At 42.1% G+C, this 225,109-nt stretch overlaps 26 protein-coding genes across 53 annotated transcripts; 12 read left to right on the top strand and 14 right to left on the bottom strand.

Moving 5' to 3' along the window:
• The first annotated feature begins 8,625 nt into the window (after positions 1-8,625).
• On the top strand, positions 8,626-34,464 carry rhbdl1 (rhomboid, veinlet-like 1 (Drosophila)). The gene is made up of 7 exons (XM_076093548.1): positions 8,626-8,792; positions 16,204-16,428; positions 17,308-17,456; positions 17,585-17,697; positions 31,001-31,101; positions 32,903-32,963; positions 34,127-34,464. Exons 1-7 carry the CDS (start codon positions 8,727-8,729, stop codon positions 34,396-34,398), a joined length of 987 nt encoding a protein of 328 aa, XP_075949663.1. The 5' UTR covers positions 8,626-8,726; the 3' UTR covers positions 34,399-34,464.
• A 4,599-nt stretch (positions 34,465-39,063) lies between these two features.
• On the bottom strand, positions 39,064-42,647 carry LOC142951762 (uncharacterized). 3 transcript variants are annotated; one of them, XM_076093545.1, is made up of 6 exons: positions 42,623-42,647; positions 41,358-41,507; positions 40,646-40,739; positions 40,305-40,464; positions 39,890-40,042; positions 39,064-39,330 (listed from the first exon to the last, which is right to left on the bottom strand). In XM_076093545.1, exons 2-6 carry the CDS (start codon positions 41,480-41,482, stop codon positions 39,164-39,166), a joined length of 699 nt encoding a protein of 232 aa, XP_075949660.1. In that variant the 5' UTR covers positions 41,483-41,507; positions 42,623-42,647; the 3' UTR covers positions 39,064-39,163. The 3 variants fall into 3 exon arrangements, with proteins under 3 accessions (XP_075949660.1, XP_075949661.1, XP_075949659.1); XM_076093546.1 differs by lacking the exon at positions 42,623-42,647 and adding an exon at positions 41,611-42,024 and having other exon boundaries at positions 41,358-41,530; XM_076093544.1 differs by lacking the exon at positions 42,623-42,647 and adding an exon at positions 41,611-42,022.
• Positions 41,768-47,172, top strand: wdr24 (WD repeat domain 24). 5 transcript variants are annotated; one of them, XM_076093536.1, is made up of 11 exons: positions 41,768-41,815; positions 42,529-42,575; positions 42,757-43,314; positions 43,480-43,657; positions 43,796-44,468; positions 44,909-45,021; positions 45,102-45,217; positions 45,306-45,410; positions 45,535-45,872; positions 46,252-46,436; positions 46,547-47,172. In XM_076093536.1, exons 3-11 carry the CDS (start codon positions 42,834-42,836, stop codon positions 46,713-46,715), a joined length of 2,358 nt encoding a protein of 785 aa, XP_075949651.1. In that variant the 5' UTR covers positions 41,768-41,815; positions 42,529-42,575; positions 42,757-42,833; the 3' UTR covers positions 46,716-47,172. The 5 variants fall into 5 exon arrangements, with proteins under 5 accessions (XP_075949651.1, XP_075949653.1, XP_075949654.1 ...); XM_076093538.1 differs by having other exon boundaries at positions 41,775-41,815; positions 42,760-43,314; XM_076093539.1 differs by lacking the exon at positions 41,768-41,815 and having other exon boundaries at positions 41,827-42,575; positions 42,760-43,314.
• Positions 47,173-48,599: 1,427 nt separating this feature from the next.
• Positions 48,600-53,543, bottom strand: anks3 (ankyrin repeat and sterile alpha motif domain containing 3). Of its 2 annotated transcripts, none has more exons than XM_076093542.1 (16): positions 53,406-53,543; positions 52,714-52,924; positions 52,384-52,582; positions 51,961-52,082; positions 51,794-51,875; positions 51,593-51,710; positions 51,349-51,498; positions 51,094-51,219; positions 50,820-50,935; positions 50,561-50,725; positions 50,311-50,435; positions 50,082-50,223; positions 49,704-49,977; positions 49,558-49,629; positions 49,382-49,473; positions 48,600-49,277 (listed from the first exon to the last, which is right to left on the bottom strand). In XM_076093542.1, the coding sequence occupies exons 2-15, from the start codon at positions 52,878-52,880 to the stop codon at positions 49,391-49,393; spliced, it is 1,941 nt and encodes a 646-aa protein (XP_075949657.1). In that variant the 5' UTR covers positions 52,881-52,924; positions 53,406-53,543; the 3' UTR covers positions 48,600-49,277; positions 49,382-49,390. The 2 variants fall into 2 exon arrangements, with proteins under 2 accessions (XP_075949657.1, XP_075949658.1); XM_076093543.1 differs by having other exon boundaries at positions 49,722-49,977.
• Positions 53,544-53,995: 452 nt separating this feature from the next.
• Positions 53,996-55,934, bottom strand: cunh8orf33 (chromosome unknown C8orf33 homolog). Of its 2 annotated transcripts, none has more exons than XM_076093533.1 (6): positions 55,858-55,934; positions 55,693-55,761; positions 54,950-55,392; positions 54,775-54,865; positions 54,448-54,594; positions 53,996-54,333 (listed from the first exon to the last, which is right to left on the bottom strand). In XM_076093533.1, the coding sequence occupies exons 2-6, from the start codon at positions 55,718-55,720 to the stop codon at positions 54,125-54,127; spliced, it is 918 nt and encodes a 305-aa protein (XP_075949648.1). In that variant the 5' UTR covers positions 55,721-55,761; positions 55,858-55,934; the 3' UTR covers positions 53,996-54,124. The 2 variants fall into 2 exon arrangements, with proteins under 2 accessions (XP_075949648.1, XP_075949647.1); XM_076093532.1 differs by having other exon boundaries at positions 55,693-55,769; positions 55,858-55,932.
• Positions 55,935-56,939: 1,005 nt separating this feature from the next.
• Positions 56,940-59,217, top strand: h3f3d (H3 histone, family 3D). The gene is made up of 4 exons (XM_076093535.1): positions 56,940-57,047; positions 57,819-57,961; positions 58,152-58,305; positions 58,411-59,217. Exons 2-4 carry the CDS (start codon positions 57,834-57,836, stop codon positions 58,537-58,539), a joined length of 411 nt encoding a protein of 136 aa, XP_075949650.1. The 5' UTR covers positions 56,940-57,047; positions 57,819-57,833; the 3' UTR covers positions 58,540-59,217.
• uqcc4 (ubiquinol-cytochrome c reductase complex assembly factor 4) lies at positions 59,035-60,525 on the bottom strand. Its single transcript, XM_076093534.1, has 2 exons — positions 60,327-60,525; positions 59,035-59,578 (listed from the first exon to the last, which is right to left on the bottom strand). Exons 1-2 carry the CDS (start codon positions 60,416-60,418, stop codon positions 59,248-59,250), a joined length of 423 nt encoding a protein of 140 aa, XP_075949649.1. The 5' UTR covers positions 60,419-60,525; the 3' UTR covers positions 59,035-59,247.
• A 656-nt stretch (positions 60,526-61,181) lies between these two features.
• On the top strand, positions 61,182-70,555 carry chlsn (cholesin). Its single transcript, XM_076093528.1, has 6 exons — positions 61,182-61,321; positions 61,614-61,753; positions 61,848-61,931; positions 68,059-68,240; positions 68,993-69,074; positions 69,464-70,555. Exons 2-6 carry the CDS (start codon positions 61,628-61,630, stop codon positions 69,641-69,643), a joined length of 654 nt encoding a protein of 217 aa, XP_075949643.1. The 5' UTR covers positions 61,182-61,321; positions 61,614-61,627; the 3' UTR covers positions 69,644-70,555.
• On the bottom strand, positions 62,313-63,575 carry LOC142951745 (G-protein coupled estrogen receptor 1-like). The gene has a single exon (XM_076093520.1). It carries the CDS (start codon positions 63,462-63,464, stop codon positions 62,346-62,348), a length of 1,119 nt encoding a protein of 372 aa, XP_075949635.1. The 5' UTR covers positions 63,465-63,575; the 3' UTR covers positions 62,313-62,345.
• LOC142951747 (uncharacterized) lies at positions 64,633-67,361 on the bottom strand. The gene is made up of 2 exons (XM_076093521.1): positions 67,074-67,361; positions 64,633-66,698 (listed from the first exon to the last, which is right to left on the bottom strand). The coding sequence occupies exons 1-2, from the start codon at positions 67,074-67,076 to the stop codon at positions 65,670-65,672; spliced, it is 1,032 nt and encodes a 343-aa protein (XP_075949636.1). The 5' UTR covers positions 67,077-67,361; the 3' UTR covers positions 64,633-65,669.
• On the bottom strand, positions 69,923-72,956 carry gnptg (N-acetylglucosamine-1-phosphate transferase subunit gamma). The gene is made up of 11 exons (XM_076093524.1): positions 72,800-72,956; positions 72,615-72,669; positions 72,472-72,539; positions 72,256-72,310; positions 72,010-72,093; positions 71,792-71,885; positions 71,394-71,508; positions 71,214-71,296; positions 70,913-71,035; positions 70,735-70,816; positions 69,923-70,643 (listed from the first exon to the last, which is right to left on the bottom strand). The coding sequence occupies exons 1-11, from the start codon at positions 72,864-72,866 to the stop codon at positions 70,537-70,539; spliced, it is 933 nt and encodes a 310-aa protein (XP_075949639.1). The 5' UTR covers positions 72,867-72,956; the 3' UTR covers positions 69,923-70,536.
• A 9-nt stretch (positions 72,957-72,965) lies between these two features.
• On the top strand, positions 72,966-75,891 carry tsr3 (TSR3 ribosome maturation factor). 2 transcript variants are annotated; one of them, XM_076093523.1, is made up of 7 exons: positions 72,990-73,047; positions 73,253-73,374; positions 73,611-73,821; positions 74,132-74,325; positions 74,439-74,606; positions 75,119-75,173; positions 75,509-75,891. In XM_076093523.1, exons 2-7 carry the CDS (start codon positions 73,254-73,256, stop codon positions 75,693-75,695), a joined length of 936 nt encoding a protein of 311 aa, XP_075949638.1. In that variant the 5' UTR covers positions 72,990-73,047; position 73,253; the 3' UTR covers positions 75,696-75,891. The 2 variants fall into 2 exon arrangements, with proteins under 2 accessions (XP_075949637.1, XP_075949638.1); XM_076093522.1 differs by having other exon boundaries at positions 72,966-73,374.
• A 291-nt stretch (positions 75,892-76,182) lies between these two features.
• Positions 76,183-84,082, top strand: pdpk1b (3-phosphoinositide dependent protein kinase 1b). 2 transcript variants are annotated; one of them, XM_076093505.1, is made up of 14 exons: positions 76,183-76,340; positions 78,290-78,580; positions 78,778-78,820; positions 78,935-79,072; positions 79,218-79,362; positions 79,472-79,569; positions 79,707-79,782; positions 79,898-79,966; positions 80,140-80,236; positions 80,375-80,548; positions 80,708-80,925; positions 81,096-81,153; positions 81,472-81,624; positions 81,762-84,082. In XM_076093505.1, exons 1-14 carry the CDS (start codon positions 76,317-76,319, stop codon positions 81,873-81,875), a joined length of 1,698 nt encoding a protein of 565 aa, XP_075949620.1. In that variant the 5' UTR covers positions 76,183-76,316; the 3' UTR covers positions 81,876-84,082. The 2 variants fall into 2 exon arrangements, with proteins under 2 accessions (XP_075949620.1, XP_075949619.1); XM_076093504.1 differs by lacking the exon at positions 76,183-76,340 and having other exon boundaries at positions 78,245-78,580.
• A 233-nt stretch (positions 84,083-84,315) lies between these two features.
• kctd5b (potassium channel tetramerization domain containing 5b) lies at positions 84,316-99,496 on the top strand. Of its 2 annotated transcripts, XM_076093526.1 has the most exons (7): positions 84,316-84,686; positions 90,653-90,761; positions 91,034-91,125; positions 91,246-91,341; positions 91,546-91,650; positions 94,370-94,495; positions 96,484-99,496. In XM_076093526.1, the coding sequence occupies exons 1-7, from the start codon at positions 84,465-84,467 to the stop codon at positions 96,511-96,513; spliced, it is 780 nt and encodes a 259-aa protein (XP_075949641.1). In that variant the 5' UTR covers positions 84,316-84,464; the 3' UTR covers positions 96,514-99,496. The 2 variants fall into 2 exon arrangements, with proteins under 2 accessions (XP_075949641.1, XP_075949642.1); XM_076093527.1 differs by lacking the exon at positions 91,546-91,650 and having other exon boundaries at positions 84,324-84,686.
• Positions 99,497-100,580: 1,084 nt separating this feature from the next.
• Positions 100,581-106,961, top strand: ube2ib (ubiquitin-conjugating enzyme E2Ib). The gene is made up of 7 exons (XM_076093529.1): positions 100,581-100,744; positions 102,217-102,295; positions 102,425-102,508; positions 103,808-103,880; positions 104,874-104,983; positions 105,381-105,460; positions 106,155-106,961. Exons 2-7 carry the CDS (start codon positions 102,230-102,232, stop codon positions 106,216-106,218), a joined length of 477 nt encoding a protein of 158 aa, XP_075949644.1. The 5' UTR covers positions 100,581-100,744; positions 102,217-102,229; the 3' UTR covers positions 106,219-106,961.
• LOC142951743 (interleukin-21 receptor) lies at positions 106,954-111,726 on the bottom strand. Its single transcript, XM_076093518.1, has 8 exons — positions 111,567-111,726; positions 110,625-110,757; positions 110,342-110,538; positions 110,053-110,207; positions 108,311-108,488; positions 108,074-108,179; positions 107,882-107,960; positions 106,954-107,809 (listed from the first exon to the last, which is right to left on the bottom strand). The coding sequence occupies exons 1-8, from the start codon at positions 111,658-111,660 to the stop codon at positions 107,432-107,434; spliced, it is 1,320 nt and encodes a 439-aa protein (XP_075949633.1). The 5' UTR covers positions 111,661-111,726; the 3' UTR covers positions 106,954-107,431.
• On the top strand, positions 111,361-122,341 carry cfap119 (cilia and flagella associated protein 119). The gene is made up of 10 exons (XM_076093525.1): positions 111,361-112,176; positions 119,274-119,344; positions 119,519-119,553; positions 119,661-119,726; positions 119,833-119,996; positions 120,108-120,178; positions 120,274-120,390; positions 120,518-120,596; positions 120,688-120,810; positions 120,902-122,341. The coding sequence occupies exons 2-10, from the start codon at positions 119,327-119,329 to the stop codon at positions 121,066-121,068; spliced, it is 840 nt and encodes a 279-aa protein (XP_075949640.1). The 5' UTR covers positions 111,361-112,176; positions 119,274-119,326; the 3' UTR covers positions 121,069-122,341.
• LOC142951742 (uncharacterized) lies at positions 113,766-118,626 on the bottom strand. Of its 11 annotated transcripts, none has more exons than XM_076093515.1 (13): positions 117,997-118,626; positions 117,066-117,225; positions 116,708-116,938; positions 116,343-116,462; positions 116,044-116,226; positions 115,785-115,945; positions 115,491-115,652; positions 115,231-115,343; positions 114,840-114,954; positions 114,658-114,756; positions 114,395-114,566; positions 114,161-114,274; positions 113,766-113,866 (listed from the first exon to the last, which is right to left on the bottom strand). In XM_076093515.1, exons 1-13 carry the CDS (start codon positions 118,036-118,038, stop codon positions 113,859-113,861), a joined length of 1,680 nt encoding a protein of 559 aa, XP_075949630.1. In that variant the 5' UTR covers positions 118,039-118,626; the 3' UTR covers positions 113,766-113,858. The 11 variants fall into 11 exon arrangements, with proteins under 11 accessions (XP_075949630.1, XP_075949622.1, XP_075949624.1 ...); XM_076093507.1 differs by having other exon boundaries at positions 113,766-114,274; positions 117,997-118,231; positions 118,433-118,626; XM_076093509.1 differs by having other exon boundaries at positions 113,766-114,274; positions 117,997-118,059; positions 118,433-118,626.
• phkg2 (phosphorylase kinase, gamma 2 (testis)) lies at positions 121,119-124,758 on the bottom strand. The gene is made up of 10 exons (XM_076093519.1): positions 124,561-124,758; positions 124,167-124,278; positions 123,889-124,064; positions 123,732-123,786; positions 123,547-123,612; positions 123,037-123,200; positions 122,808-122,898; positions 122,553-122,706; positions 122,252-122,377; positions 121,119-122,129 (listed from the first exon to the last, which is right to left on the bottom strand). Exons 2-10 carry the CDS (start codon positions 124,259-124,261, stop codon positions 121,884-121,886), a joined length of 1,173 nt encoding a protein of 390 aa, XP_075949634.1. The 5' UTR covers positions 124,262-124,278; positions 124,561-124,758; the 3' UTR covers positions 121,119-121,883.
• rnf40 (ring finger protein 40) lies at positions 124,605-135,592 on the top strand. 3 transcript variants are annotated; one of them, XM_076093501.1, is made up of 20 exons: positions 124,931-125,061; positions 125,579-125,727; positions 125,880-126,047; positions 126,403-126,679; positions 127,401-127,601; positions 127,841-127,962; positions 128,148-128,294; positions 129,351-129,425; positions 129,597-129,716; positions 129,895-130,074; positions 130,273-130,408; positions 130,526-130,647; positions 130,790-131,055; positions 131,162-131,279; positions 131,366-131,515; positions 133,346-133,558; positions 133,652-133,777; positions 134,401-134,541; positions 134,684-134,785; positions 135,135-135,592. In XM_076093501.1, the coding sequence occupies exons 2-20, from the start codon at positions 125,590-125,592 to the stop codon at positions 135,309-135,311; spliced, it is 2,979 nt and encodes a 992-aa protein (XP_075949616.1). In that variant the 5' UTR covers positions 124,931-125,061; positions 125,579-125,589; the 3' UTR covers positions 135,312-135,592. The 3 variants fall into 3 exon arrangements, with proteins under 3 accessions (XP_075949618.1, XP_075949616.1, XP_075949617.1); XM_076093502.1 differs by having other exon boundaries at positions 124,932-125,061; positions 133,349-133,558; XM_076093503.1 differs by lacking the exons at positions 134,684-134,785; positions 135,135-135,592 and having other exon boundaries at positions 124,605-125,061; positions 133,652-133,825; positions 134,401-134,538.
• A 1,590-nt stretch (positions 135,593-137,182) lies between these two features.
• LOC142951755 (tumor necrosis factor receptor superfamily member 12A) lies at positions 137,183-143,562 on the top strand. The gene is made up of 5 exons (XM_076093530.1): positions 137,183-137,544; positions 141,171-141,269; positions 141,364-141,507; positions 141,856-141,904; positions 141,992-143,562. Exons 1-4 carry the CDS (start codon positions 137,463-137,465, stop codon positions 141,894-141,896), a joined length of 366 nt encoding a protein of 121 aa, XP_075949645.1. The 5' UTR covers positions 137,183-137,462; the 3' UTR covers positions 141,897-141,904; positions 141,992-143,562.
• Positions 143,563-149,866: 6,304 nt separating this feature from the next.
• On the bottom strand, positions 149,867-161,888 carry znf646 (zinc finger protein 646). Of its 5 annotated transcripts, none has more exons than XM_076093495.1 (4): positions 161,761-161,888; positions 157,322-160,111; positions 156,014-157,093; positions 149,867-155,236 (listed from the first exon to the last, which is right to left on the bottom strand). In XM_076093495.1, the coding sequence occupies exons 2-4, from the start codon at positions 159,904-159,906 to the stop codon at positions 154,342-154,344; spliced, it is 4,560 nt and encodes a 1,519-aa protein (XP_075949610.1). In that variant the 5' UTR covers positions 159,907-160,111; positions 161,761-161,888; the 3' UTR covers positions 149,867-154,341. The 5 variants fall into 5 exon arrangements, with proteins under 5 accessions (XP_075949610.1, XP_075949611.1, XP_075949613.1 ...); XM_076093496.1 differs by lacking the exon at positions 161,761-161,888 and adding an exon at positions 161,418-161,630; XM_076093498.1 differs by lacking the exon at positions 161,761-161,888 and adding an exon at positions 161,492-161,613.
• On the top strand, positions 161,421-164,705 carry znf668 (zinc finger protein 668). Its single transcript, XM_076093500.1, has 2 exons — positions 161,421-161,570; positions 162,159-164,705. Exon 2 carries the CDS (start codon positions 162,167-162,169, stop codon positions 164,141-164,143), a length of 1,977 nt encoding a protein of 658 aa, XP_075949615.1. The 5' UTR covers positions 161,421-161,570; positions 162,159-162,166; the 3' UTR covers positions 164,144-164,705.
• A 1,342-nt stretch (positions 164,706-166,047) lies between these two features.
• On the bottom strand, positions 166,048-173,351 carry LOC142951639 (circularly permutated Ras protein 1-like). Its single transcript, XM_076093314.1, has 20 exons — positions 173,267-173,351; positions 171,779-172,015; positions 171,104-171,334; positions 170,864-170,992; positions 170,700-170,813; positions 170,514-170,593; positions 170,055-170,228; positions 169,907-169,948; positions 169,644-169,733; positions 169,353-169,504; positions 168,892-168,973; positions 168,478-168,608; positions 168,263-168,347; positions 168,034-168,140; positions 167,803-167,915; positions 167,479-167,596; positions 166,794-166,934; positions 166,339-166,432; positions 166,223-166,249; positions 166,048-166,137 (listed from the first exon to the last, which is right to left on the bottom strand). The coding sequence occupies exons 1-20, from the start codon at positions 173,349-173,351 to the stop codon at positions 166,048-166,050; spliced, it is 2,322 nt and encodes a 773-aa protein (XP_075949429.1).
• Positions 173,352-174,551: 1,200 nt separating this feature from the next.
• Positions 174,552-181,530, bottom strand: LOC142951610 (protein kinase C and casein kinase substrate in neurons protein 3-like). Its single transcript, XM_076093258.1, has 10 exons — positions 181,406-181,530; positions 180,167-180,237; positions 179,860-180,016; positions 179,392-179,627; positions 177,603-177,758; positions 177,039-177,214; positions 176,822-176,942; positions 176,442-176,512; positions 176,243-176,322; positions 174,552-175,058 (listed from the first exon to the last, which is right to left on the bottom strand). The coding sequence occupies exons 2-10, from the start codon at positions 180,221-180,223 to the stop codon at positions 174,946-174,948; spliced, it is 1,167 nt and encodes a 388-aa protein (XP_075949373.1). The 5' UTR covers positions 180,224-180,237; positions 181,406-181,530; the 3' UTR covers positions 174,552-174,945.
• A 4,993-nt stretch (positions 181,531-186,523) lies between these two features.
• LOC142951335 (SH3 and multiple ankyrin repeat domains protein 1-like) lies at positions 186,524-210,939 on the bottom strand. Its single transcript, XM_076092831.1, has 26 exons — positions 210,451-210,939; positions 206,961-207,164; positions 205,203-205,274; positions 205,004-205,112; positions 204,678-204,829; positions 204,110-204,277; positions 203,800-203,841; positions 203,036-203,152; positions 202,851-202,928; positions 202,579-202,645; positions 202,144-202,319; positions 201,858-201,988; positions 200,666-200,805; positions 200,067-200,180; positions 199,498-199,576; positions 194,342-194,424; positions 194,095-194,219; positions 192,791-192,926; positions 192,531-192,611; positions 192,078-192,086; positions 191,851-191,877; positions 191,699-191,755; positions 191,408-191,529; positions 190,790-190,913; positions 187,520-190,706; positions 186,524-187,424 (listed from the first exon to the last, which is right to left on the bottom strand). Exons 1-26 carry the CDS (start codon positions 210,937-210,939, stop codon positions 186,524-186,526), a joined length of 6,990 nt encoding a protein of 2,329 aa, XP_075948946.1.
• Positions 210,940-225,109: the final 14,170 nt, after the last annotated feature.

The following is a 225,109-nucleotide window of genomic DNA, read 5'->3' as shown; positions in this document are numbered from 1 at the left end:
ATTGATTAGTCGTTGAAAAAAGACCCACGTGGAGTGACATCCGTCCTGATGTTGCCATCGACTTGGACGGTCATTATTAAGGTTTTGTTTGAACTTAAAGTCTGGGAGCTCTTCCATGTTCAAGGTGGCCTTGGCCCAATCCATTAGGAAAAACAAAGCAGTTACTCGTGGCTCCATATAGTCAGCAGCCTCAGTTTTTCTCGCATCAAGAAGGATTTATAAGCCTTCCTGCCTGTAAGAAAATGAAAGCCCAAACATCTGGTGCAATAATGGCACTTAAACAGGCAGAGGCACAGTTTGTAACCGAGCCAGAGGCTGAGTTACACTGCTGGTGGTGAATCTGACAGGGAAGAGTTGAAAAGACGAGAAACACTCCTGCCTCAACGTAGGCTGAAGTCGTCACCAGGTCTCAACCCCGACGACGTCTTCAGCTACAATCAGCTCCAGGGCATTTAAGGATCTTTCACTTATTTATGAGGTAAGATTCACGTCCCAGCGCTGCTCCCTCCCCCTCATAGCCATTGTCCTGAGTAGGAGGGGTCACTGCGGATTTGTGCAAAACACCTTTTTAAGTGGATTTCAATGAAATCAAGCACAACAATTCCCCGCCGCCCCACATGAGCAGTAACACGTTCCTTTCAATCATTCGTATATTCTGACCCTCTCGCTCTGCTCCCTGCATGCCAGTCTCTTTATTTTGCATCAGATTAACAAAATAAAAGCCCTTTTTTCTCTAATTACTTATAAAGAAGTATTATATTGAGGATTGTGGTCTTGTGTTATTGTCGTGGTGGTATTCATTGGAGGATCACTGAGCCATCCAAACAGTCTCTAATTCAATTTTATGTTTGTGCATGTGTGTTGGGGGTGGCAGTTTGCTTGATTGTGCAGCAGGGCATACAATGCGCTAATGTGCCAGTGCTTATAATTAGCACAGAGATGTAAAGGGTTGCAGAGCAGTCTATAGTTTTCTTTGTGCACCGGCAGTGCTATTGATTTCATTAGTAGTTTTCATGTTGTCTCTTCTGCCATTCATCTCCTTTGTCTTCTGTAGCCCCTTAAATTAACACATGGTTGGGATTTCACCATATGCCTGCGTCTTAGTAGCTTTTGTCTTGTTTACAGTGTGTGGGTTTGTGTGTGCATGCCTGTCAGTAACAGACCAGACATGTGTGTGTGTGTTTGTGTGGGAGTGTGGGGGGGGGGGGGTTCTGGTGCCAGTAGTAAACGCAAAGCCGCAGTGGAGCCCATCCCCTGAGACGCCTTACTTGTAGTGAAGAGAGGAGCCGCAGCCCATGGCCACTCCCTCCCCTTTTCCAATTGGAAAAGAGTGGCCACCTCCCTCCCCTGCCTCATTGGTATGCAGGCAGCGCAGTGTGTGTGTGTGTGTATGAGGAAGGGGAAGAGAGAGAGAGGTAGCAGTCAGTGCAATGGGATAGAGGAGAGCGAGGAGGAGGAGGAGGAGAGTGAATGAGAGCTGCTGGATCTGCCTGCCTGCCTGTCGTCTGCTGAAGCTGGGTTTTGCCGCCGCGCCACGCTGCACTGGCACAGAGCAGAGTCACGGCCCATTTGCACCACCACCACCGTCCACACTCTCGGCACCAACACGGAGCCACACAGCACCGGTTCTTACTCCAGCGACACCACCAGCACGGAAAAAAACCAGGGAGAGGGCTCACCAGGCTTTCTCCATCATCAAGGGGGGGGGGACACAGCAGCTACGAAAGGGGCCTGGCGTTAAAATTTTAGGCACCAGCTGCTACCTCAACCAAATCCCCCTCCACCTTACCCCCATCCTTAACACCACTACCACCACCACCACTCCTCCTCTCTCGCTCCTCCCTATGCCCTTGTCCTCGGCGGCTCCTTTCACCTCCCTGGCCAGTATATGGATAGAAGCTCCCTGTTTCAGCTCATACAAGAGCAGGTAAGCGAGTGAGCAGGCAGCGGCAGAGGTTTCTATGGTTACGGGCTCCCGGCCACCTCGTCGTCTGTCCAGGGAGTGAGACGTGGAGGCTGGGGTGAGAGCTGATGTTACGATTGATAGCAGGGGCTGTTTGCACGAGCGAAATGAGAGCGTGAGACAACATGCCGGACGCAAGCATCATGGAGCCATGTGGGCCCAGAGAATGTGAGGTCAGATCATGGCTTATGGGAAGGAGGGGGGGGGGGGGGGGGGGAGGGGTGTGTGTGTGTGTGCAAATAGAGGATATGCTGTGTGAATGGATGTACAGATGGATTGATTGGAGCATTCTCCATTTGAGGAATGCCACAAAAATTGTGACTGGTCCATTACAGCTGCTGCATTAGCGTTTGTAGAAATGCTGCTGTATGCGCGTGTGTACAGTGTGTGTATCTGTACCTGTGAATGGGTTTCCTTGTGCGTTTTCTATGCTGACCACATCCACAATCTTCTCATCTCAGGGTCACAAGAACCAAAGATTGCAAGATTACTCCGTTTTTTTTGTTTCAAGGGGTCAAACAACGAGGCGGTTCCTGTGAAGACCAGGTCACGGGTCACGGTTTTCTTCTAGAATAGAAGCTGTTATTTGGCTTTAAACTGGTTTCTTCCTTTTCAGCCCTGCTGTTGAAAACACAGCGTTAGTGGTCATATTCAGGCCATTGAAAAATGTTCCTCTTGACATCTGGAGTCCTATACCCAAACTGCTGTTTTGTCTGTCCAGTCAGATCTATGTTTGAGTTAAGGTTTGGTCTACCGTCTCCAAAATGAACAGACCAGTATGGATTTGAAAGCAGAAAGCAATATCTATATTTGGCTAGTGCTTCCTGAAGACGTGTGTGTGTCTCCAGCTCTATTTCATGTCTTGCATTTAATGCAATCTTGCATTCTGTCTGGTGTTTTTGATGGATGGGGATTTTGGCTGATTGACAGAGAGATTGGGCAATCATTCTGTCCACTAGGGAGGAATCAATTATCTGCTGCTGGGTTTAGGGGTCACGAGTGGCCCATCAGCAACACATTGATCAACATGCTCAAGAGCCTTTAGGGAGACGTCTGTGTGTGTGTCTGCGATCATGTGCACAGTTGCTTTTTTATGAATGTGTGTGTTTTCATACTAGTGGAGGAAACCCGTGTGGGTTGAGTGAGAAGATGCTCTATGGTCACACTGGTGAGTCACGTACTAACACTTAAGTGATAACAACTAGTTAGTGATACCTCAACAACGCACCTTCCTTCATAGACACATTTTAAGGCAGTATCAAAGAGGCTGACTCATCTGTTTCAATATCCATTTTCGGTGTAGCAGGTCTTTGGGCGCGAGATGAAGCCAATACGTCCACGTTGTAAACGGCTGGTTGTTTTATTGATTGTGGGGTTTACTCTGCTTGCGCCAGTGTGATGACAAACTGCGGTCTAGACCAAATCACTCACACTGGCTGACGACGAGCCTTTTCCACCTTTTGGGAGTCCATGCGGCGGCCTTTGATTTGGAAACGGTCTCTCTAATTGAAGTACAATGAAGTGAAATCTGCCAACAGCATTTGGACTGTGAACAGGCATGCTTGTTTTTAGCAAAGCCTGTCTAAACATTTGGCACTTTTTGCTCATCTTTATCCTGGAAAATATTTTTGCAGAGTATGCCACCAGATTGAAATAGTCCCATTCACTGGAGGCGCTGCACAACGACCACAGAGTCCCGCCGCCTCTAAGCAAATCCACAAGAGCACCTGGAGGTCAAGGGCTTTGCTTGAGGGCATCTCAGATTCAGCCATTTGTAAAAGGAACATTTCAGGAATATACCTCAATTAGGATGTTTTGCTCCAAAAGAAAACGGGGCATGCTTAGTTTATACGTGCACTGCAGGTATAAAGGAGAGGAGATATTGCAGCCTTGTTGTCATACAGAACCACAAATAAATGCTGCAGGGGGGGGAGAGAAGGAGAAAGCAATAATAGCAACATGAGTGAGTTTTTTTTATTAGTCTTTGTCTGCAGGAGGTTGCAATGCTGAGCTCAGGCTATTTCTGGCCGATGCAGACTCACACATATGCTCATAATCAGAGCGCGCACACAGACGCAGTTCCTCTGACAGTCTTTCTATTGCAGCGCCACTGATGGTCGGCAGCACTAAGTGCTCCAACATTGGTGAATATCTCTCCATGTGTCATTCAGTTTTTATTTGGCTTGTTTATATCTCGACCACAAGGACTTTATGGCTCTGAATATTTTTGACATATTTATGTCGAGTAGAGAACAAGGCTCTTATACACTGTCCCCTTTCATCATTCTCTGACGCTAATGTACATTGAGCTGTGTTTGAAGACGCCTCTGGCTGTTTGTACTGTGTCTAAACGCCAGGAAATGGAGTCGGATGATTGTTTGCATCAAGGAAAATCCCCTCGGTGTCTCGCTACAGCAGTCTCCACTTGAGGAGAGTTGTTTAGATCTTACGGCCACAGTGGTCAAATTTGAGCATAATGACGGTAACAGCAGGGCAGAACATAAATTGTGATAATTACAGAGTCAGTGGCCCAGTTGTTGGTGAACACCAGTGAGTCCTAAGGGCACCAGACACAAATCAAAAGGGTTTTTATCTGACGTCATGCAAATATGCTCAGCCCTGTAAATGCCACTGCCCTCTGCATACACACTGTTCAAGCTTGACAGTCTTGTTCACAGGGGCCAGAGTAGTCTGTAATACTGGCTCTGTGCCACAGGGTTAGTTGGTGAGAACCTTACCAGTGCTGGTGCTAAATTTCCACCTCGTGGAAGTTATAAGTAGATACCGTTCAATCAACAACTATCAACCTTCCAAGCAATTTCACTTTCAACATCAAATAATTTATGTATCGTAAAAAAACTAATAAAACAGATCAAACTGTGCCATCTTGAGTTGGCTGATAATTAAGGGGAATGCATGCAAAGTGTGACCATTGGAATCTTAACCATCTCTACTGTGCTCTCTACCTCGTATATGTCCACAGTTTTAGGTAACAATTCGCTTGTGCCACAGTCAGAGGGCCTTGTCCTGGTTGTGTGTCAGTCTTCTGCAGGGAGGACGGTAGAACTGGCTGTGCTTCAGCCCACTGACTAGAAGTCTGTCATGGCTGGGCTTTGTAGTTTGTACCCAGGCTGGAGGATTCATTCTTGAGCCCCTGTGCAGGCTGGGGTCAGTCTGAGCCTGAGGTGGAGGTAATAGAGGTCCCGGGGGTTAAACAGTAAGATTATTCTCCTGCAGTCAGCATTTTACTCCTCTTTGCCCTCTTCCTCGTACTCGTGTATACATTTTTTCCCCATGTCTTGTCCATCGCCTTCCGCCAGCCAAGTTTGGTTACTCTCTCTGACCAACACCATCACCTTCCATCCCTAATCTCTCGCCCCGCCTCACTTGACATCTACACCTTATTACCGCCTCATTCTTATCTCATTGGTCTCTTCTCATCCGTCTCTAATCTATTTTTCCTTCTGCTCTGTACCCTTTTCTCCTTTCATCGTCTCTTTCTCTCCCCCCGTTTGTGTCTTTCCTTTGCCTCTAGAACTCCAATATGTCGGGGGAAAAAAAAAGGGGGGGGGGGGGGGGAATGCAAGAAAGGGAGGACACACGGGCGACTGGTAACCATGGCAACACATGCAGCTTGTCAAAGTGTCGCCCTCACCAGTGTTGGATCGCTTCAATAACTGCTTCCCTCTCAGCGCCTTTTCCCTCCTTCTTCCAACCCTTTCTTCCCTCGGTCTCCCCCCTTGCTCGTGCACGTCATCAGCCGGCCCAGGAAAAAAAACTACTACTACTACTAGAACACTCATTCATCTCAGTGTACCTCATCTCACTAATTGATAACCCTAATTGGCTACAAGAACCAATCCTCCACCTCCCTGTATCCTCGGCAGACAGTCTCCCCTGTGTAGCGTTCTTCCTGAATACGGGCAGACCGTGGAGGGAGTAGTATCTGTGCAGTATGACAGCTCGGCGTCAACACTTGGTTTGCGTCAACGCGTACGACCATATACGGTGCGGCTCTGTGTCTGCGCTGCTGCTCTACGTGTAGCGATGTGCTGACATATGGTGGCTGACGGTAATCAGACATCCCCAGTGTGGCTCTCTGTTCCCTCCGTCAGCCCGGCCTGAGCCAGGAGCACATTAGAATCTGATCTATCTCCCCTCTGTGGCAAGTGGATGCAGAGCACTGGAATGTGTCACAGCCCTCCTATAGGAAAGAGAAGAAGAGCCCGACTGCTGGGTTAGGCAGACGCACAGAATAACAGACAGTGGCGAGGCATTTTTATTCTCTGTGCGTCCTTGTTTCATTTCTGGCTGTCTCTGTTCTTCTCGTCTCTCTATTCATACATTCTCCTCCTTCTCCATGTTCCCTCAACCTAATCATTTTTCATTTATTTTATTTCATCAACCGATACCCTCTCTGCTGTTTTTTTTTTTTTTTTTTTCATGTGCTCCCCCGACTCCCACGTATCCCCACATGTCATCCTGGTGCCCAACACGTCACAAATGCTGGCCATATCTGCACCATTTTGCCTCAAGCTTGAAGCGGAGAACGGAGTGTGTTTTAACAAACGTCCATGGAAACACACAGTTAAGGGGATTATCTAAAAATAGAGCTGGGCCCGTTTTCATCTGGGTCCATTTTTGTTCACGAATTTGCTTGTCTGCCTTAACACTGCTGGCTGTCTGACTCAGGAGCTGAGTGCTGAGATTATATGGAGATGTGTGAGGGACAATGACGAAGAGGGAGGTCTTGAGTATTGTATGGATTTTGCCATTCAGTGTAATCAGTATATGCCCTGGGGAAAACAGTGTGTGTGTGTGTGTGTGTGTGTGTGTGTGTGTGTGTGTGTGTGTGTGTGTGTGTGTGTGTGTGTGTGTGTGTGTGTGTGTGTGTACATAATCTTGATTAATACGGATTAAAACAACAGTTGTTATGCTGTTGAGTCATGTTGGTGTTCGGAAAGTATGTTAAAGTATCAAAACTAACAAAATTGCTTCACTGCATCAACCAGCAGTGAGAAAACACTCATAAATGCAGTCAAGCATCATAAAACTAACCAAATAGTTCCTGCCTTGGCTGTGCTCTTCCAGGTGAATACATGCATACATCTTCAGTGGAGTTAAAAAATCTGATTAAAAAAGAAGGATGCTTGTGTTCAACTAAATGACCGGGGGTGGCGAAACTGGAGACAGTGTAGGGGGGAAGCAGAGCACATAAAGTAAACTTGTTCAGAAGGAGATGCACACTCACACCAATGGATTCCCGGGTTGATCCCTATAGCTCCTCAGTTGTGCAGTGGAGCTCTAAGCCTTGAGCCTCCTGCAGTAGGGACAGACACGCCGCAGCGTAGTTTAATGCCTCCACAGCTCTCCACATGCAGCCAGTGAAACGCTTTTGTCTAACCATGTCAGAGCGGGCCAGGTCCAGACTAAGGCGGCCTAGACATGATTCGCCTCGTGGACTCATGACACGGGCAACGATGATCCAACACGACTGACTCCACACTGACGCAACATCTGAAAGCTCACTCCTCCCTGGGGCAACAGGAAGAAGCTGTTGGTTTACTATCTGAAACCTAATGAGGCAGTGTTGGCATTCAGGAAACAGTAAAATGAGAAGCAGCAAGGGCTCCTCCCATGTGGTCTCTTTGTACTGCTACAGATTGTCCTCTGGCGCATTTTCACAAACACAATCAGATGTACTAAGGAGAGCTGGCATGAGAAATTAACACTCCATTGCAGAGCAATTGAGTACATTTAAGAGGAGGAGAAGGAGAGGGTGAGGGAAGAAAAATCAAGTAATAAGCATGTGAAGCTGCTGCCCCCCCCCCCCGTCCCCCCCGTCCCCTCCAAAAAACACATTACACAAACCATACGTAGATACACACCCTATACTTTACAAGCCATTTTTAAGCAGGCACTATTTTAGACAACTACACTCAGCCATTTTTATGACACTCTCCCGCTTAAATCAATTACGGGGGGGAGCAGCGCTGGCATACAGACATCAGCAGTAATAACCCATGGGGCTGTGGGTCTCAGTGAGTGAGTGAGTGGTGATTAAGAAAAACCGCACTGACTATATGCTACAAATGTGACCAGGGTCGGGACTCACACAGTCAAATGAAGCATCCACTCAGAAACGAACACTGAGAAGTCGAACCGCATTTAATGCTGAGGGATTTCTGTTTTCGGGGGAAACTGCAGGTCACTATATATTAGAATGACGGGGCCGCCTGTCTCTCCCTCGCTGCTCCCAACAACAACAACAACCATCCCGCTGTTTGCTTTGACAGACCTGCTCCTTTAATGAGGTTGAATGGGGGTTTTTCTCTTTAGGCAGGTCTAATTCTTTCAAAGGCATCTTAGAGGCAGCACAGCTTAATTATTACTGGTGTCACTGTCTGAGCTCATGCCTTCAGTCTTGCAGCTTTCCATTTGTCTTTATGAGTATCTTTTATGCATTATGTTTCTGTGTATACGTCTCAGCTGTCTCGCACTGATGCATTCTCCCTCAAGTCAAGCTGGCACTTCATCTCTGCAGTGCTGCTCGCTATTAAAAATCATGATGCATAACTGAAACAACATCTTCAATACATGCGTTATCAGCGATGTCGTTTTTAAATTTTTTTTATCCCAATGGTCTGAGAGTGGGCTTTTGTTTTTCCAGCTGGACCCAGATAACACCGGTTTCATCGCAGTGGAGAACTTCACCAGCTTGGTGGAGCACCATGAGCTGCAGCTGGACCCGTCCAAACTGGACATGCTGTTAGCCCTGGTCCAGAGCAATGAAGAGGGACAGGTGTGCTACCAGGAGCTCATCGAGCTGGTGAGTGGAAACCAGATGCACGCACACAGATACAGATGGTAATACAGAGGGATTTAATGTCCTGCAGTACAGACGCACATTTCGACACATGCACCCACTTTCGGAAAGGTTACAGAATTGATTCAAACAGAGCCGGCGAGCTCTGCAGTGGCGAAAATTGACTCGACCATTCAGGTCGTTGTCCTGCAAAAAAGGAGAATCAATCTTTCCAGTTAATGTGTCGGTAAATCCAGACACTTAACCTCACTAGCCGTGCACGACACCCACACCAAGCTGACAGAGACACACAATTAAAGCAACAAAATGTATTTATCTTAACTCATGAATTCAAACACAAGAAATATATTAAAAAGTGAAACAGCAACAAAACTGAGACTATGAAGAAATATGTTTTATATACTGATGTGAGAACAGTCTGTGTACTATTATATTCTCTTAATATGCCTCGTTCTAAGGCAGCTTTACAATTGTTTATTAGATATAATATAGAGCTGTAAGTGCACTTGGATTAGTTCAATGCAATTCCTGGCATATTTTCACTCCCTTAAGCTCATTTCCCACCGCTCTTTCTTTCTCTCTCTGTTTATCTGTCTCTTTCTTTTTGATCTCTTTCTCTCCTCTTGTGTTGCGCTACCACTGGTTTGGTTTGTAATGAAGGCCGCATGGGGCCACTCATTTTGGAGCGGGTCCAAATTTCTGAAGTCTGTGTGGCACTACAGCGAAATCAGTGTTGAGGTGCTGCTCCCACGGTGCCGCCTCCTTTACATCAGTGTACAGCTATCTTCCTCCGCCATTCTTGAAGTGCTATTTTTTGTTTGATCCAGCTCATTTCAGTGCATTCTCATCTTCAACCCTCCCTTCCTCAAGCCAATTTAATACCCCCCCCCCCCCCCTTATTTTTTTTTTACCTGCCTCCTTGAACCCTCGGATCTCATTTCCTTCTCTTTCATTCTACACTCTTGAGCATATGTTGGGTAAAAAATAGAAACCTGCCTCGCCTCCGAAAGCATCAGGGAGACACTTTGAAAATAGCCTTCAGCCAAATGCAAATTGTCTTCGATTAGCCCAGCGTTGGTAGTAGCATGCAGTAATCTGAGGTAATTTAAGAACGCCCAGCCTCACACAGATATCGACCCCCAGGTCTGACTTTAAAGATGTGTCTGATACACACACATGCGTGAACGCACACATACCATACCCACACCGTTCTGTGCATGCATGCAATTTGCATATACACAAACGCTTTTGTTTCTTCATTATTAATTAAGCCACCCTCTTCCTCTCTGTCCATCCCTCTACCCCCCCCCCCCCCCCCCTCTCCCTGATGTACACACACTGTCTGAACCACAGACAGACTCTCATGCATACGCATGAGCCCTGCCAGTACAGATTTGCTGACTAATTTAGAGGATATTCAAATGTTGATGTAAAGCTGCCACTCCAAAAGTGCCGCATGTAGCATGACATTTTCAACCAGGTCGTCAACACAAAAACCTGCAGCCTTCTTTCTCCTCTCACTTCCTTTCTTTTAGCGGCTCTCTGTCTTGTATAATTTTCTCTCCAGTTTTCTTTTTTCTTTAGTCCCTCTCTTCACTCTCTCAGGTCTGTGTGTGTGTGTGTGTGTGTGTGTGTGTGTGTGTGTGTGTGTGTGTGTGTGTGTGTGTGTGTGTGTGTGTGTGTGTGTGTGTGTGTGTGTGTGTGTGTGTGTGTGTGTGTGTGTGTGTGTGTGTGTGTGTGTGTGTGTGTGTGTGTGTGTCCTCATTCCATGCCTTTTCGATGCTTTCAGCCCACAAGATGTTTGCTTCTGTGTTATGTCTCTTAACGGGTGTGTTCAACATTTTCTGATTTGTTGTTCTACACAGTGGAGCCATGAATCCACACTGCTTCTCTCGACCTCAGTGGGTGTAAAAGTGTTTGAATCGCACTGTTGGGCCTCGCAGTTGTCTGTGTGAGTGTCTGTGTCTGTGTGTGTGTGTGTTTGCACAAGACTGCCTCTGACATCCTTCGTGTTCAACCCATCTTTCATGCAGGGCGATCTTAGCCAGAGAACTCCATCAGTTCAGCCAGAGGGGTGAATAAGTAACGCTCTGCTAAAACCTCTCTTGGGGAACTGTGCGCACTCGCGCACACACACACACACACACACACACACACACACACACAGACACAGACACAGACACACACACACACACACACTCAATCATGCACACTGACAAACAGTATACTCTAGGTCTGTATCAAACCACTAATCCACATCAGCACAAACATCCTACACAGCAAGACAACCAGCACTCATTTTACACGCAGTGACACGTTTATGCACAATTACACACAAAGATTTTGTCGATGCAGGAGGCTGACAGACACCAGAGGTGTCAAAGTTCACACACGGTGGGGCTTTATGGGGACGATTCTGTGATAGACGAGTGTCTGTGAAGGAACTGAGGGTAAACCTGAAGTCGTATGTATTCCTCTGTGTGAAACTGCACATGTTGATTTCTTTAAATAGAGTCAACCGATGCTATCATGGACCAGTTGTGTAATTGAAGATGTGTGTCATTGTTTTCCTTCGGGTGGTAATTTAGCTAATGTTCGACGGAGATCCAAAATGGCTGCCATGGTTCTTTTTTTTACGGCTAGAGGGTGTTGTAGAGATTAGGATTTAGGATTCTCTTTGTTCAGGTTGGAGGATTTGAAGACTGATGCTTTGTGCCTGATCTTTACCCTTCTGCCCAAAACATTTCCCCTTGTTACCCCAGGAGACATGGTTAGATCAATGCTTAAATATTATGTTCTTTAATCTTCTGCCGTATTGTAGTATCGTAAGAAAGAGAGCACTTACAGGGAGCCGAAATGAACTTCAGTTACAGTCCCAGGCTAGAGACACTCTGTAGTTTATATACAGTATTTAAAAGTTTGTCATTTGAAGTTGCATTAAGTGCCCACAGTGCATCTGTCTCCAGGGACGCTACCTATCAACATCACATCCCACACCAAACCCCAGTCAAGGCTTTCTGTTTTAGATGGATTGCCGACTAAAAGTGATGCACTTTGCTTAAGTGTCCTGCAGTGAAGGGCTCCCCCCCCCCCACCACCGCGATGATTAAACCATAAAGCAAAGCTGGGGCTACAAACTGCTGAGGGAAAAAATAGGTGGACTCTCACTTTAAAAGGGTTTGGGCAAGAAAGAACCTGAGTATGTGGGTCAGGGTAGAATCAGAGAGGCTGAGATCTGCAGTGATTTAGATTCTGCTGTGAGAGTGCATGTGTTAGAGAGAGAGAGAGAGAGAGAGAGAGAGAGAGAGAGAGAGAGAGAGAGAGAGAGACGGAGAGGGGGGTTTGGGGTCTTCTGAATGACTCACAAATTTGATGGTAAACCGGTATAGTGACACTGGTAGTGAATCACTAAGCTCGGTTAATGGGCGCAGCCTTCTAATATTCTAATGTGTGTCAACCAATGTTAGTGAAAGATGGCCACCACCGTAAACCGAGCAAAATTAAAATAATTTATCCGATTTTTTTTGTATCTGCAGTGCAGTCGCCTGAATGGCCTTTAAACCATGTTTTTTTTAAATTGTTATTACTAATTAGTATTGAGCCGTGAGGTATTGACCGTGTGGTGTGGCTAATTAATCCATCAAGGACAATTGACTAAAGCTGAGAGCAGCATGTACAGTAGGCCACATGCAGCTACCAAGAGGAGGAGGATGGACTCTTGCTGTTTGATACACACACACACACACACACACACACACACACACACACACACACACACTGCTGTCAGTTTGGCCCATTCAGCTGTCCCTTAAGGGGAATACTATATTTATCTTTGTGCTCTTAGCCTCAGCATCAATTATTCCCTGGCAGACGTTGCCTCCTCAGGAAACTTCCACCGTTACCGATGCACAAGTCAGAGGTTTCCCCCCCTCCAACGTTTTATGTGATGACATGTGATTTTCGGTGCACCTTGCTCTCTGTCACTCCTCTGTGTTATCTCGTGTTTTGGCTGCTCGTGTGTGCCTTGTCGTCTGTTCGCCGTCTCCACTTCGAAAGGCTGCTAATGCTCACTTTTGAGGCGGCAGTCCTGCACGTCAGAGAAGTCGAAGCAGAGTGATGGCTATGCTTAGCCGTGTCTCCCGGGAACAGATTTACACAGAGGCGGTATGAATGGGAGAGAAACCGGTGCGAGGTGGAGAAGGCGGCAGGTGTCGTCACCGAGCCAAACACAGTTGAGATAAACTCAGAAAGCTGAGACTTTATTTTCGAGAAGAAAGCCAACAGAGGAAGAAAACATAATTATATTTACGTCCCTCAGCCTCTCTCTATTCCACCTCTTTTCTTCATATTAACACACTCTTCTTTATTCTAAAGATGTTTCAAATGAAAAAGGAGACGCCTCATCACCACTGTCCATTGGTGGCACACAGAATCTGAGAAGCTCACCCGGGCAGGCATCTCATCGCCCCGTCTTAATTTCTATCTCTCTGCCTACTCATGTCCCTCTGCTCCTCTTCTTCTGCGTTCACTCCCTGCCTCATGTATAGCATAATTGCATTTTCCAGCCCTGATTTCCATAGTAAATATGCATCCCTCCATCTGCGGGAGAGCCAGTAGCCTTGCGCAACATCGTATGGTTATCATTGTGCAACAGACCCTCACTGTACAACCACTAGTGTCATAATTACCCGCTGTGAGGGTCGTTACCACTTCCTGCTCTGCTAACTTCCACAAGGGATTAGCACTTTTTTTTTTTTTCGTCCTGTTTTTCCTGAGCACTTTCTTAAAAAAGAAAAATATCGGCAGCTGCTCTGTTTATGGAGCAGTCTGTTCATTACTTCTTTATTATTTGCTCACTTATTGACAGTCTTCGTCCTCCGGTATATTTAGCTCATTAGCTTTTATAGATATTGACCCACAGTTTCATTCACCGGGCCCCCTGCTGTGTCGACATATAATGAGACTACAAGCAGCAGGACCTGGCTAATGAATTACGAATGGTATACTTTAATGGCGGGTTGTACTTCCTACTTGTACTTCCTACTTCCTACATAACACTTCATATGAGGCTGCCATGTTGACTAAGGTTACTATTATTAGAAACCTATACATAAGGTTTGCTGTTGTGGCTTTATACTGTCACCAGTTGCAGCTGCTGCCCACGTGCCCTATTTCTCCTCCTTCACTGCTTTTCCAGGAAACTAAATTTAATAAAGTGTCACATCACATTATTGCACATATTGTGATTGAAGGATAATTAAGCCAGTTGTCCTCAAAGGAGCTGTATTGTTTAAGCTACACATGAGACTTCAGGCATCTGGCACTGAGTGTCAGCCTTGAAGCAGCTCTTACCTGGGAAGCATGCACGCTGGTTTTCTATAAGGAAATGGAGATATCAGTTATAGATCCCTGCTGTGGGTAGCTGGTCTAGTATTTTCAGTGGTAACTCTGGCGGAAAAGATCCCTCTGTCCTGACAGTTCTCTGTCAAACTAGTGGCATTATGATAGTTTTCATCCTAAGCCTCTATTAAAGAAAGGCTGCTGCAGAGCTCCTGCTCACTAAGCAAACCTGGAGTCTGTGATAACATGAATGCACACACACACACACACACACTCTCACACTTTCTCTTTTCATGAAATAGTTCCTCTTGACACAGATTTGGCAAAATCACCCCGACAGCCCATTTGTTATGATGTCTGAACTGCAATCATCTCTGCCATCAGTCACGTTTGCATTCTGTTTAAATCAAAAACGCTTATACATTATTTAAGTTTCTAATCATCCATGAATATTGAGCTGCAGTTCTGTCATCTCTCTTGTGGCAAAAAAGAAGTGATTGCCAGTTGTTTATACATGTAACATGGCTTATATATTAATAGTTGAATTGCTGCTGAGATATACGGGGAAAAGACATTACATGTCCAACATCAGTTGAATAAAATGTACGCTGTTCCCACACTTTTAAAGCATTAATGTTTTCACCTCCTACTTTCTGGATTCATTCTTGTAATATCTTCAACCACAAGTTGAGTGAAAGTTGAAGACTTTTCTCTAATACATTTTAATGCACTCATCTGACATATAGATAGTATTTCTACCAAACACCTGCATAATGCTCTCATTACTTATATATTTTATCTCTGTGTCACATGAAAATAATGTAGCAGTTTTGAGGTCCATTTTAGTTTCTTTGTGTTCTGAATAAATGATCGACCTTGAAGTCACACGTGAATTGATTGTAAAAGTACATACAAGGAATGCAGCAATGTGCTAGAAGTGCAAAAGAATATTCAACCATTAAGCATGAATACCAAAAGAGAAACTTCACTATTCATCGGCTCCTCTGAACAATATCAGAACAACAGAAATCATCTTCAAAGGAAAGAAGTGTCATTTCTTTCCCTCGACTCTTTGATTATAAAAGAAGAACTTACATAAACCGTCGTGCTATCCCTTGTGAAATCCGTACTTAATAAATGTTTGCTCCCCATCGAGGACGATTAGTCACATTGATGAGCTTCCCTCGGTTTATATGAAAAGTAGCTTCCCCTCATTTACTGATGCGTGATCCACTTAGCGTGAAGAGCGTTATGGATTTAATTCAGCAGCATGATGAGATCTGTTCATCCTGGTGAGGTGTCCTCCAGCTGCTGACAGTGATGCTCATAAAACCACTTGAGACAAGTTTATTGGAGTTAAGTCATCAACAAAACGAACAGGGAATGAGCTTTCTGCTGATTCCTTCAAGTCACAATGGACTATTTTGTCAGCTTAAAAAACTGTTTCTCATCTTTTTTTAAAGATGTACAAATATGCATATTTGCTCTCTTGCTGAAGGACAGGTGAGCAGATTGATACAAACATCTGTCTGTTGAATATAGGGCTACAGCGGTTAGTTTAGCTAACTTAGCCGTGCTCTGTCCAAAGGTAGAACAATCCACTGACCAGCACCTCTGAAGCTCACTACATAAAATGCTATATCTGGTTTGTTTAATCTGTACAAAAGTCAAAGCATAAAAACAACACGTTGTGGTTTAAACAGAGTTTATATGCCAACTGTGTGACTATTTTTTGACCTATCTCAACCTCACAGTCAAGACGTCAAGAAGTTAAAGAAATGTTTATGTATTAGTGTGTTTTAGAGATACTGGTTTATTGCTTTTGGAGAGAGCCGGGTTAGCCGTCCCCCCTCGTTTCCAGTCTTTATGTTTCGATAACTTAAAAGATTGCTGGTGGTAAACAAGAAAGTGGTATTGACCTTCTCATCTAACCCTCAGCGTGAAAGCAAATAAGCACATTTTCCCCCAAAATGTTCCTTTTAAATACATTTTTGTTTATATAGCGCGAAATCATAGTGTCATGAATCAAGTTTAAAACTCTTGAGAATAATGAGTTTTTTCCCCTTTTCCTCAGATGAGCAGTAAGCGCTCCAGCAGTTTCCGACGGGCCATTGCTAATGGCCGCCGCACGCTGCAAAGGGAGATCCTGCTGGATGAGACGGGACTGGGTCTGTACAAACGTTTTGTTCGCTATGTGGCTTACGAGATCCTGCCCTGCGAGACAGACCGACGCTGGTACTTCCACCAGAACCGCCTGTGTCCCCCACCTGTCTTCATCGCCATTGTCACCATCGTGCAGGTGAGATCTAGGAGGTGACACCATCGACATGTCAGACAGTGAACTGAATATAGACGATCCTACCGATGTATAGCCCACTGATTCAAATGTTCCTGAAACATGGGCTGCAATATTTTACTTGAGTATGTGCTACTAACCCACGACCCTTATTTTTAGACTGTTCTGTTGGCTCAGTCGCTTCAGACCCACTGAAAAGATTTTCTGCCTTTGATGACACGCTTTTACTGTGAGCTCGATATGAGCTGGTAACCCGTTTGGGAGTCAGGGGCTTAGTTGGTGCCTTTAATGCCATTCCTCCAAAGCTGAAACCCTCTGTCAGCCGGCATGCAAGGTTTTTTTGGGGGATTTTGGGACTTGGAAACCAGGTTAGTAAGCACCGTGGCCACCACAGTGAACAATTATGTTCATTTAGTAAAAAAAAGAGAACCACTAACATAGAAGCCCTCACAGACCACTGTTAAATGGTTAATGGTTCAACGGCAAAAAATAACCTACAGCGTTTTCACAAAGCCTCATAATTTCCCCTGAAATCATCATAATTCACAGGACAGAAAGCCAAGTGCTCTTATATTGCCTCCAAATGGCAGTGAATGGTCTGTAATGACAATGAGGTTGTGATAATAACGGTTCACATTCACTTTAATTCACAGAGACAATGAGTCATTATTCTATGAAAAGAAATTAATGGAATTGAACCAGATGTGCCATTTTTTATTTTTTTTCTGCGAGCAGTAATTGTCTCCACAAGTCTAATAAGCGTCAGCTGAGGAATACAGAAAGAGAGGAAAACGTGGGCTTTGCACCTCTCTGCAGAGAGAGCGTGTAACGAGTATGTCAGCAAGAACTGACAGTTTGGTGTCATTTCTGTGTCTGTTGCAGATCATCGTGTTCATGTGCTATGGCATCATGCTAAACAAGTGGGTACTGCAGACCTATCAGCCCGACTTCATGAAGAGCCCCCTAGTCTACCATCCCGGCCACCGTGCACAAGTGTGGCGCTTCTTCAGCTACATGTTCATGCACGTTGGGTACGTTCACAAACCCCCGCTCGCCTCATGTCTCTGTCCGCAGGACTGGTGCCGTTAAAATCTGGCTGGTTGTTGCAGATGATGCACTCTCATTTGAATTGTGTTGTCTTTCTGTGCTCTCTCCTCAGTTTGGAGCAGCTCGGGTTCAATGCTTTACTGCAGCTGATGATTGGCGTTCCTTTGGAGATGGTCCATGGCATCTTACGAATAAGTCTGCTTTACATGGCAGGAGTGCTGGCCGGTGAGTGTCTTTTAAAAATAAGTGTTTTATTATGTAAAGCAGCGGCTCTTAAAGTGAATGTCGCGGGTGCCTCAAGACGGATCCAAGGGTGCTGCAAGATTTTATTCTTTTTCCATTTTTCATTTTTTAATGAAGAAACTTAGATTAACCACAAGTTAGCAGTTTTACATTATGTTTGCAAACATATCAAAATGGAAGAAATAGGAAATAATAATGCAGCAGCTAAGATTGGTGACATGACAGCTCTACTTTTGAACAAAACAAGGACATACATTTAAAATTCATTTTTTTAAAGTTCAATATGATTTTGCAAATTTGCACAGCCTCTTAGCCTGAAACTGGTGACTTCTTCTATTCCGAGTAATTGTGATAGGGCCGATATTATTAAGTTAATGTTTACATTAGTTCATATACTGTATGTCATACATAATACATCGGTGCTAGTTTGTTAAGATATAGCAGATATAACAGATATTCATGGTGTCATTTTTAGCTGAAAACGGTGTATGTGTGTTGTGTGAGTGGACATGGGGTGGGGGAGCCATTGGTGTAAACTATCTAGTGATGTAGCACATAGTTTAGATAATGTTAGCAAATGTTCTGACAGTTTGAGGTCATCTACAGTGCAATATGGACAGTGCTGTCCCTTATTTTAAAACAATGACATAAACAGAAAAGACAGTTTATTCTCTGTTCAGCCCAGTGGCAACAACAAGCACTCTCAGTGGACGGCGAGGAGTTGCCCAGAGCGATTACATTGCGGCCCGTTTAACTGCTGCCGTCTGCAGCGTTCCCATTCAATACGGGACCAATTCCACAAATTGTTGTCCCCATTAGTCACTTGGACACAAAAAACATTGGTTGTAAAATACTGAAGTTACCCTTTGAAGAGCTTGTATTGGACCACATATTTGCTGTGTATAAAACAGCAATTACTTTTCGCAAGTAATTACTTTCCTTACCTCCAGTGAGGCTGAATTTGTGAGCATCCTGTCCTCAAGCTGACATCCATGAGTGGCCTGTTTGATGGTTTTGATAATAAATCCTGGCCCAGCTGGTGGCCCAGATCTTTGAAAAAAATAATAAAGAATGTCTCCAAACTAAATGCAGCGGAGAGATTCATGGTGCCCAGAGGCTGGGCTGCAGCACTCGAGTCTTTGTTGACAAGAAACCTTATTAACTTTCATCTTCCTTCAAGCCAGTTAGATGATTGGAATTTTTTCTATCCGAACTGATTGTTGGATGTGGTTTCTCACTGCTGTTGTTTTGCGGCTAATGCGTAGAAGTCATATCAACACCGCTGCAAAAACCTCTTTCCCCTTTCACCATTATTTGATTACTGTCGAGAGCAATAACATAATTAATATTGAGTTATATTGGTTCATTTTCCGTGACGTGAATTTTAAACTTTCTTTTGTATGTGACAAAAACTCAAAATTCTTTATTTCTCGTTTCCCGTCTCTGCACGTACAGAAGTGAAATGGAGTTGAAGTTGCTCAAACCTCCTCTTGCTGTGTAAAAGTCAAACCCTCACTCCCCAATGCACACTCACATGCACACACCCTCCTAACACTCATGAATTATTGTAGCTTTGATTTATTTTTGCTATGATGACAGAGAAAAAGCAGGCGAGCATGGGACTTAGGGCAGGATAAAGTAGGAGAGTGACACAGGGGTTCTCTCTGGGGAATTTGTCTAAGTGCAGTTTGAGATGCTGTTTGGAGATTTAAGCTGCAGCCGGAATCAAAAAGGAGGAAGCAGCGAGGAGATGCTGGTATTTGTACCCCCAGAGCCCAGAGTTGAACTGCATTCATTAGAACTTCTATGCTCGACTGACTGTAGTATTTAAAAATGAAATATATGTAGTACTGTAGTAGTGTGTAACTGTCTGGAAGTAGATCAGATTTTCTTTTTGCATTTCACTTTCAACACAACATAACAAATGAATTCCCTCCTAAGCTGTAAGGAGCAGCTGAGCTGCCTCAAGGTCACAAGATGATGAACGACTTCAAGCAGCGAAGTCATTTCACCTTCTGATTCTGGTTGATGGAGTGGACGTTGGAGCTGTGTCGGCACAAATGTTGTGATCTATTGGGGGGGGTGAGTCCTTTAGAAAGGAAGTGCACTTGGACTCTTTGTAGGTGTAATTCTGTGTGTTTGGAGTTTTGTAGGAGTCAGTGGGTGTTAATGAAAGTGTAGTGGTCAGCTGGTGTCACACTGCTGGTGAGGACGGCAATGTTGCACGGAGAGATCTTTAAGTCAACATAATGAGTTTGCGATCCTTCAAATTGGCAAATATAGCAATCCTTTTTTATTTTAAGGTGCATCGTACAAAGTTGAAATGAAATGACAACAGAGGACACATAACAAATGTGTAAAAGCTCCGAGCAAACGATCATTCAAGGCCTTGTTTGACATTTTCAGATTAAAAGAATATGAGACGCACTTCGGAGACACATTTTTGCATGAACAGCCAAGTTTTAATCAAATGATGAGAGCACTAAATGAAATAAATGAGGCTCCTGGCTGCTTTTATCTTTAACCTAATTTGAAGCTGAAGTTCATACAACAAACTTTATAGCCATACTAGCTGCCTGATCCTATGCTCGGTGGACAGATGTATTTGTTCATGTACCTCCGTCCAGCCCCCCATTCCTCCTTTCACTGATCTATTTAATATCATCATCACCAACCATTGTTTATTTAAGGAAAAAAATGATGAGCATTAAGGTCTTTAGCAATACCCTGAAACCACATTTATATGTGCGTGTCTGAGCGTTTGTGTGTGTGTGTGTGTGTGTGTGTGTGTGTGTGTGTGTGTGTGTGTGTGTGTGTGTGTGTGTGTGTGTGTGTGTGTGTGTGTGTGTGTGTGTGTGTGTGTGTGTGTGTGTGTGTGTGTGTGTGTGTGTGTGTGTGTGTGTGTGTGTGTAGACATTTGTTCTATAGTGTTTCACTGCCTCACACTTGCATTTTCCCTCAGTCTTTGTAAACTCACAGTTGCTCGCGGATGTTAGAAATTGCCCGTTGCTTTAGATTGCTCAGTGAAATTCTTTATTTTTCGTTGCCCATGGCTGTCTCATGTTTATATTCATGCAGTCTTTTTCTTGCTCACGAGTTCAATCGTGACGGCTGCTGCTATCAGCTCCCGCACGCATGTTCCTTGTTGTTGTTTTTTTGTAGGGCAGCGGAGCTTTCAGCTTATAGCTGCAGTCGGTGGGTGTGCGTTTATGGAGCGACGTGCTTGCAGGTATTGTGCCTTTGTGTGTGTGCCTTAACACTCTGCAAGACTTTCTGCACCGCAGGGCTTGCTTTCAAACCCAAGAGAAATGTTTTTATTTTTGAAGATGCATCAAATACTGTGAAAGTATGAAATAGTTCTCACAGATATACAAATGCATGAACGCGGATATCTGCTGTCTTTATGTGGAAGATCATATGAATTGCCATTTAAAAGAAAAGATAAGTAAGTTGGTTAAAGTGCAAGGTTTTTAATTGTGTAGGTCGGATGGCGCTACATAGCCTACCCTACGCATTTGTACACCTTGGATATTGCTCGGGTCCTGTACCGTAGTGCTGAAAATAAAGTGTGACACTGTACAGTCTGTCCTTGTGTGTGCTGACAAAAGGAAGAATTCTCTAATTGCTTTCTGCCATTCAGACCTTGTCATCACTCGCTTTGCTCTGCTGCAATAACAACCGATGAATAGCTCCACTTGAATGTCGGGTTTCGAAACATGAATAGACACAATGCCAGAGAAGATGAATGTAAAATGTTGAGTCATGTTCAACGTTTCAGTCCAGCTCCACGTTAAAGGCGAGCAGCTGCAATATCCATTTTTTCCATTTACTCTCTTTATTTTTCCTCCTTGCTCCTTTGGGTCTCCTTCTCTCGAGCCACCAGCTCCTTCAGCTTCCTCGTGTGCTTCAGGACATCTACAGGTGCCAAAACACCATGTTTTTCCTCGTAGCCCCATGTGAGCCCCAGGCTGTCTGCTCTAACACAGTCTGCTGTGTCACCATGTCCCACTCAACCTAGGAAGCAGTGTGTTGAAGAGGTTTTAGTGTTGATATACTATAGTATGACTTTGTCACATAACAATACCTGGGATAAAACTTCCACTTTGAATCATCAGATTTATGCTGAAATATCAACAACTTCTTGTGGAACAGAGTGTGTTGCTGTCTCAACAAGAGTGTGTGTGTGTGTGTGTGTGTGTGTGTGTGTGTGTGTGTGTGTGTGTGTGTGTGTGTGTGTGTGTGTGTGTGTGTGTGTGTGTGTGTGTGTGTGTGTGTGTGTGTGTGTGTGTGTGAGATTTAGAGAAAGCAAGTGTTAGTGTTTGTCACGTGTCCTGCATATTGGTTGTTGTAGTCATCCAACTCTATTTTCTGTTTGCTGTTGTGGAAAACCATCTTTTTTTATTTTTTATAAATATCTTAATTGGATTTGTTTCGTTTATTTTTATGGGGACAGAAACATACGCACAAAATATTCACTGAGCAGAACAATGCCACAAATCATAGCACATAATTGCCAATGTTTGTCCCCAGTTGCATCGTTTCAGCTGCTAATACTTCTATACTACTTCAGTAGATTATTAAAATACTTCTTCCTCCGCTGTCCCTTGGTAAATAAAAGGTTAATATAATATGCACCTGAGTAACTGACCTGTAAACCTTGAGAGGTTTCACTTTGTCACTGAGCACCTTAAGAACCTGTGGGCTGGCTCGCCGTCCTATGGAGCCTGTCGTTTGAATTATGCAGGAGCATTTTCTCCCCCTCATGTCCAGGAGCCTATTAACAGAATGTACTGTTTACTGTAATACACTGACCAGCCAGTGTAGCATATTACTAGCCTCGCGCTGCTTATTGGTGTCCTCAGTCAGGGGAAGGAAGAGACATATGGCCTGGTGTCGTTTGTGGCCTGTTGGGAGATTGTAATGGAAATGTGATAAATGGCCGCATGTCAGTATAGCCTCATTGTTGCAAGCTAGCTGATGTTGTCATTACTTAAAAGCGCCATTCCAAGTTCCATGTAATGTTTAATCCTTCAGCAGTTGATTAATGTTGTTCTGATATCAGGGAGGACGGCGGCGGTGTTGGCTTTCCGCTGTGCTTTTTAAAGGCACACTGCACATATAGGCAGGGTAGATATGGTTATACGTGCTGCTAGTGAATAGAGGGCCTTGGTGTGTGGCCAAGAGTGACTTTGTCCATCATCCATTTTTGCTGATGTTTGATGTTTGTTCGAGGCACCCAAGCTGCAAGTATGTCTATTATATGGAAATCCCAAAAGCCTAGAAATACAGCTTTTTACAAGATTAATACATTTAAATGAGTAATTACTACTACTTTGATGTTAGATTTCCAATTTGGTAACAGCTTGACTTTGTTTTATTTACTGTTAATTATTTGTCCTCTGTTCATTTGTTTGTGTGATGAAAGAAGAAAGGTATTATACGAATAAGTGTTTAAAAGAAACATTTTAAGAATCTAAAAAATACACCTTGAGTGCAGTGTCAACATTTGTTTTTGACTTTGGTGAAGTAGTTTGTCATCTTGACTCAAGAAAGTTACTGCCTGTGGGGAGACGTTTGGATTTCTTTTAGAAAATGGGGAGTTTTTGTTGGAGCAACGTTCAGTCAGATACACAGACCCTGATAAGTGAGGGCTGGAACAGAGAGAGGAAGCATCAGAGAACAGCGGGCTGGATGAATTACTCTCGCTGCCTAATGCGTGTGACTCTGACTCTCAGACTTTGTCTCTCTCACTTCAAGCGCCGGTGTGGAGATATTTAACGGCACACTGGTTTGACCGGCTCGAGGTGAATCTGTTGTTTTTTAGGCCCGTTAGAGCTGTGTAGTTGTCCTTGTGTTGCCATTGCTAGCTGAATACCAATTATTACTTGCTCGCTCACTCTTTGAAGGCCTGTTGGTGAAGTGTGTTGCTGTGAGTGACCGTGCAACATTGCCAGTAAACAAGGTCAGATTTCTGTCTTTTTAGCCAACCTCAGCTGCAGACCGCTATATGGGTACAAACCCTGATGTTGCGTACGGTGCCGAAGAGTCTGGTCCTGTGTTTCTGATGTACTCCCCTGGTGCTGAGCTGAACTGAGCACTGAGGAGGCAGGGTGACCTTGGTGCGTTGCAGAGGCTGCCAGCCTGATTATAGTAATTCCCAACCCCCCCCCCATCCCACCCCACAGTCAACTCTTCCGAGGTGACACCGATCTCACTTCCTCCACAACCACCCCCCCCCCCCCCCCCCCCCCGCAGCCCCGCTGATAACAACACTGAGGGAGATGAATATTTCTACTGTAATGCAGCCTAATTGAAGGTAGCCCGTTGTGTGGAGCGAGCCCACTGTGTTTACGGGTGTCCATTTGCATCGACTATGTGAAGCCTATATCGAGGACGGCAATATTTGTCGCATTACACTCGGTTAGATTCAGGAGGAGTCTATTTCTCTGCTCCGTTTAAATTACCTTTACTTTGGTGTTTAGTTTCTCCAATAAAGAAGCACATCACACTCGCTGTAGCCACCGCCGTGGCTTCATAACGTTGAGCACAGGAAGTGATTTCATGCTCTTTTTCATTGGGATGTAGAATTTGAGTCCAATATCAAGTCCAAGGTCAGCTATTGTGCTTGTTAGCTGAAAAGCAGTCGTGAGTGATAACCGCTTTGGTCGTGACAGGAATACAGCTTTTTGTATAACAGCTCTTCTTACAGAAACACAACTCCAGGAGCACATTTGCACGTACGCTCACTAATTTCCAAATTGTGTCTCTTTGCTTCTTCAGTTAAAGGCATGCTTATATGCCCGCACACACGCACCCAGATCAGATATGATTATACTTTTCCACTAACGGCTGGTGCTGTGCTCCTCGTCTCTCGGCAGCTCGGAGGATGTGACTTGCGGAGACTATTGATTTTTCCTGATGCCCCCTGGGCTCTGGGGTAGCGTACATATTATCATATTTTTCCCCATGTGGCAAATTTGGACAGGGCAGAAAACTGGTAAATAAACCGAATCAATCTCTACGGAAACCAAGGGCAAGGTGTGTTTACAGTGGCCATGTTGGCACACTGTGAAAATTATGAATTGTATTCGTTCCTCCAGGCCAGAGCTTGGCATCGATGACGCTGATTGTTTTCATGTTCCCTTTTTGTTGTGTATATGTAGACATGAGGGGTCCTGGTTAATATTGTGTTCCTCTTCCCTGCTCATCTGCTTTGACTGCAGTGCATGAGCACAAAGGGTTTGCTTCTCTCCCTCCTGCGCTCCAGCAGGGCACGAGGAGATGGATGGAGATGTTAGATTGGATGAGGACTGATTGCAAGTCGTGCTTCTCCACTTTAAGGAAAGCACCAGCGACGCAGATGATATTTCCCTTATCGCTTTCTGTCTGGATCACACAGACGAGTCCATCTCCTTCCCAGGTAGAAAATATCTTTAATAGAGCTCCCCTGCTCTGACAGTACTATTATAGTTGAAATGAGGCTTTGAATTGGATGCCACTCTATTAAATGACATTTGAAACGATGAGCTTTTCAAATAGACTATAAAATAGATAAAACACCATGTGACAGATGGTCTGCCTCCAGGTGAGTCATCCTGACATTTACTTATTATTACTCCAGTCACCTGCATACAGTGTCTGCTCATATACCACAAGCAAAAAAACCTTCTTGACGCACGAAAAAGCAATTAGTTGCTACAGAATTAATATGAAATTATTTTGATAATCAATACATCATTGAAGTCATTTATACAACAAAAATGTGTGTGAGAGAAGATGAGAGAGAGAGAGAAGGGTATGACGCACAACAAAGGTCCCATAGCTAGAATCGCACCCAAGACATTGTGGTAATATGATGTGCTGTAACCACTGGGCTACCAAGGCGCTCCTCGATTAGCTAAATGAATAGAATCTAGAGCCCTATTTATCTTGTAATTGAGCAGCAGTGTATTTAAAAAATAACGAAAACTAAAACGTGTAGTTATGATGACATGCTTGCACTCTTAGTGTGCGTTCTGTGTCACCTTTCCTCGCGCACTCACTCACTCCACTCTTTCCATCCGTCTCCCTCGCTCCTTATTTGTGCTTAGTAAATAAATCTGATCAGGCATTTCCCCAGTTTATTAGGCAACAGAGGCCGCCCTGTGACTGCAGGGGTGCTGACTACAGCACATCTCTGTGCCGGGCCACAAAGATTTAATGCATACAAGATGGATCCGTCTGAGGCGAGTGCACACAAATACTGCGACTTGAATCTTAAAGGCAACAATCCCATCGTATCAACGGGCAGAGGTTTCCCTTACTGATGCCCTAAAATTCTTTCATGTCTTATAATAAAACATGACAAAATAAATGTATGTGGTTTATCCTCGTAGCTTATACCAACAGACTAAATAAATGAAACAAACACAGCGGGGGGTTGACAGATTTGCTTGTATGAAATACTGAATCACCTGAATAAATAAACACAACGTGTCCTTTAATTGTCCTCTCCTGAGTAATTTATTGGCTGGCCAACCAAGAAATGCAAATCAATGAATATTAATGTACTCAGACATCTATCTGCTCGACATGTTTACAAATGAAGTGTTAGGTGATATGTAGTTTTGCTTCCCCGATTACTGTCTTAACTCCTGACTAAATATGTTTTCATTATGGTGTCTGTGGGTTAAAGCCGCACTAATTCATATTTTTATATTAACATACCGAGCAGCTGTTTGTAGCAAAAAAAAGCTTGCAATAAACTGATGAACATAGTTGAGCATTTAGCAGTTAAAGAGCCAAATATTTCCCTCAGGAGTTGATGAAAACCAAACGGAACTAAAGAAAAACGAGTGAATATTGGATTTACATTCGCTGGGTTGCCTGAAGCACATCTCCAAATGAATACTGATGTTTTTTTTTTGTATCAGCTAGATGTGTAAATAGTAAACTGCTTAAATATCTACCATATCAACTTCATCGACTGAGTATATGTCCATGTTTACAGCTTGTTATGCTGCCTCCAAAAAAAATCAATAAATGCAGGTTTAACTTGTGGGTATGTATTGCCCACTTTTACACAAAGCAGTGAATGCATTCCAAGACAAGTTCTGAATTCAATAAACATGCAATATGATAAAAAGCATCTAATATACCATATGTTTCCTAATTGTTGTCCTATAAACATCTTTTCGACAAAATGTGATCATTAGAAATCAGCTACATTTCTCCAGGGACTCTTGATAGAGTTTAAATAGTCTCAGTAATCACAGTTGATAGCTACCCACACATACAAACTCTAGAGAGCACACAGTGAAAAGGTTTGTAAGTGTTTGTGCAGAGGCATATTTTCCAAGGATTAGAGGATTTCTTTCATTGCAACATTTACTTTGCTCCAGCGCAGCCTCCACTGGAGTGGCTACAGAGAGGCGCAGCCTCAGGGTTTGTCAAACCCCGGCCATGGATCAGCTTACCATCCCTTGTCTGCACTTTATCCCCGAGAGACTGAAAATACAAAGTTGACCCATAGCTTAAGGGCAGCCTGGAGTAACAGTAATGGTGTAGCTAGTTTAGCTTGACAGAGAGGCTCAGGTCTCGGAGCTGCATTGGGGATTATACTGCGGTAGATCACAGCCCTGAGTGTGGGGTTGACTTATACTCCACACAAAGTACATCACTTTCACTGTCTACACTGCGGTGCACTTGTGGATGTTGCAAGCTCACAACAAGATTTGAGGATGTTGATGATGACTTCAGGATTGCAACAATAAATAATCTGCGCATGAGATGGAATGTGTCAGCTCGGCGCTAAAATAATCGCACAACTCACGTCTCAGCCACTGCTGAGTGCGAGAATCCTAAATCTTAAATCCCCCCCCTAAGCAGGAGAGCCCACATGACAGGAGTGTTTAATATTCATACTGTATATGGGAGCCTCTCACCAAAGCAGAGCGAGCAGGAGGCGAGAGCCGTTTGTTTCCTCCCTGTGGAGCCCAGCTCTTCCTCTGTGCCGGAGGTCTCAGGTTGTCTTCTCCTCTTCTTCACCCACAGATGGTTGTGTCACATCCCTGAACAAGTGTCTCCAATGAAGAGGTGATCCTGGCTGGTGTTAACTGTCATGTTAGAAACCGAACGGCTCTTAAAAGACTCTTAAAGCTGCTTTAATTAACACATCTAATCAACACATTTTAATCAAGCTACAATGTGTAATGTGGAGGGGGGTTGATGATCGAGGGTTTCCCCCGAGTCTGCAGCTCCCCTCAGCAATGAGCTTTAACTTATTGATTTCAACCCTTTAGTTTTAGTGTTACTGCCCACAATTTTACTTTGATGATTCACTCCCACCGCTCTCAAAGCATCGTTTTCAGCTGCAGATGGCAACTGTTTTCGACAAAAGAAGCTCTAAAAACTCACGACAAATGGCAGCCAAACAAACCTGTCTAAAGGTAGGGATTAGCTGGTAGCTGGTCTCTTCCCCAAGAGTTGGTGAAGAGACGGACGAAGCTAAAACAAGAGTGAATATTGGACATCAACATCCTCAGGTGGCCAAAATGTGTCTGTAGGCTAGTGTTTGTTTGCATATTTACCAAATCAACTTTATAAGGTGATAATAAGTTAGTGTTATAGAAGAAGTACAGTATCATTCTGCCTCCACAATCTTTTATAAACTAGGAGATGTTGAGAAAATATAAATTTTTTACTCAACACTTCAATATATACTAGAAGACGTTACTTTTTTTTATAGTTATCTTTATTATTCACTTTGTTAAAGCAGGAAAATAAACAAAAACTTAATTGTACTGAATTAAGAGCAACAAAAGACAAAATTAACTCACAAAACCCTCGAGATATCTCTCATATTCTATCTATATTTCATCAATACATTTCCCAGCTCCACTGCTCTGAAGCAGTAAAGGAACTGAAACAAATTGTGAAGCTCCAGAAAGGACTAAAAAAAGACCAACTCAGATGTTGATGCTGCTCCAAATTTCAATTTCCCTTCACTTTGAAGAGATCGGAGACCACATACTGTATGCTACACTGTGTAATTGCAATTTTGTGGAACCTCTAAAAATGGAGCACTGTAAATCTCCTCAAATCTTCAGCTGAAGCGCCAACCTTCATATGCCCCATAAATCCATGTGAAATAGCCCATAGGCGTCGGAGCGGGGCGAGATGAATGACTCAGGATCGCGCTCTGATTACCATCTGTCTTTCCATGATCATCACTGCCACCACGGGCTGACGAGGCGTTCGTTAAGACGATGTTTACTCTGTGCGGCCCCACAACGCACGCACACACACACATAATATGAATGTTACAACATGCATTATAGATCCGAGATCACAACTCCAGCAAACCCCAGCTGTGATTAAAAAGAGACTGTTTTGTTTTATCAGTCCTCTCCGCTTCCCTTATCGGCTCATTTGCATAATTAATAGTGGCTGACGCTGTCCTCACGAGCAACTGCAACTGGGATTTCTCCTGCTTGGAATATAGTGTCACTGCATCCTGGTGGATGCACTGCGCTGCATTCGGGATTGTAGCTTCATACACTTTCAAACGCACACTGACTGCTGGAAACAGCTGCTGGCTGCATTCTGTGTGGTCCATTTCTTTGCCTTTTGGTTGAGTGTATTTTTTTGTTATTCTCATTAAAAACTGGACATGCGTTACACTGAGACACACGGCAATGGACATGGCAAAACGTTTCCTTTTTCTACCTTGGAGAACGCACACACAGCAATGTGACAGACCAGTGTGAGCTCCAACACGGGTCTGTCACATTGCAGTCAAGTCCCACAACTCTTCAATCATCTTGCCTTGACCAGGGAGGCAGTCATGTGACCTATAGATCACCATAGATAGTACAAATATACATTATACTATCAGCATCCTTTTTAAATAATATACTATTAACAAAAAGGTAATATCCCGATACCTAAACGACTGATACTGAGTACCAACACAACACCAGTTTTTGATTAATAATTTATTAGTTATAAAATTTAACATAAATATTTAGCAGTTTGAATGATGAGAATTGCTGCGCACTAAAAATACATTTTAGTGACAAATGCAAGTGACAAATAATTGTCCTATGATTTTAGATACCCCCCTGAAATTTAGCAATTGAGGCTTTCAGGGGGTCTCAAGTGTCAATCAACGTATTTCACATTGAGGAAACTTCGGAAAGACAAAAATAATTGTTAATATTCAATATTTTCACCCACCAATGTGTTTTGATGAAACACTATAACAATAAACAACATTGTTTTTGTGTCAGTCCCTGAAAATTGAAGAGCAAAAAGCATTGTAGACTTACAAATTTGCACTGACATTCAATATTCATACCTGATTAAATCTGAGGTAGAAGAGGCTGTTTGAAACCTTTTTAAGGAAAGAATGAGTTTTCAAATGGCCTTACTCCTTCAAATAGTATGAAAGGCAGACGCAACGTGATTAACCAGAGGAATTGAAAACAATGTGTGTAAAGTGCTCACACCAAGAAAGTAAAGGACAAGACTTCAACATCAAATAACTGCTTGAAAATGATTATTGTTCATACATAACACTATTAATTCCTTTAACAGGGATGCAGTTATAATATACTGCAAGTGTGCAATCACTTTTCAGTACAGTGTGTCGTCATAATGTTCACGTCGTCGTCACTGCACTTTTCATATTCTAACTTTTTAAACAGCACATTTGGCTTCTGTCCACTTCCACATATCCCAGATTACATTTTGCTCATGAATATAACATAATCTTTAGAGCACACAAAATTGGAAGTTATCCTCTTCAGTGAGGTTCGCCCGTGTTCTCCTGACCTCACTTTGATCAGAGATCATTCTTAGATGGACTTTTTTTAATTGCAGCATCCTGAAGTAAAATCCAATTAGGAAATATTCCATTTCAGTTCACCATTTTAATATAATTTGTCAGCTGCAGCTTTAGCAGACTGCTCGTCTACAGGAACAGCCTTAATAACACAGAGCACGTGTATGTGAGTGTGTTGTGTGTTCTGGATGTAAATTTAAAGGGCATGTGAGGGTGATTTTTACTCAGAACCTTTTATAGAAATGCTCCTCGGCGGTGACTTGAGCTGCTGCGTGATGAGTAATCTGACTCCCTTCTTGCCCCTCTGCTGTCCTTTGCTCACACACACACACACACACACACACACACACACACAAACTGCGTTGCTACTCTCCCTTTCTTACATCTACGCTCCTAATGTCACTCTCTCTCTCTCTCTCTCTCTCTCTCTCTCTCTCTCTGTCTCTCTGTGTGTCTCTGCAGGCTCGCTGACGGTGTCCATCACCGACATGCGTGCTCCAGTGGTGGGGGGCTCCGGAGGGGTCTACGCTTTGTGCTCAGCGCATCTGGCCAACGTCGTCATGGTAACTGTCATCATCATTGCCTCCATTGTTGCGTTTGAAAGCAGTTTTCAGTGGTGCCGAAATGTCAGAGCCATCCACGTGGCGTGAGATGGACACCCACCACACTATATAGCTACTATGCTATATGTGTATGTATGTTCTTCTTTTGACAATAGATGTTTGTTGCAGGTTTTCTCTGCTACAGTCATCACATCGATTTGATGCATATATCAGCTTTTGGAAATATGCCATTGAATATTCCATGTGACCTCTTTGGAGAAGCTCTTTGAACTTTGTTGAGTAGCTTATTCCACCACAACATGTTTTCACTGTGCTTGCCGTTCGTATCGATGAATCTAAAGTGAACTGGCTTCTATTAATTATTGAGACTGTGTTTATTTACGTCCACTGAACAAACAAGTAGTGGATCCCCTTGATATGCTGCTCGAGAGCTTTTTTTTTTTTTTTTCTCAGTATTTATTTGTTTATGTCAAAAGGTTTGTATGTGAAATGCCTTCCACATTCTCTCCAACTCTCGAGGCGGTGTTACATCTGACGAATCACTTTAACTAACGCTGCTGTTCACCGTGGGCAGCAGAGATGCCAGCAGGGATATAAATCAAAGTGCACCGACAGGCCTTAAGCAAAGACTCTGTAACTGTGTGCTCTGAGCAGCTAACAGATCGTCTCTTACGCTTGATGCCTGTTTGTAGCTGGGAAATCCTTCAAGGCGCGTCTTAGTTCTGCTCTGATGAGTTTGTGTATTTGAAGGAAATCTTGAAACCTTGTCCAGTCTCGTCCTAGTAAACTCCCAGCCATCTCGTCATCATCCATTTCACTCAACAGACATTTTCAAGCGTCGCTGTGAACATGACGACCCAGAAGTCACGCAGGTCCAGCTAAAACATATTGGAACCATGTAGTGCACAAATTCAGCTTTGCAAGAAATATTTGGCCTTACGTGTTTAGTTTTTTATATTTGTGTCTTCTGATCAGCAAGCACTCTTTCTTCGAGTCTCTGAATGACCCCCTGCACCTCACACACACACACACACGTATGCAGATTACCTCAGCAAGTCTCCATTTCAATGTCGGCAGTGGGATAACTAGATGTCTAACGGACCAAATGGATTGGCTGTAGTTTGGTTTAAGATCGCCCTTCTCCTCATGTGAGAGAGGAGTCACGTCAAAGCAAATTGCCTCCCATCAGAGAGCAGCATCACCACATCACGCCCAGCTCAGACTTCCTCCTCTGCACCACTATACGTTGACCTCTCCCCTCCATGATATTAATCATTTATTTGTGGAAATGTATAATCTATATATCCTCGCTTGCTTTTAAACGTATGGTCGGGGCAGGTTTTATTTATATTCTCCCGTCTTTAATTTTGCATGCCGTTCACCCTTTATTTTGGCCCTGGGTCTGGTCCTATTCCCACAACTAAGAAGGGGGGATGGGATTGGTACAATTTTTCATCCTAGGGAGTAAATGTGTTATTCTAACTCAGGATGCCATTGTTCTTTTCCCCCGGAGAATCACAACGGCTATTTATTGGCCCATTTTCCCCGTCTGTTAAATTATCTTAGTCCTAATTAATGGAGTGCCACTAGGCTGGAACCAGTAAGTGGAGAGCAGCCAGGTGTATAATCGCGTCTGTGTGTAGTGTGAGTGCTGCTTCCTCTCTCTTTCAGGTCTTAATATGTCCAGAGGATAGAAACTGAAGCATTTATTTTGCTAATAGGCCTACACTCATGTATTTGTTATGGTTGTTTGTGTCGTGATTGTTTATGCTGACGAGACACTTTTCGCTCTGTGTTGCAGAACTGGGCCGGGATGCGTTGTCCATACAAGCTGCTCCGCATGATCCTGGCGCTAGTTTGCAGTAAGTTGTCCAGATTTACTCTTAAAGCCCTGCACTGGTGTTCTCACTGTTGCTTTTTATGTTGAATATATATATAGCTCTATCAATGAATTGCGATTGGGCATAACCCTATTTTTTAGCATATTTAATGTCTTCACACCTGTTCACGATACAAATGTCTCAGAAACAGACATGCTACTCAAGCTGGGTGAGAGGCTCCATGATTAGACATGTTGCTTTGTTTTCAAAGCATTTGAGTCGTACCACTTGTCCGTTTTCTCTCCACGAGGACCGATACACTGTGACTTTCATTAGTGAGCAATATGTTCCATCCATCTGTCCCGAGCCTGACGCCCCCGAACTGAGAGAGCAGCGAGTCTCTGCTGCAATGTTTATTTTCTCCTCAGCGTTTTACGAACCGGGAATTCAGCTTTTCTCAATAAAATGTGACACATCGTTTTTTGTGAGTACTGTTACGACTGAATTAACATTTGCTCTGGTTTTATACTATGTGTTAAGCATTTCTTTTCAGCGAGGACTCTGGGAGAACGGCAACTAACAGCAAATAACATTTGAAAGCAATTTTTTGAGTAAAGATCCATTTAAATCCTCCTGTGAACTTTCTTTGTCTGCAGAAGTAGACTTTGATAAAAGACCTACTTCACTACACAGTATAGCTCAACTTTAGGCAATTATATGAAGTCAACACCGAGCTAGGCCCTTTACAAATGACTTCTTTTCTTAGAAGGATGATGAAAAATGTTATGATTTTAAATAAAGTGTAAGTTACAGGGAACGCCAGATAAACCCGTCGAAAAGTTGCACACCAGTGAAACCAGAAAACACAGTATTTAACTGACGGGGATTTGGCTTTTGAAATCTCAAATTTATTAAATGTACTTACTTTAGGATACGTAGATTTTCTTACCTTCGGACATAGCCAGGCCAACTGTTTCCAACTGTTTCTTTTTGCTAAGCTATACGCTAACCAGCTGCTGTAGCTACATATTCACCGTGCAGACATGAGAGTGGTATTAAGCTTCCCATCTGAAACTCTGCCAAAAAAAAAAATTCTCTTCAAAAGCCATAATAGAATAACAGGACGGTGGTGTGGTCTGATGTCCTCACAGCAACAACCATGAGCAGATACTAAGGAGGTTCTGTCTTTCATCTCTCCCCCGCAGTGAGCTCAGAGGTGGGTCGTGCAGTCTGGCTTCGCTTCTCACCGCCGCTGCCCTCCTCGGGGCCCCAGCCCAGCTTCATGGCACACCTATCAGGGGCCGTGGTCGGTATCAGCATGGGGCTTTTGATTCTGCGCAGCTACGAGGAGAGTCTGCAGAAGCAGTGCTCCTGGTGGGTCATCGTCTTCTCCTTTATCACCTTTCTCCTCTTCGCCATCTTCTGGAACATCTTTGCATATGAGCTGCTGGGGGTGCAGATACCACCTCCTCCCTGATGAAGGCCCCCCCCCCCCCCCCCCCCCCCAGGGATTACAGTAGCAACAAGTACAGGTGAAAGTCCCTCAGATCCATTTCAAAGAGCATTATATCTTTTTATATATACGTTGAAAACTCATCCACATTACCAGCACTAAACTTTGAGTGAACGTTTTCTCATCAACCGTTTCTTTAACTGCGTCTTTCATTTACGGAAAGAAGAATCTGAGTTGATGACACATGCCTGTGGTTAAAAGGAAAGGGAATTAAAGGGAGGAAAGGAGTGTGTATGCTTTGGCGGTGACGATGCTGACCACACGCTATATGAGAAATGTTCCGCCTCTGAAGGTCAGAGATCAGGATCAGCTGCAGCAACGCCCCCTAAACTTTGCTTGTAGCACTTAAGCAGAGTTGATGGCTGAATCTGAGACCTTTTGGCTGTGCTACAAATCAGAGCTGCAACTGCTTTTAATGAAGAACTAAAGGAGAATTTCGGGAAGAGCACATTTATTTCTGGTGGCAGCAATCAAAAAATACAGACGCACCAATGCAGTATGATTGCTGATATGAATATTTTGAATTCACAGCCCTGCTGCAACTCACAGGGACTGTGACTTTTTGCTGAATTGCTGACGCACTGATTCAAAACAAAAAAAACAACGAACAGAACGTTTTCTTCAAATTGAGCTGCTAAGCAGGATCTCCTGCCCGATTATAAAACATCAGTCAAAATTCTTTGCAGTGCAAATGGCTTTCCCAGAGCAGTTGTAGGAAGAATGGAGTAAAACCTTTTATGTGGATTGTGTCATCTTCAAGGAGTACCTTAAGGTTAGAGGCATCACCGTCATTTTCATTTCATGGGGTCTGAAGACATCTGTTTTTTTAAATGTTATTTCCAAGACATAATACCAACACTGTGGATACGGACTCATAGTTCACACAACATAGACAAGACGTGAAGATAGGAAATGAAAGTGACCGCGTGACGGGAGAGAAAAGAAAAAAAGAATATCACGAGTAAGGGGATCGCTGAAGATCCCTGGATGGTCGACACTTCAGAGAGTGAACTCCTCTTGTTGCTGTTTCAAACTAACCACCAACTTGCTTAGGCGCACAGTGTAAAATATGCCATGTCATGCTCCGTGGCTCTCAGCGAGACGAGGACACACACACACACACACATACTCTGCCTGTTCTCGCTCTGACAGACTGAACTGGGGAGGGCAAGGATGTGTCATCACCTGACCTCTGACCTTTGTGTCCCATAGGGCATTGGGGTCTCTCTGTCAGGCCCAGTCTATACCTCAGTTTCTCATTCTTAAGGACTGTATACTTTTGTAAAGGAATGTACCTATAAAGAAGAAAAAAAAGTGTTAAGTTGTCCCCATTTTTCATTTGATAGTGGATGTGTATAATGTATGTTCATAACCAAGAGTATATTTATTTGTATTTTTTTCCTCTTTGAGAGGGAAGAGAGAAACGTTTCAAATGGTGCAAAATGAATGCTATGATTGTTGTTGTTCTTCTGATAACTCCTGTAAGGCTTTGATCCTCTGAAAAATAGTCTATGTGGCAGAATCCCCTGGTTTGTTAGATGACCACCAATGACTCGAGCTTGATTTTATAAATCTTTAGTGCTTTACAAAAATAAGCCATAGAAAGAACTAATTGGAGAGGGTAAAAGAAGAGGAAGATGTTTTGTTGGTAGCTACAGTGCAACTTTGTTCTTTAGTGTGATCAAACCTCATCTCTTCATTGTGAATATTTAACAGGTGAGGTGGAAGAAGACAAACTGTGCAAGTACGAGCCTGTGAAACTCTGGACTGTTTGAGATATATCCATGTAGCGAGACTCATTCCACAGCTTGTTCGCCTACTTGTTTGTAGTCGATGCAGCTTCATTTTGCAAGTGCCCACATCTCCGAACTCTCCCCTGCAGCGCGCAGAAGCCTCGCTGCAGCTCTTCTTTTGCAAATAGCAAATTATGGACGAAGCTTCTGTCCTACTTTGCCTCCAGAGTGATTCAAGCTTTTTGCAGAGCTGAGGCGAGGATAGCAATTACACTTACTCATGCTACGTTCCCGTTTTTCAGTCTTTCAATCAATAATTCATTTGAATGTCCACTGGCTGCCTGGGGGGAAAAAATGTTATGCATTTGCCAATTTTTGATAGTTGGTCATAAATACAGTCCTCAGCATTTGCTTCCACGTGAAACTGTCAGAAGTAACAGAAGACTCTGTGTTAAATGAGGAAATCCGTATGAAATAGACAGAAAAAGCCATTTTCAGAGGCATTAAAAACAGAAAAGATCAGCCAATACGTGGTAATAATGGATCTTTGAGAGAAACCCTTGTGCATACTTGGAAATATTATTGCTTGGTATAGCAAAGATGCATCGCTGAATAATGCATACATGCCCTGTTAGCCTATAATGAAGATGAAGAGGATGCCTGAGAGGAGGTTAATGTGCCTCTTTACTTGAAGATTCATAGTGAAAAGGGCTAGTGAATAGCTGTTTTTGTAGAACACATTAACTGTGAATATTACCTCTCCTGGAAGTACATGCAGGATGAAAAGCAAATGCTTGTGAATTCTTGTTGCCCCAAAAAAAGATACTCAACTATGTACTCCTCATACAAGGTGTTTGGTTTATTATTATTATTAAATATCTTCTGAAAAAAGCAGACAATAGCATCATAAACAGGAGAGAAAAGGAGCAGTGTGTGTATCTTAAATTACCAAGTGCATGGGGAAACTTTTCAGGAGTAGCTTGTGTGTGTCTCTGTCAGCCAAATCTCACAGTACCAACGCCTCCTAAAATATGCCACCTCCTGTCTGATAAAAGCCTTCTCCTGCTCTCAGACAGCATCTTAAAGGAAATGAGTGACTGAGGCCTGACTCGCATCATCTGGCTTGACAGTATGTGTCGGTTTATGGTTTGTGAGGGGTGGCGGGACAGCGGAAACAACAGTGTCGGCACTCGTCATAAAACCTCGGCAGCGTACGTGCCCGTGTCACGACACCCCCGGTCTCAGGATGATGATGCATGGCTGTTGCGGGGATACACCGGAGCCCAAGGCTAGGACGTAAACAGGATATCTTCCTTCAATAAGTGGATCTGACAGGCTGCATGATGTTAATTGAATTGCTGCCTTTTGAGTGACACATTTGTTTTCAACAGTATAAGAAAGGCACGGGGAGAGATTGGCATGAGCTGAATGGGTGCAGACTATCAATAACATGTGATCCATCACTTTGTGTGATCCACATGGCCCCTCTTGATTGGTTTCTATACAGCCATGACTGCGATACGAGGTGATGTTAAAAGGTCAGAGCCAACTCATTTGAGTCTCATTCATACATGAACCCTTGTTGGTGTGACTGCACACAAGCTACTGTTCATTTCTGTGCTCGTCTGAGTCAAAAAAAATTCATTTTTCTGCTGTTTCTTATTTCCTGTTCCTGTGTTTTGTCATATGTGGGCTTTTCTTTTTGCACTTCTGATGCAGTTAACTGACATGTTGCCATGTGCCATATTCTCTACTGCCATAAACATTCTTTGATGCTTTTTTACCTCCCTATGCCAATCCATTGTGCTGTTATGCCCAATGCCTTGTTATCGTATATATGCGCCCAAAACTAAGCACCGGGCAGAAAGGCTGCTTTGCCGTGTGGTGTATTATTTTACATGATCATGCACAGAATCCATAAGAGACATTGATGTTGTTAGTATATACAGTAGCTGCTCAGAACTGCTGCTCACCAACTAGCCGGCCAGGTTGCCTTTTCTTAGTGTTTATTGCTACTTAGATGTATATCTCACTGCAGGACTTTGCAGGTAAAGCAGGCTACTGTAGCTCCAGGGATGGAATTGTTCTGAAAAACAAAGACATTGAAACCTGAAATGCTGATTTAGGGTTCCAAGGCCCCCCAAATGTACAGACTTTAGTTCTCAAAATATCCTGGATATTGATGCATTAACATGTTTAATGTGGTCAGATTTAAGGGTATATGATCTGGTTTGGAACAGAGAACATTGCTAAAGTCTTTGTTTCCCAGTTTCTAGCTTTGGTACGGATTATTTTCATGTTCCCAGAAACTGCCTGAGCCACTCGGTGTAATGCAAATATCAACAGGACGTTTCTTAAAATGAGTCGTTTCCCTCTGAAGGTTTAGAATTCAAAAAAAAAGAAAGAAAAAAAAAAAGTCATATCTGTGCTGCTGTGGTAGTTTTTCATGAGCTGCTTACTTGTATTGATTAAAATGGTGCCAAGCTTACGAGGTTCAATCTCTCAGACTAGACGAGAGGTTGTACCAACACAGCGTTTACAAAAAGAAGCAGAAGCTATTTTTCTCGGTCATCAGGAAACTAAAGGAAAACTAAATTTACATATGGATAATTTATATCAAAGTCCTCATTAATTATTTCACAATCTATTGTACTTTTTAAATGTTCTGAACGGAACCATTTTATATTGTATATATATGAATATATTTTGTTTTATTTTGTACTGTTCATTGTACTTTGCTTTAATTTAGAAACTATAAATAAAGAACAATACTGTGGCAACGTCAAACTGCTGTTTTTAGTGTTTCAGCACAAAACCATTATCATTGTGCTGCAACTTACAACTGTATGACTGGACTACATGATACCAAACAAAAAAAATGCAAATACTCTATATACTCCATTTGATATAAAGGCTTTATTATTTTGGAAAAACACAAAAAAAAAAATCTGACAAACAATAAAGCAAGTGTAAAAGATACTGTGCACTATTTGTTTTTATCTTGTTTTGAGTTTCTTTGTTGGTCTCTGGTCAGTGTCGGCATCAGAGCTCTTCTCCTTCACATCGACCTCCTTTAGAAGTGGGAGCTGGTGCTGTTTGGCTGTGGTCAACGCCCACAAACACAACTCCAGCCTGTGGGGCGTCCAGTCCTGCTGGGGATCCACTGAGAGGGGAGGCCAGAAACCACAATCAAAGTAGAGTTCATGTGGCTTTTATTTTCTTTTTACACTGATATTAAAAAGGTATTTTTATGTTCACCAGAGTGTCCTAAAAATAATTATAAATATAAAATACATTTTAATGTTTTTTTTCCTTTTGAAAAGGGTAAAAAAGCAATTCCTTTTGATGAAATGTTGAACAGCAATAAAAGATTAAATCTTCCACTTTTTATAGGCACTGTGAAAGTTTGAATAAAACTGTATAAAAGGGAGAATAAAAGTTACAGTGCAAACTACAAATGAATAGTCCCAAATTGAATTCAAATAAAAGGCAGTGGCAAATGGAAAGGTCGTATGCCTCAATTTAAAAATAACAATTGTTTTCTTGAAGTTCAGATATGTGGTGCATAAAAACTGAGCACTGCCTCTCAATGTTTTGACCCTGGGGACGGTAAGCAAATACTGCATAAACTAATGTTTTATTTATTAGTAGCTTCATATTCCGTGTGCTGTATTGACAATATGGATGCACCCACATCTCTTGTGTGCCCGTCATTAGCTCACCTTTGTTTAGTTTTTCAGTGCACTCGACCATTTTGCCCAAGTAGAGAGTGTAGTGCTTGGCTGTGTATTGGATGGGCTTTAGTCCTGGTACACTCTCCATGGCTTCATCGGACATGAAGGCAGCCTGTTCTGGAGCTCCTGCTGCCAACATAGCTGGATCAAAATGGACAGTCAGCCCCCAAGCCATGCTGAGTGCATCCATGAGGTGAATACAAACTATTTATACATAGCAGGGAGTCCCGGCCACTCAATCCACCAGTGTAAGGACGACTCTGTGCACTAACTGAGAAGGCTTTCACTTTGTGCTTTAAAAAGTATCACACAGATGTTTTATCAATAGGAATACTTTTATCAATTTGCCGAAAGCAGAATCGATACAGTGTCTTCAGAAACAGAAGGGAGACGCTGTGCTAACCTGAAGCGGTGGCCGGGCCTACGCCTTTCAGGGAGCTGAGCTCTGCGATCGCTGCCTGCACATCAGGCAGGAGGCTGAAGGCCTTTCTGGAACACGTCTCCACGGTGTCCTCACTGTTGGAAGCCACCAGCTGCTGCAGCCTCGGCCTGAACTTCCCCCTCTGCAGGAAAGCATACGGGGCCACTCAAGGACACAGCTGATGCACCGTAAGCGCTAGTGCCTCTTCATAGGTAGCCATCAAAGCTATATGTTTGAGGGAATATTTACTGACAAAAGCTTTTGTTGTGGGTGGGTTAAAGCTCCTTGGTGTTATGATGATTTAATGTCTAGACAACACTTACAGTGAGCTTCCACTCCATCAGTTTCACCAGCTCTGGTTGAGTGACATGAATGTCAGGTCGACTTGAAATGAGTGTAGGCAGCTCCTCCTGGTACCTGACCACAGATGAACGCAGGTTAGGCTCAGTTACGTCACTTATTCTCAAAGCGAAGGTTGAGTCAACTTAATTAATTAAACACATTTCATATACAGTGATAACCATATATTACTTTATGTCTACATTCATAAAAAAAGACACTAAACCTTTTGTGCCAAATACAATCCTAACTCAAGGTCCACTTACTAGCTTTTTTCCAGATCTTTATCATGTGGCCTTCATCAACAAATGGGAGTTTTCTCAGTTATCATGGAAATAACTTACATGAAGGAGAAGTACCGTCATGAAATCATAAAGCTAAAATGTCAACAAATCCATTTCCACTACAGCTGAGCAAACCCTCTCTGATGATGAAGTCCCTGTGATACAGTTGAAAGCCCCAGAAAAGGCTTTTGAGTGGACCATGAGTTGGGATTGTTTTGTCAAACTTCTATTTCCTGGTCAAGAATGAACTTTGACGCTTAAATCAAGACATGTATCGTGAAAGACTCAGAGATAAATCAATTGCATAAAATACCGGAAGCAAGATTTACTACAGTGTGAAATGTTACATCCTCAATTCAGTGAACTTGAATGTGGTTTTTGTAACTGTTGCTGTTAGGAAAAAATGATTTACCACTTGTCGAGGTTCAGCAGCTTTCCAGGTTTCTTGCTTTTGGACTTTGCCTCCACTACATCCCAATATTTCCCATACACACTCCTCCATGTGGCTGGGTCCTCACAGGCAAACAGAGCACTCATGTCAACAGAGAGCTCTCACCATCACCTGCAAACACAGACGACCGTAATCTGAATGTCAGTTTGTAAAACCTCTGTTCTACAAGAATGGACTTAAGCATTACACCATTCAACATGCGATAGTATTTCACCTTCCTGCTGAAACAAAACAAAAACAGGGCCCGATGTTCTCTATAAACTACTGAATGAATTGTAGTCGCGTAAACGTGGCGATGCCTCTGTTATGAGGTACGGAATTCCCGCGAGAAGATACCCGCGCAAAATACTACTTCCATTAGAGAAGAAGAAGAAAATACTACTTCCGGTGCCGCAAGCATTGAGCAACAATCTCAGAAGGTTTGTCCCCTGAAATACTTTGTATCGACTTTGCGTAGACACTGTCACCCACCAGGATATATATATATTTATGTGTTTTACATTTCTCTAACCGCCCGACGTACTTGTACAACTTATGTCGCGCGCGTTTCGTCTTTGCAAAAGTACTAGGTAGCTAGGTTAGCCAGCTAGCATTAGCATCACATTCCAGTCGTGTTTGTGGTGCAAGTACACTGTAGAGCGAGTATAGCTGTTTGAAGCCTTAACGTGAAGGAGCTAACGGATATACGTCACATTATCTCAAATTTAACCCTATTTTTGAGGAAAGTGAACGACCACCTACGCACGAAATCAAGGGTGTAACATTAGGTTACAGGTCGAGCTGAACATTTTTAATTTTTAATGCACATGTCACTGGAGTGAAAAGGCTTTCCCACTTTTGGGATCGCTCGTTTTGTTCCCCACTGCATCGTGAGCTTAAGCAGCTATTAATCAATCATTAGCACGAGGTAGAAGGTGATTGACACAAACCAAACTTCAGCGAAGGCGAATTCCAACACGATAGGATAGACAGGCCACACAGAGGTAAACAAACACTGATAATTTGACATTATTTAAATCTTGAAATCATAACATGGATGGAAATATAACTCTAAAGCAGGAAGGTGACAGACAGCCATTATATATAATTTCGGTAACCCCATGATAACCAGATAATATATTCTCACTACTAGTAACTTGGCTCTCATGGGAGCACATGAAGAGGACAGTTCTTCCACAAGTAAGTACTGAAGCCGTTTCTTTGTCTAAAATGTTAAACATACATACATGTTGTACATACTGCCACCTCTCCTGCCCCCTGTATCAAGTACTGTATAGATCTAACGTCGTGTAGTGCCACCTGCTGGTGGATTTTTGAACTGCCTTAAACATTTTACATTCTGCTCCGATTTCTTTTAAAGTAGTGCTGGAAAAGCAGCAGAATCCAGTGCTGTTCACCTGATGCATCAGTGAAATCACTGCTGTCTGCTCCAGGAACATGGAGAAGATGTCGCGTGTTACCACAGCCCACAGCAGCAGTGCCATCAGTGGCCGAACGATGTTCTGCCACTTGGACGCACCGGCCAACGCCATCAGCGTGTGCCGGGATGCCACGCAGGTGGTGGTAGCCGGCCGCAACATCTTCAAGATCTACGCGCTGGAGGAGGATCAGTTTGTGGAGAAGCTGAATCTACGCGTCGGCCGCAAACCCTCGCTCAACTTCAGCTGTGCGGACGTCATGTGGCACCAGATGGAAGAGAACCTGCTGGCCACGGCTGCCACCAATGGGGCGGTGGTCACCTGGAACCTGGGGAAACCCTCTCGTAACAAGCAGGACCAGCTGTTCACAGAGCACAAACGCACCGTCAACAAGGTGTGCTTCCACCCCACAGAGGTTTACATGCTGCTAAGCGGCTCGCAGGATGGCTTCATGAAGTGCTTCGACCTGCGCAAGAAGGAGTCGGTCAGCACTTTCTCAGGTAGAATATTGTGTGATAAGCAAGCATCAGATTATTACCATTAACTGAAATACAGCTGCTGAGTGTTTTGCATGGGAGGAACTTCCTCTTAACAAGTCTTTACAGTGTTGTTTACTGGAAATTATTTGCACACTTAAAATTTTCCCGCTCTCCCTTTGCCTCCAGGTCAGTCAGAGAGTGTACGGGACGTCCAGTTCAGCATTAAGGATTATTTCACGTTTGCTGCAACCTTTGAGAATGGCAACGTCCAGGTGTGGGACATCAGGCGGCCAGACCGCTATGAGCGAATGTTCACCGCCCATACCGGCCCTGTGTTCTGCTGCGACTGGCACCCTGATGACAGGTAAATTAAAATGACTTTGTGACACAAACCAACTGAGAAATCAGAGGTTTTCCTTTCTAAAGGTATCTTGGGTCAGGAGGGTGTTTTTTTTTTTTTCTATTATTGTTAATAGCGTTCTCCCTTTTGTTTCTGTTGTAGGGGATGGCTGGCGACAGGGGGCAGGGACAAGATGGTGAAAGTGTGGGACATGACCACAAACCGGGCCAAGGAGATCTATTGTGTCCAGACGATCGCCTCAGTGGCGCGGGTTAAGTGGCGGCCTGAGAAGAAGTTTCATTTAGCCACCTGTTCCATGATGGTGGATCACAACATCTACGTGTGGGACGTCCGCAGACCTTTCATTCCCTTCGCCACATTCGAGGAGCACAAGGATGTGACCACTGGTATTGTGTGGCGCCACCAGCACGACCCTCACTTCCTGCTCTCTGGCTCTAAGGACAGCACACTCTACCAGCACATGTTCAAGGACGCCACTCGTCCCGTGGACAAGGCCAACCCCGAGGGTCTGTGCTTCGGACTGTTCGGTGACTTGGCCTTTGCAGCCAAGGAGAGTCTGATCAGCAGTGACGCCAACAGAAAGCCTTACCCCGGAGGCGACCGGCGCTACCCCATCTTTTTCTTCAAGAAGCCCGACCCGACAGAACAGTTTGCCCATGTGTCCAGCGCCCTTAGTGTCTTTGAGACGGACTTGGACAGTAACCGCATGGACTGGTTTGTCAAGACGGCACAACTCTACCTCCTCTGTGGGAAGCCCTTTGCTGAGCTGTGTGATCACAATGCCAAGGTGGCCCGGGAGCTCAAGAGACCTCAGGTCAGACGGATCAATACAGGAACAAATCTATTCTTAGTGCTGTTGTTGCTGTCGTTTTTCTTTTTTCTTTTTTTTTTATAATCCTGTAGGTTTTGTTGTTTTCAATTTAAATGTGACCACGACGGATTAAGATTTATACAAATTGATAGACATATTACTGCAAAATAATGACTAATTTCAAACTTGTTAATTACAATATATATATTTTTATTTTTATTTTTTCATTCTTTTTCATTATCTATTAATCTATTGATTACTGATGATTTATTATTCGTTCTTAAAATATCAACAAATCGTAAAAAACGTCCATAAGTTCCTAGAGCCCATGCTGATGTCTTAACATGTATTTTTAACACTTTACTTTCAATAGTAATGTGTTCTACAGTAATTGTGTTCGGCATGTGTAATCAATAACTTGTCTTCTTTTCTTTAATTCAAAGGTTTCCACAACATGGACCATGTTGAGAATTATGTTCTCTGACCCAGCAAACCCCACAACGCCCGGTCTGAACCACAGCCTCAGTAAACTGGGCACCTTGCCTTTAATGAACAGGTAAATGACCGTCTCAGTGTGCCGCTACAACAACCGTAGTGTCAGTCGTCATCTAACGCTGATGCACATTGTGCTTTCAGTTTCAGCATGAAGGAAATGGGTCCAGAGAGCAGACTGGAGCGCAGTAAAGGAGAGAGCAGGCAGGACAACGCCCACCTGGAGCCGGGGATCTTGCACATCAGCAATAATAATGAAGGTGAGCGTGGCCATTAAAACTTGGAGAGGCTCATCTGTTTGTCCTTATGTTCTGTAATATTCAAGACTCGTTTTTGATTTCCCTTCAGAAAATGAGGAGACGGAGGGCAGCGAGGGCCAGGCCGAGTACATGTTCGGGGATGCTGAGCTGGATGACGATGACCTCTACTCTATGGAGCACGAAAACCAAACAGGTCAGTCCCAGTACCGTCTCTGAAACCAAAGAGCTGCCTACGCCAGTGACTGCTATTTATAACTTCCTCCATGCTCAGCACTCTTTTGTCTCATATTGTCTCTGCTCCCTTTTTGTCACGACAGAAGAGCCGGAGTGCACGCTGCCCCAGGAGGCCTTCCAACTGCGCCACGAGATCATGGACAACCCGTCCGCTCCGGAGCACCTTCAACAGGACAAGGCCGACTCCCCGCACGTCAGCGGCAACGAGGCAGAAGTCACCTGTCTGACACCCATCGAGTCCTTCTCCCTCATCTCCATTTCCCAGCCGCTCTTTAGCCCACATTTACCCGCCAGCTTCTTCTGTCCCATCGTGCGGGAGATGCTGAGCTACTACGCCGAGCAGGGCGACGTGCAGATGGCCGTGTCTGTGCTCATCGTCTTGGGGGACAGGATCCGCAAAGAGATCGATGACCTCACGCAGGTCAGATAGAGAGAGGTGTTGAAAAAACTGCATTAGAATAATTCATGGACAAGGACTCTGGAGGTTTTTTGTGTTGGCAGAAGCATTAATATAACGTTTCTGGTTCTTATGTACTCCTAAGAATGACTTCCTGACTTAAAGCTGATCTTAAATATCTGATAAATAAGTCAGAGAAGTTACCGGACTAAATATTTTAGGTTAAATGTATTTCCACTATCGTCAATGTTATATGGAAAAAAAATCCAGCAGCGTTTAGGGATTCTTTAGGCCTTATCTATGACCAAGTTGTTCAGTAATAAAACACCAAAGTCTTCAAACTAAATTACGCCATTGCAGTTCAGAAGACCTAAACCCTGATCTAGTTGTGCTTTTGTTACAGGAGCACTGGTACATGTCCTACATCGACCTGCTGCAGCGGTTTGAGCTGTGGAACGTGTCAAATGAGGTCATCAAGTTGAGTACGTGCAGCGCCATCACCTGCCTGAACCAGGCGTCCACAACACTTCACATCAACTGCAGCAACTGCAAGCGGCCAATGAGCAACAAGGGCTGGATTTGTGACAGGTATGAACCGTTTTATAGGAAGGGTTGGTTGGTTGCTGGACTGTAGACTTTGAGTTTTTGTAATTTAAAAAAAAATGTTACATGACCCGAGCCCTGCGTCTCTCCTCTAGGTGCCACCAGTGTGCCAGTGTGTGTGCAGTGTGCCACCATGTGGTTAAGGGACTGTTTGTGTGGTGTCAGGGCTGCAGCCACGGTGGACATCTGGAGCACATCATGAACTGGCTCAAGAGCAGCGCCCACTGCCCCGCTGGCTGCGGCCACCTGTGTGAGTACACCTGAGCCCATCGCGAGCACTGTTCACACAGCCGGTGCTCTGTGGGATTGGGAATCGTGTGTGTGGGGTGAGATTAGTAAAATGTCTGATATACTGCATCTAAAGGATGAAGAGGATTATACGCTCTCCTGGACAGCCATTCAAGAGCAAACACGTTCATGTTTAAATTGGTGATTATGAGCCAATGGTGGATTTGCATATAAGCGAATGTTACAACAGATATTCACAGAATATAACTATATTTTTGTTAATTCACACTTGCTGCGTTTTACATTGTTTTTAAACCCCTCAGTAAAATCCTGAAGGCTGTACAGGAGGAATTGTCTGTTCATCTTAAGTGGATTGTTAATGTTTGTACATACTGGTATATCTTATTTTGAAGGACTGTAGATAATGTTGAATTAATTTATATGAGAAATGGCTCTATTCAGACAATACATTAAAGCAATACACTTGAATTAGTCCTGGACCTGTGACGTCTGTTTTGTCAAACTACATTTAACAGAACATAACATCCCGTCAGTGTACAGTCGATAGCCTGTATATATGAAGCCTGATGCAAGTTCAAATGACCTGGATTCATTCATCCGCACAGTTTCACACCTGGCTGCGGCCCACTACAGCTAGTCTTCTACTCCTGTGTGCTGAGCAGCTCCAGTGGAGCAGTCGGGATAAAAAGTTTAGCTCGAGGGTACCTTAGTGAGAGGAAAGAACGACTACTTATTCATTTTCACCCGACCACACTTTACTCTCTTGGGCCCAGAAATCCCAACTGGCAACCCGCCAACATCTCTAGCCTCAAGCCTACACGGACTCCTGTCTGTTGTCCTCACTGGTACAGTAATCCTCATCTCTATTAGTTTCCCACTAATACATCTGCGGTTGTCCTGATGATCATGATGTCTGAGTCGGGCGGAGTCTTGAGTTCATTTAAAAGCCTGCAGGCTGGAGGCTGGTGTATCTGCATCAGCTGCTACAGCTAAACTCGGCCAACATTCGTATCGTGCCAACGATGTTAACTGAGCAGCAACTGTCAACACAACGTTTCGCCGCCAAGGCCCCGGGCACAGTGGAGGATTTTCCGATGTACTCCGTACGAGGGCATCCCAACCATCGGGAGGGAAATCCCTGTCCCAAGAGCCTCTGCACAGAACTGCTCTGCAGGTTTAGCCAATTTAAAAAGTGACCGTGTCAATAGAATCAGACAAATATTAAGCCACTTGTTTAGATTAGAGATATCAGGACATTAAGGCAATATTAAGTGTTAAATATACAGAGTCTATAATTGTTTGTAAATGTCCCAATATATAATATATTTTCTGAACTGTAATGCAAAGCTCTATAAGAACCATGAATCCAATTTAAAGGTTTAATAAGTAAAAAAAGAAACCTGCTAATGATCAATTAACTTTGGGGATTCATCTCATCACCACAAAATCATGAATAATATTGCAGTTTAACAAAAAATTTAACATAATTCCCAATTTAAGTCTAAGAGAATATATATATATATATATATGTGTTGTCCTAATGCATGTGACTACATTTCACTGTTACTTTACCTCTGAAAACTTTTTACAACTGATCATGGAATCTCTCCCAAAAAGACTCGTTTATATATGTATATATATATATATATATATATATATTTTTTTTTTTTTTTCTAAATATTGTTTGGATCATTTTGTGGTTTCGCCTAACTCTAACATGGGCCTCCAATACATTTGCAAATATTCTCTTCAAGCTGTCAGGAAATTCGTGTTTTGGTCACATAATTTGTTTGCAAATGAAGCAAAAGAATAGCAACAGTTGTCTTTCTTACCAGGATGTGCTGCTCCAACATCTGATTATGTTGAAAAATGTTAAAATTGAAAAAGTGTCCACACAACTTCCAGGCAACACGGTTTTAATACAATAAAGACTATCTGGCATTTTAAAGATATGGGAGAATTTCGGGGTAAGACGGATCACATTTAGGAAGCAACAAAGTAAATCTGAATGATATACGAACCACTTCATTGCACCACTGACACATCTGTTGTAACATAATGTATTGCTGTAAATGATTAACTGACGGGGTTCACACGGTGCATTCAGCAGGACATTATTTTCAAACGGCATACGAATAAGATTTCATTCAAATAAAGTTCATATGACTCTGCAGAAAGTCTTAATTTTGACTCTTCGGCTTGTGGCACGAACATAATTTAAACCACATTTCATGTTGGAAGAGAGTTCAGTTTTTCTCGAAACATTTCACAGCATTACAGCCTCTGATCCGGGATCAGTCCCTTCTCCTCTCAAGCCAACCACTGGAGTCCAGCATACAACCAGCACAAGCGAGTGAGTTTGTCATTTCACTGCAGCAGCTGCCGCCGCCCTCGGCCTTGTCCACATCTGGCGAGCTCTGGTGCGTCGGCCAATCCGTGAGGAGCAGCAGGTCAGCTGACTCCCTCCCTGAGTCTCGCTCTGGTCCGGCAGGGCCGGCCTCGTCTTTGGCCTTCTCTCGTGTCAGTGAGGTTGTTCAGGGTGGTTAGATCACCCTCCGTCAAATATTGGCAAGAAGCCTCCTCGGAACACAAGAAAGAAAAGTTATTTTCTCTTGATTTATCAGCGCTGGAACTCTTTCAGCGCTTGTTTTCATCCAATGAAATTCATAAAAAGTGCTCACCTGTAAACGTTAAGGCTGTTCCCAGCTATCGGACACTTTTTCGGGGGCACTCAGTCGCCTCAGACTGTGAAGCACAGTTTCTAGGATCCCCGCTGTAATGATGAAACAAGCAGTCAACAGGATTATCATTAAGCGCCACTGACGACACAAAATCACTGAGCATTACACCACCTTACCCAGTTCTTCTTCATGGGAACCCAGCTTCTTTAGTAACTCCGCAACACTGGAGCGCGTTAAGCCCTCTCCAGCTGCAAAGAAAAATAAAAATTTTTATTTATTAATCACAAAAAGGAGTTAACCAGCACAGGCCACCTCAGCTCACCTTTAACACCATTGTCACCTTTTGTTTCATCTCCCGCGGCAGTACATGAGCTGCTATTCCCATCCGTAGTGAAACAGGAGAGCAGTTCAGCGCTGCAGGCCCTGGACTTCGCCTGTGTGGCGGTCATGTCCTGAGCTAAGCGGTGGTTCTCCACCAGCTCGACGTGGACCCTCCTCCACGCCATCTTGTCCTCCATCAGACATCCCTCCATCACGGTACGCAGCTCCTTCTCCTGAGACACTTGGCTCTGAAGGCTCTCCGCCTCCTCGCAGTGCTAGACGAGGAGGAAGTTAGTTTAACGGGGGGGGTAGAAAGATTTTTCAGAAATGTGACACATTTGTACGGCAGTTACGGCGAGCGTTTTTGCATCGCTGTTACTTTGTGTAGCTGAATGGCCATCTCCTGCATCTCGGCCTCGAGCTGGTCTGCGTAAGCCTGTTCCAGGGCGTCGCTGGGTGGTCGCGCGTTGCTGTGCCATCTCGCTATAGCCGAGGTCATCTTTCGCTTGGGTCCAAACAATCTGGAGTGCGAGAACGGATGTCAGCATTTCACGAGTTCAAACAAAAGGCTCGTAATGCGCTGGGGTTAGTGTGGAAGAGTCTCTCACGTGATCCCTATTTCTTTGAGATCATTCTCAGTCAAGGTGAGAAATATCCGCAGGTCAATGTCTTGCTCTTCAAGAACGGGGAGATACTTGGAAAAGCCAAGTTGTTCCAAGAACTCTGCCAGATCCTACAGAAATAAGAAGATGTCAGACCCAAGTCAGGCCAGAATAGACTGGCCATGAACACACACACACACACACCATTAGGGGTCGAATTATGAATACATCAGAAAGTAAGCAACGGTAGACATGCCTTTGGACCAGCGTAAGAGGGTGGGAGACCACCATGTGAGAGCAACCCACAGTTCCCTGTACCGCTTGAGTGAGACGCATCGTGGCTTCCGTGGCGACTCTTGCCTTTTGAGTGGTGGCCCTTGTTTACTCTGCGAGAGCTGCTCTTTTTGCACTGGTCCGAGTCCTGGTGGAGAGAGGAACACCGTGTCACAGAGAGAGATCTAAACACAATCTGGTGTCAAGACTCCAAAGTGAAATTGGCGAGCTCTTGCGTTCACCTCGTTACTCTCCACCGAGCCTTCCCAGTTGAGGGCAGTCGCAGGAGGCACGCCTTCGCTACTGCTGCTGCTACTCCTCATGGTGGGCATGTCGTTTTCGAAGAACGGACTGTCATCTGTGGCGGCATCATAAAAATATTGGATTGCTTTGGCAGACACCCAGTGGACATTACTTACATCACATTGCGGTGTGTCTCCCGGGGGGGGGGGGCGGCCTTTCTTCCAAAGACACATTTCCGATGTCACAGAGCACTCGTGATTGTGTGCCTCTCACCTCTGCTGCTGTTGCTCTGGCCGTCCAGCTCGTTTATGGGTGAGGTCACATCGCGGTAGCGGATACCCTCACTCTGTTCTCCGATATCACTCACCGGCATTGAGCTAGGCGGCGCTGCAGGAGGCTCTGTGAGGAGAAAAGTAGTATTAACAAACGGACTATATTTATGAATTAACTGTATGTACTAGATACTCTTAACATGTGACTGGTAAGGATACAGGTTGTTGGCAGACAGGATATCTCATGTGACAGTACCACACGGCTTGCTGGTGCCTCCTACTCGGAACTTGGCAATGGCCTGGGGCCCGTCGTGGATGCTAACGCCTTTAGCTCGGTTGCGACTTGGCCTTGTCCGCGGCGGTGCGCTGTCAGAGTCCTCGGAGGAGCTCAGGTCTTCAAAATGTCCTGACGGGTTGGAACACACACAGAAAAACAATCAATAAGAATATAAAAGACATGGGATAACAACATATTTAGTAAAACAATAAGCAATGAGGACCTGGTTTGGTCCTTGGAGAATGTAAATCAATGAGGCTGATGATCTTGGTGTAGCCGTATAGCATGGCTAGGGCACGGGCAGTCTCTCCTTTGCTGTTATGGTCATCCACTTTAACTTTCTGTAAATGATCAAAACAAAGCCGGTGTCATGATGATAAGGCATTATCTGTATGTATGTATGTATCAAATGTAACCCACTCACATGATCAAGCAGGTACTGAACAATGATTTCATGTCCAGAAGCAGCCGCCTCCATCAGGGTGGTGAAACCAGACCCCGGCTCCCTGTGGATGAAAGTAAAAGAAATGACGAACTGTGGCTGAAACTCTGGAGTGCCGCAGTGCTTCTGGGATGAATGAAGACACTCACTTGACGCTGGCGTCGGCGTTGTTATCCAGCAGGAACCGGACCATCTGCTGGTGGCCTGTGCTCGTGCAGTGGAACAGAGCGGTCCAGCCTCGAGAGTCCTTCAGCTCCAGCTCTGCACCTTGCTTTTTGGGGTGAGAAAAAACAAGAAGCCTCATTGAACATTCTGGGTTTTGAGAATAAGCTGCCAAACATTTGTGTTGTTGTTGGCTTACCGTTTGCATTCTGGGTTTAATTTTGAAAAACACTTAATGAATGCAACACTTATCAGCACCAAACCCTCCAATCACTCTGCGTGGTTTCATTTTGTCCCTGACGTGTGAATATGCTGCGTGGTGATTTTTGCATTCATGAATAAAAACTTATCTCAACATGTGCTGTTTTCTGAACACGCCAACAGAGCGTGGCATGAACTGTTACTGTTACCTGCAGCAGAAAGTATGCGATGCTTTCATTCCCACAGCTTGCTGCCAGCATCAAGGGGGTTAACCCTTTGGCAGTGGTCGCATTTACATTCACACCGGCCTCCAGCAGGAGATTTGCAATGTTGTCATGGCCGATGTAAGATGCATACATCAGTGGGGTCCATCCGCCGATGTTCTTGCCATTCAGGTCCACCTCACGTCTGAAAAGGACACAAGATCTTTGTTGTGAAGAGCAGCTTGGGGAGCAGTGAATAATCGGAGCCTATATAAGGATTGAGTTCAGGTGTGAGCCCTTTGGCATTGGTGATAGTGATATTATTTAGGCACTCACCTTTTGATGCACTCTGCCACCACGTCGTACTGGCCGATGGAGCAGGCGGTGTGGAGGTCCAGGGGAACGTCCAGCTCCTCGAGTCGCACCAGGGAGTCACCGAGCCACAGGGAGAGGCTGGCACCCAGCTGCTCCGATTCACTGGCTTCGTCGCTTAGCTCAGACATTTTGTACCTCGTGTACCTCCACACACCTGAAAACAGAGGTGGCCCTGAGAATGAGCACCAAGATTGAAGACAAGAGGTTTAATTTGTGATTAATATGCAAACAACCCATATATGTTTAGATGAACATTTTTTTTCAAATCACTATTTCATGCCCCACATTTCAACTTGATTTTCACCTTTATTTTAATAAGAGCAGTAACTTATTTAGTCCCTCCATACTGAACGTTAGTTCAATGTTTCATCATGTAATGGAAACACAGTTCATCTTTCCCTTGTGTCTTACTAAGTGTCTCCTTTAGTTCTCCCTCTTTAAATGAGACATGTTCGTCCTCAGAGCTGCTCTCTACTTACAGCCTTTTACTAGCTGCAGCTTCCAGCTTTGCTCTTTAGCTAGCTCAATGTTAGCCCCCGGTGTGAACTACTACACACCTCCCTAATAAACTACAGAGGAAACCAATTCACATGACGAGACTGAACGAACCAATGTGTTACAATATGTGCGAATATCTAGAGTTAAACACTTACAGTCAACAGGTACCGTTAGTTTGTTTTCTCAGCGGCTGACACTTTTTTGTTTCGTGTGTCACGCTCAATCGTGCTCGTGTTGAATCACCCCCCACCGTTTCCTGTTTAAACGCTGATGTTTTTGCTAAACTTATTCAACAAGGCATGCACTAATATACAGTAATGACTGACTTGTTTAATATTAAACACTTTGAATTGATCTTTAGGAAACATATTCAGTTTATTCGTGCCAACGAATCTGATTGTTCCGAGTGTTCGAGTCTTGGGCACTGGCTTCCAACCGGGGGGTTTAAACCCCTCAAGGGATCCCTAAAAATATCTGATGAGTCAGCAGATCAGGGATACGAGATAAACTCACAGTCCAAACTAAAGATTGGTCACAAGTAGACAGCTTTATTTGGGTTGTCACAAGCGAACTAATGAATGGCACTGTAATGCTATGATTAAGTGACAGTTCACAAAACATTTTCTCAACTAATAAATGTATTTGGGGATGATGTTGTGAAGATAAATGTTCATATTCAGACTGCCACTTACTAACTACCCCTTCAGAGGTTTGACATGTATAAAAGCAATAATTACCAAGCAACTTTTTATAAAAACAAAATCCTTTATTTAGATATTCGGTACATGCAGTCAGCAGTTGTTTTTCTCCCATTATCTCCAATGCAGCCCACAGTCACAGTCCAACATGACGTATGGTGTCTCCTCGGTGCAAATCACAGAAAATTGAAGTGAAACTCCTCCTTTGATGAAGTAAAGACAAAAGCTGACGTCTGCTCCTGCGTCTGTGCTTTCAGGTCTGTATCCTGGGCAGCATCCAGGTTCTCCTCTGTGGCTGGTGTCTGCTTTTTGACCTCAGCTCTCCGGTGGAAAAATGACTTCTTTGGAGAATCTGAAACAACTTTGACCTGAGCTGAAGCGATTTCTGTTGGGATTAGAGAAATCTTTCATTTAACAGCATTTCAACCTAACTTAAAAAGTTACAGTTAATTAGTTATTTTTTACTGGTCAGATCACTCTACTGCTACGATCCACTCACCACTCTGAATGAGTTTGTACTGCTTGCTCTTCTCCTCGTCCATTTTTTTCCTGTAATCTCCGGTCATGGCTCTCATCACCTGCCTCTTCTTGGCCAGAGGAGCTTTCGAGCTCCGTAGAGTCTTCAGGCCACGAGAGGCTTCCTCTTCTGCACGGAAAAAATATGGTATTAACATGTGTGCTGTATGTAGATACGCTATACAAACGCATTTACCGCCCTTTGTAATACTACAAAGTGTTCACACTAGGCTTCACATGTGTACCTCAGCACATCATCGACTGAGTAATAATACTCCAAACATATTTTGTGTGAAGGTAAACGTCATACTCTGTTTTGGTGTACTCTTCTGGGACCCCATTCCCAATTCCAGCTGCTCCATGCACCAGTCCAGCTGTCTGTTCAGCTGCTCCTCTGCACTCTGAAACACACACGGTCACATTCAGACATCAAATCAACTTGAACCCGCTATGATCACTTTTAAAGAAAATTATTTCCGACTGACCGGCTCTGCGTCTTCGCCGCCTTGACTCCCCTCAGCTGGACTTGCCGTCTGCTGTGCCTCCGCGCTGTCAGAGAGGTTTTTCTTTCCAGATTTCTTCTTCTTCTTCTTCTTTGCTTTTGATTGCGCTGACGGCTCAGGTGGAGAGTTAACCTCCTGCAGTGGGGAAGGCTTTTCCTCTTGGACACCGTGTTGGCTGCTTGGAGAGGAAATGTCTGGGCTCTCTGTCGTCTCCATGTTTTCCACAGGAGGAAATTGAAAGTTGAAGGCAAAAGCAGCGCCCTGTCCTGTAGAGGATATCTGGCTCACTCCTGGTTTGACTGATGGAGATGGTTTCTCTTGAAGTGCTGGAGCGTTGTCAGGGAGGAAGTTGAATCTAAAAGTGTCGAGGGGCTTCTCAGCTCTGTCGTCGACAGGACCTGAGCTGTTTGAGTTTGGTTCAATATCTGTTGAATGAACACACACTCAAACATATGAATAACATACTTCTTAGGGCATTGACTTTAAATTACATCAAATCGTATTTTAACTTTAATTGTAACAGACGCACACAAATGTATGACATAATCCAACGTCATTGAAACATTTTAAACCCACAACTGATCGAGGTCATTTCAGTTAAATCAAATATATTTAAGACTAAAAAGGATTAAAATACACATTTTTTTCCTACAATAGACCACACGTGCATACAGCAAGGCTCGTAGGGAATGCATTTAGCTTGTGTTGAGTAATATTTGATGTACCTATAAACAGCAGCCTTTCCTCTGCCATGCTATCACGTCCAGCGTTGCAGGTTTTCCGTTGAAAGGCATCTGTTAGACTGAAATATTTAGATCGACGCTTCAGGAATACAGACTTGCTCGGCGGTGCAGGCTCACGTTTTAAGCCAATATTTGTGAAATACTTACATTTTCTGTTCAGCGTTGCGTTCAGGAAAATGTACCACCGGTGTCACATGAGAATAAGTCCGTCTGGTGAAATTTCCCCAACGATTGTCGTTCCGCTTGATGGTATTCTTGTGACCCAGTTATATGAGTGAGTGGATTGACAAAAACAATACTTTAATCACTATAAACTAACAGATACATACACAGACTCACTTGATGTGTTCGTAGATGAAAAATAAAGGCATGGATAATGAGTGAATATAGGGATAAAGGAAACAACGGATTAACTTCCAAATAAATGTGAAAATGAGGCTTAATTATTAGCTATTTAATTTGTACAGCCTGAAGAACAACAAAATAAAAAACAAAATTAAGGTACAAGAGAATATAAGAAGAAATGAAAGTATAAAACAAAAACAGGTTTAAGCAATAAAAAGAAGACAACAGTAAACTAGAGTAGTTTGCAATCATAAACAGGCTGTAACAATGTATGATGATAAAGATGACTTAGTTCATTAGTTCATGTCGCTCAGTACTAGCTCAGGTTTTGACACAATGCCAGGTGCTTTTTATTTCCTTTTCTTTCATTTCTTCTTTTTGTTATGCTCTTTGTTTTATTTTCAGATTATAGCCACATGTAGTTTTATAGACTCAAAACAGCTGGCTTGTGCTAGAAACGGAGGGTGTGCAAGTGCATCCTCAACAGATGTGTGTATTATCACCTGTCATGTCCACGCTTTTCCCAATCCACTATTGAAGCTTACTCATTTCTACACAGCATTCATATCCGTTGTTTTTCACATGGCATCATTGTTCCCTTTTAAGAAAGGAAGCTCGGTGAGCACTACACTTTTATGAAATTGATTAATCCTGAAGATGTAGAACAAAAAAACTATTTCAAATCTGTGCGGATTAAGAAGAAGCAGCTTCCGGTTGATGAATGAATGCAAAAACATGTCGATACCCCCAAAGAAGGCACTTCAGTGTGCATGCTCATTCTACTTAAAATCAGAGGCAGTGTTCGTCCTTATTCCCTCCACTAATCACATTCCGTCGGGATTTGAGTTTGGACCAATCGTGTTGGTTCGGGGGCGGGACTTCAAGTGCCGCTCCTTTCAGACTATAAATACCATCTCACGCTCCCTCCGCTCAGTATTGGAGACCGACGTGCAAAGTGGTTACGCTGTCAAGCCGGAACAGAAACACTAAAGGTAACGTGAGAGTGTCGGCTTTTTTGTTGTGTTTTTCTACATTCTGTGTTTATTTCCATCAACTATATGCTGCAGTTTAATTTCCAGGTCGTTAGAAACGTTAAAACACGGCTCTGGACTAGCGGTTATCGAGAGTCTCTTGACAACAAAACGGCGCGCGCCATTGCCAGTCGGCTAATGTTGGCTACATTTGTGATGCTAAGTACAAACTTGACTTATCAAGAAACTCGTGTTATTTCAATTCAGCGTACAACTACGGTTTAGTTCACTTGAATGGTGGGTCAAATTGGTTTAGATGTTGTCTTAAATATTCATGTTCTTAAGCCTTACCGGTATCTGTAGCTAGCTGGCGCCATTTTGCAACGGTCGAAGCTAGCTTTTAATTCTGCCAACGACGGCAAAGAAACGTGTATGTGCACTGTGGCTTAATGGTGGCACCGCTGTAGACGGGCTTGTTTTGTTTAATTTAAACCATCGGTGTGTCGGTAGAGGTTACACTATCTGCACATCAAGACGCGCCCCCTGGCAAACGAGTTGCAGTTTACAATACGCTCGCTTAGCTTTAGTAAGGTTACTACTGAAAATAAGACAGGAATTGTTGTAGGTAAAGTTATATTCTATTCGCGGATGTAGGTCATTATAAGAGTGTCAACGATGACGTTGCTGAAGTGGATAGGGCAAGTGGCTCGGACCTGTAATGATTTAAATATCGAGGACAACACTTTTTGAAATTGAATTCGTTGTTGGTCTGATCTTTTGTTGTGTTTCCAGACCTGCAGGTGAAATATGGCTCGTACCAAGCAGACTGCTCGTAAATCCACCGGAGGAAAGGCGCCTAGGAAGCAGCTGGCCACCAAGGCTGCAAGGAAAAGCGCGCCATCCACTGGTGGCGTGAAGAAGCCCCACAGATACAGGTGATGTTACACATGTTCATACATGCTGAAGTTTGTGTTAGTAGTGTTGTAGTAAGGCCATTGTGATTACAGTCTGCTGTTGCTGTAACTAGGACTGAGGCAACTAATAACAATGCAACTATCTGAAATGCAACAATCAACACTGTTGTGGTTTGGGGGTCCTAAAGCATCACATCCCTTGTTGTTATAGGCCGGGTACCGTTGCTCTGCGTGAGATCCGTCGTTATCAGAAGTCTACCGAGCTGCTCATCAGGAAGCTGCCTTTCCAGCGCCTTGTGAGAGAAATCGCTCAAGATTTCAAGACCGACCTGCGTTTCCAGAGTGCAGCTATTGGTGCCCTGCAGGTGAGATGTCATTCATTGTTGTTGCACTACCTTTTTTTTTTTTTTTTTTTTGAGAGGCTACACTCCTAGGTTTAAGAAATAACTTTGTGTTTCTTCTCCATGTAGGAAGCCAGTGAGGCATACTTGGTTGGTCTGTTTGAGGACACCAACCTGTGCGCTATTCACGCAAAGAGAGTCACAATCATGCCCAAGGACATTCAGCTGGCCAGGCGAATTCGAGGGGAGCGTGCATAAATGATTGCTTGGATTTTATCTTTTTAGTGGGGGGTGGGTGGGTGTGACTGGGGTTTGTTTTTTGTAAATCTTGGAACTATTACCAGCATGTGTACCTCCTAATTTGTCATGTGTAGTTTCAGGCATGTTTTTCTTTTTGTACTTTATTTTACTCTTGACTTTCTCCTTGACTGTCCTATTTACTGTAGAGCTTCATATCTGAAAAACTAAATACCCCACTGCCTTTCTCAGGTTTGCAAATCTATTTTAGACTCTGTACCATTTAATCCTGTGTGCATGTCGTAGGATTTCTTGTTGTGCTGTAAATAAACTTTCCGCTACCTCAAATTAGTGACTGCATTGATGTCTAAATGCATACATTTGGATAAGGAGATTTGTGGGGCAAAATTTACATGTTCACATAAATTAAGTTGGGGCTTGTTGATGCAATGTTGTATTTCAAATGTAATTGTTACTAAAATGCATTGATTGAAAAACAAGGTGAAACCCAATTCATTGACTTTACATTTTTAATCTATATGTTTCAACCAAATCAACAGAAATTTGGAAGAAGGCAATGTGTGGTCTGAACTTGGAAACTGAAAAGTTCCTTTGCACTGGACGGCTTCACTGCTACACCTTCAGTGTTGTCCTAGCAATGGAATAACACTTTTCACAATAAATATAACCTGAAATATATATACATCTGAAGTCCCACATTGGGTAACTTTATTTATCGTCAGCTTCTTCTTCCTCCTCCGCTTCATTGGAAAGCAAGCCGGGTAAATGTTCGTACAGCTGCTTCTCCAGCTGTACATCAATGTCCGTCTGGCCTCTCAGTGCACACCACAGTAGAAAGCCTGATAGAAACAGGCTGATGGGGAGGACTTTCCACCAGGGCTGCTCAAACTGGCTCCCCATGGAGCGGTCCACTTTCCAGGTTCGGTGACTGGCTTTACTGGTGGAGAACTTGAGGGGCTCATTGTTCACCTCTTCATCACCATCTTTGGACTCTGCGTATGTCTTAGAGCTCAGAGCCAGGGGGCGCACACTGTTCACTCTGCCAACAAAAGTACATCAGTATTGACCGTTAATCAAATTTATTGTTATCCAACAACCCTACTGTATTCATATAAAGTACTTAAACTGAACTCTGTACATAATAATAGGAGCAGTTTTTCTACCCAGTACTTTGAATATTTGAAACTGGCCTAGAAGCCTCAATCTGGTATCTGTCAGGATCTACTATTTTTATAATTTTGTACACCAATTTACATGTCTCTTATAACTGCTCCATTCACAGTGAATTATAAAACATATCCTATGGAGGCAGCCACTATTATTCGATATGATCTGAGTCATTGACGCCTTCTAGTCCGTGTTAAACCTGCAGGATTTGCCGGTGAGTCACATCATGGTGCGTTCAGGGTCTCTACAGTAATCAATAGTATCAGGTGAAAATTATAACGTTTTCATGGTGTTCAAATGTCGATCAGGTTAAAGACAGAACTGATTATTATTTGTGACCTTATTTATATATATATATATTTATATTTATATATATATATATATATATATATATAATAGCGAGCAAAACGTGTGACTCTAGATACTACGGAAGCTCCATTTTTGCTCGTAGACTAATTTACAGGTATTAATCGTATGTGACCATACCTAAAAATGTTAGCAGTGACAACATAGCTTAAATTACACATTATCGGTAGGTCACAGAATTAGACAGAACCGTTTACACCTCGTCATTGAACCAAACCACTACTCCAGAGTCAACGTGGTTTCTATAGACTCACCCAGCAGTCGGTGGAGCGTTTCTAACAAATATCCCTCGACTGAAAGAAGCTCTCATCAGACCGGCGAAAACTCGTCCTGTTGTTGTAGACATCTCGGACAACTGGTCATCTTAGGACACGCGACGTTATCTAAAACAAACTGAGGGTTTTCTTACAAAACGCACCTTGTTGAGGTCACAGAACTCATCGTGGTGCAACCTTGAAGTGGGTCCGATGCCGCTGTTGAACTCTGGTTAGGACCGTTCCACTAAGATTTATAGTGATTTCTAAAATCACTCCACATTGTTTCATCGAAATTATTGTTATTACTACTATTTTATACTGTTATTATTAACATGTGAGGATTAAACCTTTTTTGCCAGAATAGTCTACATCTGATGTTTTGCGAATAACAATATCATCTATATCGTTTGGCATCATTTTACTTTAGGGTCCATTTACGATCATATTACACAATCGTAAGCAGTAGATAGAGTTGGCCCAGTTGTAGATTACCTTGTAAGGGAAATAGTTTTTTTCCAAATGCTGTTACTAAAGTCAATATTTAACCTTTCAACTCAATTTCATATCATGTTTTGGCTTGAGAGGCACATTGAAAACTGTATTAACATTTTTTTTATTATAATTTCAGTCCTAAATATCAGCTGCTTTATGTTTTCACACTGTAACAACTCAGCATTAAATTCACTGTTTTCTTCTTTTTGTTTTAATGCTGCAATATTATTGCCTTTTTCTGCAGAAACATATTTCCGAACCACTTGCAATTCTTGTTTTTTTTATAATATAATATATATTTGTAGTATATAATATATGTGATAACCACAGATGCTGAGGGCTACTGAAGCAGTCACTTCGTCACATCTCTGTCGACCAATCGCAAAACAAAGAGCGATATCTGTCCAATCACGAGTCACCTATGCAACATCACTTCCTGGTTGAGTTCACGTGCTTGATCTGTGCTGTTCAGATTTCTACACGCTTTCTTCGCAGTTAAAGTAAGTATAAATGTGTTTAATAGCACTGTAATTCAATACATGTTTGGTCCATGATTACGTTTGAGCGGATTTAGCGTCTTATGTGGCGGCCGTCGAAAAGTAACCAGCTGACGTGTGTTTTTGGCTGTGAAAAACGGTTTACATGTGTTGCGTATTCACATTCAGTTGTAGTTGTAGTTCTCTGTTTTAGTGTCCTGAAATATTTCTCTCAGCAAATTAAGTATGCAAAAGCCTCACTGAGAGTTATTGTCTGTCCATGTGTTTAGTTACGTGCTCATGTTTTTGTTTGCAGGAAAACATTAAATCATGGCCAAAGACAAATCATTGACAAATCTGGCAAAAAGGAAGAAATTGAGTTCAGATGTCACGGTTCATGTGGAAGAAACGATGGAGACCAAAGTAAAAAAGAAAAAGAAAAAGATGGAAGTTGAGGTGAGAAACACAGTCCATCGGACCTGGTCCTGTTTCAGATGACACAAAATGAAATTGCTTAAAATGGTAAAGAATGATTGTTTATTTAATCCAGGAGGCTCCAGTACAAATTCCTGATGTGAAAATTACAACCAGTGATAGAAAACAGAAGAAAAGACAGAAGACGAAGCAAACTGAGGTAAGTGTGTTCGCTGTTTCTCTGAGTGCTCGGGTGAACTCTGACTGCTGATTGGTGTTGCTTCATACAGAAAAATCATAACATGTGCTGGTAATAACACAGTCCGCAAAGCAAGGGTTACGGTGCTGAAAAAATACAATTTAGTGCAGCTATAGTTTATATTACTAAAAATAATTTACATGGGGAAAAAAATGGTCTGATGTTACATTCCAGGCGGCAACAGAAATGTCTTAAAAAGCGGAAATCTATATTGATTCAAGGAGAACAAACTCCTCAAAACAATGTCAAAATTCCCAATAAATGTGCATAAATCTTAAATAACTGATTCAACACAAGCGTTTCCACAACAGCTGGAGTCCTTGCTTTTACGTTGTCCATTAATGACGTCTTTACACTGACGGCACAGACACAATGTCATCTATTGTCTGTGTGACCTACAGTATGCAGCTGGTATTTATTTGAGGGGAGTAGAACAGTTTGTGGAGGGATCGTGGAGCTTACATTTGTGGACTGGCTTGGTCTGACGCATTTTGCTTGGCCACATGTGCTCGCAGCTGGTACATAGACAGATTTTTCCGAGGCCGATCTGTGTAGCTTGGCCCATCTGCTCCTCAGTTTTTCCTGAAAAGTTTCCCCAAGGAAGCTGTAGATGAGCGGGTTCAGGCAGCTGTTGGAGAAGGCCGCCAGCCTGACAGCGTGACCTGTCAGGGGGTAGTCCTGCCACAGTGTGCCACGGTTTGCCTCACCTCTTAGGAGGTGAAAACTGATGAACACATTCTCTGGAAGCCAGCAGAGGAAGAAGACTAACACGGCTGCTGAGATCATCCGCAGGGCTTTCTGCCTGCGAGGGTTCCGCTGTTGGCCATCCTGTTCCCTCAGACTCCTCTGGAGCACCCGCGCTATCCTCCAGTAGCACAGACCCAAAATGCAGAAAGGCAGCAAGAAGCCCACTATCACCTCCAGCCACTGAATCTGGGTGACGTTCGCGAAGCAGAAGTGGAGTTCTCCGATGTGCTGCCTTTGAGCTATAGCGAAAGGAAACACGGTGAGCAAAGACGAGGACACCCAGATAAGGCAGCAGCTGAGGCGTGCGTGCGGCATGCTGCGCCCCGTCAAGCCGGTCAGGACCACAAACCGGTCGAAGCTCATCCAGGTCAAGAAGAAGACACTGCTGTACATGTTGACCTGCTGGAAGAGGTTCATGAAGGTGCAGAGGCCGGGCTTGTCGTAGTAGCCCTGCTTCAGGTTGAACACCTCGATCAGAGAGTCGGCCACAAGGGCGAGGTCGGCCGCGGCCAGGTTCACAAAGTAGAGGTCTGGGGCCGTCAAGCGGCTGCTGGGGTTCAGGTTGACCACTAAGATGAGGATGTTCCCTAACAAGCCGACAGGGAACAGTAATACGATGTAGAGGCTAGAGAGGAACAGGCTGATAATATACAGCTGCCCGCTCTCTGACGCTGCCTGCAGGAAATCGGAGACGACGGCCTTTGTGTCATTTGTGTGATCAGTGAAAACTATAGGGTCCACGCACATGGTTGTGTCCGTATTACACTTGATCAGGTGTTAGTAGTGGCCCTTTTCCAAGGCTTCAGCCCCACTCCAGACTGTGGTGTCATCTGTGTCGTCTTCCTGGATGTGTAGTGATGACCACTCTTTGAACTAGACAGAGAGAAGTGCAGTAAGTCGAGCGTGTTTTCAGCGTCGCAGGAGTTGGATTAAGTTTGACTCAATAGACTTTTAGGAGACAAAAACATCCGTTTATATTATCAATAAATGACAACACTCAATATACTCTATATTAGTTAATGATCATTATGGGCAATTTGGGATTAATGAATATTTGTCTTATAGTTTAGCTGTTTCTGTTTTAAAAAAGTGCAGCATTTCTAAAAATGATTTAAGAGAGAAGATTAAGGAGAATGCATCAAAGTGAAAATACATTATTTTTTTTGATAGACAATCGCAATAGTGGTGCCGCCTGGTATTCTAGGGTTTAAAGACGGCAACCATAACCTGCAGTGTCTCTGGTTCCAGTCTGAGCGGGGACTTTTGTTGCATGATGGTCCCATTCTCTCTCTCTCTCTCTCCCCTTGTTTTCTCTCTACTATCTCGTACAGAATACAGGCATGAAATGTCCAGAAAGACTTCAAAAAGTCAGAATACTTGTTATGCTACAGTTGCTTCAGACTAACTGTTGATCATATTAATGGTTTATTTACAGATACTTTAGATTGAAAACGATAAAAGTCAGGTAGCTTTGATATAAGTTATTTTGTGATTTCATATAAAAACGTACCTGAGTTTCCTTGCCCTGCGTTGCGTCTTTCTAATCCTCCCTGTGACTTTGAAAGCAGGTGTCGCATTAAACCAAGAGAAGCGTTTTGGTGCCACCCACCACACACAGCGAGAGGAAACGATGCAGGCAGGCCGGCGCACACACACACACACACACACACACACACACACACATCGTATCTTTTCAGCCAAACATGAAAACATTTTTTTCATCGTAGCTTCTCGGTTTATTAGCAATACTTTACGTTGTCACAGTGAATGTCCCCTATGTATTTTTATGTGGCCTAATTTTATTGCATAAATTATGTCAAGATAGCACACAGAGCCAACTTGTCAACACTGACACTGAAGTGTGAACGCGACTATGATTGTAGAATGTTAAAATATATAAATATGGGAGCCAGGGGACTTTAAGCAAACACAGATGCAGTTTATTTACACAAAACAAGATGGATGACAGTCTCACTTCATCATTTCTTTTCTTTACTCCATAAAACCAAAAGTTGGTTTGCAGGAAGCTGTTTGAGACTGTAGAAGAGTTCCCATGTTAATACTGTAATGCGTCACGTTTTGCATTTGATGATTTTGTGACTTTCCGAAAAGGAGTAGCATATTTTCATCTTTGACTTTAAGTGTTGTTACTATGATTTTACACGGTGTTAAAGTCTGAAATTCCAGTGTGAATTTTCCTACTGGTCCCTGGCTTCGTACCACCATGTGTTGGCACCAATGTGATCCATGCAGGTCACTTATTCCTAGAACTGGTGCCCATCGACTTCTTGAAAGAGGTTGGAAAGTTCAGAGTATCGCTTGTCTGCCTTGTTTTGGTGTTTTTAACAGCTCTAGAAATAATGACGTGAAAAAATATTGACACTGTTGGCCTAAGCTTGTGAGTGACTTTTATTTTCCTTGACTAAATGTTTCCTACGTGTCATTCGGGGATTTGTCTCGAGGGGCTTTTGTGCAAATTGTGTTTATGAAAACGGAGTCTGTTTTGCGAGAAAAGGGGTTCGACTAAGAGCAGGTTCAGGAGGAAAAAAAGTGCACCAACAGTACACTACTACAAAGAGTAAGTTGTTGTTTAATGGTCTCAATCATAGTTAATATATAGAAACTAGATATAGTTATTATTGCAACAGTGATTGTAAGAACTGTCCATGTTGCACTATTCTGCAGCTGTACAGCAAAAAACAATTTTCTGGGAAGAAAAGTACAAAAAAGGTACATTTTAAAACAGTTTTGCAAACTCTCAGACGCTGGAGACACTAAAAAGGAGAATGCATGCATTTAAAAATCTTTAAATTGAATAATAAAAAAAAAAAAAAGCATTAAAATAATTTTAAAAATTAGATTCAGAATATATCTAAAACATCATATTTCAAAAGTCTTCATTTCGATGCATCGGAAGAGTTCTGCTCTCATATGAGAGAGAGTCTCACTCCTCTACGACTCTATGTCCTGCAGAGTGTCTGTGATCTCGATGTGGGGCGCTATGATGTTTCTGTTTGGTTGTGAGTGCCCCGGGCTCCGACAGCAGTCCCTCAGCTGCCTACACGCCCCGTGGAGACTCTCTCGACACGGCCTGTGCATGAACAGCACGAGCAGGAGGCTGGCACTGCTCCCTGAGAACAGCACAAACTCGGCCACCCTCAGAAACTCCTCCTGTGGTTGTTTTAGTTGTGGTCCTCTCACCAGCGCCACGCTGTAGAAGAGCTGGCAGAAAAACACGACCAAAGTGACTGTCAGGAACACGGGACCCTCCTCGGAACCGGAGAGGAAACGTCCTTTAGATTTCCACTGCCGGACGCAGCCACCTATCACAAGACCCAATTGGAGGATGTAGGGAATCAAAAGAGCCAGGCACAACCTAGCGGCTGCATACGGCACACCAGCAAGGACTGTATCCATGAAACAGTCGCGTTTTTCCTGCAGATCATCCCTAGATTCGCGGAGCCCAGCCAGCAGGAGAGAAATCACGATAGAAGTCAGGATCACCAGAGCCGCACAGACCCGAGGCTTCCTCAGCAGCGCGTGGGATGGCGGATCCAGGGTTAGGACATAAGCCATGAGCACTAAGACCAACAGGCTGCACAGAGAGGCTGTGTTGATGGCGAAGGAGAGAGCAGCACAGCCCAAACTCGTGGTAATCAGGTAATCAGGTCTGTGGGCCACTGCGTGGAGAGAGAGGAGCAGCAGCAGCAGCTGGAGGACACAAAAGGCCCAGAGCAGGCAGTCGAGCCAAGCCAGCCGCCTTTGGGCCCTGTAGGTCTGGATGAAGCTGTAGAGCAGGAAGCAGCCTGCCATGAAGCCCAACCCCGCCAAGAAACTGTAGACATAGTTTGCCCTGTAGGTAATGTCACTGGGTGCAATTGTGCCAGAGATGGAGGAAACTGCTGAAGTGGAGGTCTCCAAGACGGGGGAACTGTTGGAAAATGGAGGTGTGGTGGGGACCAAGTCCACGCTGCGATTAGACTGAAAATGAAAAGAGAAAACACCTGCTGATGACATCCTGTTCTCTGCAGCACGTTTAAGTATCAAACTCTAATCAGCAGTCTTTTAAAAATACCTTTTCGACAGTGTTTACGGTTGCTCAGCCTGTGGGTTTTCCACAGGAACATACTCTTGCACAATCTAGTGCATTTTCTTCCTAAATTTAACTCAAAGTTGAGACCAAATTTTAACTGAAGTGGAAGTCATTATTATAGATCTCTAAAAAAAAACACATGTAGCGCTGATTAGATCTCGTAGAACTGTTTTCTTTTTAAAATCTTTCTACGACCACATGCCCCGTCTTTGTCTGCTCCCCTTTGAGGAGCCCGCTCTGTGAGAACACATGTTTCCACTTACCATTTTTGCTTTCGTCACCCGCTCCTCTCCTGTGTTGTATCCACCAGCCCGACGCTGCCGATTGACTCAAAGCTCTGACAATGATGCTCGTTGCATCGACACGGACGCTCGCTGTGAAGGACTTTTTAATATTTCTGTGGGCAATACACCGCCAGCATACTTTCAGAATGACTTCGTGGCCATGTGATCAAATCTTTTCCTCCCCTCCCTCCCTCCTTTTTTTTTTTCCTTCATCACTGTGCAGACTGAGGTCTGTTTAATCAGAGCATACTATATCCCTTGTATAACTTCCAGTGAGAGTTAACCGCAGTCTTTAAGTTGCGCTGCGGTTACTGGCTACTGAGGCAAAACGGCTCGAATTTGATTCTTTATTTCTCTTTCCAGTAGGTTTAAATAATTCATTTCACCCTGTTACGAAGTGAAAAATAAACTGAAATCCAATTCTTGTTTAGATTGAAAATTCACTCACACACCTTTTTTTTGGCTCCTCTGTATGATTAGGCAACAGAGGTTGTTAGATAAGAGTGAGTGCTTCAAATGCAAAGCTGAACGGATGCTGCACACCGCAGTGAACTTCACACAGTATAAACGTGTGATTCTGACCTGCAGACACAGGAAACACCATCCCTCTGAACTGCAGCGCTACAGGAAGTGATTCAAGCTCAAAAAAGTGCTTCAGCTTCCACGTGTCTTTACACTGTTGCACAAAAACAGGTCACATTTATTTTACATTTTACTGTAGACATGAAAGAGATCGAAAATATTTGAGGCATCTAGCATTACCTCTGCATTGACCCAGAAAACTGTAAAATGGCAGGAAATGTCTGATCAGAACACAAAAGTGGAAGTATTATTCTAACATTCTTCTTATCATTCCATCACAGTCGGTCGCGCCGGTTATTTAAGGATGTTTGATAATGGTTTTACGCAAGGTAGAGGGTCTGTTAATGTCAGTAATAACTCCCATGAGCCTTTGGTTTGACAGACACACGAGCTGGAGGGCGAGGAGGACTTGAGCCCTGAGGAAACGCGGGTTCTGGAGAGGAAGATGAAGAAGATCCTTAAAAAGGAAGAGAAGAAGAAGCTTAAGACTGAGGGAGAGACCTTAGAGAAAGCTGAAGCATCTGGACCCATTGCACCTCAGCAGGCCTTAGATTACCTCACCTGGTAAGAGACGCTCTTAGTCAGGACAGGACAGGTGTTGGCCTCCTGCCTATGATGTCATCACTTGTTATATAAGAAACCATATTGTCTGTCCACCATCCACTTAACCAGGGGACCAAAGAGTTGTTGGCTTAAAAACAATTCACATATTTACATTTACTTTTCAGTCATGATATGAATCCAGAATACCACAAAAGGTTCACAAAACATTTTAAACCTGTTGTCTACGGCTGACTTATATCCTGAGTAATATTTCACAGAAAAACATACACGTAATCAGGAAAACCTAACTGATGTAATGCAATTCAGTACAGCCCTCAAAACATATGGTTACTTATGTTGACAATGTGGAGAGCTGTTGCTTCTCCCCCATAAAAACCCCATTATAACAGAAAGCCCAAACATGGGGCATTGACTTTGAAAGATAGCTGTTTACCGCACAGGCAGGAAAGATGCAAAGTTGCATTGTGGGAAGTGTATGATCTGCTGGTTTTGAGATTTACTCATATTAGTGACTAAAACTCTCGGCCTCTACTGCCTTCACTGTTCTCTTCTAATCGGTCTCTTGTGTTACAAAAAGTGCAACACTAGATCTCAGAGTACCTCTTCAAGGTCAGGGTCCTGAAGCTTATTTATTGTAGCAAGAAAATACAGTGAATGCTATAAAGCAACCAAGTATAATAACACGGACAACAAACTGGTATCAAAAATCAACACCGTTCTTGTAATTGAACTCAATGGTTTTGTTGTTGCAGCTGGGCTGAAAACCGTACAGAGTGGAAGTTCCAGAAGACCAGGCAGACGTGGTTACTGCAGCACATGTTTGACTTCGTGCAGGTAAAATGAACCAGTGTGGTGATGATGATGATGGGGGATTTTACTCAGCTGAGGTTCAGAGTAGAGGGAGGCGTTGACCTTCATGTCTTCCTGTTAATTAGTTTGTGAGTTACACCCACTCTCCCTTCATAACATAAAATGACATGTTTTTAAGAATGCCGTTTTTTTTATTTGCATTATGTGAATATAGCATGGTCGCCACTTTTGTAGATACTTTTAAAGATACTCTCTTGTGCTACCTTTTTAGCATTGCATTGTTTTAGAAGAACAATATACTAACTTACTTATTACCAATAATTACTATATTTATACACTTTAATATGTAAACTTATAGACAGACCACAGGATTCAAGCAACATGATCATATAAAAATACTCGCTCTCTCTCAGGTTCCAGATGAGAAGTTCTCCATACTGCTCCAGTACCTGGAGGGGCTGCGTGGAGGTTCCAAAGACACCACCGTCAAGAAGGCCTTAGTCCTGGTTGAAGAGTCGGGACAAGCACCAGAGGACAGAGATGTCCAGCAGAGGGCGCACAGAGCCAGAGAAGTCATCCAGCTGCTCTCCTGAACCCACCACCATCAAAAAATGATGTGAAGCCCACCAGAAAAAAGACTGAAACATGTTTGTTGATCAGTGGACTGAATGATCACCCTGGTCTCCAGATGGGATTAAACATGTTTGATATGTAGCTTTCAGACTGGCCCTGTAGGGAAAGGATGTGTTTTGATTAAATTACCAGTACTCATTTTTTTTATTTCAATGTGTCTAGGTTGCTTTTTCTTCCCTACTTTGTGCGTGTATTGTTGCCTGGTAGTAATCAGTCATCAGAATAATATTTATACAGTATGAAATCTTACACGTCATTTTTTTATTACAAGTTATACAGTAGCTACTTTTTTTTCCCACCTCCAAATGCAAATAAGTCCAGTTTCTCCATTATGGCCCGACGAGGACAGATGCAAATCCCCCACAGACGCAACAGAGAGCTGAGAGACTTCTGCAGCAAAAGGGTTGAGGAATGTGAGAAGTCAAAACATGTTTGTGCGTGTCAAAGCCCATAATCTGTGAAGTCACTGATCAGAATAACTTCATCCACTCCAGGTATAAACAGTGTTGGACGTCATGGTGTCTCCTACCCACTGCAAGACATACAGCTTTTCAGTGCACCAACCAAATACAGTACAGAGTACAAATCTTCACCTGTAACAGTTTTTAGAGACTCCATTCTGTCTTGTGAAGTTTGTAAACCTGATGAGACATGAATACATTCAACTTTTTCCCCCTAAAAATGTTTTTATTTCTCAATATGTTGACAATTTGATTCATAAACACGACTGACAAATCCACGAGTAAAATTATTCTCAGCGTCTCTTGTTTGAATTATCCTGTCATGCTGTTGCTATTCTATATCGTCCAGCGAGCGTCTGTGTCGCTCACATTGTTCAACAAAATAAATCCACTCAGGTGCTTTTAAATGGAGAGTTGACTTGGTTTGGATCATTAAGACCGTTATCTCCCCGTGGGTGTTGATCCTCAACTGTCGCAACCACTGTTCCTTTAGCTTCATCTGCAACATATAGCAATGACATGACACAATGTTTATTTATTACACTCTGTATAAAACTTAAAGTGAACACAGTCTGGATGAATTCACTTACTTTGCTTTGAATCAAAGGGAATGTTGTGTTGAGTGAGGAGAGCGTGCAGTCTCTCAATCTCTTCTCTCTGTTTTTGGAAATCCTTTAAAAAATAAAGTTTGTCACATTTTAATCAGTATTGTAATATCATACGTGATTTTGTAGGCTATTATTTGGAAAAGTACATAAATGTACACACCTCTGTACACTTCTGTAAAGAGTTGTGTGTTTCTGAATCAGCTGTAACTTCTGGCTTCTTCACTTTTTGGCTCTTCAGGAGACCAGCGTCCTCAAAAATATCCTTCAAAAGATTATTGTATCCCTGCAGCAAACGTGTAATGTGTGTTAGTGGTAAGAACGTTAAGAGAAAGTACTAAAACTGGAAGAAAAATGCCGAACAAGAGGGGCTGAGCTTTGAAGTGAAATTGGCACAAAGGTCTATATGTCTGCGGTTACACCACGAAGACAACTCTAGGCATGCCTATACATTTCATCTTTACCTGCTCGGTAATAAGACCTTCATAGCGAGCCTGCTCAGCTTCATCCCATTCCTTTTGGAGCGTCTCACTCAGTGTAGGGTACACTTAAAAAAAAAAAAAAGTCATACAAATGATAAGAAATCCTTAATAACACTGACTAACCCCGCTGACTTGTGCTGTAAGACGGTTCTTAGGTCTTACCTAAAAGCGAATGTGGGTGGCAAACAAGTGGGGTCTCAAAGGTCAGCGAGTACACACAAGTACTGGGCTCTGAGACTTGAGAAAGCTTGCTGCTTGCACTGCAGACAAAAATCACCTACAGAAACATGAAAAGAAACAAGTTACACTCATTTTCTGGTGTTAATATTGATTTAAATGTCACAATGCTTTTGAGTTGATGAATTGATTGAAAAGTTGTCTGTGTTCATTGGCTCTGGGATGATTGTTCAAAGTTTGAAATTAAATGTTGGGGTAAGAGTTGTTGGTGAATATTAACTGATATATTTGCTGTTTAAGATTTCATGATTATCTCCTCAAGTGTTACTTAATCGCTCTTATATTCAATAAGAAAGAGTTTAAACATTTAAAACCCATGTAACCTTTGTTTCCCTGTTTCTCGTTCCACAAGTATCCCCGTCTCTCATCCACATGCCTGTGAAAGTGTTGTTTTCCATTTCCCACTCCTGCCAGATCCTGTCAGAAACACGCAAAAGGCTGCTCTTACAACAAACCCACAGCTTATTGCCAATCATTCACATATTGATATTTGCAAGAAGGGTAATCGTAGGTAATATAATGTAAGGGCGCCACATCTTACCCCAGTATCCCACTGTAGGCATTCCATCTAAATGACTGTTCATGTTGGGTGATGTTGTGAAATGGACATAATTCATATTTATACCTGCAAAATAACCCAGACACACAAATATCCTTTAATGTGTTTCCAGACGTGTCAATGTAACATGCATGTAAAAGACAATCAGCATCCAAAACAGGGTCATTGCAGAGAGCCAGTGGAGATGGGGATCACATGTGAGCATGACATGCGATATAAAATTCTTACGTTGACTCCGTGAGACTGAAGCACTTCCCAACAAGCCGATGAAAATGTGCAGGGCCTTGAGGAAGAAATTGATGATATGATGAGTGACTGAGTTGATCCACAGAAAACATCTTGATAACTTTGTCAACATCCTCTGGTTGACCATTTACCATTAAAACATTTACAACACAGGATTAAATTAAAGGTAGGCCTTAAAATTATGTTACACTATTTTACCAGACACTGGAGAAGGGGTCACTTTAGGCTGTAGTCTGCTTCCCTGAGCCAGAAAAGGATTGTTCAACCTAAACACAGAAGATCAGTCAGGAAGGGGCGAATGTCAACAAGGTGCACACTGACAAATCTTTTACTAAACTTACCCAAATGTGTTTGGCTCCTCGACTATCTTCATTTTACCGGCGAATCCATGATTTACTGTATAAAAAAAGTCGACATCAGCCTTAAATCAATTAACAAACAGCACCACCACAATGTGATGTGGCGCATATGTTTCGGTATTACTGACATTAACACAAAATACACTCAGCAGAGTATCAGCACTTACTGAGAAGAGACACACAGACCAAGAACAGTCTTAATAAATGATGTATTCCATTATACAAACGCTGCATTGTTGTCTTTTGAGGGACTAAAACGTGCTATCGGTTGTTTCTAGCTACATTTCCTCGTTCGTCAGATGACAGGTCACGTGATGAAAATAAGATCTGAGCATGCGCCGTTTACGTCTCGGACAACGACGTGCTTTCCACGAGCCATAGCCGATTAAACTAGTTTAAATAGTGTAACAAAGAAGTGCGTGATACATGCAGACTAAAGGCAGTTGTATTGTGACAATATATTTGAACGTTTGAATGGTGTACCCGGAGATAAAATACGAGATGTGTACTTTTGGCGAGCTACATTAGACAAACTGTTGTGTGTTTGTTTGTGTGGTTTAGCTAGCTAGCTAGCAGCTAACGTCAGAGGAAAGCAAGTAACTAACAACTTTTACTTGCAGCATGGGGAGAAAGAAGCAGGGCACGTTTGTGCGCCCAGGCAACAAGGGCAAAGAAAAAAGGCATAAAATGAAGGGGAAAACCTTAGAGGCCTTTACAGAAGAAATGCACACTGCTTTTGAAGGTAATAATAAATTAACTAATTACAGCCAAAGTTATGTTCTATTATGTAACTGTTTTGTGATTGCCTCATATTTTGGGGGCTGTATGAAACCGTTAACTTGGGCTATACAGTAAGTAAATGGCAATTAATTTGTTTTACATCAATGTCATGAAGAAAAAAAGTTCACAAAGTGTGAGTAAGAGCGCTCACACTCGCATCATAATGTACACTTTGTCCTCTGTCACTGTGTTTTTCAGCAAGTCTTCACCTAGAGGAGGGAGCAGAGGCCCCTCAGGTGAAGATGCCTTGTCCACTTGCCATGTGGGAGTTGGGTCACTGTGATCCCAAACGGTGTACTGGAAGAAAGTTGGCACGCAAGGGCTTTGTACACAACCTGCGCCTCAATCAGAGATTTAGTGGACTCGTACTGAGTCCGATGGGCACAAAGTATGTGACCCCAGCAGACAGGTGTGCATTGTTCTATCATTATAACGCATGATGATTCATAACGAAGCCATACACTGGGACATATACCAGTTAATTAAGTCATCTTTTTTGTTTTTGATTGATCTGTTAATAATTGAATCTACAAAGTTTGATCTTGAGATGTTTTATGTCTGATCAGCAGCCAAAAACATAAACACAAAGATACGCTTATTTTAACATTTTTAAATCTGTTGGTCGAACTTAACAAATGTTTTTTGTTTTGTAATAAATGTCTAATTGTGATCAGATGATTGACATTGTCAATACTTTTTGTACGGACCTTTCTACACAGAGAGATTGTGGCTAAGAATGGTATAGCAGTGATCGATTGTTCCTGGGCTAAACTGGAGGAGACTCCCTTCAATAAGATGGTGGGAACTCATCCCAGGTTACTGCCATTCCTTGTAGCTGCAAACCCGGTCAACTACGGCAAGCCTTGCAAGTTGTCCTGTGTTGAGGCTTTTGCTGCCACGTTCTGCATTGTCGGTAAGGCTTTAGTTATTCAGGAATGATGTACTGTATTGTCTTCCTGACTGTTTCTTGTATCCTGTTCCAAGTTATGACAGTGAAACTCTAACATACTGTATCTGATTTTGCAGGTTTCAAAGAACTAGCAATGCTCTTGTTGAATAAATTCAAGTGGGGGACAGTGTTCCTGGATCTCAATAAAGTTCTGCTGGACCGATATGCTGCATGTCAGTCAGAGGAAGAGCTGCTCGCTGTAGAAAAGGAATATCTCACGTCTGAACCAGTGGAGGAGGAGTTCGGTAAAATGGGGGAGATAGAAATAAACTGGGGTCTGTTCCGGTGTTTACCAATATATGTGTGTAGCAGAGATGGTTGGGGTCATTTCAGTCCTTATTTTAATCTTGGTTCGGCTTCATGTTCAACTTACATCCCCGAAATAGATCATATCTATTCAACTTTAAAAAGACTAAATTACTAAATATATATTTCATATTTTCTTTTCCTATGTCGTCTCACTGCTGCTGAATTATTATTGTCTCAAAAGGCTTTTAAGCTGTATGAATTTCATATGATTTATTATTCATCAATTATAGGCAGCATTCTCTAAAATCGTAGACATTGATGGAGACATTTCTTGCATTGTTTCCTAGACTGCTGATCAATAATACAACAGATCATTGTGATTAATTTCAATTGCTGAATAAGTCAGAGATGTTGGCAGTGATTCAGAGGTCTGGAACCAGGCTAAAGTGATAACCTCTATTGTTGAAGCATTTTCTTAACAAATGCTGATCATCTACCTTCTTCACAGATCCATTTGATGTTAACTCTGGAGTAAAATGTGGGAATCTCAACAGACGTCTGTGGTAAGCATTTAATATTGCTCATGAGGGCATTTTAACATGCAACCACTTTCAGAGTGAGGTAATCCCTCAGACGCACGGTTTGAGAACCTTGTAGTGATGAAATGATGACAAATGAAGCATTAGTACTGATCCAGTTATTTTACTGCTACATTTGGTCAATTTTTCTGCTAGTGTTGTGTCACTTTATACAACTTTCAAATGTGCAACTGAAATAACCTACAGTCAACATTGTTTGGAAAATACAAAATATTCTTGAAAAACACACCTGTACATGCACACTTTTCCCCCCCATGGGTATGGTTACTAAGTTATTCAAACTGTTCTTCTGTATTTAGTGCACCTGAAGATGAGGATTCTAGTGAGGATACGGACACCTCGGAGGATAACGAAGATGATGATGATGAAGAAGAAGAAGAAGAAGAAGAAGAAGAAGAAGATGAAAAAACAGAGAGCAACATTGAGTCAATACCAGTATCACATCATCATGAAGAGGAAGAGACTGGATCAAAGTCATCACAATAAAGCCTATTTCAACTATGGATTTTTACTACAAAGACTGGCAACACTTTTTCAACACTCATGGCTCATACATAACCTGGAGGCTAATTGTGGCTATGCTGTTTTGTACAAGCATCCAAAAAAAAAGATAATTTATACAATAAATTGTATGTTTGTCTTCATGTAAACGCAGATTAAATAAACAAATCCTTGCAAGCAATACGTGGTGGTTGAAGTTTGATATGCATGATTTGATGGTAAACGCAGACTTGTGGGCTTCTACACAAAAGTTGGAGCAGCCTTGAGGAGTTAAAATGGTGTAGGAGACCTGAAGAGAAGCCTCACTACAATGCATTAGTCAATCTAAAACAGACCGGCGTAAAGATAAGGTTGTGGGCCACGTTAACTGCGGCATCTGAATATATAAACAACTGCAGCCGTCTGACTGAATTCCTATCAGTAAGATGAAGTTCAGTAGGTTGTAAATGTGTGGAGGGGGGCGGACACAGCGGGACTCTCCTCTGCTGTCCTGCGGTAACATTGTTGTGGAACGACGTCACAGCTCGAAAATGAAGGCGCAGAGGCAGCCATTACTGGAGCTTCTCTAATTATTTTATTCCAAATAAATACTCGAGGAAAACTCCCATGGCAAGAGCTACAAGTCAGCTGGTGAGTGTCGCAACTCTGAAAAGAATAACAGTTCGAAGCCGGTGCTGAAAATGTACAGTGTGGCGGCTGTTTGACAACAAATAGTTAGGTCGGGCCTTCATCCGAAGAGCGGTGCTAGCCGCAAAAGATCGTTCAACGTTACGACTCACTAGCAACGTTAGCTCGCTAATGTTGGCTAGCACAACACCTAATGTTTGCTACGTTAAACGGGATTGTCTAACACCTGGCTTAATTCATGACCAAATGTTATTTTAATTATTCTGCATTGGTTTCGCGTTTTAAAATGCTTGCTGATAGTTTTATAGGATGACCATTCCCCCTTGGTCAGTAGCGTTATCTGTTGGCTGACGTTAGCTAAACATGTTCGCGCTTTCGAACGATGCTCCTGCTTGCTAACAGTAGCTAACAAGCTAACGGTAGCTTTACTGCGTTCCACCTTTGGTTAGAAGGCAGCTTTTTAAGGTTAACACTTTGTAGTTAGATTGTCAACCCATTAACTTTGAAATTTCGCTATTAATGCTAGCACATCAAATTCGACCGTGACTGAGTAACGTTATGTGAAAATTGCATAATGTTTTGAAGTTAACGTTACTTGTTACCTGGCTTGCTAACGTTAGCTGATTGACTGGCTGTTAGCGTTAAGTTTATAACTCGCTGTCAGTGATGGCCGGCTTTATTTGACAAGGCAGCAGCAGCTAACGTTAGCTTGCTAGCAGGCATTAGTTAGCAAAGAAAGTTCGCACAGGCCTGTTGTTACCCGAGTACTTAGGGTTGGGTTAACGTTAGCTGACATGTTTCTAACAACCATTACATGGTTGACTTACAGTAATGGTTCAGTAAAGAGTAATACGACTATCGTTAGTTGGCAACAATACAGTCAAGTCCGGGATAAGGCAGCTAAAAGGCCACACCTTGGTTTTGAATGAGAAGAAGCTAGTCCAACTGAACTAGCTAACTAACACTAACAGAGTTGTAAGCTGAACAACATCAGCACTGATAGTTCTCGTGGTTCAGTAAGTAGAAAATAAACAACATTGGTACAAGCACCAAGGAGTTTGTTGGAAAGCACAACCTGTCGCTGTATGTTATCTTCGAGTCCTCAACAATTATTTGGTGGTTTTCTTGTACTTGTTTGTTCGCCTTAACTGCCTTTCAGTTTGATCATGTGGCTACAAATTGTATGTGTTCAGTGCAGCTGAGGTAGTAAGTACAACGGTCACATGAAAGCACTGACTTTGACATAGTTTCCACAACTTAAACACTGGAGGGTGGGACCACCAGCCGCAGAAGCGACGTCTTCAATAGTCGTTGCATGTCCTTATCAATTCTAGACTTTGCTCCTCAAGGGGTCTCACTTGAAATTGTATATTTAAGATATTCTACCAACAGTTTTGGGTGCAGTCAATTAAGTTGTCAACCTTGGATGGGGTGGGTCTACTCTGTGATCCAGATCTCATCTACTTTTATTTACACAAATTTCTGGAAAAGGTTGGCTAACTGCTCGTATATATTTAATTATACACTTGTCTATCACTATTGTGTTATCCTATTCAGGTAAAATTATGGTGCACTATTAGCAAGCTGTTATGAAATCTATTTGCTCAGAGAATGATGGTAAAAATATTTAAAATTCCAGTTCAAAAGGCACGATCTTCTTCAAACACAGATATTCTTTATGAAAATTGATATTAAAGGCAGTTCTTGCTGTTATTGTAATATCTTATTCCCAGCATTCATGTGGTTGCTCGATATGGTTGGCCTAAGCTTGCCAGCATACCGATTGTTAGTCATAATGAAGGGATGATTCATTAGTTTTTAGGTGTGTTAAAAGGTGCAATCTTAGACTAGGTCTAAGAAGAAGATATACTATTTTAAACGCTAAAAACCAGAACGACAACTGCATCACCCTGCTGACTGATATGTTCTCAATGTTCCCTCTCCTCTACCAGTATGATGTTGTGCCCATTCAGCCCAGCGTTGTCATCTGTTCCTGCTCGCATCCATCAATGGTAAGAAACCACCCTGACTCCTGCTCGCCACTTGCTATCCCAGGCGCAAGCAGTAGCCACTGTCCCAGCATGGAGGGCTCCGCCTCAGAGGCCCGTGCTGTAGGAGCGTCTGCCAGCAGCCAGGGCGCAGACCTCCGCACACAGCCGGCTGTCCAGGCCCCTCAGCCACGCAAGAAGAAGCCAGAGGACTTTAGATTTGGCAAGATTCTGGGAGAGGGCTCCTTTTCGACGGTATGTAACTTGCATTCCACTTAGCTTTTGAATTATACCTGGGTAGATGTCGCTACATGCTAGCATTCTTTTGATTAATGTGCTTGGATGAGGCATCCTCAGTTCATTTGAGGGGAATTGACAAAGTAGACCCTATGAGTTTCTCCTAAGTCAGACAAGAAACTAACATGTTGTGTTATGTTTTTTTTCATCCTAAGGTTGTCCTGGCAAGAGAGCAGGTAACGGGTAAAGAATATGCAAGTAAGTAATAATGCACCAGCTTTTGGTGAATGATATCAACTTATTATCAACATGTAAAAGTTGCTTGGTGTATTTTTACTATTGTATCCTGAAATTGTCTTTTCTCTCCACCAGTTAAGATTTTAGAGAAGCGCCATATTGTGAAGGCAAACAAAGCCCAGTACGTGAAAAGAGAAAGGGATTTGATGTCGAATCTAGACCACCCATTCTTCGTCAAGCTCTACTTCACATTTCAAGATGATGAGAAGTTGTGTATCCTTCTAATAAGTTTGTCAAGGCATGTGGTGTATTAACAACTTACCTCTTGTTTTATTGTTAATGTGTCAAAAACATCTTAGTTTGTGGTTTTTAACAATTGATTTCTGGTAATCATTCTTCCTTAACTAGCTTTTCTTAGATTTTGGCCTGAGCTACGCTAAGAATGGAGAGCTCCTGAAATACATTCGCAAAATTGGTTCTTTTGACGAGACCTGTACTAGATTCTATTCAGCGGAAATAGTTTGTGCTCTAGAATACTTACACAATAAGGGGATAATACACAGGTAAGACTTTCCATTTGTTTTGTCCTTTTTGGTTTTTTTGATATGTCATTTTCAAATCCTGTTGAGCGTTTGTTTCCCCATGAGTTACAACTGGTTTGTCTCATTTCAGAGATCTGAAACCAGAGAATATTCTTCTGAGTGAAGACATGCACATCCAGATAACAGATTTTGGGACGGCAAAACAGTTATCATCAGACAGTAAACAAGGTATAACCACAGTCCTTATTTTTACTTCAACATAAAGTATAACAAGTGTGTTAAGTACATCAATTTAGCCTTTTACTCATTGAGAGCAGGATGACGTTATTCGTGTCTTTTAACCATTTATTTCCACACTTTGGCAGCGAGAGCAAACTCCTTTGTCGGAACAGCACAGTACGTGTCTCCAGAGCTGCTGACAGAGAAATCTGCCTGCAAGAGGTATGAGGTTTGGTCATCACTGTACAAGTGCTAATCATTGTTCTGTTTTAACGTTTGTCAGATAATGGCGGCATCACATTTCGACTTTATTCCTGTATCTGTTGTCCTTTTTTAGCTCTGACCTCTGGGCCTTGGGATGCATTACCTATCAGCTGGTGGCTGGTTTACCACCTTTCAGAGCTGGGTGAGTACTAAGTTGAAGTTAATTGTCAAATTTTCCATTGTTTGATTTTGTCATTGAACTTTAATGCTAGACGTGACAACAACCATGCCCCAGTTATGTCACTCGAGCAAATAACAGTTCATTAACAGCCCCTATTATTTTGTTCTTTTCCTCTTGTGTTTCATTTGTTGCAGAAATGAGTACCTAATATTCCAGAAGATAATAAAGCTGGAGTATGAATTCCCCGAGAAATTCTTCCCCAAAGCCAAGGATCTTGTCAAACAGCTTTTGGTAAGTCATCAAGAACCAGGATTCATAGATGTGAGATACCATTAAATGTTACTGATATCCGTGGGGACTTTAATTTGATAAGTTCGGGGGTCAGTTGGTGTTTGTTATTTACAGAATGTATTTTGTTTTTTCTCTCAGTCACTGGACCCTTCCAAGCGGATTGGGTGTGAAGAGATGGGAGGGTACGACCCTTTGAGGCAGCACCCCTTCTTCGACACTATCTCCTGGAGCGACCTCCACCTACAGACACCCCCCAAGCTCACCCCCTACCTGCCAGCCATGTCTGAGGATGATGAGGACTGCTATGGAAACGTAAGATATTTTATTACAGTCCAGGTCCCCCCATTCCTTTTTGTCCATTGTTTTGATTGGTCATGGGAAAACTCAGGTGTGACGCTTTGTTTAAAAATGTATTCTCCTAAACAAACCACAAGCATCACTATATCTTTTCTCAACCGTCTCATTTCTCAGTATGATGACCTCCTGAGCCAGTTCAGCAACATGCAGGTGGCCCAGTCCAGCTCATCACACTCCCTGTCGCCACATGAATCCACACCCCCGCAGAGGTCCAGCAGCAACATTGAGCAGTACATCCATGACCTGGACAATAACTCTTTTGAGCTGGATCTGCAGTTCACTGAAGAAGAGAAGCAGCTATTGCTGGACAAACAGACCACTGGAAACACCTGGTAAAGCCCCCCATGCCAATGTGTCGACCTGTTAATCTCTGTGTTTTAGAGTCCTGTTTGTTTTTTGATGTAAATCTGAATCTTTGAAAATGTTCATTTGTTGTAGAAAAACTAATGTTTTGAGTGAAACCGAGTGGGTGTCAGTAATCTGATGTTGCTTATTTACACAGGCACCAGTTTGTGGAGAATAACCTGATCCTGAAGATGGGCCCAGTGGACAAAAGGAAGGTGTGTGAATTCAAGGCCATGTAATTCAGGATATATTTACTTTACCTTTTTGAAGTTAGGTCTTATGGGGGAGGATGTTCTTTCTGCCAGCTAGAATACACAGTGGCTGTGTATGAGATGTTTGTAGTAAAATGTAAACAGGTTTTCTAGTTAAGTTTGGCTCAGCATAAATGAAGTCACCTCCCATGGTGTTTCTCTGACTGATGACATATAGAAAGTAAAGATGAATTCAGTGCTGTGCTTAGGAGAGTCACATAGGCCTCATAGCCCCCTCTGTTGGTGAGCTAATGTCTGGAGACCTGTGGCATTCCATTGCAGGGTCTGTTTGCTCGACGGAGACAGCTGCTTCTCACTGAAGGACCACACCTGTACTACGTGGATCCTGTAAACAAGGTCCTGAAAGGGGAGATTCCTTGGTCCCTAGAGCTACGCCCTGAGGCCAAGAACTTCAAAACCTTCTTTGTTCATACGGTAAATTACTATTTGTTTTTGACGTCTGTTCAGTATATTGATACTTGGCAACTGATTCGAATTTCTCCTCCTATGTGGTTTACTTTTTTAATAGTTTTTTTTCATCTCCTGTGATTTTTTTTTTTTTTTTTTTGCAGCCTAACAGAACATACTATTTGATGGACCCCAGCGGAAATGCTGACAGATGGTGCAAGAAGATCCAGGAAGTGTGGAGAAAGATCTATCAAAGGCACCAAAACCCCGGCCTATAGGAGCACAGTTCCTCCTGTGGCCACTCCTCTTTAGCTCTGAGGCCAATCACTGAGCAGAGTAACACCCTCTTTAGTGCCCTTCATCACCGCAATGTAAACAAACTCTTAGAGACGCTGGCATCTAGACCTTGTTTGTTTTCCTGAGTAGAACCATGGGAAAAATACAACTTTGGATTCAGGGTTGCTTTGCTTGTTCTTTGTGCTCTCTGTGAGGCTTCTATTGCATTTTTCCATGTATGGATGATAAGACTGCCACCATGCACATCTGCTTTTTGTACATTCTGCAGGGGGGGAAGAGAGGGGCAAGCTTGTCCTATAGAGGGACACACGCTTGGCTACCGCTAGGACTATCTCAAATGCAAGGACTGGTTTCCTGCTCCAATGATACCATAACACAAAATCTAGCTTTTGTGAACCAGAGCCTATCCTGATATCTTAATTAAACCATATCCTATTCCTACATCGTATGTGCAAGCTGTAGTCAGGCCCCACTTCAACAGCATAATACTCCATGGTTGTAACAGATACTGTACGCAGATTCAGTCTCACGTGTTTACCAAACTCAAACCCTATATATATTTTTGTCAGAGCCCAAGTGTTCCCACGGTATTTGAGTTTTTTTTTTTTTTTTAGTCTCTTGGAACTTGCTTATTGCAGTCAAACTAAGGTCTCGATGTAACAAAGCAGAGTGCCGGTCTGCAGTGAGACATGGGTCTGAATCAGTCTCTATACAAGTGCGAGCCTTCTGTAGCCGTTACTTTGGATGTGTTGCTAACAGGGGGCGGGTAAACATGCCACTAGCTTGTACTTCCTAATCATAACTTGCTTATCTTTCCTGCATGGCCAGTTTTGTAGCTCAGCCTTGTCCGCTTCTCTCTCTCCCAGGGCACTGGAGATATAGTTTATTCAAGTTTAAAGGTGGGTATTTTTGACTGCATTGGTAACCATAGCGTATTTTATTGGATGAATTTGGCTGTTCTGTACCATTCACTGGCTATTTCTTTGTGATGTGAATTCTGCAACTTCTTTTTCGGTGGGATAGTCGGCTCATCTTCAGTACGTCCTATTGAAAACTAAATCGTATGTGCTGACCACCCCATGCTGAACAGAAAACCTTCATCAACAAGTGATACATACACACACTATCATTCTCCGAAGCAATCACGGTAACGCTGTTGTCCCCGGACGAGATGGCAGAACTGCCTCATCGGGCTCATCGGCCCATTTTGTTTTCATTCTGACGTTTGGCCCAATAGAAATTAAAGCGACTGATTTAACTTGTGCTCTTGTTTTAGCAATATGTATTATCATAATGCTTTTAATTTTTGACATATTACCTTAAGGTCCTTTCCAAAGGTCCTCTTCCTTCAGCTGAGTCTGTGTGTGCAGTGTGTGACTGGAGTATAGGTGAATAGGACCCTCTGGCCCTGGGGCCCGGGGCTCAATGTGGTTGGATGTCAGTTAAAAGATATCTATCTGATCCAAATAACCGATGAAAAATTGCTGTATCTGTCTATAAAGTTGAGGAAGCACTAGAGTAGTGTTTTCTTCTAGTTAGAAAATTTGTTTGAATCAAGTCGATGGCAGTCGGTTACATTGTGTATGGAATACTCTACCTGGCTTGTAACTGACTAGAACTGTGATGTACAGATGATGTATTATTAAAATCTGAAGCAAGTAATGCAATGATATTAGGATACAGTTTTTGTATTTTTATTCTTGTATAAGGTTATTTGATGGCTATTGTTTAGCCTCTAGTTCATTCTGTGTTATTTAAATTCTAATATATGAATCATTTGGATTGAAGTCATGTTCAGGGGCCATGTTGTGTATGTATTGAGATGTAAAGCCTTTGAATGTGAATAATTATTGTAAACTATAATATTTTACAGCTTTTTTCTTACTATATCATACATTTTCTATTTGCTCAGTGATTTAATCATATTCTGATAATTTAATGAATCTGTTCATTCTCTCTCTGATTATTTGTGCGCTAGGTCAGTAGATGTTGAATGATGAATTTTCCACTTAATGCTTGGTAGTCCAGTAATTAAAGCATGTAGGGATTTAGGCATACAAATAAAGCCGCGTGTCCTGTCTTCTGTTATCAACCACAGTCGTGACACCGCGAAAGCAGCAGCAGCATTCAGTGGCAATGGCATCTCACATTTTGCAACATGTAAATAAAGTACCGGCCCATTATCAGCGCTTGTGTGTCGTGAAAATTACTTTTAATACACATTGTATTGCGAACACGGGAGAAAACCTAAACCTGGTTGATCTTCAGTATGTGCGAGCATGAAATACTGTTCACGAAGTGACATTTTTATACGCTGTAACATCTCCGGGATGTCGGTATCAAGAGACCATTGCTCCACATCGAGGCGTCAGTGGATCAAACTCGGGAGAGCCTCTCTTCTCCGGGATAATCTACACAAAGTGTCTGTGGGTGCTGGAGTGGGCTGGTAGGAGTGGCTGTGGCGCTGGCAGCCTGCTTTGCATGAATCGTGGAAGTCAGTGGCTGCAGCTTAGATATTTCCTGTCAGCCGCACACAAGCCAAGGCGAGGGCGGAGGAGACGAAGAGAGGGATGGCAGAGAACAGCTCCGAGACAAGCGGTTCCGTCCACCGGAGATGTTTGGCCCATTCTCCGGCGGAGAGACACGTCCCAGCCGGTGTCGGGGCATCGAAGTGGATCCGACTAAACGTCGGGGGGACGTATTTTTTAACAACGAGACAGACGCTGTGTCGAGATCCAAAATCATTTCTGTACAGACTGAGCCAAGCTGACCCCGAGCTCGACTCCGACAAGGTAAATGCTAAGCTAGTTAGCACTGTACTTAGGAGCGCTATTGGTTAACTATAAATTACTTTATAGTTGCTTCCTGTATTGTTGAGCAATTGGGATGGTTGGTGACTGTGTGTACCAGCTTGCTTAACCAGATGCCCCGCTGTGTGAACATCACTGTTTATTCATACTTTGTGCTAACTCAAATGTGTGTGGCTAACTAGCATTAGCACGCGAAGCTAGCTAGATTCCGACAGTCCCCACATGACATATGATCTTTGCTGCTAGCATCTGTGTGTAGTTTGCTCATTTTGGTCTTTTAACAAAATTCGTTGCCAGGTCTTGCGGTTGTCGTTACCTCAATGTCTTGTTTAAAGTGTTGATGTAAACACCAACGCGTGGTTTAAACAATTGTACGGCTTTTTCAGGCTAAATATCAAGTCGCCCCAGAACGTTAGTTGGAAACTTTCTCCGTCTGAGGCAGAGCTGTGCGATGTCAAAACAGTGACGGCAACCAATTATTCTCCATTATTCACAAAACTACTGTTAAATATTAAACTTTGGACCTCTCTGTAGATAGTGTAACCCGATTTTGTGCATGGCTGTAGATGGGTTACAATAGTATTTAATGTAAACTATTTCACTCAGCGTATCAGTCTGAGTGTATAACAGAATAATTTCAGTAAAATATGAAATGGACTTTTAGCATAATATTCTAATAGCCAAAATCTTATGCCAATTTCTATTTTTATATAATTTAGTACAGAAATGCGGATGTATAATGTGATGTCTACAAGCGTTAGTGCTGTAATTGACTTACAATACAAGACATACAAGACTTTATTGCTTGATCAATTTGTGTCCCCCCCCTCCCCCCTTTCCTCTCTTGAGGTGGGTCTGTGACTTGGCTCTGTTCGCTGTGCAGTAATCAGCCTCTGTGCTGGTGCCGAGGCTTCTCTAATGAGCACATAAGTCATTGCCAAGTGGAGTGAGGTGCTGCTGACAACTGAGAGCTGAGGATGAAGTCACTCCTCTGCCTGAATGGCTTCAATGCTCCAGAAGCAGGCTTCTCTTTGTTTGTCCATATGCCGGTTCTAACAGCAGTGTGTGTGTGTGTGTGCTTGAAGGCCCCCGGCACTGTCAAACACAATGTATTAGTGTCTGTATACATAGTATAATATGCTCTGGGTTTCGTCGTTCGGTTTACTGCCCCATTGTTCATTGTTGTCATCTACTTCCACCGCTGCCCTCCTTTATGCTAAGCTGAGGCCGTGGATCATCTCGTATTTTCATGCAAATATCTTAATCTCTCAATAATCGGCTTGCTTTTTTGTCAGTTTATCCTCCCATGAGCAACGGATCAGTCCATCTAAATCCTTTTGTCTTAAGTGTGCATCAGACTCTCAGGCCATTACTGTACCTCTCTCCTGCAGGCAGTCTGATTATAGATAGCTTCTAATAAAGAGCAGGTTATTGGAAATTATTACACTTGCTGCTGTGTCTAAAACAATTTACATCGGCATGATTTCATCTAATCAGCGACTGAGCCAAGAAGGCCATCTTTTTTTTTTTTTGCATCACACGACTGCGTGTGAATATGAATCCCAGCAGAGTAACGGATCAGAGAAGAGCTCTGTTTCTGTGCGAATGCAGTATTGTGTTTCCCAGCCAAGGAAATGAGTGGTTCAGTTCTCAGTCACTCAGGCTGACGCGCTTCAGCCGGACTCTTGAGGAGAACTGCATTATTCATGTTGTTGACTGGAGCCTGTTTTGCACATTGGGGTAGATCAGGGAGAAAGTGGAGGAAGTGCCGTCACGTGCATAGATGAGACAGAAAGCCTTTTATTTATAAGTATTCTTTTTAAATAGTTTACCCTAGAATTAACATCCTACTCTTAAGATGTTAACTAGGTTTGTTAGACTTGTGTGAATATTTGATGCTGCGAAATCATAAGCGGGTATTGCTCTCAAAGTCATCAGTTGTCCAATCAACCAGCTGGGAGTTGCACATCAATGGGCGTCCGTCCCTCGCCTGCTTTCAAACTGCTCAGCTCGAGACCACTCAAGGAGAGACACAGCTTTCAAAGCTTTTGAGAGCTGCATCAATTTTTCAAGCACCCCATCACAAAGGGTTCTTGTTCCTTCCACAGCTTATTCTTTTCATATTTATATCCATTTGATGCACCAAAGAAGTTCTCTCTGCGGCATGTGTGAGGAGAAATATGGTCGCATTTAATGCCGTATTCAGCTTGTATGTCATGCCTGAGCACACCGTGGGAGGCGATGTAAATATTTCACAGTGATGTCTCCTCCTGCTCTGTCTTCTTGCAGTAAGTGCTCAACAGGACCGTGCAGAGTACTATTGGCAAATCAGGTGCGACTCGAGGCCGATTGGCTTTATTGGTCTAAAGCAACTTTATTCACAAAAGCCAGTCACCTACAGTTGTTCATAGCCTTAAATTAAAATGTTGTCATTTGGAATTTTATTCCCCACGAGACCAATCATTTCACTTCCAGCCTTTTTCTTTTTCTGTTGCAATGCACATTTCTCGTTCTGCCAGGAGAAAGCTCCAGGTCGCAGTGATTTTCTGGTTTGCCAGCTTAGTCGTGGAGCTACTTAACTGCCTCTCATTACAGCAGCAATGCTTTTAGGGAATGTTCAAAAGGAGCCGTTCGTTTACCGTCATCATTGTTCTGCAAAACGCACTAACGGTGTTCCCTTGCAGAGTTGAAAATGGCAGAAAGGCGATATGTTCTTCCCAGCCTTCGTGAAAGGTTAAACTCATTCAAATGCACCGTGTTAAATATCTTGAAATATGAGATAGTTTCACATAATATAGCCCTGGTGTGCTGTGTGTATTATTTAAAAGTTGAAGGCCCATTTGACGATGCCATTACTGCTTGTACTCCAGAGGGACTCCTGGCTCCTACTCTACAAGCATCAGGCTTCCACTTGGCTAAGTAGCTACAGTCATGTGGTTCAGAAGATCTACTGCAACATCTTTTAAGTGGTGTTTCTGCAGTAAGCTGGTGCTCCACCCTGACTGCAGTGAAGGCTGAGCAGCGTTTGATAACGTGCAACATGCAAATTAGAATGACTTCACTGATGTTGCTATTTCTCTTTGATAACGACTGCTAACCACCACCTGGTGTATTATTTGAAAGCCGATGTTATATGGAATTTAGCAGTGAATATATATATATATATATATATATATATATATATATATATATATATATATATATATATATATATATATATATATATATATATATATATATATATATATATATATATATATATATATATATATATATATATATATATATATATATATATATATATATATATATATATATATACCCACACCTGTCTGGCTCGACTGGGTGAATTGTGCCATGCAAAGGTTTTGGTGTACACCCATCGTTGTACTCGCAAGCAAACATGCAGCGACTTGTTAATTTTGTTGAATTAGGAGTTGACATTCAGTGTTGATGTGTCTGCAAAAAGCCTTGTTGGACATCACATGCTTTAAGGGTGGTTCACCATGGTATTTCCTGTGGGAGGATGTGTATTGTGTATAGAAGAAGTGTGATAAGGTTAATATTCAAAGCCCGCCCTTCTAATTTGCTTCTATTTACCTTAATTTCAAGTTATCTTGGGCTTGAATCCAGTCAGGGTTCGGCCTGCTTTGACTTGGCTCTTGTTACTGTATGTACGGAAGGCTTTGCACGTTCAATATTTTTACAACACCAAACCACAGAGCACTATGTAGCATGCCTGACCTAAAGTCAGCTGAGCTATTACTGGTGGTTGTTGTCAGTTTATTTGTTGCTATCATCTGGTGTTTTTTGTTCAAGCTGTTGGCTTTGTAGGTCTAACAGCAAACCTTGATATTCATAGATCATAAGTTTTGTTCATCATCACCACGATAACACGGAGATGGTGAACTTTCTCAGACTGAGCATCGAGTCCTCTTCCTGTCCCCCCCCCCCCTCTGCTTGTTGCCCAGTGCCCCACAGCCGGGGCCCCAGAGACACAGCCTTTTGTTTCTCATTAAAGACACTGTCCCCTTTGTGTACACGGGGCTCCCATATCAGAGCCCCCATAATCATCTTTTTCTGAACTGGGTCACTGTCGCCCTACGGTCCCCCATAGATGCATGTGCACCCTGAGGACCAGCGACGGGCCAGAAAGCGGAAGGTTTACAGAAGTGTGAAGTGCACATATGGTATCTTTGAGCGTTTGATCAGTGGGAGTGTTTTGAGGCCGTTTACAGAAGTACATTTTCATAATGCAGTCCAGCCCTTTTCACAGCAGACATTTTGACTTATCATAGTAGGATGGGCGCAGGTGTTATTCACGGCGGTTATTCAAATGTCCCCGTACGGAAAAGGGAATTAATGTGAGAGCCTTAACCACTGGGCTATTGGAATTCTCCCTAAATGTAAGTTTTACCATATGTATTAGCCAAATGTTATGCTAAAAGCACATCATACATGGAAACTAAAGTATTTTTAAGTATTTCCCTTTTTTTTCAAGCACATGGTAATATTTTCTTGCCTTGACAAGTTCTTGTTATAGCAGCGGTTTCCCAAACTGTCCCTTTCTAGTGAAAGTAGGATGAAGGGGGAGTGAATCTAAAGTTGAATAGACCTTTCGTCAAACAGACATATTGACTTGTCAAACGCAGAAATAAGCAGTAATATCAGTAATTGGTGGAATGCACCTCTGCTGTTCCTGCTATTACCAGTCCAAATTCCTGCTACGAGCAGGGTCAATGGATCTCATTCATTTGGTAAAAAGGTGATGCTGGAGGTCAATAGTAGACACCTGAGCTTATTTGTTAATATCAACCATTACGTACAGCTTTGGTCTGTTTCCTCCACGCAGGGGCCTACCTGTGCTTGTGCTCAAACTTCAGTGACTATGGAAGTGTAAGAAACTGACACATGGCGATAAGACCAGAATAGAGCTCCATTAGGCTCCGGTCGGATATTTTTGCATTGGAAATGAGGTCAACCAGCCAGGAGGGTTCAGATTCATTACAAAGGAAAATGCACAGGGACCTTCTCTCATTATGGACAAGATTAATGGGTTTTGAGTTTAAATCCTCTCTGAGCTTGTGAAGACGAGGTAACTATGACCCATCACATGTTCTTCATAGCAGTCTTGTCTGTTTGAGTTTGCTCACGGCCCGCAGAGTGTGACAGTATTGCAGCGACCATCAGTGCGGCTGATTGCTCCTGAAGCCATAATACCCGACCGATGCAAAGTCAAACATCCTGTCGCATTTCAGGATCAGCACAACATTTGCTTAAGGTCCGTCCCCCCCCTCCTCCGAGTGCTTTAGTAAATGTGAAGCTGCAGTAGTTCTACAGCAGTTCAAACAGACTCGTATTATGTGTTTGGCCAACTATGTAGCAGACCAGAGCTGACTCGGCTAATTGTTGGTTGTAAGCCACGGTGCTTTCTCCTGGTCCACGTGGTGGATTCAGCTTGCTGTTCCAAATCTTTTTTTTTTTTCTTTTTTTTTTTTTATGTTCTGCTCTAATTGTTTTAGACGGTCTAATCACAGTACTTACAGAAATAGGGGAATACCCAGTAGTTGTGAGGAAATCTGGATCAAACCCAAGGCCTGTGGGAATAGTGAAGTGATAGCCCAAAGCTGTCACACTTGTGTGCGCATGTCCCCTCAGCCCCAGTAGAGATTATCAGCACAGGAGCTGACCTCATAATTCTTATCCCTCGAGTTTTATTCCCTGATGCACAGTGTTTTTTTGTTTTTTTTTATCCCCCCACAGATTATGTTTCAATTCAGATATACGTGTGCACACTGTGTTCCCTGTACTGGATGCTTATAATTAAAATGACAAGCAGTGGTTCTGTTAAGTGTGGCTGAATGTTGAATTGTTTCTGAAAATCGAACACCGTCGGTAAATACAGTGTTCTTCTATTAATCTCATCCTCCTTCTTCCCCGTGTTTCAGGATGAAACTGGTGCCTATCTCATCGACAGAGACCCCACATACTTTGGGCCAGTGCTGAACTACTTGAGACATGGCAAGCTGGTGCTCAACAGGGACTTGGCAGAGGAAGGTAATGTCTCTGTAGAATATTTGAGTTCATCATTGTTGATTGATTGTTGCAAAAAAGTGACGACATGGCAATGATTGCAAAAAAGAAATACAGGCAACTACCTATTTGTCCATCGCATCTCTATTTTGACAGACCAAAAGTGCAATGCAAATCATTTGACTGGTCAAAGAAGTAAAGATTCTCACACATTACACTATCATCTCTGCATAACCTTAAAGTCGTAGAAGGATATGTCTGCTATATGCTTAAGTGTTTATTTTTTACTGTTTCAGGTGTGCTAGAAGAGGCCGAATTCTACAACATCACATCATTAATAAAGCTCCTCAAGGACAAGATCAGGGATCGCGACTGTAAAACATCACAGGTACATGAAGTTTTATTAAAATACATTTTCCCCATGAATATGACGATCTTGTTCCATTCATTTTTGTGTTATTTCTCCCTTTCGATTCCATTTCTCTTGTGTGTTTTTTCCCCCTCTCAGGTTCCAGTGAAGCATGTTTACCGTGTGCTGCAGTGCCAGGAGGAGGAGCTGACACAGATGGTGTCGACCATGTCTGACGGCTGGAAGTTTGAACAGGTAAATGTCTTCCTGCGGGGTCACAGCAGCATTCCTCCTTCCATGTGCTTCACCCTCCCCGCTATGCTCACATTGACCCAGAAAGTCCAATCCTCAATATTGGAAAATGGCTGTTAAAAAAAAGCCAAACAGCAAATCGCATCTTTCTCACTGTCCGCATACATGATCCGGGCATCCCTTCTGTGCTCTGATTGGTCGTTGCAGCTTGTCAGTATAGGTTACGGGCGGGCCCACCAGTCAGAGTTTCTGCTGATTGTGTCAAGGGAGGTGAAGGGAGAGGAGTCTGCTTTGCCAAACAACAGCGGAGAGGTGTGTCTTAACAAATTTCTGTCCACGGGCTGGTCACTGCATGGTCCCCATGTTGTCCACACACACACACCCCATTGACCGTCGTTTGTCCCAAGTAGACACATAGCTGTTGGTCATTCTTTGAGTTGATTCTTTTCCATGTTCATTTGTACTGCTTGCTCACCAGTGAGGCTAAGAGACCATGACACTTCTTCTTGTCTGTGTTTTTATTTCATTATGCTATTTTTTATTTTTTTTTTAAATTCATACTGCATTCACAGTTTTTAAAGCTTGGCAACAGCTTTCTGTGCTTTCATGTAGCCACTTTGCTGTTTTGGGGACTGTGCTGTAATATAGTGCTGGTTGTTTAGTAGTGAAATGTTGTTTTGTCTTCCCCCCCCCCCCCCCCCCCCCGCAGGTAATCTACCTTGTTATCGATATATATATATTCAAACATTAGGAGTGAATAGTCCAGGCTTACATGAGTGTGTTCAGCTGGAGCTGCCAAAGGCTAATATTTGTATTGAGAAACTACACTTTGTGTATTCTATGTGAATGGATCTCTCTGAGACGAGGGATCCCATTAGAGCTGAAATCTCTCTATAATCTCCTTATACAGGTCAGATGGGAAACTCCTAGAAACACTCCTTATGCAAAGCCGAAAGCTCCGTCGTCAGCCCAGGAGAGTGTATTGGGGAGATGAGCTTTAATGACCTACGGCTGGTTTAAGATGCCATTTAATACAAACAATTTGTCGAAGTGTATTTCACCCAGAAAGTCTGAGGCGTTGGTGCTCGTTGACTCGTCTTCAGCAGCGTGACGAGTGGAATCCATGGTAGCTAGTTGGGATTATTTGGTCTTTTTATTGCTGCGTTGATGCCTAATGTGAGGAAGATTGCTTAACAACAACAAGTCTCCGGCAGCAGTGGCTAATGAGGCCATGCATGTCTGAACATGCACACCTGGGTACAGACGGTATACATGTAGCCTGCAGTGTACACACACTTAACATCCAGCAGTAAAAGCAGTTATTCAGGAACAGGAACTGCTCTGTTTTGTTTCTCGCATGTTTTTTCAAGGTGTGAACGAGGGTTTGTTTATATAGATCTTATCCACGTTTTCTTTTTAATATATCTTGTGTCCGTTTGTGTCTTTTTATTCAAACTGACATGACTTGGAATAGGAAAATTTTCTCATGCAAATTCTTTTCCTGACGGACGCATTCAGTGCTCAAAGAAAAAAGCCACTTGCTGTTAGAAGCAGCAGCTTCACTGATGTTGGTTGAATTTGGGTTCTGCACTCGGTTCTCTCTCCATACTTGTGGTAGAATGTTAAGCCGTGCTGCTGACGACTTGGCAGACATGATGGAATGGTGAACGGACTTGCATTTGTATAGCACCTCTCTAGTCTTCCGACTATTCAAAGCGCTTCACGCCACATGACAACATTCACGTTCATACCATCGCCATGCAAGCTGCCAGCCTGCCCATCAGGATTTAATCTCAACGCACATTCACACACCGATACTCCCGAGCCCTTCGGGAGCAATTTGAGGTTCAATAAGTTGCCCAAAGACACTTGGACATGCGGACTGGAGGAGCCGTCAATATAATGGATCCTCTACGGAGCCACGGCCGCCCAATATAAAACGTAGAGTAAACCAATAGTCAAAGAAAGCAGATTTTAAGAACACAGCTCACAGTATCTAGTATTGATGTTATTGATCTGAATTAATATGGCAGTCGAAGCACTAAAGAAAATCCAACACATGTTGTCTTCAGTCACAGAGCTAAAACATGGAGCGGGTGTTTACTGTTTACTGACGGGAGTGATCTAATTTGTAGTTTGCTCCTCTTTATTTGCTTTGAAGGCGATACTGTAGTTTTCAACTTTTGATTGTATCGATTTCTTTCCAACTATTCACTTTAAGCGAGCATGGTCCTATCAAGTCAAATCCACTGTTCCCACATCGTTTTTTTTTGCTTCCTGTGGTGGAGTCCCTGCACTTTCTGACTGTGGTGTCTTTGTGCTATTTATTTTATTATCATTACCTTATCTTTGTGGTCCACCAATTATTTTCCTCATGTCTAATTACTTTGGGAACTCAATCTTCTGTTTGCTCTTTGATCTTCATTAATGTTTTATTTTGGTTCTCAATGCTGGCATCTCTGCAGGTCCTGAAAACACCGTTTGTATTGCATTTTATAAGTTTAATTACTTAAAACACACATTTCTAAGTACACTTTAGCTCTTTAAATAGGTTTTGGAGCCTCTAACGTCCATCTTTTCTTAGTGTATTAGTTTAAAAAGTTTTCAGTGGGTTGGCCAAGTGGTGTACCATACAATTGTGTGTCCATGACATTCTGGGTTTAAACCTCACTGAGGATGTTTGTGTGTCATCTCCACTGTATCTCATATTATATGGTGCACGTAACAAATTAGATAATTAATCCTAAAAACAAACGTCAGAGTTACACCGACCACACTTCGATTAGTCTAGTCTGTATAAACTGTATTGAGCTATTTCTAATTAGAGAACCTCCAAAATCATCTATTGTCGAGCCTTAAATTCGAGTTGCATGAACCTTCTCTGCTCCTTGATTGGTTGTTCACCTCTTTTACATTACTTTAATGTCTCCCTGCCTCTGTTTTCCCACCATGAGTAACCCAGTTTCTGCCTCTACTTCATCAGTCTAAGGCTAACTCTTCCTCTGTGCTCTGCTCTCGTGTCTCTCTCTAGCTGGTCAGCATAGGCTCCTCTTACAACTACGGAAACGAAGACCAAGCCGAGTTCCTGTGTGTAGTCTCCAAGGAGCTGCACAATCAATCATACGGGACAAACAGTGAGCCCAGTGAGAAGGCTAAGGTAAGTGTCTGAGTTTGCGGGGAGGCATGTTGAGAAGCCATCCACAGCAAACGTCTGTGAATGATGGCCTGTGCTGAATGTTTTAAATGCATCGCATTTATGAACACGCCACCGGGGAACTGAAAAGCACCTCTGCTTTATTGATGAGAAAGCTCTATGAAGGAGAACATTGTGAATATTCAGTCCCTCAGTTAAGAAACAGCCTGCCTGAAGAACCGCCGGTGATCAGAGAAAAAGGAAGTATTAATTCAAGCACAGCGGACGTTTATTTAGACGTTTTCTTAAGTGAACAATGATTTCCTGTTGAGACTCAGGCATGAACAACTTTCATTTAGATGCTGACGACTAGACCACACAAAGGTGTCTCAGACAGAGCTGACTCAGCGTTTAGACCTATGTCATGTACCTTTTTGGAGTTTTGCTAAATGTAGTTGTTAATATTAATACCCTCTGAACATTAATCCATTAGTTTTATTTTTCCCCTCGTTCTCTTTTTCAACATCTTACACCTCCATTATTTTACAACATGCCGTTCTTGCCTTCTGCTGTCTGCATGCTGCATGTTGCTCAGAGTGAGGACCAAGAGACCGATTATGAAATGACTCTGATTAGGGTTGAGGGTTTATGACTCACTGGTGAGCGCTCCTCTGCTCATAGCCTCTCTAGCTGGTCCCCTCTCTTCCCTGTGCCTCTATGATGCAGGTTACGCCACTGAAAACTTTGTTCACGTGTCAAAGACGAGACCTTTTAAACCAGAGCAAAGGGACTGAATACAGGTTGAAAACCAGCTTGGGTCTTCACAGTCTACAAGCTAAATCAAAAGCCAGATGGCTCCTGCTGAGACTGGCTGAATACTAATTTGCAGATGAAGCTCTTTTTTTTGGAAGCAGATGGGAAGAGCTCCATTTGTTTCAGTAGTGTAAATAAGACCCCTGTAATTATATTCATGCTCTCAACCCTGTTTAATGGAGGACACTCTGAATCCTCAGCTGCAGCAGTTTTGACTCATTTTCCCTCATTCAATGACATTTAAAGGGAAGGGAGGGTTACTACACTCACTTTGTCCATTTCATTGTCAAAAACAGTAGTTGTAGATAAAGATAAAGAGGTTTTTATTGTCATTGTAGTGACGCAACGTTTGGTAGCCCTCAGCCAGCCAGCAACATTTTTATACCGAGTGCTGGAACCAGTAAACTCAACACACATAAACAAAACGCTACTGTTTAACCGAGAGCACCGAGCCGCTGCGTCTGCACACGCCCCCATTTTCCAGTGTTGCTTTAACAGCACTGGTGGCGTTTTTATTTTATTTTTTTACTGCAGTAAATGTGGCAATACGTCTTAATGACATCTGTATCAGCCAACCCTAATCTCACAAGATTTACACAAAGACGATATCTGTTGTTGTGGTTTAGACTCCTGAGATTATCTCAATTTGTGTGACGGCAATTAAGTCCCAAAAGGGAAAACGGGTGAAGCAGAATGGTGATGAAGAAAAAAACAAACCTTATCTTCTTTACATTGACACGCTGCTATTATGAATGATTTTGCTGAAAGCTGAAATACAAGTTAAAAAAAAACGCCTTTTTAAATCTATCCTGAACGAGGTAACGTTACATTTTTATTCTGCTGCTGTTTCCTTCATAGTGCTCAGTTTGTTCATCTCTTCTGTAGTTCAGAATCATTCCTCGGGCTGTGGTTAGTTTCAGCTGCATGTCTTTCCATTAGCAAGGAAGCTTCATGGGCTCACCCACTATTGGCTTTAGAACCACGTACTGCATAGGATGCTTTATCTTCCTCACTCTGCACCCCATCCAGTAAGCTTGGATCAGCCAGCGCGTAGAGTAAATGTGTGAGTGCTCCTGGCTGGGAGAGTGAGCACTGTGGCAGGAATACAGTAGACTTTACAGAGTCGGGAACAAAACTACTTCCTGAGCATGTGGTACGATGTGTTTTGTGTTCATTCTGTCATGTTTTGGTCTTTGCAGATCCTTCAGGAAAGGGGTTCCCGGATGTGAAGAGGAGTCGGTATTATGAGCTCCAGGTGTTATGATGCGAACATATCATCTTTGTGGAAGAACGTTTGGCACAATGGAGATTTAAAGGAGGGGTGTGCATTTATTTTGTGTTTTTCTCTCCATTCTTTGTTTTTATTTCTTGATGTAAATACATCTGTTTACTGACAATTTGTGCCTGTACATTTAAACTGGACCTTTTTTGAATTAGCGACATTTTATTTTTTATTTTTTTTGAATTAAGAATAAGGAATTGCAATCGACAAATGTTTTACCCTTTAGAATATGGCCATCATCATATAAGGCCAATGATTCACTCAGGGTCATCTATTGAGTTCATTCATTAACCCTCCAAGTCAAGGGTCTGCTAAGGGATCAAACCGTCTGCTCTCTATCACTCAAAATCATTGTTTAGAAATGTAAAGAAGGGAATTGTGTTTATTTAGCACATGGTAAAGAGTTCAGCTATTAAATATGAAATTCACCACAAAAAACAAATCGATAAAAGGTTTTCCCAAAGATTTCAAACGGTTATACTGAGATTTGTGATCATGAGGATCCCGGCTATACAACACACACGCATTCAGATGCATTTGAAACATTTCGAAAAATCTTTTTTTCTGTGTATATTCACTGTCAAAGGAACAATAATATTCTACGACCAGGACGACAGCTGTGAACGGCATCGGTGATTTGATACTGCAGGTAAAGGGGCATGGTATGAAAGTCCCATTTTCACATAGACCAACTAAGATGACTTAGAGAGATCAGTCATATATGGCGATGCAAGATAATTCTTGTTCTTTATTGCTTAAAAAGTAAATTGTGTTGCTCGTGTAGTTGCTTGTGGCACCATGTAATCTTGCAACCTTAGTAACACAATTACCCACAGATGGCCTGGTGTGTGCTGTGGGATTAAATAATGTTTTCAGGAAAATCCACTGAAAAGATGTATTCTTATTATACAGTTGCGCATTGGATACACATTTAGCCACACATTTCCACATGGATTTCTATCACTTTTAATCTGCCAGATATTTTGTCTGAACTCCTCATGTTCATAAATCTAAAGTTAACTGCCCAAATAGTCGACGGTGTTTTTAAAATGTGAATTCTGGATTACAATGACATTCTTTTCTTTTTAAACATCAGTGTCCTGTTTCTTGTCGGGACAAACATCCTGGAGACAATGACGTCTTTAGAAAAAAAAAAGATTTCCTCCTTTTTTTTGAGGAGAGGTGTGGGAGGTTTGGGGGCTGGAGCTGCTTGAAGGCAGCGGTGAAGGACTTTCTTTTCATATCCAGAGGATTTTGTTTTGATGTAAATAATCCAAATTCAATATTAATTCTTTAAAAAAAATAAATAACTGCACGTTTTGTACACTGTAGAGAAAACACAACTTGGAACAGAAGTTGTTTATACTGGATCTTTAAAAACTTAATTTTGACAATGTTGACTCCTGTTTTGCGTTGTTCGTACAGGACTCTAGAGATCTCTGAGCTAGGATTGAAACAGCTGATGCTGAACACGGTGTCTTTCACTGAGAACATGCCTGGAACATGTTTTGATAACCAATAACAAAGCGATACTTGGCTGTCTATGAAGTTGACTGTTACATTTAAAAACAAATGTATTTTTCCTGCATTGTGATAGATTCTTCTAAGCATTTTGACTTGAGTAGATTTCGTACACAGCATTGCAAGCACTACAGTGGGGAAACAGCACTGTGCACACTGCTTACAAGCCTGTAATGTTGATAATGTAAATACCGCATTTTAGAACACTTTTTCTTTGTTTTTATAGAAAGTTGTTTTCAGGTTTGATGTGTGGTTTTGATAGGTTGGATATTTCATTCACAAATAATCATTTAGTGTTGCCTTTCCCCCCCCAGTGACCAAAATCCAATGTCCTATATGTATTGTACACGTTGATCTTAGTGTCAGGGATGAGCAAACCTTTCTTAATGCTGGCACACTTTGTACATATAGACTTCTTAACGACACACAAACCTCCATTTACTCACATGTACACGTATACGCTTGATTAAAACAATTTTTATAATGTCGCGAAAAACAAGTATGGATGCATGTTTTTGATATAGCTATACACGTATACACACACAAGGGCTTTTAAAGTGCAACATTTGACATCTGCAAAGAGGTTCAAAGTAGACTGGATTTCCTGCCAGAGCTAAGCTATGTTTACATTTGCTATAGTGTTCTGAAGCCTTCCAATTATGTACTGTCTTGCACTTCCTCGCACACGTTAACGTTCGTCTGATTTGTGTGACCGCACCAACGGCAACTAGCGCTCCACACGAACTGATATTCACACGGACGTGCTGACCGATGAGTTTCTCTGTCCACTTCTGACAGCCTATTGAGCGTTGCAGACAATCGTGCTTTCCGCCCTCTCTGAAGGCAGAGATGCTCACTTTTCATAGGCTGAACCCACCTGCGTTGGGTCAGAGCAAAGGTTTATTTAGGTCTTTTGAGACTTTTTCTTTTTCTGCAATGAGATTTAAATAATTTTTGCATTTATTTTGCTTGGTTCAGTTGTAACTTCATTTGATATACTCTGGTCTGAGGTGTTTAACTCCTCTACTTTAGCAGCTACCTTTTTAATGCCCATCACAAACGGGCCGTCTGGTTGAGCAATTTGGCATCGATTGTCGTTTCATGTCACGGACAAACTTATCAAATCTGTAGCCTAATACTTATAAGTGCCCAGTTTGTTTTGCATTCAAGTCATAAGCCACAGACACTGTAGTGCATGATTGAAGATGATCACACTTGTAATCAGAGGGAATGAATGTCATTTTTCCTCAATCTAGCAATTACATCAATGAATAAGGTTCTCATATCACTAGATAGATCACTATTCTATATGATCTTATGCAATGTTAAACGTGCAAACTAAGTATGAGGTTAAGGGGATATATCTATATGGTCTTGCATAGGGTAAACCAATAAAGATGTCATTCATACATTTGTGTAGCTTGTTTTTATTTCCAGGTGTGTTTACCCTGATCTGTGTTCATTAGTAATCATACCATATTGTTCATCACATAGAATTGTCCTTTCACATGTAGACACTATAACAATACATGGAGAAGTCATGACAACAAATCCTATTTTTTGATGAATAGCGACCTCTTGTGTCAGGACCTCAAAACATCTTTCAGTGGCTTTAGTTGCCTTGAAACATGCCTGTTTATTTTGTAGAGCTTTTTGTTTTTTAACAAGGGAGGATAAAACAGTGTTCAAAAGTATGTTTATGACAAAATAATCTCACTCAGTTTAATCTAAACTCTTTAGTAAATGCTATTTCATTTGTCCAACGTTTCAGTTAACGGTGCCTATGTGCCTTCAACGGTTTACGGTCTTTAATCGAGACAAAGATGTTATACAAGAGAAGATGTAAACCCGCCGTGTTTGTTAGAATGGGACATCTCTTGTTTGACATTCATGATGTATGAAAAATGAATAATACGTTGTATTTATAACAACTATGAACAGATGGCAGCCAGCAGATATTCATGGTAATAATCATAATACGTCCCTCGCGTATTTTAAAAGTTAGACCGTAAGCCTGCTTTATTTTATATAGAATAAATAGAGTAATAGAGTACGTTAGACAGCGTCACAGCGCATGCGCGATAAGCAACAGCCGCAAGATGATCATCACTTACAACTCTTCAATTCTTAAGATTTCAGTCCTGGTTGGTTTAATTTCTATCTGAGTAAAAGCAGTGGAATTGACCCTATAGTTTAGCAGTATGGAGTCTATGGCTCCGTCCTAAATTCCGTACTAACATACTATGTTTCAGAAGTGTGTGCATAGTTCCCTTTTTTGTGTATACAATGGAGAAAAACTCAATCCAGATTTCTTCCGGGAATGTCGCCCAGTAATACTGCAGTTTTAATTTTCAGCAGACGTTATGGTGTTCGAATAAAATGTAAACTATTACGGCTAAATCATAAATCGTTAACAGATAAACGCGCACCTACGAGCCCGAGTTGCTCACTGCAATTTAGAACATTTGTCCTGAACCACCTCGGGGTATTTAAGCAAAGCCGGAAGTAAACGACGGATGACTTTTTCGTTTCGCTGTGTCTCTCTTGAGTCAGAGCTGTTGGTTTTTCAGGAGGGAAACTTTACTAGGTTTAACGGGATTTGAGCACGATTAATTCATTTCGCCCAATTACCAGAGCCAGTGCAGCCATACTGAAAGGTAAGCGCGCACCTTAATTACGTAACATGTTAATTTAGTCGTGTATTATGATATTTTACCCGCTTCAGTTTGCGCCATTTTCGCTAGTTTTGTAATGCACAAATGTGCGCCTTTTAGCTCTGGCGTTCTTTGTCCCTATTTTTTAATGGGTTGTGATATGGTCTATCCCTGTAGAATAATTCACATCACTTATTGCTAACCCAGATTATGTATGTATAAGCGTTGGAAGAAAGACATTTATCACTTTTCTGTCATCCAAAATTGTGTTCAAATCAAGTGCAATTGCGCATTTTTGTGCTGCACCAGGCCGTGTCAAGACGCTAACAGCACCAGCGCCTGTTGGGATACAACATGAATCTGGCGCACATGAGTTAGCTCGTCAAGCTAACCGGCTAGCTTGCTAATCAAATAGCATTAATGGTCAGGTTGTTGACACTTGTGTTGACAGCAAGTTTACAGTAAAGCTCAGCGAACACTTAATAAATGTAACGTTGGTGGTTTAATGTCCTGGACCTTAAGTTTAACACCAGACTAAACAGAAGGAGCAGGAGAACCGTGTTTTGTGGACATGTAACGTTATCACCAGCGGCTAACTTAGCTAGCCACCTTAGCGTAGCAGACATGTTCAAACGATACTTTAAAACCCATTACTTTAAGGAGATGAAAACACTGCGTCCTAACATTACATAGAGTATAACTCTACTCGTATAAAGTTGGTTAATGCTGCATGGACAGTTTGTAGTTATTGCTGGTGCCGTTCTGTTGCTTTGCCTCGTTTTCATTATCACCAAAGCATCCAATTGAGGGTCCTAATTAGAGCTCCTAATTAGCTTTGAAGCGGACTGGCTACAGCGTGGTGTATAGACACCTTTATGTAATGGTACAGTTTGTGTGACTGTCCTCACACTGTCTTTCACACTGACCCATGATGGATTGAGTGCCATAATTGAATCTGTTATTTACTGAATAAAACAACCTTTTTTAGTAAGGAGGAGCTAATTAATTAATTGGATGAACGAGGATGTGTGTGGTAAATCCTGGTAACTACATGATCTAATGGCAAGTTTTCAATTTCTAATACTGCAATGTTTCTTGTACAATTGATCACTTCACAGGAGGTGGGAACTTACATTCTACTGTTAGCAATTGTATACACACTAACACACAAGCCTTTTGTTAGAAAAGCTTGCCACAAACCAAATGTTTTTTGCTTTATTAATTTGTTTTTCTGGTCCAAAAGATGTTTTAAAAGCGTAAATAAGCACTAAATCCTTACATCCTCCTTTGCTTTTATGCTTTAGGAATGACTAGACTTAATTGACAAATCATGTTGATTCTAAAAACTACGTACGGTGACAAGTTTTCAAGGCAATGACCATCGCGAAGTTTAGGAATGGTAAATCCCCAGTGCCAAGTTGGACCTGGTTAGGAATGGTTTCATACAATTGACTTGACGTTGTCTTTCATTACAGGAGTCCACGAATCATGTCAGGCATTGCATTGAGCCGGCTTGCACAGGAGCGCAAGGCATGGCGGAAGGACCATCCTTTTGTAAGTAGTGCCTCATGAAATGCACCTGTTCTGGCTCCACTGTGTATCTGAGTTGACATTCGATTAAGTCAAGTCCTCTGGTGAACACTGGTATCTTAACCGTTTGCTCTATCCTGTTCAATCTTTCAGGGATTTGTTGCTGTACCCACAAAAAATCCAGATGGAACCATGAATCTCATGAATTGGGAATGTGCTATTCCTGGAAAGAAAGGGGTAATGTGCTTTATAGTCTGTCTGCATTCATAACATATTTGCTTTACACAGCAACGACTGCTAAATGAGAAACACAGTGAGCTTTGTAAGACAGTTGAGTGCGTTTACATGGACATGAGTATCCAGGTTATGATCCGGTTTTTGAAGTATCCCGTGTTTTGTGTTGGAACACGTAAACGCGATATCCCGGTTCCAGAAACTTGGATAAACCCTTATTCCATTTATGGGAAACCCAAATATGGTAGCTGGAGTATTCCCAAAGACACCGGGATATTGTTGCACCGAATCCCGGTTTGAGAGCTGCACAATACCTGCAAGGGCGCAGCTTCAGATTTACAAAAAGAAACAGAAATACAAACAAAGGCAGCAGCGAAAGCATCTCACTTCTGAAGCAAAGAGGAAGTATTGTCTTTCTGTAATAAAGAGGTTAATATACTTGGTAATTTAGATGGAATAAGGCATCGAAATGCTGACCTAGTCAAGTCTGTAGTGGGCAGCGGCAGGTTAGTGTACAACTGTTTTCCTAAATAAAATGTTAGCATCGCATGCGCAAATGGACTGCATTAACTGAGATACTAGAATATCATGTATGCAGGAGTATAAATAACCCAATTTCTCTGTGCTCATGTAAACACCATATCCTGAATATGATCAAAACCGGGATAAGGCTACTCATGTAAATGCACTCGATGATATTTCTGTAGCAGGTGTATGGCTTTAAACACATTATATTGCATAATACAACTATAGAGGTATGTCTTACGTTTTCTATAGAGTGCTGCAGGTACGACGTATTTTTGTAGGCCAACCTGGAAGTTTGCATCGCCCTGGGCCCTAGACAAAAAGCCAATGGGATTGTTTTTTTCATTGGATTTTGGATAATTGCAGAAAACAAGTATATAATAAGTTTATGGTATTACCACGTTTTGTTCCGCAAGATAATCTTTACAAATGATCACCATTCTTGTGATTTTTGAAGCGTGAATACAAACTCCAAAAGTAGAAAGCTAATGTAAACGAGCTACACCACAATCAAATGACTACACGTCAAAAATGGAAACTCATTTCTGGGTTTTAGGGCTCATTCCTGCAGCACTTTATTGTGCCAGCATAGGTAGTGAATATCATGAGTGTCCCCAAATTTCCATGGACCAAAGCAGGTTAGAAAAGTTGTTAATTCTTGGAACCGCGATGAGCCTTAAACATGCTTTTAATATTAATCTGGCAATAATAACAATGTTTTTAGAGTCATTTTTAGTGGAACATGTGTTAATATGAATCTGATGGTTGTCTCCTCAGACTCCGTGGGAAGGAGGCTTGTTCAAACTGCGCATGTTGTTCAAGGATGACTATCCTTCTTCACCTCCAAAATGTGAGTTATTGTGTCTGACCTGTGGTCAGCGTAAACTCAACCGTTAATGTGATCTCTACACACACCTTGTAGAAACCTGCATTATGGAGTCAGTAGATGGAAGTACTGGCCAATACTGCACAGAGAAATGCTTCGTCTAGAATGTAGTCGGGTGCACACCACAGCACATGTCTTCCTTCAAGGGTATTGTGCACACCCACGCATAATTCCTGTCCTGAAACTGGCAGGAGTCAGGAGACTGTCAATAGCAATGAGTTGATGAAAACATAATGAAAGTGTTTGAAATGGCTCAGTTGAGGTCAAGACACTCCCCAACCCACTCGACAGAGAGGCAGCGAGCCTCAATATTGTCCCTTTGAAGTATCCTTGTAATGAGAAAGAGTGCCATTTATATCTATGGGCTTACTTTACTACCGGTTGCTATATTAATCTTAAGGTAAATCTGTAGTTAAGATAGTAACCCATGTTTTAAGATTTCTCACTGAAGCTGAGCATCTGCTTGACATCTTGGTTGTGATTGGTTCAAAGCTGCAGTAGACCACACAGGTCCATCATTTGTGTTTGAAGGCTGGTTCATGACTTTTAAGTCTGTTGAAGCAGATCTAAAAGCTTTGTCATGGTAATCGTTTCCATTCATTGCTGTTTGTTAGTTATGATTTGGATGTGAATGATATTGGACTGCTTAAAATGTTACACTTTGCCTAGACTACTATACTGGAACCGAATCGTTACATCACCCTTTTGGTTGCGCACAAGGCCCGGGCACTGTGATGTACCGTGTTTCTAACATTCATCAACGGGGGTTGTGTTGTCTGAATGTGACATTAACATATTAGAACCACTTGCTTGTGTGAGGAGCAGAAGTTTCTGCCACTCCACTCGGTGTATGCTGTGGAAAAGCCGAGTGACATTTGTGGAACTTGTTCATCTTGTCTGACATTTGTAATGGATCCGGAACATAAGTGCACCTAACATTATCTTGTGTTTTTTTAGGTAAATTTGAGCCTCCACTCTTTCACCCAAATGTGTATCCATCAGGCACAGTATGCCTATCTATTCTAGAGGAGGACAAGGACTGGAGACCAGCCATCACGATAAAGCAGGTTTGGATTGACAAGCATACCTTTTTAAAAAGTGTTTTTATTTCTTTCTTTGGTTTTATACTGTATTTCTTATTAAATTCAATCTAAGAATCAATTGGCTTTAAAAAAAAAAAGCCAGGGAAGCAAATTATATAATTTATGTTTTCCATTATCTTGACATAAAAAAACTGGATCTGGAAAATTAAGTTCTGATATTCAACTTGAAATATAACTTTTATTTTTTATTTGGACAGCTAATATATCCATTTGTGTTGCCTGTGCTGGAGGATAAGTCATTCAGAGACTTCATGCAACTGATTTTAAAACTTTAGTGACTAACAAATATAATAAGCAACCTTATAAATAATGCAAAACGGATACTTTTTATTTTATATAATTTGTTTAATTTCTCCGTCAGATCTTATTAGGTATCCAGGAACTCCTAAATGAACCAAATATCCAGGATCCAGCCCAAGCAGAGGCTTACACAATCTACTGGTGAGTGACATTTGATTTAATCTTTTCAACCGTTACACTAAAATGTGTAAATGATTTATAAAGTAGCCTGCATGTCTGAAAACGGCTAAGGAAACTAGAAGTCTATTATTGATCGTCTATGTTGCAGCGCCAAAATCAGATTCTAAGTTTGACTTGCGCTGTAATACAATGGACATCATGATGAGAACCAGAATTGGCTTTAATGGTCAAGTAAGTGTGAACACGTACGAGGAATTTGCTTCTGGTATTTAGTTGCTTTCAAAGTACATGCACAGAAATGGCATACGGCACAACAAACGTAAACATCCAACTACTGTGTACAGATATAAATATACAAATAAAAAAGTGTGTGTGTGTGTGTGTTACACACATGCATACACTCTGTGGACGCCAATGGAGGACTTCTTTATTGTTTTCATAACTCAAATATCAGTATTTTTAACTGCTCTCCCCCAGCCTGTATAAGTTCACACCCAACACTCAGAAATGCACAAAAGCCACAACATCTGTTAAAGGGCGATTCAAATCCAAACATTAACAGTTTATTTAGCTTCACATAAATAAAAAAACAACCACCTATGGAACTGCTGAATCCTGAAGATTATATTGTTTTTAAAGTCTCCATACTTTCTGATTTGAATAAGTGATCAGAGCAACATGATAACTGCTGTTTTTTTTTTTAACCCCTTTCCAGCCAAAACAGAGTAGAATATGAAAAAAGAGTTCGAGCACAAGCCAAAAAATTCTCCCCCTCGTAAGGGCGAAGACTTGCTCCGCTGTGGCAGAAGGAATGGGTTTGACAAGAATCACCTCCCCGCTCAGTCTCTCAATGAATGTGCTCCTCTCACATCAGGACTTGCTTAAAGACTTCTATTTAAACTCCACACATTCTGTGCCATCCGACCTATCATTATTTTTTTTTTTGTTCTTAATTTGCCAGTTGGTGCATAACGCTGAGAGGGGATGGGTGCTTCAGCACCCTGGTCATTTATTTTTAAACATTAATTGTCTTATGTGGCGGAAGGGACAAAGCTCGGTACCAGTTTCATCAACTCCATGCAAGCTGGCTGTCATCAATGTTCAAGGAAGAAAATGTTTTTTTTGTTTTAAAATGCTCTTTCACAGGGTCTATTCCTTTTTGCCCCCCCCCCCCCCCTCCCCTTTTATTTTCCATAAATTTAATGTAAAATTAGCTTATTTCATTGTCAGTATTTCAACTGCTGTATAATGAATGGCACTTTTATACTGTTGTATCTCACTAGTGTCTCTAGATGGCTCTGTCTAATTCTCTTTCCCAGGTTTTCTATTCAGCATGCTGTAATATACGATAGAATCTGCTGCCTTGGCTGTCTTTTTGTTATTCAGAGTGTTTGCTATGAAATAAATAAAAATGGCCATGACGACTGAGGCAGGTAGGCTTACTTCTGTATCAGACTTTAAGGTTATTCGGTGCTTTGTTCATGTATGTGTTGGCGTAAATAAAACTTTCTACAAAACTTTAGCATTTTGTTTAATAAGTGATTAAAATATACAGCGAGCTTAACTTAACCACTAAGGCTTCAGAGACTAAAAAATACAAAATGTCAAAATTTATATCTATTAAGAACATCTGACAAATATTTTGTATACAGTTCCTTTACTCATTTGACTCAAGCAACGGTTATGCAATTAATATCTACATTACGCATAATGCTGTGGAAGCGTTTTACAATCACAAGTGCGCATTAATGTAATAGCAAAGTATGTAAAAACAGAAATTAAGAATGTGCAAGTTGTTTTTAACTTGAAGCGTTTCATTTCACGGTCTAAATGTCTAGTTTAACTTCAGGCCCAACACTATTTGAAGTTCATCTTCAGACTATTTTACTTTCTACTACACGCTAACTCATCAGCTTATGCTTCAGTAATGGCCTCCATTCTGATGAGCCCTGTTGGGCAGGAGCAGGATTTGGTGGATGAGCTCCCAGGGTCCTATGCTGTGACCGGACCGCTCTGCTGGAAGGCGCTCATGGTGCAGTACCTGGGAAGGTCCTTTTCCAGCCAACACCCAGAGTCTCCTTGAGCAGGGCTCCCCGGCTGTGAGCTGAGGGTCAGACTCTGGTGAGAGCTCCCTGCGGATGAAGGCGGGACCATGGTGATCACAGTGTACGGCATGCCCAGGAGAAGAGTATCGCAGCCTGTGTCAGTTATATTGCTGTACATGCCGCCCTCCATCAACTGGTGGTGAAACTGGAGCTGACTCTCTTCTTCCACCTCCTCGACGACTTCACACTCGGTAAGAGTGTCAATCTGGAGCGTTTCCTCAGCCTTCAGCGTGTCTGCCGTGTGTTCTTGTGTAACCACCCAGCTCTATAATCACAGTCATGTTTAAGGCCGTCGTTATGAGATAATTGTCAGTATTTTATCTTAAGCTAAACCTACCTTGAAATCACCCTGGAAGTCACTGTACAGTGTGTGGAAATAGGGTGCTGGAGTTGGGATGAAGGCATTCTGCCTCCACCTGTAAGTGTTAGAAACATAAAGAATATATATTTTGTGTGCATTGGTTGTAGGAATTGGCATTTGTTATACCGTACATATTCTAAGGAGTGAAAAGCTGTAAGGGAACCTTACTTTTTAACTGGAGCGTAGCAGAACAGTAGCACCAATGGCACCAGCACACACAGGGGGATGAGCGCCTTACCCAGTCCAGAAACGTTTGATGAGAATTCTGTATGGACTTACATGCAGTAGAAACATTTGGAGAAGAAAAAAGTAGAACAAAGTATTGAATTTACAGTTGCTGCATTCTCAACAAGTTGCCATAAGATAAAGCTCCTCTTCATTAAGCTTAGATCAGCTGAGACTCACCATTCACAGCCGACTCCGTCCCCCAGTAAACCTCAGAAGACCAGTCACTCCACTGTCCCTTGTAGTAAGCCTGATTAGGACTGGACCGTACTCTTGCGGCGTACTTGGTGTCTGGCTCAAAGTTCTCATCATCCACAGAATAATTCAAACTGTTGGTGTTGATTTCATGCGATGACAGCTGAAATAAATAGATATGGAAATATGTCATTAATCTTTGTAAAGGAGAGAAACTTCCTGTACGGGTTCCCATTAGTTTGCAGGTAGATCAGTAGATACATTATTTAATGTTTATAGTTACAATCTACACTTCTTCAGTTGCTTTAAGTTTAATTTTGACTGTCCTAGGAGATATTATCTGTACTGTCAGTCATTTTAATCATGGCACAAAATTGTGTACTGATAACGGTTCAATTTAATTTAGCTGCACCAGATTCACAGGATGTTTAACGTTTGCAGTGGTAGCTGATGAGCACTTTTAAAAGACGGCACTTAATATCACTCGTAAAGGGGCTGGTGTGATATACTGATAAGTCGGTGGCAGTTAATAATCCTAGCAAACTCTGAATTGTACATTTAGATACGTAAAGTTCAGTCTTAATTTGTCATTCGGCAAAATTGTGTTATTGGTGCTCAGGCAGCAATGGTTAATATAAGTCATAGGAGAAAATTAATTCATTAATGTACGGCACAATCCCTGTCTGTCAGCACTCCAGCAATCCAGCCCTGTTTACTGGGACACTTGCGTGGAACAGAGCCATCATTATGTTCATAGTTAAACTCATCAAAATGTGAAAACGTACCTAGTATTTGCATTGGAAAATACCTATGGGTCAAAAAAAGGTCACAGTTTCTCATGACCCACTGAGCTGACAACCACAGCGACCACTAACGAAGCTGCTGTGGTAGTTTATCATTTGGTAATTTTCTCTCTTCTTCTTATTCTGCTGTGTTCGGGACTCTTCTGGGCATCATCAGAGAGCATTTGGGGCCCTTGTGGGCGTTTGAACCCCAGACAATCAGAAAGGTGTGCAGCCCGTTCCCAGGTCAAACCCTGTCGCTTTGTCGTGGCGTACTGAGGCTCAAGGTAGCCTACGCAGGGTCTGATACAAAGCGGTTGTTCTGTGTGCAATGCGTTTCCCCTTTCAGTCTCTCGGCTGTGTGGTTGCTATATCGGACCCTCAGTGTCAGTGATTAGAGACACAGAGAGCAGACAGGCCACAGCAGGATGAAGCGAGCCTTCGGCTGCATTCATTTAACATCAGGCACCTTCCCTCAGGTTTGTGAGCAGGTTGTGTTTTATTTGTGCTTTAGAACGTGACTGCTGTCAAACGATCAGAAAATAACGTTTTATTCTGCTGATTCATGGTTCTCACTAATGCCGGCCCCTCTTTTAATTCACTCTCTAGCTCGCTAGACCACTGCTGCGCTTTCTCACCCTCGCTCTCTCGCTCACTTGTTGATCCGGAGAGGAGAGACGCATTTTAAATGCTGTGATAACAAACGGCAACCGACAATGTGACTGTTATACCTTTTAAGTGTTTTCATTCATCTTTAGATTACTAATTTGTCCATTTCTCTGTTGTATACTTTTATACACCAATTCCCAAGTTTTCATCGATTATTGATTTGCCAATACATTTTAACGGACACAAACAGACCAGAACTGTTTCCTAAAAAGCATGTTCTCTTATTCCCACCAACAAAGAGCACCCAATTCTTGTTTGTGTATCATTGAATCTCACGTGTGTGTCTCCTCTTTTGTAGTAATGGAGCTGAAACTTGAGGTTTTCGACGAGACTGGTGTAATCTTCATATTCCTCGTAGGTACTTATCCATGTGAAGTGGTGTTGACCTGCGTTGGGGCTGACTGTGAGTTGGCACGGTGCGTTTGGTGTAACTAAAGAGAGGACACATTAAAGACAAACGCACACAAAAGGCGGGTTTTAAACAGGCAGACATCTGTATTTTTATGCACAAATGTGTTCTGTGTGTCTGGTTTTGAAAACCGACCAGAAGCATTGTGTTCCTTACTGTTCTTCACAGGTAGATATTTGTCCACCAGCTGCTCACAGATTTCAGGCCCATCATTCTGGCTGTGACAAAGCGAGATTTCAAAACAATCTAGATCTATAAAGGTCCCAGCATCTTCATCGGGTATTGGATTGGACGTTCTTAAGGAGCAGAAGTAATCCTCATCGGTGTTTGTCAGCGTACACACAAACTTCTTTCTGCACAAAACGGTAATGAAACACAACATCATCATCACATTTAAGGTCATCCATTATTTATAAATGGCAGGGGAAAAAAGCCTCACTTTTCATATGTTCCTATGAAAGTGAGCCAGTAGGAGCTGTTGCTGTCTGAGTAGTTTTCTGATGTTGCGATGCTCAGGGAGCAGTTGATGGTGTACAGGTAATCAGTCGCACAGTGAAGATGGTGGTCCACCCCTGAAAAATGTACAAGCAATGTTTTATTGGGAGTTTCAGGAATCAAAGCGGAGATTTCACTGTGTCACCTCATTTAAGTAAAGGATCGTATTTGTAGGCTTTTCTATTTATCATGTAGGTTTTTTTAATGCGTACCGTCCACTTAAATAACCATTACTGATGACTCGATGACGTTTTAAACTGTACGCATTTTGTTTTGATGAGAAAACAAATGCCTTTTTTTACTTACAATATTAAAACTGCAGACTTAAAGGATAGTCCCAGTAGCTTTAAGAGGGAAGCTCTTTGTGGCCAGTTTGGACGGGAAAAACAATTACTCAGACCAAGAACGCTTTTAATGTCCATATGGAAATATTGGTATTGTTTTAGGATAGACTTTAAAAAATATGAACTTATCCTTTTAATTGGTTGCTGTAAAATGAACAAAACTGCAACATTTATTATTGACCCACTGCCATATAAAATGTATGCTGGTTTATTGTAAAATAAAAAACCTTACATCACAACATTAATAAAAGATAAAGACTTTTCCCTTTATAAGAAACATTAGCCGACTTTTCCCATTAGGTCTAAGGTCAAATAGATTGTTGCTGAGGTCCTACAAAGTATAACAAAGCGTCTGAAGCCCTTATTCTAACTTTTAGTGTGCATGATGTTTTATCGTTTTTAAAACATCTTATATTTACATTCATTCGTTATTCATTTGGCTTTTGTCTCGATCAAAGTGCACATGAACGTACAATCCAAGCAATCTGATCTTAATGATTCTCTTATCACATAAAACAAAATAAAACTGTGTGGGACATAACCTGTGACAGGAGTTCCATGCAGACAGACACTGTTGGTAGATACCAGCAGAAACGCGAACAGCAGCTTCAGCCTCGGTGGAGAGCGACAATCCATCGCACCAGACGATCAAGACATCACTTCAGCACTGAGAGGTCTTGATACAGTCATTCCGCCCTGAAGCTCTCGTAGAAAAACGTTTATTAACTGAGAGAGGCTGAGAGAGGGAGGTGGGAGGTGTCAGTGAGTCGGTGCACACTGATAGCACACTGATAGCTATCACTCGCATGTCTGCGGGGAGAGGATGTGCTTTTTTAAGAGAGCAGTTGTAAAAGGAAAGTGTGTGTGAAAGGGATAAGGCTTCAGTTTCACCAAACATGATGTTGAATCTCACATTACAACCCTCTAATCTATCGCACTGTGCACGGCATTTGGTTCCTAACATGACATTTGGTTAAACAGTATTTGTTTTCATTATCAGACCGATTTTAATTGCTTTAAAAAATATTTGAAATACAAAATGCACTGAGTCTGTAAATGTTTTACTTTCATTCTTTCAGTGTCCTTTAGATCTCTTTAGAACGATTGAATAAGCTCAGAGCTGGAAGACATTCATGTGATATCAGCACTGTGGTGAGATACGTTTTGATCTGTGATGCCAAAAACACAAACGCATGTGATAGTGAAACTCAACTTGTTACATCACATTTTACTGCACAGACTCCTCGCTCAAGCTCTGCTCACAAAAAGCTGTGAAACAAATTCTCTGTAAGAAATCTGCAGAGTAGGAACATCATCTGCTAAACATTACATTCCTTAAATCACACCAATTTAAAATGGACTTAATTCACCTGAAATGGAGAACCATGAAATACACCCATTTCTGTGGACTTTGGTTGTATACCTGAGTGTGATTGTGCGGATAGAAATCTTATTCTACACAGAAGTTAGTCTAAAGACAATACATTTTTCATTTGGTTCATATCATACATCAACTAACTTTCTTTATACAACAGTAGTACAACAGTTCTATTTGACTGTCCTTTATAAATTGTTGTTGGCAGAGATAAAAACCTTCAGTAGTACAGGGATGTGCATCTAAAATGTTCCATGTGGCACTATTTCTGCATGCACTGAAATGACAAATCTTTAACGCTCTAGGAATACAGTTTATGTCTGTGGATCGTAGGTTTATGTCTGTCAGTAAGCACTTAAATGCCTACATGCCAAGTCTAACTTCATGCTGGTGTACTCTAGTGATGACTAGAGTGATGACTTTTCAAGTGGAGCTATACCTGAAATTGGAATAAGAATTATTGTGCCACTTACAAGAGTGTTGTGCAATGTGTAGCGCAACAACAGGAGATCAGTTGAATGTTGGTTGTGTGTTGTGGTGATTCTATAATAGATACGACCTGACAGTGTCTTCCTCTGAGGTTCACAGTTTTGTTGATATAGAGTTCATAACTGTCTCTCGGTGTTCAGTCGAACACAGTGCATGAATTCATTTTCTAGTTGATCGAGAGGACGTCTGCAAGCTTTCACGACAAAACAGGATTTAATTAAATGCCTGTTCATTTGTGGCCCAAGGGGGGCAAGGTATTGTCAGCGTGTCAACTTCATCCCTTGTCGCACAGGTTAACAATTACATTTATATATATATAACTTGTTTCAGAGAGCATCTGAACATGAAACAAGGAAACATCATGTTACCACACAGACGGTCATGTCAATGTGTTAACAGAGGTTTCAGTTTAATTTGGGTTTTTGCTGTGCAAAATATCCGCAGACATCTGACCACTTCACCACAGAGCATAAAGGAGGCCTATTTCTATTTGTTGACACCTAAATGACTTTATGCCCCCCTCGTGTGAAGCAGAGTGAACTCGTGTTGAGAATGTGCTTGAGATCAGCAATAAAGCCCTTGTGACATGTGAATATTATATAAGTCTTTATATTGTGCAAGAGCAGAAACCCTGATATGGTTGGATATATCTGCAACCTGTTGCACTCCCGCAGAATCTGATATAAGGGCTTTTTTCAATTTTTTTTTGTATTTTGATAAGAATGCTTCCTTCTTTGTGATAAATATTTTAAAATGACAGCAAACAGTTCTAGATGTAACTTTGGCTTGAAATAACACGTAATCTGATGTAGATCTGAGTGAATGATTGACTTTCTATTTAAAATATGTAAAAAAAAAAAAAAATCATAGACTTGCAAACATTGTATTATTATCATTTAATTTCATTTAATTATCATTTCCCTGGTAGTCTTTACACAGTTGTCCTCAATATCTTAATTGCAGGAGTCCTTTACCTATCTGGCAAATATAAAAAGAAAGACCGTTAAATTAACTTAAATTACTTTTTCCACTTTGATATAAAATCTGCTGTAAAATAATACTGGACCTATGAAACAAGTCCCCTCTGAAGTCTAAGTCTCTGGCATGTATTTTCCATATTTAGTGTATACAAAGTGTTACAATGCACCAGGATACAAAATATGAAAAATGACCCTGTGCAAAATCATGGGTATAGTACAGTGTCTATTTAGATCAGGGATCTAGTTAAGCACCCGAGGCACACCAGCATGGCTCACTCACAAGCCAGTTTACCATCAAATGAGGACAGGGTGATGGCAAAGGCCTGCAGGGCACACATGGGGAAACTGTAATCCATGGAGAAGACATCCTCCGCTACGCGCCCAAACTGCATCACTATGTAGTCCTCTGGAGAAGACGGCAGGGGGCAGAAAGAGAGGAGACAGACGACTGTGAAGTTAGGAATAAAGACAAGGCAGCCATTTTCTTCGTGGTTGATGATAGAGGAAGAGAGTCGCATCGTCCTACCGTTGTCAGGGTGGATGATCTGGAAGTTCTTGACGGAGGCCTGGGTGACCCGGCCGTGGAAGTTCAGCACATATGACTGAGTCTGTTCGTTCCAGCTCGGGGATTTGTTCACCAGTGTGACCAGTTTGTCTGTGTTGCTGTTCGCATGGCGGACCAATAGAGTATCAGGTTCCTATAATAAGATAAACATTTCAGTTCCTCCGACACATTTCACACTTAATCAGCATCCTCACAAAGGATTATTTTTTTCTTTCTAAACTTACATTTGTGGGGCGAATGGACACTCTCTCATCGTTCTCCAACATGCCAGGGATGATCACTGTCATTTTCCTAGGACCCTTAAATCCCAGCACATTGGTCTCCTGGAACATGACAGCCAATTGTATTACAGGTTGTATCTCTTCATATGCTTTGTTAGAGTGTATAGAGTTAAGTTTGAACTCACGTAACAAATTGCTGCCAGCTCTTGCCGCACTGATTCACACTCTTTGATGAAGGGCTTCTTCTCAGGGTTTTCACCTCCATCATAGACTGTGAACTTGGTACCCAGGACATTGGACCTGAAACAAATACGTCTGATCTGATACATGATCTGTCATCATCTATAAGGTTAGAGATCAAAATGTCAACCTTGCCTGAATTAAGAAAGATAATCATGGGGTGCATTCAATTCCATGTAAAATGATTGCCTCCACAAATCATGGAGGAATTCCCAAAACATTTCCAATTTACACTTGGGATGCAATTGAGGTAGAAATTCATCAAGAGACCTTTTTCGTGGCAGATATGACACGAAAACATAGCAGGAAAACCCCAGGTAGAAATAAGAGTTGTACCTTAGCTTTCCTATGTAGCAGTTTGTCTCTCTGGACAGATTTGTCGGGTCAGTGGAGATGAGATAGTTGGATGTTTTGCACTTCTTCCGTTTTCTGCCTGCCATTAGGAACACCTTGGTGATGGCAGAATGAAAAACACGTTTTTAGACGATGAGAAGAACTTCGATAGAAATACGACAGCTCAAGAAAACAGGATCATGCCATTAGAGCTTAAGTCAATGTGCACAACGATTGGGTTCAAATTGTGCAGAAGTGCCAACCCTCTTGCCGTCCTCCTTCTCCATGTGGAGGTAGTAAGTCGGGTAAATGCCCTTCTCCATGCCTCTCCTGTCCCTGGTGACCCTACACTGGATCGTCGCATCTCGGGGGGCTGGACGCAAAGCAAACTTCTCAAGATCCTCCACTGACATTGGAGATGTTGACTGGAATGAGAGTGGAAATGATTTCAAAAGTCGTTTTTATATATGCTGCGTGACGAATCTAAATGAGGTGCATACTTGCCTAATTTGCGTTTGACAATACACAAAACAGTTTTTTACTTGTAAATGTCTCACTCTTTCATTAGATTCACTGTCTGAAGATGAACTCTCTCTGTAGTTGGAGTTGAGGGAAGCGAGACTCGGCATACTTTTCTCCGCTTTCTTTGTCTTCTTTTCCTTTTTCACCTTTTCCTGGGTTTCTTCATCTTTGCCCTCTTCACTTATTTGGCACCTGGCTGTATGATAACACACACAAATGTATTCCTTACAACAGCTTTACGCTATTGTTGATCGTAAAATGCACAGGGCCAGATAGGTCTAACACATGACTCACATGACTCACATGTGTTGAGTTGTTTTTTCTTCTTAGGCGATTGAAGGACAGGCCTCTGGGTCCCCTCTTCATTGTCGCTTTCTTCATGTTTATTCTTCTTTGGACTTGCCATCTCCCCCGCTGTCTCTATCCCCTGGGATGAAACCTCCTGCAAGTGATTCTCTGCAAAAGAGGAGACAGACGCTATAAAAGCTGTTATATTTAGTATTATGTATTTGTGACATTAAATAAAGCTTAATGTTTAAAACGTTAAGTAAGGTCCATAGTTACGTTAATAATAAATTGAACATTGATGTTACTTTTCCGCTCTTGTTTGGTTGTCTTGTTTGTCTTCTGTGGGTCTTCAGATTCTTTGACTTTGTCTTTCTTCTTTGTTTTTTTCTCCTTCTCTTTGTCCTCTTCATCGTTCTGTTCCATCTCTGACGGAAAGCACAATAGCGCGTTGCTGATAAATCATTTATTTATCATTTAATCAAAGTATTCCTTAGCTTTACATGTGCATGCGTGAATACACAGAACATGCATAAACCCATGCGGTCACAGACCACGAAGGGCCCGACGTATGTGTGCTCTCTGATTGCACTATTTGAATCCTTGAAATTGAGTAAGTAAATTAATAAATAAACACATAGAGAATAAAATATTCTGCTTTCTATATTCTTACCTTTGGCTTTTTCTTTTTTCACTTCTTTCTTCTTTGTCTTTTTTCCCTCCGCCTCAGCATCATTCTCCACCTCCGACTCTACCTCGGGCTCTTTGTCCATCTCCAAGCTCATTTTCTTGGGAGTGACATGATTGTCTGAAGGCATCTCATCAAATGTCATGCTTGCTGTCATGTCACATTCGCCTAATGTGATCTCATCCAGTGGGTTATCATGGGCATGTTCAACTTGATCTCCAGAAAAGAAAAGAAAAACTTGGATTTAATACAATTTAGGAGAATGAATTTGCACCGTACAACGGATTTAATATTCTATTAAAAAAACAAAACCGTGCTAAATATAAATGATTCTAATACCAACCACTCAGGGAAGTGTTGCTGAGGGATTGGTTGATCAACAGAGGTGTTTCATCAGAGCGGGACACTTTGTGCTTTCGACTCTTTTGGCGAGCATCCCGATTGGCTACAACCATTTGGGAATCAGCCCTCTTGTTTTGCTGCTTTTTCATCAAAAGAGTTCGCTGTGGGAGAATTAAGTATTAGGTTTAGAATTCAAACTGTCAACTCAATGTTCAGTGTTCGTACGTGGGGTTACAACTACAGCGATAATAGTGATTCTTATGTCTGTATATATGGTGACATGCTGTTGGATAGGTGTTTAGCTGTACAGGAACGTAGGCATTTCATTACATTTGATGGTGCCAATGTTTTAACGCATTTGATGACAACTAAAGTCAACAGACTATAAGCTAAACATTATTATGAGGTTTATGTTTCACTGAAGCCTAATTTGTTATGTTGACATGCTGGCCATATTATCTGCCAAGATGATTCTCTGTTATAAGTCTGTAGTACTCTACTGATGAAGTAGCTCACATACTGTACAGTGCATACAAACAGACTGTGACTTACAGTTGAGCAGTAGCACCACGCAGCAGGTGGTTCTGACACAGGGAGCCATGACCTCAAGACTCAAGAAAGCTTTATTTATTTGCAAAGCTCTGCCTCAGCTTTAACTACTTCTCAGCTAATTAGCCTTAACAGTGAACAAGTGTTTGCTCCGCTGTCCGCGTGGATATCACTGATAAATATATGTTTATCCTATATCTTTTTGATAAAGGAACATAGATACAAATCTACTCTGTCAGGTTACAAGTATGGAGGCTTATCTCTTTCTCAGTTAGTTGAAGTGCATTGTAGTTTTTTCCCCCAGTTTGAAATAAACCAAAACATATTTGGGCACTTTCATGTGTAAATGACATGAAATACTTAAATAATCCTTGTTTATTTACCTGGTTGTCAAGCTTCTGTTGTCGTATATCGGGGTCCTCCATGTCCGTGTGAAAGAATCACTGCTAATTATAATCAGTAGATAATTAAGGATCGGCTACATAAAAACAACTGATGAAATCCAGCATCAATGTTCAATGCGAGAAATGGTTCAGTCTCCAAAATAAAAAAAAAGCAATTAAATATGGACGCGCGCGTTTGTTTGAGGCTCCCTGCTCCATGTGACAGTCTGTCCACCTGCATGGAGCAGAAGGCAAAGTGGATTAAAAGGGGATAATGTTCTTAGACTGCAGCGCTCAGTCAGTATGGACAAGCAGTCTCGGGGGCAAAGCAGGCTTTCCATGCCTGCTTTATGGAGGCGCTATAAGGCCTATGTTACGGTTTTAAACGTGCTCCTGTCACCCAATTTACAACAAGGCAGCAGTCTGCATTACTTACCCAGGCGCCAACAGTGAAACATGGAAGCCGCAGCCTGTAACCCACACATTGCGCTTCTAAAGTCTCACCCAAAACGTGCCTCTGTGCGCTGCCGTCACACCACACATCACCTCGAGGGGCTATTAAAGTAATATAAAACGTCCTGGAAGACATAAACCACAACAGACGGGGACTATTAGCGACACTGAGTCAGCCTATCTCGTTGTCATGGATATGGCTGCCATGCAGCAGCGATGAAGCGCCATGATTTAAACAAAATAAAATACAGTTACAAAAAAAAATCAGAAAATAAAATTCTTCATGTCGTTATTATGAGTTGATCTATGACAAACAGCCTATACTTGTTTGCAGGATGAATTTTTAACCTATTTATTTTCACTCACATACAACTCTTAAACGTTTGTTTAGTCTCATTATGTTTCATATTTATTATTGGTGGTAGTCATATTGGTACAATTAGTATTTGCATATGTATTTGATATTTTTACGTGTATTTAAACTGTTGCGACGTACTATACTTTACTTGGTATAGTAAGTATTTTATTTTATATTATTATTATTATTATTCCGTACGACGCGCTAAACCGGAAAGAGAGGGAAAAAGGGGGGTTTAATGTTGCTAGGATACAGCGAGGTAGCCAAACAGGAAGTGATCCAGCTTCATTGAAGCCTGTTTAGTCATGTAAGTTTTCGTTAAATACTTGTACATGGTAAAAAAACAAACAAAAAACAAAACGATTACTTCATAGCATCCTTTTTAACTACAAAATATTAATTTGACAAATATTGTGTAGTCTAGATGTTATTCTACAATCAAATCAATCGCACTTCTGTTTTTCAGCGGCCAGCTTCTGCAGTTTACTCAATTATCAATTCGGCAGAAGAAGAAAAAAAATGGATACGAAAACAAAGGTAGGCTCTACAAGTTTAGTTAGCTACATGTTGGGCTCACTTTACTGAGCATTGCTATTAATTGACCTATTGTATTTTGTATTCATATGATTACAATTTAAAGATATTATCATTTACAGTGGATACAGCTATTCTGTTAAGTATTGCCTTATAATACATCGTTTTATTATGTAGGTACCACAGGCCCTGAAAGCTAGAGTGATGCTATGGTGAGAGCTGTGCCTATAATCTGGATTATGTTCATTTTGATTGTTTGATACTGTCTTTACGCCTTGCATCATGTCTAACAGAGAATCCATTTCCTGGGTGTTTTCAGGACCGATGTGAGCTACCATGACATGGAGGAGATATGCAAAATGCAGTCCATTCCTGATCTGGAGAGGTTTCTGTCCTTTTATGACCAGAAACACATCTCTCTATTTTAACACAATCACACACACACTGCAATGACATATTTTTCTGTCATCCTTTTTTCTTTTCTGTGGCAGTGCTTTATGCAGTGTGTTTGGAGTCCACCTCCCTGAACCAAAAAGAGGAGTTCTGCTGGAGATGTATGTCCAGACTGTGCTTTTTTGCAGAGAGTGCAACTTTAAAAAGGAACAAACCTCGGCTCTCTTGTCCATCATCAAGTCCATCCATGAGGCAAACATAGGTAAGAAAAGCCATATTATTATCACTGTATTTGGATGATGAAATCATAAAACACTGCAGATAATTTAAATGTAACTTTATGTAAGATGTGTTTGGAACTTTTGTCTTGCAGAAACTCCACTCAACAACATAGAAGAGTGTTTCAAATACTGCAAGGATCTACTTCTCTGTCACTCAGTCAGGGTCAGTCTTCTAACTCAGAATATTATTTTAAAACCCATGGATTCTCATGAAAGCAATGTTTCATTCAGGTGCTTCGGTGTGTTCCCCCACTACAGCGCCCCCCCTTTAGCATCAACCTCTTCAGCTCCGAGGAGGTGGAATGTATATTAAAGTACATCCATAACAGCTACGTGAGACACTACAAACTCTACAAATATATTTTCACCACACAGGTAAGAATTGGAAATCTGTTATTCTGCACAAATTGTTTCAAGCAACTTCTGCTAACAATCATTTTTATTCACTTGATTTCTGTGAAAATAGATCTGGAGGGAATGATGAGTTCTTATTTTTTCACAGCTAAAACTTGATCTATCTCTGACGTACTCTGAGACCCCACACCAGGATGAACCCACCTTGGAGGATTCATCTGCTCCAGGTAATAATTACAGGGTAACAGCACTTTTAGTAGCACAAAAGTTAAGTTGTATGCTGTGTTACATTGAGAACAGAATATCTTGATATTTTAGAGCACCGTGGACCAAATCTGACGGAAAATCTGACGGAAAAAGAAACGGAAGCAGCACCGACGACAGACAGCTCTCCTCAAACACAAGAAGCATCCATCGAAGAACCAGAGGGAGCCACACTCGGTAGGATCACAAATCATAAAAAGGACAGTGCAAAAATAACCTTTTGAAGTCAAATGCACCCCAACTAACTGCTTCAATTTCTCACTTTCAGGTTTCTCACTTTCAGTGCCTTCAGAACTGAAGGCACTGATTGAGAAAGAGGTCAGAGAGCAGATGGTGCTCGTGTCTGGACAACTAGATCAGCGAATGAAAGACATTGCAGATCAGCACACCAGTGCACTAGATTCACCACTGCCCAACCACAAGGCCAAAAAATAATGGTTGAGATACGCTGTATTCAAATAAGCACTCGCACACAGTTTGACAAATCAAGCTCAAACATTCGTTTTATTATCAACAAAACTTTGTTTTTTCACATACAGTACATCATATCTGCATTTGTAGTTATTTCTTCGAGAGAAACTCTCTGGAAAAGTGCCACTTATCAAACTGAAGAATGAACAGAGTATGGAATGGTGTTGGTTAAATACAGTCACAAGTCATTTTCACAGTTAGTTTAAGTGGGTTTCCTATTGAGGACTGTCTGCATGCATGATAGCTGCAGGTTACTCTCCCAAAAGCACTCCAAATATTCTACATGAATGTTTCACATGTCTTTCAGTACCGATTTGTAACACTGGAACCATCTGTAAATTGTAACATTATGTGTATAGAATCACCTATTAAATAATTAATCACAGTGCTTTAATGTCCACTTCAGCCATGCAGTGTTTAGAAACACATCTCCTCAGTTATAACTGACGATTAACAGGTAATATCATAAATACACATAATGTACTTATATGTGATGTGTTATTTCAAATGATTGTGCAATGTGTCCTTTACTGCAAAACTGATGACCTGACAAGAAGAGTTTCAAACAACCACAAACTTGGATCAAAGGGCGGATAAGATAAGATGTGCATGCTTAACTTGCAGAACCACGGTGCTCATTAATAAGGCACACAAACATCCTGGCCCCTGAATTCCTCATCTTAAAATTAAACACTAATTTGACATCACAAACACTGACATGAGAGCACATGCGAATGTTTAAATAAAAATCTGTGTGGTTAGGAATGAGGTTGACCGCTTTATGTTTCAAAGTCCTCCAGGCCCAGCAGCATGATTTTAGCCGTGTTCTGAAAGAGGGCGGCTCGGTTCTGCTGCTCCCCTTTCTTCACCCAGTGCCCGTAGATGCGGAAGGCGCAGCCGTCGATGAGTTTGCGGACACCGCGAATGGAGTAAGGATCTCTGGCCAGCACTTCCCGAGTCAGCGGCCGAGCCCTGCGGTAGCGGCTGTACATCCTGATACAGGCCAGCACGCTCAATATCAACACCTGAGGAGGCAGGAAAAGAAAGCAGGTGAGAATGGAGAGGGTATTTTCTCCACGAAGCTTAGGATTTAAAATCAGCTGCCATTACAAAAAAAATAAAAAGCCAAGTTAACACTGTGACTCACCCTAAAACTCTTTCTGGGACTAAAGAGTCGCACATCCTCCTTCTGGTATAGTCTGAAGAAGGGATGTGCTAGAGCTTGCTCAGCGTTGAGACGGACAGCTGGGTCCACAACCATCAGCCTGGATATCTGAGCAACACAAGCAAAATGAGTGAAAATCAGGACTTTTGTGATAATGTAGATGCTGCTGACTAACAAACAAAACAGCAAAAGCTTCATGGTTCAACCTAAACTAGAAATTAAAGGAGAATATAATGAACATTATTATTTAAATTCAAAGTCAGTCAAACGAATATCAGCTTACCAGATCTTTCACAGTGTCAGACCTGTCATCCCACTCTGGTGAGCTGAACTGATAGTGACCCTCCATGATCATCCTCAGCATCAGCATCTGCTTGCGATGCCAGAACGGTGGTGAGCCGGCCAGTAAGGTGAAAAGGATCACGCCACACGCCCAGCTGTCCAACACATTTATCAAAAAAAGGTCAGGACAACACCCAGGATCATGCTTTGTAAACTTATACGGATTTAAATGTTATTGACAAAAGAAAAGACTTACAGATCGACCTCTTGGCCATAGCCCATGTGCATTTCATCCATCGAACATTTCAGTATTTCAGGGGCCAAGTAACCAGGCGTCCCACAGAGCTCTGATAAGAATAGAATTCAGAATAATAAATTAAATAAAGGCTAAATAGATCATTTTAAACTCTGACTGTATAAATGATTTACATATCTAATCATCAATATTGATTTTCAGGCATCTGTTTCATTTCATAGCACAGTACCTCTAAGCTTGTCTCCAGGTTGTAGCTGAACAGAGAAACCAAAGTCTGACAGTTTGATGTGTCCATAATCATCGAGGAGAATGTTTTCAGGCTTTAAGTCCCGGTGGACGATGTTGAAGGAGTGAAGGTACTGCACGGCCTCCAGCAAAGCTCGCATCATACTCCTGCAGAGCAATGGGTTTTATAAAATGCATCAATTTTACATTACCACTTTGACATTGTACTTATTTAAATGGTTTTAATCTCCTTTCCAGGCAGCAGCATTTATTTAACTTATAGAGATATGGACTGTGATGTGTGAATGTCAGGTCTCCTTCACAGTGAACATCATAGTGCCTTGAGCTTTTGTCAAAGTTTGAAAATGTACATGATATTTGGCATATGTGAGGCTAAAACATGCAGAAACACAGTTATAAACCTATATCTATGGAGAGTGACACCGGCCATACAAAGACTCAAAATGCTGCCAGATGAAATGAGCTGATGTCGCGTGTTGATGCTGGAGATCACCTGGTTTCCTTCTCATTCAAAGTAACCTTTTCTGTGAGATAGTCAAACAGCTCTCCTCGCCTCATGCTGTCAATGAAAACACGAGATTAATACCATCCTACAAAGATGTCATGATTTTTCATTCACATAGTAAGGGGAGGAATTGTAAAGACAAATGTATTTGAGCTTGTTGTTGTAATACTCACAGGTCAAACACCAAAAATATGAAGGTTGTGGACTCATAGGAATCAATAAGAGTGACTAAAGGGAATCAAAAGAACACAAACAAAGTTTTAACACTTTTTAATCTCAAACAACAGAAAATGAAAGTGTCTTGCTTTTCAAAAGAGCAGAATAACATACTGATTGAGGAGTGTCCCTTCACCATGTTGAGGACTTGGATCTCCTTCAGCGTGGAGGTTTTCACCTCATCCAGCTGCTGAACGGTCATCTTCTCCGCTGTGATCTCAATGATCTTCACTGCCAACTCTTGACCCGTGTGCCTGTGCACACACCTGCGCACCACACTGCTCACACCCCTGAGACGCCATTGATACAGAGCACAGCGTGGGTTTTAAATCATCCCAACAGACAAGTTAGACAACCGAGATCACGTTCCGTGTTATCTTTGCTGGACTCACCTGCCAATCACCTCTTTGGGGTCATACTTCTGGTAAAACTCCTTGGCCCCCACCCAGTCTGGTAATTCATCTCCAACAACGATGTCTTTGGTCATGATGACGGAATATTAATCTATAATAACAACAAACTCACTTTGTAACAGTGATGCATGATCTGTCTAACAACAGGAACTGCTGAGCTAACTCCTGACAAGGAAGTGTTTTGTTTTGCAGTTTAATTCTAGTTACTCGGGGGATTTACTTGCTACACACCAACACACATCTTTCTCCCTTCTACTGTTACTTAGAAATGCGAGTTAGATCCATCGCGACAGTTAGTTAGCTAACGGTAGCTGTGTCTGTTTTGGCCTTGCTGCAGCAGCGGGTTCACTGACCGGTTCAGGAAGCTACTCACCATGTATGCAATCAAAGGATCAGAGTGAGCGGGATACGGCGAGTATGGAGTCAGTGTTGAAGTGCCATCACAAGCTCAATAATCCGTGAAGCCATAACTGCGTGCAATTCACCGGCGACCGTATCAAACTTAGCTACCGATACTGTTAACAACCGGTGGCTAGCTTACCAACTGAGCAGTGTTTACACCTCGTCACATTCCTCGAAACAGTTCATAGTCTCGTAATACACAGTGTAACAATACTGCCCCCATGAGGCCAGAGTGAACGTTGCAGTCTTAACATTATGTAATAATATTCAGAGTTATTTTTAGAGGCATTGCAGATGAGTTCAAGTAGTTAAATGTCAAGAATCTGGTAATCATTGTTTATCTTTTTTTGATTAACTAAAAAATGTTTAAAAAAAAAAGAAAAAAAAAAGTACTCTGCGGAAGTAGATTGTCGCCATTTCCGGTAGGTTCTCTAGATGCACTGAGTTATATTTCCAACCGCTCCTTGTGAAGGTTTGTAGTGGTAATATTTATAAGAAACAATCTAAACCTGTCTTTGCATGTAGAGTTTTTTTTTTACATTATACTTTACGCTTGTAGTGATTTTCCAGGAAGAAATTGCGACCACCGGTCATTAAATACGCTGGACAAAGAGCGCCGTCTAGCCAACTAACGCTAGGTCTCGAAGAGTTAACGTTAGCATTAGCATAGCTAGCGTTAGCAGCTAATGTTCGTAGATCTTGACAGAAATGCCAAATGAAAATTAGTCGGAAGCTTTTCCTGCAGCGGCTTATACACTAACAGTCAACGTCAGCGTACAGGAACGCATATGAACACTGGAGGATCATTATTAGCAGACGGTTAAAATCAGTGGCCCTGTGATTGTAATGCAAGGATAATGCCGTTGCTAGCTGTCATCAAATTAATGAGTTTTCCATTTTCAGACTAATCTAATCAAAATAATTAATCTAGAAAATGTCTTAAAGCTGTACCGACGTAAACATTTCGTGTCATATTTGGTTTCTTACAGGGGAAGGAAAGATGTCAGGTGCTGGGGGAGGAAAACGTCCCTCAGGAGGGGACAGCCCCCCTGGCCCACCTGAGAAGAAGAGCAAAAAAGAGGAGAAAACCACCACCACTCTCATTGAGCCCATACGCATAGCTGGAGTCTCCTCTACGGTCAGTTATTGATGTTTACTCTCACAGTCCATTTACTGCTACTACCACCAGGATGACTTACACATTGTAGCTCATCACAAGTGTTTTTCCTCCAAACTACATTCAGGACCTCTGACATTCCTCACTTTGTTGTTTGTATTTGTTCCGTGCAGGAGGAAATGGACATGAAGGTCCTCCAGTTCAAGAATAAGAAGCTGTGTGAGCGCTTGGAGCAGCGGCAGACGATGGAGGACGAGTTACGAGAGAAAATTGAGAAGCTGGAGAAGAGACAAGCCACTGATGACACCACCCTGCTGATTGTCAACCGCTACTGGTCGCAGGTACCTCTTCACATGATTACATCGTTTTAATCTAACTATACTTTTTAGCCAAAACTTTAATTCAGAAAGATTAAGGGGTAGGGTCTCATTCTTTCAAAGCCACAAGGTATTCAACAACAATAAATGTGAATGTTACCCTGACTCTTTATAATATGTTTTTTACTTTTGTTTGTGTGCCTGTAAATTTAGGCAATTAGCAGATTAATGCACTGTGCTCAGTCTGTGGAAGCACAGTAATCAAAAGATCTTACAAATTGCAAGACTCAGCTTTTGGAATAGCACTATCCAAGTTTTGTTGTACAGAAAATATACTCGAAGCAATGTTTTTTTTAACCCTTGTGTTTCTGATTTGCAGTTGGACGAGAACGTACACGTTCTACGCAAACGTATTGAGCCAGATGCTCCTGTGACATCTACCCCGCCCGCGCCCCCTCTCCCTGAACCCACACCAACGGAGGAAGATGGTGTCAATCTGGTCTCGCCAACTTCTGCTGTGCCTCCACCTCCACTCCCAGAGGGCCAGAATGAGGGGGAGCAGGCAGAGCAGCAGGAAGAGCAGAAGCAGCCGCCACCTCCTACTGGGTCAGAAGAGTTGTTGACACCCACAGAGCCACCAAAGGACTCAACAACAGGTAAGCAGGGTTTTACCTGACCATGGTGATCTCTGTAAAGTCTCCATCACTGACTGCATTCATGTACTGCTATAATCTGTCCATATAATGTGTTATCTGACCATATTCTATATTAATAGATAGATGAAAGTGTTTACATGGGTATGACTTCACATTTCCAGATCAGTTACTCTCCAGTATTGAACTTAACCCATCTTTCTGTTATGTTGCTACTGTTGTTGACACTCTGAGGCAACGCATAAAATTAATAATGTTATTACACAGGTGTGTGCAACAAAGTACCATAACAACGTCTGATAGTCAGACATTGTTTAAGATGATTAGATGTGTATTTACTCAAAGTGACAACAGCTGTTGTGAAAATGAAGGAGAGGGCAGGAACAGTATCTTCTGAAAGTATCTTTAAAGACGAGAGGAAAATGTTGGAGGTGTGAAGAGAGCAACTGTTAGCTTCCCTTTTATTTTGTGGTAGACTCTTCTTGCCAAAAGCTTGTAGAATTTCATGCTATTGTAAAGCAATCCTGACCTCTCTATCTGTATAACCTTGTCAGACCCTGCATGCTTTAAAGTATTTGAGAATTAGCAAAATGCTCATTCATAAGTCCACACATAGTTTCCAATTTTCTAGCTGAAGGTTGAAGCTTAATACTTTGATTATTTGATCATCTGCTGATTTTAACCAACCTCGTACATAACCACATCTTTCCTTTGTTTTTTTTAGATTCGTCACTACCCCCTGCTCCCCTAAGTCACAATGCCAAAGGCTTCCTGGCTACATTAGAGCACAGCAGCGAGGAGGAGCTCACCCTGCACTTACAAGACCGCATGCAATTCAGCAAGGAAGCCATTGCCTGCTTGGTCTGTGTCTTTGACAGGCTGCACAGCCGCATTGACAACATGTGCAAGCAAGTCCAGCCTACAGGTAACTGTAAATATGCTTGTTACTGACACAATCATATATGATAAGCCATTGATACGAACATAGAAATAGGAAAGAGGATCATCTGCAGCACATTTTATATCCTACGTTAAAACTAATGGACTGCTACTTTTTGTTTCCTATCTCATTATCGAGTTGTTGGTGTAGATACATGTGAGGTTTTTTTTGCAACTGGTTAGCTCTACTTTAATTTGGCTAACAATCTTGATGCTCATTGGCAGCATGTGAGGACGATAGCCAGTCTGACATCATCCATGTGAACAACACTCTGCTGGAGGACAACACTCGACTGCGAGACCTGGCCACTCTGCTGCAGGGCCGACACCACAAGATGTCCATGGAGGTACGATGTCCTCAGCCCTGTTAGTGGCTTTCAGCATGTCTGGTGATTTGTTGTGCTTGTGTGTGTCAGAAATAGTTGGGAGTATGAGAATATTGTTAAAAAACGTGTTTGTGTGTATGTAACCATTGCGTATAGAGTGTACTTGTCACTGATGACATATTGTTGCGTCTTTGCCTCTCTTGCAGTACAATGAGTTGGTGGACAAGGTGACCAGCTCCGAGACCAAAGTGTCAGAGATGGAAACAACGGTGGAGGACTTGCAGTGGGACATTGAGAAACTACGCAACAGGGAACAAAAGCTCAACAAACATCTGGCAGAAGCCATGGAGCAGGTGCGTTAGTATGCAATTGTCTGTGTGTAACTTGCCTCTTTGTTAAGTGCGTGTGGGTGCTTTTTATCTGTCCACTGTCCACTGGGCGTTTCATTCAGTGATAAGGCTCTAAGCATTAATGCGTGTCAAGCCAGCTGCTCTTATTGATGCACATCCTGCTTTGAATGCGTGCATCAGCTGTCTTAACGGTTAAGAGTAACCATAGCCAGATTTAACTGTTAATTACCGTTCATGATAGCCGTCACTCTTTCAATTAGCTTAAGCTGTTGATGTTGTTGTGTTTACGGTTAGGTAAGAGTGCTGTAAAGGGTCTGTTATGGTGACAACATACAGTACAAACACTTAAAAATACTTTTGAACTTGAGTTGACATGCGAGGCAGGGATTTATTTATGCTAACGATAAGCATTGTTATGTGTGTATGCTGGCGATTAGCATTAATGCCATCGATGAGCATATGCAGTTCACAGTTCGCTAAGTCCCGCCCCTGAAACTCAGACTGGCCAATTAAGCTTAGTATCGGCCAGCTCTCTCTGACTAGGGTCCAACCATCCGGCTGTGCCTCCATAGACTCTCATGCAATCCTTTCAGCTTTTCTTCATATTCAGGCTGGTTTAGTGGATTTCGAGCTAGTCGTGGCTAAACGTTGTGCCCGGGTCATGAGTAACCGTGATATGCGTTTGGTTGGCGATGAAAGTTGCCACCATAGTCGTCATCTGCCTCCAGATCAACAAACAGCATAATTCTATTACAAAAGCAGGGTTTCAACCAGTAGGGGACAGTAGCTATGCATATTTATAACCATTTCTAGAATTAAAATACTCTGCATTAGAATGTTAAGATTAGGACCTGAATCTATCTGCAACACTACTAAAACCCAAATACATTGTTTTTTAGCAAAACAAAGTGGTTTGAGGGTTTAGTCTCTCTTTAAAAAGATAAACATTGCTTGAGTCATAGAATGTGTGTGGGTGTGTTTTGTTCTATCATGTTGTTATTTCTGTCTTGTTTGTTCTTATATTATTTTTATCATATGTTCCGTGTTGGCTGTCTGCAGCTCAAGTCTGGATACAGCAGCAGCGGCAGCTCAGGTGGACTTCCTGGAGGCCAGATTACACTGAACATTCAGAAGGTGAGCAACTATAGAAAGGGCCCCTTTGCAATTCTGTTCGTGTGTAATATCTATATCTTAGCACATAACTTGCTTCATATCTCAGATGCCAGTTTGTGCTGGCAAAACAGTGTTTCATACCATGCACATTTCTCCTATCTATAACATGTTGTCTTTGTTGTTTTTTTCTAGTTTGAGAGTCTCAATGCAGAGCTGGAGCACAACCAGGAGTTGGCTAATAGCCGCATGGCAGAGTTGGAGAAACTGCAGGTGGAGCTCCAGGAGGCTGTGAGGGAGAGTGAGAAGCTCAAGGTAAAGATATCATCTCTGGTTGTTAGATTAGAAGCAGTGGAAACACCTCACCTGTTTGTCAAAAAACTATTTTATATTCATCTTGTAATATTGTGGCTGAGATTATAGTGTTGGGCCTGTGTAGTGTGGTAACAGACTTCCAATGCTCACCTTTCGTTGCCATCTCCTGGTTTTTCAGATGGACTTGCGGAATATTCCAGAAGAGGTTGTGAAGGAGACTCAAGAGTACAAATGTCTACAGTCCCAATTCTCGTTACTGTACAATGAGTCCCTTGGGGTGAAAACCCAGCTGGACGAGGCACGAGCCCTCCTGCTCACTGCCAAGAACGCCCACCTCCGACAGATTGAGCACATGGAGGTAAATTTCAGTTGTCAACGTTGATCTCTTAAGAATGCGTTTAGAAAATGTTTGTTTCTTCACTGCATCTTTGTTGTAGCCCAGTGTTGCCATTCCATCTGTTTGTCTTAATTCTTTTGTCCTAGCAACCTGGATTTGTGTATTATTGCCGCCACTTGGCAACAATGTCAACAAGTCTTACTGTTTTCATCTGTTCAGAGTGATGAGCTGTCCCTTCAGAAGAAGCTGCGGACTGAGGTAATCCAGCTGGAGGATACCCTGGCTCAGGTGCGCAAAGAGTACGAGATGCTGCGCATCGAGTTTGAGCAGAACCTGGCAGCCAACGAGCAAGCAGGTACCCTTTGAAACGCACCCTCGCATCTATCAACCCGTCTAACAAATGACTTAAAGAGCACACGACGACTGCGCTCGGTGTACGTCTGCCGCTCATCCTTTGTCTCTGCTCTCTCAGGACCAATCAACAGAGAGATGCGTCATCTAATCAGCAGCCTTCAGAACCACAACTTGCAGTTGAAAGGTGACGTGCAGCGCTTTAAAAGGAAGTTGCGGGAAACACAGATGGAGATCAATAAGGTAGATGATGTTATTTACGGATTCAAGTGTTTACTGTGTTCATTCGGTGAGATCCAGAGGGTTTTCTTAACGAAAACTCATGTCTCTTTATTTATCAGTAAATTAAAGGAATTCTTAAAAATAGTTTTTCCTTTGTCGACAGTTACGTTGTCAAAGTGGCGACACGGGGGTTCCGATTCCAGAGGAGACGACGAGTGAAAGCGTCGACGTGAAGAAAGAGGAGGATGAGGACCAGGAGGAGGAAGAGGAGAGGAGGAAGGAACTGGAGAGACAGCGGGCTCGGGAGAGGGAGAGAGAGAGGGAGACTGAGCGGGAACGAGAGAGGGAGCGGGAGAGAGAGAGGCAGCGCAGCGACGAGCTGAAGAGGAAGGACTCGGACACGCTGAAGATGCTCAGAGTAGAACTCAAGTACATCCCCCTTCTACTCTAATCCATTTATATAAATTATATAGTTATGTTTCTGTATTGTTTGCTCTTTTTTTATGTGATCTCTTTGCCTCCTTTAACCCATCAGGAAAGCCCAGGAGTCCCAGAAAGAGATGAAGCTGCTGTTAGACATGTATAAGTCGGCTCCAAAGGAGCAGAGGGACAAAGTGCAGCTCATGGCAGCTGAACGGAAATCTAAAGCGGAGGTTTGTTCTTTGGTGTCTTCCGTCTTTCTGTCATAATTTCTTTTTTTTTTTTTGAGTCTCGTAACCCGTATCTCGATAATGATCAGGTGGATGAGTTGAGGATGCGAGTGCGCGAGCTGGAGGAGAGGGAGAGGAAAGAAAGCAAGAAGCTGGCCGATGAAGATGCCCTCAGGAAGATTCGAGTGGCAGAAGAGACCATCGAGCATCTGCAAAAGAAACTCGCTGCCACAAAGCAGGTATGTGTGAATTTCTTTTCTTCTCCTCAAACACATCAGAGCATGTAAGTGGAGTGGCAACACAGGCAGGAGGCTGAGCATGTGGACCACCTTTATGTTGCCGTTTACCTCGTACACTTATGCTGTAAAAGGGGGAAGGACTCTCTAGATCCTTTTTCGAGCAGTGTGCAACCACGTATTAAGAATTGCAGACCAGCATGAAGTGAGACATGAACCATTAGCCCTGTATGGAACATTGATCAGATACAAATATAAACAAGCTAGCTGTGTTAAGAATGAAAGTAGTGCAATGAGTATCACATTTGCATCGGACGGAAGGACGGAAGTTCTCCTAATCTAAGACGACAAAAGAGGAACTGAAAGCTGATGCTAGGTCTGATATGCTGGCTGCATTTTTTTTTTTTGTTTTTCATTTGTTTGTTTTTGTCTGAACTATCAGTTATAAATATACAACTGTCGTGGCACTCAATCTGAAAGCATGGCAAAAGTGTTGAAAAAGAAGCCACTTTGTTTTGTGCTTAAACAATCATGTGCCAGACTAATCCTGATAACCTTATTAATACAAGAATCAACTATAATCACAATGTAGTTTTCACAATATTCATGGTTTGATTATAGACATTTTCTAACAGCATTGTTCTTTTAAAAAAAAAAAAGAAGAAAAAAAAGCTTTTTATTTATTTAATATCATACACAAGGAAAAAATATATAAATGCAATAATTTTGGGAGCGTCAAATCTTTTTTTGATGAGGCACCCTGATGAATTCAAAGTATGTTAAAGAACATCAGGTCTGAGCTCACTTACTCGACTCTGCTGTCTTGTAAATGTCGAGATGCTTTCATTAGTGCATCAGAAAACTAAGGGAATAAGAGAGCAGAGTGTAACGACCCCATTAACTGATCCAACGTCGGTTCAGTTAGGTCGTCGCAATTCTAAAACCATAGTTGCGTAGATTTGGGGATACACCCACATGAGATACTGTCACAATAATATTCATTCAACTGTTGACCTTACTGCTACATTGAATATGATCTTTTTACATAATATGGTTCAAATTATTGTCACCCAAGGAGCCGTGAGGATCTTCTCCTTCAGTTCGGGCTCTTTATGCCAGTGAACTTTGGTACAAAGCAAACAACTGCACTGAGACCATCCAACAATAATGCAGGTCTCTCTTCAGTTAGCACTGAGACTAATTAAATCAAATACAGCAAAAGTGTAAAAGAGCTATGACCGTGTATTAAGCTTTTTAACTGCTGTTCCGTCACATTTTATGAGCACAAAGGAGACAGATGTTGAGATCTGAAAGTCCACTGCTTCTCATGCTTGGGATGTCAGGCAGAACATAATTAACAGAAGGCACAACGCAATCTGGACTAATGCTGATGCATTAGGCTCTTTACTTTTGCCTTCTTATCTGGTATAAAGTACAGTCACTAAACTATTTTGGACTCGTATGTGTTTGATTTGTTCGCTTCAGTTTCTGGCTGCCAGCATTTAGCTTTGCAGGGTGACAAATTGGCAGAACTATCCAATAAACAAGCAACTTGTGAGATCATATGGCTTTTGTTTATGGGCCCCAGTTTGCTTGTAAGTCGCCAAAATGCAGAAAAGTCCAATTTTGCAGCACAGAAAACAGACCAGATGCGATTGCACCTCCTAGATGCATAGTCAAAATAGGCTAATGAAGATGTAATGTAATTAATCAAATCAGGTAAATATGCCATAAAATAGGCCCCACTGGTTTTTCAACCGGAATCCGGAGGCAATATCACTTTCTGTCACGGTCTTGTATTGTTTTTGATCCCCGACACCTCTGTCTTTTGAGGAGGAGGAAGCCCTGCTTAGTGAGATGGATGTAACAGGCCAGGCCTTCGAGGACATGCAGGAGCAGAACAGCCGCTTGTTGCAGCAGTTACGCGAGAAGGATGACGCCAACTTCAAGCTGATGAGTGAGCGAATCAAATCCAACCAGATCTACAAGCTGCTGAAAGAGGAGAAGGAGGAGTTGGCAGACCAAGTTCTCACCTTCAAAACCCAGGTAAACGTGCAACTTCTTCAGCTGGAAGTGCAACATTGATGGTTCTCGTTGTGTCAGGGCACTTGCGTATTAACTGTTGCTGTCGCTCTGCAGGTGGATGCCCAGCTGTTGGTTGTGCAGAAGCTGGAGGAGAAAGAGGGCATCCTCCAGAACACACTTGCTGCTCTGGAAAAAGAGCTGTCTGTTCGGTCACAAGCACTAGAACTCAACAAGAGGAAGGTGTGAAGAAAAATACCATCAATCATTTTGTCAGCTCTTGCATTTCAGGTTTGCTATTTGACGGATGATTTGATTGCTGCCAGATGTCTGTGCCCCTAAATATAAAAACTGCATTCAGAGGATCTAGATAATAACATGTGACATGTACACATCATCAATCTGGTGTGTTCAGGTTCCTGTGAAAAGTTCTGACGTCTGAGAGTTGTTGGGTTCTTTCCACAAAACAATTGTGTTTATGAGCTACATTGTTCGCCAATTAAACCCACCTGTCTAGTAATTGCTAACATTGCTCAAGTACCTGTCAAGACACCCAACGGTGCACTGGGGCGCTGTTAATGAGGTCATCTTGTGTGTGTGTGTGTGTGTGTGTGAATTGTTACTTTAACTGAAACCAGTGGTGGCCTGGAAGCCACAATGAGGATGAAAAAACGTATGGTATGTTGTGGAAAATGGTCGTCAGAGCTGGAAAATATACACAATCTTTAAAGTTAGCACAAATGATAGACTCAGAATGTCTTTTATTCAAGCTTATTGTACCACCACCACAGTACAGCTCAGGAATTTCATTAGGTTTTTTTTCATTCTTTTTTTATTGAGTGTGTCCGGTTCCTTTCCTGCTGCAGGCGGTGGAGGCTGCCCAGCTGGCAGAGGACCTGAAGGTGCAGCTGGAGCACACACAGGCCAAGCTTAAGGAGATCCAGGTCTCTGTGGCTGAGAACCGCAGCGCCCGGGAGAGGGAGAGCAGCAACCTGAAACGAGCACAGGTATGTTGTATTTTCAGCACTGGGGATAACGCCCTTAACTCTTTTTTTTCTTTTTCCTGAACTCTCACAAATGACTCCTGAAGTTCTGATTGGATCGCATCAGGAGTCTGAGTTAAACAACCCCTCTCCCGATGCCTTCTAGGAAGATCTGTCGAGGCTGAGACGGAAGCTGGAGAAGCAGAAGAAGGTGGAGGTGTACTCCGATGCTGATGAGATCCTGCAGGAGGAGATCAACCAGTACAAGGTCAGGAAAAGAGTGTGCAGAGAAATGAATGGCTTTAATCAATCTATGTTAATGGCGAGGGAGTTATAAAACCACCAACAGCTTTTTGGCACAAACTGCAGTAGTCTAGTGAAAGTAATGTGCTGTAATGCAAATTACTACACCTTTTTTTCCTGTTTTTCATTTGTGGGTACTGTCCAGAAAGTGAGCTCGAAGCTCCACAGAACTATTACGGTCTGAGGATATCAAGAAGCTCACTTGTTACACCCTCAAGTGTTAACTGTGTTGCCATACAATAAATGGATACATGTTATAACAGTGTTGGGAAGTCAGAATTTGGCCCATTTACAATGTGTTTATCCGTCTCCAGGCCAAGCTGCGCTGCCCCTGCTGCAACACACGCGACAAGGAGACGGTGCTCACCAAGTGTTTCCACGTATTCTGCTACGAATGTCTGAAGATGCGTTACGACACCAGACAGAGGAAGTGCCCCAAGTGCAATTGTGCCTTCGGAGCCAACGACTTTCACCGCATCTACATCACCTAATTCACAGAGAGGCAGAGGAGTGAAAAGCAGAAAACCGTAGACGGAACCAAAGGAGAGAAACTGATAGAGAAAAGACAAAGGAACTGGAGATTTATTCAAAGAGGCCGACAGTTTGGGGATAGCGGATGAGATGTGGTTCCCCGTTTTTAATCTCTCTTTGGAAAGACTTGTTTTACCGCATCATTGCCATTTGGTGACCAAACAGATAGTGACACATCTGACTGAGAGTGTTGTGCTGTAGTTAATAAACGCATTTGTTTGTGCACACAGTGATAGTCTTACATGTTCGTCTGCTCTGGACTGGTTTTTTTGTCCTCCCCGTTCTGGCCATTTAACACATCCTCTCTTTAAACAAGCTGAGCACACTTTTAAGTATTTCTTCTTCTTTCTTTTTTTTATGTATTGGAAAACTTGGCTCCGCAGAGGTACACGGTGGACCTCAATGAAGCGTTTCTTTGAATACTTCTGTCCTGCTGGTTTTCAGAAATCCCGCAAAAGCAGTGAAGTTGAAATTAGAATTTCGAAATTAAAAGAAGCCATGCTTTTCTAGCCTGCATGTGTGAAACTAAATATGCTTCTAATATATGAAGTACAACAGCCAGAGTTGTGCAACTTCCTTGGTTAAGCTATAGTATTAACAATGCCAGAGAGACGTCAGCAAGCTTGGCTCTCAGTCAGCACATACAGCACTGTTTGGATCACCTTGGGCAAGGTCCTCCGTGTGTGTTCATCCTGTTGCCATGGTTCCTACTGGAGAGTTTGACACAACATCTGCAGCTTATAGTGCCTCATTACGGATGAAATCACTGCAGTGGAAAGTCAGCTCATATGGGTGTCCTTAGTGGGCTGTGCTGCTCCAGGTCCTCTTGGACCGCTTTCCTAAAGGTTAGCCGTGACAGTAGAGTACAAAAACATCTGTTTAACAACATGCTTCTTACCTAATTGGTCCAATGAAACCCCTTTTCCTGTGTTCGGATGATGTGAACTATTTACTGGGAGGTTGGTTAGCGTCTGTTTGACGTTAGCGCTTGTGGGGAAAGGCAGATCGCACCATGTAACGCACACTAAAAGTTCCAGGCTGCAGAGGAAAAAAAGAGTACATCTGTGAGAATACGCTCATCAGGCATTTGGGAGCAGTTGAGTAAGACCCCTTAAAGAATTGGCTATAATGTCGGCAAAAATAATAACTTGATGGTTTTCATTAGCAGTGGTTGTTTACTCTTGAATATGCATAACCTGTCATCAATAAATAAGTAGTTTTGACTTTGTGCTAAGTGATCCTTTGTATGCCACACAGCACAGATGTTGTCGTAAACCGATTAATATGTGAGACAATGCTGTGACGGAGGCCAACCTGATAGCACTCCACTGGCTTTGTTATTGCATATTTGTGCTGCAGCATCAGGCTACACCCAGCCCCAGACATTAATAACACCATCCTGCGTCAGGGACACTCACTATTCAAATGTCAGTTTCCAAAAACAACCAGTGCGGTTGTTTAGTATCTGCACAGGGCTCTCGATTGGACAACGATAAAAGCTTATCCTGTGTTAACTTTGAGCAGATTTTCCACAAAGGCTTTAAAAGCTGATAGTTTTTCTAGAGAATGTCATCTGTTTTTGCCTCACTTGCTGTTCCTCTTTTTCTGTGCATGGGACCCAGGCTCGTGCCAGAGAGTTGTGTTTTTTGGCAGAGAGGGGGAGAATGACGTCGACAGGCGTGGTAATAACAATGAGAACACTATTAAGTCCAGACTACAACATACTCTGGTAAAAAGAAATGTGGAAAAAACACTGCAGGGTGTGGCCATAAAACATGAAATCTATGTATTTAAACTTTAATACCTGAAGTGGTTTCTTTGAAACTTTGTCTTGAAGCGAAGCAAGTGAGACCACATACTATGATAGAGGAGTTTCCTGTGAGTCGGGGAGTGCGCACAGAGAATCCGAGCAGTACAGTACATAGGAAATGACTCATAGGAGTTGAACTGTTAGCGTGGGTGTGTGCGCTATTAAAACAAGGCTCAGACTCCTCCGGGTGACTCACTCTGATGCTCGCTTTTCCATGCTGAAAACCAGCGCGGATTGTTAATCAGATGAACTTTCGGGAATTGAGTAGCCGACAGCGAGCAGCTTTTCACCCGCAGACACCATGGCTTCAAACGCTCTCTGTGCGCTGTGCGGACTTATTATAGCGGCGGTGACCAATTTCTATGGTGTTAGCGCACAGAAAAGTAAGTAAAATCACTTTTTATTCTAACAATTCCAACACTTTTTCTTTTACTTAAGTGACTACACAATTTCCCCTCTTTCTTTTTTGTTTACATTTGACTTATGGGCAGTTGTTGGGTATTCTTGTTTACTGTGAACATGGCCTGGAGTCTGCTGGTCTGGTCTCTTTACAATGGAGGCAGATAGTAGGTCTGCTTACAAAGCCGCTTCCTTTACCAGCTGCATTTCTCACCGGTTCCGCATTCCGATCGCCTTATTTCACCCCGTCCATCCGTGTCCCTTGTGAGACGGACAGGCCACATGGGTAGGGCGCACAGCCTGTGTCCATGTAGCTCAAAGATATATTTGTATTGTCTTATAGAAACTAAAAAGCTTTTGACTTTGTGTCCACAGCCGTTTGGATTTATCCCAGACTGAGATTTCACTGATATCCTAAAATCTTGAATTATTACACTGGGTTAGGACCGTTTCCTGAGACACTAGTTACCAAATGCATTTAACTCTCTTAATCAAAACATGCTTGCAGGGTCTCTAGATTCTCTGTGTGTAGCCATCTCCACATCTGGACATCAGCTGTTGGTCCCTCCACCCCCTTCCAGTTCATGACAAAACACAGCACCCCCACACCCAAAAACACCCTTTGTAAGACAGCCATGTGCAGAAATATGGCACGGTCTTCTGCTAGGGAACACAAACATTGACTTCAAACCAGATATTAACTGCTGAATCATAAGAAACATCTATGGTAATTAGAAAATAATCCCTGCTGCTAAAATATGATGGAGTTGTTGCCATTCAGGAATGTGTTAAAACCCATGAGGAGTGCCACTGAACCCCCCCCCCCCCCCCCCCCCCACACACACACACACACACACACACACACACACACACACCCCCAGCAGAGTAATAATCCTAAAGTTAAGATCAATCTCACAAACATGGTTGAAATTTAACCAGCAGTTTCAGGTTGTTGTCTGATTTAAGCAACAAGCGCTCCACTCCTCAGGTGTGGTTTTTGATGGAGGTCAACCAAGAGTCACGGCTCAGTTCCTCTTGGTGACCTTCTGAACCCTCGTGCGTGACTCCAGCTGTGCATGCTCGATGATGTAGAGCTGAAGTCATCTGGAGAAATGCTTACAAGAACTGTGACACATTTTTGCTGTGACCACAGCTATAAAATGAGTCACTCAGCTCTGCAGGCTGTGGAGGATGTAGAGTCTCTTGGGACTTGAGCATGTGGCTGTAACATAACCACAGAGTTAGAGGTCAAAATGCCTCAAACATGATTTTTTTTCAGAGTCTTTTGGCTGCAGCTGGTTTAATAATGACCTGTACATGACAGGTAGTTTGTGTTAGGTGACCGAGGTGAAGTTGCCATTTTAGTTCTTATTTGTCTGCGGCCTTTGACACAGTCGATTGCTCTATTTTAATGGATCGGCTAGAAAGGTTGGGAAAATCCGGTGTTGCACTAAACTGGTTTTCTTCTTATCCAACTGGAATTTGTTTGTATCCATTGATGTGCTCCTTTAACTTGTGGGGTGCCTCATGGGTCGATTCTTGGCCCCGTTTTATTTTCTCCGTATATGCTCCATAGGGCACTTGATCCAGCAATGTGTTTGTGTGCTTTATCATTGCTACGCTGATGATGCACAACTCTACTTATCCATTAGGCCCGGTGACCTCTCGAATTGAACTACTCGGCACAAGTATCTGGCTGAGATTAGTAATTGGATGTCTCAAAATGTTCTTCAATTAAATCACAGTAAAACTGAAGAACTGTTTTTTGCCCCAGACCAGGTCTCTACAAACATTCTCAAACACCTAGGGTCAACTATTACAACATCTTTTGCTTTGAGGGTTACTTTACATCAAGACAGTTATTCAGTCCTGCTATTTTCACCTGAGCAATATTGCAAAAATACACCCAAACCTCCTAACAGTTGGAAATGGTCATCCATTCATTTGTGTCCTCCGACTACTGTCTCTTTATTCCTGTCTTAAGCCAGAGGACATTTTCACTACTTTCTAATATTTGACAGGCCAAATTATTAATTGAGAATACAAACCAAACGATTAATAGATAATGAAAATTATCGTTGGTTGCAGACTTAATTGTAAATCCACCAGTCTTAGAAAATAACTACATAAATGTACTGAAGTACTGTGCTTAAGTACAATTTTGTACTAACTTTACTTGAGAATTTCTTGTTCGCGATATACTCCAACTACACTATATATCAGAGGTTATTATTCTACATTTTACCCCACTTCATTTTTCTGAAAGCTGCAGTTACTAATTACTTTTCTGTTGAAGCTATAAAAAACAACAACTTTTATGTTACTGCTGCACACAATGAGACACAACAAATGGAAGTCCAGGGAGGCTTTCTGCACATCAGGTTCCATTACCGTAGATAACAGTAGAACATTTATTTGACACCTCACTTGGATGTCAGTGGTCAGACCATTACTATATATTTGTTTATTGCACTTACAGAATCAGTTGGTTTGTCAGCTGCTTGGCTTGATGTCACAATATTCATTACCTGGTGGTGTTTGTCATTGAAGCTGCCACAGTCTCCTACACATTAATTTTACTACTTTAGTATTGTTTCAGTGTTGAGAGAGGAGCCAGTTTGAACATGACAGTTACCACAAATGATGAGTCATTTTAGGCTCGGGGTGGTTCCTAATGGACACTGAGAAGGAAGAAAGATTGTTATCATTTTATCTATCAAATATCTGTAGACTATTTTCTTGTTACTCTATCTTGGTCGTATCTGGTATTGTTTCATTCATAGGCTGACTTGTGTTGTAAAATTGTTTCATTAGAAGTTGGTTTTCAGTGTGATGTCTCAATATTCATTACTTAATGCATAACCTTGGGGTGTTTATACACAAGTGCCTCCTAACCAAAGCCAGGAACCTGCAGAGGAAACTACACACTATTAAAACACTAGAACAGTTTCTACACTCAGCCTGCTATTGGTGTTAACTGTGTCACATCTTCAGGCTAATTCCTTGGTTATCATCTGGGAAGTGCACAGCTTTAATTGTTCAGCTGCCACAAAAAGAGATGAATCTTTTCATTGTGTTCACAGAGGTAGACGCGAAGCCAAAAGCTAAACCACCGTCAACTTCTTTCTCATAGAAGTGTTTGTTTCTTCTCTGGAAGTCGCACACGTACACAGGCGCAAAACAATTCAAAGGAAGCACTCTGTAAACACATCCTGCTCTTCACGCATTGCCTGTTCATGCACCAAAAGTTACTGAGTAATTCTCCTTCTTGCAATTAAGTTGCATCAGCACTCTAACCCATAGGAATTTCCCACTTTCATTTTATGAGAAGAAGAAAGCCACAAAGTTCTTTCACAAGTCAAACCTTTTACTGTATTAGCTGAATCTGCCTCTCCTGCAAGTAACCTGTCTGTGATTACTTTAGTTTATTTTATTCCAGAATCAAATATTTTTTAAACATTTGCATGACTCTCAAGTGGTGTCTCTTAATATTACCTCCACATTACAATATTTCAAAGTTTAAGCAGTGGTCTATATTTAATAAATTATGAAAAATGTGTTGCCCTGAAAACCAACTAACCAATGATCTCTGACGTTTTTCTGTGTGCAGGTCAGTGTGGAATTTTAGAGTTTTGGAACTCAGATTTAGACGTTTGTGTGCCGTGTGCATCATGCAAGCAGTACCCAAAGACCCCGTCATGCAACACATGTAAGACATTGAATCAGTTTATGTCAATGACTTCCTGCCATTATATCATTTCTTTCACTGGTTGCAGTTTAAACTCTTTCTGTACAACCAATAGGTAAATCTGTGGATGAGACACCCGACGTGTGGAAACTAGCAGCCATCACCAGCTTCTCAGTGCTGGCTGTCGTGCTGGTTGGTGCTGCGCTCATCATCGGGGTCATGGTGCATCGACGCAAGCCACACAAACGGCCTCTGCGTGGTGAGATATTTTCAACTTTGAATCATAGATTAAGCTTTCATGACATAGACAAATGCACCAGATAAAAAATAAAAGTATACATTTTCTCTCACAATCTGTCATGCATTAATTAATTTAATTTAAGGGCTTTAGTTTCACGGTCCTGGTGTTGTGCCTGCTGGTTCACCGTCACACTTACTTACTGTGCCACTTAAGTACAAGGGAGCCATTGTTAATGTCTGTAGGATGCTTCTCCTACTATGTCAAAATGTCTGTTGTGAAAAAGGCCTAAAACAGGTGATCTATTTATGTAATCATTCCCCTGCGATGCTGGGAAAAAATGCTAATTTTTGTCTTGATTTATTACAGAACCCATTGAAGAAACGGCGGGGCCACTTTTCCAGGCTTAAACATTTCAGTAGGTACAACTTTGTTGGAAATGTGACTCTACCTTTATTTACCCATAATTTGATAGTGACTGTAATCTTTGTCATGGCCTTTACAGCCTCAACTTAATCTGGAAACAGATGTGACAGAACCAAGGAGCGACTGGTTCAGACCTGGATGGAGCAACCTCTATGCAGAGAGCTATATACTCTGACTGCAGGTCAGGGTATCTCTTCCCCAGAATAGGATGATTTTAATTTATTGTGACTGTTGGGTGAAGAGATGTGCTCAGTTCTCTCACTCAGTGTAGACCTGACAGTGACTACAGGGGCAACTCTTTCACCTCTGTAGTAATAGTAACATTATATTAGTGGTATCATTCTCAGATATTGTGTGCCTTTACATTCCACTTAAATAATATCTACGTCTGGAAGACCTTCGTGGTTTAATTTTTTTTTTGATTCAGAAAAAAAAGACTACAGTCCTTTCTTCAGAGAGATGGGTGCTTTCCAAATCCTGTGTATTTTCTAGCAGGACTCCAATGAATGTAAGACAGCTACTGCTGCCTGCTGGGCTGTGATCTCCTGCCATTAAGTGGTGTTAGGCGGGGTCTGTCTGCCAGTCATTTACCACAACAGCCTGTTAAAGAAAAATCACATGTGAGTAAGATGTACTGTTGGCACATTAAGGCCATTTGAATGTAGCTACTTTTACAGTAGGTGAAATGTATTCTAGCCTTCTTCCCTGCCAGTACCCGCATGTACCTGCTCTTTTAGTTGCCTGGTATAGTGAAAAAAACGTTTGATTAACTGTACTCATTCACTGTTACTTATGACAACAAAACAAAGACCCTTTATTGCAAGTTATTACAATATTGTCTTGTCTATTGTAATGTTACTCGATTTTAGCTGGATTTTTCCTCTACCACAACCCCAGAATTCCCTCGTTACTGTCGCAGTGTTGTAGGACGGGACAGAACACTAGACACACAATCCCAAACTGCTAACATGTGGGAATGTTACAAGTAATGTACTGTAGTGAAGAAAATGACAACTACAGTGTTTTGGTGGAGCTACACAATCCCTATGCGTATTAACTTTGACCTGTTGAATCGTCTTAGATCTCAAGAAATATGTGGAGATATGAGATGTCTGTTTATAATTTTGTGGCCATTGAAACCAGTGAGAACTATGGTGGCCAAGGTTGTTTTCCCATTTATTTTTTTAGTTCAGGATGCTTTCTATCTTGATCATCAGTTACTGATGTTTTCTATGTGGCTGACAATGTTTCAGGTCATATTTTGGATCTGTCTACTTGTGGGTAAAATGTTTGCCCTTTGACAGCAGAATTATGGAATTACTTAACACACAGATACTTCCTTTTTTCTTTAAGTTTTAATATTATTTATTTTTAAATATCTTGTGTTGTTTTGCATCAATTGCGAGTGACAATCACAATTTTAAAGGGACTCCAGTGAAGATTTTTGTTAAACTTCCACCAGGCCAGCTAACGATGATACTGAGCAATAACTAACAATTTCCGCATATTTCTCTTGCATTCTATTTCTAATTGTACATACTGTACATGCACTGGCTTCTTGTATGTAATGCAATCGTATCAACTGCTTTGTGTACCAAATGTATTTTCACAATAAAACTGACAACTTCCAATAAATGCAAGTCTTGTTTATATGCAAACACGGTTCCATTTTCTGCTAGGTAACATTTATCTGAATAATATGACATAAGTCATGGGTTACAGTATTAAATGCCATGAAAACAGAAGAAAAATCTCTTTAAAAAATTCAAAAACAGTAGATAGTACGTCAAACAATCTTGTATATATCAAAAGAAAATAACATAATGGTATGTCATAAAAAAGTAATAACAACTCTTGTCAAGTCACAAAATGCCTTAGAAGTCATAGTATAGCATGTCGAAAAAAAGGCAAAAACAGTCATAGTATAGCGTGTCGAAAAAAAGGCAAAAACAGTCATAGTATAGCGTGTCGAAAAAAAGGCAAAAACAGTCATAGTATAGCGTGTCGAAAAAAAGGCAAAAACAGTCATAGTATAGCGTGTCGAAAAAAAGGCAAAAACAGTCATAGTATAGCATAGTCGAAAAAAAGGCAAAAACAGTCATAGTATAGCGTGTCGAAAAAAAGGCAAAAACAGTCATAGTATAGCATAGTCGAAAAAAAGGCAAAAACAGTCATAGTATAGCATAGTCGAAAAAAAGGCAAAAACAGTCATAGTATAGCGTGTCGAAAAAAAGGCAAAAACAGTCATAGTATAGCATAGTCGAAAAAAAGGCAAAAACAGTCATAGTATAGCGTGTCGAAAAAAAGGCAAAAACAGTCATAGTATTGCATAGTCGAAAAAAAGGCAAAAACAGTCATAGTATAGCGTGTCGAAAAAAAGGCAAAAACAGTCATAGTATAGCGTGTCGAAAAAAAGGCAAAAACAGTCATAGTATTGCATGTCGAAAAAAAGGCAAAAACAGTCATAGTATAGCGTGTCGAAAAAAAGGCAAAAACAGTCATAGTATAGCATGTCGAAAAAAAGGCAAAAACAGTCATAGTATAGCGTGTCGAAAAAAAGGCAAAAACAGTCATAGTATAGCGTGTCGAAAAAAAGGCAAAAACAGTCATAGTATAGCGTGTCGAAAAAAAGGCAAAAACAGTCATAGTATAGCGTGTCGAAAAAAAGGCAAAAACAGTCATAGTATAGCGTGTCGAAAAAAAGGCAAAAACAGTCATAGTATAGCGTGTCGAAAAAAAGGCAAAAACAGTCATAGTATAGCGTGTCGAAAAAAAGGCAAAAACAGTCATAGTATAGCATAGTCGAAAAAAAGGCAAAAACAGTCATAGTATAGCATAGTCGAAAAAAAGGCAAAAACAGTCATAGTATAGCGTGTCGAAAAAAAGGCAAAAACAGTCATAGTATTGCATAGTCGAAAAAAAGGCAAAAACAGTCATAGTATAGCGTGTCGAAAAAAAGGCAAAAACAGTCATAGTATAGCGTGTCGAAAAAAAGGCAAAAACAGTCATAGTATTGCATGTCGAAAAAAAGGCAAAAACAGTCATAGTATAGCGTGTCGAAAAAAAGGCAAAAACAGTCATAGTATAGCGTGTCGAAAAAAAGGCAAAAACAGTCATAGTATAGCGTGTCGAAAAAAAGGCAAAAACAGTCATAGTATTGCGTGTCGAAAAAAAGGCAAAAACAGTCATAGTATAGCGTGTCGAAAAAAAGGCAAAAACAGTCATAGTATAGCGTGTCGAAAAAAAGGCAAAAACAGTCATAGTATTGCGTGTCGAAAAAAAGGCAAAAACAGTCATAGTATAGCGTGTCGAAAAAAAGGCAAAAACAGTCATAGTATAGCGTGTCGAAAAAAAGGCAAAAACAGTCATAGTATTGCGTGTCGAAAAAAAGGCAAAAACAGTCATAGTATAGCATAGTCGAAAAAAAGGCAAAAACAGTCATAGTATAGCGTGTCGAAAAAAAGGCAAAAACAGTCATAGTATAGCATGTCGAAAAAAAGGCAAAAACAGTCATAGTATTGCATGTCGAAAAAAAGGCAAAAACAGTCATAGTATAGCATGTCGAAAAAAAGGCAAAAACAGTCATAGTATAGCATGTCGAAAAAAAGGCAAAAACAGTCATAGTATTGCATGTCGAAAAAAAGGCAAAAACAGTCATAGTATAGCGTGTCGAAAAAAAGGCAAAAACAGTCATAGTATAGCATGTCGAAAAAAAGGCAAAAACAGTCATAGTATTGCGTGTCGAAAAAAAGGCAAAAACAGTCATAGTATAGCATAGTCGAAAAAAAGGCAAAAACAGTCATAGTATAGCGTGTCGAAAAAAAGGCAAAAACAGTCATAGTATTGCATGTCGAAAAAAAGGCAAAAACAGTCATAGTATAGCATGTCGAAAAAAAGGCAAAAACAGTCATAGTATAGCATGTCGAAAAAAAGGCAAAAACAGTCATAGTATAGCGTGTCGAAAAAAAGGCAAAAACAGTCATAGTATTGCATGTCGAAAAAAAGGCAAAAACAGTCATAGTATAGCGTGTCGAAAAAAAGGCAAAAACAGTCATAGTATAGCGTGTCGAAAAAAAGGCAAAAACAGTCATAGTATAGCATAGTCGAAAAAAAGGCAAAAACAGTCATAGTATAGCGTGTCGAAAAAAAGGCAAAAACAGTCATAGTATAGCGTGTCGAAAAAAAGGCAAAAACAGTCATAGTATAGCGTGTCGAAAAAAAGGCAAAAACAGTCATAGTATAGCGTGTCGAAAAAAAGGCAAAAACAGTCATAGTATAGCGTGTCGAAAAAAAGGCAAAAACAGTCATAGTATTGCGTGTCGAAAAAAAGGCAAAAACAGTCATAGTATTGCGTGTCGAAAAAAAGGCAAAAACAGTCATAGTATTGCGTGTCGAAAAAAAGGCAAAAACAGTCATAGTATAGCGTGTCGAAAAAAAGGCAAAAACAGTCATAGTATAGCGTGTCGAAAAAAAGGCAAAAACAGTCATAGTATAGCATGTCGAAAAAAAGGCAAAAACAGTCATAGTATTGCGTGTCGAAAAAAAGGCAAAAACAGTCATAGTATAGCATAGTCGAAAAAAAGGCAAAAACAGTCATACTATAGCGTGTCGAAAAAAAGGCAAAAACAGTCATAGTATAGCGTGTCGAAAAAAAGGCAAAAACAGTCATAGTATAGCATGTCGAAAAAAAGGCAAAAGCAGTCATAGTATTGCGTGTCGAAAAAAAGGCAAAAACAGTCATAGTATAGCGTGTCGAAAAAAAGGCAAAAACAGTCATAGTATTGCGTGTCGAAAAAAAGGCAAAAACAGTCATAGTATAGCGTGTCGAAAAAAAGGCAAAAACAGTCATAGTATAGCGTGTCGAAAAAAAGGCAAAAACAGTCATAGTATTGCGTGTCGAAAAAAAGGCAAAAACAGTCATAGTATAGCGTGTCGAAAAAAAGGCAAAAACAGTCATAGTATAGCGTGTCGAAAAAAAGGCAAAAACAGTCATAGTATTGCGTGTCGAAAAAAAGGCAAAAACAGTCATAGTATAGCATAGTCGAAAAAAAGGCAAAAACAGTCATAGTATAGCATAGTCGAAAAAAAGGCAAAAACAGTCATAGTATAGCATAGTCGAAAAAAAGGCAAAAACAGTCATAGTATAGCGTGTCGAAAAAAAGGCAAAAACAGTCATAGTATAGCATGTCGAAAAAAAGGCAAAAACAGTCATAGTATTGCATGTCGAAAAAAAGGCAAAAACAGTCATAGTATAGCATGTCGAAAAAAAGGCAAAAACAGTCATAGTATAGCATGTCGAAAAAAAGGCAAAAACAGTCATAGTATTGCATGTCGAAAAAAAGGCAAAAACAGTCATAGTATAGCGTGTCGAAAAAAAGGCAAAAACAGTCATAGTATAGCATGTCGAAAAAAAGGCAAAAACAGTCATAGTATTGCGTGTCGAAAAAAAGGCAAAAACAGTCATAGTATAGCATAGTCGAAAAAAAGGCAAAAACAGTCATAGTATAGCGTGTCGAAAAAAAGGCAAAAACAGTCATAGTATTGCATGTCGAAAAAAAGGCAAAAACAGTCATAGTATAGCATGTCGAAAAAAAGGCAAAAACAGTCATAGTATAGCATGTCGAAAAAAAGGCAAAAACAGTCATAGTATAGCGTGTCGAAAAAAAGGCAAAAACAGTCATAGTATTGCATGTCGAAAAAAAGGCAAAAACAGTCATAGTATAGCGTGTCGAAAAAAAGGCAAAAACAGTCATAGTATAGCGTGTCGAAAAAAAGGCAAAAACAGTCATAGTATAGCATAGTCGAAAAAAAGGCAAAAACAGTCATAGTATAGCGTGTCGAAAAAAAGGCAAAAACAGTCATAGTATAGCGTGTCGAAAAAAAGGCAAAAACAGTCATAGTATAGCGTGTCGAAAAAAAGGCAAAAACAGTCATAGTATAGCGTGTCGAAAAAAAGGCAAAAACAGTCATAGTATAGCGTGTCGAAAAAAAGGCAAAAACAGTCATAGTATTGCGTGTCGAAAAAAAGGCAAAAACAGTCATAGTATTGCGTGTCGAAAAAAAGGCAAAAACAGTCATAGTATTGCGTGTCGAAAAAAAGGCAAAAACAGTCATAGTATAGCGTGTCGAAAAAAAGGCAAAAACAGTCATAGTATAGCGTGTCGAAAAAAAGGCAAAAACAGTCATAGTATAGCATGTCGAAAAAAAGGCAAAAACAGTCATAGTATTGCGTGTCGAAAAAAAGGCAAAAACAGTCATAGTATAGCATAGTCGAAAAAAAGGCAAAAACAGTCATACTATAGCGTGTCAAAAAAAAGGCAAAAACAGTCATAGTATTGCATGTCGAAAAAAAGGCAAAAACAGTCATAGTATAGCGTGTCGAAAAAAAGGCAAAAACAGTCATAGTATAGCATGTCGAAAAAAAGGCAAAAGCAGTCATAGTATAGCGTGTCGAAAAAAAGGCAAAAACAGTCATAGTATTGCGTGTCGAAAAAAAGGCAAAAACAGTCATAGTATTGCGTGTCGAAAAAAAGGCAAAAACAGTCATAGTATTGCGTGTCGAAAAAAAGGCAAAAACAGTCATAGTATTGCGTGTCGAAAAAAAGGCAAAAACAGTCATAGTATAGCGTGTCGAAAAAAAGGCAAAAACAGTCATAGTATAGCGTGTCGAAAAAAAGGCAAAAACAGTCATAGTATAGCATAGTCGAAAAAAAGGCAAAAACAGTCATAGTATTGCGTGTCGAAAAAAAGGCAAAAACAGTCATAGTATTGCGTGTCGAAAAAAAGGCAAAAACAGTCATAGTATTGCGTGTCGAAAAAAAGGCAAAAACAGTCATAGTATTGCGTGTCGAAAAAAAGGCAAAAACAGTCATAGTATTGCGTGTCGAAAAAAAGGCAAAAACAGTCATAGTATAGCGTGTCGAAAAAAAGGCAAAAACAGTCATAGTATTGCGTGTCGAAAAAAAGGCAAAAACAGTCATAGTATAGCATAGTCGAAAAAAAGGCAAAAACAGTCATAGTATAGCGTGTCAAAAAAAAGGCAAAAACAGTCATAGTATTGCATGTCGAAAAAAAGGCAAAAACAGTCATAGTATAGCATGTCGAAAAAAAGGCAAAAACAGTCATAGTATAGCATGTCGAAAAAAAGGCAAAAGCAGTCATAGTATAGCGTGTCGAAAAAAAGGCAAAAACAGTCATAGTATTGCGTGTCGAAAAAAAGGCAAAAACAGTCATAGTATAGCATAGTCGAAAAAAAGGCAAAAACAGTCATAGTATAGCGTGTCGAAAAAAAGGCAAAAACAGTCATAGTATAGCGTGTCGAAAAAAAGGCAAAAACAGTCATAGTATAGCATAGTCGAAAAAAAGGCAAAAACAGTCATAGTATAGCGTGTCGAAAAAAAGGCAAAAACAGTCATAGTATAGCGTGTCGAAAAAAAGGCAAAAACAGTCATAGTATAGCGTGTCGAAAAAAAGGCAAAAACAGTCATAGTATAGCATAGTTGAAAAAAAGGCAAAAACAGTCATAGTATAGCATAGTTGAAAAAAAGGCAAAAACAGTCATAGTATAGCGTGTCGAAAAAAAGGCAAAAACAGTCATAGTATAGCGTGTCGAAAAAAAGGCAAAAACAGTCATAGTATAGCGTGTCGAAAAAAAGGCAAAAACAGTCATAGTATTGCGTGTCGAAAAAAAGGCAAAAACAGTCATAGTATAGCATAGTCGAAAAAAAGGCAAAAACAGTCATAGTATTGCATGTCGAAAAAAAGGCAAAAACAGTCATAGTATAGCGTGTCGAAAAAAAGGCAAAAACAGTCATAGTATAGCATAGTCGAAAAAAAGGCAAAAACAGTCATAGTATAGCGTGTCGAAAAAAAGGCAAAAACAGTCATAGTATAGCGTGTCGAAAAAAAGGCAAAAACAGTCATAGTATAGCGTGTCAAAAAAAGGCAAAAACAGTCATAGTATAGCGTGTCGAAAAAAAGGCAAAAACAGTCATAGTATTGCTTGTCGAAAAAAAGGCAAAAACAGTCATAGTATAGCATGTCGAAAAAAGGCAAAAAGATTGCTAGTATGGAATGTCAGAAAAAATGTCTTAGTATAGCATGTGAAAAACAAATCATGAAAACAGTATAGCATGTCTAAAAAAGTCAGAAAAAAGTCTTGGTATATGTAACGACGCATCGCCGTTCCCTATGCTGCGGCCAGTATTTGAGATGTGGTGTGATGAAGGTAACCAAGGAAGACACACACACAATGTTATTGGATGTATTTATTGTTGGACTGTGGATGCTGGGAGTCATGTGCACAGCTGTGATACAGAGTTGTTCCTTTTGTTCTCCCTGGGAACAAGCAAATAGACAACGGCAGTGAGTGACTGATTGAACAGACTGGATTGTATTAATGTCTAATTAGTTATGTGGCAGGACAATAGAGTGTATAAACAGTATATGTAGCCAAGCTAAAGATAAAACTTAGTATAAATATTGCAACAACTCACCTCTACCCGTTTCCTCTCGCCAGGGTGTTTGGGTAAAATAGTTCCCCGGGGCCTCGAGCACCCATTTATAGTTCCGGGAAGTACCAACCACAGGAAGCGGCTATATGTTGATAATGTATTCTATTTATAGGGATTGTAAATTATTATTGATATCTTTGGGTTGGTGAAATCATGTAAATATTTACTGTACATATATTGTTGATATATACTTACCTGTAGATGGTATGTCTGGGCTAATTAGAGTGACAAGGTGTATATAAGGAGCTCGGACTGTTTGTGTAGAGAGACTGGTGGGAACAGGTCGGGGATGGGGAACCGTTGGTGTGGTGGTAGAATGTAAAAATAAAGGAAGCTTCTTCTGAAACCTCTTCTAGACTCCTGATCTGCTCATTTACCTCAGTGGCCGTCCGGGTATGTTAACAGTATAGTATGTCGAATAAATGCAAAAAGAAAAGTCAGGGTATAGTATGTCAAAAACAACTCGGTATGGCATGTCTAAAAAAGTCCCAAAAAAGGCATTGAATAGAATGTCGAAAGAAATTGTAAAAAAGTCACATCATTTTTTCATTAGTCCATGTTTATACCGACATAAATATCCCTAACTCGGTCACCTGGGGGTCACCCCAGCCACGGTCCCAACTCAGTCACCCCAGGTGACCGAGGCTCACTGGCTTAAGAGGGTTGTCTGGTAACTGCAGGGTCAACGGTTCGATCCTCGACTGGGACGTGTCGTGTGGCGTAGTGTCCCTGAGCAAGACACTGAACCGCCGGCTCCCCGGGCGCCTGTCATTGGCAGCCCACTGCTCCCTATATACAGGGATGGGTCAAATGCAGAAGTCAAATTTCGTGTATATGACAATAAAAAGGGTTTCTTTCTAATTTCTCTCGCTCTGCATGTGTTTTATGTGCCTCTGTGTTAAATGTCTAAATAGTACAATAACAATATCCTTGAATGTAGACAAAAAGTAAAGTTGTAGCATGTAGAAAAAGGAATAGAACATTGTTTTCATAGAATGTCGAAAAAAAGCCATTAAAATAAAATCATAGTGAAGTATGTCGTATAGAAATGTCAGAATAGTATAGCATGTCATAAATACATAAAAAGTCATAGTATAGTTTGTCATAAAAAACAATCATAGAATAGTATCTAATATACTTATATAAGATTTGACAATAAACAAACACATTGTATTTCTTCAAGTCTTTTAATTAATTTGAACTCGTATATTTTCAATAATTTGCTTATTTTCTAAACTATGTTCTAACAAAGAAGTAAAAATCTACGTTTCAGAGTGACAAAATAGTTATATAAATATGAGTTAAATAGTGAGCAGACATTTGTGAGCATTGAAATCAACCATAAATCAGAACATGTGGTATATGCTTGTTTTTAATACGCAACAGCCGTTTTCTCCTGCTGAAGAAAATCTGAATGTACATCGATCCAACTGATAACTACCTTAAAGTATTTACAGAGAACTCTGAGATTTACACATGCCACAAATACCAGGCTGTGATCGTGATCAATGACAGAGTGAACGTGTTTAGTGCCACAGGGAGATTGGATGGAGAACATTGTAAAAAAATAAAGTTTACAGTTTTAACTCAAACGTGCGTGTGTCGTTTTACATGTAGGCTACCACGGCATGAGGAAATATGTTACAGTAAGATCATCTAAATCATTACAATTAATACACGTAAGATTTTAAACAATGTCAGAAAACGGCAGATGGCGATGGTTTTTCAAGGCTAGTGTAGGTATACTGAATCTGATGCCACTGTAGATACAATGGTGAGACAAAACAAAGGAGATGTACTTGGTTCATGCACTGAAACATATACTTTCAGCATATTGCTTAAATATTACTACCCGCAAACTAAGGTGAGGTGAACTATCGAACAGCCGACTGGTTGCCCGTCGACACCCCGACAGACGACAGGTCGGCTGCATTATTATAGACTCCCTGTCGTCCTTAGGCTACAAGTGTCTCATCTATATATGTGCAAATATAACTCTGAAAACAACAAACTGCAGCGAAACGACCATTTTACGGAGAAAACAGCTTCTGGAAACTACAATGCAAACCCTTAAAATTGATGCTTCATCCATTCTGTCTTACAATTGAGAACTATCTCTATAGTTACAGTGTATTCTCTACAAGTGAGCTGCATGAGGCATTAAGTAGTTGCTAGGTAGGCAGGACTTTCCATGAGGTATTTCATACTTCTGACCAGTGCCAAGCATACTCATACATGAAATGTAATGTATAAGGCATGAAGAAAATCTAATTTCAGATGGGTTATTGAAAAAGACAAAACAAGGGCCATGTGCTCCCTTTTGCTAGATTTGTGAAAAGAAACCACTTAAGGAACAACAGGCATGTTAGACAACATTACCCATAGACTCAATAATTGCACATTTTTGCAGAACATAAAGTGGTTCACGGACTTGACAGCGAAGATGAAACTGCTTCGTCCTTGCACATCCACAGAGCCTGGTTTGCTTGTTTGTAGCAATACTTGTGCTTGGCAGAAATTGGTCATTCTGCCCACATATTTGCTTGTTTGAAAATACATCCGTCACTCTTATTTGATTTATATAAAGCATTTGTGGGGGAAGAAACTTCACGGAGACAAAAAAGGGAACCATTTTCACATCACTGTTGCTATACGTCTGCTATCGACTGCTTTGAGACGTTTTAACCGTCTGCGGCTGAGATTCACAAATCAGAAGATCGATCTCATCGTGTGACGGACAATATTAAATCAACATTGTGGTTTGCAGTTTAAAACAAGTACAGTGAGAGGTTTGTTCACATTTAACTGCTACAATTGACTTACATTTTAGGCACTGGCACTTCAACATAACTGAGGCTTCTCAAAAGGTTCAAGATGAATCTTAAATCAACAGCATGCACTGCAGGTGGAGCTGCAGCCAACACTGTCAACACGTGTTACATGAGCTAAATTATAGGTGTTGAAATGGCACAAAATATAATGCTGATTATCTACAATGTGTTACACGTCAGGTATGTTCCTTTTGAAGGGTTACCCTGAGTGCTGCCAATGCTTGGCTCATTCATTCCTGCCCGTTTTAACTAAGAACTAATAAGCAAATACAAACCGACAGATGTTCCTTAAAAGCTACATGAGTTTTAGTAGACCGATTTTTACAACATTCATAAAAAGTTTTTCTAATAAAATATGCACTTAAAACAGGAATAAATTAATAAAAACTTATTTTTTTGAATATTATTAACAGTACGACTACTTTACTGGATAATAGGATTTCAGAAAATAACTTTGCCACTGACCTTTTGACACACCCAGAGGTATTTGACTTAATAACAGGCTTGCCCGATGTGCAATCCAAAAGGAAAGTCCTTTGACACTGACGGCAAAGCTAACAAAAGGATTCAGAGATAAATATAGTTTGTATATGTCGTTTCCTAAGGAACTTACAGAGGCACTGAACACAATTATACATAGTAAGAGAGGAGAGATCACCGTTAGAACAGTACTGTCTTACAAAAACATGTTACCAGTGTTAATGTTCTTGAGTGGACCTGGGCTGCACTTCCCTGTTCACTTTGGTTGGGTGGTTTGTCATCGAGGAATGAGTGCCGACTGATATCGTCATCAGCCGCCCTTGTACTCTGGGATCCTGTGTATTCATGGAAAACATTCAGGCCTTTATTAAAAGCCGACTGATAAACCCTCTGGAGACTTTTGAATGATGTCACCATCTGTTGTGGGGTCAAGACTGGAAGTCAGTAAAGAAAAGTGCATGTCCTCAAAAGGAGCTTCCGTCAGAAACAAGGAGCCTTTTTTTTGAGAAAAAAAATACTGTTTTACAATTATTGATAGAGGGATGAATAACAGATAAATAAAAGGACCGCTTGTCGTCTTCTCTTGTACGCTCTGGAATCCCACTTCAGAGAAAAGACCCCATGTCCAAGTCCATAAACGCGTTAGCATCCATGCTAAAAGAGGAGTCGTAGGTCTGGGTGTTCTGGTGCATCTTCTGATGGTGCCGCAGGTTGGACTTGCTGGAAAAACTCTTGTCGCACAGCAGGCAGGCGAAGGGCTTCTCTTTGGTGTGGATTCGTCGGTGACATATGAGCTGTGTGGACACGCGGAACGCCTTCCCGCACTCCAGACACTGGTAGCGCTTGGGCTCCGTATGAATTCGCCGGTGGTTCTTGAGAGCCATCAGGTTGGTGAACTCTTTCTGGCAGACGGAGCAGGAGAAGGAGCCCGTCTTGTGGCTGTTCTTGTGGTTGAGGAGGGAGCCGGCGTGGCGATACGTGCGGCCGCAATGCTCGCAGACGTGGCTCTTCTCCTCTGTGCCGGCAGGCTCGTTACTCTCCTGTGGATTGGTGATGCTTCCTGGAATGTGGGACAAAGGCGGTGGAACCTGCTTGTGCATCCCGTCGATCCCCAAGGCCTGATTTATTCCTGAGTCCCAGCAAACGTTGCTATCTACAGGTTCATCCACGCTTTGTTGATAGGGCTCCTGGGCCCTGTGGCGCATGTCCTGGTGCTGCTGGTAGCTAGCTGTGTTGGGAAAGCTCTGCTGGCAAGGGCTGCAGACCACAGACTGGTCCTTTGAGTGCACCTCCATGTGGCTCTGCAGGTGTGCGACCAGACAGAAGGTCTTGCCGCACTCGGGGCAGCAGTGGCGCCTCATCATGGAGTGTATCTGTAGAGTGAGAGGATCAGGAAATGTCTGGAGACACAAGGTACAGTGGTGGAGGTTTTCGGAGTGGGTCTTTTTATGGTTGAGGAGAGAGCCAGCATGGCGGTAGGAGCGCCCACACAGGTCACACCTGCAGCAGGGATATGTTCATATTCAATGGCTGATATTACACTTCAACTCAAATTTGACTTTTTAATCAACCTGCAAGGTTACTATTTACTATTATTAAACATTATTTTACTTTCAAAATAACAGCCTGACCAACACTGGATCTTTAAGGCTGATATCTGTAGTTTGAAAGTCCGATAACAGTTGGCTGACAGTTTTTTTTAACATGAACACATAACAAACAAACATGGTTGATAAGGATCCTTTAGAGAGTAACTGCACACGTAAACTTGTTTTTTAAGCTATAAACTAAATAATAAAACTGTACTGTGATGAAACACATCAATGCTGGTGTTAATATTCGTTATGATTTTTTTTTCAAATCTACAATTCACAATAAAAAATGGCTCAAAACGTTATCTGCTGATTCAAATCAGCCGTAGTCTTGAGGGTAATTCTGCGATAGAGTCGACCTTTTGGGAATGTTCTACGTCATCAAATACAATTTTTTTAATGCCCTCTAATCAGACCCCCCCCCCCCCCCCCTTACCTCTCTCCACACATCTGTCATTTTCACTTTTTCTGTAATCACTGTATAGCATCACATTAACAGCACAAGCCTGTTCTCTCCTTTCTAAGCTGTAAGCACATTACAACATCTGGTGAGTCAGTGTTAATGACTGATTATCTGGCGATAGAAATGGACCGCTTTGGTTAACAAAAAGAAAAACACAAAAAGGACCCTGATGATGACTAATAGACAAAACAAGACGTACATACTCAGTTCACATTAACTCACATGAAGCACTTGTCTCCCCTCTCTGACTGCTGGACTCCAGCTCTCGGGGAGTTCTCCTGGCCTCTGCGGCAGCGGTGCCTCTTCAGGCCGGACCTGCCGTGGAAGCTCTTTCCACAGGCGGGGCAGCTGAATTGACTCGCAACCCGATTGTGGACCCTCTGGTGGTTGTGCAGGATGCTGGCGAGGCGGAAGGCCTTTCCGCACGTGAGACACACGTACTTTTTCTTCTGCGTATGGATGCGTGTGTGATTGCGTAAAGCCATGGGGTTAGTGAAAGGCTTAGAGCAGAAGGAGCAACTGAAGTGTCCCGTCTTGTGGGTGTTTTTGTGGTTCAGGAGTGAGCCTGCGTGGCGGTAGCTGCGATTACATATGTTGCACTTGAACGGTCGCTCCTCTTTATTTGTGGACACATTCGTTTGTGCGTCACTGCTGCCTGAACGTCCATCACAGGTGTGGGCTGTCAGTTGGTCGACGGAGAGAAAGGCCTGCTTACATTCCTTACATTTAACGGTCCTAGATTTTAGGCCCCTCCTGCCTCTGGGCACATCCTTTCTGAGGTCTGCACAAACGTGGGCTAATAGCTGCTTGTTTCCCCTAAAGCCTTTTCCACAGTTTTGGCAAGAGTGCTTTTTATATGCAAAGTGGGTGCGCAAGTGGTTCTTCATTGCTAGTTGATTGGAGTACGTGTTGTTACAAACAGAACAGTAGTATTCACCCGTTTTATGAGAGTTTCTGTGGTTGACCAGGCTTCCTGCGTGGCGATACGTACGTCCACACTGGTCACAGGCGAAAGGCCTCGGGTCACTCGTGTCCTCTGATTTGACTGCGGTCTCACACTTTGTTTGTCCTCTCTTACCCCCCCGGAGTTGCTTGCAGCGTCGCGACGAGGGTAAAGCCTGACTGGCGTTTGAAGTTACGGACTGCGTTCCTCCATCTGAACTGGTCCCATTCATCTGCATGAGAGCCTGGATCTGGTTGTTGAGATCCTGGATTTTGGCTTGGTTCTCTTTGTGCCTTCTCAGGTGGTTCAATAGCTGCTTCTGAATTTTGAAGGCTTTCCCACACTCTTGGCAAGCATGCCTGGGGGGGGGGGGGGGGGGGGGGGGGGTGACAAGGCATATGGTTAATTATGTGTTTGCAAAAACAGGCAGCCATGGTGAACACAAAACACATCTGCAACACAAAAAATAAAGACTCTACAGGAAACACAAAGGTTTTTGGCTCAACACTTCTAATAAACATTGACAGTTTGCAACACAAATGACAATTTGATATGTGTGGATGATGTGTATCCTTACTGGAACTAACCTCTTAATGTCAAAGTGGGACCTCTGATGGTTTTTAAGGGCCAACAGGTTGTAGAAGCGCTTCTGGCAGATGAGGCATCTGAATACACCCGTTTTGTGGGACTTTTTGTGGTTAAGGAGGGAACCGGCGTGTCTGTATGAACGCCCACACTGATCACACTTGTACTGACGATCTTCGGCATCCAAAGTTTCTTTGTTGTGACTCATGTCTTCATGCTGGGCAACATCATTTACTTTCATTTCCTCTTTACTACGTGTCGAATCATCCGTCCTCTCAGCTGTGCAACCGTGGTTTTCAAGATGATGGTAGCTGGTGCAGAAGATGCCACAGCTGCCACAGATGATACTCTGTGCTTCCTCTTTTCCTACAGATACACCACTGTTGTTCATATTTACATTATCTACCGGGTCCTTTTTGTGTAGAAACTGATGCATGATCAAGTCCTGCCTATTGGCAAAACTTTCCCCACATGTGCTACAGATCATCATCTCTCCGGGCTCATCTTCTTTCATTTCTTCGTGGGAGGACATGGAGGAAGGCCCCGAGCTAGCAGGAGTACCATGGGACTGTGTGTGCCCTCGGAGATGGCTCCTGAGAGCCCTCATGCTGGTGTAGTTGTTTCCACATATAGAGCATTGATAAAGATCTCCATCATCATCCTCGTCAGCATTACCACCTTCTCCGTCGCCATTCAGCTGATCGATGCTCATATTGTCATGGAAGTTCTGTTCAAAGTCATTTTGGTCGTGGCTACCATTCAGACCGTGGAACTCGACATTACTCCCTGGATCTCCAATGAGACAGTGACCATTACTCTCCTGGAAATTTATATTACTGTCATAGTCACTGCTAGTAGTGTTGTGTTGCTGCTGTAGCAGCGGGCAACTGTGAGACTTAATCCCTGCAATATCTGCAAATGTCTCCCCACAGTCTGCACACATGTGCCTCTGCATTGGGTGTTCGTTGTGAGGTAGATGCATGATATCCTGGGAAAAGTCCTGTTTAAACTGCTCATGGTATAAAGCTCTATTGCTGTGGTCAACTCCATTCTCCTGATTCATACCAAGCGCAGGAGGAGTGCCATCTTCCTCCTCGTCTTGAGAGGAGAAGCAGCCCTGTTGGTTCTCGAGAGTCAGAGGCTCGGAGGAGAGCCAGTCACCCTCAGCGTTGAGACCAAAAGATGCCGACTGAGCTTTGTGGAGACGAAGATGACTTTTTAGGGCAGCTAGATGAGGATAGCTCTTTCTGCAGATGGAACATTGGTAAATGCCGACCTGATGTGACCTTTTGTGGTTGATGAGGCTCCCAGAGTGCCGGTAGCTTTTACCGCAGATTTGACACCTGAAAGGCCGCTCATCAGAATCTACAGTCGAAGTCTCTTCCGTTTCAGTTGCATTGTCAGTGTTTTGTATGTGCATCAGAGCAGGACTGAGAATGCTTGTATCCATGATTGGGGGTTCTCCCTGAGTGCTATTGAAAGGGGATGTTTGATTTTTAGGGCAGTCAGAGTACACGTGGCCGTTACTTCTAATCCGCTCCTGTGGCTGATCAAAGCCTCCGTGATTATCTATCGATGATACTGAGGGAACATTATTTATAGGAGATGCATACAAATTGGACTCAGGTGAAGCAATACTGTTGTCATATGATATATTGTGGTTCTCTGACAAGGTATCATGAAGACCAAATGACAGAGATGAAGAGTTATGCATTTGGATGTGTTCCTGGAACTCTTCATCATTGGGGAATAGTACCTGACACAAATGGCAAAAATTGACAGGAGCATCCTGGCTCTGAGGTGAAAACTGGCCCTGTGGTGTGCCTGTGTAGGACCCACCCATCGAGTCAGGGTCTGTCCCGCTTCTTGTCTTGTGAGTTCTCTGGTGGCTATAGAGGGCAGCCATGTTATTGAACAGCTTGAAACACACCGTGCACTCAAACATTCCCACTTGGTGAGTCTTTTTATGATTGGTCAGGCTTCGATGGTGTATGTATGACTTGTCACACAAATCACACCTGAAAGGTCGATTTGCTGCATCATCAGAGGTCTCGGATTGTGGATTATAAACAACCTCCATCTTGTCGTGAATTGGGCTATTTTCTGGAGAAATTTGGACACCGGGTGACTGCTCAATGAGATCATTTTCAATTTCATCATTATCTTCATGTGTGGGATATTCCATGTCTACCTTCCTATATGACCGCTCCTTTACTCGCCTGGCAAGGTGAACCCTCTCATGTGTGGCCAGCTGTGTTGCCAGACGAAAAGATTTCCCACATTCTGCACAAGAGTACTTTTTCTGTGAAGTGTGGCTCCGGAGATGACTCTTCAGGGCCAAAGCATTGGAATTTTCTTTACCGCAGATGTTACATTGAAAAGAACCCACCTCGTGAGTCTTTTTGTGGTTAGCTAGGCTACCAGCATGCCTATAACCACGTCCACATTCGTCACATTTAAATTTGCGTTCTTCCTCTTCTTGAAGGTGAGCATCCATGTGCTCGAGCAGACTGGGCATATTGGGACATACCGTGCCACATTGTTTGCAAGGAAAACCTGTTGCCCTGCCAGGCTCTTGCACTGCCATTACAAGACAGCAACTGAATTGAGTGCACCAGACACAGAGTGTATGAAAATGCAGAGGGGAAATACATTAGATGCCCTTATTGTCCGAGAGGATTAATAATAAGGTCCAAGCAGTGCCCGGTGACGTAACACGGCAGAAGATGTTGAGAACCAGTTCCTCAAAATTAGGAGTGTGACTTAAATTTAGGAGAAGCAGGCAAATGGAGCTGTTGAGGACAGAAGAGATGCCAGTTAGTGCTGTGGTGAATACATTTAACAATCTATGTAACACTATGCAGTTTTATGCCAGGACTTGTACATTATAGAACATACAAATACCCATTCGAGAATTATTCCGAATGAAACAAAGGTTTATTCATCAATCATACTACAATATAAATCGACAACTTAGCCCGTGTCATTTCTGTAGCATCAATGAAAATCTCATAATGTTTAAGCCTTACAGGGGCTGATCCCTGCTTTAAATCTATAAAAACCAATACATCTTTGTAAATACCAGCTGATATATTTCCTTGCGTCAACTTCAGCAAGTAACCAGTGTCATGGACAGACGTATTACGTTGAATGCAGTTAGCTAGCCACGGTAACTAGCCTACCATGTTTGTCTACACCTCTGCACCAGCAGGCTAACTGAACCAACGCTAGCTATGTCAATAAACCGGGAAACGCCTATTTCTCTACAGATTCGTTGCCACATCAAAAAAAAAAAACATTTCTCCGACATTGTAAACAAAACCAGAATAAACATACTCTCATATCACTGTATAATGAAGAGCGGACAGGTTAACAACAGCTACACATGTATAATCGTGGGAAAACGTTAGCGTGCTACTAGCTAGCATCAAGGCTAGCTAAACAAACATTGCACCAAAAAGCCAAGAAGTCGTTTTAAATGCAGAGTCACAACGTCAGCAAATACGTCATTAAATACCCGCAGCAGTGCTGATTCAACGCGAGCCTCCGAAGGTATGTTTTCATTCATTATTCTAAAAACGCTATTTTTGTGTAAAGGGCAACCCCCTCTTTTCAATTGTCTTTTTTTCTTCCATCCCCATTTCCACATTGCTCTCGTTGCTAGGAAACAGGAAATGTGCAGCAGTGAAATGCTTCCCTCTGGAAAGTAACGTTAGATACACTAAAAGTTGAGGTAATAAAACTGCGGCGAGGTCAGCGTTAAATAAATCACAAAGCAAACATTAAACTGAAATACCACCCAAGAACGTAAATATTATTTGACTATTCTGCTGCTGGTTATCGTAAAACACCCAGAGCACGCTAGCTAGCTAGCCTAGCCTCTGACACCTGACGTTATGTTAGCTGTAGCTTTAGCTAGCTCTGACTTCCGAGCATTGTAAATTAAATTAGCTTAGCTTGGCACACATGTTTCCATTATGGCAGACCACCTGTTACCTTTATAAGAACTACCGTGTTTTATTAGGAGGGTTTAAAACATTTATTATCTGTCTTATCTTGATGTTTTTTAAACATTACACGCATTAAAATGTTGCACACTTGGCTTGCCGAGAGCTTTCGTCATCATGGTCCTAGAGCCGTCCCACACCCTGTAGCCAGTCAACAGCAATCACCTTGTCTCACTGTAAATGCAGCCGTGTACCGAGACGCTTTTCCAGGCATTATCGACCAACCATTAATGTCCTGATTCGGGTAAGAAATATATTTGTTTCATTAACGCACACTAAGGCAGCTAATGTTAACCAAATCCATCCCGCATAATCACGGTCATTATGATGACGACACTGTCGAGTGAATTGCTGCAGCCGGTCCTAAAGCCAGCCATTTTGAGTTAGTTAAAGTGTTTAGCAAGAGAGCTAGCAAAAAAATAAATAATACGTACATATCGTATGCTGTTGTTGACACCACCGCACGGACTCGTGATCTTTGATCCTCGGGCGTATGCCAGTCAGTCATGCACCGTGATCTCTGTCATTGCATTGTCAACTTCCTTTGGCATCAAAGCGGTTAGCTTATTGTCCCTGAGGTCCTAATGCCAGCCATTTTGTGATTTAATGCACACCAATATATTTTTATTATGATTATTATACAGATTTTTTTTTCAAGTCCATCATCATCAGGCATTTTCACTTTCGATCTGCTCTCCTAATTATTATCCATCATAGCCAATGACTTAAGCCTGGTGTCTGTGGAACAATCTTTCAGGATCATAGCCATAATGCTGCTAATAATCTGTTTATTTACATAATTATTACAACGGTCTTTGCAATTTTTTTGCAGGTATAAAGATGGCCTCTCCTCAGCCCTGCAACCCCCCTCTTGTGGAGCAGTACACCCCTCCTGCACAGGAGGAAGAGAGCCAGCAAGAGGAAGAGGTGGGGAGGGATCAGCCTGCAAAAAAACGTGGCAGAGGCAGGCCTCCAAAAGCCAAACCATCCTTCAAATGCTCTGCGTGCACAGAGGCTTTCAGGAGTCTGTCAGCTCTGCGGAGCCACAAGCTTTCGGCACATGTAAAGGACCGTCAGCAGCAGCAGCACTCGTGTTCTCAGTGTACTAAAACATACTCGAGCAAGGCTCAACTCTCAAAGCATGAGCGCACTCACTCAGCTCAGCGCCCCTTTCAGTGTCCCAACTGTCACAAGGCTTACAAGACACCCACAGAGCTACGCAACCATAGCCGCTCTCACACTGGGGAGAAACCATTCGTATGCACGGAGTGTGCTAAGGCCTTTATGCAGGCTATATGCCTCAGGATCCATATGACACAGCACAGTGGAGAGCGTCCTTTCTCTTGCCGTCAGTGCTCTAAGAGCTACCCCACCCAGTCTAAACTGAAGGTGCACATGCGCTCTCACACAGGAGAAAAGCCATACTTCTGTGCCGAGTGCGGTAAGAGTTTCGCAGATCCTTCTGTGTTTCGAAAACACAGAAGGAACCACCAAGGCCACCGGCCGTACGCTTGCGACGAGTGCGGGAAAACGTACACAGAGCTGAAGGACCTGAAAAACCATGAGCGCTCCCACACTGGAGAAAAACCATTCCTGTGCTCAGACTGTGGCAAAGCCTTCTCCCGCTCCTCCTCCCTTGCCTGCCATCAGCGTATTCACTCCCAGAACAAACCCTATCAGTGTGAGCAGTGTGGTAAAGGCTTCACCCAGCTCTCCTCCTACCAGTCTCATCTCCGCACTCACTCTGGTGAGAAGCCGTTCCTCTGCCCACAGTGTGGCAAGATGTTTTCTGACCCCTCCAGTTTCCGTCGCCACCAGCGAGCCCACTTGGGTTTCAAGCCATATCCCTGTGACAAGTGTTCCAAGAGGTTCCGGCAGCCGGCCGATCTGGCCGTGCACGAGCGCGTTCACTCTGGAGAGCGGCCTTACAAATGCCAGAGCTGTGACAAAGCCTTTGTTGCATCCTGGGATTTGCGACGCCACATGCTTGTCCACACAGGTCTTAGGCCCTTCTCTTGCACCGAGTGTGACAAGTCCTTTGCTGAGCGCTCCAGCCTCAACAAGCACCGGCGTGTGCACTCTGGAGAAAGGCCTTTCAAATGTGAGGAGTGTTTGAAGTCATTCGTGGTGTCCTCAAGCCTGCGCAAACATGAGAGGACTCACCTAGCTGAGCAGCCTGAGCAACAACAGCCACAACAACAACAACAACAACAACAGGAGACGGAGGCCGGGTCAGCCTCAGCCTTTACTACCCACACAACTCTCCCTCAGTTCTCCTGTTCTCACTGTGATGCTACATTTGGAAGCTGGGATGAAGTTCAGTCACATGAGAATCTTCACCCCATCGACTCCAGTCCTCCGATTGTAAACAAAACCGTGCCCATGGGCTCGCATGTCTGTGAAACCTGCCAGTCAGAGTTTGCACAGTTGGCAGACTTGCAGGAGCATGAGAAGCAGCATCCCAAGCCAAGGCCTCATGTCTGCAGCAGCTGCGGCAAAGGCTTCCTCAACAAATCTGGACTGCGTAAACACCAGAAGATCCACTCCACCATTAAACCTCACGGCTGCCCCTACTGTGGCAAATCTTTCCTGTTTGCCGCCTATCTTCGCAAGCACTTGCGAACTCATCCCCCGGCCACCCAAATCAGTGACATAAACATTATTCATACTGATCCGCTTCCATCTCCTCCACCCCCCAGTGAGGTTTCCCCCTCCACTGTTGAACCTAGCGCGATATCGCTGACCGTTCCAGTGGCTGTACCTGTGACTGCTTTTCAGACTCTGCCAGACTACTTGGTCAAAGAAGAGGGACTTTAAGCTTTTTTTTTTTTTTTTTTACTGTTTTGGAATTTTTATTCCACAAATATTTAGCCAGGAGCCTTAAATCATTTTAGATGATTGGTCTTATGAAGTGTTTTTTTTTAAGGAAAACTTTCATTCAAGTAACCTTAAAAAAACCTAAAAAAAAAGAATCTCCTTTATGTAAATTGTCGGCGCTTTGTCACTGTTTTGCATTGCCATGAAATTTCAAAGATGTTACGTATGATGTTCATGTTTTAAAATATATGCTATAAGAAGCTTACTAAGAAATATACTCTGTTATCTGTAATCTCTTTATGAAAATATGGTGTTGCAAAAACATATGCTGATCACTTAAGATGTTGTTATTTCAGGTAAATGTGTTTTATAATGCTCTTAAACTCTTAATTTACATTTTGTTGGAAAAAAAATGTTACTGTTTTACTGTGCAAGTATTAGCATTATTTAATATAAAACTTGTTGGGTAGAAAAAAAAAAAAAAAAGAAGTCGGTTGCATTCCAAAATGTTTAATCAGTTGAGTTACATTTTATACAAATAAAACTGTGTAATGTGTAAATAGTTCTGTTTTAGTGGTCATTTTGTTGAGTATATCTTCTGCACGAGCATCTTAAATGTTGAAGTTCTCAAAGGTATGAGCTCTCTTACTGCTATACACCATATTCCTATTAATGACACATAATGTACCTTGAATTACATGAAGTACCACAGCAATCCATGCAGACCAACAGCTGTTCATTCATTCGATTATTTTTGACCGTAACGACATTATGTTGATTTTATACTTTTAGAAAAATTCCTGACACACTCATGATATATAAGCTAGATTGAAAGGGAAAGCCATGAGTGATAATGGCAGCAATAATAACAGGCCTTTTACCTATTCTCCACCACCACCACCTACAAGTGTGGCTTCCTGTGATTTGGCTTCCTGTGCGTCCGCCTGCTGATCCTCTTCCTGGCTGAGATGCCCTTTACCAAACTGGAGGCATACTTCACCTTCAACGATAGAAAAAGGGACAGCATCTGCTAAAGAGCCTGTTATAGCAAACACTACACCACAAACCCGTGATGGCGGACTGGAACTTCATCTACGTGCCGGTTAATGGAGCTGCTCGCCTCCCACCTGCGCTCCCTGGCCCAGAAGAGGAGCTCGCTCAGGGGAAGACTGATGTGGAGTTGGAGGCTCAGGTTGTGTCCACAGACCCGGCAGCGAGACGGTCACAGATCTCCACAGACACAGAGGCACAGTAAGCTTCTACCTGCTCAGCATCAGTCTGCGTAATGATAGAGCTTGCATTTGTTTCTCTTGGAACCTGCCGGCACTTAATAATGAATGAATGCATCTTCTGAACAACATCCACTGCATATATTTTGTGTTTTTTTTTTTGTATGAATTAAACAATTTAATAAAAAAATTAAACAATAACGCAGCTGTTGTGAGGTTGTATTTCCTGTTGCATTGTCAAGTTTGGTGCAAATAAGTTCCATATATTAAAACACAATTACATGATCATATTCTGAACTATATTAACTGTTTAGTTGGAGGTTTACACATGTTGTGAGATGTGTTTTGCTGACACAAAAGGATCTAGGTGTTAGCTGCATGATGGTGTTTCTGAGTCAGGTGTTTCTTGTTTGTTTTGGTCAGTGTAAACTTTGCCGCAGTGTCAAATACACATCCATGTTCGCTATACTCCCTCAGCAGATTTGAATGTAACACTGAAAAAAAATCATATGTTTTACTTCTTTATGATACAGATAACCAGTTTTTTTTGTTGATACATTTGAGGGATATACTGTATATTCAGCCAGATGATGAAAATCAAACAACAGTGTCTGTCCTTGTCATTCATGACTTGAGCTGCTTCCAACGAGATGAAAGGTGAAGGCTGACAGTTGGTTAGAGTTTATGTTTATTCTTCAGGGAGATGGTCATCCTGTTGCTGTGCTTCATAGTGTAGAACAGCGCTGCACCGGCATCTGTTAGAGACTGGTGGGAGGAGGAAAGTTAAGAAAAATGGGCAAAGTATTTAACTACTAAACAGTTTAATTTGTAAGGAAATAACATTAATTACCTCTGAGTCTGAAACGACTGATTTTCTCTGTAAAAAAACAAACCAAAAGACTTTAGTGTGGTGTTTTCAACCGATGTAAGACACTGAAGATGATAACAAATACTGTAAAAGCTCACCCTTATGATGGTATGTTTGTGGCTGTATATTGGCTCCATGGTTGTAATCCATTCTTGGTATGTTTGCTGGTCCTCTGCACTGTGATTATGCTCTCTGCAAACAGAGGCAGACTCACTTTGTACAATACAGTATCTAGCCTAAAAAATACATCTTAAAAACGCATGCATTCAGACACACACTGTGGCTTTGCTAATAATATCAAGTTGATCAAAAAGAAAAGAAAAAAATGAAAGCCTAAAAAAAACAAGCTTAAATTCAAAATGATCTGTTGGAATGAATTAGCCAAAAAAACGAGGGTCATCGCTTATGAACCCTTGAATTAAAAAAACAATATTCACCAGTTAGAGCTCAAATAATAATCAACAGTTGATCAGATTAATCAGACATATTTAACATTTGCTCTTTAATTGACAGTTTGGACTTTTGAGTTTCCGCCATCCCTCCTGTTACTCACATTGCTCTCTCGATCAGCTTCCTCTGCAGCTCTCCTTCCCTCCTGGCGTCGAGGAAGCGGCCTCTGACAGCCAGAGCGGCGCTGGCCTGTGACGAGTTGAGCTGAATGATGGCCAGGGAGAGAGAGGACAGGGCCGCCGAGCTGAGCAGGGGGGGGGGGGGTCACACTTCTATCACAAGAGTGCTTCTTAACATTTACAGCTTCAGCCATGCCATTATTATTACTGAGCAAACACACACAGGGGCCACTAAGTAGCTGTTTAGACGATGAATTGCATGACCTCCATTCAGTATAGACTGAGTTGAGAGGTTCATTTACTGTGTGACTAAATGCTAGAACGGATGAGAAATGCGATTTACATGGTGCAATCCTTTATGCATGATGTGAAGGGTCTTGTATCTCAGCAACAGCCAGCCTCCTTGGATTTTTCACAAACGCTTTACTTAAAGCTTCACTGAGATTGGTGTATATAATACATCTAATCAATTATTGTCCCCAGGGAGAAAACCCGTCGTTGATTAAAGATGTCAGACGATAATGACTTGTTTAAGCTTACAAGGAGGCCAAAAGTATGCAACAGCTCAGTGATGTGTGTGTGTGTGTGTGTGTGTGTGTGTGTGTGTGAGGTAATCTTAAAAACCCAAAAGTGAGAGAAGCAGTGTAATTATGGAAACATTATTATCACCTGTCATCAGTAACATCTCGGCCTGTGGCGATCACTCTGAGCATCGTCTGTCCCTTCCTCTGCCTGTACCTGATCTGCAGCTGGATAAACACACGGCTACCAGAGGCTGGCGCCGACACTGAAGGGAAGCACAGAAAAAAACACAAATATTAATCAAGAGCGTTTCTGAGAAAGTACATGTTGCTTTTCAGTGATGGAATTTGACTAAGTGAATTTACTCAAGTACTTTACTACAGATTTAGTCTGGAGTGAGATAATTTCATGCATATCAAACTAACCAACCAGTCTATCATGGTGACATACCGGAACTTTCTTTTTTCTCACCGTCTGTGTTCTGTTCACTGGCTCCAAACTGGAAGGTGATCTCTGTTTCTGGGTCCACGTTCCCCACCTCTCTGGTCCCTTTGTGTCCTGCCTCCTTCTCTCCTCTCATACGCCTGGACCAAAGGAGAACATTAGTGAATGCTTGTTAATAATGTCATTTAAAGTGCATTATTGTGGCGACTAGACCACTGAGAAACATTAGTATTGAGTTATATACAGAGCAGATCTTACAGGGATTGGGGCAGCAGTAACGTGACAGTGCACTGTGTCGCTATCATTCTGTTCTCAATGATCTCTTCAAACTCTGCGTGCAACCTTTTGGGACTTGCTATCACCACCTAGGGGACCAAACACACAGATGACAAGGTCTAATGAGTGATAGACATCATCAAATAAAAAATACGTAAGTACTTAATATAATAATCGGACAAATGTCGACACACATCACAACGCATCTTACTTTCCCTCCTGTGTGATCAGCGAGTCTTCCCAGCTCGTCCAGCCTGGAGTCTGTTCCCTCTATGGACAGCACAGACACTGTCACACTAATGAAAGAAGGACATTTCAGTATGAACTTAATTAGAGTGAAGCACTTGAGTATAATATAATATGTACTGTAATATGTATTATAACACTTGTGCCATTTCTGACACTGATGAGGAGATGTTTACCAACCCCTGATTGGCAGCATAATCCCCCAGGTCCTTGTAGAATATGGTGGATGAGAGGAGAGTGCGAGCATCATTATCCTCTACCTCCAGATTCCCCAAGTCTGTGTTGGCCTTTCCATCTGTACAGATAATCACCTTCGAGATCAGCAGGGATAGCAGGTCAGGATTGTTTTTAGAGAATAGGCAAATGAAAAATGACCTATGTTTGCTTAAGAAGTAAGAAATACTGATTAAGGTAAACAAACAAAACAAATAAAGTGAAACACTTTATAGTGTAAATGAGTTTAGCTGAATCTGTGCAGCTAATGTGTGCAGTGCTGTGAAATGATCATGTACTACAGGTCACATGTATAATGTAGTAGATGGGCTTAGACATACAAATACATTTGTTTGGTCTTGTGAATAAGACAGAACCTACCGTGGACCCTGGCTGTCTGGAGGCTATCGCAATCGTCAGGAGCGCAGCAGGACCAAGAGCCGTCGTCCCACCGTCGCATAATCTTTCAACAAGAGGTAACGCAAAAAACACGTTATTTAAGTTTTATAAAACACAACAATTTGGAGGTAATTCAATATGATTAATGAATGTATCTCCTTTCAATGGAATCATATCATAATGATGACATATATTGCGATATGATACTTCATCTAAATTGTTAGAAAAAACTAACAGAAACCACAGTCAGTTATGGCTGGGACTTTTATTTATTTTTACTCAATATTTTCACTTAATTCTCACTTAGATATATATATATATATATATATATAGATACGATAGACCCGTAATAGAAGATTATGGCCATATTGCCCAGCCCTATTACTATGTAATGAAATACTAAAACAATTGATTGTACACCAATTACAGTTTTTTTTTCTTACCCCATGACTTGTTTCCGTAAGTAATCCTTGTTCTGTGAGAGTGGAGGTGGAGTTGGGAAACCGGCTGCAGTCTTTTTCAGAAAGTTGCAGTCAGCTAACTCAGCACCGCTCAGGGAATGTGACGTGAAATTCTCATTTCCATGCATTGTCACCTGGTAACACAAGCATTATAGGGGATGAAGAGAAGCAGCAGTCATAACTTGCTTTCTATATGAGATCATTATAAGATGAAAAGCAAATGTACGCACACATCTATTGTGAAGCTCAAGCCTCTCGTGATCATTTATGTACCTGACTGTTGAAGGTGATGAGTCCCACTCGAATGTCAGGTTTCTGCTCACTCAGTCTCTGAACACACTGCAGCACGGCTTCCAGAACAAACTGGGTTGAAGACAATAATTTCACAAACTGCATCTTGATATCATCTTTGCACAAACATCATTTTGTAGATGTTGATTTTCAAGCAAACCTGCAGTTTGTTAAGAATCACAGTTCATTCTGAGTCTTACAAGGTTAAAAGACATTTGAAACTAAGAGAAAAAAAAAAAACTCACCTGGAGACGGGTTTTGTGGACAACGAGTTCTCCCTCCGACACCTTGAAACAACAGAGACCATTTGAAACACCACAGGATGTATTTGTGACACGAATGGCCTCGTGATACCGGCGGTAAACAGATCAGTGTCAGGTCATGTGGTTTTACCTCTGAGGTGATGCTCATAGACCCTGAGACGTCGATGCAGAAGAGCAGCAGAGCGTCAGCCGCACAACGGGGTTTTTCATCATGACATAGCAAAAAGAGGACATCCTGGTGACACTGTGGCATACTGGGAGTGCTGGTCGGCTCCCAGGGCTGACAGAAGTAACATTCATTAACCTGCAGTTCAGCACAAGGAGAGAACATCACTGTTTACTGAAAATCATTACCAACATTAACTGAGTCCACTCTGCCTGCAGTCTGTATCAATCAAACCAGCCCCAGTTATCCATTGTTTCATTATGTTGAGATCAATAAGGCTTGTGCTTGCTATGCTTTGTGTTTCCGAGTAGTGATTACAAGGAGATTTACAGTTATTATCACATTTGAAATCAATGACTCTTAATTGTGTTGCTATTTATCAGTTTCAGAATATAGACTGAATGAAATACAGCATGTAATTACCACATTGTCATAGCAGGGAGCAGGGTCCAGCACAGAGCCGCATTTGGAGCAGGAGGTGAGTTCTGCTTGTGTGGTCTGCGCTGGAAATATGCAAACATCTATCGTCAGCATATGCCAAGAAGGACTAAAAATCAAACTAAATGGGGTATAATGGAGGTTTTACAGTGATGATAAAAGTTTACTGACCTCTTTCCTCTGAGAGTAATTTTCCTAAACTGACAAGGAGCACATTGGGATTCCCAGGCAGAGGCCCCTGATCTGCTGATTCTGAGATGGGAACAGCAGCATTAAAAATAAGCACTGGTGGTGTAAAACATTCATCATGAGAGTTATTCTTTTGACAGCATGACAGAGACGGTTGCAAATATCTTTACTAGGTGATGGGACAAGTGATGTGTCCGTGAGTGATTTCTGAGGCAACAGCACCAGGTACTCTGGGATTAACTTCATGAACGAAGGTCTCGGAGGAAGGGGAGGAACTGACGTATGAGAGAACAGAACAGAATAAAACTGGGATGATCTGTCTATTCCTCCATACTGTCAAATAAAAAAAAAAAGAATGCAAATGTCAACACAAGTTGTCCGTTAACCTGAGACCGGAGCCGACACTTTGCTAGTACCAGCTGGCAGCTTCAACCCTGTGCCTTCTGGTGTGGCGTACGAGTAGTTTGGGTCCGAAGAAGGTACATCTAAATCTGGCTCATTCGGGTGGTCGTAGGTAAATGATGACAGATGACTGTTGGTGTTGGAGGAAACGAGTGGCTGGCTGTAAGGAGGGGACTGGCTGTTTGCTGAAGATCTCATGTGTGGTGGCAGAAGAGCTTTGTGAAGCAGATTAGGAGACGTGTGTTAAAGGAACGATTCAGCCAAATAATATAAACTGTCACTCATTTGCTGCCGATCAGTGGAATACATAAGAGCAGTGGACCACTAAACACAGCGCTTTAGCACCTGCAGCTCAATCTCCGACTATTAATCAAGTCTTTATAGTCTTAGAGGGATTAGTTCACCCAAGCTCTCTCCTCTCTCTAGTGATGTGTAAATCCAATACAGTGGATTGTTTGAAACAAAGAGAATCAAACTTTCCAGATTAAATAAACCCTTTTTAATTTAAATTGTTTAGATCTGACACTTGTTTGTGTGGCTTAGAGGATTACTCTAAATGACTAATTAAGGATATCAACTGCATCTAAGATAATTCCATAATACAGAAACTAATCTTGATCAGCCATACATTTACATTTACATTTCTACATTCACAGTACCTGTCTTTTGAGGAGTTGTACTCCTGGAAGAAGCTGCACCCGCTTTATTGTGAAATTCAGCATTTGCATAGAAGGGAGTGGGCTTCACAGCCTTCTTCACTTCCTTGCTCTTTTCCAACTGTTCAATGACCTTTAGGCGAGATTGGGGTGACTTTGGTGGTTTGGCTTCTGCAGAGTTTCTTGGAGGAGGAGGGGGAGGACTGCTAGGACGAATCCAGTTAACAGGAGGAAGAAGAGCTAAAAAAGCATAGATATAGAAAAATAAATATACAGTGGCTGTTAATTTGAGAGGAGCCTCCTGCCAGAGAAATGGATGTACAGACAAAACAACTGGTGCAGCAATGACCTTTGTGCTGTGAAGAAAATGTGACTCAGGTGGCAGATGGCTTTTACGGAGAAAAGATGAGCATCTGAAAGGAATCTGTCCTCTAAGATAGACAGGAGAGGTTGTGTGTGTCACATTACATAATGCATAATACTTAACCAACTCAGAAAGCTCTTATGAGAGGAGTCGGCATATACTTTTAGAAATCAGCCGTTAGTTTGTAATCTAGTATTGGAATTTACTCGGTTGATCTTTCTCTCAACTTATACTTCAGTTTATGACTTCCTATATTTCCCAGAACCTCTTTTGCCATCCTGCAGAGAATGGACCGGACAGCTGGTGACGTGACCGATTTAGACTTAGTGACAGCCCAATGAAAGCTTTGTGTCTCTTTAGTGGATTTCTTCAAACTGGTGAGTCAAGCTTTTCGAATCTGAGACTGACTGTCAGGACAGCTGCCTCTGTAGTTTTCCTACTTCCCCAGGCCCCTGCATTTCCATGAAGCTTTGCAGTCCTTGCCATTCTCCACCTGTCCACCAGATGCCCTCAAAATTGACTCCCACATCTCCCTGCTCACGTGTCTCTTTCTCCAATCTCCCTGTCATATACCAGCCCCTTTTTCTACTGTCATATTGTCCATGTTGCTTCCAGCCTCTTCTACCTGAACATGAATCTCTGCCTGCCTGCATCTTTTTTTCCTGCCCCATTCCTGTTAACCTGTGGATTCTCGGTTACTTCTGTTTGGACTTGCTACCTTTTTGTCTGTTACTTAATGTGTTATCTTCCGGTAAGATCACCTAACTGATCCTGTCTGCCTGGTTGTCGTTTGGGGACGGCGATATCAGCTGCAACCGCCGAATGAGAGCAGTGCGTTAACGTGAGCTAACCAGCGGGGCACGCTCACGTGCACTAACATGCGCGTGACCGGCCAAGTTAACTAAGTCAATAAAGCAAGGAGAAGTTTGGATAACAACACACATAAGGAAAGCGACTTCGTTCTCTGCTCAGGTACATTACCCCACCGTATCTTTACACATGCAATAGTTGTTTGCTGCTATATTAATGTTCAGAATGTTAGATGATGTTCCTTTAAACAAGTATTAAGTGTTATACATTTAGATTATTTTTCTTTGATGTCTGGAATTATTTGAAAGAGATCACACCTGAGCGCTTAATGACATTATGTCGTTGGCCGTCCTTCTGAGTCACCGATGGTGGCACATAAACAAATCCACAAGCAAACTCCATTGTGAGCCTACCTGCCTATGAGAGAGAGGACATTATTTAATACATCACACATAATAACTCATTTAAGAGGACACCTTAACGTCTGTAAAACACTAAACACGTATACTTAGAGTCCACTCCAAAGTAATTACAATACAATTTGCTCTGGGGAGCATGTGACATTCAGTTTTTATGATGTCGTCAGGCCTTTAATTAAGCGCTCGAATGAAAGAAACTTAATCCACACAATGCAGGCAACATTTATCGATTGTTTCTGCAATATAAAAGCAACACATCCTCTGAAAACAAGCAGAAGACATACTTACACATGCGGAGTCCTTTGAAAGCAGTCAGTACAGTGTACTGTATACCATAAACATGAAACCTTCCCAGGCCAGGACTGTGTGACGTCCTCTTGTCAGTCACTCTTTGTCTTTCATTGCGTCTCAGACATCTTGTCCAACAAGTTTCTTTACTCAAGAAACTGCTGTGATGTGTGCACAAAGCTGTGCGGTTGGGTGGTTAGTCAGAGATGTATTGCACATTGCCTAACTCTAGTGAATTACGAAACCGGACAATAAAATGTTGATGGTCAAGATGATTTTTATGTTTTTCAAAGTAAAAGAACATACAGACTATATTGAATGTACATATAGACCTTGATAGTGAAATTAATGACAATGACATGCTATTATGTCATTATGTTATTATCATTTAAGTTAATAGCATCTGTAATGTAATACAATGTTACGTTTATTCTAGGAATGCTAATCCCAACTGGTACGGCTGATTTAGCCGGTACAGTGTTTGCCACGTCCATCATCTTAGTTTAGCGTTTTAGCATGCTAACATGTGCTAACTAACTTTAACCTGCTGGTGGGCTCGATGAAAAGTCAGGGTCATTAGGATCAATAGAGTCATCAGGGTTCATCCTCGGTGCACCATGAATGACTGTTCAAAATCCATTTGATAGTTGTTGAGATATTTCAGTCTGAACCAAAATGGTGGACCAACCAACTGCCACACATGCACATGCACACGCACGCACAGAGCATGGCAACAAAAAACACTGTCAACCAGATGGATTAGAGGCAAAACAACTACACTTTTATTTTGAAAATCAATTCCCTTAGTCAAAGTAACTTATATGTGCCTCTACATAATACTTATTGAGTAAACATTAACCTTGTGTGCTCCCATCATTGTAACCTGTTCCTGGGTCACCGCCATGTATCGTTATCAGCTGTTTTCATTGTAATGACCTAATGACTCAAACATGATGGCAGTAAATAAATATCATCTCTTGTTCTCTTTTGTTTCATCTGAACGCGCACACATGCATGCAAACACACATACACACTCGCACATATACACATACGGCTCCTGCACAAACAGTACATCTAGTCTTGGATAATTCATATTGCAGAAGCACTCAAACCAAAGTAGGTTAGAATATTAAGGCCTTTAACAAATTTTACATTTCAAAGTGGCTGGGAACAGATTATATCGGAGTTACAAACTATATTATATAACAATAATTGTTATTTTTGGAAGATTTGTAACTAACTGTTTGTAAGAAATAAGTTTAGGACAAAGTCTATTAGACAGTATGACGTCACTCTGCAACTTCAACGTAATTTGCTGGGTAGAAGCCCTCTTTCCCTCCGCTCAGGACTCCTCGACACCAACCCTGGTCATCCTCCTCCTCGACCTTCAGGAACACTTCACCTGGGATCACAGAAAACAGAAGTCTGTTAATCGATGTTTGTGTTTCAATAAATAGTGAGTTATGTGTGTCATGATACGCAAAGTTTTAATTTTTAGTTTACTTTGACTTTAAAGTACTACCAACCAACATCATGGGAGTGTTCCGACTGTTATTATTTGACACTTTGACTGTACCATTCAACTCTAGCAGCGCAATGCATGTTTAAGCCATTGCAAAAATGGCAGAAGATGTTGTTCCTATTAAGGCCACTTGGTGCCTGCTCTAAATTTCAGTAACGAATTATATCACGGTCAAATGTGAATGAAGAATTACATCTACAAAGTTTTAGCAGTGGAGCACAAAAGACAGCTCTCTTAAAAAAATGTCCATTCCGGCATTTTCACGTAAATCTCAGCCACAAGGAGAACATTCTATCAAACATAAACTAGCCAACCATATGAGCATAATAATGTCAACAAGCATCTTATATCGACTAAAAAGGGCCTTATTATTATTAACTAACATTTAGTACATGCACCAAAATATAAAATGTTACCCAATATTCTTCCAAAATACAAAGCATGTGCAATTTTCAAATAGTTTGATAAGTTAGGAATCAAACATATTTTGTTAGAAAATATTATTTTAGAGAGTGTGTTTTAATTTTATTTGATTGACTGTTCTGTTTGCGTAGCTCACCTCAGCTTGTCTTAGTTGTCCAGAAGTGGGTTGTCTGGTTACAAAACTTACTGAAGCCTTGCAAATGGTACTTTCATGTTTTTTTTGTTAAGAGAAACCTAGACTTTGGCGCCTCCTTTCTTGCTCTATTATAAGGCTTCAGAAAATGTAGCCAGAGACGGCAGACTTTAGCCAAATCGCAGGTCATTTCAGCGAGGGTGTTCCTATTGGCTTCTCTACAAATGCGAATGGGTGTGTGTGCACGCCCCTTTGGGGAAAGCATGATTTAACGGCAGAATCACAACCCAGATATCATGTAATGTAACATCAGTAAACTACACACAGCACATGTATGTTTACTAGCCTGCTGTCATTTTAAAGGGATGGGATGCATTTGATGCATCAAATTTATACTGATGCAATGTTTGTAATTTATTATAAAAATCCTATTATAGCTTTAAAACACTGAGAATAACACTACTGTCGGATACATTTGAGTGTCGTCACATCACACTTTAGGTGTCACCTGCTTTAAAGGACAGCTCATCGCCCTCCTCTCCCATGTAGTCATACATAGCTCGCACCTTCACACCCCCGATCATCACACTAACAGGAGAAGACGTGGATGTTTGAACAATCAGAAATACACAAATATGAATTGGAATAAAATATATGTTGTTCTTTTTTTTAATCATATATTGAAAGAACTACACGGGATTACTTACGGTCGATTCTCTTTTATTTTCATCTTGTCTCTTTTCTTTCTATCTAGCTTTTTTATTGGTGGGACCCATTCCTGATGAAAAAGATACAAGTTTAGGTATCAAATTTATCAACACTTTGCTAGAGTAAAACAGCTACGATAAATGCAAATATTCACACAAAAATAGGAAAATATCTTGTTTATGTGGCCGTGCATTTGTTTAACTGAAGTAAGCACAAGAAAAACAACACAAGAAGGTTTACACAAAGCAACAATATACATTTTAGAAGATATGTCCACATTTAGTTCATGATGTCTCTGATGTAGGACTCCAAAAAAGTCTGTTTCTGATAAATACTGCATTTACTTATTCCATTGTTGGAGTGCAACATTGTAACATACATCAATCTTTGGCCAGTCGGTGGGCATGCCAGGACCGTGGTTGTTCTTCCACCATTTCAGATCATCTTGCTCATTGATGGACATCAGAGTGTGGTGGAGCTCACTGTACACCGCCTTCACACTGACACAAGGACACGATAAATACACAGAGACACTTGCTCAGCACTATCCCCGAACAAGCAATTTATTCACACCCAGTCACCTGATGGCTGCTCACCTCTCATTGTTGGTGATATCAAGATGTCTGTGGATGGAAAGGAAGGCCTGCTTCAGAAAGCTGATCCTCTTCCTCTCCTCCTCCTGGGACTCTTCAAAAATGGCTTCCATCTCCTCCATGTAGCGAGGTGTGTAGGACGTCGCTTCCTCCAGCAGTTTCTCATAGCGGTCTCTAATCTGTAGGCAGGGCACAAAACTATTTTATGAGGAAAAGTAGAACATCTACTGCGTTTGAATGAAGGATCATCTAAAATGTATAAATCATCTGGTGCTCTTTACTGTTGCCATGTTGGGCTCCATAAAACACAGAGAAGTGTAACAATAACACATCGCCATACAAGGCAAATGCTTGGAACAGAAACTTAAGGCTGGGGCTTGTGTTTAGAGTTGATAGTGCAGTACCAGATGCAGCAGGCCAGCAAATCCTTCTTGGAATGCAACATGTTTGACTTTGTGGCATGTCGTGAATCAGTGATTGGGAATTTAAATGTGCTGTGAATGAAGCCCTTATTCAACATGCATGAGCTGGAGTGCAGTGGTGCAGTGTTTTAACATCCCTCCTCACCTTTTCTTTGTCCTCTGAGACCATCTCTCTGGCCTCTGTGATTTTCTGCTTTTTCTCCGGACTCATCTCAGAGTTTTCGTTAGCTTGTTTTTCTTTGTCGAGGGCTGTTTGCTCCCTCTGACAGGACTTGTGATACACAACGCGGGCCTTCTCCAGCTGTTAAATACACATTCACACACATATTATTTACTTTAAGGAAATTAGATTTCTTATCGAACACTAAATATGAAGCTCTGGGTAGAGGATGTTAGCTATGCTAGACTGGAAACAGGAAGAAAACAGCTTGCGTGGCTCTGACTAAAAGTTTAAAATATATATTTTTAAAAAAAACGTCTAAAGCTCACTAATTAACATATATCTTATTTGTTAAATTTGTATAAACAAATTTAGTGATAGTGTGTACAGCCGGCATATTTTAACATCTTAGTCTGTGATCTAAGAGATTTATTTTGTTTCTGTCCAGTTTGAATGAAAAGTGTTTCACGATGAGTTAACAAGGCTATTAAGCCTTTCTTAGTTCGGTGTAAAAGATAAACCTGAATTAAAAAGGTGTACAGTTGTATTCTTCAGTTTAGGTGTAAGAATATTTCCTTTATTGATTGTTTTAAAGGTTTAATTTATTTATTAGACTTATTGAAATCCCTGTTCGCACACAAAGCATTCTTGTACATGTAGGCACAGCCTGCACGGCTCCGCAGGAGGAGCAATCAGCTTTCTCCGTCAACAGAGCATGCACTGGGTAATGTATTTCTTCAGTGGAATACATACCATCCACACTGATTGGACAGCCACATAAAAGATGGTAAATTTTCCCTTAATTGTACTTTAATTTTCGTTACAAGCAGTGCTTTTAATAATTATGGAAAAAATGTATGCATAACTTTTAGCAATAGTTTACATTCAATGAAGTTGGTAAGCTTCGCTTACAAGGGGTTATGTGGTGGACGCCAAATCCCCTTAAAACCACAATGTGTCAATTTTACTCTTTTTGTATAGATTAATTAAACAGATACAACTTGTTAATCAACATACATTTTATGCTAAGTGTAGCTAACTGTATCTTTATATTTAATGTAAAGACTTTCCAAAATTCTTTTCTATTATCTATACAATATTCAGGGCATTAATAGAGCAGCAAACAACTATTTTCTATGTAAAGATACAGTGGAGTAATGTCTACCCGAGTAGAAAAAATAGTTCCTCTTCCTCTGTGTGTGTGTGTGTGTGTGTTGTTATCAGAGCTGCTCTGTGCTTTGTTGACATAGTCTTGTGTGCTTTTTAGTGCACGTTTGTGCACGAGAGCGCGCCCCACTGTGGCTAACTCATAGCCACCATAGCACCCATACGGTGGTTATAGTTACTAACGCCATGGCATCGTTGTAGTGCCCACTCTCTGGTTCCCCCCCAGCTTAACACTGTTCGCTGTGTCCATACTGTTGCCGTCGTCTGCACTGTAAGCATTGTTTGCACTGTAAGCTTCTAGCGGCAGGCTCAGCCATCGCAATAGATACGCTCTGAATTTTGTATTGAGCACCATTAAAACATATTGAAAATCTTTTGTTGCTGTACATGACAGTTCATTTTTGACCTTTGAAATAGGAGTTTGACAAAAAAAAGCTGAACTTTCAGTTGCTTCTTGTGGTTTTCATCTGCAGATGGAGTTGCCAATTGATACCTTGTGCAAACATTTGCTAATAAACACCATGAAATGCAAAAAAACGGTTTATTTTTGAGTAAAGCTGCCATTGCTACTTCTGACCTCCATCACAAGCATGTCACACACACGCACCTTCGTCATCTTTTTGGACCAGGGTTTCTGCGCACGAGAAAAACTTGTGTTGTTGTTGTGGCTCTCCCTGAACCCACAAAAGAGTTTCTTTGGAAAGGTCTCCTTCTGCCAGGTTTTCACGCGGCCGCCTTCCTCCACCATGAGGGACTGGGATATGGCGGAGTGGATGGCGGACAAACGCTCGGTGGAGGTGAAGAAACATTGCCATGCCCTCATGAGGGAGCCATAAAGTGGTCCTGGGAAAGGAGAAAAAAAAGACTGAGGAATGAAATAACACAGAGCACAGAGGTCATGGAACCAACAGAGAAATAATAGACTCATTTGTAAAGTTTCAAACAGGCACTGATGCAGCCATTTAAAATACATCATGATGTTATTTTAAGCCGATGTCGACTGAGATGATCAAAAAGACCTGGGAATGCATGTTCCCATTTTCAGACTACCCATCATGCAGCTCCTAATACTTACGAGAATCCACTATGGACTTCCACTTGCTGCTCCATTGGCTGAGCTGCTGGGCGTACTGTTTCTCTACTTTTGCTCTCTCTGTGAAACAGGCCACAATGTCGTTGCAGGCCTGGAAGGACTGTTGAGTTCGGTGCACTGTAGGCACATAATTCCCTGGCTGAGAGGAGGAACGGTGATATGTAAGAATAACAAGCCTGCAGAACTCAAGTATGTACTGTACATTCCCAAACACACATGAGGACCGATTTAGTTTAGCTATTCCTTGCATCATAGTGTTGTTAGATTCAATCATAAATATAATCCTCACCATCCAGAAGCTCTGTTTCTTGACATCCTCCGGCGGCTCTTTGGGAAGGCTCGCCATTGTAGGGAACGCGTCTGTCTCAGAAAGTAAGAGATAGCCGTTTGTGTTACACGAGAGCCTTGCTCGACTGGTTAAGATGCATAATGAGCAAGGAAAGAGAGCGTGTGGCAGACAGGTGACATTGATAATCACGCAACAGGTTGGACGTCTACACTATGTGCAGATACAGCAGGCCGACTTTCTCATAAACAGAGCTGTTCCCGCTGCATGGCAGGCAAGTCTGATAGGAAATAATTGGCGGCTGAAACCTTACAGTGTGTGTGTGTGTGTGTGTGTGTGTGTGTGTGTTGCAGAGCTTATTGCCATAACAACTTTGATGATTCTGACGAGGTGTTATTTACACTGTACAGTGCTTGGATACATCCAAGAAGCCCCCTGGTTCGGTAAGAGGAGTGTCATGCAGTAGCAGACTGGAATTCACAGGGGTGGGATCTGCCAGTAGGAATAGAGCAGCTGCTCCAGCATTCTTCCTGTTGCCTTCCCAAAATAAACAGCACGGAAAGGTCATCTTTCCCTTTGCTCTGACTAATACGAGTCCTAACAGAACCAACTGTCGCCCACTCTTACTCTTCCTGCCATTCGATATGGAGATCATGACCGCAAGAGCAAGATTTCTGCTTTGGCATACAAATGGGAAGACAGGATTTAAAAGGAATTCAACTGTCCTGACATTTTTGCACAGCTTGTAAAGCAAAGCCCAAGTGTAGCATATACATTGGAGGGAGATTGAACAAAAGAAGAGAGATGCATGCACGAACACGCAAAGGACGCGGTCACATTCGGGCCTATTTCTGTCTGAGTAACAAGTTGACACATTGCTGGCTGAGTAATATGAAAGTGACTAACCACACCTCATCACAAGACTGAGCATGACGGAGAGTGAGGCTCACTTGCTGGTGTAAATGCATATATTATCATGTCATTCCTTCTTTTTTCAGTTACTATGAGCTCCTGCAAGTCGAAACATGGAAAGGAGTCCCTGAAGGCGCAGCTTAAATTTCCATTTTTTCACTTCGTCTGATTCTGTTATCCACGCAAAGGAAAGGAACATCTTATACACTCATTTTATCTCACAGAAGCATTCATATCAAAGTATTTTGACGCTAAAAAAAACTCCATCCACAAGCATTAAAAAAAGAAGCAAGAAGTGGCAACAGAGCAGTCATGCCTGGCAGCACTTACATTTCTCTCTGAATCACCAGTGATTACTCAAGTGACCACTTGTTACTGAAGTTCAAGGGCCGAGGATTTTCTCTCCATTTCTCTGTCCGTCTCCCCCTCTCTCAGTGTGCCTCTCTTCCTCTAACACATGTTTCTCTCTCCGTTCTCACTGACCCAATTTTCCCTGGGCACTTAAAGTTACACACACACACACACACACACACACACACACACGTTGTTGATCTAAAAGTGGGCGTGAGACACCGAGACAATGCATGCACAAAAATTAACCAAATCAGAGCCTTTGCATGGTAATCACTCCGCTGCTAATTGGCTTCAGGGCAAACAAGGAGGGAGGAAGAAACTTACCTTTCTTGTTCTCCTGTCAGCTGCGATATTCTAGTTCACAGTCATGAACTCTTCTTCCTCTTTCTCTTCTGTTCCCTACTTTAACCCCATCCTTGGCTTCTTCGACTCACTGGCTTCACTCCCTATCAGTTCTGTTTAGCTCTTGGACTATCACCCTCTCACTTACTCTCCACTGTAGAAAAACAGCTGGAAGAATCCCCCTCCTCTCTCTCCATGCCTGTCCCTCCCTGTCTCTCTCAATATGGTGCTAATGAGATGCTGAACCTTCTTTTTGACCGTTCGCTGGTCACAGAAATGTGTCAATGTGCCACAGAGTCATGTGAGCTTATTAGTGAGTGTGTGTGACAGCAGGGGGGTGGGGGTGTCCCATGAACTGCCACATTAGGCCTATATGCCCCTTTGTGACCTGCCATTCTCTCCATGGTCAGGCCTAGAAAGGGAGCATGTCAAAGACAGTACAGTATGCAGCATGTTCACCACACACTTGTTGTGAGATTGTACTCTTCTGGATATCAACCAGAAGTTAAAGGAGAACACAAGAGTTATAGTTCACATACTGCTGTCTAGATCTGCTTTGTATTCCTCAGTCTTTTTGAGATACATGCTGTGTGTAATCAGGTTTCAAACAACACTTGTTCTTAACAGCTTATTCAGAGCCAGAAAAATTCAAAGGACATTCACCACCCACCATACATGAGATATTGTTGCTCACTAATGGTTGCAGAGGGTTAATATCAGTTTGGGCAAGTGTTCCTTTAGGCTCTACAGAATAAGGAGCCCTGGAAAGAAACAATTAAATCCTAATTATTTATTAAGAATAAGAATAAAATATTTAAAAAACAGTTTGACAGTACAGAAACAACCAGAACAATGGAGCGCACACACCTATGGGACCTTGGGAGGTCATAGAACAAAAAAATCTCAGGGTGATGTTAGGTTTCTACTATAGAAACAAAATTTAAGTCAAGCGACACTTCTATCATCAATTGATTATGGTAATGATATATATATATATATATATATGCATGCAAGTACATCCTCTGAAAATGTTAGGAAAGACCAAGAATCAAATCAAACGTAGCATGATATTCTAAACCCTCATCTTGGTGTGAGCTAGAAATAGATTATTTTATAAGCATGCAAGATTTTAAAAACAGGATTAAGGATTATTTGAGCACTTAATGTACTTGTCCTGACACTGAATGACAATTCTTTGGTTAAAGCAATTTGTTGATTTGTTTGAAGTCTGTCATCTCATTCTTTCTTCTCTTTTTATGTTGTTTTTAACTTTTTGTTAAAGTCTGTTATTTGTGTTTTGACGTGGTGCTTCTGTGAAACAGTTCTGCTGCCATCTCGCTCATGCAGGACCCCCTTGAAATAAGACAAAACATCTCAATGGGATTCTCCTGGCTTAATAAAGGTTAATAGAAATGTGTGTAGACTACTTTTGCAACACAAAGTTCATCACGGACCATCAATCAGAAAACCTTGCCGGTACAACCCAGCACTACCGCTGCCCACAAGCCGGGCGCTGGGTGAATTTGAGTTGCTACAGCTTACTGAAGGTCTGTCTCCAGAGCTGCCGGTCGCTCTCCTCCCAGAGAAGTAGTCCCCTAGTGTAGTCACGCTCTACAGACTACACTGTGAACAGCATCCATTGAAAATACAGATGGGTGACAAATTAGAGGGAAAACCTGATTAAATAAGTTAAAAAACATAAAGAAGCAGTTGCTTGATGATGACATACTGTGGCCTGCGCAGTCAGCAGATCTCAACCCAACGTGTATGGGAGATTTTAGACAGCTCTCTCCTCCACCATAATCCAAACACTAAATGAAGAAACATGTTTTGGAAGAATGGTGTACATTTCTTTTTGTGTTTTTCTCTGTGGAAGTTTTTTTTCATACTGCGAGAAGAAAAATGGCAGCTTGTGGCCTCATCCCCACAGAGATAAACAAGCCCTGACATCTATAATTTTGGCAATTATGAACAGACTCCTCAGTTAGAGAGCTACAAAGCAGGGGCAACCTGGACAACTGGCAAAAACTGGCCACCATGCTTAGCAAACAATCTCACACAATCTCCTTCCAAGCTGTTTTTCATTCTTAACAGGCGTCATTCAGTGTGCTGCATAAATGCAGCCACTGCTTGCTTTGAATTAAGCCATCTCATCTTCTCCCTCCCCGCAAGCTCTACTCTTTTGTCCTATTAGCTCACCGAGCCTGATGGGAATATAATCCTGGACCTGAAAACAATGTTGTGTTCAACCACTGCAGGGCTGAGACGAGCTGCTGCCAAATTACTCAATTCAAACACAGCACTTTAAATTGGATCATTATGTGAATCTGTCAGACGAGGGAATCCAAGGAGAAATGAGAATCACGACAGGGCCATATTATATTTTAGCATTTATTTCAACACCTTAGTTGTACCTCTATCATATAGTGTATCAGTATATACTTTATTTTATTTAAAGCAAAACTCTATTTATTTATATATATATATATATATACCTTTTATCTCTGCATATTTATGCTCATACTGTATGCAGTCATATTCAATATGCATTTTACTAGACCTAAAAAACTTTTAAATTATAGTATGCAATGCTTTCTACACTATTGCTCAGTCCTTCACATTCTCAGAATAGTTAATCATGAGATAGCAGTGAGGCAACTCAGCATGAGAATACAGAGTCATCATTTTAAACTCACAGAGAGAATACACATTAACTAACGTGCGTCAGCTTCACTGGGGTTCACCACAGGGCGAGCAGTATAGAAAGCATTTACAGAAAATCAAAAATGAAACGTAAACAAAACAAAGCTTCAAAGAATTTCTCCACACTATTTGGAAGACGGAGATTCTTAAAAATGTTTAAATACTTAAATATTATATCTATTATACTATATTTGTATGTTATTGTCATCATCATCATTACATATATATCTATATATGATGTGTGTTTGCCTTACAGTTGAATTCACTGCAGGGAAATGGCTAAACTGGCATGTTAAAAAAATTCTGGGAGTTCATCTTCACATCAAAGCAACATATGTAGTGTTTGCTTTAAGTTTGAAAAGTGTGTTTCTTTTTGAGGGTTAATGTGTGGAACGGGGAAACACTGGGGATTGTCAACTATTGAGAAAAAAACAATATTTTCTGACCATTATAAATATGTTTTGGAAAAGGCATTAGAAAGAGAAAAGTGTAGGTCAAGGAAAGCGTTTGGCTGACGCACTAAATCAGACACAGAGACTCACAGAGGCTGAAGGTTGAGGTTCAGGTAGTCAGAGAAGCAGTAAAAAGCCCTTATTGATCACTGCACCTGCTGTGTGAGAGAGAGCCGTCAACATTATGGCATCAAAGAGGACGGATCCATCCCTTGACCTGTGCTATGGCAATTAACACCAGTAAAGAAAAAAAATAAAGAAAAAAAAAATTAAAAAAAAAGACGATTTGCAGTTAAAAATGTCATACAAACCCTTTTCAATTCCTCTTTTATACATTTCATCTCCTTTCTATAGAATAATCAGGAAAATAATAAAAGGTAATTTCACAACAATATAATCTCAATACTTGTACGTCCTCATTATGCACAACTTCAATTCAACAGTTATAAATACCCTGACCAGTTTGAAATGAATGATTGCGATAAGCACTTTGTACAAAACATATGGTTCTACTATAGTAGTGAATCCCGTTTAACATGTAAGATATATTTAGTGCTCGCAAAGTACATACATACAAAGCTTATTGGGGTATCCTTTGGGGTAATATGGCAAAGATATAAAGAGAATACTAATATTGTCTACCATTTTATCTATCATCATTTACAAACAAATCTCTCATATTCTGACTTTGGCTCCTGTACTCAGCCATTTGATACTCTGATCTGCTTAAAGCTTCAAAACTGATGTTAGGATGGCACTGTTTTACCCAGAGTTTCTGGCTCAGCCACAGTCAGTAACACTTTATTGGGGTCTACCCTTTAAGCAGCAACTTTTCCATTTTTCTTTGAACTCAGACTGAAGTTTTCTCAATACTGCTAAACAGCAGATGGTGTGAGAATCCATCTGTCAGTGTGTGTGTGAGAATAAGTGTGTGTGTATATGTGTTTGTCTTTTACAGCACAAAACGGCGTGTAATTAAATGCCTGTCCATCAAAAGTTTTAAAGTATATTTTCAGTTGAAGAGCGTCATTTTCATATGATATTCATAACGTCTTCATACCCTTTCTTGACCAAATGTCATCCCACAAATTTCAACAGTATTCTCTAAATGTGGAGCCAATTTGAAAGAAAACTCCCCCCAAACACATTCAGCCCTTCTTAGTCTAAGTTCAACACAACCTGTTGATGTCCACTGCTCTTCTCTTGCACATCTTCTGTTATTGTCCATCTTTGTCAATTAGTTTCTCTCCCTTTCTTTCATCTTTGAATCACCCCTTCACTCTCTGTCTGTGTCTTGTAGGGAAGTAGTGACATGCAAAGGAGAGGAGAGCCGCCTGGGGAGAGAAGGAGGGCAAATCAATAAGAATAGAAATGAACGGAAATGAAATTAAGGCGGAGCAAACTAAATAGGGTTGATAAAACTGGTAAATAAAGAGAAAAGGGTTGGAGGGAAGATGAGATAACGTATCAAATTATATGCATCTAATGAAGAAAGGGGACGGCCCAGCTAACTTGACTGTCCTTCACCATCCAGTGCTTCCTTTTTTTACCTTTGACCACATTGCCTCTATGTGTTCCAGAGTCTATTAGTCCTCCCTCACCTGTCAGTGAGTTTCTTCAGCGCCCTCTCGATGTTCATGCGGTGTCCCACACGTGTCACTCCCAGGTCCAGGAAATCATCCTTGGTGAGCGAAGGCAGATGTGATCCATCTATCTCATTGTCTATAAAACGCTCTCTGTGTTCCCCCAGGTTTAGGTAAGCCAGCCAGTCGGCCACATCGTACTTGGTCCAGTAGGGCAGGGGCTTGACAGCAAAGGGTTTGGCTGGCGCAGGAGGAGTGAGATGGGGATAGTTGAGGCAGGATGGGCTGAGGGGCAAGTGTATGGGGGATGAGGCGCCAGAGAGAAAATGGGTGGGGGAGAGAGAGCGGGAGACAAGTAGGGGGTTCGCACTTGGCACACCAGATGGGGAGAAGAGTGGAGGATTTGAAGTCGCGTAGGTATCTCCTAGAGGGATTCCAGGCGAAGGAGGGGTGAGGGGCCCGGGGAAGTCAAAGGGGTTGTTGTAGACAGGTGTAATGGGAAGGATTGGGAGAGAGGAAGGCCTGGGAGGAGTTGGGTTTGGCTGTTCAGTGTTATAGATAAGAGGACTGGGAGCTCGCCGTCGTGAGACTGAAGACCTCATCTCCTTTGTGGGACTGCACTGAAAATCAAAAGTCTGCCCGCGCAACTTGGACCGATGCTTTGGCGACGTTGGGTATGGGCAGTAGGTCGGAGAATGGGGAGGGTGTGCATGAACTGGGGAGGTAGGCATCTGTGGAGATGGGGAGCGGGTCCAGTTGCGTTGAATTGGGACTTGAGAGGATGGGGAGACAGAAGGAGTGGCCGACAGATTTGGTGTCAGGATCTGACGATGCTGTGGAGAGGAGGTGGGTAATGGCGAGGTGGAATGGCCAGAAGGGGGGCTATGAAATACATCCGTGAAATCCGCTGAATACCTGAGAGACAGACAAACAACAAACTTCAGTTAAAAAAAGCAGATATGCAAACTTTCATATTAATATTAAAGGCCGGTTAATGAAAACAAACAAACCTATGCATGGTGGGTGACTTTGGAGTGTGGCTCCAGTCATCCATGCTCTTCATATGTTGTAGCTTGGAGCTTAGCTCATTGATGATGCTCGCCTTCACGCCAGCAAGAGGGGAGTGAAGTCTGCGGCCCTCCAAAACGATACCACCTCTCTGTACTCCATCTTGCTCATGCTCACCAACCTCAACCCAGTTCACCGACCGAGGGTCTATCTGCCTCTCTAAGCAGGCAGCCAGAGAGGTGTTGAAGCCATCCTCCATTTTGGATCGACTCTGCTTGCGCTTCCTTTCATCTTCGAACACTCCTTCTAACCTAACATCGTCCGGGTTGCTTTGTCTGTGCAACTGCAAAGGAGCAGGGTTGGTGCTGTTCTGCCTACGTAGTGCAACAGGCGGGCACCTCCCTCCTCCCTCCTTGTAATGAGTCATCCTTGGAAACACTGGATTTGCCAGTTTGGCACTGTGCAACTCAAATGTTTGCCCACCTGAGTAGGTTGTGCAAGGATCCTGATGCTCACTTCCTCTCTCTCCCTCTTCTCCTCGCCCATCTCCTCCGATCCCTCCCCTCTCTCCTCTTAGCCCACTCAATCCCAGCATTTCTAAATGGTGGTCGCTACTGCTGTGACTGTCAAGCTCCTCAATCCCAGAATCCACCACGGCATCTTGCCAGTCTCCGCTCTTCGGTGTAACAGTAGGGTGATGAGTATGGTCAGCGGCTTTGCCCCCTGTGCTGAGGCCAGTCTTGTGCCCGGCCATGGTCATACTGTAGTCAGAGGATCCTGGTGAGGTTGTGGTGGTGGGGGCTGCAGTGGATGTCATGGTAGTGGTAGCATAGGTAATGGTGGCTGTGCCTCTATCCTGGGCCATGATGTGACCACCTACTGAGGGGTCATTAGAGCTGCCATAATAGGGGTGAGAGTGAGACATGGGCTGGGGTCTGTGTAGTGAAGTGGCAGGCAAAGGTGTAGCGGTGGTGGTAGTGGCAGACGGAGGGGGAAATATCTGTGGGGACGGATAAGATGGAGAGAGAGCCGATTGTGTAAGGTTGGCCACCTCACTGTCATAGGATGTAAGGCTGGAGGCAGCAGAGTCCCCACCCTGTGAGGAGGGTTGGGGAGCATTTGAGTGCTTGCTAGATGGAAGAGAGGGTGGAGGAGGTGGTGCAACAGCAGCAGAGTGTTGACTCCGGTGTTGATGCTGCTGAGGATACTCCTGGACTCTCTCCTTCTTACCATTAGCAAACTGTATAGGAGGGGGCAAGGGATCTGAAAAGACAAACTCATCCTCTGCATCTATTGAGGGAGCTGGTGGAGGGAGAACCATCAGTCCTAGACCTCCACCCACCCCTGCTCTAGTTTCATGCGTCTGTGCGGGGGCTGTGGGGACAGTATACTGAGGGACGTAGCTGGTGTTGGGAGCACTATCCATCTGCAGAAAGGAAGGTCTTCGGGGTGCGGGTTGAACCGGCGGTGGAGGAGGCTGCATGGGTGGAACAGGTCTGCTGTCATACACCTCCTTTTCTCTTTCTCTCTCCCTGGGGCTCTGTGGGTAATACTGGGTTGAATGCTGACTGGTTCGGTCCTCTGAGAAGCGAACTCTGAGACCCTCCCTTGGCGCTCCTTCCTTGTCTCTCTCCATCCTCTCCCCACCTCCTCCTCCCAAACGTAATATCCTTGGTGACTGTGGCCGGCTCATAGATGCAGGCGAGGTGGTGGCGGTGGGGGAGCTTAGGTGGACGGATACAGGGGAAGTGTAGGCAGATTGTGTAGGGGTTGCAAAAAGTGAAGGAGTTGGGGTCTGAACAGGAGTAGGGAACGCTCCTACTGTGGACAGCTGCCGACCAAAGTGTCTCTCCTCTCTGCGTGTCCTGCGGTCATCTTTTAGGGCCCTCTCTCTTGCAGCTAGGGCCAAGCCAAGTGGGGACGAGGGGTCGAGAACTTTCCCTGTAAGTGGGTGGATGAAAGTAGTAGTGGCCTGGGTGCCATACATTGAGGGAGCTGACTTGGGCTGGCCATCCTGACCAAGAATAGGGGAAGAATACTCAGGCAGGCCAAAGGCTGGGGGCATGCTGCTGGAATAGTGGACATAGCTGTCTCCCGAAAACATGCCCTCATCTATAGACTTGGAGGGCCGTAGACGAGGGGTGGGCACTTCCATTTGTATGCCCTGTAACGGCTGAATTCTTGCCCCTATTGCTCCTCCTCCCTCCTCTACTCCTCCCCCTGCCTCTCCTTGAATGTCCTCCTCAGTTGATAGGAAGAAAGAAGCACTCTTTCTTCTCATATCTCGGAAACGTTCTCTTTCCCTGCGTGCCCCTCCTCCTCCAAAGGCCGTACCGTATGTTGACGTGTAGTCCAAGTTTTCCAAGTTTTGCTGCGAGGAAACAGATGGGGCAACAGTTGATGAAGGCAAGGATGTGGGTGTAGGGGGCTGAGGTGGCAAAGGGGTGAGTGGTGAAGGTAGACTGGTGTTGGGGCTGTCTGAGGTCGTATCTGCTGAGGTGTGGTCTTCAACATGGCGGAGGGGCTCAGCTTCCATGCTGCTACCCTGGCTGCTTCGCCCGCTGCTGCTGGTTGAGGGAGCTTTGACAATGATGGTGGGGATGGGGATGGAGCTCTTCTCTTTGACTGCAACTCCTTTTCCTCGGTGCTGTCTCAGACCATCCTCCACTTTCGACTGTTTCATCAGAGCTCCTCGACCACCCCTCCTGGTTGTACCCCTGCCAACCCCTCCACCCTGCTCCCAGTTGGCCATGTGCGGGTGATGTTGCGGTGCTTGTGGGGCCTTTGGCTTAGCACTTGTCGGTGGTGTAGCACTGCTGTAGCCTCTCCTTAACCCTCCCATTTTGCCACCACCTCTCCTGGGCGCCTCCGGCTCTCTGACACCCAGTCCATCAGATTGTCTGCGGAGGGTGGGGACCATGGCCTGCTGGTTCATCCCACCAGGCCCACCCCTCTCCCAGCCTGCTTGAGTAGCATGCCCTGGCTGGGACTGGAGCTGGTAGTGGGCTTGAGATACAGGGGGTATGGGCATAGCAGGCCCTCTCACAGGATGAGGGCCTGCTGATAAAGGTGGCTCTGGGGCGGATGTGTTAGGGGGTGGGGGTATTTCCTCCGGTCCCGGCACCGACAGGCTGCGAGCCAGTTTTATAGCGGGTGGGTGTAGATACTGTCTTTCCTCCTCTGTTACACCTGAGAGCAAGAAGACAGGTTTTTATATAATTAAAAAGAAACTATTGAGCAGGCAGAAATCTTTCCATGACGATTGTCATTACCAATAGATTTTTGACGTATCATGACTGCATGCTGAGTGTGGCCGGGTTGAAAATGAGCTTGGTTGTAGCCAAAACCTGGTCCGGGCTGCACCATACTCACTGATGACTGATGCTCATAGGGTTGCTTCAATTGTCGAAAAAACATTTTGAAAAGGGACAAAAAGAGAATTTGAAAGGAAGAAAGGAGTAGAGAGAGAAGAGGAAACATTAATAACACATAATCAAATCTAATTGATGTCGGCTGTTAAGCTGATATACAGTATAATGCAATATAAAAGAACCAGTCAGTCTGAGTATTGGAGTATCAGGCAACAGAGCATGGATGCATGAACACAAACTGCCTCACACTTAAATAAATGTTTTAGTGTGGTTGATCCATTGTCAATCATTTTCCGTAAAGTGCAGTGAGAGCAGGAGAACGTACACAGCTAAAAAAGAGAGCTTAAGACCAAGCCACTTTAAACCTTTTCTAGCATTAGTCACGTCCATGACTAAATATCTGCTGTATCCTAAATCAGTGGAGAAGCTCTGTTGTATGTGAATGTGGTATGGAAGCAGGACCATGAATTAGGGTAACGACCAAAACTATGACCATCTCTTTTCCATTCTCAACAGTACCTCATTGGAGACATTGGGAACAATACTCTTGCTCCGGTCCCTCTTGCCTCCATGACCCCTCTGGCCCTGGTTGTCTGGAGTAATAGTGTGTTGGGCAGCAGACAAGATTTCATCCAGTTTATCTAAAACAAAGACCAAGCAGGGGCAGGGCAGGAAAGAAATGTAGAGAGAAAGTGAGAGCGAGTATAAAATAAAAGGCAGAAACATGAAAAGAAGGATTCCCTCCCATCCCCTCAAGGTTTTAAAACACCCTTTTACAGTATGACAAGAGTGGTGAGAGAGATTGTTTACTTAGTGCCATCTGATAGACGGTCTTCTTCTTATCAGGACCAAGAGAGGACTCGTATTCTGAAAAAGGAGGGGGAAAAAGGAGCATCAAACAGGCTAACTTTTAATTAAAGCTCAGGGGCTGATGACTGGTAACGATTAAGGCTGATATTCACCTGCTTTCTTTTTCCATGGAGACGCAGCTGTAGCAAACATAATTTGGAAAACAGAAATTAGGTGTGACTAGAACTGCTGTGTAGTCATGTGTATTATTAGGCAGTTGACATAGCTGGATGAAATACATACTCGGACACATGTGATGGTGTGAATACTGATGTGATGAGAGGAATGGTGATGGGGACGGAAATGATAATGAGAGCACACAAATCCGTGATTCTCCCACCTTTGTCCACTGTATGCAGAAGCATATTTGGTCCAAAAGAAAAAGAAAAACAATTTGTGACTGATAGCACCAGACCAGTATCATTTCACAACCTGTTTAGTTATAACCTTTCTTCTTCATACCAAACATGCAAATTAATCTAAAAGCTCCTTTCACATCAAAGTATTGCTAATGAAAAAAATGATATTGCCCCAGTAATGGATAATTCTCTTGGCTCTCTGCATCATCTCAGGTTCATATTTAATGATGCGTTTCCCTAATAGTGCCCTAGTAGTGTACCATCATCTAGCAGAGAAGCTGATAACCCACATTTCAAATGTGACCCCCCCCAGAAAAAAAACTGGTGGGGCCTATAATCTTTAAAAAAAAAATAAATTTCTTTCCCCCCATCCTTTTAATTATTTGCAATCAATCCTTTGTCTGTCCCCCCCCCCCCCCCCCCTATCACCTTACCCATGTCTTCCAGCTCTGATGTCATTGATTTGGAGCGCAGGGCAATGGCAGGAGGAGTCAGTCTTTTAGTCTGCTGCGGGGCTGCCAAGGGAAGCCAGCCAAATGCAGACTTAATGTTTAGTCTTCTCGTATAAACATGCAGTCACCATTGACAACCACATTCAAACAGGCTTTTAAGGCGAAGTAAACACGCAATCAGCTTTATCTTCACATCATAAACATGGGATGGAAATGACATACGAGAAAAGTTTGACTCGTACCTCTCTTCCGAGCAGTATCCTCCAGTTCAGGGTTTCGAGCAACCATCACAACTTTCACCATAAGGCTGTTGCTGCCCTGTCGGATCATATTGACCACCTGCCGGTGGCCAACCTTCACCACATTCTGGCCGTTCACCTTACAGACACAAAGACACGGAAGGACTTAATGAAGAATGAGCTGATCCACTTAAATGAAAGAAGAAAAGAAAAGGTAGGTACAAGCGAGTGGAGCAAAAAACTGAAACACACTTTACAGAATAACTGAGGGGCTTTTTGTGACCACTGGTTCACTTTGGTAATGCAGCTTTCCCACGTTTGGCATATGTTGTTGCAGATTTCAAAGACTTTTCTTCAAACATACATCATTTTCCAGTGTTTTGGACGAGTGCACCAGCAATTCATGCAGCGATTACAGTAAATCACAGTTACAAAGGCTTGGGCAGCTACAGAAGTGACTCATATTAGGTTGAATACTAATTAGCAGATCTGTCAGCTGTTTGACAATCACAATTTTTAGAACTGAGTTTTTTCAGGAAACTAATGGGAACTTTAACAGGTACAAAAAGGCCAGAACGTTGCTGCTTGAACGGGCATAGAAACATGAAAGGGCACAGGTTTTATGCCTTAACTGATGTCCCACATTCACAGCCCAGCGAGGACACACATTTTGGTGGTGGGAGGAAACCAGAGCACAATCGCGAACACGAAGAACATGCAAACTCAACACTGACTCTTCTTGCTGTGAGGTGGCAACATGTGTGGGTAACATTTTGAGTAATAGTAACAAAAAATAAGTAAACATTTGCAATCACAATCTTCTTTTCTGATCTCATAGAAATCCAATCTGCGCCTATCAGCTCACCTTAACCTGCAGAGTGCATCTGGAGGTTCAGCACCCGGCTGCTTAATGATCGATGTCTTAGTTAATCAGACGCTGAATACACAAAACATTTAGAGACAAACCGCTTTCTTGCAAATATGGTCCGATGTGTTTTATCAATCAAATTGGTATTTACTGCAAGCTATTGTATTGTAAAGTGGTCCTGTTGTCCACCCTGCAGATATCACTGATCTGTGATCAGTTCAGTGCATCAGTATTGGTGTACAGACTTCTCTTCAGGCTGCCTGGTCTTTTTCATTTCCTATATTTCCCAGAATGATTTGTGACACTCTCGGAGAAAAATGCCAGCACTTGTTGCATTCATTAGTGGGATTTTTTTAGTAAAATTGTATTCCCTCACTCAATGTAATATAGTGCTTCAGGTTCAGTCTGTGCGTTAGTCCAAAGTGCCTCTGGCCCTTACCTCGATGAGGAAATCCCCCATCCTGAGGCCCGCCCTCCAGGCCACGCCCCCCTCATCGACAGACTCCAGGTATTGCAGCGCGGGGAACGCTGGCGTTGGAGTGAACTCTTCTATGGGAGTCTGAGCTGCAGAAGACAAAATGTTAAAGGGAGGGTTAGAGGGATATAAAGAGAGAAAAAGAGCATACAAGACTGAGAAGGCTATAGAGACAGAAAAATATGAGGCAAATTTGGGTGAAGAGGCTCACCTTTGGCTCCCCTAAGCACAAAGCCAAAGCCCTCATTGTCTTTCTTCTGCAGGAGCACTGTCTTCTCCTTAATGATGTAGTCACTTAGAAAGAGTAAAGTGGGAGCAGAGGAGAAGGGGATGGAGAGAGACAGCGAGAGAAAGACAGAGAATAGGAGAGAAACAGAGCTATATGACTTCTATATCAACAGAAAAGTGTTATTTTCATGCAAATAAAGCCTTTTCTGAATGTGTAAAACAGCTATACTGCATCACATTATGATATCACACTGCAGCAAAAGAGGTTGGCTTGAGAATGTCATACAAAAAATGCTGGTGCACAAAAGGGTTGATGTCAGGGATACAGTTAGTGTCACAATGAGAGGAAGTGTATATGAGATGACATTCCATACTATGGACTAATCCAGCTAGAGCTGACAAGCACTGGGTTGGGGGGGGGACGGCACATTAGAAAAATGTGCACATACACTTCCCTGATAATGGAAACTTCCAAATGCACCTAAATTGCTGCATTAGCTTTCGCTGCCTCTGGCAGCTTTTGCAAGGATAGTGTTTTACCGACTCCAGCGCTACTACCACTACCGGTCATACATGACACATCACATCATGGAGCAGAAGACATTGGACAGACCTCTGATCTTCCTCCACAAACAGCTCCTCTTGCTAAGAGACCACAGCCTCGGAGGGCAGAAATGATCAGACTTGATGCAAGCTTATCATCACACTTACAGTAGTGTAACAGCTGGCCCAGCAAACTCCTTTATTATTCTATTACCATGTCTGGGACTTTTGGCCAAGCTGCTTTACAACCCTTTCTCGAATATAGGACCGGTTTTAAATGGACTTCACACTGCCACACACAGCCACATCTCATGACTCATTTCTGGACTTGACTTTCCAACAATGTCAATTCACCCTGGTTATGTTAGAGAGCCCGGGGCTTGAGCAGAGCTGTATGATTTAAGAGGGATTCCAGATATTTCTTTCCGAGGCAGCTCATTCCAGTGTTAGTACGTATGTGCTCTTCAACTTAAACCAAACTGACACTCCAACTGAAATCAAATCAAAGGATTTGATTTCCTAGAATGGATAACTGTGAGTGAACAGGATAAGTTGCCTGGTGGAAGAATTGTCTATATTTATAGTAATAGTTTGACTCCCAATAATGCAGTGAAAATGCTCCGGGTATACTCAAGGGGAATACATGTTTTTTCTTCTTCTATTAGACCCTCCCCCTTTTCAAATGAGAATTTGAGGTGAATTCTGTGTGCGTTCACACCTGGACCTTCATGAGAAGTAGTGTACGTAAATAGGAGTTTTCAGCCATGAATTCAATAATTCCGGGTATTGCCTGTATACTCTCGGGCTCCATACAAATTCTCAATTACAATTCTCCTTCACTTGAATCAACAGACCCAAAACCGTGGTGCTAAATCTCTGTAAACTAAACACAACCATTTGATTGGTTTCCTGACAATCAAGTCGGCAGGGTAACTTGGCCATGCAACCCTAAATAAACCCACAATGTAACATTTAAAAACGCCAACATTTTGATTTATTTTTTAGTTTTAGGCAGCAGATATAAATATTTTCTATGTCTGGCAGAGGACCCCATCACTCCAACTTCATTCTGCCTCCGCCACTTGTGAAACACCCATGTGTATACAGGTCCTAAAATAACAAAATCAGTAATAGAATATTCCACACCGCCTCTTACAGTACAGACCCAGCAAGGTGTTGTGTATTCAAGAGCATGTAATAAAGTTTGGCTGTGGAATCACAGATCACACAGAGGTACAGCGGAGGCATGAGCGTTGGCCTACAGGCCTGAAGATCCAGACTTCGACACCAAGTTGTAACTTTAGCACTGAACAGACGATCGCTAGTTTCCCCTACTGAGGTCCATCCCTTGTGTGTTCTCCATCAATGTTACTGTTTCGCCAACGCACAGCCGCCTTCCAGCCATCTGCTCCTCACACCTCATTCCTTTTTCTCTCACCCTGTCCTCCACCATGCTTTCCCTCTCTGAGGATCAAAGTAGCAAAGAGTGGGTGGACAAATCCATTGGGCTCTTCATCCATCCACTTCTACAAGGGTAAATGTGGCCTGCGTTGGTCCTCCAGGTGGTCTAAGTTGTGTTGCTGGCTTGCAGTAACACACCTGATTTCCTTTACATATTTAAAAGCTATTCATCTTGTATGTCACCACATTGACCACTATAGCCTGGCCAATTAGGGCCATACAAATCGCAAAGTCCCTGGTTAATCCCTGTAGGCTTGTAGGACACACTCTTGTCTGAACTGGCTGCAATGAAGCTGTAAGCCTACTAGAGACCAGAGTTATTATGTACCCTCCTGAGTCATCCTCTCTTCTACCCACAATTACTGAGAAAAAAAGGCAGCTTTTTAACCATTAACCTGCTGAATGTACATGCAGATAGACTGGCGATGTGGGGACTATACACACACACAACACAAGTGAGGCACATGATGGGTGTTGGTGACACACACTGTGGATTGAGACGTGGTAGATGGATGAATAGTACATACAATTATAGGTAGGAGATACTCCCACAGCAATTAAGCACCATGTACACGACGTACACACTTATAAGTGAAAACACATTAATTTCATTCAGTGTATATGCACACACACAAACACAAATGCATGCACACAGACATGCACAGAATTCGTGGTATCTGAAATTAGAGCTCGAAAGGAGCTGACAAACCGCACTCTTTCCACTTATTGACTTATTCACTTTCATCCTTCTGTACAGACACAATACCTCACATTCTTAATGATACACTGGGATACATAAAAAAAGATGGGATGTGACAATACATTTCTTTAAAAAGGAACAGGAATAAATGGGAAGTCCTGGTGAATGAAAAATATCTGCTTAAAGAAATCATGACTCAAAGAGAATGAAATACACCCACACTGTCTGACTGAAATGCATCAATATGTGCTCCCTTTCATGCACTAACACACACGGCGTTCAGAGACACACGGGAGGAAGACACAGAAATAAACAGGCTGCAGAGTCTCCATTCAATAGCCACTTCCGTACCACAGATATTCACATGCATAGGAAAAATACACATTTTAGACACACGCACAGATACACACACGGACACTCAGAGACACACGAACAAAATACATAGCTTATTAGTCTGTCTTTGAAAAGGCACGGCCTCTCAATAGCATCATCTACCTCTCCCCTCTCTCCATTGTCCTCTCCTCACATCCATAGCCAGCCAATGAATGAGGAAACAGCCGCTACCTGTAAATGAACCACACGCTCCTGTTTCTGGGGCCCAGTGACGGCCACGAAGAAGAGAGGGAGAGAGAGAGATCTCTCTCTCCGCAACCCCCCATTGCCATGTCCCCCCCTCCTCTCTCGCGCGCACGCTCTCAAACCTCCTCCCCCCTCCTCCTCCCGCTCCCGGTCTTCCAGCGAGAGCTCAGCCGGAGAGCACCGCGAGAGTGGAGGAGAGAGCGAGAGAGGTGGGTAACGAGAAGGAGAGAGACAGCGTGATGGTCTGCACCCCGCATACTTCAGACAAGAGAAAGACATTGTGAATGAAAAGAGAGAGAGAGAGAGAGAGAGAGAATACCAGCTATTATCCCAACAGGGAGAGAGTGTATGGAGTGTGTGCTGCTACATGACGGGAAGAGGGTTTGGCTGCAGAATATGGGAGATGGAAAGCTGAATTTGTGGTGTGGAGATGCGGGGGATGGGTACAAATATAAGGCGACACAGGGAGAGACTGTGCTCGAATTGCACATCCACTGACTGTTGTATCACAGATATACTAACAGCTGATTCTCACCCTGGATTTACTCACACTCACATTTGCTAACTTTTCTGTCGCTCCCTCCTCTCCTCTAAATCAGAACTGTCATCGCCACACAGGCTAACAAACACTCTTCCTCTCTATATCTCTCTGAAATAGTATTTGACATTCTCTCAAATGCCTAGCTGCAGTGAGGGAACATGCTCCGGATCACCTTGCTCTTAATTGAGCACCACTTCACCACAGTGCTGCAATTACGCTTAACCAGCTTAGCACAGGTAACATAACCCCAGTGGCTGCTATTTCCATTTAGAACACAAGCGCAGCTGCATTAAAGCGAATGCCTTTTTGTAATGACGGTGGCAGCGGCTCAGCACAAGGGTAATGTCGGCTACAATGCGTAAGAGGCTGTAAAACCCCGGGGTGGCGACTGCTAAGTCTCACTAGCCCAGGGACCGAACCATTGCTTGGTGTCTCAGCCTCCTCATGACTCATCAGCAGGATGATGTACATACACACAAAGACACACACACTCACAGGCATAGTCAGATGCACACCAACTCTCGAACAAACACGCATAGCTTCATAAAACACAGCTGCAGCTGCCCAGGGCTGAGCTGCAGCTTCAGACAAATGCCATGTAGGAGAAGTACCCTCCCCCCCCCCCCCACCCCCTCTACCTTTCATTATGGCATTATTGTGTTCAGTGTAAACAAGCAACAACAGACGAGAGAGAGAGGCATGTGGCGGGATGTATCAAAGAGACAAGTGCATTTGTCTGGTTGAGCCAAAAGGGGCAGAGCTGAAAAATGACATGGCTGCTCTTTGTGCCTTCACCGCTGACGTGTTCACACAGCGAAACAATAGAGAACAAGCGCTGCTCAGGATCTGCAGAGAAAATGGACACATGCAGCAGACAGGATGGTATGAAAGCACAATAGGCGAAACAAGTGAGCACGCGCGCACACACATGAACCTTCTGCGTGTCAACTATTTAAAATCACCTTAAATGGCCTCACAGTCTTTCCTTACAGTAATAAACCCAGAGAGCAGACAGTTCAGTGGCTGCCCACGCTCATGTGACAATCCACAGCCAAACTATATCAGAGGCTGCAGCCAATCAAGTTCATCTTTGTTTTATGACTCCATCTATTTTCTAAACTGGTATCCTGTTCAGGGAAGTGCTAGGGCCAGTCCCAGCATGCATTGGGAGAAAAGTCAGGGACAATTTGAAACGTCACAGGGGAGCAGACAAACACAACTACCCTCACATTTACACGTTGCCAGCAGTTTAGACTTTCCCCAACTTACTTATTGACAGATCACAGGTTGTAAGTGTCATAGCAACTTTTCTTACCTGGGGCCATCAGTGCCATCGTAGGCTCCAACAGTGACGTTACGGAAAAGCTTCCTCTTGGCTTTCTCGCTGCGCGTCTCTGCAAGGCACATGCAGGCAAAACATATGCTCAATTTAAACACCTTCAGCTTCCGTCATGACACCTTCATGACGGAAGATCATGAAGGTGTTTTGCACCGTTTTAGAAGTATTGTGTCTTTAGTGCAGATCACAAACGAATCAAATATATTTTTTGATATATACTGTATATATTTTCCCAGTTTTCTGCATGGCATATAGTTTGCTTGCTGCCTGAGCAGTGCAGCTGTGGAAATAGGAGACAAGTTAATTTCTGTGCTGTACGTGTGCCACTGTCTGCTGCAAAAGAAGCTGCTGGTAAACATGAGTGTGACATGTGCCGGGTGTTACAGTGACTGAAAGGATAATTCCAGCCTGAGGGAGTAGGTAACCCATTTTCTCTCCAATCTATGTGCTATTTCCTATTACTGGTATGCGTCTTATGAGAGTTATCTCAAAACCATCAATAGCTAATTTATTTTAAATTATACATGAACGAACTTTTGTCTTACCTGATCGATTGTCTTTGCTGAGAGCCGCCACCTCTTCTACACAGTCTGACGGAAACCAGCCAGTACGACCTTTCGCTGTTCCTTCCCAGTATCCCCCTTCTCCCACACTTAACACTGAGACAGAGAGATAGACAGATAAATCGATAGCATAGATGGATGGATATAATTTAATTTGGCTAGTAAATCATTTATCACAAACTCTTGCACTGTAATAAGTCCGACGCTCAACCTTCCGTGTTTACCTCAAGCCATTTTTTTAATAACAATATTGAACAGTCCACTGAGAATGGAGAGGAACATGTATTGTGATGACTGGATGTGTCTGCTGGTGCTTCTCATTTCTCTTGTTTACAATCCTCTCTTCCCTCATGAACATCTCTTCATGCTGTTGATGTTTTAGACACAGTAGTTTAAATTATTTCCGGAATTAAACTCTATTGCAACTGCACTGGAAGTACAGGATCTCAGCATTACACAAAATCATCTCCAGTTGAGAACGTTTAGCTAATTGTCCTCAAACAACATGATTAAAAAGATGTCTTGGGCAAGTTTTTCTTACATTCTCATAATTGACTTTTTGTGAATTTGCTCTATCTCACCTTTAACTCTGTCGCCTTTGTTAAGTGAGAGCTCTTTGTCTCCGCCAGCAGAGTAGGCCCGAGTGGCCATGTAAACCCGCCCTGGCACTGCGCTGTACATACGCTTCATCTGATCTCCTCCACTGCCCACTGAGGTTGCACTACAGAGGGAGAAAGAAAGAGAGTCTCTTACAAAACCAAGAGATTAGACTGTGTTGCACACTGTGGAAAAACAAGTGAGACAAAGTGAGACAACATACAGCTCATCAGGCTTCATCGGAGACAGACAGTTGAGTCATACCAACAGTAATGCGTGCAGCAATCTTGTATTTACAAACAGTGACCAGTAATTGTATGTCAGATATATAGAAAGTGCTAAGAATTTTAACACAGTGCGCCTCAAATATTTGCTATAATAATACTATAGAGTACATACTATTAGGGCAGTTAGTACACAAGAAATGAATGTAGGGTTGAAATTAATGTCATTTAGTATACATGGAATTAGTGTTTCAAAATTTAAAAAAGACACAAATAGCAAGTACCACACATTTTGTGTCAACAGGGATTTTTCTGGATTATTATCTCAAAATAATCCAGTACCTCAACAACTATTAGATAGATAGGACAATGATTGGTTCAGACATTCATAGTTCCTTGATGATGAATAACTTTGGTGATCTAGCAGCGCACCTAGTGCCATGATTATGACAACATTTTCATTTTAATTTGTTCAATACTTTTTATTTTTTTTATACCCGCCAAACTAATATCCTTTCCATCAGCCTCAACTTTGTGTTTAGTCCTAATTAGCAATGTTAGCATTTTAGCATGCTAAACCAAGATGGTAAACATCAGCATGTTAATATCTGTCATTGTAAGCACAACTGTACAGCCTCCCAGAGCCACTAGCATGGCTGTAGACTCGGTGGAGAAATTGCATCACTGTCTGACATTTTTTAAACATATTTCAGACTGTGAGGAGCTCCTCTATTTATTTTACCCTGCAGGAAAACATCCACACTTAAAATATGTGACATTCTTGGACCTAAAAATAGTATACTGTATGCATCTGAGACTCAAATAGTAATTTTCCTGCATACAGCAGATGGTAACTGGAGATTTAGTGAACCCCGTTAGTAAAGGACCTGGTCAAAATATGAATCCACCACTCTCCCTATCTGCATTAACACCGTATATATTCCTTCCTTACCCCTGTCTGCCTCTCGGCTGTCGGTGCTTCTCCTCTGTGTCACTTTGGCCTCCTCTACCCCGGGATGGGGAGCGAGTACGAGTTCTGGGGCTGCTTGAGCTTCTCATGCCGATGGAGGCCCTGCGTTGGCCCTGCAGAAACGCACAAGTCCCACATGGGCAGAACTTCAAAGCTGATCCTGTAACTTACTATATGTCAAAGACTGAAAAAGAAATGCAACACCAGCAAAGCATATCTATTATCACAAAGATCAGCAGATGAGCATCCACCTAATGGTCCTCAGTACCTGTCCCGGGTCGGGATTGGTTGCAGCCTTGTTGGGCAGGGCCAGGGGGTCAGACTGGGTCATGGAGTTATCGCTGTTAGCGCGCAGTAGGGGGTGGGAATGAAGTGAGGGGAGAGGTAGAGTGTAGGCGCTCTCTTTTCGCTTGGGAACATACTTTGGCGATTCCAAAAAGGGCACTGAAGATGGGAGGTGTGAGGTTAACGGGTGAGGGATCAGAGGTGGTGAGTAAGAAGGATTAGGAAGTGAGGAAGGGCAGTGGGGTTTGATGTGACAGGGTGAAATAGAGGGAGGAATTAGGGAGATTGTTAGGGAAAAAGAGGGAGATCGTAAGGGCAAAATACATGATATTTTCATGAAAGTACAAAGAAAAGCAGGTGTGAAACTGTAAAACTTGACAAGCCCCCTCAGACGAGACAGTTTGGCACGATAGCTTACCTATGTCAGAATCTTTATGGTTTTTGAAGATTTCCCCAAGTTCAAAGTGACCAGACATTATAGCTAGCTGCAAACACAAACAAAACAAAACAAGATGTAATTAGATAAGCCATTGTAGTTATTGCTATTTTTGTTGTATTGTGTTGTCTGCTTTTTCTCTTTTAGTTTGTGACAAAACTGTTGGTCAAAGCTACTCAAAAAAATAAATGCAATTTCACTTTAAAAACATGATAAAACTGTGTACAGTTTTAATTGATAGTCAAACCATTTACCTGAAAAGGGGTCTGACCAAGCTTGTTCTTTGCCTCCTTATTTGCTCCCCTGTACAGAAGAACGCGGACACAGCTTTCCTGATTATTCACAGAGGGAAAGTGATGTGTTAACACCGTTCGGGAGAACAGCAGTAGTAATTATGGTAATAATAGCTTCATATGAGGGAATCTGTTTCCATACTTGCCTTGTTGTACAGGGCAGAAATGTGAAGTGCAGTGTTCCCTGAGGCATTTTGAGAGGAGGTTTCAGCCCCATAAAACAACAGATGCTCCAAGTGCTGTGCAAAACCGTTCTGGCAAGCCTTTAAGTGTCAATAGCGTGATAGAAATATCCAAAAATTGTCAGAATCAAAAAGTATAGAAAGAGACAAGTTAAAGTGAAGAGGGTGATTTCATATCCGACAGTTTCAGTAGAATAAAATTAGGCAGAAAAGGGGAGATTAAAACTATATTGCAAAAGAGAAACAATTAGAATTGAAGGGAGATAATGTCTTACATCCACATTTAGATCCATAATTACTCTTACAGAAAAACAGGTCAGAGACAATTACATTGCACTGTGATGGAAAAGAAAGTAAACAGAATTCATTCAAATAACAGAAATGAGCCTTCAGCAGCCTGAGAGGCTTCCTCGTGTCTTTCTGCAGACTTAAATATCACAAGATATGTACAAAGTAAAGAATGGCAAAAACCAAAATAAAATACCATGACAACCAGCTTGCAGCACAAACACAAATTTACCAGAATGTCACAGAGACATGATGTAGGCAATTCACACGCTTCTACAGTAAGAAAGAGATAGTATCCAATGCTCTTTCTGAACTGGACTCTTGAGATGACCCAGATTTGTTTTAAGGAAACCATGTGGTCAGTCACTTCATTCAGTTTATCCACATTTTTATCACATCACGATTCTGAGGGGAAGATGAGATGGTAGGATGAAGGGTACCTTATGTATTTCTTCCATTCCAAACTCTTCTTCATCCCTGTGCTATGGAAGGAGAGAGAATGGAGATACGAGTGAGGAAGGCTGAGACGAGGGGAGTGTGAGAAAACGCTGAGAGACGGAGGGCGACGGTACAAGACATCAAACGCAGAGATCAGACAGGGACATGTTGGTGCATATCTTAAGTTAAATGAGGAGAGGCAAAGACCAAAGATGCTTAATGTGAAAATATAAAAAGGAAACAATGAAACCAGATGGAAATCAATGGATGTATAGAAAGGTAGATTAACAATATTAAAATGTCCATTGGTACCTGGTGGGACTCGTCCCAGCCATTCTCATCCTTTGTCCCCAGCCTCGCCCTGTAATACAGCAAGGTCTCGCAGCAGGAAGTGTCGCCCCCTGTCAGTACAGTGTGGTACAGCGGGGTCAGGCCATAGCGGTCTCTGTAGTTTGGAGATGCTCCGAGGGACAAGAGAGCCTGGCAAGGAGAGACCAACGAAAAGCATCACTTTTCTAATAAAGGTGGATGTGCAAATTCTGTGTGTAGTGAGAAATAGACGAGCTGAGAAAGAAAGACTTTGGGTATATGGCTGGGCCTTATTTTACTCGTGATGCTGCGGCTGATCAATACAACACACGGTATAAATCAAATGATACTAAGTCATTGTGAGAAACACGTTTATGTCTAAATCAATTATATGTATATATAGTTTCATTATTTAACATTTGATCTCATATATATATATACTATCAGTGTTATATTGCATATTGAAGCTGCAGGGATTGACAAAATAATATATTTCATGGCAGAAACACTTGCCTGTCCAACTTGAGTCTGTTTGCAATATATATATGCGACTTTAATTCAAAGTCCTTACCATCAGCCCAGCGTGATTGTGAGCCCTAACAGCTTTGTGCACCGGTGTGAAGCCATCTCTGCTCCTAAAGTCCAAATGAGAGCCGCCCTGAACCAGCAGCCTGATGCCCTCCACCGGCAGGCCCGACTGCATGGCTATGGAGAGCGGGGTCTCTGACCCACAGAAGAGGAAAGGTTCAGCAAGGATGGTAAGTAGAAGAGTGTAAGTGAAAGCATTTCATATCACCACCCAATACCACTTGTACAATCATTTATTTGAAATTAAAGAATGAATTTAGTCAAAATTGTTATTTCCACAGTGAGAGTCAGCACACATAGCAAACTCACCTCCACTGTCAGGGTCATGGAAATTTGAATCAAGACCTTTATCGAGGACTTTTGCCATTTTCTCTATTGCTCCGGTCTGAATGTAATCCAGGAACTTCTTCAGACTGGCCTGAGAACGGTAGAAGAGGAAGGAAAGGAATATTTGAGTAGAAATGAGTACTGTGCACCAGCAATATTCAATAGACACACGATGAAATACCTTTGTGCTGAGTTTGGAGAGCGCCTTTTCATCCAGATTCGTCTGTTTATAAACTCTAGTTTTGTACCTAAACTGAGTACAGAAAAAGATACGTGTGAAAACTGTGATTCATCGTCATGCTGCATCACAGTTCAGTTTGATGGTGAAATGGTGGAAATAACAAAATTTTTTTTTTTTTGTGCAGTAAATATGTACTTCAGATGATGTTTTACAATCTGAACTTTAAAAAAGCAGAGAAGCAAAGCATTGCTTACTACATATCCATAAAGAAATATATATCATAGGCTCTGACGTAAATCAAAATATATTTTACTCACTGATAATACATCCCGACAGGCTATTTTTACACCTGTACCATGGTTAAGAGACCAAAAACTGTGTGTTGTTTAAATAGTTTTCTTTCATTCTCTGTAAATGTTAATTATACACAGGCAGCAGTAGTTTTTACGGGCTGGTCTTAATGTTTTAGAATCTTCTCTACTCTGCAATGATATATATAATTAGGCAGTGAAATAAAAAAAAACATTGCTCTAAAATATGGTCTAGAGAATCAGTCTTCTAAACCCCCATTCTGCCAAAAACACAACATCTTTCAAAAGATGAATTCACTGAGTTTGGGTGGGTTTTTTCATCGGCTGTCTCTCTGAATGAGAGACCATGTCAATGAAAACCACCTGACTGAATGTGCTGTCTCCACATCAGTACTGTACAGTAATGGTAAACCATTGAGGATTGCTGAGGTGAGATCAGCTGACAGCTGAACTGAAGCACATGCTGCACCTCAGACAGCCAAAGAACAGCTGCATATTTCAAGCATCAGAGGTGGGTTTGGCCAGCATAAAAGAGCAACCGGCCTAATATTTGATACTAGTTTTATCTGAAAAGTAATGGCACAAAGTAAGAACTAAACTTATCAAGAAACTCCTCTATACCAACAAATACTGGTCCAATTCAAGCACTGACGTTATTCAAAATGCCATTACTCGTGTTATAAATACATACACTCATGGAGCAGTGAGATACATTCTGCTGTGGAGCAGCAGTCCTCATCCGGAACCTTGTCAAGAATGTAAACACTCTGGTTCGAAGCCAAAAACGTGAGTGCGGGATATTTCTCAGCCCCACCCAGCTCGTCAACATTTACAGCAGCTGGACCACCAGAGGGCACTGTGAGATAATTGTATCACAGCATGACAAAATCATATTGATGTCATCTCACAGCCCACTTCCCAAAAAGTGGAGAAACATAATATAATTTGTAGGTTATATAAAGCACAGAATGCAATTAAGTCCATGAGGTGGATATTATATTTGTCAAGATTGGTTCATTTACTGTGTTGAACATGGGAATTCTAATAAAAAAGTAAGCAGCGAGTAATTTGTCTGCAATTGTAGAACACTCCTCATGTGCAATAACATTTTCACAGTATGATGCAGTACCATAGTTAATGTCATCAAACAACAGAAGCTTCAGAAGATCAAAGATGCACACAAAAGATGCTGTTGTTGAACTGTTTTTCCTGTATTTGGTGATGACAACAATGCTGTATTTTATATTCAGTAATAACAAGTGCACTCAGTCAGGGCCGTTGAAGAAACTGACGTCAAGTCCAATGTATCTTTTGTGGAAATTTGGGGGGGTTGTGGTAACACTTTTTGGATATTTTAGAAGCTGATTTCTTTGCATTTTTAAGACCCCAGTAAATGTAAAATCCTGGCTATGGTCCCGTCGCTGTCCCACTATTCCCACCTCCATACCTCCAGGTAAGGCACCCCTTTCTCAAAGGTCTGCGAGTAGTCTCGGAGGGCCCTCTCCTCCTCCAGGAACTTGGCGTCCCGTCCGTCTCCAGCCGGCTGGAAGAGGCCGTAGTTGTAGACGTCCCACAACGTCTCGTTGAGGGAGCAGATGATCTGCTGCTTAGCGCTCCATACTGTGCAGTCCTGGTCAAACTGGAGACACCTCTGACAGACACAGAGAGAGCAAATACATCATTAATGTTGTCAATTCAAACAAAAACACTTGCTTAGGTTTAGGCAACAAAACCACTTTGTTAGGTTTCGGAAAAACATCATAGTTGGGCTTAAAATAACTGCAGGAAAACGTGAACAGCATAACATGAATAGGCCTACGGAAAACAGGTCACAAACATCAGTATCGCAACTTTCGGACACAAACACTGGTCTCCGGGTTGAAAGTTCTGTGTTTGTCTGATCCATCCACCAAACATCCCACCAACCCTGTGTGGCTTTTTATACCACGTCATCTCACTCCTGGAGAATGTTCTCTCGCAGTCTAATAATGACGGGATGGGTTTATATTGTAGATACTTGAAAGCCCGGTCCGCCTCATACAGACGCTAAAAGGTGCCTTGTGCATCAGGTATCGGAGGCAGAGTGACAAAGCGTCAGTATTTGACGTCCTGGGAATGGGCTGAAAAGTCAGTTATGCACAATCAAGAACTTGTCAGATAAGTAGTTCAATCTGAAAAATCTGATTTTAGTATACAGTTTTCTCTCTCTGCCTCTAGCACCAAAAAACGCACCAGGCAGTGGCAAACTGAGGCTCGCCGCCATAAATTACTTTTGTCTGGCAGGCGTGTTCATGTGTTTCAGGCGGGAAGACATTCTTTGTGACATTTTCTTTTTACAGGAGTCACAGAACTCTGTTTACCGTTTGGCTGTTTGGCTCCGTCTCTAAGAAAAGTCAATATCATTAAAACAGCAACCAATTTAATGGTAGTGTGTGTGTGTAGGTGTGTGTGTGTGTGTGTGTAAACTTGCGTGCACACAATTATATTAACACACAGCTATATTTAGTCAGTTTGGCTAAATAGCTAGCCACTGGCATTTTATCATTACGGATTAATAATGTAGCATCACTGTTTTAGCATCAGTTGGTGAATGATAGATGCACGAGTATCTGGTATGTGCAGATTATGCATTACTTTAAATAATTAATCATCTGCCACATCCATGGAAATTCAATGACGTATGCTATCCTTATAGTCTATCAGTGCTATCAAGATATTCAGGTCTATTTATTTTCACAGCACTTTATCTCTTTACAGCTGATGCAGAAGTAAAGATTCTATACAGGGATACATCTTTCCCTTTGTGATTTCTTTCACTTTGATCCCTCCATACGCAGTGTCAGATTTACACCACAATCCAGGGGGGGAGAGAAAAACCTAGCTTTAAGAGAGAAGCTCCTACACCTCTTACTACATCACCCTGGATGTATGCACTACTAGATTTCACGGTGATTTGTGCACTGCCCATGTCCTCACATTATTACATTTCCACAGGAAGACCATCTTTTTTGTCCTTTTCTTATTAAACTCTGGAGCCTGAGGACAGAGCTGACCGGGAGCAAGTCTTTACCAGCAGCCACTGAGAGCTCTGAATGAGATGTATGCATCTGTGCTATTGTTCCATTTCAGAGAACTCTAAGTCAAATTGCACAGCTCAGCACAGTTTCATGTCCTCCCCCCCCCCGCCCCACACCCCCTCCCCCCCCGCTAGGTTGCACTATTTGATAGTGTAGCCAACTCTATTGGCATGGCAACCAGTTCATTAGTGAAGGCAGGAACCCGTTGCCGTAGCAATGTCTTGGTGGTCCCTAGGAGGTAAACCACATGATGGGGGTGTGTGCGTGTGTATGTGTATCTGCATGTATATAAGTGAGTTGTGAAGTATACGCGTGTCTGTGTGTTCTTACATGTGTGTAATTGTGCAGTGTTGTGGTACATATTTCAACAGTGTGTGTGTGTGTGTGTGTGTGTGAGAGAGAGAGGTCGATTGGCTAATCCTTGGGAGAGAAGTCTAATGTAATGTACACTGTATATTACAGCGACACTTCTTTCCCCTTTGTTCAGTTTTATTCAACCAAGGGTTTTCTGGGATCTATCTGGCAGTACTTGTCCTCACTCAGGAGAGTTATTCGGACATTCACTGCGCAGTATTAAGCTTTTTTCAAATGCGTATATCTTCCTCTTTGCTTATTTATTTCCTCCCCTCCCTCTCTTCAGCTCTCCTAATTCAGCTCAATAATATTACAGCTGCAAGGTTTGGGGTGCGGAGTGTTTTTTTTTTTCCAGTCTTGTGCAGAGCGGAATATGATGCCTGTCCTAAGACCTAAGAGCAACGCAGATGCCTTCCACATATTCCTTCCTTTCCAGCGTCACTCACTTCCCCAGCTCTCCCTAAACTCATTAAAACCTATAAGATAATTAGCAATTACTGTTATATTGAGGGCAGATTAGCTGACATGTAGAACAGTCGGCATGTTCAGGGAGTTGAAAATGGAGAAAGGCAGATTGGGGGGGGGGGGGGAGGGGTTACAGTGGGGCACCCACTCTCACCTGGATATGGCGAGTGTGGGCCGGCCAATTCTCACCTGCCGCCGCTGTACAGCGGAGAGCTATTGTAAGTGTGAATTGATACTAACTTCAGTTTTGGAAACTAATTATGACCATCCCTGACCCAAGGCAGATGCTTACATGGTGTTGTTGACTGAATATGTCAACACACATAACACATAACACGCTCTGTGTTTTTTCCTACTTCCTTTTGGGATTCATCCCTGGGCGTGTGGGATGGCTGGAATGAAAATGCTTTGAAATAAGTTCTGTGCTTGTACATTTGTTCACACTATTTGGCTAATGTAAAAAAAAACATAATTATGCATCAAGTACCCATGGGTTCTTCTCAGCAACACACTTGAAACAGATGTAGATGTCAACACTGCAGAAAAATGTGTATTTAAAAAAAAAAAGAAGTAAAGTTTTGTCTACTTACACAAAGATCTGAATCAGAAATAGTTACATAAGCCAAACCCACTACTACCTTAACATTGTAAAGTTGCTTCTGTTTGTTGAATTAAATCTATCTATCTCACTCTCTGAGGCAGTGACACCAGAGAGAATTGGCTTGAGCTACTTCCTCATTTGGAAAGACCTCCCGTCAGTGCTCCGTTTGCAAGGGAGACTTTTCTTTCTATATAGATAACTAGACTTTGTGTTTTTTGATTGAGCGTGACAATTCATTCTTAAAATGTTTTACTCTTTTTTTTCTCACAAATTACAGATGTGAGGAACTGAGCTGTGCTACATGAATGTCTGCCTCAACTGTAGATTTATGTCAGTTTCAGAATAGGGGTCAATTGTGTACTGATGTGTAGGTGTCTTTGTTTCATGAAATGTTTGCATAGTGCTTGGCCGGAGTGTTTTTGATGAGAACATGCACCTACTGTTTGTTTGATGTCAGGAATTCCAATGCGGAACACCATCATGGTCAGGAAAGTGTCATCCATGGGAGCCACTGTGGTCATGCTGCGCTCCATGAGAGCTCGTCTCTTCTGCAGCGCATTCAGGCCTGCTTGATGAGGCTGCTGATTGGCTGCGGCGGGATAATGCTGTTGCTTATTGGCTGGTTGATGATGTAGCAGGGCTTGATTGGACATGTATGCGATACCACGGTTGCCCGGCCTCAGTGCTCGGTCTGCTCTCTGTCTACCGACCACAATGGCTGCTGGTTTCACCACCTCGCCACTTTTCCCTTCCCAGGATTGTCGTCCTCCCGTCATTTCCATCTCCTCCAGACCCTCTAACTCTCCATTCTCCGTGTCACGGTCATCTTCCCCTTCTCCGTTTTCTCTTCCCTGCTCCTCCTCCTCCTCCTCATCCTCCCAATCTTTGTCATCCTGGCCGGGATAAAAGTGCTCGTTATTTCCCAGCATCCTTTGCTGGGCAGGTGTCACTGCAGAGAGGGCTGAGTGACATAGCTGTCATGGTGACAAAACATGGCTATCCCATGAGACTGGCTTCATCCTTAGAAACATGCTGTGGGAAACAGGCAGAGAAGGAAGTAGGGTCATTTAACTCTTATAACATCATTGATGGAGTGAATTTAGCCAAATTAGAAATTATGTAAAAAGACACGTGCAATAATAGAAAAACTAGCCACCGGCAATGCTAATAAGTCCACATGTGTGAATGAGCACACAGCTGGTCCACATTTTCCATTTAGCCACTGGGAATGCATCGGGGAAAAGCAGGCTGATGAAAGACAGGCTATATATAAACTCTGTGAATTTGCATCACAGGTTCTTTGCAGAAGAGTGAGTTTGATATGAAATGCAGCTTCACATGAGGTCAAGATCATCGCAACGACGTGGTAATGGAGCTGACCAATGTCTGAGGCACAACCCAGGGCTAACGGCTAAATGTGAGCTCCTTAAAGGAAAATTCCACCCTCACATACTTGTACACGGTCATACATCAACAGTTTTTGATTGTGATGCTGGAGTGATTTTTAAATGAGGTGTTGCGATTGTCCTTTTTGCCTACTAACTGCCATGAACATGTCGACATGGTTCACTGATGTGATATTTTTCCCACAATACTTTGTGACAACCTCTAGAAGCATGCCTGAACTTATTGCACAAAGTTTGGTGCAGCTATTACAGCAATAATAAAAAGCAATACAGCTGACAGTACACTTCAAATCAATTTCAGTCTTTTGCACAAGCAAGATTATGGATTTGGAACAAAAAACATAGGGCTTGTGCATTGATTGTTGCTGGGTAGAAAGCCTATGGCCAAGTGAACTTGTCAATATTTCACACATGCTACAGTGATTTTTTTCATACCCTTTAACCCACCCACTAGGTGCAGTAGGTGAGAATTGTTTGCTTACATACAGTATCTGTAAATCATTTGTGCAGTGTGTTTTCAGTTTAATTCTATTAGTTCTAGCACAAACCGGTGTATTTATTGCTTTGAGGAACTTACGTTCCCTGTCTGCAACATACTCTATGGTCTGTTCTTTCAACAACTTGCAAGCTTTTCCAAGTAGCATGGACACCGTTAAATGAACAGACCAAGGGGCTCGTTCCAAGACGTTATCTGGATAACTAAACATCAGTCCACGTTCTGGATTTAAGAGGCTTTAACTCAGCAGAGGTATCGAGATAACTCCGTAAACCCGCATTCTCTCAGTGTGCAGTTGTTGACATAGTCTGAGAATATTCCAAAATGAATTTCAATTTGAAGTATGCTGCAAAAGTGCAGGAGTTTTTCCAGCACAGAAAAGCAACAGTCATGTCCCTTAATTGAAACTGGGGGACTGACGTCAAAACATGATCATTACTGCTGAAGATTTAGATAGCTGAAGCATCTCCTGCTGCAAAACTCAACTGACATTACATGAAAAATATCTTTCTTGACATGTCGTCAGGTCTTCTGCATTTGGCCAGTTATGTGCAGAGAGAAAAAAATACTATCAAACAATAAGATGGATCCGCAAATACAACTTGCATCACAGCTATTTTAAAAACAGTCTTAAAAGTGTCTCAGGGTGAATTTTTGCTTTAAGATTGTGTCATTGCTTCAGTGTGTTTCAGATTTGGCATACTGGCGCCTCCATATGCGCGGTCCTGGTTTTTGGTGGTGAAGTCTGGCTATAGGGGCTTTGCCATCATGCAGATCTGGACCGTTGCCAACAGCCGCCTTAATGATGGTGAATGACGCAGGGAATCTCCCACTGTCTCATTGGCAGTTTGGTGCTCTGAATATCATATGACTCGGGAGCCTGAAATAGATGCGTATCAGGACAGATGGAACTCAATAAAATATCAGATGAAATTAGGACACAGATCCAAAATCATTCAATCACAGATCACCGACATGCAAACACTTAAAGAGTCAATCCGTTTTTAGTAAAATATGTAGAAAACATGGTGCTGATGAAGGTTAAAGGGGCATGAAGTGATCTATGGCTTTTGACTTATTAACCTCTATTGGTGAGCAAGCACATCGACAGGTGCCTGGCACAGCTTAGCCTGTAATTGAAATAAATAATAATGTAGAGATGAAGAAGCTCATGGTCAGAGATCCAATAAAAACATTTGATGAAGAGGTCATAGACTATACCCATGTTCAAAATACTGCAACAGGAGGAGTACTTTGGTTTTTTTTTTTGGGCTTTAAAACAAAGTGTACTTGCAGCTTTGCCAACGCTGGCTCCACCTCTGATTGCTGCACAGTTGAAAATGTTGAAAACAGTTGAAAACTCGATGATGGAGGTTGGCTGGTTGGTTGTGGTTAGAGTTAGCACTCATCTTAAGTAAGGTTAGGTATTAGAATCAAGCTCAAGATTTTAGTTTAAGGCTACATTTGTAGCTTGTGACTCCTTGCAATCTGTTAACATTTCACATAAAAGCAAAGATTTGAGAAAAGTCTGAAACCATAAGTTTACCTTTAGATTGCAGAAATGTATTTTTCCCTACTTTCCTGTACTGCTTTTCATCTCGAGACTCCTCTGATTCATCTTGTGACCCGTCGTCGGGGTCTTGACCCTCAGGGTTGGGAACCTTTGGGTTTAAGGTTAGGCTCAATTTTAAAAATGTCTTGACTTTTTAAACATAAAGAGATAAAGATTGACCTAGATATTAGTCAGTATATGTACAAAACCTGGCCAGTTTATGCACATATGCACTATTGTGGTTTGTTTCATGCAATGGAACTATACGCATTACAGCTACTGCGACTTTTTAAAAGAACCATATTCTAAATGCCATAATTCAGTCAGCAGTGTTTGACTGATGATGATTGACCGGATGTATGCAAAACAATCAAAGCCTGGACTGTTTATGTCTCACTGGCCAACAGGAAGTTTGCTAGTTGAGCATTTCTGGGCAGAAGAGGACTGGCTGTGGTTGATTCCCCAAGATGCTCCGAGAGTGACAGGGTGGGCCACTTCAACACAAACAAACACAACGCTCCGTCAGAGCCAGTGATACAGGCACGACAGAAAGCTGAAGGAAGGAAATTGTAACCGCTTGAGAATAAAGTGTCTAACCACTTACAATACATTAGGGGAAAGCGATGTGATTAATGACTCAAACATGTTTTGGAGAAAGTGTGTGGCTGACTAATACATATACAACTTTAATTCATTAAGGTATTCTAGCACTGGCAGCCAATTTAAGGGTCTCGGTGTCCATCAATAGAGAGCTCAGCTGTTAACAATGGCCTCTGCATTTGTAGGTAATAGCGCACTCGACAACCCACCACTGGACATTTTTCTATGTATGATTTACAGTGCATCACATTTAGGCCAAAAACCTCTCTAATCAAAAGCTGACAAAGAGTGGAGTGTTAACACTCACAAGGTTTTACAGATTAACACGATCATTCAAGTACACCAGGAGGGAACAGAGGAGGTTGATTTATGAACAAAGTCTCATCAAATATTGAACAGCGAGTCTGCACTAGGCAAGATAAGGAAGTCGAAGGACAGGCTGAGAGTAGACGGGAGCCTAATAATTGGGATGTAAAAGCGAAGGGGGAATACACAAGGGAGAAAGACGAAGAGAGTCGTAGTTTGCATAAAGCAGAGTAATCAGATTGAGAGAAAGAAAAGGGGGGTGAGAGGACAGCCGTGACTTGAAGAGGAATGAGAGCGAGTGGAGAACTGAGCCAAAATCAACAGTAATGTGAGGAGAACAGGACCAATGGAGGCATAGTCATGCTTAAAGTGCTATTTGATTTTACATTCTAACAACGGCAACTCCAATCACATGTCCTGCAATGTCCCCCTCAGCCTGTGCAACCCATTATAAACATCGCAACTTGTCTCGATTGCCTTCCCCGTCATGTCGCTCAACTCCTACGCTCTGCCAAAACAATCGCTCAGAATTAGTCGGTTTCCTTTTGCCAGCTGTTTGGCTCTCCTGTCTCTGTGCTGGCCATCAGCTCTCCAACTAGTCGTGACTTTTCTTTCTCACGGGGGAACGGTGGTGGCAGAGGGGAATGGATTTCACTCCCTGACAGAACAGTCTTTCTGCACCTTCTGTCAGAGGCTGAGAAAAAAAATCTATTTTCACTGTGTTACACCGAATTTCACTTGAACTGTACTTAAATATGAATTATTGGTTTATTTATATTTTTCTCTAACTCTCTCTTTTTCTGAGGTCAGGTTAAATAGTCAGGACATCGTGCACCTCCAAAGGCTTATTTCGGTGTTTAACTTAGGGAACATGATTTAAGTCCAGATTCAATTCCTTATTTTGCTGTGATGGCAGAATTTAAGATTGTGGAGAGGCAACAGTGGTCTGTGGAAACTGCAGGCCACCATAGACAGATAACTAGGTAGGTGTACTAAAAAGCATTGGAAGGTCGTCTCGATTTGTCCAACTTTGACTGCTGAAGCGCCATTCCGTGTAAAAATCATATTTTTACAAGGAATGAAGACTGTAAATTTTGTCCCACAGGGATTACCGACTACTGTTTTAAGACAGACTTCAAAAAATGTGAACCAAGTATCTTGTAACGCCGAAACATTACACTACTATGTTATATCATTTTGTCATACGCTTGCCTTCTTTCCTGATCTCATGAGCTGCTGTCTCAAAACTTAAATAGGAATTTCAACAGTGATGCAATGTTAGAGTAGAGAATAGGGACATCTGAAGATTTCAGAAGTTGGCGAAACCAATAGAGCAGCTTGACTTCTGATGATCTGAAGCCATGTGGAGACTCAGAGGATTTCGATAGATTTGGGCCGACGTGGGTTCACAGACAGTAAGGAAATGGAGTGAGAGTAAGAATCAGACACTGATTAAATCAGGATAACGAGGACAGAGATGGATGTCCTCCTTGAGCACCTGGAAAGCTAAGATGGATGGACGGAGAGATTTGCAGAGAGAGATCAGTGATATCTCTCGTCTCTACTCGTCTTTGCCTTTTCTGAGATCTTTTCTGCACATCTTGCTTTATGCAAAGCTGCAATAATGACTTTGAGGCTCGTTTGGTTGCTTTCGTCCTTGAAGGGTTCCTTATAAACAAAACATCATGCAGCACTTTTTTAATAAGTCAAACTTAAGTTTACGATGACACAAATTATGCACAATGAAAAATAATGTTGGCTGGGTTGGACTGAGTCCAACTGATTGACTGTTTCATGCCTATTTATTTAAATGCCTATTTAACTGTAAATTCAAAATTAATTTAAAATGTCAAATTACAATATGAACTATCTTCTGTTAAAATATCTTACTATTCTGTAGTTTGCCTTCATAGCTGGTGTGACAGTGTTGAGTGTTTATCTTCTAGTCTCTAATGAATGTACTATAAAGACCTTATGGACAGTCAGTTCAATTCATACTCTTCTTTTTGTCAATCTCTGTTCATCTCACTCACTCTCTCTCTCCCTATGTAGGACAGAGCATGTGTATAGATATATTTTCAGTGTATCGGTCCCCGGAAAGTAGAATTGGAGATCACCCAAGGAACAGATTGTCCCACTTTTACGTGCTGCAAAAGTGGAGCGGCCAAGTTGTGTCCTCTATATCCCTCTCTTTCATTGGGTCCCTACCCTTCAGCCTCTTTCCCACCGCCAGTGACGAGGAACCATCAAGAACACTCTAGGCCTGCTCCAACACAAGATGGATGGAATGAGTCACTAAACTGGGGGGGGGGGGGAGAGCACTCTGTTTTATATGAATGGTGCATCGCTAGCCATCAGGTCTGGGGGTGGTGCTCTGACGTAGCAGTTAAAGTGGGAAGGGCTAAGCTGGGGTATGATGGGTATCTGATGATAACCCTGCTAATCAGTAATTAAGTGGATGATTAAAATAACTCAGCACTCCATTTCACAATAAACATCCGGCTCTTTCCAGCTTGATCCCCCCCCCCCCCCCCCCCCCCCCCCTATCGCCACCTCACCAAGGCCAATCTTTTTTTAGGAAAAAGGGGCCACGGCTTACTTCAGAGGTTACACACCGCTCGCCTGATGTTCAAAGCACGTGTGCATGCACATACACAGTTTGACTCTTTAAGCAGCACTCACACACACACACACACACACACATATGTCCTGAATGTCTGGCAGAAAGCAGCATTGAGTGCCAGACCAGTCAGTTTCAGCTTGGCTGGTGGTCTCGTGTAGGTCAATGTGGGCTATCTTTCCCCTCAGACCGGATATAATTGGGTCAGGTGGAGCATGCGCTACGGGCCTCGCTAGGGCTAAACTTGGCTGGATGGGCTGAGAGCCCTCAATGCAGCACAGATTTAGGAGTGTACATCCCCTGCACAGTTTCTGAGAGTTCCTCCTTCCCGTAAACATTGTTTGATTCAGTAGCTAAAGCTCCTTTGTCCCACTACACAACAGAAATCAACTTACTTTACTAGCCTGTAACCCCATTTTCATGAACCTATGAATCCGAGTACAGCATAGATTTGTATTGTATTTCCAAGCTCTAAATGGATGATATAAAACATCAAATGTATGCCCATTCTACTCTTTTATTAAAATACATGAATCAAATATTTTTTTTTTTTTTAGGTGTCTTGCAATTACAGTCCCCAAATCAAGTTACCCCCGTGTGAGACACCAACTGCAAGATTGAGGCCCTCTACAGAACATAACATACCTTCAGTCTTTTATCTAGTCTATTGCAGTGTAATGAGCAAATCCATGTGGGCCAATATATGAGACACACTGTTCTTAGTGTTGCCTTCAGCAATGAATTACATGACACCAGATCCCAGGTCTGTGCGCACATGTCTGTAGCAGACCTGAACCCAGACTTGTGTGTGTTACACTAGTTTACCTGATTTCATGCAACACAAACTTCCCTTTCACTCTCCACACATGATATGACAGAAAGTGCATTAAAATGTCATAACAACAGTTTTTGCAACAACAAAAGAAGGAGGAAAGCGCCGATGCAGAGTCAAAACATTTCCAATAACAGACCATCTTTACAATTCCTGGTATCAAGCAACTTTTTCAAGAGCATCTTCTACTTTTTATTCGTGTCCCAAAGCTCATGACTAAAGACCTCAGGCCTCAAATACAATGAAAGCAGGCCACAGACAAAGTGAGACACAGTGATGAGCGCAAGATTAAGGTGGAATTTATGGCAGATAAACAGCCACAAATAGACTGTCCACTAGTGACAGTTTCACTTACCTTGCACGTCCATTGACATAAAAGGTAACAATGAGAGACAAAAGTCAACAAGATACTAATAAATGCTGTTAGACATGGCTGACATAGTGAGTACCGTGTCGATGCCTGTAAGGCCACATAACAGTTTGCCCACCTACCATGTAATGGGGAGTAATTGGCTCTACAGACAGGAAGCATTCTTAGCTTTATGCTCTACTGCTCCGCTATTGCTGCTGTATACATTGGATTTACTAATAAGCCTTTTTACTAAGTAACGTGTTTAACCTTGAACCAAGAGGGCAAGAGAAAGTGTGAAGAAACCCTCAAATGAATGTAGTATTTGGTATCAAATGGGACCATCACCTGTTTGGGGAGAGCATCTAAACCAAGTTTAAATGTTAGACTGGACATCCAAGATATTTTGTGGAAAGAGTGTTCTTTAGAGCTGCTCTGGACTCTAATCAGATGCGCACTACCTTGTTACGACCCTAAATTGAGCCAAAATCCACCAGCTTCAGGGCCATCGGACCCTGCTGGCTTGAAACAGGCTGCTCAGCAGCCTAGAAGCAAACAGTGAGGTTAATGAGGTGAGACCCCTATACTACAGCTAAAGGTCTATGATCACACACTTGCGTTATAGCGGTGTCATTATGTGATGTATTCCTCCTGTTTTGTCATGAGATTTACAAACTTTAGACTCTAACTGGTGTCCCACTGGTTCAAAAGTTGGCAAGTGCAGTGTTTCCTTGATAAAGTCCTTTTAATTAGTGCATCTAAAATCCAGTTGTTCCTTTCTGTGCAAGAATTGACTTGAAGTTGTGTTCAGAAATCGTACAGATAGAGCTATTTCAGTTCTTCATAATGGTGGATATGTTGCAGTTTTTTGGCTTCTGTTTTCATGGCTTAGAGCAATCCTCCAGATCTTCCCCCTGGGGGAAACCTCCCCGTATGTAATAATGAAAAGCCTGCAGAGTCAAGGGAAACGGCTCTTCTCTCCCGTTCCATCTTAATGAGCACAACAATAAGACTGTCCACAAATAACAATTAGAAATTCATTAAAAAAGAATCATATCAGGTGACTATTTCTTTATTTAAACATGAAATAAATTATTGTATTTGATGATGACACTTTAAATGTCAGACAGAAGATGGTCTGTGGCCTTTCTTTGCAGATTTTGCAATGTTTGTCCTTGAATTAAAAGCTAATGAATATGCGTGTGTGATTTAAATGGGCACATGGGTTTGTTTATTGTTTTTTATAACTCCATACAGCTATAGCCCAGCTTAATACTCCCATGGGACTGATTTAAGGAACATTTTGTAGTGGGTTTTGCATTTCTGCTTAATAGATACCGTAGTAGCTAATAGAGTCTAACTGCATTCCTCCACAGCAGTGAGTTGTCACTGAAAATATTCTCTCAGCCAGTCTGTCTTTTGCCCTACAATCTCTCCATACCAGACCCTGAGGAATCGCTGGACCACATAGCATTGCTACACTGCATCTGCTACACTGACCGGCCTGTGTTTCGACTCCTGCTCTTCCCGCAGAGATCGGAGAGGACAGAACACGACTGGGCAGGAAAGAACAGCATGAGAGTGGAAATAAGTAGGCAGTTATGGTGGAATCAGAGAGACGCACATCTCCACTGGCCAATTCAGTGTAACTCCTGTCTTTCATCTTCCACTTGTCGTCGTCATAATCACACTCTTTTGGAATGACCCACACACATTACCTATGATCACTCAGTCCCTCTCTGGCATTGATAACGTCACCTGATGTTCTTTCTTCCATTGTGATCAATTGTTCTGTGTTTCTTAGGAAGCCATTAATCATAGTGTGCCCACTTTGCTTTAAATTGCCTGGTTTATTTTCCTTCCCTCTCCAAATGACGTCCCCCAGGTTTACTTCGCCAACAGAAAAATAGCCTTTTAAAGTGAGCAATGCTTGTTGTGTATTACACGGTGGGGGACAGGTCTTAGGTGGCTGTGCAAAGTCAATTATGTTGCATCTAAAGAATGTGTGTGTGTGTGTGTGTGTGTGTGTGTGTGTGTGTGTGTGTGTGTGTGTGTGTGTGTGTGTGTGTGTGTATATATATGTTGTTCTCTGGGGTCCTTAGAGGGTTCCCACCAGCTGACTCCATAAATACTGCGAGCAGGTAACAATTTTGACAAGTCGCAGCTAAACAAGTGTGTGAAATGTGGGTGTTGATGAGCTCTCGTTTGGATCTGTTAAATGTAATACAAGGCTGTAAGTGTCTGGATGGTATTAAAATAGGAATTACATAAGCACATTTATCATTTCTTTCTCCCAACTCCCAGACTGATTTCTACCTTATGTTATCTACACCAGTTATTCCCCAATTAATTATGTGCATTTATCACTGTAAAACAACAGGTCATAACCCACTTTGTGACTGTGGGGGAGCAGTTGTAAACACTGCAATGTACAATTCTGTTTCATAATGCACATGGAATAACCTAGATGAAACAGGATCTTAACTAGTCACAAGGGATTCAATTATGGCCACAGAGTAGGATTCAGCATGAAAGGCTCATTTAGTGAAAGGAACTTTTCCACCATCACTGCCCACTGTGTCCAGTAGAGAATGCCTGGCAGCGAGCTTTTCAGTTAAAATATCACCTAAATGTGTCTTTTCGTAATATATTTTTTTTAATTCACATTAACTACAAGCAAACTTATCTACATAACCTTCATTGCAGCTGCCTTATGCAGTATACCATAGCTAATGAAGCCTATATGCACAACAGAGCACTCTAACTAATCAGTCTTAAAGCTGTTCTGGATTGATATGGGCAATTACTTTAGTGTTTTCTTTGAAGGCTTGGGGTTCCTTGTAATTCTCTCTCTGTCCCACTTTGCTCTTCTTGCCCACCTACATAATACATGGGAATCAGACCTCAGAGGGCATTTACATTGTTTTTGTTTTTTGTATTATATACACTTTACATTACTTTGAGATACACACGTTATTCAAATCCACCAGAGTAGAGTATAAATGAACATTAAAAAAAGTAAATACCTTTTAGTCTGCAGTTCAGGCTGTGTTGCTCTTCGTTGTATCCGCAGTGACCTCCTTGATAAACCACAGAGAGAGCAAAAAGGGGGCCGGGATTAGAAGATGAGTGAAAGATCCAGTTCATAAAATAAAGAAGAGGAAAAACAAGAAAAAGTGATTTGTTTTTTCCCCTTGCAAAATCACATTTTCATGGCTTCTAGTCTTTAAATGTGCGTCGGTGTGAGCCAGCCCGAGCCACTGTATTGTGCAGCCTCTCTTTCTGTTTTTCATTCACACACACACACAATTTCACCTACTCCATGCCCCAGTAGAGCTTTCTCTGCCTCTCTATTACACACACATTCATGCACTCTCTCTCCAGCGTGGCGTTCTCTCCCTCTCTCTTACTTCAGCTGTTAGATTGATCTCTCTCCTTCGCTCTCCTGCCTCTCTTTGTACTTCCACTGTGTACCGACTCTCCACCATCCATCTGTCAGTCCCTCTTTATGCTTTTTTTTCGTATCCAAGTGCTCTTCTATTAAATTATCCCTAATTTTCTTCATCACTCTCTCTCACACCGTCCTTTTTGTCTCTCACTGTTCCATCACATTTTATCCTCTCCTTTCTCTCTCTCTCTCTCTCTCTCTCTCTCTCTCTCTCGCTCATTATTTCAGCCACTCCATCAATCAAACACACTCACATTTGTCCCATGATATGGTTCCCTCCTCTTTGTCTTTCCCCGTCTCACACGAACATTGAATGGATTTAGGTCACCTTTTGTGTATTTGATGCTGAGAGGTCCTCATAGAAATAAAGAAAGACTGCTTTTCCAGAGTGATTGATTTTTTTCTAAAATCGAATCTGAAATTAGACAAATTGCTCCATCAACGTGATTTGAAGTTAGCTCATGAATGACATTTTGAAGGGCTTTAATTTTGAAATGCTACATCAGAATGTCCTGGTTCTCTCCGAGTGACACCTTGAGGTGGTCTGCTATTAACCTGTCGTGAAATCATTTTGTAACTATGCACCATTTCCTCTAAAATCGAATCTGAAATTAGACAAATTGTCTCATGAATGTGATTTGAAGTTAGCTCATGAATGAGATTTTGAAGGGCTTTAACTTTGAAATGCTACATCAGAATGTCCTGGTTCTCTCCGAGTGACACCTTGAGGTGGTCTGCTATTAACCTGTCGTGAAATCATTTTGTAACTATGCACCATTTCCTCTAAAATCGAATCTGAAATTAGACAAATTGTCTCATGAATGTGATTTGAAGTTAGCTCATGAATGAGATTTTGAAGGGCTTTAACTTTGAAATGCTACATCAGAATGTCCTGGTTCTCTCCGAGTGACACCTTGAGGTGGTCTGCTATTAACCTGTCGTGAAATCATTTTGTAACTATGCACCATTTCCTCTAAAATCGAATCTGAAATTAGACAAATTGTCTCATGAATGTGATTTGAAGTTAGCTCATGAATGACATTTTGAAGGGCTTTAATTTTGAAATGCTACATCACAATGTCCTGGTTCTCTCTGAGTTTTGGTAGCGTGACCAGTTAGTTTGTTTCATATTGTCGTCTTTTGAGTTAACTTATTAACTGCTGTTAATCAGTGTTGCTTTCCTTTTCAGAAAGTAGTTTTCAGTTGTTGCATTTTGAGCATTTCAGTATATTGTTAATAAATGACTATTTTGTTTATTCAGCCGTTGCCCGTGACTCTTCTTCCCTGGGTTTATTTACACCGTTAGTCCCCTCATCCTCTGGACCTTAATCGGGGAATGTAACAATACCTTATCTTCGAACACAGGATCAGACTTCTGTGTGATCTTAGGGTCTATATAGTATTTACAGAAAGAAGCATGGTTCACATGGCCAGGTCTTTCATTACTTCCCAACTCTGGTGTCATCTAAAGATTGGGGGATGCTTCAAACTAATTAGTTCTTACGAAACGTCTATAGAGATGTGCACAACAACTCAAATGTAGAGAGGGGCATGACGTGATAATCGTTAAATATAGTGGCGATAATTTCCATGGTGTTGCACTTGGTTCTAAGTTTGAAGGTGATGGAAGAATGAAAAAAGGGAGCTTGACAGAGATGTTTCAAGTCAACCTAATTTCTCACCTCTACACACCTCGCCTATCACTGCATAAAGTGGGTGTGAATGTTGGATTGTCGGTTTCGACACGTTAAAGAAAAGGTGCTGTGGGAGACGGTTTTAAACACTGTTCAACGAGCACTACAGTTGAAACATACCGACCCGCTATAGTCAAATGTAGATTTAGGTTTGAACAGATGATGTTTTCTTTTCTGGCAGTGTTAGTCAACAAATCCACCGATTGGACGAATAGTACAGATTTTTTGGGGGAGATTATTTCCGTGGCATTTTCACCTCATTAGATCAAAATGTGGGAGAGAAGAGTTATAGAGAGGTACGACAACCACATCACCATGATCATTCGGCTATCAGGACTAAAGCCTGTCCAGCTGTGATTAATCTAGTGATGGATGTCGTCTGTGATAGACTCAAGGAAAGACATCATCAGTATACAGCATGACCACAATGTCCACAACCACAAGGGGAACAACTTATATAAGAAATGATATATTCAGTATGTAATATGTGGGATGATACCAAGTAAGTTTATATAACAATTCTTAGTGAAGTGGTTGAGTGATAACTGTCCTTATGCTTGTTTTACAGTTGCTCTTGGAGCCCATCAAAGATAAGCATAGAGGACAGAAGAAGGTGAGCTGGATTGAGATATATTAATGCACACAATAGTACACTCCGCAACCTGTCAGATCCCGCCTCTTGGACGATACGACACCTGCATTGTAACCCTTGACAAGAGCTCTAGTGGGCGCTCTCTTTTAATGGTGCACCACTCCACGTGGTGCGTGTTCACCACACTTTCCTCCTACATTGGTGCTTCTGCTGCCCATTGTCCTCATTGTGAGAATGAGACACTAGCTTTCCTCCTGCTTTCTGTGTGTACGTCTCGCATGCCAAAGGCAAGGAGAGAAAAGTGGGTCACGGGCAGATGGACCATACAGTATAGTAAAAAAGATATGCTGGCTAGGTTTTTTTTATTTTTTTGCTGTGTGTTTTACTGAGTGCATTTACTTAGTAGAGTACTAGAGTCAGAATGAAAAAGAAAAGAAAAGCAGAGAAGAAGAGATGCGAGTAGAGAGCAGGATGAGAGAAAATTATTGATTTTTGAAATCGAAGCTGTGAAGCGGAGAGAAGGTTTCGCTTTAGATCACATGGCTTGAAATGTGTCTGGCTTAAAATTATTTTCAGTGAGAGTTTACATCGAACAATATTTATATCAATAAACAGTACAATCACTACTTGTGACTGCTGCACACAGACAAAGACTGCTTTGCAAATTCACAGCCATGTATACAGTTGCTCACTCTTGAAATTAAACACTTTATATAAATCGTATGATGTACAATGAAAAAGCTGATTACTGTACAGGCTCGAACCTGCTTTAAGGCCTTTTTCCTGAATTATTTTCTCAAGGAAAACCGATGCAGTGCTGGACTCTGGTGGCCATTTCAAATTACTGAAACAGAGACCTCTATTTCTAAAATGTGAGCAACAAAACAGTTCTCAGAATGTTGCTCTTTTTTTTTTTATGTTTCAGAAATATTTCAACATTGGCTGTTTTCTAGTTCTTAGAAAGCATTTGCTTAAAATGTGTTTCAACATTCATACTGTGGTTCCTTCTGGTTTTATCTTCCTCATTAAAATGATGAGAATCATGGAAATATACTTTGTAATAAAGGGAATCGAATAAAGAAACATTTTACTTTATAAAAAGGACAAGGCTCTTTTTTTATCCTTTTCATTATAATACATTGGTGTTGCTAAGTGTTTCTCATTACAGTAAGTCAAAAAAAGTCCCCGCAGCACAAAACGAAAC

Source organism: Anarhichas minor, unplaced genomic scaffold, assembly GCF_050575085.1.
Source record: "Anarhichas minor isolate MPS153535 unplaced genomic scaffold, ASM5057508v1 ptg000017l, whole genome shotgun sequence".
NCBI lineage: Eukaryota > Metazoa > Chordata > Actinopteri > Perciformes > Anarhichadidae > Anarhichas > Anarhichas minor.
This window is presented reverse-complemented; position numbering and strand designations above follow the sequence as displayed.

What these genes read in the sequence shown, in the direction of transcription:
- rhbdl1 (XM_076093548.1), top strand. Translation starts at nt 8,727, where the DNA reads ATGCTGTTAGCCCTGGTCCAGAGCAATGAAGAGGGACAGGTGTGCTAC. An exon ending in TACATGTTCATGCACGTTGG is followed by an intron (nt 17,457 to 17,584) that starts GTACGTTCACAA and finishes CTCTCTCCTCAG; the next exon opens with TTTGGAGCAGCTCGGGTTCA. An exon ending in ATCTGGCCAACGTCGTCATG is followed by an intron (nt 31,102 to 32,902) that starts GTAACTGTCATC and finishes TCTGTGTTGCAG; the next exon opens with AACTGGGCCGGGATGCGTTG.
- LOC142951762 (XM_076093545.1), bottom strand. Translation starts at nt 41,482, where the DNA reads ATGAGTGCTCTGTTTGCCTGTGAGGACCCAGCCACATGGAGGAGTGTG. An exon ending in TGATGGAGTGGAAGCTCACT is followed by an intron (nt 40,465 to 40,645) that starts GTAAGTGTTGTC and finishes GCTTTCCTGCAG; the next exon opens with AGGGGGAAGTTCAGGCCGAG. An exon ending in AGGCCCGGCCACCGCTTCAG is followed by an intron (nt 40,043 to 40,304) that starts GTTAGCACAGCG and finishes ATTTTGATCCAG; the next exon opens with CTATGTTGGCAGCAGGAGCT.
- wdr24 (XM_076093536.1), top strand. Translation starts at nt 42,834, where the DNA reads ATGGAGAAGATGTCGCGTGTTACCACAGCCCACAGCAGCAGTGCCATC. An exon ending in GACTGGCACCCTGATGACAG is followed by an intron (nt 43,658 to 43,795) that starts GTAAATTAAAAT and finishes TTTCTGTTGTAG; the next exon opens with GGGATGGCTGGCGACAGGGG. An exon ending in CATCAGCAATAATAATGAAG is followed by an intron (nt 45,218 to 45,305) that starts GTGAGCGTGGCC and finishes ATTTCCCTTCAG; the next exon opens with AAAATGAGGAGACGGAGGGC.
- anks3 (XM_076093542.1), bottom strand. Translation starts at nt 52,880, where the DNA reads ATGTCTGAGCTAAGCGACGAAGCCAGTGAATCGGAGCAGCTGGGTGCC. An exon ending in CCAGAGCAACAGCAGCAGAG is followed by an intron (nt 50,936 to 51,093) that starts GTGAGAGGCACA and finishes ATGCCGCCACAG; the next exon opens with ATGACAGTCCGTTCTTCGAA. An exon ending in CTCAAAGAAATAGGGATCAC is followed by an intron (nt 50,224 to 50,310) that starts GTGAGAGACTCT and finishes CTCGCACTCCAG; the next exon opens with ATTGTTTGGACCCAAGCGAA.
- cunh8orf33 (XM_076093533.1), bottom strand. Translation starts at nt 55,720, where the DNA reads ATGGCAGAGGAAAGGCTGCTGTTTATAG. An exon ending in GAAGAGTACACCAAAACAGA is followed by an intron (nt 54,595 to 54,774) that starts GTATGACGTTTA and finishes TTTTCCGTGCAG; the next exon opens with AAGAGGAAGCCTCTCGTGGC. An exon ending in GTACAAACTCATTCAGAGTG is followed by an intron (nt 54,334 to 54,447) that starts GTGAGTGGATCG and finishes TAATCCCAACAG; the next exon opens with AAATCGCTTCAGCTCAGGTC.
- h3f3d (XM_076093535.1), top strand. Translation starts at nt 57,834, where the DNA reads ATGGCTCGTACCAAGCAGACTGCTCGTAAATCCACCGGAGGAAAGGCG. An exon ending in AAGAAGCCCCACAGATACAG is followed by an intron (nt 57,962 to 58,151) that starts GTGATGTTACAC and finishes TTGTTGTTATAG; the next exon opens with GCCGGGTACCGTTGCTCTGC. An exon ending in CAGCTATTGGTGCCCTGCAG is followed by an intron (nt 58,306 to 58,410) that starts GTGAGATGTCAT and finishes TTCTCCATGTAG; the next exon opens with GAAGCCAGTGAGGCATACTT.
- uqcc4 (XM_076093534.1), bottom strand. Translation starts at nt 60,418, where the DNA reads ATGTCTACAACAACAGGACGAGTTTTCGCCGGTCTGATGAGAGCTTCT. An exon ending in AACGCTCCACCGACTGCTGG is followed by an intron (nt 59,579 to 60,326) that starts GTGAGTCTATAG and finishes TTTTGTTGGCAG; the next exon opens with AGTGAACAGTGTGCGCCCCC.
- chlsn (XM_076093528.1), top strand. Translation starts at nt 61,628, where the DNA reads ATGGCCAAAGACAAATCATTGACAAATCTGGCAAAAAGGAAGAAATTG. An exon ending in AGAAAAAGATGGAAGTTGAG is followed by an intron (nt 61,754 to 61,847) that starts GTGAGAAACACA and finishes TATTTAATCCAG; the next exon opens with GAGGCTCCAGTACAAATTCC. An exon ending in ACATGTTTGACTTCGTGCAG is followed by an intron (nt 69,075 to 69,463) that starts GTAAAATGAACC and finishes GCTCTCTCTCAG; the next exon opens with GTTCCAGATGAGAAGTTCTC.
- LOC142951745 (XM_076093520.1), bottom strand. Translation starts at nt 63,464, where the DNA reads ATGTGCGTGGACCCTATAGTTTTCACTGATCACACAAATGACACAAAG.
- gnptg (XM_076093524.1), bottom strand. Translation starts at nt 72,866, where the DNA reads ATGCAGCGTTTGTATAATGGAATACATCATTTATTAAGACTGTTCTTG. An exon ending in GGTCTGTGTGTCTCTTCTCA is followed by an intron (nt 72,670 to 72,799) that starts GTAAGTGCTGAT and finishes TTTTTTATACAG; the next exon opens with TAAATCATGGATTCGCCGGT. An exon ending in CCACCCACATTCGCTTTTAG is followed by an intron (nt 71,297 to 71,393) that starts GTAAGACCTAAG and finishes TTTTTTTTTAAG; the next exon opens with TGTACCCTACACTGAGTGAG.
- tsr3 (XM_076093522.1), top strand. Translation starts at nt 73,254, where the DNA reads ATGGGGAGAAAGAAGCAGGGCACGTTTGTGCGCCCAGGCAACAAGGGC. An exon ending in TATGTGACCCCAGCAGACAG is followed by an intron (nt 73,822 to 74,131) that starts GTGTGCATTGTT and finishes CTTTCTACACAG; the next exon opens with AGAGATTGTGGCTAAGAATG. An exon ending in ACCAGTGGAGGAGGAGTTCG is followed by an intron (nt 74,607 to 75,118) that starts GTAAAATGGGGG and finishes CCTTCTTCACAG; the next exon opens with ATCCATTTGATGTTAACTCT.
- pdpk1b (XM_076093504.1), top strand. Translation starts at nt 78,260, where the DNA reads ATGTTCTCAATGTTCCCTCTCCTCTACCAGTATGATGTTGTGCCCATT. An exon ending in ATCATCAGACAGTAAACAAG is followed by an intron (nt 79,570 to 79,706) that starts GTATAACCACAG and finishes ACACTTTGGCAG; the next exon opens with CGAGAGCAAACTCCTTTGTC. An exon ending in ATGAGGACTGCTATGGAAAC is followed by an intron (nt 80,549 to 80,707) that starts GTAAGATATTTT and finishes CTCATTTCTCAG; the next exon opens with TATGATGACCTCCTGAGCCA.
- kctd5b (XM_076093526.1), top strand. Translation starts at nt 84,465, where the DNA reads ATGGCAGAGAACAGCTCCGAGACAAGCGGTTCCGTCCACCGGAGATGT. An exon ending in CAGGGACTTGGCAGAGGAAG is followed by an intron (nt 90,762 to 91,033) that starts GTAATGTCTCTG and finishes TTACTGTTTCAG; the next exon opens with GTGTGCTAGAAGAGGCCGAA. An exon ending in TGCCAAACAACAGCGGAGAG is followed by an intron (nt 91,651 to 94,369) that starts GTGTGTCTTAAC and finishes GTCTCTCTCTAG; the next exon opens with CTGGTCAGCATAGGCTCCTC.
- ube2ib (XM_076093529.1), top strand. Translation starts at nt 102,230, where the DNA reads ATGTCAGGCATTGCATTGAGCCGGCTTGCACAGGAGCGCAAGGCATGG. An exon ending in CAGCCATCACGATAAAGCAG is followed by an intron (nt 104,984 to 105,380) that starts GTTTGGATTGAC and finishes TTTCTCCGTCAG; the next exon opens with ATCTTATTAGGTATCCAGGA. An exon ending in GAGGCTTACACAATCTACTG is followed by an intron (nt 105,461 to 106,154) that starts GTGAGTGACATT and finishes ACCCCTTTCCAG; the next exon opens with CCAAAACAGAGTAGAATATG.
- LOC142951743 (XM_076093518.1), bottom strand. Translation starts at nt 111,660, where the DNA reads ATGGATTGTCGCTCTCCACCGAGGCTGAAGCTGCTGTTCGCGTTTCTG. An exon ending in ATATCTACCTGTGAAGAACA is followed by an intron (nt 110,208 to 110,341) that starts GTAAGGAACACA and finishes TCCTCTCTTTAG; the next exon opens with TTACACCAAACGCACCGTGC. An exon ending in ACAAAAGAGGAGACACACAC is followed by an intron (nt 108,489 to 110,052) that starts GTGAGATTCAAT and finishes TATTTATTTCAG; the next exon opens with CTGTCATCGCATGAAATCAA.
- LOC142951742 (XM_076093506.1), bottom strand. Translation starts at nt 118,038, where the DNA reads ATGGAGGACCCCGATATACGACAACAGAAGCTTGACAACCAG. An exon ending in AACAGAAGCTTGACAACCAG is followed by an intron (nt 117,226 to 117,996) that starts GTAAATAAACAA and finishes ATTCTCCCACAG; the next exon opens with CGAACTCTTTTGATGAAAAA. An exon ending in AGAAGGAGGACGGCAAGAGG is followed by an intron (nt 115,344 to 115,490) that starts GTTGGCACTTCT and finishes GCCATCACCAAG; the next exon opens with GTGTTCCTAATGGCAGGCAG.
- cfap119 (XM_076093525.1), top strand. An exon ending in TCCATTCCTGATCTGGAGAG is followed by an intron (nt 119,727 to 119,832) that starts GTTTCTGTCCTT and finishes TTTCTGTGGCAG; the next exon opens with TGCTTTATGCAGTGTGTTTG. An exon ending in AATATATTTTCACCACACAG is followed by an intron (nt 120,391 to 120,517) that starts GTAAGAATTGGA and finishes ATTTTTTCACAG; the next exon opens with CTAAAACTTGATCTATCTCT.
- phkg2 (XM_076093519.1), bottom strand. Translation starts at nt 124,261, where the DNA reads ATGACCAAAGACATCGTTGTTGGAGATGAATTACCAGACTGGGTGGGG. An exon ending in ATATTTTTGGTGTTTGACCT is followed by an intron (nt 123,613 to 123,731) that starts GTGAGTATTACA and finishes TTTCATTGACAG; the next exon opens with CATGAGGCGAGGAGAGCTGT. An exon ending in GTCCCAGAAAGAGTTTTAGG is followed by an intron (nt 122,130 to 122,251) that starts GTGAGTCACAGT and finishes CTGCCTCCTCAG; the next exon opens with GTGTTGATATTGAGCGTGCT.
- rnf40 (XM_076093501.1), top strand. Translation starts at nt 125,590, where the DNA reads ATGTCAGGTGCTGGGGGAGGAAAACGTCCCTCAGGAGGGGACAGCCCC. An exon ending in TGGCAGAAGCCATGGAGCAG is followed by an intron (nt 128,295 to 129,350) that starts GTGCGTTAGTAT and finishes GGCTGTCTGCAG; the next exon opens with CTCAAGTCTGGATACAGCAG. An exon ending in GACAGATTGAGCACATGGAG is followed by an intron (nt 130,075 to 130,272) that starts GTAAATTTCAGT and finishes TCATCTGTTCAG; the next exon opens with AGTGATGAGCTGTCCCTTCA.
- LOC142951755 (XM_076093530.1), top strand. Translation starts at nt 137,463, where the DNA reads ATGGCTTCAAACGCTCTCTGTGCGCTGTGCGGACTTATTATAGCGGCG. An exon ending in TGGTGTTAGCGCACAGAAAA is followed by an intron (nt 137,545 to 141,170) that starts GTAAGTAAAATC and finishes TTCTGTGTGCAG; the next exon opens with GTCAGTGTGGAATTTTAGAG. An exon ending in ACACAAACGGCCTCTGCGTG is followed by an intron (nt 141,508 to 141,855) that starts GTGAGATATTTT and finishes GATTTATTACAG; the next exon opens with AACCCATTGAAGAAACGGCG.
- znf646 (XM_076093495.1), bottom strand. Translation starts at nt 159,906, where the DNA reads ATGGCAGTGCAAGAGCCTGGCAGGGCAACAGGTTTTCCTTGCAAACAA. An exon ending in TCCCACTTTGACATTAAGAG is followed by an intron (nt 157,094 to 157,321) that starts GTTAGTTCCAGT and finishes CCCCCCCCCCAG; the next exon opens with GCATGCTTGCCAAGAGTGTG. An exon ending in AGGGGAGACAAGTGCTTCAT is followed by an intron (nt 155,237 to 156,013) that starts GTGAGTTAATGT and finishes TCCCTGCTGCAG; the next exon opens with GTGTGACCTGTGTGGGCGCT.
- znf668 (XM_076093500.1), top strand. Translation starts at nt 162,167, where the DNA reads ATGGCCTCTCCTCAGCCCTGCAACCCCCCTCTTGTGGAGCAGTACACC.
- LOC142951639 (XM_076093314.1), bottom strand. Translation starts at nt 173,351, where the DNA reads ATGGAGTTTGCTTGTGGATTTGTTTATGTGCCACCATCGGTGACTCAG. An exon ending in CTGATCACACAGGAGGGAAA is followed by an intron (nt 168,141 to 168,262) that starts GTAAGATGCGTT and finishes TTGGTCCCCTAG; the next exon opens with GTGGTGATAGCAAGTCCCAA. An exon ending in AAGCTGATCGAGAGAGCAAT is followed by an intron (nt 166,433 to 166,793) that starts GTGAGTAACAGG and finishes CTCTGTTTGCAG; the next exon opens with AGAGCATAATCACAGTGCAG.
- LOC142951610 (XM_076093258.1), bottom strand. Translation starts at nt 180,223, where the DNA reads ATGGCGAGCCTTCCCAAAGAGCCGCCGGAGGATGTCAAGAAACAGAGC. An exon ending in GAAGTCCATAGTGGATTCTC is followed by an intron (nt 179,628 to 179,859) that starts GTAAGTATTAGG and finishes CTCCTTTCCCAG; the next exon opens with GACCACTTTATGGCTCCCTC. An exon ending in AAAATAAAAGAGAATCGACC is followed by an intron (nt 176,323 to 176,441) that starts GTAAGTAATCCC and finishes TTCTCCTGTTAG; the next exon opens with TGTGATGATCGGGGGTGTGA.
- LOC142951335 (XM_076092831.1), bottom strand. Translation starts at nt 210,939, where the DNA reads ATGCTGGGAAATAACGAGCACTTTTATCCCGGCCAGGATGACAAAGAT. An exon ending in TCCATGGAAAAAGAAAGCAG is followed by an intron (nt 191,756 to 191,850) that starts GTGAATATCAGC and finishes CTCCTTTTTCAG; the next exon opens with AATACGAGTCCTCTCTTGGT. An exon ending in AAGTCACCCACCATGCATAG is followed by an intron (nt 187,425 to 187,519) that starts GTTTGTTTGTTT and finishes TCTGTCTCTCAG; the next exon opens with GTATTCAGCGGATTTCACGG.